Source organism: Ammospiza nelsoni, unplaced genomic scaffold (assembly GCF_027579445.1).
Source record: "Ammospiza nelsoni isolate bAmmNel1 unplaced genomic scaffold, bAmmNel1.pri scaffold_40, whole genome shotgun sequence".
Lineage (NCBI taxonomy): Eukaryota > Metazoa > Chordata > Aves > Passeriformes > Passerellidae > Ammospiza > Ammospiza nelsoni.
In genome coordinates this window covers 3,686,054-3,962,283 of record NW_026683188.1, presented here as the reverse complement: position 1 = coordinate 3,962,283, position 276,230 = coordinate 3,686,054, and positions in this window count along the sequence as shown.

Below are 276,230 nucleotides of genomic sequence, written 5' to 3'. Positions count from 1 at the left end.
GTACTTTTGCGCTCTTCTTGGCTAGTCCTTCGCAGCTGCTGTGTTCTTGGAACTCAGGGCTTTCTGGTTAATAGAACCCTTACCCTAGGCGTAACTCAAACCTTAAGCCTAGGAAGGAAAATCAGCCTATGGTTCGGGATGGTCTCATGGAAATATCAGTGGTGGCAGCCAAGTTGCGTCACTTTTGCGCTCCCCTTGGGATGCCTTTCGCAGCTGCAGTGTGCCTGGAGCCCAGGGCTTCCTGGTTTTAAAAGTCCTAGGCCTAAGCCTAACAGTAACCCTAGGAAGGTAAATCAGCCGGGTATTAGGGTTCTTCCTAAGGGAAAAGCCGTGAAAGCAGCCATGTTGTGGCACTTCTGCACTCCCTTTGGGATGCCTTTGGCAGATGAAGTAAGCCTGGAACTCAGGGCTTCCTGGTTAAAGAAATCCAAGCCCTAGGCTGAAGCCTAACCCTAACCCTAGGCAGATAAATCAGCCTAGGTATAGGGATGGTGCCAAGGAAAAAGCTGTGAAAGCTGCCATGTTGTAGCACTTTTGTACTCCCCTTGGGATGCCTTGAACAGCTGCAGTGTGCCTGGAGCTAAGGGCTTCCTAGTTTTAAAAATCCTAGCCCTAGGCTTAAGCCTAACAGTAACCCTGGGAAGGTAAATCAGCCTGGTGTTAGGCTTCTTGCCAAGGAAAAAGCTGTGAAAGCAGCCATGTTGTGGCACTTTTGCACTCCCTTTTGGATGCCTTTCACAGCTGCAGTGTGCCTGGAACTCAGGGCTTCCTGATTTTAAAAATCCTAGCCCTAGGCCGAACCCCAACCCTAAGACGAGAAAGGCAAATCAGCCAGGAATTAGGCATGTCCCCAAGGAAAAAGCTGAGGAGGCAGGCATGTTGTGGTACTTTTGCGCTCTTCTTGGCTAGTCCTTCGCAGCTGCTGTGTTCTTGGAACTCAGGGCTTTCTGGTTAATAGAACCCTTACCCTAGGCGTAACTCAAACCTTAACCCTAGGAAGGAAAATCAGCCTATGGTTGGGGATGGTCTCATGGAAATATCAGTGGTGGCAGCCAAGTTGCGTCACTTTTGCGCTCCCCTTGGGATGCCTTTCGCAGCTGCAGTGTGCCTGGAGCCCAGGGCTTCCTGGTTTTAAAAGTCCTAGGCCTAAGCCTAACAGTAACCCTAGGAAGGTAAATCAGCCGGGTATTAGGGTTCCTCCTAAGGGAAAAGCTGTGAAAGCAGCCATGTTGTGGCACTTCTGCACTCCCTTTGGGATGCCTTTGGCAGATGAAGTAAGCCTGGAACTCAGGGCTTCCTGGTTAAAGAAATCCAAGCCCTAGGCTGAACCCTAACCCTAACCCTAGGCAGATAAATCAGCCTAGGTATAGGGATGGTGCCAAGGAAAAAGCTGTGAAAGCTGCCATGTTGTTGCACTTTTGTACTCCCCTTGGGATGCCTTGAACAGCTGCAGTGTGCCTGGAGCTAAGGGCTTCCTAGTTTTAAAAATCCTAGCCCTAGGCCTAAGCCTAACAGTAACCCTGGGAAGGTAAATCAGCCTGGTGTTAGGCTTCTTGCCAAGGAAAAAGCCGTGAAAGCAGCCATGTTGTGGCACTTTTGCACTCCCTTTTGGATGCCTTTCACAGCTGCAGTGTGCCTGGAACTCAGGGCTTCCTGATTTTAAAAATCCTAGCCCTAGGCCGAACCCCAACCCTAAGACGAGAAAGGCAAATCAGCCAGGAATTAGGCATGTCCCCAAGGAAAAAGCTGTGGAGGCAGGCATGTTGTGGTACTTTTGCGCTCTTCTTGGCTAGTCCTTCGCAGCTGCTGTGTTCTTGGAACTCAGGGCTTTCTGGTTAATAGAACCCTTACCCTAGGCGTAACTCAAACCTTAACCCTAGGAAGGAAAATCAACCTATGGTTCGGGATGGTCTCATGGAAATATCAGTGGTGGCAGCCAAGTTGCGTCACTTTTGCGCTCCCCTTGGGATGCCTTTCGCAGCTGCAGTGTGCCTGGAGCCCAGGGCTTCCTGGTTTTAAAAGTCCTAGGCCTAAGCCTAACAGTAACCCTAGGAAGGTAAATCAGCCGGGTATTAGGGTTCTTCCTAAGGGAAAAGCCGTGAAAGCAGCCATGTTGTGGCACTTCTGCACTCCCTTTGGGATGCCTTTGGCAGATGAAGTAAGCCTGGAACTCAGGGCTTCCTGGTTAAAGAAATCCAAGCCCTAGGCTGAAGCCTAACCCTAACCCTAGGCAGATAAATCAGCCTAGGTATAGGGATGGTGCCAAGGAAAAAGCTGTGAAAGCTGCCATGTTGTAGCACTTTTGTACTCCCCTTGGGATGCCTTGAACAGCTGCAGTGTGCCTGGAGCCCAGGGCTTCCTAGTTTTAAAAATCCTAGCCCTAGGCCTAAGCCTAACAGTAACCCTGGGAAGGGAAATCAGCCTGGTGTTAGGCTTCTTGCCAAGGAAAAAGCCGTGAAAGCAGCCATGTTGTGGCACTTTTGCACTCCCTTTTGGATGCCTTTCACAGCTGCAGTGTGCCTGGAACTCAGGGCTTCCTGATTTTAAAAATCCTAGCCCTAGGCCGAACCCCAACCCTAAGACGAGAAAGGCAAATCAGCCAGGAATTAGGCATGTCCCCAAGGAAAAAGCTGTGGAGGCAGGCATGTTGTGGTACTTTTGCGCTCTTCTTGGCTAGTCCTTCGCAGCTGCTGTGTTCTTGGAACTCAGGGCTTTCTGGTTAATAGAGCCCTTACCCTAGGCGTAACTCAAACCTTAAGCCTAGGAAGGAAAATCAGCCTATGGTTCGGGATGGTCTCATGGAAATATCAGTGGTGGCAGCCAAGTTGCGTCACTTTTGCGCTCCCCTTGGGATGCCTTTCGCAGCTGCAGTGTGCCTGGAGCCCAGGGCTTCCTGGTTTTAAAAGTCCTAGGCCTAAGCCTAACAGTAACCCTAGGAAGGTAAATCAGCCGGGTATTAGGGTTCTTCCTAAGGGAAAAGCCGTGAAAGCAGCCATGTTGTGGCACTTCTGCACTCCCTTTGGGATGCCTTTGGCAGATGAAGTAAGCCTGAAACTCAGGGCTTCCTGGTTAAAGAAATCCAAGCCCTAGGCTGAACCCTAACCCTAACCCTAGGCAGATAAATCAGCCTAGGTATAGGGATGGTGCCAAGGAAAAAGCTGTGAAAGCTGCCATGTTGTTGCACTTTTGTACTCCCCTTGGGATGCCTTGAACAGCTGCAGTGTGCCTGGAGCTAAGGGCTTCCTAGTTTTAAAAATCCTAGCCCTAGGCCTAAGCCTAACAGTAACCCTGGGAAGGTAAATCAGCCTGGTGTTAGGCTTCTTGCCAAGGAAAAAGCCGTGAAAGCAGCCATGTTGTGGCACTTTTGCACTCCCTTTTGGATGCCTTTCACAGCTGCAGTGTGCCTGGAACTCAGGGCTTCCTGATTTTAAAAATCCTAGCCCTAGGCCGAACCCCAACCCTAAGACGAGAAAGGCAAATCAGCCAGGAATTAGGCATGTCCCCAAGGAAAAAGCTGTGGAGGCAGGCATGTTGTGGTACTTTTGCGCTCTTCTTGGCTAGTCCTTCGCAGCTGCTGTGTTCTTGGAACTCAGGGCTTTCTGGTTAATAGAGCCCTTACCCTAGGCGTAACTCAAACCTTAACCCTAGGAAGGAAAATCAGCCTATGGTTCGGGATGGTCTCATGGAAATATCAGTGGTGGCAGCCAAGTTGCGTCACTTTTGCGCTCCCCTTGGGATGCCTTTCGCAGCTGCAGTGTGCCTGGAGCCCAGGGCTTCCTGGTTTTAAAAGTCCTAGGCCTAAGCCTAACAGTAACCCTAGGAAGGTAAATCAGCCGGGTATTAGGGTTCTTCCTAAGGGAAAAGCCGTGAAAGCAGCCATGTTGTGGCACTTCTGCACTCCCTTTGGGATGCCTTTGGCAGATGAAGTAAGCCTGGAACTCAGGGCTTCCTGGTTAAAGAAATCCAAGCCCTAGGCTGAAGCCTAACCCTAACCCTAGGCAGATAAATCACCCTAGGTATAGGGATGGTGCCAAGGAAAAAGCTGTGAAAGCTGCCATGTTGTAGCACTTTTGTACTCCCCTCGGGATGCCTTGAACAGCTGCAGTGTGCCTGGAGCTAAGGGCTTCCTAGTTTTAAAAATCCTAGCCCTAGGCCTAAGCCTAACAGTAACCCTGGGAAGGGAAATCAGCCTGGTGTTAGGCTTCTTGCCAAGGAAAAAGCCGTGAAAGCAGCCATGTTGTGGCACTTTTGCACTCCCTTTTGGATGCCTTTCACAGCTGCAGTGTGCCTGGAACTCAGGGCTTCCTGATTTTAAAAATCCTAGCCCTAGGCCGAACCCCAACCCTAAGACGAGAAAGGCAAATCAGCCAGGAATTAGGCATGTCCCCAAGGAAAAAGCTGAGGAGGCAGGCATGTTGTGGTACTTTTGCGCTCTTCTTGGCTAGTCCTTCGCAGCTGCTGTGTTCTTGGAACTCAGGGCTTTCTGGTTAATAGAGCCCTTACCCTAGGCGTAACTCAAACCTTAAGCCTAGGAAGGAAAATCAGCCTATGGTTCGGGATGGTCTCATGGAAATATCAGTGGTGGCAGCCAAGTTGCGTCACTTTTGCGCTCCCCTTGGGATGCCTTTCGCAGCTGCAGTGTGCCTGGAGCCCAGGGCTTCCTGGTTTTAAAAGTCCTAGGCCTAAGCCTAACAGTAACCCTAGGAAGGTAAATCAGCCGGGTATTAGGGTTCTTCCTAAGGGAAAAGCCGTGAAAGCAGCCATGTTGTGGCACTTCTGCACTCCCTTTGGGATGCCTTTGGCAGATGAAGTAAGCCTGGAACTCAGGGCTTCCTGGTTAAAGAAATCCAAGCCCTAGGCTGAAGCCTAACCCTAACCCTAGGCAGATAAATCAGCCTAGGTATAGGGATGGTGCCAAGGAAAAAGCTGTGAAAGCTGCCATGTTGTAGCACTTTTGTACTCCCCTCGGGATGCCTTGAACAGCTGCAGTGTGCCTGGAGCTAAGGGCTTCCTAGTTTCAAAAATCCTAGCCCTAGGCCTAAGCCTAACAGTAACCCTGGGAAGGTAAATCAGCCTGGTGTTAGGCTTCTTGCCAAGGAAAAAGCCGTGAAAGCAGCCATGTTGTGGCACTTTTGCACTCCCTTTTGGATGCCTTTCACAGCTGCAGTGTGCCTGGAACTCAGGGCTTCCTGATTTTAAAAATCCTAGCCCTAGGCCGAACCCCAACCCTAAGACGAGAAAGGCAAATCAGCCAGGAATTAGGCATGTCCCCAAGGAAAAAGCTGAGGAGGCAGGCATGTTGTGGTACTTTTGCGCTCTTCTTGGCTAGTCCTTCGCAGCTGCTGTGTTCTTGGAACTCAGGGCTTTCTGGTTAATAGAGCCCTTACCCTAGGCGTAACTCAAACCTTAACCCTAGGAAGGAAAATCAGCCTATGGTTCGGGATGGTCTCATGGAAATATCAGTGGTGGCAGCCAAGTTGCGTCACTTTTGCGCTCCCCTTGGGATGCCTTTCGCAGCTGCAGTGTGCCTGGAGCCCAGAGCTTCCTGGTTTTAAAAGTCCTAGGCCTAAGCCTAACAGTAACCCTAGGAAGGTAAATCAGCCGGGTATTAGGGTTCTTCCTAAGGGAAAAGCCGTGAAAGCAGCCATGTTGTGGCACTTCTGCACTCCCTTTGGGATGCCTTTGGCAGATGAAGTAAGCCTGGAACTCAGGGCTTCCTGGTTAAAGAAATCCAAGCCCTAGGCTGAACCCTAACCCTAACCCTAGGCAGATAAATCAGCCTAGGTATAGGGATGGTGCCAAGGAAAAAGCTGTGAAAGCTGCCATGTTGTAGCACTTTTGTACTCCCCTTGGGATGCCTTGAACAGCTGCAGTGTGCCTGGAGCCCAGGGCTTCCTAGTTTCAAAAATCGTAGCCCTAGGCCTAAGCCTAACAGTAACCCTGGGAAGGGAAATCAGCCTGGTGTTAGGCTTCTTGCCAAGGAAAAAGCCGTGAAAGCAGCCATGTTGTGGCACTTTTGCACTCCCTTTTGGATGCCTTTCACAGCTGCAGTGTGCCTGGAACTCAGGGCTTCCTGATTTTAAAAATCCTAGCCCTAGGCCGAACCCCAACCCTAAGACGAGAAAGGCAAATCAGCCAGGAATTAGGCATGTCCCCAAGGAAAAAGCTGAGGAGGCAGGCATGTTGTGGTACTTTTGCGCTCTTCTTGGCTAGTCCTTCGCAGCTGCTGTGTTCTTGGAACTCAGGGCTTTCTGGTTAATAGAGCCCTTACCCTAGGCGTAACTCAAACCTTAACCCTAGGAAGGAAAATCAGCCTATGGTTCGGGATGGTCTCATGGAAATATCAGTGGTGGCAGCCAAGTTGCGTCACTTTTGCGCTCCCCTTGGGATGCCTTTCGCAGCTGCAGTGTGCCTGGAGCCCAGGGCTTCCTGGTTTTAAAAGTCCTAGGCCTAAGCCTAACAGTAACCCTAGGAAGGTAAATCAGCCGGGTATTAGGGTTCTTCCTAAGGGAAAAGCCGTGAAAGCAGCCATGTTGTGGCACTTCTGCACTCCCTTTGGGATGCCTTTGGCAGATGAAGTAAGCCTGGAACTCAGGGCTTCCTGGTTAAAGAAATCCAAGCCCTAGGCTGAACCCTAACCCTAACCCTAGGCAGATAAATCAGCCTAGGTATAGGGATGGTGCCAAGGAAAAAGCTGTGAAAGCTGCCATGTTGTAGCACTTTTGTACTCCCCTTGGGATGCCTTGAACAGCTGCAGTGTGCCTGGAGCCCAGGGCTTCCTAGTTTCAAAAATCGTAGCCCTAGGCCTAAGCCTAACAGTAACCCTGGGAAGGGAAATCAGCCTGGTGTTAGGCTTCTTGCCAAGGAAAAAGCCGTGAAAGCAGCCATGTTGTGGCACTTTTGCACTCCCTTTTGGATGCCTTTCACAGCTGCAGTGTGCCTGGAACTCAGGGCTTCCTGATTTTAAAAATCCTAGCCCTAGGCCGAACCCCAACCCTAAGACGAGAAAGGCAAATCAGCCAGGAATTAGGCATGTCCCCAAGGAAAAAGCTGTGGAGGCAGGCATGTTGTGGTACTTTTGCGCTCTTCTTGGCTAGTCCTTCGCAGCTGCTGTGTTCTTGGAACTCAGGGCTTTCTGGTTAATAGAACCCTTACCCTAGGCGTAACTCAAACCTTAAGCCTAGGAAGGAAAATCAGCCTATGGTTCGGGATGGTCTCATGGAAATATCAGTGGTGGCAGCCAAGTTGCGTCACTTTTGCGCTCCCCTTGGGATGCCTTTCGCAGCTGCAGTGTGCCTGGAGCCCAGGGCTTCCTGGTTTTAAAAGTCCTAGGCCTAAGCCTAACAGTAACCCTAGGAAGGTAAATCAGCCGGGTATTAGGGTTCTTGCTAAGGGAAAAGCCGTGAAAGCAGCCATGTTGTGGCACTTCTGCACTCCCTTTGGGATGCCTTTGGCAGATGAAGTAAGCCTGAAACTCAGGGCTTCCTGGTTAAAGAAATCCAAGCCCTAGGCTGAAGCCTAACCCTAACCCTAGGCAGATAAATCAGCCTAGGTATAGGGATGGTGCCAAGGAAAAAGCTGTGAAAGCTGCCATGTTGTTGCACTTTTGTAGTCCCCTTGGGATGCCTTGAACAGCTGCAGTGTGCCTGGAGCTAAGGGCTTCCTAGTTTTAAAAATCCTAGCCCTAGGCCTAAGCCTAACAGTAACCCTGGGAAGGTAAATCAGCCTGGTGTTAGGCTTCTTGCCAAGGAAAAAGCCGTGAAAGCAGCCATGTTGTGGCACTTTTGCACTCCCTTTTGGATGCCTTTCACAGCTGCAGTGTGCCTGGAACTCAGGGCTTCCTGATTTTAAAAATCCTAGCCCTAGGCCGAACCCCAACCCTAAGACGAGAAAGGCAAATCAGCCAGGAATTAGGCATGTCCCCAAGGAAAAAGCTGTGGAGGCAGGCATGTTGTGGTACTTTTGCGCTCTTCTTGGCTAGTCCTTCGCAGCTGCTGTGTTCTTGGAACTCAGGGCTTTCTGGTTAATAGAACCCTTACCCTAGGCGTAACTCAAACCTTAACCCTAGGAAGGAAAATCAGCCTATGGTTCGGGATGGTCTCATGGAAATATCAGTGGTGGCAGCCAAGTTGCGTCACTTTTGCGCTCCCCTTGGGATGCCTTTCGCAGCTGCAGTGTGCCTGGAGCCCAGGGCTTCCTGGTTTTAAAAGTCCTAGGCCTAAGCCTAACAGTAACCCTAGGAAGGTAAATCAGCCGCGTATTAGGGTTCTTCCTAAGGGAAAAGCCGTGAAAGCAGCCATGTTGTGGCACTTCTGAACTCCCTTTGGGATGCCTTTGGCAGATGAAGTAAGCCTGGAACTCAGGGCTTCCTGGTTAAAGAAATCCAAGCCCTAGGCTGAACCCTAACCCTAACCCTAGGCAGATAAATCAGCCTAGGTATAGGGATGGTGCCAAGGAAAAAGCTGTGAAAGCTGCCATGTTGTTGCACTTTTGTACTCCCCTTGGGATGCCTTGAACAGCTGCAGTGTGCCTGGAGCCCAGGGCTTCCTAGTTTTAAAAATCCTAGCCCTAGGCCTAAGCCTAACAGTAACCCTGGGAAGGGAAATCAGCCTGGTGTTAGGCTTCTTGCCAAGGAAAAAGCCGTGAAAGCAGCCATGTTGTGGCACTTTTGCACTCCCTTTTGGATGCCTTTCACAGCTCCAGTGTGCCTGGAACTCAGGGCTTCCTGATTTTAAAAATCCTAGCCCTAGGCCGAACCCCAACCCTAAGACGAGAAAGGCAAATCAGCCAGGAATTAGGCATGTCCCCAAGGAAAAAGCTGTGGAGGCAGGCATGTTGTGGTACTTTTGCGCTCTTCTTGGCTAGTCCTTCGCAGCTGCTGTGTTCTTGGAACTCAGGGCTTTCTGGTTAATAGAACCCTTACCCTAGGCGTAACTCAAACCTTAAGCCTAGGAAGGAAAATCAGCCTATGGTTCGGGATGGTCTCATGGAAATATCAGTGGTGGCAGCCAAGTTGCGTCACTTTTGCGCTCCCCTTGGGATGCCTTTCGCAGCTGCAGTGTGCCTGGAGCCCAGGGCTTCCTGGTTTTAAAAGTCCTAGGCCTAAGCTTAACAGTAACCCTAGGAAGGTAAATCAGCCGGGTGTTAGGGTTCTTCCTAAGGGAAAAGCCGTGAAAGCAGCCATGTTGTGGCACTTCTGCACTCCCTTTGGGATGCCTTTGGCAGATGAAGTAAGCCTGGAACTCAGGGCTTCCTGGTTAAAGAAATCCAAGCCCTAGGCTGAACCCTAACCCTAACCCTAGGCAGATAAATCAGCCTAGGTATAGGGATGGTGCCAAGGAAAAAGCAGTGAAAGCTGCCATGTTGTTGCACTTTTGTACTCCCCTTGGGATGCCTTGAACAGCTGCAGTGTGCCTGGAGCCCAGGGCTTCCTAGTTTCAAAAATCCTAGCCCTAGGCCTAAGCCTAACAGTAACCCTGGGAAGGTAAATCAGCCTGGTGTTAGGCTTCTTGCCAAGGAAAAAGCCGTGAAAGCAGCCATGTTGTGGCACTTTTGCACTCCCTTTTGGATGCCTTTCACAGCTGCAGTGTGCCTGGAACTCAGGGCTTCCTGATTTTAAAAATCCTAGCCCTAGGCCGAACCCCAACCCTAAGACGAGAAAGGCAAATCAGCCAGGAATTAGGCATGTCCCCAAGGAAAAAGCTGTGGAGGCAGGCATGTTGTGGTACTTTTGCGCTCTTCTTGGCTAGTCCTTCGCAGCTGCTGTGTTCTTGGAACTCAGGGCTTTCTGGTTAATAGAACCCTTACCCTAGGCTAACTCAAACCTTAACCCTAGGAAGGAAAATCAGCCTATGGTTCGGGATGGTCTCATGGAAATATCAGTGGTGGCAGCCAAGTTGCGTCACTTTTGCGCTCCCCTTGGGATGCCTTTCGCAGCTGCAGTGTGCCTGGAGCCCAGGGCTTCCTGGTTTTAAAAGTCCTAGGCCTAAGCCTAACAGTAACCCTAGGAAGGTAAATCAGCCGGGTATTAGGGTTCCTCCTAAGGGAAAAGCCGTGAAAGCAGCCATGTTGTGGCACTTCTGCACTCCCTTTGGGATGCCTTTGGCAGATGAAGTAAGCCTGGAACTCAGGGCTTCCTGGTTAAAGAAATCCAAGCCCTAGGCTGAACCCTAACCCTAACCCTAGGCAGATAAATCAGCCTAGGTATAGGGATGGTGCCAAGGAAAAAGCTGTGAAAGCTGCCATGTTGTTGCACTTTTGTACTCCCCTTGGGATGCCTTGAACAGCTGCAGTGTGCCTGGAGCCCAGGGCTTCCTATTTTGAAAAATCCTAGCCCTAGGCCTAAGCCTAACAGTAACCCTGGGAAGGTAAATCAGCCTGGTGTTAGGCTTCTTGCCAAGGAAAAAGCCGTGAAAGCAGCCATGTTGTGGCACTTTTGCACTCCCTTTTGGATGCCTTTCACAGCTGCAGTGTGCCTGGAACTCAGGGCTTCCTGATTTTAAAAATCCTAGCCCTAGGCCGAACCCCAACCCTAAGACGAGAAAGGCAAATCAGCCAGGAATTAGGCATGTCCCCAAGGAAAAAGCTGTGGAGGCAGGCATGTTGTGGTACTTTTGCGCTCTTCTTGGCTAGTCCTTCGCAGCTGCTGTGTTCTTGGAACTCAGGGCTTTCTGGTTAATAGAACCCTTACCCTAGGCGTAACTCAAACCTTAACCCTAGGAAGGAAAATCAACCTATGGTTCGGGATGGTCTCATGGAAATATCAGTGGTGGCAGCCAAGTTGCGTCACTTTTGCGCTCCCCTTGGGATGCCTTTCGCAGCTGCAGTGTGCCTGGAGCCCAGGGCTTCCTGGTTTTAAAAGTCCTAGGCCTAAGCCTAACAGTAACCCTAGGAAGGTAAATCAGCCGGGTATTAGGGTTCTTCCTAAGGGAAAAGCCGTGAAAGCAGCCATGTTGTGGCACTTCTGCACTCCCTTTGGGATGCCTTTGGCAGATGAAGTAAGCCTGGAACTCAGGGCTTCCTGGTTAAAGAAATCCAAGCCCTAGGCTGAAGCCTAACCCTAACCCTAGGCAGATAAATCAGCCTAGGTATAGGGATGGTGCCAAGGAAAAAGCTGTGAAAGCTGCCATGTTGTAGCACTTTTGTACTCCCCTCGGGATGCCTTGAACAGCTGCAGTGTGCCTGGAGCCCAGGGCTTCCTAGTTTCAAAAATCGTAGCCCTAGGCCTAAGCCTAACAGTAACCCTGGGAAGGGAAATCAGCCTGGTGTTAGGCTTCTTGCCAAGGAAAAAGCCGTGAAAGCAGCCATGTTGTGGCACTTTTGCACTCCCTTTTGGATGCCTTTCACAGCTGCAGTGTGCCTGGAACTCAGGGCTTCCTGATTTTAAAAATCCTAGCCCTAGGCCGAACCCCAACCCTAAGACGAGAAAGGCAAATCAGCCAGGAATTAGGCATGTCCCCAAGGAAAAAGCTGTGGAGGCAGGCATGTTGTGGTACTTTTGCGCTCTTCTTGGCTAGTCCTTCGCAGCTGCTGTGTTCTTGGAACTCAGGGCTTTCTGGTTAATAGAGCCCTTACCCTAGGCGTAACTCAAACCTTAAGCCTAGGAAGGAAAATCAGCCTATGGTTCGGGATGGTCTCATGGAAATATCAGTGGTGGCAGCCAAGTTGCGTCACTTTTGCGCTCCCCTTGGGATGCCTTTCGCAGCTGCAGTGTGCCTGGAGCCCAGGGCTTCCTGGTTTTAAAAGTCCTAGGCCTAAGCCTAACAGTAACCCTAGGAAGGTAAATCAGCCGGGTATTAGGGTTCTTCCTAAGGGAAAAGCCGTGAAAGCAGCCATGTTGTGGCACTTCTGCACTCCCTTTGGGATGCCTTTGGCAGATGAAGTAAGCCTGAAACTCAGGGCTTCCTGGTTAAAGAAATCCAAGCCCTAGGCTGAACCCTAACCCTAACCCTAGGCAGATAAATCAGCCTAGGTATAGGGATGGTGCCAAGGAAAAAGCTGTGAAAGCTGCCATGTTGTTGCACTTTTGTAGTCCCCTTGGGATGCCTTGAACAGCTGCAGTGTGCCTGGAGCTAAGGGCTTCCTAGTTTTAAAAATCCTAGCCCTAGGCCTAAGCCTAACAGTAACCCTGGGAAGGTAAATCAGCCTGGTGTTAGGCTTCTTGCCAAGGAAAAAGCCGTGAAAGCAGCCATGTTGTGGCACTTTTGCACTCCCTTTTGGATGCCTTTCACAGCTGCAGTGTGCCTGGAACTCAGGGCTTCCTGATTTTAAAAATCCTAGCCCTAGGCCGAACCCCAACCCTAAGACGAGAAAGGCAAATCAGCCAGGAATTAGGCATGTCCCCAAGGAAAAAGCTGTGGAGGCAGGCATGTTGTGGTACTTTTGCGCTCTTCTTGGCTAGTCCTTCGCAGCTGCTTTGTTCTTGGAACTCAGGGCTTTCTGGTTAATAGAGCCCTTACCCTAGGCGTAACTCAAACCTTAACCCTAGGAAGGAAAATCAACCTATGGTTCGGGATGGTCTCATGGAAATATCAGTGGTGGCAGCCAAGTTGCGTCACTTTTGCGCTCCCCTTGGGATGCCTTTCGCAGCTGCAGTGTGCCTGGAGCCCAGGGCTTCCTGGTTTTAAAAGTCCTAGGCCTAAGCCTAACAGTAACCCTAGGAAGGTAAATCAGCCGGGTATTAGGGTTCTTCCTAAGGGAAAAGCCGTGAAAGCAGCCATGTTGTGGCACTTCTGCACTCCCTTTGGGATGCCTTTGGCAGATGAAGTAAGCCTGGAACTCAGGGCTTCCTGGTTAAAGAAATCCAAGCCCTAGGCTGAAGCCTAACCCTAACCCTAGGCAGATAAATCAGCCTAGGTATAGGGATGGTGCCAAGGAAAAAGCTGTGAAAGCTGCCTTGTTGTAGCACTTTTGTACTCCCCTTGGGATGCCTTTCGCAGCTGCAGTGTGCCTGGAGCTAAGGGCTTCCTAGTTTTAAAAATCCTAGCCCTAGGCCTAAGCCTAACAGTAACCCTGGGAAGGGAAATCAGCCTGGTGTTAGGCTTCTTGCCAAGGAAATAGCCGTGAAAGCAGCCATGTTGTGGCACTTTTGCACTCCCTTTTGGATGCCTTTCACAGCTGCAGTGTGCCTGGAACTCAGGGCTTCCTGATTTTAAAAATCCTAGCCCTAGGCCGAACCCCAACCCTAAGACGAGAAAGGCAAATCAGCCAGGAATTAGGCATGTCCCCAAGGAAAAAGCTGTGGAGGCAGGCATGTTGTGGTACTTTTGCGCTCTTCTTGGCTAGTCCTTCGCAGCTGCTGTGTTCTTGGAACTCAGGGCTTTCTGGTTAATAGAACCCTTACCCTAGGCGTAACTCAAACCTTAACCCTAGGAAGGAAAATCAGCCTATGGTTCGGGATGGTCTCATGGAAATATCAGTGGTGGCAGCCAAGTTGCGTCACTTTTGCGCTCCCCTTGGGATGCCTTTCGCAGCTGCAGTGTGCCTGGAGCCCAGGGCTTCCTGGTTTTAAAAGTCCTAGGCCTAAGCCTAACAGTAACCCTAGGAAGGTAAATCAGCCGGGTATTAGGGTTCTTCCTAAGGGAAAAGCCGTGAAAGCAGCCATGTTGTGGCACTTCTGCACTCCCTTTGGGATGCCTTTGGCAGATGAAGTAAGCCTGGAACTCAGGGCTTCCTGGTTAAAGAAATCCAAGCCCTAGGCTGAACCCTAACCCTAACCCTAGGCAGATAAATCAGCCTAGGTATAGGGATGGTGCCAAGGAAAAAGCTGTGAAAGCTGCCATGTTGTAGCACTTTTGTACTCCCCTTGGGATGCCTTGAACAGCTGCAGTGTGCCTGGAGCCCAGGGCTTCCTAGTTTCAAAAATCGTAGCCCTAGGCCTAAGCCTAACAGTAACCCTGGGAAGGGAAATCAGCCTGGTGTTAGGCTTCTTGCCAAGGAAAAAGCCGTGAAAGCAGCCATGTTGTGGCACTTTTGCACTCCCTTTTGGATGCCTTTCACAGCTGCAGTGTGCCTGGAACTCAGGGCTTCCTGATTTTAAAAATCCTAGCCCTAGGCCGAACCCCAACCCTAAGACGAGAAAGGCAAATCAGCCAGGAATTAGGCATGTCCCCAAGGAAAAAGCTGTGGAGGCAGGCATGTTGTGGTACTTTTGCGCTCTTCTTGGCTAGTCCTTCGCAGCTGCTGTGTTCTTGGAACTCAGGGCTTTCTGGTTAATAGAACCCTTACCCTAGGCGTAACTCAAACCTTAAGCCTAGGAAGGAAAATCAGCCTATGGTTCGGGATGGTCTCATGGAAATATCAGTGGTGGCAGCCAAGTTGCGTCACTTTTGCGCTCCCCTTGGGATGCCTTTCGCAGCTGCAGTGTGCCTGGAGCCCAGGGCTTCCTGGTTTTAAAAGTCCTAGGCCTAAGCCTAACAGTAACCCTAGGAAGGTAAATCAGCCGGGTATTAGGGTTCTTCCTAAGGGAAAAGCCGTGAAAGCAGCCATGTTGTGGCACTTCTGCACTCCCTTTGGGATGCCTTTGGCAGATGAAGTAAGCCTGAAACTCAGGGCTTCCTGGTTAAAGAAATCCAAGCCCTAGGCTGAACCCTAACCCTAACCCTAGGCAGATAAATCAGCCTAGGTATAGGGATGGTGCCAAGGAAAAAGCTGTGAAAGCTGCCATGTTGTTGCACTTTTGTAGTCCCCTTGGGATGCCTTGAACAGCTGCAGTGTGCCTGGAGCTAAGGGCTTCCTAGTTTTAAAAATCCTAGCCCTAGGCCTAAGCCTAACAGTAACCCTGGGAAGGTAAATCAGCCTGGTGTTAGGCTTCTTGCCAAGGAAAAAGCCGTGAAAGCAGCCATGTTGTGGCACTTTTGCACTCCCTTTTGGATGCCTTTCACAGCTGCAGTGTGCCTGGAACTCAGGGCTTCCTGATTTTAAAAATCCTAGCCCTAGGCCGAACCCCAACCCTAAGACGAGAAAGGCAAATCAGCCAGGAATTAGGCATGTCCCCAAGGAAAAAGCTGTGGAGGCAGGCATGTTGTGGTACTTTTGCGCTCTTCTTGGCTAGTCCTTCGCAGCTGCTGTGTTCTTGGAACTCAGGGCTTTCTGGTTAATAGAACCCTTACCCTAGGCGTAACTCAAACCTTAAGCCTAGGAAGGAAAATCAGCCTATGGTTCGGGATGGTCTCATGGAAATATCAGTGGTGGCAGCCAAGTTGCGTCACTTTTGCGCTCCCCTTGGGATGCCTTTCGCAGCTGCAGTGTGCCTGGAGCCCAGGGCTTCCTGGTTTTAAAAGTCCTAGGCCTAAGCCTAACAGTAACCCTAGGAAGGTAAATCAGCCGGGTATTAGGGTTCTTCCTAAGGGAAAAGCCGTGAAAGCAGCCATGTTGTGGCACTTCTGCACTCCCTTTGGGATGCCTTTGGCAGATGAAGTAAGCCTGGAACTCAGGCCTTCCTGGTTAAAGAAATCCAAGCCCTAGGCTGAACCCTAACCCTAACCCTAGGCAGATAAATCAGCCTAGGTATAGGGATGGTGCCAAGGAAAAAGCTGTGAAAGCTGCCTTGTTGTAGCACTTTTGTACTCCCCTTGGGATGCCTTTCGCAGCTGCAGTGTGCCTGGAGCTAAGGGCTTCCTAGTTTTAAAAATCCTAGCCCTAGGCCTAAGCCTAACAGTAACCCTGGGAAGGGAAATCAGCCTGGTGTTAGGCTTCTTGCCAAGGAAATAGCCGTGAAAGCAGCCATGTTGTGGCACTTTTGCACTCCCTTTTGGATGCCTTTCACAGCTGCAGTGTGCCTGGAACTCAGGGCTTCCTGATTTTAAAAATCCTAGCCCTAGGCCGAACCCCAACCCTAAGACGAGAAAGGCAAATCAGCCAGGAATTAGGCATGTCCCCAAGGAAAAAGCTGTGGAGGCAGGCATGTTGTGGTACTTTTGCGCTCTTCTTGGCTAGTCCTTCGCAGCTGCTGTGTTCTTGGAACTCAGGGCTTTCTGGTTAATAGAGCCCTTACCCTAGGCGTAACTCAAACCTTAACCCTAGGAAGGAAAATCAGCCTATGGTTCGGGATGGTCTCATGGAAATATCAGTGGTGGCAGCCAAGTTGCGTCACTTTTGCGCTCCCCTTGGGATGCCTTTCGCAGCTGCAGTGTGCCTGGAGCCCAGGGCTTCCTGGTTTTAAAAGTCCTAGGCCTAAGCCTAACAGTAACCCTAGGAAGGTAAATCAGCCGGGTATTAGGGTTCTTCCTAAGGGAAAAGCCGTGAAAGCAGCCATGTTGTGGCACTTCTGCACTCCCTTTGGGATGCCTTTGGCAGATGAAGTAAGCCTGGAACTCAGGGCTTCCTGGTTAAAGAAATCCAAGCCCTAGGCTGAACCCTAACCCTAACCCTAGGCAGATAAATCAGCCTAGGTATAGGGATGGTGCCAAGGAAAAAGCTGTGAAAGCTGCCATGTTGTAGCACTTTTGTACTCCCCTTGGGATGCCTTGAACAGCTGCAGTGTGCCTGGAGCCCAGGGCTTCCTAGTTTCAAAAATCGTAGCCCTAGGCCTAAGCCTAACAGTAACCCTGGGAAGGGAAATCAGCCTGGTGTTAGGCTTCTTGCCAAGGAAAAAGCCGTGAAAGCAGCCATGTTGTGGCACTTTTGCACTCCCTTTTGGATGCCTTTCACAGCTGCAGTGTGCCTGGAACTCAGGGCTTCCTGATTTTAAAAATCCTAGCCCTAGGCCGAACCCCAACCCTAAGACGAGAAAGGCAAATCAGCCAGGAATTAGGCATGTCCCCAAGGAAAAAGCTGTGGAGGCAGGCATGTTGTGGTACTTTTGCGCTCTTCTTGGCTAGTCCTTCGCAGCTGCTGTGTTCTTGGAACTCAGGGCTTTCTGGTTAATAGAACCCTTACCCTAGGCGTAACTCAAACCTTAAGCCTAGGAAGGAAAATCAGCCTATGGTTCGGGATGGTCTCATGGAAATATCAGTGGTGGCAGCCAAGTTGCGTCACTTTTGCGCTCCCCTTGGGATGCCTTTCGCAGCTGCAGTGTGCCTGGAGCCCAGGGCTTCCTGGTTTTAAAAGTCCTAGGCCTAAGCCTAACAGTAACCCTGGGAAGGTAAATCAGCCTGGTGTTAGGCTTCTTGCCAAGGAAAAAGCTGTGAAAGCAGCCATGTTGTGGCACTTCTGCACTCCCTTTTGGATGCCTTTCACAGCTGCAGTGTGCCTGGAACTCAGGGCTTCCTGATTTTAAAAATCCTAGCCCTAGGCCGAACCCCAACCCTAAGACGAGAAAGGCATATCAGCCAGGAATTAGGCATGTCCCCAAGGAAAAAGCTGAGGAGGCAGGCATGTTGTGGTACTTTTGCGCTCTTCTTGGCTAGTCCTTCGCAGCTGCTGTGTTCTTGGAACTCAGGGCTTTCTGGTTAATAGAACCCTTACCCTAGGCGTAACTCAAACCTTAACCCTAGGAAGGAAAATCAACCTATGGTTCGGGATGGTCTCATGGAAATATCAGTGGTGGCAGCCAAGTTGCGTCACTTTTGCGCTCCCCTTGGGATGCCTTTCGCAGCTGCAGTGTGCCTGGAGCCCAGGGCTTCCTGGTTTTAAAAGTCCTAGGCCTAAGCCTAACAGTAACCCTAGGAAGGTAAATCAGCCGGGTATTAGGGTTCTTCCTAAGGGAAAAGCCGTGAAAGCAGCCATGTTGTGGCACTTCTGCACTCCCTTTGGGATGCCTTTGGCAGATGAAGTAAGCCTGGAACTCAGGGCTTCCTGGTTAAAGAAATCCAAGGCCTAGGCTGAACCCTAACCCTAACCCTAGGCAGATAAATCAGCCTAGGTATAGGGATGGTGCCAAGGAAAAAGCTGTGAAAGCTGCCATGTTGTAGCACTTTTGTACTCCCCTTGGGATGCCTTGAACAGCTGCAGTGTGCCTGGAGCTAAGGGCTTCCTAGTTTTAAAAATCCTAGCCCTAGACCTAAGCCTTACAGTAACCCTGGGAAGGGAAATCAGCCTGGTGTTAGGCTTCTTGCCAAGGAAAAAGCCGTGAAAGCAGCCATGTTGTGGCACTTTTGCACTCCCTTTTGGATGCCTTTCACAGCTGCAGTGTGCCTGGAACTCAGGGCTTCCTGATTTTAAAAATCCTAGCCCTAGGCCGAACCCCAACCCTAAGACGAGAAAGGCAAATCAGCCAGGAATTAGGCATGTCCCCAAGGAAAAAGCTGTGGAGGCAGGCATGTTGTGGTACTTTTGCGCTCTTCTTGGCTAGTCCTTCGCAGCTGCTGTGTTCTTGGAACTCAGGGCTTTCTGGTTAATAGAACCCTTACCCTAGGCGTAACTCAAACCTTAAGCCTAGGAAGGAAAATCAGCCTATGGTTCGGGATGGTCTCATGGAAATATCAGTGGTGGCAGCCAAGTTGCGTCACTTTTGCGCTCCCCTTGGGATGCCTTTCGCAGCTGCAGTGTGCCTGGAGCCCAGGGCTTCCTGGTTTTAAAAGTCCTAGGCCTAAGCCTAACAGTAACCCTAGGAAGGTAAATCAGCCGGGTATTAGGGTTCTTCCTAAGGGAAAAGCCGTGAAAGCAGCCATGTTGTGGCACTTCTGCACTCCCTTTGGGATGCCTTTGGCAGATGAAGTAAGCCTGGAACTCAGGGCTTCCTGGTTAAAGAAATCCAAGCCCTAGGCTGAAGCCTAACCCTAACCCTAGGCAGATAAATCAGCCTAGGTATAGGGATGGTGCCAAGGAAAAAGCTGTGAAAGCTGCCATGTTGTAGCACTTTTGTACTCCCCTTGGGATGCCTTGAACAGCTGCAGTGTGCCTGGAGCTAAGGGCTTCCTAGTTTTAAAAATCCTAGCCCTAGGCTTAAGCCTAACAGTAACCCTGGGAAGGTAAATCAGCCTGGTGTTAGGCTTCTTGCCAAGGAAAAAGCTGTGAAAGCAGCCATGTTGTGGCACTTTTGCACTCCCTTTTGGATGCCTTTCACAGCTGCAGTGTGCCTGGAACTCAGGGCTTCCTGATTTTAAAAATCCTAGCCCTAGGCCGAACCCCAACCCTAAGACGAGAAAGGCAAATCAGCCAGGAATTAGGCATGTCCCCAAGGAAAAAGCTGAGGAGGCAGGCATGTTGTGGTACTTTTGCGCTCTTCTTGGCTAGTCCTTCGCAGCTGCTGTGTTCTTGGAACTCAGGGCTTTCTGGTTAATAGAACCCTTACCCTAGGCGTAACTCAAACCTTAACCCTAGGAAGGAAAATCAGCCTATGGTTCGGGATGGTCTCATGGAAATATCAGTGGTGGCAGCCAAGTTGCGTCACTTTTGCGCTCCCCTTGGGATGCCTTTCGCAGCTGCAGTGTGCCTGGAGCCCAGGGCTTCCTGGTTTTAAAAGTCCTAGGCCTAAGCCTAACAGTAACCCTAGGAAGGTAAATCAGCCGGGTATTAGGGTTCCTCCTAAGGGAAAAGCTGTGAAAGCAGCCATGTTGTGGCACTTCTGCACTCCTTTGGGATGCCTTTGGCAGATGAAGTAAGCCTGGAACTCAGGGCTTCCTGGTTAAAGAAATCCAAGCCCTAGGCTGAACCCTAACCCTAACCCTAGGCAGATAAATCAGCCTAGGTATAGGGATGGTGCCAAGGAAAAAGCTGTGAAAGCTGCCATGTTGTTGCACTTTTGTACTCCCCTTGGGATGCCTTGAACAGCTGCAGTGTGCCTGGAGCTAAGGGCTTCCTAGTTTTAAAAATCCTAGCCCTAGGCCTAAGCCTAACAGTAACCCTGGGAAGGTAAATCAGCCTGGTGTTAGGCTTCTTGCCAAGGAAAAAGCCGTGAAAGCAGCCATGTTGTGGCACTTTTGCACTCCCTTTTGGATGCCTTTCACAGCTGCAGTGTGCCTGGAACTCAGGGCTTCCTGATTTTAAAAATCCTAGCCCTAGGCCGAACCCCAACCCTAAGACGAGAAAGGCAAATCAGCCAGGAATTAGGCATGTCCCCAAGGAAAAAGCTGTGGAGGCAGGCATGTTGTGGTACTTTTGCGCTCTTCTTGGCTAGTCCTTCGCAGCTGCTGTGTTCTTGGAACTCAGGGCTTTCTGGTTAATAGAACCCTTACCCTAGGCGTAACTCAAACCTTAACCCTAGGAAGGAAAATCAACCTATGGTTCGGGATGGTCTCATGGAAATATCAGTGGTGGCAGCCAAGTTGCGTCACTTTTGCGCTCCCCTTGGGATGCCTTTCGCAGCTGCAGTGTGCCTGGAGCCCAGGGCTTCCTGGTTTTAAAAGTCCTAGGCCTAAGCCTAACAGTAACCCTAGGAAGGTAAATCAGCCGGGTATTAGGGTTCTTCCTAAGGGAAAAGCCGTGAAAGCAGCCATGTTGTGGCACTTCTGCACTCCCTTTGGGATGCCTTTGGCAGATGAAGTAAGCCTGGAACTCAGGGCTTCCTGGTTAAAGAAATCCAAGCCCTAGGCTGAAGCCTAACCCTAACCCTAGGCAGATAAATCAGCCTAGGTATAGGGATGGTGCCAAGGAAAAAGCTGTGAAAGCTGCCATGTTGTAGCACTTTTGTACTCCCCTTGGGATGCCTTGAACAGCTGCAGTGTGCCTGGAGCCCAGGGCTTCCTAGTTTCAAAAATCGTAGCCCTAGGCCTAAGCCTAACAGTAACCCTGGGAAGGGAAATCAGCCTGGTGTTAGGCTTCTTGCCAAGGAAAAAGCCGTGAAAGCAGCCATGTTGTGGCACTTTTGCACTCCCTTTTGGATGCCTTTCACAGCTGCAGTGTGCCTGGAACTCAGGGCTTCCTGATTTTAAAAATCCTAGCCCTAGGCCGAACCCCAACCCTAAGACGAGAAAGGCAAATCAGCCAGGAATTAGGCATGTCCCCAAGGAAAAAGCTGTGGAGGCAGGCATGTTGTGGTACTTTTGCGCTCTTCTTGGCTAGTCCTTCGCAGCTGCTGTGTTCTTGGAACTCAGGGCTTTCTGGTTAATAGAGCCCTTACCCTAGGCGTAACTCAAACCTTAAGCCTAGGAAGGAAAATCAGCCTATGGTTCGGGATGGTCTCATGGAAATATCAGTGGTGGCAGCCAAGTTGCGTCACTTTTGCGCTCCCCTTGGGATGCCTTTCGCAGCTGCAGTGTGCCTGGAGCCCAGGGCTTCCTGGTTTTAAAAGTCCTAGGCCTAAGCCTAACAGTAACCCTAGGAAGGTAAATCAGCCGGGTATTAGGGTTCTTGCTAAGGGAAAAGCCGTGAAAGCAGCCATGTTGTGGCACTTCTGCACTCCCTTTGGGATGCCTTTGGCAGATGAAGTAAGCCTGAAACTCAGGGCTTCCTGGTTAAAGAAATCCAAGCCCTAGGCTGAACCCTAACCCTAACCCTAGGCAGATAAATCAGCCTAGGTATAGGGATGGTGCCAAGGAAAAAGCTGTGAAAGCTGCCATGTTGTTGCACTTTTGTAGTCCCCTTGGGATGCCTTGAACAGCTGCAGTGTGCCTGGAGCTAAGGGCTTCCTAGTTTTAAAAATCCTAGCCCTAGGCCTAAGCCTAACAGTAACCCTGGGAAGGTAAATCAGCCTGGTGTTAGGCTTCTTGCCAAGGAAAAAGCCGTGAAAGCAGCCATGTTGTGGCACTTTTGCACTCCCTTTTGGATGCCTTTCACAGCTGCAGTGTGCCTGGAACTCAGGGCTTCCTGATTTTAAAAATCCTAGCCCTAGGCCGAACCCCAACCCTAAGACGAGAAAGGCAAATCAGCCAGGAATTAGGCATGTCCCCAAGGAAAAAGCTGTGGAGGCAGGCATGTTGTGGTACTTTTGCGCTCTTCTTGGCTAGTCCTTCGCAGCTGCTGTGTTCTTGGAACTCAGGGCTTTCTGGTTAATAGAGCCCTTACCCTAGGCGTAACTCAAACCTTAACCCTAGGAAGGAAAATCAGCCTATGGTTCGGGATGGTCTCATGGAAATATCAGTGGTGGCAGCCAAGTTGCGTCACTTTTGCGCTCCCCTTGGGATGCCTTTCGCAGCTGCAGTGTGCCTGGAGCCCAGGGCTTCCTGGTTTTAAAAGTCCTAGGCCTAAGCCTAACAGTAACCCTAGGAAGGTAAATCAGCCGGGTATTAGGGTTCTTCCTAAGGGAAAAGCCGTGAAAGCAGCCATGTTGTGGCACTTCTGCACTCCCTTTGGGATGCCTTTGGCAGATGAAGTAAGCCTGGAACTCAGGGCTTCCTGGTTAAAGAAATCCAAGCCCTAGGCTGAAGCCTAACCCTAACCCTAGGCAGATAAATCACCCTAGGTATAGGGATGGTGCCAAGGAAAAAGCTGTGAAAGCTGCCATGTTGTAGCACTTTTGTACTCCCCTCGGGATGCCTTGAACAGCTGCAGTGTGCCTGGAGCTAAGGGCTTCCTAGTTTTAAAAATCCTAGCCCTAGGCCTAAGCCTAACAGTAACCCTGGGAAGGGAAATCAGCCTGGTGTTAGGCTTCTTGCCAAGGAAAAAGCCGTGAAAGCAGCCATGTTGTGGCACTTTTGCACTCCCTTTTGGATGCCTTTCACAGCTGCAGTGTGCCTGGAACTCAGGGCTTCCTGATTTTAAAAATCCTAGCCCTAGGCCGAACCCCAACCCTAAGACGAGAAAGGCAAATCAGCCAGGAATTAGGCATGTCCCCAAGGAAAAAGCTGAGGAGGCAGGCATGTTGTGGTACTTTTGCGCTCTTCTTGGCTAGTCCTTCGCAGCTGCTGTGTTCTTGGAACTCAGGGCTTTCTGGTTAATAGAGCCCTTACCCTAGGCGTAACTCAAACCTTAACCCTAGGAAGGAAAATCAGCCTATGGTTCGGGATGGTCTCATGGAAATATCAGTGGTGGCAGCCAAGTTGCGTCACTTTTGCGCTCCCCTTGGGATGCCTTTCGCAGCTGCAGTGTGCCTGGAGCCCAGGGCTTCCTGGTTTTAAAAGTCCTAGGCCTAAGCCTAACAGTAACCCTAGGAAGGTAAATCAGCCGGGTATTAGGGTTCTTCCTAAGGGAAAAGCCGTGAAAGCAGCCATGTTGTGGCACTTCTGCACTCCCTTTGGGATGCCTTTGGCAGATGAAGTAAGCCTGGAACTCAGGGCTTCCTGGTTAAAGAAATCCAAGCCCTAGGCTGAAGCCTAACCCTAACCCTAGGCAGATAAATCAGCCTAGGTATAGGGATGGTGCCAAGGAAAAAGCTGTGAAAGCTGCCATGTTGTAGCACTTTTGTACTCCCCTCGGGATGCCTTGAACAGCTGCAGTGTGCCTGGAGCTAAGGGCTTCCTAGTTTCAAAAATCCTAGCCCTAGGCCTAAGCCTAACAGTAACCCTGGGAAGGTAAATCAGCCTGGTGTTAGGCTTCTTGCCAAGGAAAAAGCCGTGAAAGCAGCCATGTTGTGGCACTTTTGCACTCCCTTTTGGATGCCTTTCACAGCTGCAGTGTGCCTGGAACTCAGGGCTTCCTGATTTTAAAAATCCTAGCCCTAGGCCGAACCCCAACCCTAAGACGAGAAAGGCAAATCAGCCAGGAATTAGGCATGTCCCCAAGGAAAAAGCTGAGGAGGCAGGCATGTTGTGGTACTTTTGCGCTCTTCTTGGCTAGTCCTTCGCAGCTGCTGTGTTCTTGGAACTCAGGGCTTTCTGGTTAATAGAGCCCTTACCCTAGGCGTAACTCAAACCTTAAGCCTAGGAAGGAAAATCAGCCTATGGTTCGGGATGGTCTCATGGAAATATCAGTGGTGGCAGCCAAGTTGCGTCACTTTTGCGCTCCCCTTGGGATGCCTTTCGCAGCTGCAGTGTGCCTGGAGCCCAGGGCTTCCTGGTTTTAAAAGTCCTAGGCCTAAGCCTAACAGTAACCCTAGGAAGGTAAATCAGCCGGGTATTAGGGTTCTTGCTAAGGGAAAAGCCGTGAAAGCAGCCATGTTGTGGCACTTCTGCACTCCCTTTGGGATGCCTTTGGCAGATGAAGTAAGCCTGGAACTCAGGGCTTCCTGGTTAAAGAAATCCAAGGCCTAGGCTGAACCCTAACCCTAACCCTAGGCAGATAAATCAGCCTAGGTATAGGGATGGTGCCAAGGAAAAAGCTGTGAAAGCTGCCATGTTGTTGCACTTTTGTACTCCCCTTGGGATGCCTTGAACAGCTGCAGTGTGCCTGGAGCTAAGGGCTTCCTAGTTTTAAAAATCCTAGCCCTAGGCCTAAGCCTAACAGTAACCCTGGGAAGGTAAATCAGCCTGGTGTTAGGCTTCTTGCCAAGGAAAAAGCCGTGAAAGCAGCCATGTTGTGGCACTTTTGCACTCCCTTTTGGATGCCTTTCACAGCTGCAGTGTGCCTGGAACTCAGGGCTTCCTGATTTTAAAAATCCTAGCCCTAGGCCGAACCCCAACCCTAAGACGAGAAAGGCAAATCAGCCAGGAATTAGGCATGTCCCCAAGGAAAAAGCTGTGGAGGCAGGCATGTTGTGGTACTTTTGCGCTCTTCTTGGCTAGTCCTTCGCAGCTGCTGTGTTCTTGGAACTCAGGGCTTTCTGGTTAATAGAGCCCTTACCCTAGGCGTAACTCAAACCTTAACCCTAGGAAGGAAAATCAACCTATGGTTCGGGATGGTCTCATGGAAATATCAGTGGTGGCAGCCAAGTTGCGTCACTTTTGCGCTCCCCTTGGGATGCCTTTCGCAGCTGCAGTGTGCCTGGAGCCCAGGGCTTCCTGGTTTTAAAAGTCCTAGGCCTAAGCCTAACAGTAACCCTAGGAAGGTAAATCAGCCGGGTATTAGGGTTCTTCCTAAGGGAAAAGCCGTGAAAGCAGCCATGTTGTGGCACTTCTGCACTCCCTTTGGGATGCCTTTGGCAGATGAAGTAAGCCTGGAACTCAGGCCTTCCTGGTTAAAGAAATCCAAGCCCTAGGCTGAACCCTAACCCTAACCCTAGGCAGATAAATCAGCCTAGGTATAGGGATGGTGCCAAGGAAAAAGCTGTGAAAGCTGCCATGTTGTTGCACTTTTGTACTCCCCTTGGGATGCCTTGAACAGCTGCAGTGTGCCTGGAGCTAAGGGCTTCCTAGTTTTAAAAATCCTAGCCCTAGGCCTAAGCCTAACAGTAACCCTGGGAAGGGAAATCAGCCTGGTGTTAGGCTTCTTGCCAAGGAAATAGCCGTGAAAGCAGCCATGTTGTGGCACTTTTGCACTCCCTTTTGGATGCCTTTCACAGCTGCAGTGTGCCTGGAACTCAGGGCTTCCTGATTTTAAAAATCCTAGCCCTAGGCCGAACCCCAACCCTAAGACGAGAAAGGCAAATCAGCCAGGAATTAGGCATGTCCCCAAGGAAAAAGCTGTGGAGGCAGGCATGTTGTGCTACTTTTGCGCTCTTCTTGGCTAGTCCTTCGCAGCTGCTGTTTTTTGGAACTCAGGGCTTTCTGGTTAATAGAAACCTTACCCTAGGCGTAACTCAAACCTTAAGCCTAGGAAGGAAAATCAGCCTATGGTTCGGGATGGTCTCATGGAAATATCAGTGGTGGCAGCCAAGTTGCGTCACTTTTGCGCTCCCCTTGGGATGCCTTTCGCAGCTGCAGTGTGCCTGGAGCCCAGGGCTTCCTGGTTTTAAAAGTCCTAGGCCTAAGCCTAACAGTAACCCTAGGAAGGTAAATCAGCCGGGTATTAGGGTTCTTCCTAAGGGAAAAGCCGTGAAAGCAGCCATGTTGTGGCACTTCTGCACTCCCTTTGGGATGCCTTTGGCAGATGAAGTAAGCCTGGAACTCAGGGCTTCCTGGTTAAAGAAATCCAAGCCCTAGGCTGAAGCCTAACCCTAACCCTAGGCAGATAAATCAGCCTAGGTATAGGGATGGTGCCAAGGAAAAAGCTGTGAAAGCTGCCATGTTGTAGCACTTTTGTACTCCCCTTGGGATGCCTTGAACAGCTGCAGTGTGCCTGGAGCTAAGGGCTTCCTAGTTTTAAAAATCCTAGCCCTAGGCCTAAGCCTAACAGTAACCCTGGGAAGGTAAATCAGCCTGGTGTTAGGCTTCTTGCCAAGGAAAAAGCCGTGAAAGCAGCCATGTTGTGGCACTTTTGCACTCCCTTTTGGATGCCTTTCACAGCTGCAGTGTGCCTGGAACTCAGGGCTTCCTGATTTTAAAAATCCTAGCCCTAGGCCGAACCCCAACCCTAAGACGAGAAAGGCAAATCAGCCAGGAATTAGGCATGTCCCCAAGGAAAAAGCTGTGGAGGCAGGCATGTTGTGGTACTTTTGCGCTCTTCTTGGCTAGTCCTTCGCAGCTGCTGTGTTCTTGGAACTCAGGGCTTTCTGGTTAATAGAACCCTTACCCTAGGCGTAACTCAAACCTTAAGCCTAGGAAGGAAAATCAGCCTATGGTTCGGGATGGTCTCATGGAAATATCAGTGGTGGCAGCCAAGTTGCGTCACTTTTGCGCTCCCCTTGGGATGCCTTTCGCAGCTGCAGTGTGCCTGGAGCCCAGGGCTTCCTGGTTTTAAAAGTCCTAGGCCTAAGCCTAACAGTAACCCTAGGAAGGTAAATCAGCCGGGTATTAGGGTTCTTCCTAAGGAAAAGCCGTGAAAGCAGCCATGTTGTGGCACTTCTGCACTCCCTTTGGGATGCCTTTGGCAGATGAAGTAAGCCTGAAACTCAGGGCTTCCTGGTTAAAGAAATCCAGGGCCTAGGCTGAACCCTAACCCTAACCCTAGGCAGATAAATCAGCCTAGGTATAGGGATGGTGCCAAGGAAAAAGCTGTGAAAGCTGCCATGTTGTTGCACTTTTGTACTCCCCTTGGGATGCCTTGAACAGTTGCAGTGTGCCTGGAGCCCAGGGCTTCCTAGTTTTAAAAATCCTAGCCCTAGGCCTAAGCCTAACAGTAACCCTGGGAAGGTAAATCAGCCTGGTGTTAGGCTTCTTGCCAAGGAAATAGCCGTGAAAGCAGCCATGTTGTGGCACTTTTGCACTCCCTTTTGGATGCCTTTCACAGCTCCAGTGTGCCTGGAACTCAGGGCTTCCTGATTTTAAAAATCCTAGCCCTAGGCCGAACCCCAACCCTAAGACGAGAAAGGCAAATCAGCCAGGAATTAGGCATGTCCCCAAGGAAAAAGCTGTGGAGGCAGGCATGTTGTGCTACTTTTGCGCTCTTCTTGGCTAGTCCTTCGCAGCTGCTGTTTTTTGGAACTCAGGGCTTTCTGGTTAATAGAAACCTTACCCTAGGCGTAACTCAAACCTTAAGCCTAGGAAGGAAAATCAGCCTATGGTTCGGGATGGTCTCATGGAAATATCAGTGGTGGCAGCCAAGTTGCGTCACTTTTGCGCTCCCCTTGGGATGCCTTTCGCAGCTGCAGTGTGCCTGGAGCCCAGGGCTTCCTGGTTTTAAAAGTCCTAGGCCTAAGCCTAACAGTAACCCTAGGAAGGTAAATCAGCCGGGTATTAGGGTTCTTCCTAAGGGAAAAGCCGTGAAAGCAGCCATGTTGTGGCACTTCTGCACTCCCTTTGGGATGCTATTGGCAGATGAAGTAAGCCTGGAACTCAGGGCTTCCTGGTTAAAGAAATCCAAGCCCTAGGCTGAAGCCTAACCCTAACCCTAGGCAGATAAATCACCCTAGGTATAGGGATGGTGCCAAGGAAAAAGCTGTGAAAGCTGCCATGTTGTAGCACTTTTGTACTCCCCTCGGGATGCCTTGAACAGCTGCAGTGTGCCTGGAGCTAAGGGCTTCCTAGTTTTAAAAATCCTAGCCCTAGGCCTAAGCCTAACAGTAACCCTGGGAAGGTAAATCAGCCTGGTGTTAGGCTTCTTGCCAAGGAAAAAGCCGTGAAAGCAGCCATGTTGTGGCACTTTTGCACTCCCTTTTGGATGCCTTTCACAGCTGCAGTGTGCCTGGAACTCAGGGCTTCCTGATTTTAAAAATCCTAGCCCTAGGCCGAACCCCAACCCTAAGACGAGAAAGGCAAATCAGCCAGGAATTAGGCATGTCCCCAAGGAAAAAGCAGTGGAGGCAGGCATGTTGTGGTACTTTTGCGCTCTTCTTGGCTAGTCCTTCGCAGCTGCTGTGTTCTTGGAACTCAGGGCTTTCTGGTTAATAGAACCCTTACCCTAGGCGTAACTCAAACCTTAAGCCTAGGAAGGAAAATCAGCCTATGGTTCGGGATGGTCTCATGGAAATATCAGTGGTGGCAGCCAAGTTGCGTCACTTTTGCGCTCCCCTTGGGATGCCTTTCGCAGCTGCAGTGTGCCTGGAGCCCAGGGCTTCCTGGTTTTAAAAGTCCTAGGCCTAAGCCTAACAGTAACCCTAGGAAGGTAAATCAGCCGGGTATTAGGGTTCTTGCTAAGGGAAAAGCCGTGAAAGCAGCCATGTTGTGGCACTTCTGCACTCCCTTTGGGATGCCTTTGGCAGATGAAGTAAGCCTGGAACTCAGGGCTTCCTGGTTAAAGAAATCCAAGCCCTAGGCTGAAGCCTAACCCTAACCCTAGGCAGATAAATCAGCCTAGGTATAGGGATGGTGCCAAGGAAAAAGCTGTGAAAGCTGCCATGTTGTTGCACTTTTGTACTCCCCTTGGGATGCCTTGAACAGCTGCAGTGTGCCTGGAGCCCAGGGCTTCCTAGTTTTAAAAATCCTAGCCCTAGGCCTAAGCCTAACAGTAACCCTGGGAAGGGAAATCAGCCTGGTGTTAGGCTTCTTGCCAAGGAAAAAGCCGTGAAAGCAGCCATGTTGTGGCACTTTTGCACTCCCTTTTGGATGCCTTTCACAGCTGCAGTGTGCCTGGAACTCAGGGCTTCCTGATTTTAAAAATCCTAGCCCTAGGCCGAACCCCAACCCTAAGACGAGAAAGGCAAATCAGCCAGGAATTAGGCATGTCCCCAAGGAAAAAGCTGTGGAGGCAGGCATGTTGTGGTACTTTTGCGCTCTTCTTGGCTAGTCCTTCGCAGCTGCTGTTTTTTGGAACTCAGGGCTTTCTGGTTAATAGAACCCTTACCCTAGGCGTAACTCAAACCTTAAGCCTAGGAAGGAAAATCAGCCTATGGTTCGGGATGGTCTCATGGAAATATCAGTGGTGGCAGCCAAGTTGCGTCACTTTTGCGCTCCCCTTGGGATGCCTTTCGCAGCTGCAGTGTGCCTGGAGCCCAGGGCTTCCTGGTTTTAAAAGTCCTAGGCCTAAGCCTAACAGTAACCCTAGGAAGGTAAATCAGCCGGGTATTAGGGTTCTTCCTAAGGGAAAAGCCGTGAAAGCAGCCATGTTGTGGCACTTCTGCACTCCCTTTGGGATGCCTTTGGCAGATGAAGTAAGCCTGAAACTCAGGGCTTCCTGGTTAAAGAAATCCAAGCCCTAGGCTGAAGCCTAACCCTAACCCTAGGCAGATAAATCAGCCTAGGTATAGGGATGGTGCCAAGGAAAAAGCTGTGAAAGCTGCCATGTTGTTGCACTTTTGTACTCCCCTTGGGATGCCTTGAACAGCTGCAGTGTGCCTGGAGCCCAGGGCTTCCTAGTTTTAAAAATCCTAGTCCTAGGCCTAAGCCTAACAGTAACCCTGGGAAGGTAAATCAGCCTGGTGTTAGGCTTCTTGCCAAGGAAAAAGCCGTGAAAGCAGCCATGTTGTGGCACTTTTGCACTCCCTTTTGGATGCCTTTCACAGCTGCAGTGTGCCTGGAACTCAGGGCTTCCTGATTTTAAAAATCCTAGCCCTAGGCCGAACCCCAACCCTAAGACGAGAAAGGCAAATCAGCCAGGAATTAGGCATGTCCCCAAGGAAAAAGCTGTGGAGGCAGGCATGTTGTGGTACTTTTGCGCTCTTCTTGGCTAGTCCTTCGCAGCTGCTGTGTTCTTGGAACTCAGGGCTTTCTGGTTAATAGAGCCCTTACCCTAGGCGTAACTCAAACCTTAAGCCTAGGAAGGAAAATCAGCCTATGGTTCGGGATGGTCTCATGGAAATATCAGTGGTGGCAGCCAAGTTGCGTCACTTTTGCGCTCCCCTTGGGATGCCTTTCGCAGCTGCAGTGTGCCTGGAGCCCAGGGCTTCCTGGTTTTAAAAGTCCTAGGCCTAAGCCTAACAGTAACCCTAGGAAGGTAAATCAGCCGGGTATTAGGGTTCTTCCTAAGGGAAAAGCCGTGAAAGCAGCCATGTTGTGGCACTTCTGCACTCCCTTTGGGATGCCTTTGGCAGATGAAGTAAGCCTGGAACTCAGGGCTTCCTGGTTAAAGAAATCCAAGCCCTAGGCTGAACCCTAACCCTAACCCTAGGCAGATAAATCACCCTAGGTATAGGGATGGTGCCAAGGAAAAAGCTGTGAAAGCTGCCATGTTGTTGCACTTTTGTACTCCCCTTGGGATGCCTTGAACAGCTGCAGTGTGCCTGGAGCCCAGGGCTTCCTAGTTTTAAAAATCCTAGCCCTAGGCCTAAGCCTAACAGTAACCCTGGGAAGGTAAATCAGCCTGGTGTTAGGCTTCTTGCCAAGGAAAAAGCCGTGAAAGCAGCCATGTTGTGGCACTTTTGCACTCCCTTTTGGATGCCTTTCACAGCTGCAGTGTGCCTGGAACTCAGGGCTTCCTGATTTTAAAAATCCTAGCCCTAGGCCGAACCCCAACCCTAAGACGAGAAAGGCAAATCAGCCAGGAATTAGGCATGTCCCCAAGGAAAAAGCTGTGGAGGCAGGCATGTTGTGGTACTTTTGCGCTCTTCTTGGCTAGTCCTTCGCAGCTGCTGTGTTCTTGGAACTCAGGGCTTTCTGGTTAATAGAACCCTTACCCTAGGCGTAACTCAAACCTTAAGCCTAGGAAGGAAAATCAGCCTATGGTTCGGGATGGTCTCATGGAAATATCAGTGGTGGCAGCCAAGTTGCGTCACTTTTGCGCTCCCCTTGGGATGCCTTTCGCAGCTGCAGTGTGCCTGGAGCCCAGGGCTTCCTGGTTTTAAAAGTCCTAGGCCTAAGCCTAACAGTAACCCTAGGAAGGTAAATCAGCCGGGTATTAGGGTTCTTCCTAAGGGAAAAGCCGTGAAAGCAGCCATGTTGTGGCACTTCTGCACTCCCTTTGGGATGCCTTTGGCAGATGAAGTAAGCCTGGAACTCAGGGCTTCCTGGTTAAAGAAATCCAAGCCCTAGGCTGAACCCTAACCCTAACCCTAGGCAGATAAATCAGCCTAGGTATAGGGATGGTGCCAAGGAAAAAGCTGTGAAAGCTGCCATGTTGTAGCACTTTTGTACTCCCCTTGGGATGCCTTGAACAGCTGCAGTGTGCCTGGAGCCCAGGGCTTCCTAGTTTTAAAAATCCTAGCCCTAGGCCTAAGCCTAACAGTAACCCTGGGAAGGTAAATCAGCCTGGTGTTAGGCTTCTTGCCAAGGAAATAGCCGTGAAAGCAGCCATGTTGTGGCACTTTTGCACTCCCTTTTGGATGCCTTTCACAGCTGCAGTGTGCCTGGAACTCAGGGCTTCCTGATTTTAAAAATCCTAGCCCTAGGCCGAACCCCAACCCTAAGACGAGAAAGGCAAATCAGCCAGGAATTAGGCATGTCCCCAAGGAAAAAGCTGTGGAGGCAGGCATGTTGTGGTACTTTTGCGCTCTTCTTGGCTAGTCCTTCGCAGCTGCTGTGTTCTTGGAACTCAGGGCTTTCTGGTTAATAGAGCCCTTACCCTAGGCGTAACTCAAACCTTAAGCCTAGGAAGGAAAATCAGCCTATGGTTCGGGATGGTCTCATGGAAATATCAGTGGTGGCAGCCAAGTTGCGTCACTTTTGCGCTCCCCTTGGGATGCCTTTCGCAGCTGCAGTGTGCCTGGAGCCCAGGGCTTCCTGGTTTTAAAAGTCCTAGGCCTAAGCCTAACAGTAACCCTAGGAAGGTAAATCAGCCGGGTATTAGGGTTCTTCCTAAGGGAAAAGCCGTGAAAGCAGCCATGTTGTGGCACTTCTGCGCTCCCTTTGGGATGCCTTTGGCAGATGAAGTAAGCCTGGAACTCAGGGCTTCCTGGTTAAAGAAATCCAAGCCCTAGGCTGAACCCTAACCCTAACCCTAGGCAGATAAATCAGCCTAGGTATAGGGATGGTGCCAAGGAAAAAGCTGTGAAAGCTGCCATGTTGTAGCACTTTTGTACTCCCCTTGGGATGCCTTGAACAGCTGCAGTGTGCCTGGAGCTAAGGGCTTCCTAGTTTTAAAAATCCTAGCCCTAGGCCTAAGCCTAACAGTAACCCTGGGAAGGGAAATCAGCCTGGTGTTAGGCTTCTTGCCAAGGAAAAAGCCGTGAAAGCAGCCATGTTGTGGCACTTTTGCACTCCCTTTTGGATGCCTTTCACAGCTGCAGTGTGCCTGGAACTCAGGGCTTCCTGATTTTAAAAATCCTAGCCCTAGGCCGAACCCCAACCCTAAGACGAGAAAGGCAAATCAGCCAGGAATTAGGCATGTCCCCAAGGAAAAAGCTGTGGAGGCAGGCATGTTGTGGTACTTTTGCGCTCTTCTTGGCTAGTCCTTCGCAGCTGCTGTGTTCTTGGAACTCAGGGCTTTCTGGTTAATAGAACCCTTACCCTAGGCGTAACTCAAACCTTAAGCCTAGGAAGGAAAATCAGCCTATGGTTCGGGATGGTCTCATGGAAATATCAGTGGTGGCAGCCAAGTTGCGTCACTTTTGCGCTCCCCTTGGGATGCCTTTCGCAGCTGCAGTGTGCCTGGAGCCCAGGGCTTCCTGGTTTTAAAAGTCCTAGGCCTAAGCCTAACAGTAACCCTAGGAAGGTAAATCAGCCGGGTATTAGGGTTCTTCCTAAGGGAAAAGCCGTGAAAGCAGCCATGTTGTGGCACTTCTGCACTCCCTTTGGGATGCCTTTGGCAGATGAAGTAAGCCTGGAACTCAGGGCTTCCTGGTTAAAGAAATCCAAGCCCTAGGCTGAACCCTAACCCTAACCCTAGGCAGATAAATCAGCCTAGGTTTAGGGATGGTGCCAAGGAAAAAGCTGTGAAAGCTGCCATGTTGTTGCACTTTTGTACTCCCCTTGGGATGCCTTGAACAGCTGCAGTGTGCCTGGAGCCCAGGGCTTCCTAGTTTTAAAAATCCTAGCCCTAGGCCTAAGCCTAACAGTAACCCTGGGAAGGTAAATCAGCCTGGTGTTAGGCTTCTTGCCAAGGAAAAAGCCGTGAAAGCAGCCATGTTGTGGCACTTTTGCACTCCCTTTTGGATGCCTTTCACAGCTGCAGTGTGCCTGGAACTCAGGGCTTCCTGATTTTAAAAATCCTAGCCCTAGGCCGAACCCCAACCCTAAGACGAGAAAGGCAAATCAGCCAGGAATTAGGCATGTCCCCAAGGAAAAAGCTGTGGAGGCAGGCATGTTGTGGTACTTTTGCGCTCTTCTTGGCTAGTCCTTCGCAGCTGCTGTGTTCTTGGAACTCAGGGCTTTCTGGTTAATAGAACCCTTACCCTAGGCGTAACTCAAACCTTAACCCTAGGAAGGAAAATCAGCCTATGGTTCGGGATGGTCTCATGGAAATATCAGTGGTGGCAGCCAAGTTGCGTCACTTTTGCGCTCCCCTTGGGATGCCTTTCGCAGCTGCAGTGTGCCTGGAGCCCAGGGCTTCCTGGTTTTAAAAGTCCTAGGCCTAAGCCTAACAGTAACCCTAGGAAGGTAAATCAGCCGGGTATTAGGGTTCTTCCTAAGGGAAAAGCCGTGAAAGCAGCCATGTTGTGGCACTTCTGCACTCCCTTTGGGATGCCTTTGGCAGATGAAGTAAGCCTGGAACTCAGGGCTTCCTGGTTAAAGAAATCCAAGCCCTAGGCTGAACCCTAACCCTAACCCTAGGCAGATAAATCAGCCTAGGTTTAGGGATGGTGCCAAGGAAAAAGCTGTGAAAGCTGCCATGTTGTTGCACTTTTGTACTCCCCTTGGGATGCCTTGAACAGCTGCAGTGTGCCTGGAGCCCAGGGCTTCCTAGTTTTAAAAATCCTAGCCCTAGGCCTAAGCCTAACAGTAACCCTGGGAAGGTAAATCAGCCTGGTGTTAGGCTTCTTGCCAAGGAAATAGCCGTGAAAGCAGCCATGTTGTGGCACTTTTGCACTCCCTTTTGGATGCCTTTCACAGCTGCAGTGTGCCTGGAACTCAGGGCTTCCTGATTTTAAAAATCCTAGCCCTAGGCCGAACCCCAACCCTAAGACGAGAAAGGCAAATCAGCCAGGAATTAGGCATGTCCCCAAGGAAAAAGCTGTGGAGGCAGGCATGTTGTGCTACTTTTGCGCTCTTCTTGGCTAGTCCTTCGCAGCTGCTGTGTTCTTGGAACTCAGGGCTTTCTGGTTAATAGAACCCTTACCCTAGGCGTAACTCAAACCTTAAGCCTAGGAAGGAAAATCAGCCTATGGTTCGGGATGGTCTCATGGAAATATCAGTGGTGGCAGCCAAGTTGCGTCACTTTTGCGCTCCCCTTGGGATGCCTTTCGCAGCTGCAGTGTGCCTGGAGCCCAGGGCTTCCTGGTTTTAAAAGTCCTAGGCCTAAGCCTAACAGTAACCCTAGGAAGGTAAATCAGCCGGGTATTAGGGTTCTTCCTAAGGGAAAAGCCGTGAAAGCAGCCATGTTGTGGCACTTCTGCACTCCCTTTGGGATGCCTTTGGCAGATGAAGTAAGCCTGGAACTCAGGGCTTCCTGGTTAAAGAAATCCAAGCCCTAGGCTGAACCCTAACCCTAACCCTAGGCAGATAAATCAGCCTAGGTTTAGGGATGGTGCCAAGGAAAAAGCTGTGAAAGCTGCCATGTTGTTGCACTTTTGTACTCCCCTTGGGATGCCTTGAACAGCTGCAGTGTGCCTGGAGCCCAGGGCTTCCTAGTTTTAAAAATCCTAGCCCTAGGCCTAAGCCTAACAGTAACCCTGGGAAGGTAAATCAGCCTGGTGTTAGGCTTCTTGCCAAGGAAAAAGCCGTGAAAGCAGCCATGTTGTGGCACTTTTGCACTCCCTTTTGGATGCCTTTCACAGCTGCAGTGTGCCTGGAACTCAGGGCTTCCTGATTTTAAAAATCCTAGCCCTAGGCCGAACCCCAACCCTAAGACGAGAAAGGCAAATCAGCCAGGAATTAGGCATGTCCCCAAGGAAAAAGCTGTGGAGGCAGGCATGTTGTGGTACTTTTGCGCTCTTCTTGGCTAGTCCTTCGCAGCTGCTGTGTTCTTGGAACTCAGGGCTTTCTGGTTAATAGAACCCTTACCCTAGGCGTAACTCAAACCTTAACCCTAGGAAGGAAAATCAACCTATGGTTCGGGATGGTCTCATGGAAATATCAGTGGTGGCAGCCAAGTTGCGTCACTTTTGCGCTCCCCTTGGGATGCCTTTCGCAGCTGCAGTGTGCCTGGAGCCCAGGGCTTCCTGGTTTTAAAAGTCCTAGGCCTAAGCCTAACAGTAACCCTAGGAAGGTAAATCAGCCGGGTATTAGGGTTCTTCCTAAGGGAAAAGCCGTGAAAGCAGCCATGTTGTGGCACTTCTGCACTCCCTTTGGGATGCCTTTGGCAGATGAAGTAAGCCTGGAACTCAGGGCTTCCTGGTTAAAGAAATCCAAGCCCTAGGCTGAAGCCTAACCCTAACCCTAGGCAGATAAATCACCCTAGGTATAGGGATGGTGCCAAGGAAAAAGCTGAGAAAGCTGCCATGTTGTTGCACTTTTGTACTCCCCTTGGGATGCCTTGAACAGCTGCAGTGTGCCTGGAGCCCAGGGCTTCCTAGTTTTAAAAATCCTAGCCCTAGGCCTAAGCCTAACAGTAACCCTGGGAAGGTAAATCAGCCTGGTGTTAGGCTTCTTGCCAAGGAAAAAGCCGTGAAAGCAGCCATGTTGTGGCACTTTTGCACTCCCTTTTGGATGCCTTTCACAGCTGCAGTGTGCCTGGAACTCAGGGCTTCCTGATTTTAAAAATCCTAGCCCTAGGCCGAACCCCAACCCTAAGACGAGAAAGGCAAATCAGCCAGGAATTAGGCATGTCCCCAAGGAAAAAGCTGTGGAGGCAGGCATGTTGTGCTACTTTTGCGCTCTTCTTGGCTAGTCCTTCGCAGCTGCTGTGTTCTTGGAACTCAGGGCTTTCTGGTTAATAGAGCCCTTACCCTAGGCGTAACTCAAACCTTAACCCTAGGAAGGAAAATCAACCTATGGTTCGGGATGGTCTCATGGAAATATCAGTGGTGGCAGCCAAGTTGCGTCACTTTTGCGCTCCCCTTGGGATGCCTTTCGCAGCTGCAGTGTGCCTGGAGCCCAGGGCTTCCTGGTTTTAAAAGTCCTAGGCCTAAGCCTAACAGTAACCCTAGGAAGGTAAATCAGCCGGGTATTAGGGTTCTTCCTAAGGGAAAAGCCGTGAAAGCAGCCATGTTGTGGCACTTCTGCACTCCCTTTGGGATGCCTTTGGCAGATGAAGTAAGCCTGGAACTCAGGGCTTCCTGGTTAAAGAAATCCAAGCCCTAGGCTGAAGCCTAACCCTAACCCTAGGCAGATAAATCAGCCTAGGTATAGGGATGGTGCCAAGGAAAAAGCTTTGAAAGCTGCCATGTTGTAGCACTTTTGTACTCCCCTCGGGATGCCTTTCGCAGCTGCAGTGTGCCTGGAGCCCAGGGCTTCGTAGTTTTAAAAATCCTAGCCCTAGGCCTAAGCCTAACAGTAACCCTGGGAAGGTAAATCAGCCTGGTGTTAGGCTTCTTGCCAAGGAAAAAGCCGTGAAAGCAGCCATGTTGTGGCACTTTTGCACTCCCTTTTGGATGCCTTTCACAGCTGCAGTGTGCCTGGAACTCAGGGCTTCCTGATTTTAAAAATCCTAGCCCTAGGCCGAACCCCAACCCTAAGACGAGAAAGGCAAATCAGCCAGGAATTAGGCATGTCCCCAAGGAAAAAGCTGTGGAGGCAGGCATGTTGTGGTACTTTTGCGCTCTTCTTGGCTAGTCCTTCGCAGCTGCTGTGTTCTTGGAACTCAGGGCTTTCTGGTTAATAGAGCCCTTACCCTAGGCGTAACTCAAACCTTAAGCCTAGGAAGGAAAATCAGCCTATGGTTCGGGATGGTCTCATGGAAATATCAGTGGTGGCAGCCAAGTTGCGTCACTTTTGCGCTCCCCTTGGGATGCCTTTCGCAGCTGCAGTGTGCCTGGAGCCCAGGGCTTCCTGGTTTTAAAAGTCCTAGGCCTAAGCCTAACAGTAACCCTAGGAAGGTAAATCAGCCGGGTATTAGGGTTCTTCCTAAGGGAAAAGCCGTGAAAGCAGCCATGTTGTGGCACTTCTGCACTCCCTTTGGGATGCCTTTGGCAGATGAAGTAAGCCTGGAACTCAGGGCTTCCTGGTTAAAGAAATCCAAGCCCTAGGCTGAAGCCTAACCCTAACCCTAGGCAGATAAATCAGCCTAGGTATAGGGATGGTGCCAAGGAAAAAGCTGAGAAAGCTGCCATGTTGTTGCACTTTTGTACTCCCCTTGGGATGCCTTGAACAGCTGCAGTGTGCCTGGAGCCCAGGGCTTCCTAGTTTTAAAAATCCTAGCCCTAGGCCTAAGCCTAACAGTAACCCTGGGAAGGTAAATCAGCCTGGTGTTAGGCTTCTTGCCAAGGAAATAGCCGTGAAAGCAGCCATGTTGTGGCACTTTTGCACTCCCTTTTGGATGCCTTTCACAGCTGCAGTGTGCCTGGAACTCAGGGCTTCCTGATTTTAAAAATCCTAGCCCTAGGCCGAACCCCAACCCTAAGACGAGAAAGGCAAATCAGCCAGGAATTAGGCATGTCCCCAAGGAAAAAGCTGTGGAGGCAGGCATGTTGTGGTACTTTTGCGCTCTTCTTGGCTAGTCCTTCGCAGCTGCTGTGTTCTTGGAACTCAGGGCTTTCTGGTTAATAGAACCCTTACCCTAGGCGTAACTCAAACCTTAACCCTAGGAAGGAAAATCAGCCTATGGTTCGGGATGGTCTCATGGAAATATCAGTGGTGGCAGCCAAGTTGCGTCACTTTTGCGCTCCCCTTGGGATGCCTTTCGCAGCTGCAGTGTGCCTGGAGCCCAGGGCTTCCTGGTTTTAAAAGTCCTAGGCCTAAGCCTAACAGTAACCCTAGGAAGGTAAATCAGCCGGGTATTAGGGTTCTTCCTAAGGGAAAAGCCGTGAAAGCAGCCATGTTGTGGCACTTCTGCACTCCCTTTGGGATGCCTTTGGCAGATGAAGTAAGCCTGGAACTCAGGGCTTCCTGGTTAAAGAAATCCAAGCCCTAGGCTGAAGCCTAACCCTAACCCTAGGCAGATAAATCAGCCTAGGTATAGGGATGGTGCCAAGGAAAAAGCTGTGAAAGCTGCCATGTTGTAGCACTTTTGTACTCCCCTCGGGATGCCTTTCGCAGCTGCAGTGTGCCTGGAGCCCAGGGCTTCCTAGTTTTAAAAATCCTAGCCCTAGGCCTAAGCCTAACAGTAACCCTGGGAAGGTAAATCAGCCTGGTGTTAGGCTTCTTGCCAAGGAAAAAGCCGTGAAAGCAGCCATGTTGTGGCACTTTTGCACTCCCTTTTGGATGCCTTTCACAGCTCCAGTGTGCCTGGAACTCAGGGCTTCCTGATTTTAAAAATCCTAGCCCTAGGCCGAACCCCAACCCTAAGACGAGAAAGGCAAATCAGCCAGGAATTAGGCATGTCCCCAAGGAAAAAGCTGTGGAGGCAGGCATGTTGTGGTACTTTTGCGCTCTTCTTGGCTAGTCCTTCGCAGCTGCTGTGTTCTTGGAACTCAGGGCTTTCTGGTTAATAGAGCCCTTACCCTAGGCGTAACTCAAACCTTAAGCCTAGGAAGGAAAATCAGCCTATGGATCGGGATGGTCTCATGGAAATATCAGTGGTGGCAGCCAAGTTGCGTCACTTTTGCGCTCCCCTTGGGATGCCTTTCGCAGCTGCAGTGTGCCTGGAGCCCAGGGCTTCCTGGTTTTAAAAGTCCTAGGCCTAAGCCTAACAGTAACCCTAGGAAGGTAAATCAGCCGGGTATTAGGGTTCTTCCTAAGGGAAAAGCCGTGAAAGCAGCCATGTTGTAGCACTTCTGCACTCCCTTTGGGATGCCTTTGGCAGATGAAGTAAGCCTGAAACTCAGGGCTTCCTGGTTAAAGAAATCCAAGCCCTAGGCTGAACCCTAACCCTAACCCTAGGCAGATAAATCAGCCTAGGTATAGGGATGGTGCCAAGGAAAAAGCTGTGAAAGCTGCCATGTTGTTGCACTTTTGTACTCCCCTTGGGATGCCTTGAACAGCTGCAGTGTGCCTGGAGCCCAGGGCTTCCTAGTTTTAAAAATCCTAGCCCTAGGCCTAAGCCTAACAGTAACCCTGGGAAGGTAAATCAGCCTGGTGTTAGGCTTCTTGCCAAGGAAAAAGCCGTGAAAGCAGCCATGTTGTGGCACTTTTGCACTCCCTTTTGGATGCCTTTCACAGCTGCAGTGTGCCTGGAACTCAGGGCTTCCTGATTTTAAAAATCCTAGCCCTAGGCCGAACCCCAACCCTAAGACGAGAAAGGCAAATCAGCCAGGAATTAGGCATGTCCCCAAGGAAAAAGCTGTGGAGGCAGGCATGTTGTGCTACTTTTGCGCTCTTCTTGGCTAGTCCTTCGCAGCTGCTGTGTTCTTGGAACTCAGGGCTTTCTGGTTAATAGAGCCCTTACCCTAGGCGTAACTCAAACCTTAACCCTAGGAAGGAAAATCAGCCTATGGTTCGGGATGGTCTCATGGAAATATCAGTGGTGGCAGCCAAGTTGCGTCACTTTTGCGCTCCCCTTGGGATGCCTTTCGCAGCTGCAGTGTGCCTGGAGCCCAGGGCTTCCTGGTTTTAAAAGTCCTAGGCCTAAGCCTAACAGTAACCCTAGGAAGGTAAATCAGCCGGGTATTAGGGTTCTTCCTAAGGGAAAAGCCGTGAAAGCAGCCATGTTGTGGCACTTCTGCACTCCCTTTGGGATGCCTTTGGCAGATGAAGTAAGCCTGGAACTCAGGGCTTCCTGGTTAAAGAAATCCAAGCCCTAGGCTGAAGCCTAACCCTAACCCTAGGCAGATAAATCAGCCTAGGTATAGGGATGGTGCCAAGGAAAAAGCTGTGAAAGCTGCCATGTTGTAGCACTTTTGTACTCCCCTTGGGATGCCTTGAACACCTGCAGTGTGCCTGGAGCTAAGGGCTTCCTAGTTTTAAAAATCCTAGCCCTAGGCCTAAGCCTAACAGTAACCCTGGGAAGGTAAATCAGCCTGGTGTTAGGCTTCTTGCCAAGGAAAAAGCCGTGAAAGCAGCCATGTTGTGGCACTTTTGCACTCCCTTTTGGATGCCTTTCACAGCTGCAGTGTGCCTGGAACTCAGGGCTTCCTGATTTTAAAAATCCTAGCCCTAGGCCGAACCCCAACCCTAAGACGAGAAAGGCAAATCAGCCAGGAATTAGGCATGTCCCCAAGGAAAAAGCTGTGGAGGCAGGCATGTTGTGGTACTTTTGCGCTCTTCTTGGCTAGTCCTTCGCAGCTGCTGTGTTCTTGGAACTCAGGGCTTTCTGGTTAATAGAGCCCTTACCCTAGGCGTAACTCAAACCTTAACCCTAGGAAGGAAAATCAGCCTATGGTTCGGGATGGTCTCATGGAAATATCAGTGGTGGCAGCCAAGTTGCGTCACTTTTGCGCTCCCCTTGGGATGCCTTTCGCAGCTGCAGTGTGCCTGGAGCCCAGGGCTTCCTGGTTTTAAAAGTCCTAGGCCTAAGCCTAACAGTAACCCTAGGAAGGTAAATCAGCCGGGTATTAGGGTTCTTCCTAAGGGAAAAGCCGTGAAAGCAGCCATGTTGTGGCACTTCTGCACTCCCTTTGGGATGCCTTTGGCAGATGAAGTAAGCCTGGAACTCAGGGCTTCCTGGTTAAAGAAATCCAAGCCCTAGGCTGAACCCTAACCCTAACCCTAGGCAGATAAATCAGCCTAGGTATAGGGATGGTGCCAAGGAAAAAGCTGTGAAAGCTGCCATGTTGTTGCACTTTTGTACTCCCCTTGGGATGCCTTGAACAGCTGCAGTGTGCCTGGAGCCCAGGGCTTCCTAGTTTTAAAAATCCTAGCCCTAGGCCTAAGCCTAACAGTAACCCTGGGAAGGTAAATCAGCCTGGTGTTAGGCTTCTTGCCAAGGAAAAAGCCATGAAAGCAGCCATGTTGTGGCACTTTTGCACTCCCTTTTGGATGCCTTTCACAGCTGCAGTGTGCCTGGAACTCAGGGCTTCCTGATTTTAAAAATCCTAGCCCTAGGCCGAACCCCAACCCTAAGACGAGAAAGGCAAATCAGCCAGGAATTAGGCATGTCCCCAAGGAAAAAGCTGTGGAGGCAGGCATGTTGTGGTACTTTTGCGCTCTTCTTGGCTAGTCCTTCGCAGCTGCTGTGTTCTTGGAACTCAGGGCTTTCTGGTTAATAGAGCCCTTACCCTAGGCGTAACTCAAACCTTAACCCTAGGAAGGAAAATCAGCCTATGGTTCGGGATGGTCTCATGGAAATATCAGTGGTGGCAGCCAAGTTGCGTCACTTTTGCGCTCCCCTTGGGATGCCTTTCGCAGCTGCAGTGTGCCTGGAGCCCAGGGCTTCCTGGTTTTAAAAGTCCTAGGCCTAAGCCTAACAGTAACCCTAGGAAGGTAAATCAGCCGGGTATTAGGGTTCTTCCTAAGGGAAAAGCCGTGAAAGCAGCCATGTTGTGGCACTTCTGCACTCCCTTTGGGATGCCTTTGGCAGATGAAGTAAGCCTGGAACTCAGGGCTTCCTGGTTAAAGAAATCCAAGCCCTAGGCTGAACCCTAACCCTAACCCTAGGCAGATAAATCAGCCTAGGTATAGGGATGGTGCCAAGGAAAAAGCTGTGAAAGCTGCCATGTTGTAGCACTTTTGTACTCCCCTTGGGATGCCTTGAACAGCTGCAGTGTGCCTGGAGCCCAGGGCTTCCTAGTTTTAAAAATCCTAGCCCTAGGCCTAAGCCTAACAGTAACCCTGGGAAGGTAAATCAGCCTGGTGTTAGGCTTCTTGCCAAGGAAAAAGCCGTGAAAGCAGCCATGTTGTGGCACTTTTGCACTCCCTTTTGGATGCCTTTCACAGCTGCAGTGTGCCTGGAACTCAGGGCTTCCTGATTTTAAAAATCCTAGCCCTAGGCCGAACCCCAACCCTAAGACGAGAAAGGCAAATCAGCCAGGAATTAGGCATGTCCCCAAGGAAAAAGCTGTGGAGGCAGGCATGTTGTGGTACTTTTGCGCTCTTCTTGGCTAGTCCTTCGCAGCTGCTGTGTTCTTGGAACTCAGGGCTTTCTGGTTAATAGAGCCCTTACCCTAGGCGTAACTCAAACCTTAAGCCTAGGAAGGAAAATCAGCCTATGGTTCGGGATGGTCTCATGGAAATATCAGTGGTGGCAGCCAAGTTGCGTCACTTTTGCGCTCCCCTTGGGATGCCTTTCGCAGCTGCAGTGTGCCTGGAGCCCAGGGCTTCCTGGTTTTAAAAGTCCTAGGCCTAAGCCTAACAGTAACCCTAGGAAGGTAAATCAGCCGGGTATTAGGGTTCTTCCTAAGGGAAAAGCCGTGAAAGCAGCCATGTTGTGGCACTTCTGCACTCCCTTTGGGATGCCTTTGGCAGATGAAGTAAGCCTGGAACTCAGGGCTTCCTGGTTAAAGAAATCCAAGCCCTAGGCTGAAGCCTAACCCTAACCCTAGGCAGATAAATCAGCCTAGGTATAGGGATGGTGCCAAGGAAAAAGCTGTGAAAGCTGCCATGTTGTAGCACTTTTGTACTCCCCTTGGGATGCCTTGAACACCTGCAGTGTGCCTGGAGCTAAGGGCTTCCTAGTTTTAAAAATCCTAGCCCTAGGCCTAAGCCTAACAGTAACCCTGGGAAGGTAAATCAGCCTGGTGTTAGGCTTCTTGCCAAGGAAAAAGCCGTGAAAGCAGCCATGTTGTGGCACTTTTGCACTCCCTTTTGGATGCCTTTCACAGCTGCAGTGTGCCTGGAACTCAGGGCTTCCTGATTTTAAAAATCCTAGCCCTAGGCCGAACCCCAACCCTAAGACGAGAAAGGCAAATCAGCCAGGAATTAGGCATGTCCCCAAGGAAAAAGCTGTGGAGGCAGGCATGTTGTGGTACTTTTGCGCTCTTCTTGGCTAGTCCTTCGCAGCTGCTGTGTTCTTGGAACTCAGGGCTTTCTGGTTAATAGAGCCCTTACCCTAGGCGTAACTCAAACCTTAAGCCTAGGAAGGAAAATCAGCCTATGGTTCGGGATGGTCTCATGGAAATATCAGTGGTGGCAGCCAAGTTGCGTCACTTTTGCGCTCCCCTTGGGATGCCTTTCGCAGCTGCAGTGTGCCTGGAGCCCAGGGCTTCCTGGTTTTAAAAGTCCTAGGCCTAAGCCTAACAGTAACCCTAGGAAGGTAAATCAGCCGGGTATTAGGGTTCTTCCTAAGGGAAAAGCCGTGAAAGCAGCCATGTTGTGGCACTTCTGCACTCCCTTTGGGATGCCTTTGGCAGATGAAGTAAGCCTGGAACTCAGGGCTTCCTGGTTAAAGAAATCCAAGCCCTAGGCTGAAGCCTAACCCTAACCCTAGGCAGATAAATCAGCCTAGGTATAGGGATGGTGCCAAGGAAAAAGCTGAGAAAGCTGCCATGTTGTTGCACTTTTGTACTCCCCTTGGGATGCCTTGAACAGCTGCAGCGTGCCTGGAGCTAAGGGCTTCCTAGTTTTAAAAATCCTAGCCCTAGGCCTAAGCCTAACAGTAACCCTGGGAAGGTAAATCAGCCTGGTGTTAGGCTTCTTGCCAAGGAAAAAGCCGTGAAAGCAGCCATGTTGTGGCACTTTTGCACTCCCTTTTGGATGCCTTTCACAGCTGCAGTGTGCCTGGAACTCAGGGCTTCCTGATTTTAAAAATCCTAGCCCTAGGCCGAACCCCAACCCTAAGACGAGAAAGGCAAATCAGCCAGGAATTAGGCATGTCCCCAAGGAAAAAGCTGTGGAGGCAGGCATGTTGTGGTACTTTTGCGCTCTTCTTGGCTAGTCCTTCGCAGCTGCTGTGTTCTTGGAACTCAGGGCTTTCTGGTTAATAGACCCCTTACCCTAGGCGTAACTCAAACCTTAAGCCTAGGAAGGAAAATCAGCCTATGGTTCGGGATGGTCTCATGGAAATATCAGTGGTGGCAGCCAAGTTGCGTCACTTTTGCGCTCCCCTTGGGATGCCTTTCGCAGCTGCAGTGTGCCTGGAGCCCAGGGCTTCCTGGTTTTAAAAGTCCTAGGCCTAAGCCTAACAGTAACCCTAGGAAGGTAAATCAGCCGGGTATTAGGGTTCTTCCTAAGGGAAAAGCCGTGAAAGCAGCCATGTTGTGGCACTTCTGCACTCCCTTTGGGATGCCTTTGGCAGATGAAGTAAGCCTGGAACTCAGGGCTTCCTGGTTAAAGAAATCCAAGCCCTAGGCTGAACCCTAACCCTAACCCTAGGCAGATAAATCAGCCTAGGTTTAGGGAGGGTGCCAAGGAAAAAGCTGTGAAAGCTGCCATGTTGTTGCACTTTTGTACTCCCCTTGGGATGCCTTGAACAGCTGCAGTGTGCCTGGAGCCCAGGGCTTCCTAGTTTTAAAAATCCTAGCCCTAGGCCTAAGCCTAACAGTAACCCTGGGAAGGTAAATCAGCCTGGTGTTAGGCTTCTTGCCAAGGAAATAGCCGTGAAAGCAGCCATGTTGTGGCACTTTTGCACTCCCTTTTGGATGCCTTTCACAGCTGCAGTGTGCCTGGAACTCAGGGCTTCCTGATTTTAAAAATCCTAGCCCTAGGCCGAACCCCAACCCTAAGACGAGAAAGGCAAATCAGCCAGGAATTAGGCATGTCCCCAAGGAAAAAGCTGTGGAGGCAGGCATGTTGTGGTACTTTTGCGCTCTTCTTGGCTAGTCCTTCGCAGCTGCTGTGTTCTTGGAACTCAGGGCTTTCTGGTTAATAGAACCCTTACCCTAGGCGTAACTCAAGCCTTAACCCTAGGAAGGAAAATCAACCTATGGTTCGGGATGGTCTCATGGAAATATCAGTGGTGGCAGCCAAGTTGCGTCACTTTTGCGCTCCCCTTGGGATGCCTTTCGCAGCTGCAGTGTGCCTGGAGCCCAGGGCTTCCTGGTTTTAAAAGTCCTAGGCCTAAGCCTAACAGTAACCCTAGGAAGGTAAATCAGCCGGGTATTAGGGTTCTTCCTAAGGGAAAAGCCGTGAAAGCAGCCATGTTGTGGCACTTCTGCACTCCCTTTGGGATGCCTTTGGCAGATGAAGTAAGCCTGGAACTCAGGGCTTCCTGGTTAAAGAAATCCAAGCCCTAGGCTGAAGCCTAACCCTAACCCTAGGCAGATAAATCAGCCTAGGTATAGGGATGGTGCCAAGGAAAAAGCTGAGAAAGCTGCCATGTTGTTGCACTTTTGTACTCCCCTTGGGATGCCTTGAACAGCTGCAGCGTGCCTGGAGCTAAGGGCTTCCTAGTTTTAAAAATCCTAGCCCTAGGCCTAAGCCTAACAGTAACCCTGGGAAGGTAAATCAGCCTGGTGTTAGGCTTCTTGCCAAGGAAAAAGCCGTGAAAGCAGCCATGTTGTGGCACTTTTGCACTCCCTTTTGGATGCCTTTCACAGCTGCAGTGTGCCTGGAACTCAGGGCTTCCTGATTTTAAAAATCCTAGCCCTAGGCCGAACCCCAACCCTAAGACGAGAAAGGCAAATCAGCCAGGAATTAGGCATGTCCCCAAGGAAAAAGCTGTGGAGGCAGGCATGTTGTGGTACTTTTGCGCTCTTCTTGGCTAGTCCTTCGCAGCTGCTGTGTTCTTGGAACTCAGGGCTTTCTGGTTAATAGAGCCCTTACCCTAGGCGTAACTCAAACCTTAAGCCTAGGAAGGAAAATCAGCCTATGGTTCGGGATGGTCTCATGGAAAAAACAGTGGTGGCAGCCAAGTTGCGTCACTTTTGCGCTCCCCTTGGGATGCCTTTCGCAGCTGCAGTGTGCCTGGAGCCCAGGGCTTCCTGGTTTTAAAAGTCCTAGGCCTAAGCCTAACAGTAACCCTAGGAAGGTAAATCAGCCGGGTATTAGGGTTCTTCCTAAGGAAAAAGCCGTGAAAGCAGCCATGTTGTGGCACTTCTGCACTCCCTTTGGGATGCCTTTGGCAGATGAAGTAAGCCTGGAACTCAGGGCTTCCTGGTTAAAGAAATCCAAGCCCTAGGCTGAACCCTAACCCTAACCCTAGGCAGATAAATCAGCCTAGGTATAGGGATGGTGCCAAGGAAAAAGCTGTGAAAGCTGCCATGTTGTAGCACTTTTGTACTCCCCTTGGGATGCCTTGAACAGCTGCAGTGTGCCTGGAGCCCAGGGCTTCCTAGTTTTAAAAATCCTAGCCCTAGGCCTAAGCCTAACAGTAACCCTGGGAAGGGAAATCAGCCTGGTGTTAGGCTTCTTGCCAAGGAAAAAGCCGTGAAAGCAGCCATGTTGTGGCACTTTTGCACTCCCTTTTGGATGCCTTTCACAGCTGCAGTGTGCCTGGAACTCAGGGCTTCCTGATTTTAAAAATCCTAGCCCTAGGCCGAACCCCAACCCTAAGACGAGAAAGGCAAATCAGCCAGGAATTAGGCATGTCCCCAAGGAAAAAGCTGTGGAGGCAGGCATGTTGTGGTACTTTTGCGCTCTTCTTGGCTAGTCCTTCGCAGCTGCTGTGTTCTTGGAACTCAGGGCTTTCTGGTTAATAGAGCCCTTACCCTAGGCGTAACTCAAACCTTAACCCTAGGAAGGAAAATCAGCCTATGGTTCGGGATGGTCTCATGGAAATATCAGTGGTGGCAGCCAAGTTGCGTCACTTTTGCGCTCCCCTTGGGATGCCTTTCGCAGCTGCAGTGTGCCTGGAGCCCAGGGCTTCCTGGTTTTAAAAGTCCTAGGCCTAAGCCTAACAGTAACCCTAGGAAGGTAAATCAGCCGGGTATTAGGGTTCTTCCTAAGGGAAAAGCCGTGAAAGCAGCCATGTTGTGGCACTTCTGCACTCCCTTTGGGATGCCTTTGGCAGATGAAGTAAGCCTGGAACTCAGGGCTTCCTGGTTAAAGAAATCCAAGCCCTAGGCTGAAGCCTAACCCTAACCCTAGGCAGATAAATCAGCCTAGGTATAGGGATGGTGCCAAGGAAAAAGCTGTGAAAGCTGCCATGTTGTAGCACTTTTGTACTCCCCTTGGGATGCCTTTCGCAGCTGCAGTGTGCCTGGAGCCCAGGGCTTCCTAGTTTTAAAAATCCTAGCCCTAGGCCTAAGCCTAACAGTAACCCTGGGAAGGTAAATCAGCCTGGTGTTAGGCTTCTTGCCAAGGAAAAAGCCGTGAAAGCAGCCATGTTGTGGCACTTTTGCACTCCCTTTTGGATGCCTTTCACAGCTGCAGTGTGCCTGGAACTCAGGGCTTCCTGATTTTAAAAATCCTAGCCCTAGGCCGAACCCCAACCCTAAGACGAGAAAGGCAAATCAGCCAGGAATTAGGCATGTCCCCAAGGAAAAAGCTGTGGAGGCAGGCATGTTGTGGTACTTTTGCGCTCTTCTTGGCTAGTCCTTCGCAGCTGCTGTGTTCTTGGAACTCAGGGCTTTCTGGTTAATAGAGCCCTTACCCTAGGCGTAACTCAAACCTTAACCCTAGGAAGGAAAATCAGCCTATGGTTCGGGATGGTCTCATGGAAATATCAGTGGTGGCAGCCAAGTTGCGTCACTTTTGCGCTCCCCTTGGGATGCCTTTCGCAGCTGCAGTGTGCCTGGAGCCCAGGGCTTCCTGGTTTTAAAAGTCCTAGGCCTAAGCCTAACAGTAACCCTAGGAAGGTAAATCAGCCGGGTATTAGGGTTCTTCCTAAGGGAAAAGCCGTGAAAGCAGCCATGTTGTGGCACTTCTGCACTCCCTTTGGGATGCCTTTGGCAGATGAAGTAAGCCTGGAACTCAGGGCTTCCTGGTTAAAGAAATCCAAGCCCTAGGCTGAAGCCTAACCCTAACCCTAGGCAGATAAATCAGCCTAGGTATAGGGATGGTGCCAAGGAAAAAGCTGTGAAAGCTGCCATGTTGTAGCACTTTTGTACTCCCCTTGGGATGCCTTTCGCAGCTGCAGTGTGCCTGGAGCTAAGGGCTTCCTAGTTTTAAAAATCCTAGCCCTAGGCCTAAGCCTAACAGTAACCCTGGGAAGGTAAATCAGCCTGGTGTTAGGCTTCTTGCCAAGGAAAAAGCCGTGAAAGCAGCCATGTTGTGGCACTTTTGCACTCCCTTTTGGATGCCTTTCACAGCTGCAGTGTGCCTGGAACTCAGGGCTTCCTGATTTTAAAAATCCTAGCCCTAGGCCGAACCCCAACCCTAAGACGAGAAAGGCAAATCAGCCAGGAATTAGGCATGTCCCCAAGGAAAAAGCTGTGGAGGCAGGCATGTTGTGGTACTTTTGCGCTCTTCTTGGCTAGTCCTTCGCAGCTGCTGTGTTCTTGGAACTCAGGGCTTTCTGGTTAATAGAGCCCTTACCCTAGGCGTAACTCAAACCTTAAGCCTAGGAAGGAAAATCAGCCTATGGTTCGGGATGGTCTCATGGAAATATCAGTGGTGGCAGCCAAGTTGCGTCACTTTTGCGCTCCCCTTGGGATGCCTTTCGCAGCTGCAGTGTGCCTGGAGCCCAGGGCTTCCTGGTTTTAAAAGTCCTAGGCCTAAGCCTAACAGTAACCCTAGGAAGGTAAATCAGCCGGGTATTAGGGTTCTTCCTAAGGGAAAAGCCGTGAAAGCAGCCATGTTGTGGCACTTCTGCACTCCCTTTGGGATGCCTTTGGCAGATGAAGTAAGCCTGAAACTCAGGGCTTCCTGGTTAAAGAAATCCAAGGCCTAGGCTGAACCCTAACCCTAACCCTAGGCAGATAAATCAGCCTAGGTATAGGGATGGTGCCAAGGAAAAAGCTGTGAAAGCTGCCATGTTGTTGCACTTTTGTACTCCCCTTGGGATGCCTTGAACAGCTGCAGTGTGCCTGGAGCCCAGGGCTTCCTAGTTTTAAAAATCCTAGCCCTAGGCCTAAGCCTAACAGTAACCCTGGGAAGGTAAATCAGCCTGGTGTTAGGCTTCTTGCCAAGGAAAAAGCCGTGAAAGCAGCCATGTTGTGGCACTTTTGCACTCCCTTTTGGATGCCTTTCACAGCTGCAGTGTGCCTGGAACTCAGGGCTTCCTGATTTTAAAAATCCTAGCCCTAGGCCGAACCCCAACCCTAAGACGAGAAAGGCAAATCAGCCAGGAATTAGGCATGTCCCCAAGGAAAAAGCTGTGGAGGCAGGCATGTTGTGGTACTTTTGCGCTCTTCTTGGCTAGTCCTTCGCAGCAGCTGTGTTCTTGGAACTCAGGGCTTTCTGGTTAATAGAGCCCTTACCCTAGGCGTAACTCAAACCTTAACCCTAGGAAGGAAAATCAGCCTATGGTTCGGGATGGTCTCATGGAAATATCAGTGGTGGCAGCCAAGTTGCGTCACTTTTGCGCTCCCCTTGGGATGCCTTTCGCAGCTGCAGTGTGCCTGGAGCCCAGGGCTTCCTGGTTTTAAAAGTCCTAGGCCTAAGCCTAACAGTAACCCTAGGAAGGTAAATCAGCCGGGTATTAGGGTTCTTCCTAAGGGAAAAGCCGTGAAAGCAGCCATGTTGTGGCACTTCTGCACTCCCTTTGGGATGCCTTTGGCAGATGAAGTAAGCCTGGAACTCAGGGCTTCCTGGTTAAAGAAATCCAAGCCCTAGGCTGAACCCTAACCCTAACCCTAGGCAGATAAATCAGCCTAGGTTTAGGGAGGGTGCCAAGGAAAAAGCTGTGAAAGCTGCCATGTTGTTGCACTTTTGTACTCCCCTTGGGATGCCTTTCGCAGCTGCAGTGTGCCTGGAGCCCAGGGCTTCCTAGTTTTAAAAATCCTAGCCCTAGGCCTAAGCCTAACAGTAACCCTGGGAAGGTAAATCAGCCTGGTGTTAGGCTTCTTGCCAAGGAAATAGCCGTGAAAGCAGCCATGTTGTGGCACTTTTGCACTCCCTTTTGGATGCCTTTCACAGCTGCAGTGTGCCTGGAACTCAGGGCTTCCTGATTTTAAAAATCCTAGCCCTAGGCCGAACCCCAACCCTAAGACGAGAAAGGCAAATCAGCCAGGAATTAGGCATGTCCCCAAGGAAAAAGCTGTGGAGGCAGGCATGTTGTGGTACTTTTGCGCTCTTCTTGGCTAGTCCTTCGCAGCTGCTGTGTTCTTGGAACTCAGGGCTTTCTGGTTAATAGAACCATTACCCTAGGCGTAACTCAAGCCTTAACCCTAGGAAGGAAAATCAACCTATGGTTCGGGATGGTCTCATGGAAATATCAGTGGTGGCAGCCAAGTTGCGTCACTTTTGCGCTCCCCTTGGGATGCCTTTCGCAGCTGCAGTGTGCCTGGAGCCCAGGGCTTCCTGGTTTTAAAAGTCCTAGGCCTAAGCCTAACAGTAACCCTAGGAAGGTAAATCAGCCGGGTATTAGGGTTCTTCCTAAGGGAAAAGCCGTGAAAGCAGCCATGTTGTGGCACTTCTGCACTCCCTTTGGGATGCCTTTGGCAGATGAAGTAAGCCTGGAACTCAGGGCTTCCTGGTTAAAGAAATCCAAGCCCTAGGCTGAAGCCTAACCCTAACCCTAGGCAGATAAATCAGCCTAGGTATAGGGATGGTGCCAAGGAAAAAGCTGAGAAAGCTGCCATGTTGTAGCACTTTTGTACTCCCCTTGGGATGCCTTGAACAGCTGCAGCGTGCCTGGAGCTAAGGGCTTCCTAGTTTTAAAAATCCTAGCCCTAGGCCTAAGCCTAACAGTAACCCTGGGAAGGTAAATCAGCCTGGTGTTAGGCTTCTTGCCAAGGAAAAAGCCGTGAAAGCAGCCATGTTGTGGCACTTTTGCACTCCCTTTTGGATGCCTTTCACAGCTGCAGTGTGCCTGGAACTCAGGGCTTCCTGATTTTAAAAATCCTAGCCCTAGGCCGAACCCCAACCCTAAGACGAGAAAGGCAAATCAGCCAGGAATTAGGCATGTCCCCAAGGAAAAAGCTGTGGAGGCAGGCATGTTGTGGTACTTTTGCGCTCTTCTTGGCTAGTCCTTCGCAGCTGCTGTGTTCTTGGAACTCAGGGCTTTCTGGTTAATAGAGCCCTTACCCTAGGCGTAACTCAAACCTTAAGCCTAGGAAGGAAAATCAGCCTATGGTTCGGGATGGTCTCATGGAAATATCAGTGGTGGCAGCCAAGTTGCGTCACTTTTGCGCTCCCCTTGGGATGCCTTTCGCAGCTGCAGTGTGCCTGGAGCCCAGGGCTTCCTGGTTTTAAAAGTCCTAGGCCTAAGCCTAACAGTAACCCTAGGAAGGTAAATCAGCCGGGTATTAGGGTTCTTCCTAAGGGAAAAGCCGTGAAAGCAGCCATGTTGTGGCACTTCTGCACTCCCTTTGGGATGCCTTTGGCAGATGAAGTAAGCCTGGAACTCAGGGCTTCCTGGTTAAAGAAATCCAAGCCCTAGGCTGAACCCTAACCCTAACCCTAGGCAGATAAATCAGCCTAGGTATAGGGATGGTGCCAAGGAAAAAGCTGTGAAAGCTGCCATGTTGTAGCACTTTTGTACTCCCCTTGGGATGCCTTGAACAGCTGCAGTGTGCCTGGAGCCCAGGGCTTCCTAGTTTTAAAAATCCTAGCCCTAGGCCTAAGCCTAACAGTAACCCTGGGAAGGGAAATCAGCCTGGTGTTAGGCTTCTTGCCAAGGAAAAAGCCGTGAAAGCAGCCATGTTGTGGCACTTTTGCACTCCCTTTTGGATGCCTTTCACAGCTGCAGTGTGCCTGGAACTCAGGGCTTCCTGATTTTAAAAATCCTAGCCCTAGGCCGAACCCCAACCCTAAGACGAGAAAGGCAAATCAGCCAGGAATTAGGCATGTCCCCAAGGAAAAAGCTGTGGAGGCAGGCATGTTGTGGTACTTTTGCGCTCTTCTTGGCTAGTCCTTCGCAGCTGCTGTGTTCTTGGAACTCAGGGCTTTCTGGTTAATAGAGCCCTTACCCTAGGCGTAACTCAAACCTTAAGCCTAGGAAGGAAAATCAGCCTATGGTTCGGGATGGTCTCATGGAAATATCAGTGGTGGCAGCCAAGTTGCGTCACTTTTGCGCTCCCCTTGGGATGCCTTTCGCAGCTGCAGTGTGCCTGGAGCCCAGGGCTTCCTGGTTTTAAAAGTCCTAGGCCTAAGCCTAACAGTAACCCTAGGAAGGTAAATCAGCCGGGTATTAGGGTTCTTCCTAAGGGAAAAGCCGTGAAAGCAGCCATGTTGTGGCACTTCTGCACTCCCTTTGGGATGCCTTTGGCAGATGAAGTAAGCCTGGAACTCAGGGCTTCCTGGTTAAAGAAATCCAAGCCCTAGGCTGAACCCTAACCCTAACCCTAGGCAGATAAATCAGCCTAGGTATAGGGATGGTGCCAAGGAAAAAGCTGTGAAAGCTGCCATGTTGTTGCACTTTTGTACTCCCCTTGGGATGCCTTGAACAGCTGCAGTGTGCCTGGAGCCCAGGGCTTCCTAGTTTTAAAAATCCTAGCCCTAGGCCTAAGCCTAACAGTAACCCTGGGAAGGTAAATCAGCCTGGTGTTAGGCTTCTTGCCAAGGAAAAAGCCGTGAAAGCAGCCATGTTGTGGCACTTTTGCACTCCCTTTTGGATGCCTTTCACAGCTGCAGTGTGCCTGGAACTCAGGGCTTCCTGATTTTAAAAATCCTAGCCCTAGGCCGAACCCCAACCCTAAGACGAGAAAGGCAAATCAGCCAGGAATTAGGCATGTCCCCAAGGAAAAAGCTGTGGAGGCAGGCATGTTGTGGTACTTTTGCGCTCTTCTTGGCTAGTCCTTCGCAGCTGCTGTGTTCTTGGAACTCAGGGCTTTCTGGTTAATAGAGCCCTTACCCTAGGCGTAACTCAAACCTTAACCCTAGGAAGGAAAATCAGCCTATGGTTCGGGATGGTCTCATGGAAATATCAGTGGTGGCAGCCAAGTTGCGTCACTTTTGCGCTCCCCTTGGGATGCCTTTCGCAGCTGCAGTGTGCCTGGAGCCCAGGGCTTCCTGGTTTTAAAAGTCCTAGGCCTAAGCCTAACAGTAACCCTAGGAAGGTAAATCAGCCGGGTATTAGGGTTCTTCCTAAGGGAAAAGCCGTGAAAGCAGCCATGTTGTGGCACTTCTGCACTCCCTTTGGGATGCCTTTGGCAGATGAAGTAAGCCTGGAACTCAGGGCTTCCTGGTTAAAGAAATCCAAGCCCTAGGCTGAAGCCTAACCCTAACCCTAGGCAGATAAATCAGCCTAGGTATAGGGATGGTGCCAAGGAAAAAGCTGTGAAAGCTGCCATGTTGTTGCACTTTTGTACTCCCCTTGGGATGCCTTGAACAGCTGCAGTGTGCCTGGAGCCCAGGGCTTCCTAGTTTTAAAAATCCTAGCCCTAGGCCTAAGCCTAACAGTAACCCTGGGAAGGTAAATCAGCCTGGTGTTAGGCTTCTTGCCAAGGAAAAAGCCATGAAAGCAGCCATGTTGTGGCACTTTTGCACTCCCTTTTGGATGCCTTTCACAGCTGCAGTGTGCCTGGAACTCAGGGCTTCCTGATTTTAAAAATCCTAGCCCTAGGCCGAACCCCAACCCTAAGACGAGAAAGGCAAATCAGCCAGGAATTAGGCATGTCCCCAAGGAAAAAGCTGTGGAGGCAGGCATGTTGTGGTACTTTTGCGCTCTTCTTGGCTAGTCCTTCGCAGCTGCTGTGTTCTTGGAACTCAGGGCTTTCTGGTTAATAGAGCCCTTACCCTAGGCGTAACTCAAACCTTAAGCCTAGGAAGGAAAATCAGCCTATGGTTCGGGATGGTCTCATGGAAATATCAGTGGTGGCAGCCAAGTTGCGTCACTTTTGCGCTCCCCTTGGGATGCCTTTCGCAGCTGCAGTGTGCCTGGAGCCCAGGGCTTCCTGGTTTTAAAAGTCCTAGGCCTAAGCCTAACAGTAACCCTAGGAAGGTAAATCAGCCGGGTATTAGGGTTCTTCCTAAGGGAAAAGCCGTGAAAGCAGCCATGTTGTGGCACTTCTGCACTCCCTTTGGGATGCCTTTGGCAGATGAAGTAAGCCTGGAACTCAGGGCTTCCTGGTAAAAGAAATCCAAGCCCTAGGCTGAACCCTAACCCTAACCCTAGGCAGATAAATCAGCCTAGGTATAGGGATGGTGCCAAGGAAAAAGCTGTGAAAGCTGCCATGTTGTAGCACTTTTGTACTCCCCTTGGGATGCCTTTCGCAGCTGCAGTGTGCCTGGAGCTAAGGGCTTCCTAGTTTTAAAAATCCTAGCCCTAGGCCTAAGCCTAACAGTAACCCTGGGGAGGTAAATCAGCCTGGTGTTAGGCTTCTTGCCAAGGAAAAAGCCGTGAAAGCAGCCATGTTGTGGCACTTTTGCACTCCCTTTGGGATGCCTTTGGCAGATGAAGTAAGCCTGAAACTCAGGGCTTCCTGGTTAAAGAAATCCAAGCCCTAGGCTGAACCCTAACCCTAACCCTAGGCAGATAAATCAGCCTAGGTATAGGGATGGTGCCAAGGAAAAAGCTGTGAAAGCTGCCATGTTGTTGCACTTTTGTACTCCCCTTGGGATGCCTTGAACAGCTGCAGTGTGCCTGGAGCCCAGGGCTTCCTGGTTTTAAAAGTCCTAGGCCTAAGCCTAACAGTAACCCTAGGAAGGTAAATCAGCCGGGTATTAGGGTTCTTCCTAAGGGAAAAGCCGTGAAAGCAGCCATGTTGTGGCACTTCTGCACTCCCTTTGGGATGCCTTTGGCAGATGAAGTAAGCCTGGAACTCAGGGCTTCCTGGTTAAAGAAATCCAAGCCCTAGGCTGAAGCCTAACCCTAACCCTAGGCAGATAAATCAGCCTAGGTATAGGGATGGTGCCAAGGAAAAAGCTGTGAAAGCTGCCATGTTGTTGCACTTTTGTACTCCCCTTGGGATGCCTTGAACAGCTGCAGTGTGCCTGGAGCCCAGGGCTTCCTGATTTTAAAAATCCTAGCCCTAGGCCGAACCCCAACCCTAAGACGAGAAAGGCAAATCAGCCAGGAATTAGGCATGTCCCCAAGGAAAAAGCTGTGGAGGCAGGCATGTTGTGGTACTTTTGCGCTCTTCTTGGCTAGTCCTTCGCAGCTGCTGTGTTCTTGGAACTCAGGGCTTTCTGGTTAATAGAGCCCTTACCCTAGGCGTAACTCAAACCTTAACCCTAGGAAGGAAAATCAGCCTATGGTTCGGGATGGTCTCATGGAAATATCAGTGGTGGCAGCCAAGTTGCGTCACTTTTGCGCTCCCCTTGGGATGCCTTTCGCAGCTGCAGTGTGCCTGGAGCCCAGGGCTTCCTGGTTTTAAAAGTCCTAGGCCTAAGCCTAACAGTAACCCTAGGAAGGTAAATCAGCCGGGTATTAGGGTTCTTCCTAAGGGAAAAGCCGTGAAAGCAGCCATGTTGTGGCACTTCTGCACTCCCTTTGGGATGCCTTTGGCAGATGAAGTAAGCCTGGAACTCAGGGCTTCCTGGTTAAAGAAATCCAAGCCCTAGGCTGAACCCTAACCCTAACCCTAGGCAGATAAATCAGCCTAGGTATAGGGATGGTGCCAAGGAAAAAGCTGTGAAAGCTGCCATGTTGTAGCACTTTTGTACTCCCCTTGGGATGCCTTTCGCAGCTGCAGTGTGCCTGGAGCTAAGGGCTTCCTAGTTTTAAAAATCCTAGCCCTAGGCCTAAGCCTAACAGTAACCCTGGGGAGGTAAATCAGCCTGGTGTTAGGCTTCTTGCCAAGGAAAAAGCCGTGAAAGCAGCCATGTTGTGGCACTTCTGCACTCCCTTTGGGATGCCTTTGGCAGATGAAGTAAGCCTGAAACTCAGGGCTTCCTGGTTAAAGAAATCCAAGCCCTAGGCTGAACCCTAACCCTAACCCTAGGCAGATAAATCAGCCTAGGTATAGGGATGGTGCCAAGGAAAAAGCTGTGAAAGCTGCCATGTTGTTGCACTTTTGTACTCCCCTTGGGATGCCTTGAACAGCTGCAGTGTGCCTGGAGCCCAGGGCTTCCTAGTTTTAAAAATCCTAGCCCTAGGCCTAAGCCTAACAGTAACCCTGGGAAGGTAAATCAGCCTGGTGTTAGGCTTCTTGCCAAGGAAAAAGCCGTGAAAGCAGCCATGTTGTGGCACTTTTGCACTCCCTTTTGGATGCCTTTCACAGCTGCAGTGTGCCTGGAACTCAGGGCTTCCTGATTTTAAAAATCCTAGCCCTAGGCCGAACCCCAACCCTAAGACGAGAAAGGCAAATCAGCCAGGAATTAGGCATGTCCCCAAGGAAAAAGCTGTGGAGGCAGGCATGTTGTGGTACTTTTGCGCTCTTCTTGGCTAGTCCTTCGCAGCAGCTGTGTTCTTGGAACTCAGGGCTTTCTGGTTAATAGAGCCCTTACCCTAGGCGTAACTCAAACCTTAACCCTAGGAAGGAAAATCAGCCTATGGTTCGGGATGGTCTCATGGAAATATCAGTGGTGGCAGCCAAGTTGCGTCACTTTTGCGCTCCCCTTGGGATGCCTTTCGCAGCTGCAGTGTGCCTGGAGCCCAGGGCTTCCTGGTTTTAAAAGTCCTAGGCCTAAGCCTAACAGTAACCCTAGGAAGGTAAATCAGCCGGGTATTAGGGTTCTTCCTAAGGGAAAAGCCGTGAAAGCAGCCATGTTGTGGCACTTCTGCACTCCCTTTGGGATGCCTTTGGCAGATGAAGTAAGCCTGGAACTCAGGGCTTCCTGGTTAAAGAAATCCAAGCCCTAGGCTGAACCCTAACCCTAACCCTAGGCAGATAAATCAGCCTAGGTTTAGCGAGGGTGCCAAGGAAAAAGCTGTGAAAGCTGCCATGTTGTAGCACTTTTGTACTCCCCTTGGGATGCCTTGAACAGCTGCAGTGTGCCTGGAGCCCAGGGCTTCCTAGTTTTAAAAATCCTAGCCCTAGGCCTAAGCCTAACAGTAACCCTGGGAAGGTAAATCAGCCTGGTGTTAGGCTTCTTGCCAAGGAAAAAGCCGTGAAAGCAGCCATGTTGTGGCACTTTTGCACTCCCTTTTGGATGCCTTTCACAGCTGCAGTGTGCCTGGAACTCAGGGCTTCCTGATTTTAAAAATCCTAGCCCTAGGCCGAACCCCAACCCTAAGACGAGAAAGGCAAATCAGCCAGGAATTAGGCATGTCCCCAAGGAAAAAGCTGTGGAGGCAGGCATGTTGTGGTACTTTTGCGCTCTTCTTGGCTAGTCCTTCGCAGCTGCTGTGTTCTTGGAACTCAGGGCTTTCTGGTTAATAGAACCCTTACCCTAGGCGTAACTCAAGCCTTAACCCTAGGAAGGAAAATCAGCCTATGGTTCGGGATGGTCTCATGGAAATATCAGTGGTGGCAGCCAAGTTGCGTCACTTTTGCGCTCCCCTTGGGATGCCTTTCGCAGCTGCAGTGTGCCTGGAGCCCAGGGCTTCCTGGTTTTAAAAGTCCTAGGCCTAAGCCTAACAGTAACCCTAGGAAGGTAAATCAGCCGGGTATTAGGGTTCTTCCTAAGGGAAAAGCCGTGAAAGCAGCCATGTTGTGGCACTTCTGCACTCCCTTTGGGATGCCTTTGGCAGATGAAGTAAGCCTGGAACTCAGGGCTTCCTGGTTAAAGAAATCCAAGCCCTAGGCTGAACCCTAACCCTAACCCTAGGCAGATAAATCACCCTAGGTATAGGGATGGTGCCAAGGAAAAAGCTGTGAAAGCTGCCATGTTGTTGCACTTTTGTACTCCCCTTGGGATGCCTTGAACAGCTGCAGTGTGCCTGGAGCCCAGGGCTTCCTAGTTTTAAAAATCCTAGCCCTAGGCCTAAGCCTAACAGTAACCCTGGGAAGGTAAATCAGCCTGGTGTTAGGCTTCTTGCCAAGGAAAAAGCCATGAAAGCAGCCATGTTGTGGCACTTTTGCACTCCCTTTTGGATGCCTTTCACAGCTCCAGTGTGCCTGGAACTCAGGGCTTCCTGATTTTAAAAATCCTAGCCCTAGGCCGAACCCCAACCCTAAGACGAGAAAGGCAAATCAGCCAGGAATTAGGCATGTCCCCAAGGAAAAAGCTGTGGAGGCAGGCATGTTGTGGTACTTTTGCGCTCTTCTTGGCTAGTCCTTCGCAGCTGCTGTGTTCTTGGAACTCAGGGCTTTCTGGTTAATAGAGCCCTTACCCTAGGCGTAACTCAAACCTTAAGCCTAGGAAGGAAAATCAGCCTATGGTTCGGGATGGTCTCATGGAAATATCAGTGGTGGCAGCCAAGTTGCGTCACTTTTGCGCTCCCCTTGGGATGCCTTTCGCAGCTGCAGTGTGCCTGGAGCCCAGGGCTTCCTGGTTTTAAAAGTCCTAGGCCTAAGCCTAACAGTAACCCTAGGAAGGTAAATCAGCCGGGTATTAGGGTTCTTCCTAAGGGAAAAGCCGTGAAAGCAGCCATGTTGTGGCACTTCTGCACTCCCTTTGGGATGCCTTTGGCAGATGAAGTAAGCCTGGAACTCAGGGCTTCCTGGTTAAAGAAATCCAAGCCCTAGGCTGAACCCTAACCCTAACCCTAGGCAGATAAATCAGCCTAGGTATAGGGATGGTGCCAAGGAAAAAGCTGTGAAAGCTGCCATGTTGTAGCACTTTTGTACTCCCCTTGGGATGCCTTGAACAGCTGCAGTGTGCCTGGAGCCCAGGGCTTCCTAGTTTTAAAAATCCTAGCCCTAGGCCTAAGCCTAACAGTAACCCTGGGAAGGTAAATCAGCCTGGTGTTAGGCTTCTTGCCAAGGAAAAAGCCGTGAAAGCAGCCATGTTGTGGCACTTTTGCACTCCCTTTTGGATGCCTTTCACAGCTGCAGTGTGCCTGGAACTCAGGGCTTCCTGATTTTAAAAATCCTAGCCCTAGGCCGAACCCCAACCCTAAGACGAGAAAGGCAAATCAGCCAGGAATTAGGCATGTCCCCAAGGAAAAAGCTGTGGAGGCAGGCATGTTGTGGTACTTTTGCGCTCTTCTTGGCTAGTCCTTCGCAGCTGCTGTGTTCTTGGAACTCAGGGCTTTCTGGTTAATAGAGCCCTTACCCTAGGCGTAACTCAAACCTTAAGCCTAGGAAGGAAAATCAGCCTATGGTTCGGGATGGTCTCATGGAAATATCAGTGGTGGCAGCCAAGTTGCGTCACTTTTGCGCTCCCCTTGGGATGCCTTTCGCAGCTGCAGTGTGCCTGGAGCCCAGGGCTTCCTGGTTTTAAAAGTCCTAGGCCTAAGCCTAACAGTAACCCTAGGAAGGTAAATCAGCCGGGTATTAGGGTTCTTCCTAAGGGAAAAGCCGTGAAAGCAGCCATGTTGTGGCACTTCTGCACTCCCTTTGGGATGCCTTTGGCAGATGAAGTAAGCCTGGAACTCAGGGCTTCCTGGTTAAAGAAATCCAAGCCCTAGGCTGAACCCTAACCCTAACCCTAGGCAGATAAATCAGCCTAGGTATAGGGATGGTGCCAAGGAAAAAGCTGTGAAAGCTGCCATGTTGTAGCACTTTTGTACTCCCCTTGGGATGCCTTGAACAGCTGCAGTGTGCCTGGAGCTAAGGGCTTCCTAGTTTTAAAAATCCTAGCCCTAGGCCTAAGCCTAACAGTAACCCTGGGAAGGTAAATCAGCCTGGTGTTAGGCTTCTTGCCAAGGAAAAAGCCGTGAAAGCAGCCATGTTGTGGCACTTTTGCACTCCCTTTTGGATGCCTTTCACAGCTGCAGTGTGCCTGGAACTCAGGGCTTCCTGATTTTAAAAATCCTAGCCCTAGGCCGAACCGCAACCCTAAGACGAGAAAGGCAAATCAGCCAGGAATTAGGCATGTCCCCAAGGAAAAAGCTGTGGAGGCAGGCATGTTGTGGTACTTTTGCGCTCTTCTTGGCTAGTCCTTCGCAGCTGCTGTGTTCTTCGAACTCAGGGCTTTCTGGTTAATAGAGCCCTTACCCTAGGCGTAACTCAAACCTTAAGCCTAGGAAGGAAAATCAGCCTATGGTTCGGGATGGTCTCATGGAAATATCAGTGGTGGCAGCCAAGTTGCGTCACTTTTGCGCTCCCCTTGGGATGCCTTTCGCAGCTGCAGTGTGCCTGGAGCCCAGGGCTTCCTGGTTTTAAAAGTCCTAGGCCTAAGCCTAACAGTAACCCTAGGAAGGTAAATCAGCCGGGTATTAGGGTTCTTCCTAAGGGAAAAGCCGTGAAAGCAGCCATGTTGTGGCACTTCTGCACTCCCTTTGGGATGCCTTTGGCAGATGAAGTAAGCCTGAAACTCAGGGCTTCCTGGTTAAAGAAATCCAAGGCCTAGGCTGAACCCTAACCCTAACCCTAGGCAGATAAATCAGCCTAGGTATAGGGATGGTGCCAAGGAAAAAGCTGTGAAAGCTGCCATGTTGTAGCACTTTTGTACTCCCCTTGGGATGCCTTGAACAGCTGCAGTGTGCCTGGAGCCCAGGGCTTCCTAGTTTTAAAAATCCTAGCCCTAGGCCTAAGCCTAACAGTAACCCTGGGAAGGTAAATCAGCCTGGTGTTAGGCTTCTTGCCAAGGAAAAAGCCGTGAAAGCAGCCATGTTGTGGCACTTTTGCACTCCCTTTTGGATGCCTTTCACAGCTGCAGTGTGCCTGGAACTCAGGGCTTCCTGATTTTAAAAATCCTAGCCCTAGGCCGAACCCCAACCCTAAGACGAGAAAGGCAAATCAGCCAGGAATTAGGCATGTCCCCAAGGAAAAAGCTGTGGAGGCAGGCATGTTGTGGTACTTTTGCGCTCTTCTTGGCTAGTCCTTCGCAGCTGCTGTGTTTTGGAACTCAGGGCTTTCTGGTTAATAGAACCCTTACCCTAGGCGTAACTCAAACCTTAACCCGAGGAAGGAAAATCAGCCTATGGTTCGGGATGGTCTCATGGAAATATCAGTGGTGGCAGCCAAGTTGCGTCACTTTTGCGCTCCCCTTGGGATGCCTTTCGCAGCTGCAGTGTGCCTGGAGCCCAGGGCTTCCTGGTTTTAAAAGTCCTAGGCCTAAGCCTAACAGTAACCCTAGGAAGGTAAATCAGCCGGGTATTAGGGTTCTTCCTAAGGGAAAAGCCGTGAAAGCAGCCATGTTGTGGCACTTCTGCACTCCCTTTGGGATGCCTTTGGCAGATGAAGTAAGCCTGGAACTCAGGGCTTCCTGGTTAAAGAAATCCAAGCCCTAGGCTGAAGCCTAACCCTAACCCTAGGCAGATAAATCAGCCTAGGTATAGGGATGGTGCCAAGGAAAAAGCTGAGAAAGCTGCCATGTTGTTGCACTTTTGTACTCCCCTTGGGATGCCTTGAACAGCTGCAGTGTGCCTGGAGCCCAGGGCTTCCTAGTTTTAAAAATCCTAGCCCTAGGCCTAAGCCTAACAGTAACCCTGGGAAGGTAAATCAGCCTGGTGTTAGGCTTCTTGCCAAGGAAATAGCCGTGAAAGCAGCCATGTTGTGGCACTTTTGCACTCCCTTTTGGATGCCTTTCACAGCTGCAGTGTGCCTGGAACTCAGGGCTTCCTGATTTTAAAAATCCTAGCCCTAGGCCGAACCCCAACCCTAAGACGAGAAAGGCAAATCAGCCAGGAATTAGGCATGTCCCCAAGGAAAAAGCTGTGGAGGCAGGCATGTTGTGGTACTTTTGCGCTCTTCTTGGCTAGTCCTTCGCAGCTGCTGTGTTCTTGGAACTCAGGGCTTTCTGGTTAATAGAGCCCTTACCCTAGGCGTAACTCAAACCTTAAGCCTAGGAAGGAAAATCAGCCTATGGATCGGGATGGTCTCATGGAAATATCAGTGGTGGCAGCCAAGTTGCGTCACTTTTGCGCTCCCCTTGGGATGCCTTTCGCAGCTGCAGTGTGCCTGGAGCCCAGGGCTTCCTGGTTTTAAAAGTCCTAGGCCTAAGCCTAACAGTAACCCTAGGAAGGTAAATAAGCCGGGTATTAGGGTTCTTCCTAAGGGAAAAGCCGTGAAAGCAGCCATGTTGTAGCACTTCTGCACTCCCTTTGGGATGCCTTTGGCAGATGAAGTAAGCCTGAAACTCAGGGCTTCCTGGTTAAAGAAATCCAAGCCCTAGGCTGAAGCCTAACCCTAACCCTAGGCAGATAAATCAGCCTAGGTATAGGGATGGTGCCAAGGAAAAAGCTGTGAAAGCTGCCATGTTGTTGCACTTTTGTACTCCCCTTGGGATGCCTTGAACAGCTGCAGTGTGCCTGGAGCCCAGGGCTTCCTAGTTTTAAAAATCCTAGCCCTAGGCCTAAGCCTAACAGTAACCCTGGGAAGGTAAATCAGCCTGGTGTTAGGCTTCTTGCCAAGGAAAAAGCCGTGAAAGCAGCCATGTTGTGGCACTTTTGCACTCCCTTTTGGATGCCTTTCACAGCTGCAGTGTGCCTGGAACTCAGGGCTTCCTGATTTTAAAAATCCTAGCCCTAGGCCGAACCCCAACCCTAAGACGAGAAAGGCAAATCAGCCAGGAATTAGGCATGTCCCCAAGGAAAAAGCTGTGGAGGCAGGCATGTTGTGGTACTTTTGCGCTCTTCTTGGCTAGTCCTTCGCAGCAGCTGTGTTCTTGGAACTCAGGGCTTTCTGGTTAATAGAGCCCTTACCCTAGGCGTAACTCAAACCTTAAGCCTAGGAAGGAAAATCAGCCTATGGTTCGGGATGGTCTCATGGAAATATCAGTGGTGGCAGCCAAGTTGCGTCACTTTTGCGCTCCCCTTGGGATGCCTTTCGCAGCTGCAGTGTGCCTGGAGCCCAGGGCTTCCTGGTTTTAAAAGTCCTAGGCCTAAGCCTAACAGTAACCCTAGGAAGGTAAATCAGCCGCGTATTAGGGTTCTTCCTAAGGGAAAAGCCGTGAAAGCAGCCATGTTGTGGCACTTCTGCACTCCCTTTGGGATGCCTTTGGCAGATGAAGTAAGCCTGGAACTCAGGGCTTCCTGGTTAAAGAAATCCAAGGCCTAGGCTGAACCCTAACCCTAACCCTAGGCAGATAAATCAGCCTAGGTATAGGGATGGTGCCAAGGAAAAAGCTGTGAAAGCTGCCATGTTGTAGCACTTTTGTACTCCCCTTGGGATGCCTTTCGCAGCTGCAGTGTGCCTGGAGCCCAGGGCTTCCTAGTTTTAAAAATCCTAGCCCTAGGCCTAAGCCTAACAGTAACCCTGGGAAGGGAAATCAGCCTGGTGTTAGGCTTCTTGCCAAGGAAAAAGCCGTGAAAGCAGCCATGTTGTGGCACTTTTGCACTCCCTTTTGGATGCCTTTCACAGCTGCAGTGTGCCTGGAACTCAGGGCTTCCTGATTTTAAAAATCCTAGCCCTAGGCCGAACCCCAACCCTAAGACGAGAAAGGCAAATCAGCCAGGAATTAGGCATGTCCCCAAGGAAAAAGCTGTGGAGGCAGGCATGTTGTGGTACTTTTGCGCTCTTCTTGGCTAGTCCTTCGCAGCTGCTGTGTTCTTGGAACTCAGGGCTTTCTGGTTAATAGAGCCCTTACCCTAGGCGTAACTCAAACCTTAACCCTAGGAAGGAAAATCAGCCTATGGTTCGGGATGGTCTCATGGAAATATCAGTGGTGGCAGCCAAGTTGCGTCACTTTTGCGCTCCCCTTGGGATGCCTTTCGCAGCTGCAGTGTGCCTGGAGCCCAGGGCTTCCTGGTTTTAAAAGTCCTAGGCCTAAGCCTAACAGTAACCCTAGGAAGGTAAATCAGCCGGGTATTAGGGTTCTTCCTAAGGGAAAAGCCGTGAAAGCAGCCATGTTGTGGCACTTCTGCACTCCCTTTGGGATGCCTTTGGCAGATGAAGTAAGCCTGGAACTCAGGGCTTCCTGGTTAAAGAAATCCAAGGCCTAGGCTGAACCCTAACCCTAACCCTAGGCAGATAAATCAGCCTAGGTATAGGGATGATGCCAAGGAAAAAGCTGTGAAAGCTGCCATGTTGTTGCACTTTTGTACTCCCCTTGGGATGCCTTGAACAGTTGCAGTGTGCCTGGAGCCCAGGGCTTCCTAGTTTTAAAAATCCTAGCCCTAGGCCTAAGCCTAACAGTAACCCTGGGAAGGTAAATCAGCCTGGTGTTAGGCTTCTTGCCAAGGAAAAAGCCGTGAAAGCAGCCATGTTGTGGCACTTTTGCACTCCCTTTTGGATGCCTTTCACAGCTGCAGTGTGCCTGGAACTCAGGGCTTCCTGATTTTAAAAATCCTAGCCCTAGGCCGAACCCCAACCCTAAGACGAGAAAGGCAAATCAGCCAGGAATTAGGCATGTCCCCAAGGAAAAAGCTGTGGAGGCAGGCATGTTGTGGTACTTTTGCGCTCTTCTTGGCTAGTCCTTCGCAGCAGCTGTGTTCTTGGAACTCAGGGCTTTCTGGTTAATAGAGCCCTTACCCTAGGCGTAACTCAAACCTTAACCCTAGGAAGGAAAATCAGCCTATGGTTCGGGATGGTCTCATGGAAATATCAGTGGTGGCAGCCAAGTTGCGTCACTTTTGCGCTCCCCTTGGGATGCCTTTCGCAGCTGCAGTGTGCCTGGAGCCCAGGGCTTCCTGGTTTTAAAAGTCCTAGGCCTAAGCCTAACAGTAACCCTAGGAAGGTAAATCAGCCGGGTATTAGGGTTCTTCCTAAGGGAAAAGCCGTGAAAGCAGCCATGTTGTGGCACTTCTGCACTCCCTTTGGGATGCCTTTGGCAGATGAAGTAAGCCTGGAACTCAGGGCTTCCTGGTTAAAGAAATCCAAGCCCTAGGCTGAACCCTAACCCTAACCCTAGGCAGATAAATCAGCCTAGGTATAGGGATGGTGCCAAGGAAAAAGCTGTGAAAGCTGCCATGTTGTAGCACTTTTGTACTCCCCTTGGGATGCCTTTCGCAGCTGCAGTGTGCCTGGAGCCCAGGGCTTCCTAGTTTTAAAAATCCTAGCCCTAGGCCTAAGCCTAACAGTAACCCTGGGAAGGGAAATCAGCCTGGTGTTAGGCTTCTTGCCAAGGAAAAAGCCGTGAAAGCAGCCATGTTGTGGCACTTTTGCACTCCCTTTTGGATGCCTTTCACAGCTGCAGTGTGCCTGGAACTCAGGGCTTCCTGATTTTAAAAATCCTAGCCCTAGGCCGAACCCCAACCCTAAGACGAGAAAGGCAAATCAGCCAGGAATTAGGCATGTCCCCAAGGAAAAAGCTGTGGAGGCAGGCATGTTGTGGTACTTTTGCGCTCTTCTTGGCTAGTCCTTTGCAGCTGCTGTGTTCTTGGAACTCAGGGCTTTCTGGTTAATAGAGCCCTTACCCTAGGCGTAACTCAAACCTTAACCCTAGGAAGGAAAATCAGCCTATGGTTCGGGATGGTCTCATGGAAATATCAGTGGTGGCAGCCAAGTTGCGTCACTTTTGCGCTCCCCTTGGGATGCCTTTCGCAGCTGCAGTGTGCCTGGAGCCCAGGGCTTCCTGGTTTTAAAAGTCCTAGGCCTAAGCCTAACAGTAACCCTAGGAAGGTAAATCAGCCGGGTATTAGGGTTCTTCCTAAGGGAAAAGCCGTGAAAGCAGCCATGTTGTGGCACTTCTGCACTCCCTTTGGGATGCCTTTGGCAGATGAAGTAAGCCTGGAACTCAGGGCTTCCTGGTTAAAGAAATCCAAGCCCTAGGCTGAAGCCTAACCCTAACCCTAGGCAGATAAATCAGCCTAGGTATAGGGATGGTGCCAAGGAAAAAGCTGTGAAAGCTGCCATGTTGTAGCACTTTTGTACTCCCCTCGGGATGCCTTGAACAGCTGCAGTGTGCCTGGAGCCCAGGGCTTCGTAGTTTTAAAAATCCTAGCCCTAGGCCTAAGCCTAACAGTAACCCTGGGAAGGGAAATCAGCCTGGTGTTAGGCTTCTTGCCAAGGAAAAAGCCGTGAAAGCAGCCATGTTGTGGCACTTTTGCACTCCCTTTTGGATGCCTTTCACAGCTCCAGTGTGCCTGGAACTCAGGGCTTCCTGATTTTAAAAATCCTAGCCCTAGGCCGAACCCCAACCCTAAGACGAGAAAGGCAAATCAGCCAGGAATTAGGCATGTCCCCAAGGAAAAAGCTGTGGAGGCAGGCATGTTGTGGTACTTTTGCGCTCTTCTTGGCTAGTCCTTCGCAGCTGCTGTGTTCTTGGAACTCAGGGCTTTCTGGTTAATAGAACCCTTACCATAGGCGTAACTCAAACCTTAAGCCTAGGAAGGAAAATCAGCCTATGGTTCGGGATGGTCTCATGGAAATATCAGTGGTGGCAGCCAAGTTGCGTCACTTTTGCGCTCCCCTTGGGATGCCTTTCGCAGCTGCAGTGTGCCTGGAGCCCAGGGCTTCCTGGTTTTAAAAGTCCTAGGCCTAAGCCTAACAGTAACCCTAGGAAGGTAAATCAGCCGGGTATTAGGGTTCTTCCTAAGGGAAAAGCCGTGAAAGCAGCCATGTTGTGGCACTTCTGCACTCCCTTTGGGATGCCTTTGGCAGATGAAGTAAGCCTGAAACTCAGGGCTTCCTGGTTAAAGAAATCCAAGGCCTAGGCTGAACCCTAACCCTAACCCTAGGCAGATAAATCAGCCTAGGTATAGGGATGATGCCAAGGAAAAAGCTGTGAAAGCTGCCATGTTGTTGCACTTTTGTACTCCCCTTGGGATGCCTTGAACAGTTGCAGTGTGCCTGGAGCCCAGGGCTTCCTAGTTTTAAAAATCCTAGCCCTAGGCCTAAGCCTAACAGTAACCCTGGGAAGGTAAATCAGCCTGGTGTTAGGCTTCTTGCCAAGGAAAAAGCCGTGAAAGCAGCCATGTTGTGGCACTTTTGCACTCCCTTTTGGATGCCTTTCACAGCTGCAGTGTGCCTGGAACTCAGGGCTTCCTGATTTTAAAAATCCTAGCCCTAGGCCGAACCCCAACCCTAAGACGAGAAAGGCAAATCAGCCAGGAATTAGGCATGTCCCCAAGGAAAAAGCTGTGGAGGCAGGCATGTTGTGGTACTTTTGCGCTCTTCTTGGCTAGTCCTTCGCAGCAGCTGTGTTCTTGGAACTCAGGGCTTTCTGGTTAATAGAGCCCTTACCCTAGGCGTAACTCAAACCTTAACCCTAGGAAGGAAAATCAGCCTATGGTTCGGGATGGTCTCATGGAAATATCAGTGGTGGCAGCCAAGTTGCGTCACTTTTGCGCTCCCCTTGGGATGCCTTTCGCAGCTGCAGTGTGCCTGGAGCCCAGGGCTTCCTGGTTTTAAAAGTCCTAGGCCTAAGCCTAACAGTAACCCTAGGAAGGTAAATCAGCCGGGTATTAGGGTTCTTCCTAAGGGAAAAGCCGTGAAAGCAGCCATGTTGTGGCACTTCTGCACTCCCTTTGGGATGCCTTTGGCAGATGAAATAAGCCTGAAACTCAGGGCTTCCTGGTTAAAGAAATCCAAGGCCTAGGCTGAACCCTAACCCTAACCCTAGGCAGATAAATCAGCCTAGGTATAGGGATGGTGCCAAGGAAAAAGCTGTGAAAGCTGCCATGTTGTTGCACTTTTGTACTCCCCTTGGGATGCCTTGAACAGTTGCAGTGTGCCTGGAGCCCAGGGCTTCCTAGTTTTAAAAATCCTAGCCCTAGGCCTAAGCCTAACAGTAACCCTGGGAAGGTAAATCAGCCTGGTGTTAGGCTTCTTGCCAAGGAAAAAGCCGTGAAAGCAGCCATGTTGTGGCACTTTTGCACTCCCTTTTGGATGCCTTTCACAGCTGCAGTGTGCCTGGAACTCAGGGCTTCCTGATTTTAAAAATCCTAGCCCTAGGCCGAACCCCAACCCTAAGACGAGAAAGGCAAATCAGCCAGGAATTAGGCATGTCCCCAAGGAAAAAGCTGTGGAGGCAGGCATGTTGTGGTACTTTTGCGCTCTTCTTGGCTAGTCCTTCGCAGCAGCTGTGTTCTTGGAACTCAGGGCTTTCTGGTTAATAGAGCCCTTACCCTAGGCGTAACTCAAACCTTAACCCTAGGAAGGAAAATCAGCCTATGGTTCGGGATGGTCTCATGGAAATATCAGTGGTGGCAGCCAAGTTGCGTCACTTTTGCGCTCCCCTTGGGATGCCTTTCGCAGCTGCAGTGTGCCTGGAGCCCAGGGCTTCCTGGTTTTAAAAGTCCTAGGCCTAAGCCTAACAGTAACCCTAGGAAGGTAAATCAGCCGGGTATTAGGGTTCTTCCTAAGGGAAAAGCCGTGAAAGCAGCCATGTTGTGGCACTTCTGCACTCCCTTTGGGATGCCTTTGGCAGATGAAGTAAGCCTGGAACTCAGGGCTTCCTGGTTAAAGAAATCCAAGCCCTAGGCTGAACCCTAACCCTAACCCTAGGCAGATAAATCAGCCTAGGTATAGGGATGGTGCCAAGGAAAAAGCTGTGAAAGCTGCCATGTTGTTGCACTTTTGTACTCCCCTTGGGATGCCTTGAACAGCTGCAGTGTGCCTGGAGCTAAGGGCTTCCTAGTTTTAAAACTCCTAGCCCTAGGCCTAAGCCTAACAGTAACCCTGGGAAGGGAAATCAGCCTGGTGTTAGGCTTCTTGCCAAGGAAAAAGCCGTGAAAGCAGCCATGTTGTGGCACTTTTGCACTCCCTTTTGGATGCCTTTCACAGCTCCAGTGTGCCTGCAACTCAGGGCTTCCTGATTTTAAAAATCCTAGCCCTAGGCCGAACCCCAACCCTAAGACGAGAAAGGCAAATCAGCCAGGAATTAGGCATGTCCCCAAGGAAAAAGCTGTGGAGGCAGGCATGTTGTGGTACTTTTGCGCTCTTCTTGGCTAGTCCTTCGCAGCTGCTGTGTTTTGGAACTCAGGGCTTTCTGGTTAATAGAACCCTTACCCTAGGCGTAACTCAAACCTTAACCCTAGGAAGGAAAATCAGCCTATGGTTCGGGATGGTCTCATGGAAATATCAGTGGTGGCAGCCAAGTTGCGTCACTTTTGCGCTCCCCTTGGGATGCCTTTCGCAGCTGCAGTGTGCCTGGAGCCCAGGGCTTCCTGGTTTTAAAAGTCCTAGGCCTAAGCCTAACAGTAACCCTAGGAAGGTAAATCAGCCGGGTATTAGGGTTCTTCCTAAGGGAAAAGCCGTGAAAGCAGCCATGTTGTGGCACTTCTGCACTCCCTTTGGGATGCCTTTGGCAGATGAAGTAAGCCTGGAACTCAGGGCTTCCTGGTTAAAGAAATCCAAGCCCTAGGCTGAACCCTAACCCTAACTCTAGGCAGATAAATCACCCTAGGTATAGGGATGGTGCCAAGGAAAAAGCTGTGAAAGCTGCCATGTTGTTGCACTTTTGTACTCCCCTTGGGATGCCTTGAACAGCTGCAGTGTGCCTGGAGCCCAGGGCTTCCTAGTTTTAAAAATCCTAGCCCTAGGCCTAAGCCTAACAGTAACCCTGGGAAGGGAAATCAGCCTGGTGTTAGGCTTCTTGCCAAGGAAAAAGCCGTGAAAGCAGCCATGTTGTGGCACTTTTGCACTCCCTTTTGGATGCCTTTCACAGCTGCAGTGTGCCTGGAACTCAGGGCTTCCTGATTTTAAAAATCCTAGCCCTAGGCCGAACCCCAACCCTAAGACGAGAAAGGCAAATCAGCCAGGAATTAGGCATGTCCCCAAGGAAAAAGCTGTGGAGGCAGGCATGTTGTGGTACTTTTGCGCTCTTCTTGGCTAGTCCTTCGCAGCTGCTGTGTTCTTGGAACTCAGGGCTTTCTGGTTAATAGAGCCCTTACCCTAGGCGTAACTCAAACCTTAAGCCTAGGAAGGAAAATCAACCTATGGTTCGGGATGCCCTCATGGAAATATCAGTGGTGGCAGCCAAGTTGCGTCACTTTTGCGCTCCCCTTGGGATGCCTTTCGCAGCTGCAGTGTGCCTGGAGCCCAGGGCTTCCTGGTTTTAAAAGTCCTAGGCCTAAGCCTAACAGTAACCCTAGGAAGGTAAATCAGCCGGGTATTAGGGTTCTTCCTAAGGGAAAAGCCGTGAAAGCAGCCATGTTGTGGCACTTCTGCACTCCCTTTGGGATGCCTTTGGCAGATGAAGTAAGCCTGGAACTCAGGGCTTCCTGGTTAAAGAAATCCAAGCCCTAGGCTGAACCCTAACCCTAACCCTAGGCAGATAAATCAGCCTAGGTATAGGGATGGTGCCAAGGAAAAAGCTGTGAAAGCTGCCATGTTGTTGCACTTTTGTAGTCCCCTTGGGATGCCTTGAACAGCTGCAGTGTGCCTGGAGCCCAGGGCTTCCTAGTTTTAAAAATCCTAGCCCTAGGCCTAAGCCTAACAGTAACCCTGGGAAGGTAAATCAGCCTGGTGTTAGGCTTCTTGCCAAGGAAAAAGCCGTGAAAGCAGCCATGTTGTGGCACTTTTGCACTCCCTTTTGGATGCCTTTCACAGCTCCAGTGTGCCTGGAACTCAGGGCTTCCTGATTTTAAAAATCCTAGCCCTAGGCCGAACCCCAACCCTAAGACGAGAAAGGCAAATCAGCCAGGAATTAGGCATGTCCCCAAGGAAAAAGCTGTGGAGGCAGGCATGTTGTGCTACTTTTGCGCTCTTCTTGGCTAGTCCTTCGCAGCTGCTGTGTTCTTGGAACTCAGGGCTTTCTGGTTAATAGAGCCCTTACCCTAGGCGTAACTCAAACCTTAAGCCTAGGAAGGAAAATCAGCCTATGGATCGGGATGGTCTCATGGAAATATCAGTGGTGGCAGCCAAGTTGCGTCACTTTTGCGCTCCCCTTGGGATGCCTTTCGCAGCTGCAGTGTGCCTGGAGCCCAGGGCTTCCTGGTTTTAAAAGTCCTAGGCCTAAGCCTAACAGTAACCCTAGGAAGGTAAATCAGCCGGGTATTAGGGTTCTTCCTAAGGGAAAAGCCGTGAAAGCAGCCATGTTGTGGCACTTCTGCACTCCCTTTGGGATGCCTTTGGCAGATGAAGTAAGCCTGGAACTCAGGGCTTCCTGGTTAAAGAAATCCAAGCCCTAGGCTGAACCCTAACCCTAACCCTAGGCAGATAAATCAGCCTAGGTATAGGGATGGTGCCAAGGAAAAAGCTGTGAAAGCTGCCATGTTGTAGCACTTTTGTACTCCCCTTGGGATGCCTTGAACAGCTGCAGTGTGCCTGGAGCCCAGGGCTTCCTAGTTTTAAAAATCCTAGCCCTAGGCCTAAGCCTAACAGTAACCCTGGGAAGGTAAATCAGCCTGGTGTTAGGCTTCTTGCCAAGGAAAAAGCCGTGAAAGCAGCCATGTTGTGGCACTTTTGCACTCCCTTTTGGATGCCTTTCACAGCTGCAGTGTGCCTGGAACTCAGGGCTTCCTGATTTTAAAAATCCTAGCCCTAGGCCGAACCCCAACCCTAAGACGAGAAAGGCAAATCAGCCAGGAATTAGGCATGTCCCCAAGGAAAAAGCTGTGGAGGCAGGCATGTTGTGATACTTTTGCGATCTTCTTGGCTAGTCCTTCGCAGCTGATGTGTTCTTGGAACTCAGGGCTTTCTGGTTAATAGAGCCCTTACCCTAGGCGTAACTCAAACCTTAAGCCTAGGAAGGAAAATCAGCCTATGGTTCGGGATGGTCTCATGGAAATATCAGTGGTGGCAGCCAAGTTGCGTCACTTTTGCGCTCCCCTTGGGATGCCTTTCGCAGCTGCAGTGTGCCTGGAGCCCAGGGCTTCCTGGTTTTAAAAGTCCTAGGCCTAAGCCTAACAGTAACCCTAGGAAGGTAAATCAGCCGGGTATTAGGGTTCTTCCTAAGGGAAAAGCCGTGAAAGCAGCCATGTTGTGGCACTTCTGCACTCCCTTTGGGATGCCTTTGGCAGATGAAGTAAGCCTGGAACTCAGGGCTTCCTGGTTAAAGAAATCCAAGCCCTAGGCTGAACCCTAACCCTAACCCTAGGCAGATAAATCAGCCTAGGTATAGGGATGGTGCCAAGGAAAAAGCTGTGAAAGCTGCCATGTTGTAGCACTTTTGTACTCCCCTTGGGATGCCTTGAACAGCTGCAGTGTGCCTGGAGCTAAGGGCTTCCTAGTTTTAAAACTCCTAGCCCTAGGCCTAAGCCTAACAGTAACCCTGGGAAGGTAAATCAGCCTGGTGTTAGGCTTCTTGCCAAGGAAATAGCCGTGAAAGCAGCCATGTTGTGGCACTTTTGCACTCCCTTTTGGATGCCTTTCACAGCTGCAGTGTGCCTGGAACTCAGGGCTTCCTGATTTTAAAAATCCTAGCCCTAGGCCGAACCCCAACCCTAAGACGAGAAAGGCAAATCAGCCAGGAATTAGGCATGTCCCCAAGGAAAAAGCTGTGGAGGCAGGCATGTTGTGGTACTTTTGCGCTCTTCTTGGCTAGTCCTTCGCAGCTGCTGTGTTCTTGGAACTCAGGGCTTTCTGGTTAATAGAGCCCTTACCCTAGGCGTAACTCAAACCTTAAGCCTAGGAAGGAAAATCAGCCTATGGTTCGGGATGGTCTCATGGAAATATCAGTGGTGGCAGCCAAGTTGCGTCACTTTTGCGCTCCCCTTGGGATGCCTTTCGCAGCTGCAGTGTGCCTGGAGCCCAGGGCTTCCTGGTTTTAAAAGTCCTAGGCCTAAGCCTAACAGTAACCCTAGGAAGGTAAATCAGCCGGGTATTAGGGTTCTTCCTAAGGGAAAAGCCGTGAAAGCAGCCATGTTGTGGCACTTCTGCACTCCCTTTGGGATGCCTTTGGCAGATGAAGTAAGCCTGGAACTCAGGGCTTCCTGGTTAAAGAAATCCAAGCCCTAGGCTGAACCCTAACCCTAACTCTAGGCAGATAAATCACCCTAGGTATAGGGATGGTGCCAAGGAAAAAGCTGTGAAAGCTGCCATGTTGTAGCACTTTTGTACTCCCCTTGGGATGCCTTGAACAGCTGCAGTGTGCCTGGAGCCCAGGGCTTCCTAGTTTTAAAAATCCTAGCCCTAGGCCTAAGCCTAACAGTAACCCTGGGAAGGTAAATCAGCCTGGTGTTAGGCTTCTTGCCAAGGAAAAAGCCGTGAAAGCAGCCATGTTGTGGCACTTTTGCACTCCCTTTTGGATGCCTTTCACAGCTGCAGTGTGCCTGGAACTCAGGGCTTCCTGATTTTAAAAATCCTAGCCCTAGGCCGAACCCCAACCCTAAGACGAGAAAGGCAAATCAGCCAGGAATTAGGCATGTCCCCAAGGAAAAAGCTGTGGAGGCAGGCATGTTGTGGTACTTTTGCGCTCTTCTTGGCTAGTCCTTCGCAGCAGCTGTGTTCTTGGAACTCAGGGCTTTCTGGTTAATAGAACCCTTACCCTAGGCGTAACTCAAACCTTAAGCCTAGGAAGGAAAATCAGCCTATGGTTCGGGATGGTCTCATGGAAATATCAGTGGTGGCAGCCAAGTTGCGTCACTTTTGCGCTCCCCTTGGGATGCCTTTCGCAGCTGCAGTGTGCCTGGAGCCCAGGGCTTCCTGGTTTTAAAAGTCCTAGGCCTAAGCCTAACAGTAACCCTAGGAAGGTAAATCAGCCGGGTATTAGGGTTCTTCCTAAGGGAAAAGCCGTGAAAGCAGCCATGTTGTGGCACTTCTGCACTCCCTTTGGGATGCCTTTGGCAGATGAAGTAAGCCTGGAACTCAGGGCTTCCTGGTTAAAGAAATCCAAGCCCTAGGCTGAACCCTAACCCTAACTCTAGGCAGATAAATCACCCTAGGTATAGGGATGGTGCCAAGGAAAAAGCTGTGAAAGCTGCCATGTTGTAGCACTTTTGTACTCCCCTTGGGATGCCTTGAACAGTTGCAGTGTGCCTGGAGCCCAGGGCTTCCTAGTTTTAAAAATCCTAGCCCTAGGCCTAAGCCTAACAGTAACCCTGGGAAGGTAAATCAGCCTGGTGTTAGGCTTCTTGCCAAGGAAAAAGCCGTGAAAGCAGCCATGTTGTGGCACTTTTGCACTCCCTTTTGGATGCCTTTCACAGCTGCAGTGTGCCTGGAACTCAGGGCTTCCTGATTTAAAAAATCCTAGCCCTAGGCCGAACCCCAACCCTAAGACGAGAAAGGCAAATCAGCCAGGAATTAGGCATGTCCCCAAGGAAAAAGCTGTGGAGGCAGGCATGTTGTGGTACTTTTGCGCTCTTCTTGGCTAGTCCTTCGCAGCTGCTGTGTTCTTGGAACTCAGGGCTTTCTGGTTAATAGAGCCCTTACCCTAGGCGTAACTCAAACCTTAAGCCTAGGAAGGAAAATCAGCCTATGGATCGGGATGGTCTCATGGAAATATCAGTGGTGGCAGCCAAGTTGCGTCACTTTTGCGCTCCCCTTGGGATGCCTTTCGCAGCTGCAGTGTGCCTGGAGCCCAGGGCTTCCTGGTTTTAAAAGTCCTAGGCCTAAGCCTAACAGTAACCCTAGGAAGGTAAATCAGCCGGGTATTAGGGTTCTTCCTAAGGGAAAAGCCGTGAAAGCAGCCATGTTGTGGCACTTCTGCACTCCCTTTGGGATGCCTTTGGCAGATGAAGTAAGCCTGGAACTCAGGGCTTCCTGGTTAAAGAAATCCAAGCCCTAGGCTGAACCCTAACCCTAACCCTAGGCAGATAAATCAGCCTAGGTATAGGGATTGTGCCAAGGAAAAAGCTGTGAAAGCTGCCATGTTGTAGCACTTTTGTACTCCCCTTGGGATGCCTTGAACAGCTGCAGTGTGCCTGGAGCCCAGGGCTTCCTAGTTTTAAAACTCCTAGCCCTAGGCCTAAGCCTAACAGTAACCCTGGGAAGGTAAATCAGCCTGGTGTTAGGCTTCTTGCCAAGGAAAAAGCCGTGAAAGCAGCCATGTTGTGGCACTTTTGCACTCCCTTTTGGATGCCTTTCACAGCTCCAGTGTGCCTGGAACTCAGGGCTTCCTGATTTTAAAAATCCTAGCCCTAGGCCGAACCCCAACCCTAAGACGAGAAAGGCAAATCAGCCAGGAATTAGGCATGTCCCCAAGGAAAAAGCTGTGGAGGCAGGCATGTTGTGCTACTTTTGCGCTCTTCTTGGCTAGTCCTTCGCAGCTGCTGTGTTCTTGGAACTCAGGGCTTTCTGGTTAATAGAGCCCTTACCCTAGGCGTAACTCAAACCTTAACCCTAGGAAGGAAAATCAGCCTATGGTTCGGGATGGTCTCATGGAAATATCAGTGGTGGCAGCCAAGTTGCGTCACTTTTGCGCTCCCCTTGGGATGCCTTTCGCAGCTGCAGTGTGCCTGGAGCCCAGGGCTTCCTGGTTTTAAAAGTCCTAGGCCTAAGCCTAACAGTAACCCTAGGAAGGTAAATCAGCCGGGTATTAGGGTTCTTCCTAAGGGAAAAGCCGTGAAAGCAGCCATGTTGTGGCACTTCTGCACTCCCTTTGGGATGCCTTTGGCAGATGAAGTAAGCCTGGAACTCAGGGCTTCCTGGTTAAAGAAATCCAAGCCCTAGGCTGAAGCCTAACCCTAACCCTAGGCAGATAAATCAGCCTAGGTATAGGGATGGTGCCAAGGAAAAAGCTGTGAAAGCTGCCATGTTGTAGCACTTTTGTACTCCCCTCGGGATGCCTTGAACAGCTGCAGTGTGCCTGGAGCCCAGGGCTTCCTAGTTTTAAAAATCCTAGCCCTAGGCCTAAGCCTAACAGTAACCCTGGGAAGGGAAATCAGCCTGGTGTTAGGCTTCTTGCCAAGGAAAAAGCCGTGAAAGCAGCCATGTTGTGGCACTTTTGCACTCCCTTTTGGATGCCTTTCACAGCTGCAGTGTGCCTGGAACTCAGGGCTTCCTGATTTTAAAAATCCTAGCCCTAGGCCGAACCCCAACCCTAAGACGAGAAAGGCAAATCAGCCAGGAATTAGGCATGTCCCCAAGGAAAAAGCTGTGGAGGCAGGCATGTTGTGGTACTTTTGCGCTCTTCTTGGCTAGTCCTTCGCAGCAGCTGTGTTCTTGGAACTCAGGGCTTTCTGGTTAATAGAGCCCTTACCCTAGGCGTAACTCAAACCTTAAGCCTAGGAAGGAAAATCAGCCTATGGTTCGGGATGGTCTCATGGAAATATCAGTGGTGGCAGCCAAGTTGCGTCACTTTTGCGCTCCCCTTGGGATGCCTTTCGCAGCTGCAGTGTGCCTGGAGCCCAGGGCTTCCTGGTTTTAAAAGTCCTAGGCCTAAGCCTAACAGTAACCCTAGGAAGGTAAATCAGCCGGGTATTAGGGTTCTTCCTAAGGGAAAAGCCGTGAAAGCAGCCATGTTGTGGCACTTCTGCACTCCCTTTGGGATGCCTTTGGCAGATGAAGTAAGCCTGGAACTCAGGGCTTCCTGGTTAAAGAAATCCAAGCCCTAGGCTGAACCCTAACCCTAACCCTAGGCAGATAAATCAGCCTAGGTTTAGGGATGGTGCCAAGGAAAAAGCTGTGAAAGCTGCCATGTTGTTGCACTTTTGTACTCCCCTTGGGATGCCTTGAACAGCTGCAGTGTGCCTGGAGCCCAGGGCTTCCTAGTTTTAAAAATCCTAGCCCTAGGCCTAAGCCTAACAGTAACCCTGGGAAGGTAAATCAGCCTGGTGTTAGGCTTCTTGCCAAGGAAAAAGCCATGAAAGCAGCCATGTTGTGGCACTTTTGCACTCCCTTTTGGATGCCTTTCACAGCTCCACTGTGCCTGGAACTCAGGGCTTCCTGATTTTAAAAATCCTAGCCCTAGGCCGAACCCCAACCCTAAGATGAGAAAGGCAAATCAGCCAGGAATTAGGCATGTCCCCAAGGAAAAAGCTGTGGAGGCAGGCATGTTGTGGTACTTTTGCGCTCTTCTTGGCTAGTCCTTCGCAGCTGCTGTGTTCTTGCAACTCAGGGCTTTCTGGTTAATAGAGCCCTTACCCTAGGCGTAACTCAAACCTTAAGCCTAGGAAGGAAAATCAGCCTATGGTTCGGGATGGTCTCATGGAAATATCAGTGGTGGCAGCCAAGTTGCGTCACTTTTGCGCTCCCCTTGGGATGCCTTTCGCAGCTGCAGTGTGCCTGGAGCCCAGGGCTTCCTGGTTTTAAAAGTCCTAGGCCTAAGCCTAACAGTAACCCTAGGAAGGTAAATCAGCCGGGTATTAGGGTTCTTCCTAAGGGAAAAGCCGTGAAAGCAGCCATGTTGTGGCACTTCTGCACTCCCTTTGGGATGCCTTTGGCAGATGAAGTAAGCCTGGAACTCAGGGCTTCCTGGTTAAAGAAATCCAAGCCCTAGGCTGAACCCTAACCCTAACCCTAGGCAGATAAATCAGCCTAGGTTTAGGGATGGTGCCAAGGAAAAAGCTGTGAAAGCTGCCATGTTGTTGCACTTTTGTACTCCCCTTGGGATGCCTTTCGCAGCTGCAGTGCGCCTGGAGCCCAGGGCTTCCTAGTTTTAAAAATCCTAGCCCTAGGCCTAAGCCTAACAGTAACCCTGGGAAGGTAAATCAGCCTGGTGTTAGGCTTCTTGCCAAGGAAAAAGCCGTGAAAGCAGCCATGTTGTGGCACTTTTGCACTCCCTTTTGGATGCCTTTCACAGCTGCAGTGTGCCTGGAACTCAGGGCTTCCTGATTTTAAAAATCCTAGCCCTAGGCCGAACCCCAACCCTAAGACGAGAAAGGCAAATCAGCCAGGAATTAGGCATGTCCCCAAGGAAAAAGCTGTGGAGGCAGGCATGTTGTGGTACTTTTGCGCTCTTCTTGGCTAGTCCTTCGCAGCTGCTGTGTTCTTGGAACTCAGGGCTTTCTGGTTAATAGAGCCCTTACCCTAGGCGTAACTCAAACCTTAACCCTAGGAAGGAAAATCAACCTATGGTTCGGGATGGTCTCATGGAAATATCAGTGGTGGCAGCCAAGTTGCGTCACTTTTGCGCTCCCCTTGGGATGCCTTTCGCAGCTGCAGTGTGCCTGGAGCCCAGGGCTTCCTGGTTTTAAAAGTCTTAGGCCTAAGCCTAACAGTAACCCTAGGAAGGTAAATCAGCCGGGTATTAGGGTTCTTCCTAAGGGAAAAGCCGTGAAAGCAGCCATGTTGTGGCACTTCTGCACTCCCTTTGGGATGCCTTTGGCAGATGAAGTAAGCCTGGAACTCAGGGCTTCCTGGTTAAAGAAATCCAAGCCCTAGGCTGAAGCCTAACCCTAACCCTAGGCAGATAAATCAGCCTAGGTATAGGGATGGTGCCAAGGAAAAAGCTGTGAAAGCTGCCATGTTGTTGCACTTTTGTACTCCCCTTGGGATGCCTTGAACAGCTGCAGCGTGCCTGGAGCTAAGGGCTTCCTAGTTTTAAAAATCCTAGCCCTAGGCCTAAGCCTAACAGTAACCCTGGGAAGGTAAATCAGCCTGGTGTTAGGCTTCTTGCCAAGGAAAAAGCCGTGAAAGCAGCCATGTTGTGGCACTTTTGCACTCCCTTTTGGATGCCTTTCACAGCTGCAGTGTGCCTGGAACTCAGGGCTTCCTGATTTTAAAAATCCTAGCCCTAGGCCGAACCCCAACCCTAAGACGAGAAAGGCAAATCAGCCAGGAATTAGGCATGTCCCCAAGGAAAAAGCTGTGGAGGCAGGCATGTTGTGGTACTTTTGCGCTCTTCTTGGCTAGTCCTTCGCAGCTGCTGTGTTCTTGGAACTCAGGGCTTTCTGGTTAATAGAGCCCTTACCCTAGGCGTAACTCAAACCTTAAGCCTAGGAAGGAAAATCAGCCTATGGTTCGGGATGGTCTCATGGAAATATCAGTGGTGGCAGCCAAGTTGCGTCACTTTTGCGCTCCCCTTGGGATGCCTTTCGCAGCTGCAGTGTGCCTGGAGCCCAGGGCTTCCTGGTTTTAAAAGTCCTAGGCCTAAGCCTAACAGTAACCCTAGGAAGGTAAATCAGCCGGGTATTAGGGTTCTTCCTAAGGGAAAAGCCGTGAAAGCAGCCATGTTGTGGCACTTCTGCACTCCCTTTGGGATGCCTTTGGCAGATGAAGTAAGCCTGGAACTCAGGGCTTCCTGGTTAAAGAAATCCAAGCCCTAGGCTGAAGCCTAACCCTAACCCTAGGCAGATAAATCAGCCTAGGTATAGGGATGGTGCCAAGGAAAAAGCTGTGAAAGCTGCCATGTTGTTGCCCTTTTGTACTCCCCTTGGGATGCCTTGAACAGCTGCAGTGTGCCTGGAGCCCAGGGCTTCCTAGTTTTAAAAATCCTAGCCCTAGGCCTAAGCCTAACAGTAACCCTGGGAAGGTAAATCAGCCTGGTGTTAGGCTTCTTGCCAAGGAAAAAGCCGTGAAAGCAGCCATGTTGTGGCACTTTTGCACTCCCTTTTGGATGCCTTTCACAGCTGCAGTGTGCCTGGAACTCAGGGCTTCCTGATTTTAAAAATCCTAGCCCTAGGCCGAACCCCAACCCTAAGACGAGAAAGGCAAATCAGCCAGGAATTAGGCATGTCCCCAAGGAAAAAGCTGTGGAGGCAGGCATGTTGTGGTACTTTTGCGCTCTTCTTGGCTAGTCCTTCGCAGCTGCTGTGTTCTTGGAACTCAGGGCTTTCTGGTTAATAGAGCCCTTACCCTAGGCGTAACTCAAACCTTAACCCTAGGAAGGAAAATCAGCCTATGGTTCGGGATGGTCTCATGGAAATATCAGTGGTGGCAGCCAAGTTGCGTCACTTTTGCGCTCCCCTTGGGATGCCTTTCGCAGCTGCAGTGTGCCTGGAGCCCAGGGCTTCCTGGTTTTAAAAGTCCTAGGCCTAAGCCTAACAGTAACCCTAGGAAGGTAAATCAGCCGGGTATTAGGGTTCTTCCTAAGGGAAAAGCCGTGAAAGCAGCCATGTTGTGGCACTTCTGCACTCCCTTTGGGATGCCTTTGGCAGATGAAGTAAGCCTGGAACTCAGGGCTTCCTGGTTAAAGAAATCCAAGCCCTAGGCTGAAGCCTAACCCTAACCCTAGGCAGATAAATCACCCTAGGTTTAGGGATGGTGCCAAGGAAAAAGCTGTGAAAGCTGCCATGTTGTTGCACTTTTGTACTCCCCTTGGGATGCCTTGAACAGCTGCAGTGTGCCTGGAGCCCAGGGCTTCCTAGTTTTAAAAATCCTAGCCCTAGGCCTAAGCCTAACAGTAACCCTGGGAAGGTAAATCAGCCTGGTGTTAGGCTTCTTGCCAAGGAAAAAGCCGTGAAAGCAGCCATGTTGTGGCACTTTTGCACTCCCTTTTGGATGCCTTTCACAGCTGCAGTGTGCCTGGAACTCAGGGCTTCCTGATTTTAAAAATCCTAGCCCTAGGCCGAACCCCAACCCTAAGACGAGAAAGGCAAATCAGCCAGGAATTAGGCATGTCCCCAAGGAAAAAGCTGTGGAGGCAGGCATGTTGTGGTACTTTTGCGCTCTTCTTGGCTAGTCCTTCGCAGCAGCTGTGTTCTTGGAACTCAGGGCTTTCTGGTTAATAGAGCCCTTACCCTAGGCGTAACTCAAACCTTAAGCCTAGGAAGGAAAATCAGCCTATGGTTCGGGATGGTCTCATGGAAATATCAGTGGTGGCAGCCAAGTTGCGTCACTTTTGCGCTCCCCTTGGGATGCCTTTCGCAGCTGCAGTGTGCCTGGAGCCCAGGGCTTCCTGGTTTTAAAAGTCCTAGGCCTAAGCCTAACAGTAACCCTAGGAAGGTAAATCAGCCGGGTATTAGGGTTCTTGCTAAGGGAAAAGCCGTGAAAGCAGCCATGTTGTGGCACTTCTGCACTCCCTTTGGGATGCCTTTGGCAGATGAAGTAAGCCTGAAACTCAGGGCTTCCTGGTTAAAGAAATCCAAGCCCTAGGCTGAACCCTAACCCTAACCCTAGGCAGATAAATCAGCCTAGGTTTAGGGATGGTGCCAAGGAAAAAGCTGTGAAAGCTGCCATGTTGTTGCACTTTTGTACTCCCCTTGGGATGCCTTGAACAGCTGCAGTGTGCCTGGAGCCCAGGGCTTCCTAGTTTTAAAAATCCTAGCCCTAGGCCTAAGCCTAACAGTAACCCTGGGAAGGTAAATCAGCCTGGTGTTAGGCTTCTTGCCAAGGAAAAAGCCGTGAAAGCAGCCATGTTGTGGCACTTTTGCACTCCCTTTTGGATGCCTTTCACAGCTGCAGTGTGCCTGGAACTCAGGGCTTCCTGATTTTAAAAATCCTAGCCCTAGGCCGAACCCCAACCCTAAGACGAGAAAGGCAAATCAGCCAGGAATTAGGCATGTCCCCAAGGAAAAAGCTGTGGAGGCAGGCATGTTGTGGTACTTTTGCGCTCTTCTTGGCTAGTCCTTCGCAGCTGCTGTGTTCTTGGAACTCAGGGCTTTCTGGTTAATAGAGCCCTTACCTTAGGCGTAACTCAAACCTTAAGCCTAGGAAGGAAAATCAACCTATGGTTCGGGATGGTCTCATGGAAATATCAGTGGTGGCAGCCAAGTTGCGTCACTTTTGCGCTCCCCTTGGGATGCCTTTCGCAGCTGCAGTGTGCCTGGAGCCCAGGGCTTCCTGGTTTTAAAAGTCTTAGGCCTAAGCCTAACAGTAACCCTAGGAAGGTAAATCAGCCGGGTATTAGGGTTCTTCCTAAGGGAAAAGCCGTGAAAGCAGCCATGTTGTGGCACTTCTGCACTCCCTTTGGGATGCCTTTGGCAGATGAAGTAAGCCTGGAACTCAGGGCTTCCTGGTTAAAGAAATCCAAGCCCTAGGCTGAAGCCTAACCCTAACCCTAGGCAGATAAATCAGCCTAGGTATAGGGATGGTGCCAAGGAAAAAGCTGTGAAAGCTGCCATGTTGTTGCACTTTTGTACTCCCCTTGGGATGCCTTGAACAGCTGCAGCGTGCCTGGAGCTAAGGGCTTCCTAGTTTTAAAAATCCTAGCCCTAGGCCTAAGCCTAACAGTAACCCTGGGAAGGTAAATCAGCCTGGTGTTAGGCTTCTTGCCAAGGAAAAAGCCGTGAAAGCAGCCATGTTGTGGCACTTTTGCACTCCCTTTTGGATGCCTTTCACAGCTGCAGTGTGCCTGGAACTCAGGGCTTCCTGATTTTAAAAATCCTAGCCCTAGGCCGAACCCCAACCCTAAGACGAGAAAGGCAAATCAGCCAGGAATTAGGCATGTCCCCAAGGAAAAAGCTGTGGAGGCAGGCATGTTGTGGTACTTTTGCGCTCTTCTTGGCTAGTCCTTCGCAGCTGCTGTGTTCTTGGAACTCAGGGCTTTCTGGTTAATAGAGCCCTTACCCTAGGCGTAACTCAAACCTTAAGCCTAGGAAGGAAAATCAGCCTATGGTTCGGGATGGTCTCATGGAAATATCAGTGGTGGCAGCCAAGTTGCGTCACTTTTGCGCTCCCCTTGGGATGCCTTTCGCAGCTGCAGTGTGCCTGGAGCCCAGGGCTTCCTGGTTTTAAAAGTCCTAGGCCTAAGCCTAACAGTAACCCTAGGAAGGTAAATCAGCCGGGTATTAGGGTTCTTCCTAAGGGAAAAGCCGTGAAAGCAGCCATGTTGTGGCACTTCTGCACTCCCTTTGGGATGCCTTTGGCAGATGAAGTAAGCCTGAAACTCAGGGCTTCCTGGTTAAAGAAATCCAAGCCCTAGGCTGAACCCTAACCCTAACCCTAGGCAGATAAATCAGCCTAGGTTTAGGGATGGTGCCAAGGAAAAAGCTGAGAAAGCTGCCATGTTGTTGCACTTTTGTACTCCCCTCGGGATGCCTTGAACAGCTGCAGTGTGCCTGGAGCCCAGGGCTTCCTAGTTTTAAAAATCCTAGCCCTAGGCCTAAGCCTAACAGTAACCCTGGGAAGGTAAATCAGCCTGGTGTTAGGCTTCTTGCCAAGGAAAAAGCCGTGAAAGCAGCCATGTTGTGGCACTTTTGCACTCCCTTTTGGATGCCTTTCACAGCTGCAGTGTGCCTGGAACTCAGGGCTTCCTGATTTTAAAAATCCTAGCCCTAGGCCGAACCCCAACCCTAAGACGAGAAAGGCAAATCAGCCAGGAATTAGGCATGTCCCCAAGGAAAAAGCTGTGGAGGCAGGCATGTTGTGGTACTTTTGCGCTCTTCTTGGCTAGTCCTTCGCAGCTGCTGTGTTCTTGGAACTCAGGGCTTTCTGGTTAATAGAGCCCTTACCCTAGGCGTAACTCAAACCTTAAGCCTAGGAAGGAAAATCAGCCTATGGTTCGGGATGGTCTCATGGAAATATCAGTGGTGGCAGCCAAGTTGCGTCACTTTTGCGCTCCCCTTGGGATGCCTTTCGCAGCTGCAGTGTGCCTGGAGCCCAGGGCTTCCTGGTTTTAAAAGTCCTAGGCCTAAGCCTAACAGTAACCCTAGGAAGGTAAATCAGCCGGGTATTAGGGTTCTTCCTAAGGGAAAAGCCGTGAAAGCAGCCATGTTGTGGCACTTCTGCACTCCCTTTGGGATGCCTTTGGCAGATGAAGTAAGCCTGGAACTCAGGGCTTCCTGGTTAAAGAAATCCAAGCCCTAGGCTGAAGCCTAACCCTAACCCTAGGCAGATAAATCAGCCTAGGTATAGGGATGGTGCCAAGGAAAAAGCTGTGAAAGCTGCCATGTTGTAGCACTTTTGTACTCCCCTCGGGATGCCTTGAACAGCTGCAGTGTGCCTGGAGCCCAGGGCTTCCTAGTTTTAAAAATCCTAGCCCTAGGCCTAAGCCTAACAGTAACCCTGGGAAGGTAAATCAGCCTGGTGTTAGGCTTCTTGCCAAGGAAAAAGCCGTGAAAGCAGCCATGTTGTGGCACTTTTGCACTCCCTTTTGGATGCCTTTCACAGCTGCAGTGTGCCTGGAACTCAGGGCTTCCTGATTTTAAAAATCCTAGCCCTAGGCCGAACCCCAACCCTAAGACGAGAAAGGCAAATCAGCCAGGAATTAGGCATGTCCCCAAGGAAAAAGCTGTGGAGGCAGGCATGTTGTGGTACTTTTGCGCTCTTCTTGGCTAGTCCTTCGCAGCTGCTGTGTTCTTGGAACTCAGGGCTTTCTGGTTAATAGAGCCCTTACCCTAGGCGTAACTCAAACCTTAACCCTAGGAAGGAAAATCAGCCTATGGTTCGGGATGGTCTCATGGAAATATCAGTGGTGGCAGCCAAGTTGCGTCACTTTTGCGCTCCCCTTGGGATGCCTTTCGCAGCTGCAGTGTGCCTGGAGCCCAGGGCTTCCTGGTTTTAAAAGTCCTAGGCCTAAGCCTAACAGTAACCCTAGGAAGGTAAATCAGCCGGGTATTAGGGTTCTTCCTAAGGGAAAAGCCGTGAAAGCAGCCATGTTGTGGCACTTCTGCACTCCCTTTGGGATGCCTTTGGCAGATGAAGTAAGCCTGAAACTCAGGGCTTCCTGGTTAAAGAAATCCAAGCCCTAGGCTGAACCCTAACCCTAACCCTAGGCAGATAAATCAGCCTAGGTTTAGGGATGGTGCCAAGGAAAAAGCTGAGAAAGCTGCCATGTTGTTGCACTTTTGTACTCCCCTCGGGATGCCTTGAACAGCTGCAGTGTGCCTGGAGCCCAGGGCTTCCTAGTTTTAAAAATCCTAGCCCTAGGCCTAAGCCTAACAGTAACCCTGGGAAGGTAAATCAGCCTGGTGTTAGGCTTCTTGCCAAGGAAAAAGCCGTGAAAGCAGCCATGTTGTGGCACTTTTGCACTCCCTTTTGGATGCCTTTCACAGCTCCACTGTGCCTGGAACTCAGGGCTTCCTGATTTTAAAAATCCTAGCCCTAGGCCGAACCCCAACCCTAAGACGAGAAAGGCAAATCAGCCAGGAATTAGGCATGTCCCCAAGGAAAAAGCTGTGGAGGCAGGCATGTTGTGGTACTTTTGCGCTCTTCTTGGCTAGTCCTTCGCAGCTGCTGTGTTCTTGGAACTCAGGGCTTTCTGGTTAATAGAGCCCTTACCCTAGGCGTAACTCAAACCTTAAGCCTAGGAAGGAAAATCAGCCTATGGTTCGGGATGGTCTCATGGAAATATCAGTGGTGGCAGCCAAGTTGCGTCACTTTTGCGCTCCCCTTGGGATGCCTTTCGCAGCTGCAGTGTGCCTGGAGCCCAGGGCTTCCTGGTTTTAAAAGTCCTAGGCCTAAGCCTAACAGTAACCCTAGGAAGGTAAATCAGCCGGGTATTAGGGTTCTTCCTAAGGGAAAAGCCGTGAAAGCAGCCATGTTGTGGCACTTCTGCACTCCCTTTGGGATGCCTTTGGCAGATGAAGTAAGCCTGAAACTCAGGGCTTCCTGGTTAAAGAAATCCAAGCCCTAGGCTGAACCCTAACCCTAACCCTAGGCAGATAAATCAGCCTAGGTTTAGGGATGGTGCCAAGGAAAAAGCTGAGAAAGCTGCCATGTTGTTGCACTTTTGTACTCCCCTCGGGATGCCTTGAACAGCTGCAGTGTGCCTGGAGCCCAGGGCTTCCTAGTTTTAAAAATCCTAGCCCTAGGCCTAAGCCTAACAGTAACCCTGGGAAGGTAAATCAGCCTGGTGTTAGGCTTCTTGCCAAGGAAAAAGCCGTGAAAGCAGCCATGTTGTGGCACTTTTGCACTCCCTTTTGGATGCCTTTCACAGCTCCACTGTGCCTGGAACTCAGGGCTTCCTGATTTTAAAAATCCTAGCCCTAGGCCGAACCCCAACCCTAAGACGAGAAAGGCAAATCAGCCAGGAATTAGGCATGTCCCCAAGGAAAAAGCTGTGGAGGCAGGCATGTTGTGGTACTTTTGCGCTCTTCTTGGCTAGTCCTTCGCAGCTGCTGTGTTCTTGGAACTCAGGGCTTTCTGGTTAATAGAGCCCTTACCCTAGGCGTAACTCAAACCTTAAGCCTAGGAAGGAAAATCAGCCTATGGTTCGGGATGGTCTCATGGAAATATCAGTGGTGGCAGCCAAGTTGCGTCACTTTTGCGCTCCCCTTGGGATGCCTTTCGCAGCTGCAGTGTGCCTGGAGCCCAGGGCTTCCTGGTTTTAAAAGTCCTAGGCCTAAGCCTAACAGTAACCCTAGGAAGGTAAATCAGCCGGGTATTAGGGTTCTTCCTAAGGGAAAAGCCGTGAAAGCAGCCATGTTGTGGCACTTCTGCACTCCCTTTGGGATGCCTTTGGCAGATGAAGTAAGCCTGGAACTCAGGGCTTCCTGGTTAAAGAAATCCAAGCCCTAGGCTGAACCCTAACCCTAACCCTAGGCAGATAAATCAGCCTAGGTATAGGGATGGTGCCAAGGAAAAAGCTGTGAAAGCTGCCATGTTGTTGCACTTTTGTACTCCCCTTGGGATGCCTTGAACAGCTGCAGTGTGCCTGGAGCTAAGGGCTTCCTAGTTTTAAAAATCCTAGCCCTAGGCCTAAGCCTAACAGTAACCCTGGGAAGGTAAATCAGCCTGGTGTTAGGCTTCTTGCCAAGGAAAAAGCCGTGAAAGCAGCCATGTTGTGGCACTTTTGCACTCCCTTTTGGATGCCTTTCACAGCTCCAGTGTGCCTGGAACTCAGGGCTTCCTGATTTTAAAAATCCTAGCCCTAGGCCGAACCCCAACCCTAAGACGAGAAAGGCAAATCAGCCAGGAATTAGGCATGTCCCCAAGGAAAAAGCTGTGGAGGCAGGCATGTTGTGGTACTTTTGCGCTCTTCTTGGCTAGTCCTTCGCAGCTGCTGTGTTCTTGGAACTCAGGGCTTTCTGGTTAATAGAGCCCTTACCCTAGGCGTAACTCAAACCTTAAGCCTAGGAAGGAAAATCAGCCTATGGTTCGGGATGGTCTCATGGAAATATCAGTGGTGGCAGCCAAGTTGCGTCACTTTTGCGCTCCCCTTGGGATGCCTTTCGCAGCTGCAGTGTGCCTGGAGCCCAGGGCTTCCTGGTTTTAAAAGTCCTAGGCCTAAGCCTAACAGTAACCCTAGGAAGGTAAATCAGCCGGGTATTAGGGTTCATCCTAAGGGAAAAGCCGTGAAAGCAGCCATGTTGTGGCACTTCTGCACTCCCTTTGGGATGCCTTTGGCAGATGAAGTAAGCCTGGAACTCAGGGCTTCCTGGTTAAAGAAATCCAAGCCCTAGGCTGAACCCTAACCCTAACCCTAGGCAGATAAATCAGCCTAGGTTTAGGGATGGTGCCAAGGAAAAAGCTGTGAAAGCTGCCATGTTGTTGCACTTTTGTAGTCCCCTTGGGATGCCTTGAACAGCTGCAGTGTGCCTGGAGCCCAGGGCTTCCTAGTTTTAAAAATCCTAGCCCTAGGCCTAAGCCTAACAGTAACCCTGGGAAGGTAAATCAGCCTGGTGTTAGGCTTCTTGCCAAGGAAAAAGCCGTGAAAGCAGCCATGTTGTGGCACTTTTGCACTCCCTTTTGGATGCCTTTCACAGCTGCAGTGTGCCTGGAACTCAGGGCTTCCTGATTTTAAAAATCCTAGCCCTAGGCCGAACCCCAACCCTAAGACGAGAAAGGCAAATCAGCCAGGAATTAGGCATGTCCCCAAGGAAAAAGCTGTGGAGGCAGGCATGTTGTGGTACTTTTGCGCTCTTCTTGGCTAGTCCTTCGCAGCTGCTGTGTTCTTGGAACTCAGGGCTTTCTGGTTAATAGAGCCCTTACCCTAGGCGTAACTCAAACCTTAAGCCTAGGAAGGAAAATCAACCTATGGTTCGGGATGGTCTCATGGAAATATCAGTGGTGGCAGCCAAGTTGCGTCACTTTTGCGCTCCCCTTGGGATGCCTTTCGCAGCTGCAGTGTGCCTGGAGCCCAGGGCTTCCTGGTTTTAAAAGTCTTAGGCCTAAGCCTAACAGTAACCCTAGGAAGGTAAATCAGCCGGGTATTAGGGTTCTTCCTAAGGGAAAAGCCGTGAAAGCAGCCATGTTGTGGCACTTCTGCACTCCCTTTGGGATGCCTTTGGCAGATGAAGTAAGCCTGGAACTCAGGGCTTCCTGGTTAAAGAAATCCAAGCCCTAGGCTGAACCCTAACCCTAACCCTAGGCAGATAAATCAGCCTAGGTATAGGGATGGTGCCAAGGAAAAAGCTGTGAAAGCTGCCATGTTGTTGCACTTTTGTACTCCCCTTGGGATGCCTTGAACAGCTGCAGCGTGCCTGGAGCTAAGGGCTTCCTAGTTTTAAAAATCCTAGCCCTAGGCCTAAGCCTAACAGTAACCCTGGGAAGGTAAATCAGCCTGGTGTTAGGCTTCTTGCCAAGGAAAAAGCCGTGAAAGCAGCCATGTTGTGGCACTTTTGCACTCCCTTTTGGATGCCTTTCACAGCTGCAGTGTGCCTGGAACTCAGGGCTTCCTGATTTTAAAAATCCTAGCCCTAGGCCGAACCCCAACCCTAAGACGAGAAAGGCAAATCAGCCAGGTATTAGGCATGTCCCCAAGGAAAAAGCTGTGGAGGCAGGCATGTTGTGGTACTTTTGCGCTCTTCTTGGCTAGTCCTTCGCAGCTGCTGTGTTCTTGGAACTCAGGGCTTTCTGGTTAATAGAGCCCTTACCCTAGGCGTAACTCAAACCTTAACCCTAGGAAGGAAAATCAGCCTATGGTTCGGGATGGTCTCATGGAAATATCAGTGGTGGCAGCCAAGTTGCGTCACTTTTGCGCTCCCCTTGGGATGCCTTTCGCAGCTGCAGTGTGCCTGGAGCCCAGGGCTTCCTGGTTTTAAAAGTCCTAGGCCTAAGCCTAACAGTAACCCTAGGAAGGTAAATCAGCCGGGTATTAGGGTTCTTCCTAAGGGAAAAGCCGTGAAAGCAGCCATGTTGTGGCACTTCTGCACTCCCTTTGGGATGCCTTTGGCAGATGAAGTAAGCCTGGAACTCAGGGCTTCCTGGTTAAAGAAATCCAAGCCCTAGGCTGAAGCCTAACCCTAACCCTAGGCAGATAAATCAGCCTAGGTATAGGGATGGTGCCAAGGAAAAAGCTGTGAAAGCTGCCATGTTGTTGCACTTTTGTACTCCCCTTGGGATGCCTTGAACAGCTGCAGTGTGCCTGGAGCCCAGGGCTTCCTAGTTTTAAAAATCCTAGCCCTAGGCCTAAGCCTAACAGTAACCCTGGGAAGGTAAATCAGCCTGGTGTTAGGCTTCTTGCCAAGGAAAAAGCCGTGAAAGCAGCCATGTTGTGGCACTTTTGCACTCCCTTTTGGATGCCTTTCACAGCTGCAGTGTGCCTGGAACTCAGGGCTTCCTGATTTTAAAAATCCTAGCCCTAGGCCGAACCCCAACCCTAAGACGAGAAAGGCAAATCAGCCAGGAATTAGGCATGTCCCCAAGGAAAAAGCTGTGGAGGCAGGCATGTTGTGGTACTTTTGCGCTCTTCTTGGCTAGTCCTTCGCAGCTGCTGTGTTCTTGGAACTCAGGGCTTTCTGGTTAATAGAGCCCTTACCCTAGGCGTAACTCAAACCTTAACCCTAGGAAGGAAAATCAGCCTATGGTTCGGGATGGTCTCATGGAAATATCAGTGGTGGCAGCCAAGTTGCGTCACTTTTGCGCTCCCCTTGGGATGCCTTTCGCAGCTGCAGTGTGCCTGGAGCCCAGGGCTTCCTGGTTTTAAAAGTCCTAGGCCTAAGCCTAACAGTAACCCTAGGAAGGTAAATCAGCCGGGTATTAGGGTTCTTCCTAAGGGAAAAGCCGTGAAAGCAGCCATGTTGTGGCACTTCTGCACTCCCTTTGGGATGCCTTTGGCAGATGAAGTAAGCCTGGAACTCAGGGCTTCCTGGTTAAAGAAATCCAAGCCCTAGGCTGAAGCCTAACCCTAACCCTAGGCAGATAAATCAGCCTAGGTATAGGGATGGTGCCAAGGAAAAAGCTGTGAAAGCTGCCATGTTGTAGCACTTTTGTACTCCCCTCGGGATGCCTTGAACAGCTGCAGTGTGCCTGGAGCCCAGGGCTTCCTAGTTTTAAAAATCCTAGCCCTAGGCCTAAGCCTAACAGTAACCCTGGGAAGGGAAATCAGCCTGGTGTTAGGCTTCTTGCCAAGGAGAAAGCCGTGAAAGCAGCCATGTTGTGGCACTTTTGCACTCCCTTTTGGATGCCTTTCACAGCTGCAGTGTGCCTGGAACTCAGGGCTTCCTGATTTTAAAAATCCTAGCCCTAGGCCGAACCCCAACCCTAAGACGAGAAAGGCAAATCAGCCAGGAATTAGGCATGTCCCCAAGGAAAAAGCTGTGGAGGCAGGCATGTTGTGGTACTTTTGCGCTCTTCTTGGCTAGTCCTTCGCAGCAGCTGTGTTCTTGGAACTCAGGGCTTTCTGGTTAATAGAGCCCTTACCCTAGGCGTAACTCAAACCTTAAGCCTAGGAAGGAAAATCAGCCTATGGTTCGGGATGGTCTCATGGAAATATCAGTGGTGGCAGCCAAGTTGCGTCACTTTTGCGCTCCCCTTGGGATGCCTTTCGCAGCTGCAGTGTGCCTGGAGCCCAGGGCTTCCTGGTTTTAAAAGTCCTAGGCCTAAGCCTAACAGTAACCCTAGGAAGGTAAATCAGCCGGGTATTAGGGTTCTTCCTAAGGGAAAAGCCGTGAAAGCAGCCATGTTGTGGCAGTTCTGCACTCCCTTTGGGATGCCTTTGGCAGATGAAGTAAGCCTGAAACTCAGGGCTTCCTGGTTAAAGAAATCCAAGCCCTAGGCTGAACCCTAACCCTAACCCTAGGCAGATAAATCAGCCTAGGTTTAGGGATGGTGCCAAGGAAAAAGCTGTGAAAGCTGCCATGTTGTTGCACTTTTGTACTCCCCTCGGGATGCCTTGAACAGCTGCAGTGTGCCTGGAGCCCAGGGCTTCCTAGTTTTAAAAATCCTAGCCCTAGGCCTAAGCCTAACAGTAACCCTGGGAAGGTAAATCAGCCTGGTGTTAGGCTTCTTGCCAAGGAAAAAGCCGTGAAAGCAGCCATGTTGTGGCACTTTTGCACTCCCTTTTGGATGCCTTTCACAGCTCCACTGTGCCTGGAACTCAGGGCTTCCTGATTTTAAAAATCCTAGCCCTAGGCCGAACCCCAACCCTAAGACGAGAAAGGCAAATCAGCCAGGAATTAGGCATGTCCCCAAGGAAAAAGCTGTGGAGGCAGGCATGTTGTGGTACTTTTGCGCTCTTCTTGGCTAGTCCTTCGCAGCTGCTGTGTTCTTGCAACTCAGGGCTTTCTGGTTAATAGAGCCCTTACCCTAGGCGTAACTCAAACCTTAAGCCTAGGAAGGAAAATCAGCCTATGGTTCGGGATGGTCTCATGGAAATATCAGTGGTGGCAGCCAAGTTGCGTCACTTTTGCGCTCCCCTTGGGATGCCTTTCGCAGCTGCAGTGTGCCTGGAGCCCAGGGCTTCCTGGTTTTAAAAGTCCTAGGCCTAAGCCTAACAGTAACCCTAGGAAGGTAAATCAGCCGGGTATTAGGGTTCTTCCTAAGGGAAAAGCCGTGAAAGCAGCCATGTTGTGGCACTTCTGCACTCCCTTTGGGATGCCTTTGGCAGATGAAGTAAGCCTGGAACTCAGGGCTTCCTGGTTAAAGAAATCCAAGCCCTAGGCTGAAGCCTAACCCTAACCCTAGGCAGATAAATCAGCCTAGGTATAGGGATGGTGCCAAGGAAAAAGCTGTGAAAGCTGCCATGTTGTTGCACTTTTGTACTCCCCTTGGGATGCCTTGAACAGCTGCAGTGTGCCTGGAGCCCAGGGCTTCCTAGTTTTAAAAATCCTAGCCCTAGGCCTAAGCCTAACAGTAACCCTGGGAAGGTAAATCAGCCTGGTGTTAGGCTTCTTGCCAAGGAAAAAGCCGTGAAAGCAGCCATGTTGTGGCACTTTTGCACTCCCTTTTGGATGCCTTTCACAGCTGCAGTGTGCCTGGAACTCAGGGCTTCCTGATTTTAAAAATCCTAGCCCTAGGCCGAACCCCAACCCTAAGACGAGAAAGGCAAATCAGCCAGGAATTAGGCATGTCCCCAAGGAAAAAGCTGTGGAGGCAGGCATGTTGTGGTACTTTTGCGCTCTTCTTGGCTAGTCCTTCGCAGCTGCTGTGTTCTTGCAACTCAGGGCTTTCTGGTTAATAGAGCCCTTACCCTAGGCGTAACTCAAACCTTAAGCCTAGGAAGGAAAATCAGCCTATGGTTCGGGATGGTCTCATGGAAATATCAGTGGTGGCAGCCAAGTTGCGTCACTTTTGCGCTCCCCTTGGGATGCCTTTCGCAGCTGCAGTGTGCCTGGAGCCCAGGGCTTCCTGGTTTTAAAAGTCCTAGGCCTAAGCCTAACAGTAACCCTAGGAAGGTAAATCAGCCGGGTATTAGGGTTCATCCTAAGGGAAAAGCCGTGAAAGCAGCCATGTTGTGGCACTTCTGCACTCCCTTTGGGATGCCTTTGGCAGATGAAGTAAGCCTGGAACTCAGGGCTTCCTGGTTAAAGAAATCCAAGCCCTAGGCTGAAGCCTAACCCTAACCCTAGGCAGATAAATCAGCCTAGGTATAGGGATGGTGCCAAGGAAAAAGCTGTGAAAGCTGCCATGTTGTAGCACTTTTGTACTCCCCTTGGGATGCCTTGAACAGCTGCAGTGTGCCTGGAGCCCAGGGCTTCCTAGTTTTAAAAATCCTAGCCCTAGGCCTAAGCCTAACAGTAACCCTGGGAAGGTAAATCAGCCTGGTGTTAGGCTTCTTGCCAAGGAAAAAGCCGTGAAAGCAGCCATGTTGTGGCACTTTTGCACTCCCTTTTGGATGCCTTTCACAGCTGCAGTGTGCCTGGAACTCAGGGCTTCCTGATTTTAAAAATCCTAGCCCTAGGCCGAACCCCAACCCTAAGACGAGAAAGGCAAATCAGCCAGGAATTAGGCATGTCCCCAAGGAAAAAGCTGTGGAGGCAGGCATGTTGTGGTACTTTTGCGCTCTTCTTGGCTAGTCCTTCGCAGCTGCTGTGTTCTTGGAACTCAGGGCTTTCTGGTTAATAGAACCCTTACCCTAGGCGTAACTCAAACCTTAACCCTAGGAAGGAAAATCAGCCTATGGTTCGGGATGGTCTCATGGAAATATCAGTGGTGGCAGCCAAGTTGCGTCACTTTTGCGCTCCCCTTGGGATGCCTTTCGCAGCTGCAGTGTGCCTGGAGCCCAGGGCTTCCTGGTTTTAAAAGTCCTAGGCCTAAGCCTAACAGTAACCCTAGGAAGGTAAATCAGCCGGGTATTAGGGTTCTTCCTAAGGGAAAAGCCGTGAAAGCAGCCATGTTGTGGCACTTCTGCACTCCCTTTGGGATGCCTTTGGCAGATGAAGTAAGCCTGGAACTCAGGGCTTCCTGGTTAAAGAAATCCAAGCCCTAGGCTGAAGCCTAACCCTAACCCTAGGCAGATAAATCAGCCTAGGTATAGGGATGGTGCCAAGGAAAAAGCTGTGAAAGCTGCCATGTTGTAGCACTTTTGTACTCCCCTTGGGATGCCTTTCGCAGCTGCAGTGTGCCTGGAGCTAAGGGCTTCCTAGTTTTAAAAATCCTAGCCCTAGGCCTAAGCCTAACAGTAACCCTGGGAAGGTAAATCAGCCTGGTGTTAGGCTTCTTGCCAAGGAAAAAGCCGTGAAAGCAGCCATGTTGTGGCACTTTTGCACTCCCTTTTGGATGCCTTTCACAGCTGCAGTGTGCCTGGAACTCAGGGCTTCCTGATTTTAAAAATCCTAGCCCTAGGCCGAACCCCAACCCTAAGACGAGAAAGGCAAATCAGCCAGGAATTAGGCATGTCCCCAAGGAAAAAGCTGTGGAGGCAGGCATGTTGTGGTACTTTTGCGCTCTTCTTGGCTAGTCCTTCGCAGCTGCTGTGTTCTTGGAACTCAGGGCTTTCTGGTTAATAGAACCCTTACCCTAGGCGTAACTCAAACCTTAAGCCTAGGAAGGAAAATCAGCCTATGGTTCGGGATGGTCTCATGGAAATATCAGTGGTGGCAGCCAAGTTGCGTCACTTTTGCGCTCCCCTTGGGATGCCTTTCGCAGCTGCAGTGTGCCTGGAGCCCAGGGCTTCCTGGTTTTAAAAGTCCTAGGCCTAAGCCTAACAGTAACCCTAGGAAGGTAAATCAGCCGGGTATTAGGGTTCTTCCTAAGGGAAAAGCCGTGAAAGCAGCCATGTTGTGGCACTTCTGCACTCCCTTTGGGATGCCTTTGGCAGATGAAGTAAGCCTGGAACTCAGGGCTTCCTGGTTAAAGAAATCCAAGCCCTAGGCTGAAGCCTAACCCTAACCCTAGGCAGATAAATCAGCCTAGGTATAGGGATGGTGCCAAGGAAAAAGCTGTGAAAGCTGCCATGTTGTTGCACTTTTGTACTCCCCTCGGGATGCCTTGAACAGCTGCAGTGTGCCTGGAGCCCAGGGCTTCCTAGTTTTAAAAATCCTAGCCCTAGGCCTAAGCCTAACAGTAACCCTGGGAAGGTAAATCAGCCTGGTGTTAGGCTTCTTGCCAAGGAAAAAGCCGTGAAAGCAGCCATGTTGTGGCACTTTTGCACTCCCTTTTGGATGCCTTTCACAGCTCCAGTGTGCCTGGAACTCAGGGCTTCCTGATTTTAAAAATCCTAGCCCTAGGCCGAACCCCAACCCTAAGACGAGAAAGGCAAATCAGCCAGGAATTAGGCATGTCCCCAAGGAAAAAGCTGTGGAGGCAGGCATGTTGTGGTACTTTTGCGCTCTTCTTGGCTAGTCCTTCGCAGCTGCTGTGTTCTTGGAACTCAGGGCTTTCTGGTTAATAGAACCCTTACCCTAGGCGTAACTCAAACCTTAAGCCTAGGAAGGAAAATCAGCCTATGGTTCGGGATGGTCTCATGGAAATATCAGTGGTGGCAGCCAAGTTGCGTCACTTTTGCGCTCCCCTTGGGATGCCTTTCGCAGCTGCAGTGTGCCTGGAGCCCAGGGCTTCCTGGTTTTAAAAGTCCTAGGCCTAAGCCTAACAGTAACCCTAGGAAGGTAAATCAGCCGGGTATTAGGGTTCTTCCTAAGGGAAAAGCCGTGAAAGCAGCCATGTTGTGGCACTTCTGCACTCCCTTTGGGATGCCTTTGGCAGATGAAGTAAGCCTGGAACTCAGGGCTTCCTGGTTAAAGAAATCCAAGCCCTAGGCTGAACCCTAACCCTAACCCTAGGCAGATAAATCAGCCTAGGTATAGGGATGGTGCCAAGGCAAAAGCTGTGAAAGCTGCCATGTTGTTGCACTTTTGTACTCCCCTTGGGATGCCTTGAACAGCTGCAGTGTGCCTGGAGCTAAGGGCTTCCTAGTTTTAAAAATCCTAGCCCTAGGCCTAAGCCTAACAGTAACCCTGGGAAGGGAAATCAGCCTGGTGTTAGGCTTCTTGCCAAGGAAAAAGCCGTGAAAGCAGCCATGTTGTGGCACTTTTGCACTCCCTTTTGGATGCCTTTCACAGCTGCAGTGTGCCTGGAACTCAGGGCTTCCTGATTTTAAAAATCCTAGCCCTAGGCCGAACCCCAACCCTAAGACGAGAAAGGCAAATCAGCCAGGAATTAGGCATGTCCCCAAGGAAAAAGCTGTGGAGGCAGGCATGTTGTGGTACTTTTGCGCTCTTCTTGGCTAGTCCTTCGCAGCTGCTGTGTTCTTGGAACTCAGGGCTTTCTGGTTAATAGAACCCTTACCCTAGGCGTAACTCAAACCTTAACCCTAGGAAGGAAAATCAGCCTATGGTTCGGGATGGTCTCATGGAAATATCAGTGGTGGCAGCCAAGTTGCGTCACTTTTGCGCTCCCCTTGGGATGCCTTTCGCAGCTGCAGTGTGCCTGGAGCCCAGGGCTTCCTGGTTTTAAAAGTCCTAGGCCTAAGCCTAACAGTAACCCTAGGAAGGTAAATCAGCCGGGTATTAGGGTTCTTCCTAAGGGAAAAGCCGTGAAAGCAGCCATGTTGTGGCACTTCTGCACTCCCTTTGGGATGCCTTTGGCAGATGAAGTAAGCCTGGAACTCAGGGCTTCCTGGTTAAAGAAATCCAAGTCCTAGGCTGAAGCCTAACCCTAACCCTAGGCAGATAAATCAGCCTAGGTATAGGGATGGTGCCAAGGAAAAAGCTGTGAAAGCTGCCATGTTGTAGCACTTTTGTACTCCCCTCGGGATGCCTTGAACAGCTGCAGTGTGCCTGGAGCTAAGGGCTTCCTAGTTTTAAAAATCCTAGCCCTAGGCCTAAGCCTAACAGTAACCCTGGGAAGGTAAATCAGCCTGGTGTTAGGCTTCTTGCCAAGGAAAAAGCCGTGAAAGCAGCCATGTTGTGGCACTTTTGCACTCCCTTTTGGATGCCTTTCACAGCTGCAGTGTGCCTGGAACTCAGGGCTTCCTGATTTTAAAAATCCTAGCCCTAGGCCGAACCCCAACCCTAAGACGAGAAAGGCAAATCAGCCAGGAATTAGGCATGTCCCCAAGGAAAAAGCTGTGGAGGCAGGCATGTTGTGGTACTTTTGCGCTCTTCTTGGCTAGTCCTTCGCAGCTGCTGTGTTCTTGGAACTCAGGGCTTTCTGGTTAATAGAACCCTTACCCTAGGCGTAACTCAAACCTTAAGCCTAGGAAGGAAAATCAGCCTATGGTTCGGGATGGTCTCATGGAAATATCAGTGGTGGCAGCCAAGTTGCGTCACTTTTGCGCTCCCCTTGGGATGCCTTTCGCAGCTGCAGTGTGCCTGGAGCCCAGGGCTTCCTGGTTTTAAAAGTCCTAGGCCTAAGCCTAACAGTAACCCTAGGAAGGTAAATCAGCCGGGTATTAGGGTTCTTCCTAAGGGAAAAGCCGTGAAAGCAGCCATGTTGTGGCACTTCTGCACTCCCTTTGGGATGCCTTTGGCAGATGAAGTAAGCCTGAAACTCAGGGCTTCCTGGTTAAAGAAATCCAAGGCCTAGGCTGAACCCTAACCCTAACCCTAGGCAGATAAATCAGCCTAGGTATAGGGATGGTGCCAAGGAAAAAGCTGTGAAAGCTGCCATGTTGTTGCACTTTTGTACTCCCCTTGGGATGCCTTGAACAGTTGCAGTGTGCCTGGAGCCCAGGGCTTCCTAGTTTTAAAAATCCTAGCCCTAGGCCTAAGCCTAACAGTAACCCTGGGAAGGTAAATCAGCCTGGTGTTAGGCTTCTTGCCAAGGAAAAAGCCGTGAAAGCAGCCATGTTGTGGCACTTTTGCACTCCCTTTTGGATGCCTTTCACAGCTGCAGTGTGCCTGGAACTCAGGGCTTCCTGATTTTAAAAATCCTAGCCCTAGGCCGAACCCCAACCCTAAGACGAGAAAGGCAAATCAGCCAGGAATTAGGCATGTCCCCAAGGAAAAAGCTGTGGAGGCAGGCATGTTGTGGTACTTTTGCGCTCTTCTTGGCTAGTCCTTCGCAGCAGCTGTGTTCTTGGAACTCAGGGCTTTCTGGTTAATAGAGCCCTTACCCTAGGCGTAACTCAAACCTTAAGCCTAGGAAGGAAAATCAGCCTATGGTTCGGGATGGTCTCATGGAAATATCAGTGGTGGCAGCCAAGTTGCGTCACTTTTGCGCTCCCCTTGGGATGCCTTTCGCAGCTGCAGTGTGCCTGGAGCCCAGGGCTTCCTGGTTTTAAAAGTCCTAGGCCTAAGCCTAACAGTAACCCTAGGAAGGTAAATCAGCCGGGTATTAGGGTTCTTCCTAAGGGAAAAGCCGTGAAAGCAGCCATGTTGTGGCACTTCTGCACTCCCTTTGGGATGCCTTTGGCAGATGAAGTAAGCCTGGAACTCAGGGCTTCCTGGTTAAAGAAATCCAAGCCCTAGGCTGAACCCTAACCCTAACCCTAGGCAGATAAATCAGCCTAGGTATAGGGATGGTGCCAAGGAAAAAGCTGTGAAAGCTGCCATGTTGTTGCACTTTTGTACTCCCCTTGGGATGCCTTGAACAGCTGCAGTGTGCCTGGAGCTAAGGGCTTCCTAGTTTTAAAAATCCTAGCCCTAGGCCTAAGCCTAACAGTAACCCTGGGAAGGGAAATCAGCCTGGTGTTAGGCTTCTTGCCAAGGAAATAGCCGTGAAAGCAGCCATGTTGTGGCACTTTTGCACTCCCTTTTGGATGCCTTTCACAGCTGCAGTGTGCCTGGAACTCAGGGCTTCCTGATTTTAAAAATCCTAGCCCTAGGCCGAACCCCAACCCTAAGACGAGAAAGGCAAATCAGCCAGGAATTAGGCATGTCCCCAAGGAAAAAGCTGTGGAGGCAGGCATGTTGTGGTACTTTTGCGCTCTTCTTGGCTAGTCCTTCGCAGCTGCTGTTTTTTGGAACTCAGGGCTTTCTGGTTAATAGAAACCTTACCCTAGGCGTAACTCAAACCTTAAGCCTAGGAAGGAAAATCAGCCTATGGTTCGGGATGGTCTCATGGAAATATCAGTGGTGGCAGCCAAGTTGCGTCACTTTTGCGCTCCCCTTGGGATGCCTTTCGCAGCTGCAGTGTGCCTGGAGCCCAGGGCTTCCTGGTTTTAAAAGTCCTAGGCCTAAGCCTAACAGTAACCCTAGGAAGGTAAATCAGCCGGGTATTAGGGTTCTTCCTAAGGGAAAAGCCGTGAAAGCAGCCATGTTGTGGCACTTCTGCACTCCCTTTGGGATGCCTTTGGCAGATGAAGTAAGCCTGGAACTCAGGGCTTCCTGGTTAAAGAAATCCAAGCCCTAGGCTGAAGCCTAACCCTAACCCTAGGCAGATAAATCAGCCTAGGTATAGGGATGGTGCCAAGGAAAAAGCTGTGAAAGCTGCCATGTTGTAGCACTTTTGTACTCCCCTTGGGATGCCTTGAACAGCTGCAGTGTGCCTGGAGCTAAGGGCTTCCTAGTTTTAAAAATCCTAGCCCTAGGCCTAAGCCTAACAGTAACCCTGGGAAGGGAAATCAGCCTGGTGTTAGGCTTCTTGCCAAGGAAAAAGCCGTGAAAGCAGCCATGTTGTGGCACTTTTGCACTCCCTTTTGGATGCCTTTCACAGCTGCAGTGTGCCTGGAACTCAGGGCTTCCTGATTTTAAAAATCCTAGCCCTAGGCCGAACCCCAACCCTAAGACGAGAAAGGCAAATCAGCCAGGAATTAGGCATGTCCCCAAGGAAAAAGCTGTGGAGGCAGGCATGTTGTGGTACTTTTGCGCTCTTCTTGGCTAGTCCTTCGCAGCTGCTGTGTTCTTGGAACTCAGGGCTTTCTGGTTAATAGAACCCTTACCCTAGGCGTAACTCAAACCTTAAGCCTAGGAAGGAAAATCAGCCTATGGTTCGGGATGGTCTCATGGAAATATCAGTGGTGGCAGCCGAGTTGCGTCACTTTTGCGCTCCCCTTGGGATGCCTTTCGCAGCTGCAGTGTGCCTGGAGCCCAGGGCTTCCTGGTTTTAAAAGTCCTAGGCCTAAGCCTAACAGTAACCCTAGGAAGGTAAATCAGCCGGGTATTAGGGTTCTTCCTAAGGAAAAGCCGTGAAAGCAGCCATGTTGTGGCACTTCTGCACTCCCTTTGGGATGCCTTTGGCAGATGAAGTAAGCCTGAAACTCAGGGCTTCCTGGTTAAAGAAATCCAGGGCCTAGGCTGAACCCTAACCCTAACCCTAGGCAGATAAATCAGCCTAGGTATAGGGATGGTGCCAAGGAAAAAGCTGTGAAAGCTGCCATGTTGTTGCACTTTTGTACTCCCCTTGGGATGCCTTGAACAGTTGCAGTGTGCCTGGAGCCCAGGGCTTCCTAGTTTTAAAAATCCTAGCCCTAGGCCTAAGCCTAACAGTAACCCTGGGAAGGTAAATCAGCCTGGTGTTAGGCTTCTTGCCAAGGAAATAGCCGTGAAAGCAGCCATGTTGTGGCACTTTTGCACTCCCTTTTGGATGCCTTTCACAGCTGCAGTGTGCCTGGAACTCAGGGCTTCCTGATTTTAAAAATCCTAGCCCTAGGCCGAACCCCAACCCTAAGACGAGAAAGGCAAATCAGCCAGGAATTAGGCATGTCCCCAAGGAAAAAGCTGTGGAGGCAGGCATGTTGTGCTACTTTTGCGCTCTTCTTGGCTAGTCCTTCGCAGCTGCTGTTTTTTGGAACTCAGGGCTTTCTGGTTAATAGAAACCTTACCCTAGGCGTAACTCAAACCTTAAGCCTAGGAAGGAAAATCAGCCTATGGTTCGGGATGGTCTCATGGAAATATCAGTGGTGGCAGCCAAGTTGCGTCACTTTTGCGCTCCCCTTGGGATGCCTTTCGCAGCTGCAGTGTGCCTGGAGCCCAGGGCTTCCTGGTTTTAAAAGTCCTAGGCCTAAGCCTAACAGTAACCCTAGGAAGGTAAATCAGCCGGGTATTAGGGTTCTTCCTAAGGGAAAAGCCGTGAAAGCAGCCATGTTGTGGCACTTCTGCACTCCCTTTGGGATGCTATTGGCAGATGAAGTAAGCCTGGAACTCAGGGCTTCCTGGTTAAAGAAATCCAAGCCCTAGGCTGAAGCCTAACCCTAACCCTAGGCAGATAAATCAGCCTAGGTATAGGGATGGTGCCAAGGAAAAAGCTGTGAAAGCTGCCATGTTGTAGCACTTTTGTACTCCCCTCGGGATGCCTTGAACAGCTGCAGTGTGCCTGGAGCTAAGGGCTTCCTAGTTTTAAAAATCCTAGCCCTAGGCCTAAGCCTAACAGTAACCCTGGGAAGGTAAATCAGCCTGGTGTTAGGCTTCTTGCCAAGGAAAAAGCCGTGAAAGCAGCCATGTTGTGGCACTTTTGCACTCCCTTTTGGATGCCTTTCACAGCTGCAGTGTGCCTGGAACTCAGGGCTTCCTGATTTTAAAAATCCTAGCCCTAGGCCGAACCCCAACCCTAAGACGAGAAAGGCAAATCAGCCAGGAATTAGGCATGTCCCCAAGGAAAAAGCAGTGGAGGCAGGCATGTTGTGGTACTTTTGCGCTCTTCTTGGCTAGTCCTTCGCAGCTGCTGTGTTCTTGGAACTCAGGGCTTTCTGGTTAATAGAACCCTTACCCTAGGCGTAACTCAAACCTTAAGCCTAGGAAGGAAAATCAGCCTATGGTTCGGGATGGTCTCATGGAAATATCAGTGGTGGCAGCCAAGTTGCGTCACTTTTGCGCTCCCCTTGGGATGCCTTTCGCAGCTGCAGTGTGCCTGGAGCCCAGGGCTTCCTGGTTTTAAAAGTCCTAGGCCTAAGCCTAACAGTAACCCTAGGAAGGTAAATCAGCCGGGTATTAGGGTTCTTCCTAAGGAAAAGCCGTGAAAGCAGCCATGTTGTGGCACTTCTGCACTCCCTTTGGGATGCCTTTGGCAGATGAAGTAAGCCTGAAACTCAGGGCTTCCTGGTTAAAGAAATCCAAGCCCTAGGCTGAACCCTAACCCTAACCCTAGGCAGATAAATCAGCCTAGGTATAGGGATGGTGCCAAGGAAAAAGCTGTGAAAGCTGCCATGTTGTTGCACTTTTGTACTCCCCTTGGGATGCCTTGAACAGTTGCAGTGTGCCTGGAGCCCAGGGCTTCCTAGTTTTAAAAATCCTAGCCCTAGGCCTAAGCCTAACAGTAACCCTGGGAAGGTAAATCAGCCTGGTGTTAGGCTTCTTGCCAAGGAAAAAGCCGTGAAAGCAGCCATGTTGTGGCACTTTTGCACTCCCTTTTGGATGCCTTTCACAGCTCCAGTGTGCCTGGAACTCAGGGCTTCCTGATTTTAAAAATCCTAGCCCTAGGCCGAACCCCAACCCTAAGACGAGAAAGGCAAATCAGCCAGGAATTAGGCATGTCCCCAAGGAAAAAGCTGTGGAGGCAGGCATGTTGTGGTACTTTTGCGCTCTTCTTGGCTAGTCCTTCGCAGCTGCTGTTTTTTGCAACTCAGGGCTTTCTGGTTAATAGAACCCTTACCCTAGGCGTAACTCAAACCTTAAGCCTAGGAAGGAAAATCAGCCTATGGTTCGGGATGGTCTCATGGAAATATCAGTGGTGGCAGCCAAGTTGCGTCACTTTTGCACTCCCCTTGGGATGCCTTTCGCAGCTGCAGTGTGCCTGGAGCCCAGGGCTTCCTGGTTTTAAAAGTCCTAGGCCTAAGCCTAACAGTAACCCTAGGAAGGTAAATCAGCCGGGTATTAGGGTTCTTGCTAAGGGAAAAGCCGTGAAAGCAGCCATGTTGTGGCACTTCTGCACTCCCTTTGGGATGCCTTTGGCAGATGAAGTAAGCCTGGAACTCAGGGCTTCCTGGTTAAAGAAATCCAAGCCCTAGGCTGAAGCCTAACCCTAACCCTAGGCAGATAAATCAGCCTAGGTATAGGGATGGTGCCAAGGAAAAAGCTGTGAAAGCTGCCATGTTGTTGCACTTTTGTACTCCCCTTGGGATGCCTTGAACAGCTGCAGTGTGCCTGGAGCCCAGGGCTTCCTAGTTTTAAAAATCCTAGCCCTAGGCCTAAGCCTAACAGTAACCCTGGGAAGGGAAATCAGCCTGGTGTTAGGCTTCTTGCCAAGGAAAAAGCCGTGAAAGCAGCCATGTTGTGGCACTTTTGCACTCCCTTTTGGATGCCTTTCACAGCTGCAGTGTGCCTGGAACTCAGGGCTTCCTGATTTTAAAAATCCTAGCCCTAGGCCGAACCCCAACCCTAAGACGAGAAAGGCAAATCAGCCAGGAATTAGGCATGTCCCCAAGGAAAAAGCTGTGGAGGCAGGCATGTTGTGGTACTTTTGCGCTCTTCTTGGCTAGTCCTTCGCAGCTGCTGTTTTTTGGAACTCAGGGCTTTCTGGTTAATAGAACCCTTACCCTAGGCGTAACTCAAACCTTAAGCCTAGGAAGGAAAATCAGCCTATGGTTCGGGATGGTCTCATGGAAATATCAGTGGTGGCAGCCAAGTTGCGTCACTTTTGCGCTCCCCTTGGGATGCCTTTCGCAGCTGCAGTGTGCCTGGAGCCCAGGGCTTCCTGGTTTTAAAAGTCCTAGGCCTAAGCCTAACAGTAACCCTAGGAAGGTAAATCAGCCGGGTATTAGGGTTCTTCCTAAGGGAAAAGCCGTGAAAGCAGCCATGTTGTGGCACTTCTGCACTCCCTTTGGGATGCCTTTGGCAGATGAAGTAAGCCTGAAACTCAGGGCTTCCTGGTTAAAGAAATCCAAGCCCTAGGCTGAAGCCTAACCCTAACCCTAGGCAGATAAATCAGCCTAGGTATAGGGATGGTGCCAAGGAAAAAGCTGTGAAAGCTGCCATGTTGTTGCACTTTTGTACTCCCCTTGGGATGCCTTGAACAGTTGCAGTGTGCCTGGAGCCCAGGGCTTCCTAGTTTTAAAAATCCTAGCCCTAGGCCTAAGCCTAACAGTAACCCTGGGAAGGTAAATCAGCCTGGTGTTAGGCTTCTTGCCAAGGAAAAAGCCGTGAAAGCAGCCATGTTGTGGCACTTTTGCACTCCCTTTTGGATGCCTTTCACAGCTGCAGTGTGCCTGGAACTCAGGGCTTCCTGATTTTAAAAATCCTAGCCCTAGGCCGAACCCCAACCCTAAGACGAGAAAGGCAAATCAGCCAGGAATTAGGCATGTCCCCAAGGAAAAAGCTGTGGAGGCAGGCATGTTGTGGTACTTTTGCGCTCTTCTTGGCTAGTCCTTCGCAGCAGCTGTGTTCTTGGAACTCAGGGCTTTCTGGTTAATAGAACCCTTACCCTAGGCGTAACTCAAACCTTAAGCCTAGGAAGGAAAATCAGCCTATGGTTCGGGATGGTCTCATGGAAATATCAGTGGTGGCAGCCAAGTTGCGTCACTTTTGCGCTCCCCTTGGGATGCCTTTCGCAGCTGCAGTGTGCCTGGAGCCCAGGGCTTCCTGGTTTTAAAAGTCCTAGGCCTAAGCCTAACAGTAACCCTAGGAAGGTAAATCAGCCGGGTATTAGGGTTCTTCCTAAGGGAAAAGCCGTGAAAGCAGCCATGTTGTGGCACTTCTGCACTCCCTTTGGGATGCCTTTGGCAGATGAAGTAAGCCTGGAACTCAGGGCTTCCTGGTTAAAGAAATCCAAGCCCTAGGCTGAACCCTAACCCTAACCCTAGGCAGATAAATCAGCCTAGGTATAGGGATGGTGCCAAGGAAAAAGCTGTGAAAGCTGCCATGTTGTTGCACTTTTGTACTCCCCTTGGGATGCCTTGAACAGCTGCAGTGTGCCTGGAGCTAAGGGCTTCCTAGTTTTAAAAATCCTAGCCCTAGGCCTAAGCCTAACAGTAACCCTGGGAAGGGAAATCAGCCTGGTGTTAGGCTTCTTGCCAAGGAAAAAGCCGTGAAAGCAGCCATGTTGTGGCACTTTTGCACTCCCTTTTGGATGCCTTTCACAGCTGCAGTGTGCCTGGAACTCAGGGCTTCCTGATTTTAAAAATCCTAGCCCTAGGCCGAACCCCAACCCTAAGACGAGAAAGGCAAATCAGCCAGGAATTAGGCATGCCCCCAAGGAAAAAGCTGTGGAGGCAGGCATGTTGTGGTACTTTTGCGCTCTTCTTGGCTAGTCCTTCGCAGCTGCTGTGTTCTTGGAACTCAGGGCTTTCTGGTTAATAGAACCCTTACCCTAGGCGTAACTCAAACCTTAAGCCTAGGAAGGAAAATCAGCCTATGGTTCGGGATGGTCTCATGGAAATATCAGTGGTGGCAGCCAAGTTGCGTCACTTTTGCGCTCCCCTTGGGATGCCTTTCGCAGCTGCAGTGTGCCTGGAGCCCAGGGCTTCCTGGTTTTAAAAGTCCTAGGCCTAAGCCTAACAGTAACCCTAGGAAGGTAAATCAGCCGGGTATTAGGGTTCTTCCTAAGGGAAAAGCCGTGAAAGCAGCCATGTTGTGGCACTTCTGCACTCCCTTTGGGATGCCTTTGGCAGATGAAGTAAGCCTGGAACTCAGGGCTTCCTGGTTAAAGAAATCCAAGCCCTAGGCTGAACCCTAACCCTAACCCTAGGCAGATAAATCAGCCTAGGTATAGGGATGGTGCCAAGGAAAAAGCTGTGAAAGCTGCCATGTTGTTGCACTTTTGTACTCCCCTTGGGATGCCTTGAACAGCTGCAGTGTGCCTGGAGCTAAGGGCTTCCTAGTTTTAAAAATCCTAGCCCTAGGCCTAAGCCTAACAGTAACCCTGGGAAGGTAAATCAGCCTGGTGTTAGGCTTCTTGCCAAGGAAAAAGCCGTGAAAGCAGCCATGTTGTGGCACTTTTGCACTCCCTTTTGGATGCCTTTCACAGCTGCAGTGTGCCTGGAACTCAGGGCTTCCTGATTTTAAAAATCCTAGCCCTAGGCCGAACCCCAACCCTAAGACGAGAAAGGCAAATCAGCCAGGAATTAGGCATGTCCCCAAGGAAAAAGCTGTGGAGGCAGGCATGTTGTGGTACTTTTGCGCTCTTCTTGGCTAGTCCTTCGCAGCTGCTGTGTTCTTGGAACTCAGGGCTTTCTGGTTAATAGAACCCTTACCCTAGGCGTAACTCAAACCTTAAGCCTAGGAAGGAAAATCAGCCTATGGTTCGGGATGGTCTCATGGAAATATCAGTGGTGGCAGCCAAGTTGCGTCACTTTTGCGCTCCCCTTGGGATGCCTTTCGCAGCTGCAGTGTGCCTGGAGCCCAGGGCTTCCTGGTTTTAAAAGTCCTAGGCCTAAGCCTAACAGTAACCCTAGGAAGGTAAATCAGCCGGGTATTAGGGTTCTTCCTAAGGGAAAAGCCGTGAAAGCAGCCATGTTGTGGCACTTCTGCACTCCCTTTGGGATGCCTTTGGCAGATGAAGTAAGCCTGGAACTCAGGGCTTCCTGGTTAAAGAAATCCAAGCCCTAGGCTGAACCCTAACCCTAACCCTAGGCAGATAAATCAGCCTAGGTATAGGGATGGTGCCAAGGAAAAAGCTGTGAAAGCTGCCATGTTGTTGCACTTTTGTACTCCCCTTGGGATGCCTTGAACAGCTGCAGTGTGACTGGAGCTAAGGGCTTCCTAGTTTTAAAAATCCTAGCCCTAGGCCTAAGCCTAACAGTAACCCTGGGAAGGGAAATCAGCCTGGTGTTAGGCTTCTTGCCAAGGAAAAAGCCGTGAAAGCAGCCATGTTGTGGCACTTTTGCACTCCCTTTTGGATGCCTTTCACAGCTGCAGTGTGCCTGGAACTCAGGGCTTCCTGATTTTAAAAATCCTAGCCCTAGGCCGAACCCCAACCCTAAGACGAGAAAGGCAAATCAGCCAGGAATTAGGCATGTCCCCAAGGAAAAAGCTGTGGAGGCAGGCATGTTGTGGTACTTTTGCGCTCTTCTTGGCTAGTCCTTCGCAGCTGCTGTGTTCTTGGAACTCAGGGCTTTCTGGTTAATAGAGCCCTTACCCTAGGCGTAACTCAAACCTTAAGCCTAGGAAGGAAAATCAGCCTATGGTTCGGGATGGTCTCATGGAAATATCAGTGGTGGCAGCCAAGTTGCGTCACTTTTGCACTCCCCTTGGGAAGCCTTTCGCAGCTGCAGTGTGCCTGGAGCCCAGGGCTTCCTGGTTTTAAAAGTCCTAGGCCTAAGCCTAACAGTAACCCTAGGAAGGTAAATCAGCCGGGTATTAGGGTTCTTCCTAAGGGAAAAGCCGTGAAAGCAGCCATGTTGTGGCACTTCTGCACTCCCTTTGGGATGCCTTTGGCAGATGAAGTAAGCCTGGAACTCAGGGCTTCCTGGTTAAAGAAATCCAAGCCCTAGGCTGAAGCCTAACCCTAACCCTAGGCAGATAAATCAGCCTAGGTATAGGGATGGTGCCAAGGAAAAAGCTGTGAAAGCTGCCATGTTGTTGCACTTTTGTACTCCCCTTGGGATGCCTTGAACAGCTGCAGTGTGCCTGGAGCTAAGGGCTTCCTAGTTTTAAAAATCCTAGCCCTAGGCCTAAGCCTAACAGTAACCCTGGGAAGGTAAATCAGCCTGGTGTTAGGCTTCTTGCCAAGGAAAAAGCCGTGAAAGCAGCCATGTTGTGGCACTTTTGCACTCCCTTTTGGATGCCTTTCACAGCTGCAGTGTGCCTGGAACTCAGGGCTTCCTGATTTTAAAAATCCTAGCCCTAGGCCGAACCCCAACCCTAAGACGAGAAAGGCAAATCAGCCAGGAATTAGGCATGTCCCCAAGGAAAAAGCTGTGGAGGCAGGCATGTTGTGGTACTTTTGCGCTCTTCTTGGCTAGTCCTTCGCAGCTGCTGTGTTCTTGGAACTCAGGGCTTTCTGGTTAATAGAACCCTTACCCTAGGCGTAACTCAAACCTTAAGCCTAGGAAGGAAAATCAGCCTATGGTTCGGGATGGTCTCATGGAAATATCAGTGGTGGCAGCCAAGTTGCGTCACTTTTGCGCTCCCCTTGGGATGCCTTTCGCAGCTGCAGTGTGCCTGGAGCCCAGGGCTTCCTGGTTTTAAAAGTCCTAGGCCTAAGCCTAACAGTAACCCTAGGAAGGTAAATCAGCCGGGTATTAGGGTTCTTCCTAAGGGAAAAGCCGTGAAAGCAGCCATGTTGTGGCACTTCTGCACTCCCTTTGGGATGCCTTTGGCAGATGAAGTAAGCCTGGAACTCAGGGCTTCCTGGTTAAAGAAATCCAAGCCCTAGGCTGAAGCCTAACCCTAACCCTAGGCAGATAAATCAGCCTAGGTATAGGGATGGTGCCAAGGAAAAAGCTGTGAAAGCTGCCATGTTGTTGCACTTTTGTACTCCCCTTGGGATGCCTTGAACAGCTGCAGTGTGCCTGGAGCTAAGGGCTTCCTAGTTTTAAAAATCCTAGCCCTAGGCCTAAGCCTAACAGTAACCCTGGGAAGGGAAATCAGCCTGGTGTTAGGCTTCTTGCCAAGGAAAAAGCCGTGAAAGCAGCCATGTTGTGGCACTTTTGCACTCCCTTTTGGATGCCTTTCACAGCTGCAGTGTGCCTGGAACTCAGGGCTTCCTGATTTTAAAAATCCTAGCCCTAGGCCGAACCCCAACCCTAAGACGAGAAAGGCAAATCAGCCAGGAATTAGGCATGTCCCCAAGGAAAAAGCTGTGGAGGCAGGCATGTTGTGGTACTTTTGCGCTCTTCTTGGCTAGTCCTTCGCAGCTGCTGTGTTCTTGGAACTCAGGGCTTTCTGGTTAATAGAACCCTTACCCTAGGCGTAACTCAAACCTTAAGCCTAGGAAGGAAAATCAGCCTATGGTTCGGGATGGTCTCATGGAAATATCAGTGGTGGCAGCCAAGTTGCGTCACTTTTGCGCTCCCCTTGGGATGCCTTTCGCAGCTGCAGTGTGCCTGGAGCCCAGGGCTTCCTGGTTTTAAAAGTCCTAGGCCTAAGCCTAACAGTAACCCTAGGAAGGTAAATCAGCCGGGTATTAGGGTTCTTCCTAAGGGAAAAGCCGTGAAAGCAGCCATGTTGTGGCACTTCTGCACTCCCTTTGGGATGCCTTTGGCAGATGAAGTAAGCCTGGAACTCAGGGCTTCCTGGTTAAAGAAATCCAAGCCCTAGGCTGAACCCTAACCCTAACCCTAGGCAGATAAATCAGCCTAGGTATAGGGATGGTGCCAAGGAAAAAGCTGTGAAAGCTGCCATGTTGTTGCACTTTTGTACTCCCCTTGGGATGCCTTGAACAGCTGCAGTGTGCCTGGAGCTAAGGGCTTCCTAGTTTTAAAAATCCTAGCCCTAGGCCTAAGCCTAACAGTAACCCTGGGAAGGGAAATCAGCCTGGTGTTAGGCTTCTTGCCAAGGAAAAAGCCGTGAAAGCAGCCATGTTGTGGCACTTTTGCACTCCCTTTTGGATGCCTTTCACAGCTGCAGTGTGCCTGGAACTCAGGGCTTCCTGATTTTAAAAATCCTAGCCCTAGGCCGAACCCCAACCCTAAGACGAGAAAGGCAAATCAGCCAGGAATTAGGCATGTCCCCAAGGAAAAAGCTGTGGAGGCAGGCATGTTGTGGTACTTTTGCGCTCTTCTTGGCTAGTCCTTCGCAGCTGCTGTGTTCTTGGAACTCAGGGCTTTCTGGTTAATAGAACCCTTACCCTAGGCGTAACTCAAACCTTAAGCCTAGGAAGGAAAATCAGCCTATGGTTCGGGATGGTCTCATGGAAATATCAGTGGTGGCAGCCAAGTTGCGTCACTTTTGCGCTCCCCTTGGGATGCCTTTCGCAGCTGCAGTGTGCCTGGAGCCCAGGGCTTCCTGGTTTTAAAAGTCCTAGGCCTAAGCCTAACAGTAACCCTAGGAAGGTAAATCAGCCGGGTATTAGGGTTCTTCCTAAGGGAAAAGCCGTGAAAGCAGCCATGTTGTGGCACTTCTGCACTCCCTTTGGGATGCCTTTGGCAGATGAAGTAAGCCTGGAACTCAGGGCTTCCTGGTTAAAGAAATCCAAGCCCTAGGCTGAAGCCTAACCCTAACCCTAGGCAGATAAATCAGCCTAGGTATAGGGATGGTGCCAAGGAAAAAGCTGTGAAAGCTGCCATGTTGTAGCACTTTTGTACTCCCCTCGGGATGCCTTGAACAGCTGCAGTGTGCCTGGAGCTAAGGGCTTCCTAGTTTTAAAAATCCTAGCCCTAGGCCTAAGCCTAACAGTAACCCTGGGAAGGTAAATCAGCCTGGTGTTAGGCTTCTTGCCAAGGAAAAAGCCGTGAAAGCAGCCATGTTGTGGCACTTTTGCACTCCCTTTTGGATGCCTTTCACAGCTGCAGTGTGCCTGGAACTCAGGGCTTCCTGATTTTAAAAATCCTAGCCCTAGGCCGAACCCCAACCCTAAGACGAGAAAGGCAAATCAGCCAGGAATTAGGCATGTCCCCAAGGAAAAAGCTGTGGAGGCAGGCATGTTGTGGTACTTTTGCGCTCTTCTTGGCTAGTCCTTCGCAGCTGCTGTGTTTTGGAACTCAGGGCTTTCTGGTTAATAGAACCCTTACCCTAGGCGTAACTCAAACCTTAAGCCTAGGAAGGAAAATCAGCCTATGGTTCGGGATGGTCTCATGGAAATATCAGTGGTGGCAGCCAAGTTGCGTCACTTTTGCGCTCCCCTTGGGATGCCTTTCGCAGCTGCAGTGTGCCTGGAGCCCAGGGCTTCCTGGTTTTAAAAGTCCTAGGCCTAAGCCTAACAGTAACCCTAGGAAGGTAAATCAGCCGGGTATTAGGGTTCTTCCTAAGGGAAAAGCCGTGAAAGCAGCCATGTTGGGGCACTTCTGCACTCCCTTTGGGATGCCTTTGGCAGATGAAGTAAGCCTGAAACTCAGGGCTTCCTGGTTAAAGAAATCCAAGGCCTAGGCTGAACCCTAACCCTAACCCTAGGCAGATAAATCAGCCTAGGTATAGGGATGGTGCCAAGGAAAAAGCTGTGAAAGCTGCCATGTTGTTGCACTTTTGTACTCCCCTTGGGATGCCTTGAACAGTTGCAGTGTGCCTGGAGCCCAGGGCTTCCTAGTTTTAAAACTCCTAGCCCTAGGCCTAAGCCTAACAGTAACCCTGGGAAGGTAAATCAGCCTGGTGTTAGGCTTCTTGCCAAGGAAAAAGCCGTGAAAGCAGCCATGTTGTGGCACTTTTGCACTCCCTTTTGGATGCCTTTCACAGCTGCAGTGTGCCTGGAACTCAGGGCTTCCTGATTTTAAAAATCCTAGCCCTAGGCCGAACCCCAACCCTAAGACGAGAAAGGCAAATCAGCCAGGAATTAGGCATGTCCCCAAGGAAAAAGCTGTGGAGGCAGGCATGTTGTGGTACTTTTGCGCTCTTCTTGGCTAGTCCTTCGCAGCAGCTGTGTTCTTGGAACTCAGGGCTTTCTGGTTAATAGAGCCCTTACCCTAGGCGTAACTCAAACCTTAACCCTAGGAAGGAAAATCAGCCTATGGTTCGGGATGGTCTCATGGAAATATCAGTGGTGGCAGCCAAGTTGCGTCACTTTTGCGCTCCCCTTGGGATGCCTTTCGCAGCTGCAGTGTGCCTGGAGCCCAGGGCTTCCTGGTTTTAAAAGTCCTAGGCCTAAGCCTAACAGTAACCCTAGGAAGGTAAATCAGCCGGGTATTAGGGTTCTTCCTAAGGGAAAAGCCGTGAAAGCAGCCATGTTGTGGCACTTCTGCACTCCCTTTGGGATGCCTTTGGCAGATGAAGTAAGCCTGGAACTCAGGGCTTCCTGGTTAAAGAAATCCAAGCCCTAGGCTGAAGCCTAACCCTAACCCTAGGCAGATAAATCAGCCTAGGTATAGGGATGGTGCCAAGGAAAAAGCTGTGAAAGCTGCCATGTTGTTGCACTTTTGTACTCCCCTTGGGATGCCTTGAACAGCTGCAGTGTGCCTGGAGCTAAGGGCTTCCTAGTTTTAAAAATCCTAGCCCTAGGCCTAAGCCTAACAGTAACCCTGGGAAGGTAAATCAGCCTGGTGTTAGGCTTCTTGCCAAGGAAAAAGCCGTGAAAGCAGCCATGTTGTGGCACTTTTGCACTCCCTTTTGGATGCCTTTCACAGCTGCAGTGTGCCTGGAACTCAGGGCTTCCTGATTTTAAAAATCCTAGCCCTAGGCCGAACCCCAACCCTAAGACGAGAAAGGCAAATCAGCCAGGAATTAGGCATGTCCCCAAGGAAAAAGCTGTGGAGGCAGGCATGTTGTGGTACTTTTGCGCTCTTCTTGGCTAGTCCTTCGCAGCTGCTGTGTTTTGGAACTCAGGGCTTTCTGGTTAATAGAACCCTTACCCTAGGCGTAACTCAAACCTTAACCCTAGGAAGGAAAATCAGCCTATGGTTCGGGATGGTCTCATGGAAATATCAGTGGTGGCAGCCAAGTTGCGTCACTTTTGCGCTCCCCTTGGGATGCCTTTCGCAGCTGCAGTGTGCCTGGAGCCCAGGGCTTCCTGGTTTTAAAAGTCCTAGGCCTAAGCCTAACAGTAACCCTAGGAAGGTAAATCAGCCGGGTATTAGGGTTCTTCCTAAGGGAAAAGCCGTGAAAGCAGCCATGTTGTGGCACTTCTGCACTCCCTTTGGGATGCCTTTGGCAGATGAAGTAAGCCTGGAACTCAGGGCTTCCTGGTTAAAGAAATCCAAGCCCTAGGCTGAAGCCTAACCCTAACCCTAGGCAGATAAATCAGCCTAGGTATAGGGATGGTGCCAAGGAAAAAGCTGTGAAAGCTGCCATGTTGTTGCACTTTTGTACTCCCCTTGGGATGCCTTGAACAGCTGCAGTGTGCCTGGAGCTAAGGGCTTCCTAGTTTTAAAAATCCTAGCCCTAGGCCTAAGCCTAACAGTAACCCTGGGAAGGGAAATCAGCCTGGTGTTAGGCTTCTTGCCAAGGAAAAAGCCGTGAAAGCAGCCATGTTGTGGCACTTTTGCACTCCCTTTTGGATGCCTTTCACAGCTGCAGTGTGCCTGGAACTCAGGGCTTCCTGATTTTAAAAATCCTAGCCCTAGGCCGAACCCCAACCCTAAGACGAGAAAGGCAAATCAGCCAGGAATTAGGCATGTCCCCAAGGAAAAAGCTGTGGAGGCAGGCATGTTGTGGTACTTTTGCGCTCTTCTTGGCTAGTCCTTCGCAGCTGCTGTGTTCTTGGAACTCAGGGCTTTCTGGTTAATAGAGCCCTTACCCTAGGCGTAACTCAAACCTTAACCCTAGGATGGAAAATCAACCTATGGTTCGGGATGGTCTCATGGAAATATCAGTGGTGGCAGCCAAGTTGCGTCACTTTTGCGCTCCCCTTGGGATGCCTTTCGCAGCTGCAGTGTGCCTGGAGCCCAGGGCTTCCTGGTTTTAAAAGTCCTAGGCCTAAGCCTAACAGTAACCCTAGGAAGGTAAATCAGCCGGGTATTAGGGTTCTTCCTAAGGGAAAAGCCGTGAAAGCAGCCATGTTGTGGCACTTCTGCACTCCCTTTGGGATGCCTTTGGCAGATGAAGTAAGCCTGGAACTCAGGGCTTCCTGGTTAAAGAAATCCAAGCCCTAGGCTGAAGCCTAACCCTAACCCTAGGCAGATAAATCAGCCTAGGTATAGGGATGGTGCCAAGGAAAAAGCTGTGAAAGCTGCCATGTTGTAGCACTTTTGTACTCCCCTCGGGATGCCTTGAACAGCTGCAGTGTGCCTGGAGCCCAGGGCTTCCTAGTTTTAAAAATCCTAGCCCTAGGCCTAAGCCTAACAGTAACCCTGGGAAGGTAAATCAGCCTGGTGTTAGGCTTCTTGCCAAGGAAAAAGCCGTGAAAGCAGCCATGTTGTGGCACTTTTGCACTCCCTTTTGGATGCCTTTCACAGCTGCAGTGTGCCTGGAACTCAGGGCTTCCTGATTTTAAAAATCCTAGCCCTAGGCCGAACCCCAACCCTAAGACGAGAAAGGCAAATCAGCCAGGAATTAGGCATGTCCCCAAGGAAAAAGCTGTGGAGGCAGGCATGTTGTGGTACTTTTGCGCTCTTCTTGGCTAGTCCTTCGCAGCTGCTGTGTTCTTGGAACTCAGGGCTTTCTGGTTAATAGAACCCTTACCCTAGGCGTAACTCAAACCTTAAGCCTAGGAAGGAAAATCAGCCTATGGTTCGGGATGGTCTCATGGAAATATCAGTGGTGGCAGCCAAGTTGCGTCACTTTTGCGCTCCCCTTGGGATGCCTTTCGCAGCTGCAGTGTGCCTGGAGCCCAGGGCTTCCTGGTTTTAAAAGTCCTAGGCCTAAGCCTAACAGTAACCCTAGGAAGGTAAATCAGCCGGGTATTAGGGTTCTTCCTAAGGAAAAGCCGTGAAAGCAGCCATGTTGTGGCACTTCTGCACTCCCTTTGGGATGCCTTTGGCAGATGAAGTAAGCCTGAAACTCAGGGCTTCCTGGTTAAAGAAATCCAGGGCCTAGGCTGAAGCCTAACCCTAACCCTAGGCAGATAAATCAGCCTAGGTATAGGGATGGTGCCAAGGAAAAAGCTGTGAAAGCTGCCATGTTGTTGCATTTTTGTACTCCCCTTGGGATGCCTTTCACAGTTGCAGTGTGCCTGGAGCCCAGGGCTTCCTAGTTTTAAAAATCCTAGCCCTAGGCCTAAGCCTAACAGTAACCCTGGGAAGGTAAATCAGCCTGGTGTTAGGCTTCTTGCCAAGGAAAAAGCCGTGAAAGCAGCCATGTTGTGGCACTTTTGCACTCCCTTTTGGATGCCTTTCACAGCTGCAGTGTGCCTGGAACTCAGGGCTTCCTGATTTTAAAAATCCTAGCCCTAGGCCGAACCCCAACCCTAAGACGAGAAAGGCAAATCAGCCAGGAATTAGGCATGTCCCCAAGGAAAAAGCTGTGGAGGCAGGCATGTTGTGCTACTTTTGCGCTCTTCTTGGCTAGTCCTTCGCAGCAGCTGTGTTCTTGGAACTCAGGGCTTTCTGGTTAATAGAGCCCTTACCCTAGGCGTAACTCAAACCTTAACCCTAGGAAGGAAAATCAGCCTATGGTTCGGGATGGTCTCATGGAAATATCAGTGGTGGCAGCCAAGTTGCGTCACTTTTGCGCTCCCCTTGGGATGCCTTTCGCAGCTGCAGTGTGCCTGGAGCCCAGGGCTTCCTGGTTTTAAAAGTCCTAGGCCTAAGCCTAACAGTAACCCTAGGAAGGTAAATCAGCCGGGTATTAGGGTTCTTCCTAAGGGAAAAGCCGTGAAAGCAGCCATGTTGTGGCACTTCTGCACTCCCTTTGGGATGCCTTTGGCAGATGAAGTAAGCCTGGAACTCAGGGCTTCTTGGTTAAAGAAATCCAAGCCCTAGGCTGAACCCTAACCGTAACCCTAGGCAGATAAATCAGCCTAGGTATAGGGATGGTGCCAAGGAAAAAGCTGTGAAAGCTGCCATGTTGTTGCACTTTTGTACTCCCCTTGGGATGCCTTGAACAGCTGCAGTGTGCCTGGAGCTAAGGGCTTCCTAGTTTTAAAAATCCTAGCCCTAGGCCTAAGCCTAACAGTAACCCTGGGAAGGTAAATCAGCCTGGTGTTAGGCTTCTTGCCAAGGAAAAAGCCGTGAAAGCAGCCATGTTGTGGCACTTTTGCACTCCCTTTTGGATGCCTTTCACAGCTGCAGTGTGCCTGGAACTCAGGGCTTCCTGATTTTAAAAATCCTAGCCCTAGGCCGAACCCCAACCCTAAGACGAGAAAGGCAAATCAGCCAGGAATTAGGCATGTCCCCAAGGAAAAAGCTGTGGAGGCAGGCATGTTGTGGTACTTTTGCGCTCTTCTTGGCTAGTCCTTCGCAGCTGCTGTTTTTTGGAACTCAGGGCTTTCTGGTTAATAGAACCCTTACCCTAGGCGTAACTCAAACCTTAAGCCTAGGAAGGAAAATCAGCCTATGGTTCGGGATGGTCTCATGGAAATATCAGTGGTGGCAGCCAAGTTGCGTCACTTTTGCACTCCCCTTGGGATGCCTTTCGCAGCTGCAGTGTGCCTGGAGCCCAGGGCTTCCTGGTTTTAAAAGTCCTAGGCCTAAGCCTAACAGTAACCCTAGGAAGGTAAATCAGCCGGGTATTAGGGTTCTTGCTAAGGGAAAAGCCGTGAAAGCAGCCATGTTGTGGCACTTCTGCACTCCCTTTGGGATGCCTTTGGCAGATGAAGTAAGCCTGGAACTCAGGGCTTCCTGGTTAAAGAAATCCAAGCCCTAGGCTGAAGCCTAACCCTAACCCTAGGCAGATAAATCAGCCTAGGTATAGGGATGGTGCCAAGGAAAAAGCTGTGAAAGCTGCCATGTTGTTGCACTTTTGTACTCCCCTTGGGATGCCTTGAACAGCTGCAGTGTGCCTGGAGCTAAGGGCTTCCTAGTTTTAAAAATCCTAGCCCTAGGCCTAAGCCTAACAGTAACCCTGGGAAGGTAAATCAGCCTGGTGTTAGGCTTCTTGCCAAGGAAAAAGCCGTGAAAGCAGCCATGTTGTGGCACTTTTGCACTCCCTTTTGGATGCCTTTCACAGCTGCAGTGTGCCTGGAACTCAGGGCTTCCTGATTTTAAAAATCCTAGCCCTAGGCCGAACCCCAACCCTAAGACGAGAAAGGCAAATCAGCCAGGAATTAGGCATGTCCCCAAGGAAAAAGCTGTGGAGGCAGGCATGTTGTGCTACTTTTGCGCTCTTCTTGGCTAGTCCTTCGCAGCAGCTGTGTTCTTGGAACTCAGGGCTTTCTGGTTAATAGAGCCCTTACCCTAGGCGTAACTCAAACCTTAACCCTAGGAAGGAAAATCAGCCTATGGTTCGGGATGGTCTCATGGAAATATCAGTGGTGGCAGCCAAGTTGCGTCACTTTTGCGCTCCCCTTGGGATGCCTTTCGCAGCTGCAGTGTGCCTGGAGCCCAGGGCTTCCTGGTTTTAAAAGTCCTAGGCCTAAGCCTAACAGTAACCCTAGGAAGGTAAATCAGCCGGGTATTAGGGTTCTTCCTAAGGGAAAAGCCGTGAAAGCAGCCATGTTGTGGCACTTCTGCACTCCCTTTGGGATGCCTTTGGCAGATGAAGTAAGCCTGGAACTCAGGGCTTCTTGGTTAAAGAAATCCAAGCCCTAGGCTGAACCCTAACCGTAACCCTAGGCAGATAAATCAGCCTAGGTATAGGGATGGTGCCAAGGAAAAAGCTGTGAAAGCTGCCATGTTGTTGCACTTTTGTACTCCCCTTGGGATGCCTTGAACAGCTGCAGTGTGCCTGGAGCTAAGGGCTTCCTAGTTTTAAAAATCCTAGCCCTAGGCCTAAGCCTAACAGTAACCCTGGGAAGGTAAATCAGCCTGGTGTTAGGCTTCTTGCCAAGGAAAAAGCCGTGAAAGCAGCCATGTTGTGGCACTTTTGCACTCCCTTTTGGATGCCTTTCACAGCTGCAGTGTGCCTGGAACTCAGGGCTTCCTGATTTTAAAAATCCTAGCCCTAGGCCGAACCCCAACCCTAAGACGAGAAAGGCAAATCAGCCAGGAATTAGGCATGTCCCCAAGGAAAAAGCTGTGGAGGCAGGCATGTTGTGGTACTTTTGCGCTCTTCTTGGCTAGTCCTTCGCAGCTGCTGTGTTTTGGAACTCAGGGCTTTCTGGTTAATAGAACCCTTACCCTAGGCGTAACTCAAACCTTAAGCCTAGGAAGGAAAATCAGCCTATGGTTCGGGATGGTCTCATGGAAATATCAGTGGTGGCAGCCAAGTTGCGTCACTTTTGCACTCCCCTTGGGATGCCTTTCGCAGCTGCAGTGTGCCTGGAGCCCAGGGCTTCCTGGTTTTAAAAGTCCTAGGCCTAAGCCTAACAGTAACCCTAGGAAGGTAAATCAGCCGGGTATTAGGGTTCTTGCTAAGGGAAAAGCCGTGAAAGCAGCCATGTTGTGGCACTTCTGCACTCCCTTTGGGATGCCTTTGGCAGATGAAGTAAGCCTGGAACTCAGGGCTTCCTGGTTAAAGAAATCCAAGCCCTAGGCTGAAGCCTAACCCTAACCCTAGGCAGATAAATCAGCCTAGGTATAGGGATGGTGCCAAGGAAAAAGCTGTGAAAGCTGCCATGTTGTTGCACTTTTGTACTCCCCTTGGGATGCCTTGAACAGCTGCAGTGTGCCTGGAGCTAAGGGCTTCCTAGTTTTAAAAATCCTAGCCCTAGGCCTAAGCCTAACAGTAACCCTGGGAAGGTAAATCAGCCTGGTGTTAGGCTTCTTGCCAAGGAAAAAGCCGTGAAAGCAGCCATGTTGTGGCACTTTTGCACTCCCTTTTGGATGCCTTTCACAGCTGCAGTGTGCCTGGAACTCAGGGCTTCCTGATTTTAAAAATCCTAGCCCTAGGCCGAACCCCAACCCTAAGACGAGAAAGGCAAATCAGCCAGGAATTAGGCATGTCCCCAAGGAAAAAGCTGTGGAGGCAGGCATGTTGTGGTACTTTTGCGCTCTTCTTGGCTAGTCCTTCGCAGCTGCTGTTTTTTGGAACTCAGGGCTTTCTGGTTAATAGAACCCTTACCCTAGGCGTAACTCAAACCTTAACCCTAGGAAGGAAAATCAGCCTATGGTTCGGGATGGTCTCATGGAAATATCAGTGGTGGCAGCCAAGTTGCGTCACTTTTGCGCTCCCCTTGGGATGCCTTTCGCAGCTGCAGTGTGCCTGGAGCCCAGGGCTTCCTGGTTTTAAAAGTCCTAGGCCTAAGCCTAACAGTAACCCTAGGAAGGTAAATCAGCCGGGTATTAGGGTTCTTGCTAAGGGAAAAGCCGTGAAAGCAGCCATGTTGTGGCACTTCTGCACTCCCTTTGGGATGCCTTTGGCAGATGAAGTAAGCCTGAAACTCAGGGCTTCCTGGTTAAAGAAATCCAAGGCCTAGGCTGAACCCTAACCCTAACCCTAGGCAGATAAATCAGCCTAGGTATAGGGATGGTGCCAAGGAAAAAGCTGTGAAAGCTGCCATGTTGTAGCACTTTTGTACTCCCCTCGGGATGCCTTGAACAGCTGCAGTGTGCCTGGAGCTAAGGGCTTCCTAGTTTTAAAAATCCTAGCCCTAGGCCTAAGCCTAACAGTAACCCTGGGAAGGTAAATCAGCCTGGTGTTAGGCTTCTTGCCAAGGAAAAAGCCGTGAAAGCAGCCATGTTGTGGCACTTTTGCACTCCCTTTTGGATGCCTTTCACAGCTGCAGTGTGCCTGGAACTCAGGGCTTCCTGATTTTAAAAATCCTAGCCCTAGGCCGAACCCCAACCCTAAGACGAGAAAGGCAAATCAGCCAGGAATTAGGCATGTCCCCAAGGAAAAAGCTGTGGAGGCAGGCATGTTGTGGTACTTTTGCGCTCTTCTTGGCTAGTCCTTCGCAGCTGCTGTGTTCTTGGAACTCAGGGCTTTCTGGTTAATAGAGCCCTTACCCTAGGCGTAACTCAAACCTTCACCCTAGGAAGGAAAATCAGCCTATGGTTCGGGATGGTCTCATGGAAATATCAGTGGTGGCAGCCAAGTTGCGTCACTTTTGCGCTCCCCTTGGGATGCCTTTCGCAGCTGCAGTGTGCCTGGAGCCCAGGGCTTCCTGGTTTTAAAAGTCCTAGGCCTAAGCCTAACAGTAACCCTAGGAAGGTAAATCAGCCGGGTATTAGGGTTCTTCCTAAGGGAAAAGCCGTGAAAGCAGCCATGTTGTGGCACTTCTGCACTCCCTTTGGGATGCCTTTGGCAGATGAAGTAAGCCTGGAACTCAGGGCTTCTTGGTTAAAGAAATCCAAGCCCTAGGCTGAACCCTAACCCTAACCCTAGGCAGATAAATCAGCCTAGGTATAGGGATGGTGCCAAGGAAAAAGCTGTGAAAGCTGCCATGTTGTTGCACTTTTGTACTCCCCTTGGGATGCCTTGAACAGCTGCAGTGTGCCTGGAGCTAAGGGCTTCCTAGTTTTAAAAATCCTAGCCCTAGGCCTAAGCCTAACAGTAACCCTGGGAAGGTAAATCAGCCTGGTGTTAGGCTTCTTGCCAAGGAAAAAGCCGTGAAAGCAGCCATGTTGTGGCACTTTTGCACTCCCTTTTGGATGCCTTTCACAGCTGCAGTGTGCCTGGAACTCAGGGCTTCCTGATTTTAAAAATCCTAGCCCTAGGCCGAACCCCAACCCTAAGACGAGAAAGGCAAATCAGCCAGGAATTAGGCATGTCCCCAAGGAAAAAGCTGTGGAGGCAGGCATGTTGTGGTACTTTTGCGCTCTTCTTGGCTAGTCCTTCGCAGCTGCTGTGTTCTTGGAACTCAGGGCTTTCTGGTTAATAGAGCCCTTACCCTAGGCGTAACTCAAACCTTAACCCTAGGAAGGAAAATCAACCTATGGTTCGGGATGGTCTCATGGAAATATCAGTGGTGGCAGCCAAGTTGCGTCACTTTTGCGCTCCCCTTGGGATGCCTTTCGCAGCTGCAGTGTGCCTGGAGCCCAGGGCTTCCTGGTTTTAAAAGTCCTAGGCCTAAGCCTAACAGTAACCCTAGGAAGGTAAATCAGCCGGGTATTAGGGTTCTTCCTAAGGGAAAAGCCGTGAAAGCAGCCATGTTGTGGCACTTCTGCACTCCCTTTGGGATGCCTTTGGCAGATGAAGTAAGCCTGGAACTCAGGGCTTCCTGGTTAAAGAAATCCAAGCCCTAGGCTGAAGCCTAACCCTAACCCTAGGCAGATAAATCAGCCTAGGTATAGGGATGGTGCCAAGGAAAAAGCTGTGAAAGCTGCCATGTTGTTGCACTTTTGTACTCCCCTCGGGATGCCTTGAACAGCTGCAGCGTGCATGGAGCTAAGGGCTTCCTAGTTTCAAAAATCCTAGCCCTAGGCCTAAGCCTAACAGTAACCCTGGGAAGGTAAATCAGCCTGGTGTTAGGCTTCTTGCCAAGGAAAAAGCCGTGAAAGCAGCCATGTTGTGGCACTTTTGCACTCCCTTTTGGATGCCTTTCACAGCTGCAGTGTGCCTGGAACTCAGGGCTTCCTGATTTTAAAAATCCTAGCCCTAGGCCGAACCCCAACCCTAAGACGAGAAAGGCAAATCAGCCAGGAATTAGGCATGTCCCCAAGGAAAAAGCTGTGGAGGCAGGCATGTTGTGGTACTTTTGCGCTCTTCTTGGCTAGTCCTTCGCAGCTGCTGTGTTCTTGGAACTCAGGGCTTTCTGGTTAATAGAGCCCTTACCCTAGGCGTAACTCAAACCTTAAGCCTAGGAAGGAAAATCAGCCTATGGATCGGGATGGTCTCATGGAAATATCAGTGGTGGCAGCCAAGTTGCGTCACTTTTGCGCTCCCCTTGGGATGCCTTTCGCAGCTGCAGTGTGCCTGGAGCCCAGGGCTTCCTGGTTTTAAAAGTCCTAGGCCTAAGCCTAACAGTAACCCTAGGAAGGTAAATCAGCCGGGTATTAGGGTTCTTCCTAAGGGAAAAGCCGTGAAAGCAGCCATGTTGTGGCACTTCTGCACTCCCTTTGGGATGCCTTTGGCAGATGAAGTAAGCCTGGAACTCAGGGCTTCCTGGTTAAAGAAATCCAAGCCCTAGGCTGAAGCCTAACCCTAACCCTAGGCAGATAAATCAGCCTAGGTATAGGGATGGTGCCAAGGAAAAAGCTGTGAAAGCTGCCATGTTGTAGCACTTTTGTACTCCCCTTGGGATGCCTTGAACAGCTGCAGTGTGCCTGGAGCCCAGGGCTTCCTAGTTTTAAAAATCCTAGCCCTAGGCCTAAGCCTAACAGTAACCCTGGGAAGGTAAATCAGCCTGGTGTTAGGCTTCTTGCCAAGGAAAAAGCCGTGAAAGCAGCCATGTTGTGGCACTTTTGCACTCCCTTTTGGATGCCTTTCACAGCTGCAGTGTGCCTGGAACTCAGGGCTTCCTGATTTTAAAAATCCTAGCCCTAGGCCGAACCCCAACCCTAAGACGAGAAAGGCAAATCAGCCAGGAATTAGGCATGTCCCCAAGGAAAAAGCTGTGGAGGCAGGCATGTTGTGGTACTTTTGCGATCTTCTTGGCTAGTCCTTCGCAGCTGCTGTGTTCTTGGAACTCAGGGCTTTCTGGTTAATAGAACCCTTACCCTAGGCGTAACTCAAACCTTAAGCCTAGGAAGGAAAATCAGCCTATGGTTCGGGATGGTCTCATGGAAATATCAGTGGTGGCAGCCAAGTTGCGTCACTTTTGCGCTCCCCTTGGGATGCCTTTCGCAGCTGCAGTGTGCCTGGAGCCCAGGGCTTCCTGGTTTTAAAAGTCCTAGGCCTAAGCCTAACAGTAACCCTAAAAAGGTAAATCAGCCGGGTATTAGGGTTCTTCCTAAGGGAAAAGCAGTGAAAGCAGCCATGTTGTGGCACTTTTGCACTCCCTTTTGGATGCCTTTCACAGCTGCAGTGTGCCTTGAACTCAGGGCTTCCTGATTTTAAAAATCCTAGCCCTAGGCCGAACCCCAACCCTAAGACGAGAAAGGCAAATCAGCCAGGAATTAGGCATGTCCCCAAGGAAAAAGCTGTGGAGGCAGGCATGTTGTGGTACTTTTGCGCTCTTCTTGGCTAGTCCTTCGCAGCTGCTGTGTTCTTGGAACTCAGGGCTTTCTGGTTAATAGAGCCCTTACCCTAGGCGTAACTCAAACCTTAACCCTAGGAAGGAAAATCAGCCTATGGTTCGGGATGGTCTCATGGAAATATCAGTGGTGGCAGCCAAGTTGCGTCACTTTTGCGCTCCCCTTGGGATGCCTTTCGCAGCTGCAGTGTGCCTGGAGCCCAGGGCTTCCTGGTTTTAAAAGTCCTAGGCCTAAGCCTAACAGTAACCCTAGGAAGGTAAATCAGCCGGGTATTAGGGTTCTTCCTAAGGGAAAAGCCATGAAAGCAGCCATGTTGTGGCACTTCTGCACTCCCTTTGGGATGCCTTTGGCAGATGAAGTAAGCCTGGAACTCAGGGCTTCCTGGTTAAAGAAATCCAAGCCCTAGGCTGAACCCTAACCCTAACCCTAGGCAGATAAATCAGCCTAGGTATAGGGATGGTGCCAAGGAAAAAGCTGTGAAAGCTGCCATGTTGTTGCACTTTTGTACTCCCCTTGGGATGCCTTGAACAGCTGCAGTGTGCCTGGAGCTAAGGGCTTCCTAGTTTTAAAAATCCTAGCCCTAGGCCTAAGCCTAACAGTAACCCTGGGAAGGTAAATCAGCCTGGTGTTAGGCTTCTTGCCAAGGAAAAAGCCGTGAAAGCAGCCATGTTGTGGCACTTTTGCACTCCCTTTTGGATGCCTATCACAGCTGCAGTGTGCCTGGAACTCAGGGCTTCCTGATTTTAAAAATCCTAGCCCTAGGCCGAACCCCAACCCTAAGACGAGAAAGGCAAATCAGCCAGGAATTAGGCATGTCCCCAAGGAAAAAGCTGTGGAGGCAGGCATGTTGTGGTACTTTTGCGCTCTTCTTGGCTAGTCCTTCGCAGCTGCTGTGTTCTTGGAACTCAGGGCTTTCTGGTTAATAGAACCCTTACCCTAGGCGTAACTCAATCCTTAACCCTAGGAAGGAAAATCAGCCTATGGTTCGGGATGGTCTCATGGAAATATCAGTGGTGGCAGCCAAGTTGCGTCACTTTTGCGCTCCCCTTGGGATGCCTTTCGCAGCTGCAGTGTGCCTGGAGCCCAGGGCTTCCTGGTTTTAAAAGTCCTAGGCCTAAGCCTAACAGTAACCCTAGGAAGGTAAATCAGCCGGGTATTAGGGTTCTTCCTAAGGGAAAAGCCGTGAAAGCAGCCATGTTGTGGCACTTCTGCACTCCCTTTGGGATGCCTTTGGCAGATGAAGTAAGCCTGGAACTCAGGGCTTCCTGGTTAAAGAAAACCAAGCCCTAGGCTGAAGCCTAACCCTAACCCTAGGCAGATAAATCAGCCTAGGTATAGGGATGGTGCCAAGGAAAAAGCTGTGAAAGCTGCCATGTTGTAGCACTTTTGTACTCCCCTCGGGATGCCTTGAACAGCTGCAGTGTGCCTGGAGCTAAGGGCTTCCTAGTTTTAAAAATCCTAGCCCTAGGCCTTAGCCTAACAGTAACCCTGGGAAGGTAAATCAGCCTGGTGTTAGTCTTCTTGCCAAGGAAAAAGCCGTGAAAGCAGCCATGTTGTGGCACTTTTGCACTCCCTTTTGGATGCCTTTCACAGCTCCACTGTGCCTGGAACTCAGGGCTTCCTGATTTTAAAAATCCTAGCCCTAGGCCGAACCCCAACCCTAAGACGAGAAAGGCAAATCAGCCAGGAATTAGGCATGTCCCCAAGGAAAAAGCTGTGGAGGCAGGCATGTTGTGGTACTTTTGCGCTCTTCTTGGCTAGTCCTTCGCAGCTGCTGTGTTCTTGGAACTCAGGGCTTTCTGGTTAATAGAACCCTTACCCTAGGCGTAACTCAAACCTTAAGCCTAGGAAGGAAAATCAGCCTATGGTTCGGGATGGTCTCATGGAAATATCAGTGGCGGCAGCCAAGTTGCGTCACTTTTGCGCTCCCCTTGGGATGCCTTTCGCAGCTGCAGTGTGCCTGGAGCCCAGGGCTTCCTGGTTTTAAAAGTCCTAGGCCTAAGCCTAACAGTAACCCTAGGAAGGTAAATCAGCCGGGTATTAGGGTTCTTCCTAAGGGAAAAGCCGTGAAAGCAGCCATGTTGTGGCACTTCTGCACTCCCTTTGGGATGCCTTTGGCAGATGAAGTAAGCCTGAAACTCAGGGCTTCCTGGTTAAAGAAATCCAAGCCCTAGGCTGAAGCCTAACCCTAACCCTAGGCAGATAAATCAGCCTAGGTATAGGGATGGTGCCAAGGAAAAAGCTGTGAAAGCTGCCATGTTGTTGCACTTTTGTACTCCCCTTGGGATGCCTTGAACAGTTGCAGTGTGCCTGGAGCCCAGGGCTTCCTAGTTTTAAAAATCCTAGCCCTAGGCCTAAGCCTAACAGTAACCCTGGGAAGGTAAATCAGCCTGGTGTTAGGCTTCTTGCCAAGGAAAAAGCCGTGAAAGCAGCCATGTTGTGGCACTTTTGCACTCCCTTTTGGATGCCTTTCACAGCTCCACTGTGCCTGGAACTCAGGGCTTCCTGATTTTAAAAATCCTAGCCCTAGGCCGAACCCCAACCCTAAGACGAGAAAGGCAAATCAGCCAGGAATTAGGCATGTCCCCAAGGAAAAAGCTGTGGAGGCAGGCATGTTGTGGTACTTTTGCGCTCTTCTTGGCTAGTCCTTCGCAGCAGCTGTGTTCTTGGAACTCAGGGCTTTCTGTTTAATAGAGCCCTTACCCTAGGCGTAACTCAAACCTTAAGCCTAGGAAGGAAAATCAGCCTATGGTTCGGGATGGTCTCATGGAAATATCAGTGGTGGCAGCCAAGTTGCGTCACTTTTGCGCTCCCCTTGGGATGCCTTTCGCAGCTGCAGTGTGCCTGGAGCCCAGGGCTTCCTGGTTTTAAAAGTCCTAGGCCTAAGCCTAACAGTAACCCTAGGAAGGTAAATCAGCCGGGTATTAGGGTTCTTCCTAAGGGAAAAGCCGTGAAAGCAGCCATGTTGTGGCACTTCTGCACTCCCTTTGGGATGCCTTTGGCAGATGAAGTAAGCCTGGAACTCAGGGCTTCCTGGTTAAAGAAATCCAAGCCCTAGGCTGAACCCTAACCCTAACCCTAGGCAGATAAATCAGCCTAGGTATAGGGATGGTGCCAAGGAAAAAGCTGTGAAAGCTGCCATGTTGTAGCACTTTTGTACTCCCCTTGGGATGCCTTGAACAGCTGCAGTGTGCCTGGAGCTAAGGGCTTCCTAGTTTTAAAAATCCTAGCCCTAGGCCTAAGCCTAACAGTAACCCTGGGAAGGGAAATCAGCCTGGTGTTAGGCTTCTTGCCAAGGAAAAAGCCGTGAAAGCAGCCATGTTGTGGCACTTTTGCACTCCCTTTTGGATGCCTTTCACAGCTGCAGTGTGCCTGGAACTCAGGGCTTCCTGATTTTAAAAATCCTAGCCCTAGGCCGAACCCCAACCCTAAGACGAGAAAGGCAAATCAGCCAGGAATTAGGCATGTCCCCAAGGAAAAAGCTGTGGAGGCAGGCATGTTGTGGTACTTTTGCGCTCTTCTTGGCTAGTCCTTCGCAGCTGCTGTGTTCTTGGAACTCAGGGCTTTCTGGTTAATAGAGCCCTTACCCTAGGCGTAACTCAAACCTTAAGCCTAGGAAGGAAAATCAGCCTATGGTTCGGGATGGTCTCATGGAAATATCAGTGGCGGCAGCCAAGTTGCGTCACTTTTGCGCTCCCCTTGGGATGCCTTTCGCAGCTGCAGTGTGCCTGGAGCCCAGGGCTTCCTGGTTTTAAAAGTCCTAGGCCTAAGCCTAACAGTAACCCTAGGAAGGTAAATCAGCCGGGTATTAGGGTTCTTCCTAAGGGAAAAGCCGTGAAAGCAGCCATGTTGTGGCACTTCTGCACTCCCTTTGGGATGCCTTTGGCAGATGAAGTAAGCCTGAAACTCAGGGCTTCCTGGTTAAAGAAATCCAAGCCCTAGGCTGAAGCCTAACCCTAACCCTAGGCAGATAAATCAGCCTAGGTATAGGGATGGTGCCAAGGAAAAAGCTGTGAAAGCTGCCATGTTGTTGCACTTTTGTACTCCCCTTGGGATGCCTTGAACAGTTGCAGTGTGCCTGGAGCCCAGGGCTTCCTAGTTTTAAAAATCCTAGCCCTAGGCCTAAGCCTAACAGTAACCCTGGGAAGGTAAATCAGCCTGGTGTTAGGCTTCTTGCCAAGGAAAAAGCCGTGAAAGCAGCCATGTTGTGGCACTTTTGCACTCCCTTTTGGATGCCTTTCACAGCTGCAGTGTGCCTGGAACTCAGGGCTTCCTGATTTTAAAAATCCTAGCCCTAGGCCGAACCCCAACCCTAAGACGAGAAAGGCAAATCAGCCAGGAATTAGGCATGTCCCCAAGGAAAAAGCTGTGGAGGCAGGCATGTTGTGCTACTTTCGCGCTCTTCTTGGCTAGTCCTTCGCAGCAGCTGTGTTCTTGGAACTCAGGGCTTTCTGGTTAATAGAGCCCTTACCCTAGGCGTAACTCAAACCTTAAGCCTAGGAAGGAAAATCAGCCTATGGTTCGGGATGGTCTCATGGAAATATCAGTGGTGGCAGCCAAGTTGCGTCACTTTTGTGCTCCCCTTGGGATGCCTTTCGCAGCTGCAGTGTGCCTGGAGCCCAGGGCTTCCTGGTTTTAAAAGTCCTAGGCCTAAGCCTAACAGTAACCCTAGGAAGGTAAATCAGCCGGGTATTAGGGTTCTTCCTAAGGGAAAAGCCGTGAAAGCAGCCATGTTGTGGCACTTCTGCACTCCCTTTGGGATGCCTTTGGCAGATGAAGTAAGCCTGGAACTCAGGGCTTCCTGGTTAAAGAAATCCAAGCCCTAGGCTGAAGCCTAACCCTAACCCTAGGCAGATAAATCAGCCTAGGTATAGGGATGGTGCCAAGGAAAAAGCTGTGAAAGCTGCCATGTTGTAGCACTTTTGTACTCCCCTTGGGATGCCTTTCGCAGCTGCAGTGTGCCTGGAGCCCAGGGCTTCCTAGTTTTAAAAATCCTAGCCCTAGGCCTAAGCCTAACAGTAACCCTGGGAAGGGAAATCAGCCTGGTGTTAGGCTTCTTGCCAAGGAAAAAGCCGTGAAAGCAGCCATGTTGTGGCACTTTTGCACTCCCTTTTGGATACTTTTCACAGCTGCAGTGTGCCTGGAACTCAGGGCTTCCTGATTTTAAAAATCCTAGCCCTAGGCCGAACCCCAACCCTAAGACGAGAAAGGCAAATCAGCCAGGAATTAGGCATGTCCCCAAGGAAAAAGCTGTGGAGGCAGGCATGTTGTGGTACTTTTGCGCTCTTCTTGGCTAGTCCTTCGCAGCTGCTGTGTTTTGGAACTCAGGGCTTTCTGGTTAATAGAACCCTTACCCTAGGCGTAACTCAAACCTTAACCCTAGGAAGGAAAATCAGCCTATGGTTCGGGATGGTCTCATGGAAATATCAGTGGTGGCAGCCAAGTTGCGTCACTTTTGCGCTCCCCTTGGGATGCCTTTCGCAGCTGCAGTGTGCCTGGAGCCCAGGGCTTCCTGGTTTTAAAAGTCCTAGGCCTAAGCCTAACAGTAACCCTAGGAAGGTAAATCAGCCGGGTATTAGGGTTCTTCCTAAGGGAAAAGCCGTGAAAGCAGCCATGTTGTGGCACTTCTGCACTCCCTTTGGGATGCCTTTGGCAGATGAAGTAAGCCTGGAACTCAGGGCTTCCTGGTTAAAGAAATCCAAGCCCTAGGCTGAAGCCTAACCCTAACCCTAGGCAGATAAATCAGCCTAGGTATAGGGATGGTGCCAAGGAAAAAGCTGTGAAAGCTGCCATGTTGTAGCACTTTTGTACTCCCCTTGGGATGCCTTGAACAGCTGCAGTGTGGCTGGAGCCCAGGGCTTCCTAGTTTTAAAAATCCTAGCCCTAGGCCTAAGCCTAACAGTAACCCTGGGAAGGTAAATCAGCCTGGTGTTAGGCTTCTTGCCAAGGAAAAAGCCGTGAAAGCAGCCATGTTGTGGCACTTTTGCACTCCCTTTTGGATGCCTTTCACAGCTGCAGTGTGCCTGGAACTCAGGGCTTCCTGATTTTAAAAATCCTAGCCCTAGGCCGAACCCCAACCCTAAGACGAGAAAGGCAAATCAGCCAGGAATTAGGCATGTCCCCAAGGAAAAAGCTGTGGAGGCAGGCATGTTGTGGTACTTTTGCGCTCTTCTTGGCTAGTCCTTCGCAGCTGCTGTGTTTTGGAACTCAGGGCTTTCTGGTTAATAGAACCCTTACCCTAGGCGTAACTCAAACCTTAAGCCTAGGAAGGAAAATCAACCTATGGTTCGGGATGGTCTCATGGAAATATCAGTGGTGGCAGCCAAGTTGCGTCACTTTTGCGCTCCCCTTGGGATGCCTTTTGCAGCTGCAGTGTGCCTGGAGCCCAGGGCTTCCTGGTTTTAAAAGTCCTAGGCCTAAGCCTAACAGTAACCCTAGGAAGGTAAATCAGCCGGGTATTAGGGTTCTTCCTAAGGAAAAAGCCGTGAAAGCAGCCATGTTGTGGCACTTCTGCACTCCCTTTGGGATGCCTTTGGCAGATGAAGTAAGCCTGGAACTCAGGGCTTCCTGGTTAAAGAAATCCAAGCCCTAGGCTGAACCCTAACCCTAACCCTAGGCAGATAAATCAGCCTAGGTATAGGGATGGTGCCAAGGAAAAAGCTGTGAAAGCTGCCATGTTGTTGCACTTTTGTACTCCCCTTGGGATGCCTTGAACAGCTGCAGTGTGCCTGGAGCTAAGGGCTTCCTAGTTTTAAAAATCCTAGCCCTAGGCCTAAGCCTAACAGTAACCCTGGGAAGGTAAATCAGCCTGGTGATAGGCGTCTTGCCAAGGAAAAAGCCGTGAAAGCAGCCATGTTGTGGCACTTTTGCACTCCCTTTTGGATGCCTTTCACAGCTGCAGTGTGCCTGGAACTCAGGGCTTCCTGATTTTAAAAATCCTAGCCCTAGGCCGAACCCCAACCCTAAGACGAGAAAGGCAAATCAGCCAGGAATTAGGCATGTCCCCAAGGAAAAAGCTGTGGAGGCAGGCATGTTGTGCTACTTTTGCGCTCTTCTTGGCTAGTCCTTCGCAGCTGCTGTGTTCTTGGAACTCAGGGCTTTCTGGTTAATAGACCCTTACCCTAGGCGTAACTCAAACCTTAACCCTAGGAAGGAAAATCAGCCTATGGTTCGGGATGGTCTCATGGAAATATCAGTGGTGGCAGCCAAGTTGCGTCACTTTTGCGCTCCCCTTGGGATGCCTTTCGCAGCTGCAGTGTGCCTGGAGCCCAGGGCTTCCTGGTTTTAAAAGTCCTAGGCCTAAGCCTAACAGTAACCCTAGGAAGGTAAATCAGCCGGGTATTAGGGTTCTTCCTAAGGGAAAAGCCGTGAAAGCAGCCATGTTGTGGCACTTCTGCACTCCCTTTGGGATGCCTTTGGCAGATGAAGTAAGCCTGGAACTCAGGGCTTCCTGGTTAAAGAAATCCAAGCCCTAGGCTGAACCCTAACCCTAACCCTAGGCAGATAAATCAGCCTAGGTATAGGGATGGTGCCAAGGAAAAAGCTGTGAAAGCTGCCATGTTGTTGCACTTTTGTACTCCCCTTGGGATGCCTTGAACAGCTGCAGTGTGCCTGGAGCCCAGGGCTTCCTAGTTTTAAAAATCCTAGCCCTAGGCCTAAGCCTAACAGTAACCCTGGGAAGGTAAATCAGCCTGGTGTTAGGCTTCTTGCCAAGGAAAAAGCCGTGAAAGCAGCCATGTTGTGGCACTTTTGCACTCCCTTTTGGATGCCTTTCACAGCTGCAGTGTGCCTGGAACTCAGGGCTTCCTGCTTTTAAAAATCCTAGCCCTAGGCCGAACCCCAACCCTAAGACGAGAAAGGCAAATCAGCCAGGAATTAGGCATGTCCCCAAGGAAAAAGCTGTGGAGGCAGGCATGTTGTGGTACTTTTGCGCTCTTCTTGGCTAGTCCTTCGCAGCTGCTGTGTTCTTGGAACTCAGGGCTTTCTGGTTAATAGACCCTTACCCTAGGCGTAACTCAAACCTTAAGCCTAGGAAGGAAAATCAGCCTATGGTTCGGGATGGTCTCATGGAAATATCAGTGGTGGCAGCCAAGTTGCGTCACTTTTGCGCTCCCCTTGGGATGCCTTTCGCAGCTGCAGTGTGTCTGGAGCCCAGGGCTTCCTGGTTTTAAAAGTCCTAGGCCTAAGCCTAACAGTAACCCTAGGAAAGTAAATCAGCCGGGTATTAGGGTTCTTCCTAAGGGAAAAGCCGTGAAAGCAGCCATGTTGTGGCACTTCTGCACTCCCTTTGGGATGCCTTTGGCAGATGAAGTAAGCCTGGAACTCAGGGCTTCCTGGTTAAAGAAATCCAAGCCCTAGGCTGAACCCTAACCCTAACCCTAGGCAGATAAATCAGCCTAGGTATAGGGATGGTGCCAAGGAAAAAGCTGTGAAAGCTGCCATGTTGTTGCACTTTTGTACTCCCCTTGGGATGCCTTGAACAGCTGCAGTGTGCCTGGAGCCCAGGGCTTCCTAGTTTTAAAAATCCTAGCCCTAGGCCTAAGCCTAACAGTAACCCTGGGAAGGTAAATCAGCCTGGTGTTAGGCTTCTTGCCAAGGAAAAAGCCGTGAAAGCAGCCATGTTGTGGCACTTTTGCACTCCCTTTTGGATGCCTTTCACAGCTGCAGTGTGCCTGGAACTCAGGGCTTCCTGATTTTAAAAATCCTAGCCCTAGGCCGAACCCCAACCCTAAGACGAGAAAGGCAAATCAGCCAGGAATTAGGCATGTCCCCAAGGAAAAAGCTGTGGAGGCAGGCATGTTGTGGTACTTTTGCGCTCTTCTTGGGTAGTCCTTCGCAGCTGCTGTGCTCTTGGAACTCAGGGCTTTCTGGTTAATAGACCCTTACCCTAGGCGTAACTCAAACCTTAACCCTAGGAAGGAAAATCAGCCTATGGTTCGGGATGGTCTCATGGAAATATCAGTGGTGGCAGCCAAGTTGCGTCACTTTTGCGCTCCCCTTGGGATGCCTTTCGCAGCTGCAGTGTGCCTGGAGCCCAGGGCTTCCTGGTTTTAAAAGTCCTAGGCCTAAGCCTAACAGTAACCCTAGGAAGGTAAATCAGCCGGGTATTAGGGTTCTTCCTAAGGGAAAAGCCGTGAAAGCAGCCATGTTGTGGCACTTCTGCACTCCCTTTGGGATGCCTTTGGCAGATGAAGTAAGCCTGGAACTCAGGGCTTCCTGGTTAAAGAAATCCAAGCCCTAGGCTGAACCCTAACCCTAACCCTAGGCAGATAAATCAGCCTAGGTATAGGGATGGTGCCAAGGAAAAAGCTGTGAAAGCTGCCATGTTGTTGCACTTTTGTACTCCCCTTGGGATGCCTTGAACAGCTGCAGTGTGCCTGGAGCTAAGGGCTTCCTAGTTTTAAAAATCCTAGCCCTAGGCCTAAGCCTAACAGTAACCCTGGGAAGGTAAATCAGCCTGGTGATAGGCGTCTTGCCAAGGAAAAAGCCGTGAAAGCAGCCATGTTGTGGCACTTTTGCACTCCCTTTTGGATGCCTTTCACAGCTCCAGTGTGCCTGGAACTCAGGGCTTCCTGCTTTTAAAAATCCTAGCCCTAGGCCGAACCCCAACCCTAAGACGAGAAAGGCAAATCAGCCAGGAATTAGGCATGTCCCCAAGGAAAAAGCTGTGGAGGCAGGCATGTTGTGGTACTTTTGCGCTCTTCTTGGCTAGTCCTTCGCAGCTGCTGTGTTCTTGGAACTCAGGGCTTTCTGGTTAATAGACCCTTACCCTAGGCGTAACTCAAACCTTAACCCTAGGAAGGAAAATCAGCCTATGGTTCGGGATGGTCTCATGGAAATATCAGTGGTGGCAGCCAAGTTGCGTCACTTTTGCGCTCCCCTTGGGATGCCTTTCGCAGCTGCAGTGTGCCTGGAGCCCAGGGCTTCCTGGTTTTAAAAGTCCTAGGCCTAAGCCTAACAGTAACCCTAGGAAGGTAAATCAGCCGGGTATTAGGGTTCTTCCTAAGGGAAAAGCCGTGAAAGCAGCCATGTTGTGGCACTTCTGCACTCCCTTTGGGATGCCTTTGGCAGATGAAGTAAGCCTGGAACTCAGGGCTTCCTGGTTAAAGAAATCCAAGCCCTAGGCTGAACCCTAACCCTAACCCTAGGCAGATAAATCAGCCTAGGTATAGGGATGGTGCCAAGGAAAAAGCTGTGAAAGCTGCCATGTTGTTGCACTTTTGTACTCCCCTTGGGATGCCTTTCGCAGCTGCAGTGTGCCTGGAGCCCAGGGCTTCCTAGTTTTAAAAATCCTAGCCCTAGGCCTAAGCCTAACAGTAACCCTGGGAAGGTAAATCAGCCTGGTGTTAGGCTTCTTGCCAAGGAAAAAGCCGTGAAAGCAGCCATGTTGTGGCACTTTTGCACTCCCTTTTGGATGCCTTTCACAGCTCCAGTGTGCCTGGAACTCAGGGCTTCCTGCTTTTAAAAATCCTAGCCCTAGGCCGAACCCCAACCCTAAGACGAGAAAGGCAAATCAGCCAGGAATTAGGCATGTCCCCAAGGAAAAAGCTGTGGAGGCAGGCATGTTGTGGTACTTTTGCGCTCTTCTTGGGTAGTCCTTCGCAGCTGCTGTGTTCTTGGAACTCAGGGCTTTCTGGTTAATAGAGCCCTTACCCTAGGCGTAACTCAAACCTTAACCCTAGGAAGGAAAATCAGCCTATGGTTCGGGATGGTCTCATGGAAATATCAGTGGTGGCAGCCAAGTTGCGTCACTTTTGCGCTCCCCTTGGGATGCCTTTCGCAGCTGCAGTGTGCCTGGAGCCCAGGGCTTCCTGGTTTTAAAAGTCCTAGGCCTAAGCCTAACAGTAACCCTAGGAAGGTAAATCAGCCGGGTATTAGGGTTCTTCCTAAGGGAAAAGCCGTGAAAGCAGCCATGTTGTGGCACTTCTGCACTCCCTTTGGGATGCCTTTGGCAGATGAAGTAAGCCTGGAACTCAGGGCTTCCTGGTTAAAAAAAATCCAAGCCCTAGGCTGAACCCTAACCCTAACCCTAGGCAGATAAATCAGCCTAGGTATAGGGATGGTGCCAAGGAAAAAGCTGTGAAAGCTGCCATGTTGTTGCACTTTTGTACTCCCCTTGGGATGCCTTGAACAGCTGCAGTGTGCCTGGAGCTAAGGGCTTCCTAGTTTTAAAAATCGTAGCCCTAGGCCTAAGCCTAACAGTAACCCTGGGAAGGTAAATCAGCCTGGTGTTAGGCTTCTTGCCAAGGAAAAAGCCGTGAAAGCAGCCATGTTGTGGCACTTTTGCACTCCCTTTTGGATGCCTTTCACAGCTCCAGTGTGCCTGGAACTCAGGGCTTCCTGATTTTAAAAATCCTAGCCCTAGGCCGAACCCCAACCCTAAGACGAGAAAGGCATATCAGCCAGGAATTAGGCATGTCCCCAAGGAAAAAGCTGTGGAGGCAGGCATGTTGTGCTACTTTTGCGCTCTTCTTGGGTAGTCCTTCGCAGCTGCTGTGTTCTTGGAACTCAGGGCTTTCTGGTTAATAGACCCTTACCCTAGGCGTAACTCAAACCTTAACCCTAGGAAGGAAAATCAGCCTATGGTTCGGGATGGTCTCATGGAAATATCAGTGGTGGCAGCCAAGTTGCGTCACTTTTGCGCTCCCCTTGGGATGCCTTTCGCAGCTGCAGTGTGCCTGGAGCCCAGGGCTTCCTGGTTTTAAAAGTCCTAGGCCTAAGCCTAACAGTAACCCTAGGAAGGTAAATCAGCCGGGTATTAGGGTTCTTCCTAAGGGAAAAGCCGTGAAAGCAGCCATGTTGTGGCACTTCTGCACTCCCTTTGGGATGCCTTTGGCAGATGAAGTAAGCCTGGAACTCAGGGCTTCCTGGTTAAAGAAATCCAAGCCCTAGGCTGAACCCTAACCCTAACCCTAGGCAGATAAATCAGCCTAGGTATAGGGATGGTGCCAAGGAAAAAGCTGTGAAAGCTGCCATGTTGTTGCACTTTTGTACTCCCCTTGGGATGCCTTGAACAGCTGCAGTGTGCCTGGAGCTAAGGGCTTCCTAGTTTTAAAAATCCTAGCCCTAGGCCTAAGCCTAACAGTAACCCTGGGAAGGTAAATCAGCCTGGTGTTAGGCTTCTTGCCAAGGAAAAAGCCGTGAAAGCAGCCATGTTGTGGCACTTTTGCACTCCCTTTTGGATGCCTTTCACAGCTGCAGTGTGCCTGGAACTCAGGGCTTCCTGCTTTTAAAAATCCTAGCCCTAGGCCGAACCCCAACCCTAAGACGAGAAAGGCAAATCAGCCAGGAATTAGGCATGTCCACAAGGAAAAAGCTGTGGAGGCAGGCATGTTGTGCTACTTTTGCGCTCTTCTTGGCTAGTCCTTCGCAGCTGCTGTGTTCTTGGAACTCAGGGCTTTCTGGTTAATAGACCCTTACCCTAGGCGTAACTCAAACCTTAAGCCTAGGAAGGAAAATCAGCCTATGGTTCGGGATGGTCTCATGGAAATATCAGTGGTGGCAGCCAAGTTGCGTCACTTTTGCGCTCCCCTTGGGATGCCTTTCGCAGCTGCAGTGTGCCTGGAGCCCAGGGCTTCCTGGTTTTAAAAGTCCTAGGCCTAAGCCTAACAGTAACCCTAGGAAGGTAAATCAGCCGGGTATTAGGGTTCTTCCTAAGGGAAAAGCCGTGAAAGCAGCCATGTTGTGGCACTTCTGCACTCCCTTTGGGATGCCTTTGGCAGATGAAGTAAGCCTGGAACTCAGGGCTTCCTGGTTAAAAAAAATCCAAGCCCTAGGCTGAACCCTAACCCTAACCCTAGGCAGATAAATCAGCCTAGGTATAGGGATGGTGCCAAGGAAAAAGCTGTGAAAGCTGCCATGTTGTTGCACTTTTGTACTCCCCTTGGGATGCCTTGAACAGCTGCAGTGTGCCTGGAGCTAAGGGCTTCCTAGTTTTAAAAATCCTAGCCCTAGGCCTAAGCCTAACAGTAACCCTGGGAAGGTAAATCAGCCTGGTGTTAGGCTTCTTGCCAAGGAAAAAGCCGTGAAAGCAGCCATGTTGTGGCACTTTTGCACTCCCTTTTGGATGCCTTTCACAGCTCCAGTGTGCCTGGAACTCAGGGCTTCCTGATTTTAAAAATCCTAGCCCTAGGCCGAACCCCAACCCTAAGACGAGAAAGGCAAATCAGCCAGGAATTAGGCATGTCCACAAGGAAAAAGCTGTGGAGGCAGGCATGTTGTGCTACTTTTGCGCTCTTCTTGGCTAGTCCTTCGCAGCTGCTGTGTTCTTGGAACTCAGGGCTTTCTGGTTAATAGACCCTTACCCTAGGCGTAACTCAAACCTTAACCCTAGGAAGGAAAATCAGCCTATGGTTCGGGATGGTCTCATGGAAATATCAGTGGTGGCAGCCAAGTTGCGTCACTTTTGCGCTCCCCTTGGGATGCCTTTCGCAGCTGCAGTGTGCCTGGAGCCCAGGGCTTCCTGGTTTTAAAAGTCCTAGGCCTAAGCCTAACAGTAACCCTAGGAAGGTAAATCAGCCGGGTATTAGGGTTCTTCCTAAGGGAAAAGCCGTGAAAGCAGCCATGTTGTGGCACTTCTGCACTCCCTTTGGGATGCCTTTGGCAGATGAAGTAAGCCTGGAACTCAGGGCTTCCTGGTTAAAAAAAATCCAAGCCCTAGGCTGAACCCTAACCCTAACCCTAGGCAGATAAATCAGCCTAGGTATAGGGATGGTGCCAAGGAAAAAGCTGTGAAAGCTGCCATGTTGTTGCACTTTTGTACTCCCCTTGGGATGCCTTGAACAGCTGCAGTGTGCCTGGAGCTAAGGGCTTCCTAGTTTTAAAAATCCTAGCCCTAGGCCTAAGCCTAACAGTAACCCTGGGAAGGTAAATCAGCCTGGTGTTAGGCGTCTTGCCAAGGAAAAAGCCGTGAAAGCAGCCATGTTGTGGCACTTTTGCACTCCCTTTTGGATGCCTTTCACAGCTCCAGTGTGCCTGGAACTCAGGGCTTCCTGCTTTTAAAAATCCTAGCCCTAGGCCGAACCCCAACCCTAAGACGAGAAAGGCAAATCAGCCAGGAATTAGGCATGTCCCCAAGGAAAAAGCTGTGGAGGCAGGCATGTTGTGGTACTTTTGCGCTCTTCTTGGCTAGTCCTTCGCAGCTGCTGTGTTCTTGGAACTCAGGGCTTTCTGGTTAATAGACCCTTACCCTAGGCGTAACTCAAACCTTAACCCTAGGAAGGAAAATCAGCCTATGGTTCGGGATGGTCTCATGGAAATATCAGTGGTGGCAGCCAAGTTGCGTCACTTTTGCACTCCCCTTGGGATGCCTGCCTTTCGCAGCTGCAGTGTGCCTGGAGCCCAGGGCTTCCTGGTTTTAAAAGTCCTAGGCCTAAGCCTAACAGTAACCCTAGGAAGGTAAATCAGCCGGGTATTAGGGTTCTTCCTAAGGGAAAAGCCGTGAAAGCAGCCATGTTGTGGCACTTCTGCACTCCCTTTGGGATGCCTTTGGCAGATGAAGTAAGCCTGGAACTCAGGGCTTCCTGGTTAAAGAAATCCAAGCCCTAGGCTGAACCCTAACCCTAACCCTAGGCAGATAAATCAGCCTAGGTATAGGGATGGTGCCAAGGAAAAAGCTGTGAAAGCTGCCATGTTGTTGCACTTTTGTACTCCCCTTGGGATGCCTTGAACAGCTGCAGTGTGCCTGGAGCTAAGGGCTTCCTAGTTTTAAAAATCCTAGCCCTAGGCCTAAGCCTAACAGTAACCCTGGGAAGGTAAATCAGCCTGGTGTTAGGCTTCTTGCCAAGGAAAAAGCCGTGAAAGCAGCCATGTTGTGGCACTTTTGCACTCCCTTTTGGATGCCTTTCACAGCTGCAGTGTGCCTGGAACTCAGGGCTTCCTGCTTTTAAAAATCCTAGCCCTAGGCCGAACCCCAACCCTAAGACGAGAAAGGCAAATCAGCCAGGAATTAGGCATGTCCACAAGGAAAAAGCTGTGGAGGCAGGCATGTTGTGCTACTTTTGCGCTCTTCTTGGCTAGTCCTTCGCAGCTGCTGTGTTCTTGCAACTCAGGGCTTTCTGGTTAATAGACCCTTACCCTAGGCGTAACTCAAACCTTAACCCTAGGAAGGAAAATCAGCCTATGGTTCGGGATGGTCTCATGGAAATATCAGTGGTGGCAGCCAAGTTGCGTCACTTTTGCGCTCCCCTTGGGATGCCTTTCGCAGCTGCAGTGTGCCTGGAGCCCAGGGCTTCCTGGTTTTAAAAGTCCTAGGCCTAAGCCTAACAGTAACCCTAGGAAGGTAAATCAGCCGGGTATTAGGGTTCTTCCTAAGGGAAAAGCCGTGAAAGCAGCCATGTTGTGGCACTTCTGCACTCCCTTTGGGATGCCTTTGGCAGATGAAGTAAGCCTGGAACTCAGGGCTTCCTGGTTAAAGAAATCCAAGCCCTAGGCTGAACCCTAACCCTAACCCTAGGCAGATAAATCAGCCTAGGTATAGGGATGGTGCCAAGGAAAAAGCTGTGAAAGCTGCCATGTTGTTGCACTTTTGTACTCCCCTTGGGATGCCTTGAACAGCTGCAGTGTGCCTGGAGCTAAGGGCTTCCTAGTTTTAAAAATCCTAGCCCTAGGCCTAAGCCTAACAGTAACCCTGGGAAGGTAAATCAGCCTGGTGTTAGGCGTCTTGCCAAGGAAAAAGCCGTGAAAGCAGCCATGTTGTGGCACTTTTGCACTCCCTTTTGGATGCCTTTCACAGCTGCAGTGTGCCTGGAACTCAGGGCTTCCTGCTTTTAAAAATCCTAGCCCTAGGCCGAACCCCAACCCTAAGACGAGAAAGGCATATCAGCCAGGAATTAGGCATGTCCCCAAGGAAAAAGCTGTGGAGGCAGGCATGTTGTGCTACTTTTGCGCTCTTCTTGGGTAGTTCTTCGCAGCTGCTGTGTTCTTGGAACTCAGGGCTTTCTGGTTAATAGACCCTTACCCTAGGCGTAACTCAAACCTTAACCCTAGGAAGGAAAATCAGCCTATGGTTCGGGATGGTCTCATGGAAATATCAGTGGTGGCAGCCAAGTTGCGTCACTTTTGCGCTCCCCTTGGGATGCCTTTCGCAGCTGCAGTGTGCCTGGAGCCCAGGGCTTCCTGGTTTTAAAAGTCCTAGGCCTAAGCCTAACAGTAACCCTAGGAAGGTAAATCAGCCGGGTATTAGGGTTCTTCCTAAGGGAAAAGCCGTGAAAGCAGCCATGTTGTGGCACTTCTGCACTCCCTTTGGGATGCCTTTGGCAGATGAAGTAAGCCTGGAACTCAGGGCTTCCTGGTTAAAGAAATCCAAGCCCTAGGCTGAACCCTAACCCTAACCCTAGGCAGATAAATCAGCCTAGGTATAGGGATGGTGCCAAGGAAAAAGCTGTGAAAGCTGCCATGTTGTTGCACTTTTGTACTCCCCTTGGGATGCCTTGAACAGCTGCAGTGTGCCTGGAGCCCAGGGCTTCCTAGTTTTAAAAATCCTAGCCCTAGGCCTAAGCCTAACAGTAACCCTGGGAAGGTAAATCAGCCTGGTGATAGGCGTCTTGCCAAGGAAAAAGCCGTGAAAGCAGCCATGTTGTGGCACTTTTGCACTCCCTTTTGGATGCCTTTCACAGCTGCAGTGTGCCTGGAACTCAGGGCTTCCTGCTTTTAAAAATCCTAGCCCTAGGCCGAACCCCAACCCTAAGACGAGAAAGGCAAATCAGCCAGGAATTAGGCATGTCCCCAAGGAAAAAGCTGTGGAGGCAGGCATGTTGTGGTACTTTTGCGCTCTTCTTGGCTAGTCCTTCGCAGCTGCTGTGTTCTTGGAACTCAGGGCTTTCTGGTTAATAGACCCTTACCCTAGGCGTAACTCAAACCTTAACCCTAGGAAGGAAAATCAGCCTATGGTTCGGGATGGTCTCATGGAAATATCAGTGGTGGCAGCCAAGTTGCGTCACTTTTGCGCTCCCCTTGGGATGCCTTTCGCAGCTGCAGTGTGTCTGGAGCCCAGGGCTTCCTGGTTTTAAAAGTCCTAGGCCTAAGCCTAACAGTAACCCTAGGAAGGTAAATCAGCCGGGTATTAGGGTTCTTCCTAAGGGAAAAGCCGTGAAAGCAGCCATGTTGTGGCACTTCTGCACTCCCTTTGGGATGCCTTTGGCAGATGAAGTAAGCCTGGAACTCAGGGCTTCCTGGTTAAAGAAATCCAAGCCCTAGGCTGAACCCTAACCCTAACCCTAGGCAGATAAATCAGCCTAGGTATAGGGATGGTGCCAAGGAAAAAGCTGTGAAAGCTGCCATGTTGTTGCACTTTTGTACTCCCCTTGGGATGCCTTGAACAGCTGCAGTGTGCCTGGAGCCCAGGGCTTCCTAGTTTTAAAAATCCTAGCCCTAGGCCTAAGCCTAACAGTAACCCTGGGAAGGTAAATCAGCCTGGTGTTAGGCTTCTTGCCAAGGAAAAAGCCGTGAAAGCAGCCATGTTGTGGCACTTTTGCACTCCCTTTTGGATGCCTTTCACAGCTCCAGTGTGCCTGGAACTCAGGGCTTCCTGATTTTAAAAATCCTAGCCCTAGGCCGAACCCCAACCCTAAGACGAGAAAGGCAAATCAGCCAGGAATTAGGCATGTCCCCAAGGAAAAAGCTGTGGAGGCAGGCATGTTGTGGTACTTTTGCGCTCTTCTTGGGTAGTCCTTCGCAGCTGCTGTGTTCTTGGAACTCAGGGCTTTCTGGTTAATAGACCCTTACCCTAGGCGTAACTCAAACCTTAACCCTAGGAAGGAAAATCAGCCTATGGTTCGGGATGGTCTCATGGAAATATCAGTGGTGGCAGCCAAGTTGCGTCACTTTTGCGCTCCCCTTGGGATGCCTTTCGCAGCTGCAGTGTGCCTGGAGCCCAGGGCTTCCTGGTTTTAAAAGTCCTAGGCCTAAGCCTAACAGTAACCCTAGGAAGGTAAATCAGCCGGGTATTAGGGTTCTTCCTAAGGGAAAAGCCGTGAAAGCAGCCATGTTGTGGCACTTCTGCACTCCCTTTGGGATGCCTTTGGCAGATGAAGTAAGCCTGGAACTCAGGGCTTCCTGGTTAAAGAAATCCAAGCCCTAGGCTGAACCCTAACCCTAACCCTAGGCAGATAAATCAGCCTAGGTATAGGGATGGTGCCAAGGAAAAAGCTGTGAAAGCTGCCATGTTGTTGCACTTTTGTACTCCCCTTGGGATGCCTTGAACAGCTGCAGTGTGCCTGGAGCTAAGGGCTTTCTAGTTTTAAAAATCCTAGCCCTAGGCCTAAGCCTAACAGTAACCCTGGGAAGGTAAATCAGCCTGGTGATAGGCGTCTTGCCAAGGAAAAAGCCGTGAAAGCAGCCATGTTGTGGCACTTTTGCACTCCCTTTTGGATGCCTTTCACAGCTGCAGTGTGCCTGGAACTCAGGGCTTCCTGCTTTTAAAAATCCTAGCCCTAGGCCGAACCCCAACCCTAAGACGAGAAAGGCAAATCAGCCAGGAATTAGGCATGTCCACAAGGAAAAAGCTGTGGAGGCAGGCATGTTGTGGTACTTTTGCGCTCTTCTTGGCTAGTCCTTCGCAGCTGCTGTGTTCTTGGAACTCAGGGCTTTCTGGTTAATAGACCCTTACCCTAGGCGTAACTCAAACCTTAACCCTAGGAAGGAAAATCAGCCTATGGTTCGGGATGGTCTCATGGAAATATCAGTGGTGGCAGCCAAGTTGCGTCACTTTTGCGCTCCCCTTGGGATGCCTTTCGCAGCTGCAGTGTGCCTGGAGCCCAGGGCTTCCTGGTTTTAAAAGTCCTAGGCCTAAGCCTAACAGTAACCCTAGGAAGGTAAATCAGCCGGGTATTAGGGTTCTTCCTAAGGGAAAAGCCGTGAAAGCAGCCATGTTGTGGCACTTCTGCACTCCCTTTGGGATGCCTTTGGCAGATGAAGTAAGCCTGGAACTCAGGGCTTCCTGGTTAAAGAAATCCAAGCCCTAGGCTGAAGCCTAACCCTAACCCTAGGCAGATAAATCAGCCTAGGTATAGGGATGGTGCCAAGGAAAAAGCTGTGAAAGCTGCCATGTTGTTGCACTTTTGTACTCCCCTTGGGATGCCTTGAACAGCTGCAGTGTGCCTGGAGCCCAGGGCTTCCTAGTTTTAAAAATCCTAGCCCTAGGCCTAAGCCTAACAGTAACCCTGGGAAGGTAAATCAGCCTGGTGTTAGGCTTCTTGCCAAGGAAAAAGCCGTGAAAGCAGCCATGTTGTGGCACTTTTGCACTCCCTTTTGGATGCCTTTCACAGCTCCAGTGTGCCTGGAACTCAGGGCTTCCTGCTTTTAAAAATCCTAGCCCTAGGCCGAACCCCAACCCTAAGACGAGAAAGGCAAATCAGCCAGGAATTAGGCATGTCCCCAAGGAAAAAGCTGTGGAGGCAGGCATGTTGTGGTACTTTTGCGCTCTTCTTGGGTAGTCCTTCGCAGCTGCTGTGTTCTTGGAACTCAGGGCTTTCTGGTTAATAGACCCTTACCCTAGGCGTAACTCAAACCTTAACCCTAGGAAGGAAAATCAGCCTATGGTTCGGGATGGTCTCATGGAAATATCAGTGGTGGCAGCCAAGTTGCGTCACTTTTGCGCTCCCCTTGGGATGCCTTTCGCAGCTGCAGTGTGCCTGGAGCCCAGGGCTTCCTGGTTTTAAAAGTCCTAGGCCTAAGCCTAACAGTAACCCTAGGAAGGTAAATCAGCCGGGTATTAGGGTTCTTCCTAAGGGAAAAGCCGTGAAAGCAGCCATGTTGTGGCACTTCTGCACTCCCTTTGGGATGCCTTTGGCAGATGAAGTAAGCCTGGAACTCAGGGCTTCCTGGTTAAAGAAATCCAAGCCCTAGGCTGAACCCTAACCCTAACCCTAGGCAGATAAATCAGCCTAGGTATAGGGATGGTGCCAAGGAAAAAGCTGTGAAAGCTGCCATGTTGTTGCACTTTTGTACTCCCCTTGGGATGCCTTGAACAGCTGCAGTGTGCCTGGAGCTAAGGGCTTCCTAGTTTTAAAAATCCTAGCCCTAGGCCTAAGCCTAACAGTAACCCTGGGAAGGTAAATCAGCCTGGTGTTAGGCATCTTGCCAAGGAAAAAGCCGTGAAAGCAGCCATGTTGTGGCACTTTTGCACTCCCTTTTGGATGCCTTTCACAGCTCCAGTGTGCCTGGAACTCAGGGCTTCCTGCTTTTAAAAATCCTAGCCCTAGGCCGAACCCCAACCCTAAGACGAGAAAGGCAAATCAGCCAGGAATTAGGCATGTCCCCAAGGAAAAAGGTGTGGAGGCAGGCATGTTGTGCTACTTTTGCGCTCTTCTTGGGTAGTCCTTCGCAGCTGCTGTGTTCTTGGAACTCAGGGCTTTCTGGTTAATAGACCCTTACCCTAGGCGTAACTCAAACCTTAACCCTAGGAAGGAAAATCAGCCTATGGTTCGGGATGGTCTCATGGAAATATCAGTGGTGGCAGCCAAGTTGCGTCACTTTTGCGCTCCCCTTGGGATGCCTGCCTTTCGCAGCTGCAGTGTGCCTGGAGCCCAGGGCTTCCTGGTTTTAAAAGTCCTAGGCCTAAGCCTAACAGTAACCCTAGGAAGGTAAATCAGCCGGGTATTAGGGTTCTTCCTAAGGGAAAAGCCGTGAAAGCAGCCATGTTGTGGCACTTCTGCACTCCCTTTGGGATGCCTTTGGCAGATGAAGTAAGCCTGGAACTCAGGGCTTCCTGGTTAAAGAAATCCAAGCCCTAGGCTGAAGCCTAACCCTAACCCTAGGCAGATAAATCAGCCTAGGTATAGGGATGGTGCCAAGGAAAAAGCTGTGAAAGCTGCCATGTTGTTGCACTTTTGTACTCCCCTTGGGATGCCTTGAACAGCTGCAGTGTGCCTGGAGCCCAGGGCTTCCTAGTTTTAAAAATCCTAGCCCTAGGCCTAAGCCTAACAGTAACCCTGGGAAGGTAAATCAGCCTGGTGTTAGGCGTCTTGCCAAGGAAAAAGCCGTGAAAGCAGCCATGTTGTGGCACTTTTGCACTCCCTTTTGGATGCCTTTCACAGCTGCAGTGTGCCTGGAACTCAGGGCTTCCTGATTTTAAAAATCCTAGCCCTAGGCCGAACCCCAACCCTAAGACGAGAAAGGCAAATCAGCCAGGAATTAGGCATGTCCACAAGGAAAAAGCTGTGGAGGCAGGCATGTTGTGGTACTTTTGCGCTCTTCTTGGCTAGTCCATCGCAGCTGCTGTGTTCTTGGAACTCAGGGCTTTCTGGTTAATAGACCCTTACCCTAGGCGTAACTCAAACCTTAACCCTAGGAAGGAAAATCAGCCTATGGTTCGGGATGGTCTCATGGAAATATCAGTGGTGGCAGCCAAGTTGCGTCACTTTTGCGCTCCCCTTGGGATGCCTTTCGCAGCTGCAGTGTGCCTGGAGCCCAGGGCTTCCTGGTTTTAAAAGTCCTAGGCCTAAGCCTAACAGTAACCCTAGGAAGGTAAATCAGCCGGGTATTAGGGTTCTTCCTAAGGGAAAAGCCGTGAAAGCAGCCATGTTGTGGCACTTCTGCACTCCCTTTGGGATGCCTTTGGCAGATGAAGTAAGCCTGGAACTCAGGGCTTCCTGGTTAAAGAAATCCAAGCCCTAGGCTGAACCCTAACCCTAACCCTAGGCAGATAAATCAGCCTAGGTATAGGGATGGTGCCAAGGAAAAAGCTGTGAAAGCTGCCATGTTGTTGCACTTTTGTACTCCCCTTGGGATGCCTTGAACAGCTGCAGTGTGCCTGGAGCTAAGGGCTTCCTAGTTTTAAAAATCCTAGCCCTAGGCCTAAGCCTAACAGTAACCCTGGGAAGGCAAATCAGCCTGGTGTTAGGCTTCTTGCCAAGGAAAAAGCCGTGAAAGCAGCCATGTTGTGGCACTTTTGCACTCCCTTTTGGATGCCTTTCACAGCTGCAGTGTGCCTGGAACTCAGGGCTTCCTGCTTTTAAAAATCCTGGCCCTAGGCCGAACCGCAACCCTAAGACGAGAAAGGCAAATCAGCCAGGAATTAGGCATGTCCCCAAGGAAAAAGCTGTGGAGGCAGGCATGTTGTGGTACTTTTGCGCTCTTCTTGGCTAGTCCTTCGCAGCTGCTGTGTTCTTGGAACTCAGGGCTTTCTGGTTAATAGACCCTTACCCTAGGCGTAACTCAAACCTTAACCCTAGGAAGGAAAATCAGCCTATGGTTCGGGATGGTCTCATGGAAATATCAGTGGTGGCAGCCAAGTTGCGTCACTTTTGCGCTCCCCTTGGGATGCCTTTCGCAGCTGCAGTGTGCCTGGAGCCCAGGGCTTCCTGGTTTTAAAAGTCCTAGGCCTAAGCCTAACAGTAACCCTAGGAAGGTAAATCAGCCGGGTATTAGGGTTCTTCCTAAGGGAAAAGCCGTGAAAGCAGCCATGTTGTGGCACTTCTGCACTCCCTTTGGGATGCCTTTGGCAGATGAAGTAAGCCTGGAACTCAGGGCTTCCTGGTTAAAGAAATCCAAGCCCTAGGCTGAAGCCTAACCCTAACCCTAGGCAGATAAATCAGCCTAGGTATAGGGATGGTGCCAAGGAAAAAGCTGTGAAAGCTGCCATGTTGTTGCACTTTTGTACTCCCCTTGGGATGCCTTGAACAGCTGCAGTGTGCCTGGAGCTAAGGGCTTCCTAGTTTTAAAAATCCTAGCCCTAGGCCTAAGCCTAACAGTAACCCTGGGAAGGTAAATCAGCCTGGTGTTAGGCATCTTGCCAAGGAAAAAGCCGTGAAAGCAGCCATGTTGTGGCACTTTTGCACTCCCTTTTGGATGCCTTTCACAGCTCCAGTGTGCCTGGAACTCAGGGCTTCCTGCTTTTAAAAATCCTAGCCCTAGGCCGAACCCCAACCCTAAGACGAGAAAGGCAAATCAGCCAGGAATTAGGCATGTCCCCAAGGAAAAAGCTGTGGAGGCAGGCATGTTGTGGTACTTTTGCGCTCTTCTTGGGTAGTCCTTCGCAGCTGCTGTGTTCTTGGAACTCAGGGCTTTCTGGTTAATAGACCCTTACCCTAGGCGTAACTCAAACCTTAACCCTAGGAAGGAAAATCAGCCTATGGTTCGGGATGGTCTCATGGAAATATCAGTGGTGGCAGCCAAGTTGCGTCACTTTTGCGCTCCCCTTGGGATGCCTGCCTTTCGCAGCTGCAGTGTGCCTGGAGCCCAGGGCTTCCTGGTTTTAAAAGTCCTAGGCCTAAGCCTAACAGTAACCCTAGGAAGGTAAATCAGCCGGGTATTAGGGTTCTTCCTAAGGGAAAAGCCGTGAAAGCAGCCATGTTGTGGCACTTCTGCACTCCCTTTGGGATGCCTTTGGCAGATGAAGTAAGCCTGGAACTCAGGGCTTCCTGGTTAAAGAAATCCAAGCCCTAGGCTGAACCCTAACCCTAACCCTAGGCAGATAAATCAGCCTAGGTATAGGGATGGTGCCAAGGAAAAAGCTGTGAAAGCTGCCATGTTGTTGCACTTTTGTACTCCCCTTGGGATGCCTTGAACAGCTGCAGTGTGCCTGGAGCCCAGGGCTTCCTAGTTTTAAAAATCCTAGCCCTAGACCTAAGCCTAACAGTAACCCTGGGAAGGAAAATCAGCCTGGTGTTAGGCGTCTTGCCAAGGAAAAAGCCGTGAAACAGCCATGTTGTGGCACTTTTGCACTCCCTTTTGGATGCCTTTCACAGCTCCAGTGTGCCTGGAACTCAGGGCTTCCTGATTTTAAAAATCCTAGCCCTAGGCCGAACCCCAACCCTAAGACGAGAAAGGCAAATCAGCCAGGAATTAGGCATGTCCACAAGGAAAAAGCTGTGGAGGCAGGCATGTTGTGGTACTTTTGCGCTCTTCTTGGGTAGTCCTTCGCAGCTGCTGTGTTCTTGGAACTCAGGGCTTTCTGGTTAATAGAGCCCTTACCCTAGGCGTAACTCAAACCTTAAGCCTAGGAAGGAAAATCAGCCTATGGTTCGGGATGGTCTCATGGAAATATCAGTGGTGGCAGCCAAGTTGCGTCACTTTTGCGCTCCCCTTGGGATGCCTTTCGCAGCTGCAGTGTGCCTGGAGCCCAGGGCTTCCTGGTTTTAAAAGTCCTAGGCCTAAGCCTAACAGTAACCCTAGGAAGGTAAATCAGCCGGGTATTAGGGTTCTTCCTAAGGGAAAAGCCGTGAAAGCAGCCATGTTGTGGCACTTCTGCACTCCCTTTGGGATGCCTTTGGCAGATGAAGTAAGCCTGGAACTCAGGGCTTCCTGGTTAAAAAAAATCCAAGCCCTAGGCTGAACCCTAACCCTAACCCTAGGCAGATAAATCAGCCTAGGTATAGGGATGGTGCCAAGGAAAAAGCTGTGAAAGCTGCCATGTTGTTGCACTTTTGTACTCCCCTTGGGATGCCTTGAACAGCTGCAGTGTGCCTGGAGCCCAGGGCTTCCTAGTTTTAAAAATCCTAGCCCTAGGCCTAAGCCTAACAGTAACCCTGGGAAGGTAAATCAGCCTGGTGTTAGGCGTCTTGCCAAGGAAAAAGCCGTGAAAGCAGCCATGTTGTGGCACTTTTGCACTCCCTTTTGGATGCCTTTCACAGCTGCAGTGTGCCTGGAACTCAGGGCTTCCTGATTTTAAAAATCCTAGCCCTAGGCCGAACCCCAACCCTAAGACGAGAAAGGCAAATCAGCCAGGAATTAGGCATGTCCACAAGGAAAAAGCTGTGGAGGCAGGCATGTTGTGGTACTTTTGCGCTCTTCTTGGCTAGTCCATCGCAGCTGCTGTGTTCTTGGAACTCAGGGCTTTCTGGTTAATAGACCCTTACCCTAGGCGTAACTCAAACCTTAACCCTAGGAAGGAAAATCAGCCTATGGTTCGGGATGGTCTCATGGAAATATCAGTGGTGGCAGCCAAGTTGCGTCACTTTTGCGCTCCCCTTGGGATGCCTTTCGCAGCTGCAGTGTGCCTGGAGCCCAGGGCTTCCTGGTTTTAAAAGTCCTAGGCCTAAGCCTAACAGTAACCCTAGGAAGGTAAATCAGCCGGGTATTAGGGTTCTTCCTAAGGGAAAAGCCGTGAAAGCAGCCATGTTGTGGCACTTCTGCACTCCCTTTGGGATGCCTTTGGCAGATGAAGTAAGCCTGGAACTCAGGGCTTCCTGGTTAAAGAAATCCAAGCCCTAGGCTGAACCCTAACCCTAACCCTAGGCAGATAAATCAGCCTAGGTATAGGGATGGTGCCAAGGAAAAAGCTGTGAAAGCTGCCATGTTGTTGCACTTTTGTACTCCCCTTGGGATGCCTTGAACAGCTGCAGTGTGCCTGGAGCTAAGGGCTTCCTAGTTTTAAAAATCCTAGCCCTAGGCCTAAGCCTAACAGTAACCCTGGGAAGGCAAATCAGCCTGGTGTTAGGCTTCTTGCCAAGGAAAAAGCCGTGAAAGCAGCCATGTTGTGGCACTTTTGCACTCCCTTTTGGATGCCTTTCACAGCTGCAGTGTGCCTGGAACTCAGGGCTTCCTGCTTTTAAAAATCCTGGCCCTAGGCCGAACCGCAACCCTAAGACGAGAAAGGCAAATCAGCCAGGAATTAGGCATGTCCCCAAGGAAAAAGCTGTGGAGGCAGGCATGTTGTGGTACTTTTGCGCTCTTCTTGGCTAGTCCTTCGCAGCTGCTGTGTTCTTGGAACTCAGGGCTTTCTGGTTAATAGACCCTTACCCTAGGCGTAACTCAAACCTTAACCCTAGGAAGGAAAATCAGCCTATGGTTCGGGATGGTCTCATGGAAATATCAGTGGTGGCAGCCAAGTTGCGTCACTTTTGCGCTCCCCTTGGGATGCCTTTCGCAGCTGCAGTGTGCCTGGAGCCCAGGGCTTCCTGGTTTTAAAAGTCCTAGGCCTAAGCCTAACAGTAACCCTAGGAAGGTAAATCAGCCGGGTATTAGGGTTCTTCCTAAGGGAAAAGCCGTGAAAGCAGCCATGTTGTGGCACTTCTGCACTCCCTTTGGGATGCCTTTGGCAGATGAAGTAAGCCTGGAACTCAGGGCTTCCTGGTTAAAGAAATCCAAGCCCTAGGCTGAACCCTAACCCTAACCCTAGGCAGATAAATCAGCCTAGGTATAGGGATGGTGCCAAGGAAAAAGCTGTGAAAGCTGCCATGTTGTTGCACTTTTGTACTCCCCTTGGGATGCCTTGAACAGCTGCAGTGTGCCTGGAGCTAAGGGCTTCCTAGTTTTAAAAATCCTAGCCCTAGGCCTAAGCCTAACAGTAACCCTGGGAAGGTAAATCAGCCTGGTGTTAGGCATCTTGCCAAGGAAAAAGCCGTGAAAGCAGCCATGTTGTGGCACTTTTGCACTCCCTTTTGGATGCCTTTCACAGCTCCAGTGTGCCTGGAACTCAGGGCTTCCTGCTTTTAAAAATCCTAGCCCTAGGCCGAACCCCAACCCTAAGACGAGAAAGGCAAATCAGCCAGGAATTAGGCATGTCCCCAAGGAAAAAGCTGTGGAGGCAGGCATGTTGTGGTACTTTTGCGCTCTTCTTGGGTAGTCCTTCGCAGCTGCTGTGTTCTTGGAACTCAGGGCTTTCTGGTTAATAGACCCTTACCCTAGGCGTAACTCAAACCTTAACCCTAGGAAGGAAAATCAGCCTATGGTTCGGGATGGTCTCATGGAAATATCAGTGGTGGCAGCCAAGTTGCGTCACTTTTGCGCTCCCCTTGGGATGCCTGCCTTTCGCAGCTGCAGTGTGCCTGGAGCCCAGGGCTTCCTGGTTTTAAAAGTCCTAGGCCTAAGCCTAACAGTAACCCTAGGAAGGTAAATCAGCCGGGTATTAGGGTTCTTCCTAAGGGAAAAGCCGTGAAAGCAGCCATGTTGTGGCACTTCTGCACTCCCTTTGGGATGCCTTTGGCAGATGAAGTAAGCCTGGAACTCAGGGCTTCCTGGTTAAAGAAATCCAAGCCCTAGGCTGAACCCTAACCCTAACCCTAGGCAGATAAATCAGCCTAGGTATAGGGATGGTGCCAAGGAAAAAGCTGTGAAAGCTGCCATGTTGTTGCACTTTTGTACTCCCCTTGGGATGCCTTGAACAGCTGCAGTGTGCCTGGAGCCCAGGGCTTCCTAGTTTTAAAAATCCTAGCCCTAGACCTAAGCCTAACAGTAACCCTGGGAAGGAAAATCAGCCTGGTGTTAGGCGTCTTGCCAAGGAAAAAGCCGTGAAACAGCCATGTTGTGGCACTTTTGCACTCCCTTTTGGATGCCTTTCACAGCTCCAGTGTGCCTGGAACTCAGGGCTTCCTGATTTTAAAAATCCTAGCCCTAGGCCGAACCCCAACCCTAAGACGAGAAAGGCAAATCAGCCAGGAATTAGGCATGTCCACAAGGAAAAAGCTGTGGAGGCAGGCATGTTGTGGTACTTTTGCGCTCTTCTTGGGTAGTCCTTCGCAGCTGCTGTGTTCTTGGAACTCAGGGCTTTCTGGTTAATAGAGCCCTTACCCTAGGCGTAACTCAAACCTTAAGCCTAGGAAGGAAAATCAGCCTATGGTTCGGGATGGTCTCATGGAAATATCAGTGGTGGCAGCCAAGTTGCGTCACTTTTGCGCTCCCCTTGGGATGCCTTTCGCAGCTGCAGTGTGCCTGGAGCCCAGGGCTTCCTGGTTTTAAAAGTCCTAGGCCTAAGCCTAACAGTAACCCTAGGAAGGTAAATCAGCCGGGTATTAGGGTTCTTCCTAAGGGAAAAGCCGTGAAAGCAGCCATGTTGTGGCACTTCTGCACTCCCTTTGGGATGCCTTTGGCAGATGAAGTAAGCCTGGAACTCAGGGCTTCCTGGTTAAAAAAAATCCAAGCCCTAGGCTGAACCCTAACCCTAACCCTAGGCAGATAAATCAGCCTAGGTATAGGGATGGTGCCAAGGAAAAAGCTGTGAAAGCTGCCATGTTGTTGCACTTTTGTACTCCCCTTGGGATGCCTTGAACAGCTGCAGTGTGCCTGGAGCTAAGGGCTTCCTAGTTTTAAAAATCCTAGCCCTAGGCCTAAGCCTAACAGTAACCCTGGGAAGGTAAATCAGCCTGGTGTTAGGCATCTTGCCAAGGAAAAAGCCGTGAAAGCAGCCATGTTGTGGCACTTTTGCACTCCCTTTTGGATGCCTTTCACAGCTCCAGTGTGCCTGGAACTCAGGGCTTCCTGCTTTTAAAAATCCTAGCCCTAGGCCGAACCCCAACCCTAAGACGAGAAAGGCAAATCAGCCAGGAATTAGGCATGTCCCCAAGGAAAAAGCTGTGGAGGCAGGCATGTTGTGGTACTTTTGCGCTCTTCTTGGCTAGTCCTTCGCAGCTGCTGTGTTCTTGGAACTCAGGGCTTTCTGGTTAATAGACCCTTACCCTAGGCGTAACTCAAACCTTAACCCTAGGAAGGAAAATCAGCCTATGGTTCGGGATGGTCTCATGGAAATATCAGTGGTGGCAGCCAAGTTGCGTCACTTTTGCGCTCCCCTTGGGATGCCTGCCTTTCGCAGCTGCAGTGTGCCTGGAGCCCAGGGCTTCCTGGTTTTAAAAGTCCTAGGCCTAAGCCTAACAGTAACCCTAGGAAGGTAAATCAGCCGGGTATTAGGGTTCTTCCTAAGGGAAAAGCCGTGAAAGCAGCCATGTTGTGGCACTTCTGCACTCCCTTTGGGATGCCTTTGGCAGATGAAGTAAGCCTGGAACTCAGGGCTTCCTGGTTAAAGAAATCCAAGCCCTAGGCTGAACCCTAACCCTAACCCTAGGCAGATAAATCAGCCTAGGTATAGGGATGGTGCCAAGGAAAAAGCTGTGAAAGCTGCCATGTTGTTGCACTTTTGTACTCCCCTTGGGATGCCTTGAACAGCTGCAGTGTGCCTGGAGCCCAGGGCTTCCTAGTTTTAAAAATCCTAGCCCTAGGCCTAAGCCTAACAGTAACCCTGGGAAGGAAAATCAGCCTGGTGTTAGGCGTCTTGCCAAGGAAAAAGCCGTGAAACAGCCATGTTGTGGCACTTTTGCACTCCCTTTTGGATGCCTTTCACAGCTCCAGTGTGCCTGGAACTCAGGGCTTCCTGATTTTAAAAATCCTAGCCCTAGGCCGAACCCCAACCCTAAGACGAGAAAGGCAAATCAGCCAGGAATTAGGCATGTCCCCAAGGAAAAAGCTGTGGAGGCAGGCATGTTGTGGTACTTTTGCGCTCTTCTTGGCTAGTCCTTCGCAGCTGCTGTGTTCTTGGAACTCAGGGCTTTCTGGTTAATAGAGCCCTTACCCTAGGCGTAACTCAAACCTTAACCCTAGGAAGGAAAATCAGCCTATGGTTCGGGATGGTCTCATGGAAATATCAGTGGTGGCAGCCAAGTTGCGTCACTTTTGCGCTCCCCTTGGGATGCCTGCCTTTCGCAGCTGCAGTGTGCCTGGAGCCCAGGGCTTCCTGGTTTTAAAAGTCCTAGGCCTAAGCCTAACAGTAACCCTAGGAAGGTAAATCAGCCGGGTATTAGGGTTCTTCCTAAGGGAAAAGCCGTGAAAGCAGCCATGTTGTGGCACTTCTGCACTCCCTTTGGGATGCCTTTGGCAGATGAAGTAAGCCTGGAACTCAGGGCTTCCTGGTTAAAAAAATCCAAGCCCTAGGCTGAACCCTAACCCTAACCCTAGGCAGATAAATCAGCCTAGGTATAGGGATGGTGCCAAGGAAAAAGCTGTGAAAGCTGCCATGTTGTTGCACTTTTGTACTCCCCTTGGGATGCCTTGAACAGCTGCAGTGTGCCTGGAGCTAAGGGCTTCCTAGTTTTAAAAATCCTAGCCCTAGGCCTAAGCCTAACAGTAACCCTGGGAAGGTAAATCAGCCTGGTGTTAGGCGTCTTGCCAAGGAAAAAGCCGTGAAAGCAGCCATGTTGTGGCACTTTTGCACTCCCTTTTGGATGCCTTTCACAGCTCCAGTGTGCCTGGAACTCAGGGCTTCCTGATTTTAAAAATCCTAGCCCTAGGCCGAACCCCAACCCTAAGACGAGAAAGGCATATCAGCCAGGAATTAGGCATGTCCCCAAGGAAAAAGCTGTGGAGGCAGGCATGTTGTGCTACTTTTGCGCTCTTCTTGGCTAGTCCTTCGCAGCTGCTGTGTTCTTGGAACTCAGGGCTTTCTGGTTAATAGACCCTTACCCTAGGCGTAACTCAAACCTTAACCCTAGGAAGGAAAATCAGCCTATGGTTCGGGATGGTCTCATGGAAATATCAGTGGTGGCAGCCAAGTTGCGTCACTTTTGCGCTCCCCTTGGGATGCCTTTCGCAGCTGCAGTGTGCCTGGAGCCCAGGGCTTCCTGGTTTTAAAAGTCCTAGGCCTAAGCCTAACAGTAACCCTAGGAAGGTAAATCAGCCGGGTATTAGGGTTCTTCCTAAGGGAAAAGCCGTGAAAGCAGCCATGTTGTGGCACTTCTGCACTCCCTTTGGGATGCCTTTGGCAGATGAAGTAAGCCTGGAACTCAGGGCTTCCTGGTTAAAGAAATCCAAGCCCTAGGCTGAACCCTAACCCTAACCCTAGGCAGATAAATCAGCCTAGGTATAGGGATGGTGCCAAGGAAAAAGCTGTGAAAGCTGCCATGTTGTTGCACTTTTGTACTCCCCTTGGGATGCCTTGAACAGCTGCAGTGTGCCTGGAGCCCAGGGCTTCCTAGTTTTAAAAATCCTAGCCCTAGGCCTAAGCCTAACAGTAACCCTGGGAAGGTAAATCAGCCTGGTGTTAGGCGTCTTGCCAAGGAAAAAGCCGTGAAAGCAGCCATGTTGTGGCACTTTTGCACTCCCTTTTGGATGCCTTTCACAGCTGCAGTGTGCCTGGAACTCAGGGCTTCCTGCTTTTAAAAATCCTAGCCCTAGGCCGAACCCCAACCCTAAGACGAGAAAGGCAAATCAGCCAGGAATTAGGCATGTCCACAAGGAAAAAGCTGTGGAGGCAGGCATGTTGTGGTACTTTTGCGCTCTTCTTGGCTAGTCCTTCGCAGCTGCTGTGTTCTTGGAACTCAGGGCTTTCTGGTTAATAGACCCTTACCCTAGGCGTAACTCAAACCTTAACCCTAGGAAGGAAAATCAGCCTATGGTTCGGGATGGTCTCATGGAAATATCAGTGGTGGCAGCCAAGTTGCGTCACTTTTGCGCTCCCCTTGGGATGCCTTTCGCAGCTGCAGTGTGCCTGGAGCCCAGGGCTTCCTGGTTTTAAAAGTCCTAGGCCTAAGCCTAACAGTAACCCTAGGAAGGTAAATCAGCCGGGTATTAGGGTTCTTCCTAAGGGAAAAGCCGTGAAAGCAGCCATGTTGTGGCACTTCTGCACTCCCTTTGGGATGCCTTTGGCAGATGAAGTAAGCCTGGAACTCAGGGCTTCCTGGTTAAAGAAATCCAAGCCCTAGGCTGAACCCTAACCCTAACCCTAGGCAGATAAATCAGCCTAGGTATAGGGATGGTGCCAAGGAAAAAGCTGTGAAAGCTGCCATGTTGTTGCACTTTTGTACTCCCCTTGGGATGCCTTGAACAGCTGCAGTGTGCCTGGAGCTAAGGGCTTCCTAGTTTTAAAAATCCTAGCCCTAGGCCTAAGCCTAACAGTAACCCTGGGAAGGTAAATCAGCCTGGTGTTAGGCTTCTTGCCAAGGAAAAAGCCGTGAAAGCAGCCATGTTGTGGCACTTTTGCACTCCCTTTTGGATGCCTTTCACAGCTCCAGTGTGCCTGGAACTCAGGGCTTCCTGCTTTTAAAAATCCTAGCCCTAGGCCGAACCCCAACCCTAAGACGAGAAAGGCAAATCAGCCAGGAATTAGGCATGTCCCCAAGGAAAAAGCTGTGGAGGCAGGCATGTTGTGGTACTTTTGCGCTCTTCTTGGCTAGTCCTTCGCAGCTGCTGTGTTCTTGGAACTCAGGGCTTTCTGGTTAATAGACCCTTACCCTAGGCGTAACTCAAACCTTAACCCTAGGAAGGAAAATCAGCCTATGGTTCGGGATGGTCTCATGGAAATATCAGTGGTGGCAGCCAAGTTGCGTCACTTTTGCGCTCCCCTTGGGATGCCTGCCTTTCGCAGCTGCAGTGTGCCTGGAGCCCAGGGCTTCCTGGTTTTAAAAGTCCTAGGCCTAAGCCTAACAGTAACCCTAGGAAGGTAAATCAGCCGGGTATTAGGGTTCTTCCTAAGGGAAAAGCCGTGAAAGCAGCCATGTTGTGGCACTTCTGCACTCCCTTTGGGATGCCTTTGGCAGATGAAGTAAGCCTGGAACTCAGGGCTTCCTGGTTAAAGAAATCCAAGCCCTAGGCTGAACCCTAACCCTAACCCTAGGCAGATAAATCAGCCTAGGTATAGGGATGGTGCCAAGGAAAAAGCTGTGAAAGCTGCCATGTTGTTGCACTTTTGTACTCCCCTTGGGATGCCTTGAACAGCTGCAGTGTGCCTGGAGCTAAGGGCTTCCTAGTTTTAAAAATCCTAGCCCTAGGCCTAAGCCTAACAGTAACCCTGGGAAGGTAAATCAGCCTGGTGTTAGGCTTCTTGCCAAGGAAAAAGCCGTGAAACATCCATGTTGTGGCACTTTTGCACTCCCTTTTGGATGCCTTTCACAGCTCCAGTGTGCCTGGAACTCAGGGCTTCCTGATTTTAAAAATCCTAGCCCTAGGCCGAACCCCAACCCTAAGACGAGAAAGGCAAATCAGCCAGGAATTAGGCATGTCCACAAGGAAAAAGCTGTGGAGGCAGGCATGTTGTGGTACTTTTGCGCTCTTCTTGGCTAGTCCTTCGCAGCTGCTGTGTTCTTGGAACTCAGGGCTTTCTGGTTAATAGAGCCCTTACCCTAGGCGTAACTCAAACCTTAACCCTAGGAAGGAAAATCAGCCTATGGTTCGGGATGGTCTCATGGAAATATCAGTGGTGGCAGCCAAGTTGCGTCACTTTTGCGCTCCCCTTGGGATGCCTGCCTTTCGCAGCTGCAGTGTGCCTGGAGCCCAGGGCTTCCTGGTTTTAAAAGTCCTAGGCCTAAGCCTAACAGTAACCCTGGGAAGGTAAATCAGCCTGGTGTTAGGCGTCTTGCCAAGGAAAAAGCCGTGAAAGCAGCCATGTTGTGGCACTTTTGCACTCCCTTTTGGATGCCTTTCACAGCTGCAGTGTGCCTGGAACTCAGGGCTTCCTGCTTTTAAAAATCCTTGCCCTAGGCCGAACCCCAACCCTAAGACGAGAAAGGCAAATCAGCCAGGAATTAGGCATGTCCCCAAGGAAAAAGCTGTGGAGGCAGGCATGTTGTGCTACTTTTGCGCTCTTCTTGGGTAGTCCTTCGCAGCTGCTGTGTTCTTGGAACTCAGGGCTTTCTGGTTAATAGACCCTTACCCTAGGCGTAACTCAAACCTTAACCCTAGGAAGGAAAATCAGCCTATGGTTCGGGATGGTCTCATGGAAATATCAGTGGTGGCAGCCAAGTTGCGTCACTTTTGCGCTCCCCTTGGGATGCCTTTCGCAGCTGCAGTGTGCCTGGAGCCCCGGGCTTCCTGGTTTTAAAAGTCCTAGGCCTAAGCCTAACAGTAACCCTAGGAAGGTAAATCAGCCGGGTATTAGGGTTCTTCCTAAGGGAAAAGCCGTGAAAGCAGCCATGTTGTGGCACTTCTGCACTCCCTTTGGGATGCCTTTGGCAGATGAAGTAAGCCTGGAACTCAGGGCTTCCTGGTTAAAGAAATCCAAGCCCTAGGCTGAACCCTAACCCTAACCCTAGGCAGATAAATCAGCCTAGGTATAGGGATGGTGCCAAGGAAAAAGCTGTGAAAGCTGCCATGTTGTTGCACTTTTGTACTCCCCTTGGGATGCCTTGAACAGCTGCAGTGTGCCTGGAGCTAAGGGCTTCCTAGTTTTAAAAATCCTAGCCCTAGGCCTAAGCCTAACAGTAACCCTGGGAAGGTAAATCAGCCTGGTGTTAGGCATCTTGCCAAGGAAAAAGCCGTGAAAGCAGCCATGTTGTGGCACTTTTGCACTCCCTTTTGGATGCCTTTCACAGCTGCAGTGTGCCTGGAACTCAGGGCTTCCTGCTTTTAAAAATCCTAGCCCTAGGCCGAACCCCAACCCTAAGACGAGAAAGGCAAATCAGCCAGGAATTAGGCATGTCCCCAAGGAAAAAGCTGTGGAGGCAGGCATGTTGTGGTACTTTTGCGCTCTTCTTGGGTAGTCCTTCGCAGCTGCTGTGTTCTTGGAACTCAGGGCTTTCTGGTTAATAGAGCCCTTACCCTAGGCGTAACTCAAACCTTAACCCTAGGAAGGAAAATCAGCCTATGGTTCGGGATGGTCTCATGGAAATATCAGTGGTGGCAGCCAAGTTGCGTCACTTTTGCGCTCCCCTTGGGATGCCTTTCGCAGCTGCAGTGTGCCTGGAGCCCAGGGCTTCCTGGTTTTAAAAGTCCTAGGCCTAAGCCTAACAGTAACCCTAGGAAGGTAAATCAGCCGGGTATTAGGGTTCTTCCTAAGGGAAAAGCCGTGAAAGCAGCCATGTTGTGGCACTTCTGCACTCCCTTTGGGATGCCTTTGGCAGATGAAGTAAGCCTGGAACTCAGGGCTTCCTGGTTAAAAAAATCCAAGCCCTAGGCTGAACCCTAACCCTAACCCTAGGCAGATAAATCAGCCTAGGTATAGGGATGGTGCCAAGGAAAAAGCTGTGAAAGCTGCCATGTTGTTGCACTTTTGTACTCCCCTTGGGATGCCTTGAACAGCTGCAGTGTGCCTGGAGCTAAGGGCTTCCTAGTTTTAAAAATCCTAGCCCTAGGCCTAAACCTAACAGTAACCCTGGGAAGGTAAATCAGCCTGGTGTTAGGCATCTTGCCAAGGAAAAAGCCGTGAAAGCAGCCATGTTGTGGCACTTTTGCACTCCCTTTTGGATGCCTTTCACAGCTGCAGTGTGCCTGGAACTCAGGGCTTCCTGCTTTTAAAAATCCTAGCCCTAGGCCGAACCCCAACCCTAAGACGAGAAAGGCAAATCAGCCAGGAATTAGGCATGTCCCCAAGGAAAAAGCTGTGGAGGCAGGCATGTTGTGGTACTTTTGCGCTCTTCTTGGCTAGTCCTTCGCAGCTGCTGTGTTCTTGGAACTCAGGGCTTTCTGGTTAATAGACCCTTACCCTAGGCGTAACTCAAACCTTAACCCTAGGAAGGAAAATCAGCCTATGGTTCGGGATGGTCTCATGGAAATATCAGTGGTGGCAGCCAAGTTGCGTCACTTTTGCGCTCCCCTTGGGATGCCTTTCGCAGCTGCAGTGTGCCTGGAGCCCCGGGCTTCCTGGTTTTAAAAGTCCTAGGCCTAAGCCTAACAGTAACCCTAGGAAGGTAAATCAGCCGGGTATTAGGGTTCTTCCTAAGGGAAAAGCCGTGAAAGCAGCCATGTTGTGGCACTTCTGCACTCCCTTTGGGATGCCTTTGGCAGATGAAGTAAGCCTGGAACTCAGGGCTTCCTGGTTAAAGAAATCCAAGCCCTAGGCTGAACCCTAACCCTAACCCTAGGCAGATAAATCAGCCTAGGTATAGGGATGGTGCCAAGGAAAAAGCTGTGAAAGCTGCCATGTTGTTGCACTTTTGTACTCCCCTTGGGATGCCTTGAACAGCTGCAGTGTGCCTGGAGCTAAGGGCTTCCTAGTTTTAAAAATCCTAGCCCTAGGCCTAAGCCTAACAGTAACCCTGGGAAGGTAAATCAGCCTGGTGTTAGGCATCTTGCCAAGGAAAAAGCCGTGAAAGCAGCCATGTTGTGGCACTTTTGCACTCCCTTTTGGATGCCTTTCACAGCTCCAGTGTGCCTGGAACTCAGGGCTTCCTGCTTTTAAAAATCCTAGCCCTAGGCCGAACCCCAACCCTAAGACGAGAAAGGCAAATCAGCCAGGAATTAGGCATGTCCCCAAGGAAAAAGCTGTGGAGGCAGGCATGTTGTGGTACTTTTGCGCTCTTCTTGGGTAGTCCTTCGCAGCTGCTGTGTTCTTGGAACTCAGGGCTTTCTGGTTAATAGAGCCCTTACCCTAGGCGTAACTCAAACCTTAACCCTAGGAAGGAAAATCAGCCTATGGTTCGGGATGGTCTCATGGAAATATCAGTGGTGGCAGCCAAGTTGCGTCACTTTTGCGCTCCCCTTGGGATGCCTTTCGCAGCTGCAGTGTGCCTGGAGCCCAGGGCTTCCTGGTTTTAAAAGTCCTAGGCCTAAGCCTAACAGTAACCCTAGGAAGGTAAATCAGCCGGGTATTAGGGTTCTTCCTAAGGGAAAAGCCGTGAAAGCAGCCATGTTGTGGCACTTCTGCACTCCCTTTGGGATGCCTTTGGCAGATGAAGTAAGCCTGGAACTCAGGGCTTCCTGGTTAAAAAAATCCAAGCCCTAGGCTGAACCCTAACCCTAACCCTAGGCAGATAAATCAGCCTAGGTATAGGGATGGTGCCAAGGAAAAAGCTGTGAAAGCTGCCGTGTTGTTGCACTTTTGTACTCCCCTTGGGATGCCTTGAACAGCTGCAGTGTGCCTGGAGCTAAGGGCTTCCTAGTTTTAAAAATCCTAGCCCTAGGCCTAAGCCTAACAGTAACCCTGGGAAGGTAAATCAGCCTGGTGTTAGGCATCTTGCCAAGGAAAAAGCCGTGAAAGCAGCCATGTTGTGGCACTTTTGCACTCCCTTTTGGATGCCTTTCACAGCTCCAGTGTGCCTGGAACTCAGGGCTTCCTGCTTTTAAAAATCCTAGCCCTAGGCCGAACCCCAACCCTAAGACGAGAAAGGCAAATCAGCCAGGAATTAGGCATGTCCCCAAGGAAAAAGCTGTGGAGGCAGGCATGTTGTGGTACTTTTGCGCTCTTCTTGGGTAGTCCTTCGCAGCTGCTGTGTTCTTGGAACTCAGGGCTTTCTGGTTAATAGACCCTTACCCTAGGCGTAACTCAAACCTTAACCCTAGGAAGGAAAATCAGCCTATGGTTCGGGATGGTCTCATGGAAATATCAGTGGTGGCAGCCAAGTTGCGTCACTTTTGCGCTCCCCTTGGGATGCCTGCCTTTCGCAGCTGCAGTGTGCCTGGAGCCCAGGGCTTCCTGGTTTTAAAAGTCCTAGGCCTAAGCCTAACAGTAACCCTAGGAAGGTAAATCAGCCGGGTATTAGGGTTCTTCCTAAGGGAAAAGCCGTGAAAGCAGCCATGTTGTGGCACTTCTGCACTCCCTTTGGGATGCCTTTGGCAGATGAAGTAAGCCTGGAACTCAGGGCTTCCTGGTTAAAGAAATCCAAGCCCTAGGCTGAACCCTAACCCTAACCCTAGGCAGATAAATCAGCCTAGGTATAGGGATGGTGCCAAGGAAAAAGCTGTGAAAGCTGCCATGTTGTTGCACTTTTGTACTCCCCTTGGGATGCCTTGAACAGCTGCAGTGTGCCTGGAGCCCAGGGCTTCCTAGTTTTAAAAATCCTAGCCCTAGACCTAAGCCTAACAGTAACCCTGGGAAGGAAAATCAGCCTGGTGTTAGGCGTCTTGCCAAGGAAAAAGCCGTGAAACAGCCATGTTGTGGCACTTTTGCACTCCCTTTTGGATGCCTTTCACAGCTCCAGTGTGCCTGGAACTCAGGGCTTCCTGCTTTTAAAAATCCTAGCCCTAGGCCGAACCCCAACCCTAAGACGAGAAAGGCATATCAGCCAGGAATTAGGCATGTCCCCAAGGAAAAAGCTGTGGAGGCAGGCATGTTGTGCTACTTTTGCGCTCTTCTTGGCTAGTCCTTCGCAGCTGCTGTGTTCTTGGAACTCAGGGCTTTCTGGTTAATAGAGCCCTTACCCTAGGCGTAACTCAAACCTTAACCCTAGGAAGGAAAATCAGCCTATGGTTTGGGATGGTCTCATGGAAATATCAGTGGTGGCAGCCAAGTTGCGTCACTTTTGCGCTCCCCTTGGGATGCCTTTCGCAGCTGCAGTGTGCCTGGAGCCCAGGGCTTCCTGGTTTTAAAAGTCCTAGGCCTAAGCCTAACAGTAACCCTAGGAAGGTAAATCAGCCGGGTATTAGGGTTCTTCCTAAGGGAAAAGCCGTGAAAGCAGCCATGTTGTGGCACTTCTGCACTCCCTTTGGGATGCCTTTGGCAGATGAAGTAAGCCTGGAACTCAGGGCTTCCTGGTTAAAAAAATCCAAGCCCTAGGCTGAAGCCTAACCCTAACCCTAGGCAGATAAATCAGCCTAGGTATAGGGATGGTGCCAAGGAAAAAGCTGTGAAAGCTGCCATGTTGTTGCACTTTTGTACTCCCCTTGGGATGCCTTGAACAGCTGCAGTGTGCCTGGAGCTAAGGGCTTCCTAGTTTTAAAAATCCTAGCCCTAGGCCTAAGCCTAACAGTAACCCTGGGAAGGTAAATCAGCCTGGTGTTAGGCGTCTTGCCAAGGAAAAAGCCGTGAAAGCAGCCATGTTGTGGCACTTTTGCACTCCCTTTTGGATGCCTTTCACAGCTGCAGTGTGCCTGGAACTCAGGGCTTCCTGCTTTTAAAAATCCTAGCCCTAGGCCGAACCCCAACCCTAAGACGAGAAAGGCAAATCAGCCAGGAATTAGGCATGTCCCCAAGGAAAAAGCTGTGGAGGCAGGCATGTTGTGGTACTTTTGCGCTCTTCTTGGCTAGTCCTTCGCAGCTGCTGTGTTCTTGGAACTCAGGGCTTTCTGGTTAATAGACCCTTACCCTAGGCGTAACTCAAACCTTAACCCTAGGAAGGAAAATCAGCCTATGGTTCGGGATGGTCTCATGGAAATATCAGTGGTGGCAGCCAAGTTGCGTCACTTTTGCGCTCCCCTTGGGATGCCTGCCTTTCGCAGCTGCAGTGTGCCTGGAGCCCAGGGCTTCCTGGTTTTAAAAGTCCTAGGCCTAAGCCTAACAGTAACCCTAGGAAGGTAAATCAGCCGGGTATTAGGGTTCTTCCTAAGGGAAAAGCCGTGAAAGCAGCCATGTTGTGGCACTTCTGCACTCCCTTTGGGATGCCTTTGGCAGATGAAGTAAGCCTGGAACTCAGGGCTTCCTGGTTAAAGAAATCCAAGCCCTAGGCTGAACCCTAACCCTAACCCTAGGCAGATAAATCAGCCTAGGTATAGGGATGGTGCCAAGGAAAAAGCTGTGAAAGCTGCCATGTTGTTGCACTTTTGTACTCCCCTTGGGATGCCTTGAACAGCTGCAGTGTGCCTGGAGCCCAGGGCTTCCTAGTTTTAAAAATCCTAGCCCTAGGCCTAAGCCTAACAGTAACCCTGGGAAGGTAAATCAGCCTGGTGTTAGGCGTCTTGCCAAGGAAAAAGCCGTGAAACAGCCATGTTGTGGCACTTTTGCACTCCCTTTTGGATGCCTTTCACAGCTCCAGTGTGCCTGGAACTCAGGGCTTCCTGATTTTAAAAATCCTAGCCCTAGGCCGAACCCCAACCCTAAGACGAGAAAGGCAAATCAGCCAGGAATTAGGCATGTCCACAAGGAAAAAGCTGTGGAGGCAGGCATGTTGTGGTACTTTTGCGCTCTTCTTGGCTAGTCCTTCGCAGCTGCTGTGTTCTTGGAACTCAGGGCTTTCTGGTTAATAGAGCCCTTACCCTAGGCGTAACTCAAACCTTAACCCTAGGAAGGAAAATCAGCCTATGGTTCGGGATGGTCTCATGGAAATATCAGTGGTGGCAGCCAAGTTGCGTCACTTTTGCGCTCCCCTTGGGATGCCTGCCTTTCGCAGCTGCAGTGTGCCTGGAGCCCAGGGCTTCCTGGTTTTAAAAGTCCTAGGCCTAAGCCTAACAGTAACCCTAGGAAGGTAAATCAGCCGGGTATTAGGGTTCTTCCTAAGGGAAAAGCCGTGAAAGCAGCCATGTTGTGGCACTTCTGCACTCCCTTTGGGATGCCTTTGGCAGATGAAGTAAGCCTGGAACTCAGGGCTTCCTGGTTAAAAAAATCCAAGCCCTAGGCTGAACCCTAACCCTAACCCTAGGCAGATAAATCAGCCTAGGTATAGGGATGGTGCCAAGGAAAAAGCTGTGAAAGCTGCCATGTTGTTGCACTTTTGTACTCCCCTTGGGATGCCTTGAACAGCTGCAGTGTGCCTGGAGCTAAGGGCTTCCTAGTTTTAAAAATCCTAGCCCTAGGCCTAAGCCTAACAGTAACCCTGGGAAGGTAAATCAGCCTGGTGTTAGGCTTCTTGCCAAGGAAAAAGCCGTGAAAGCAGCCATGTTGTGGCACTTTTGCACTCCCTTTTGGATGCCTTTCACAGCTGCAGTGTGCCTGGAACTCAGGGCTTCCTGCTTTTAAAAATCCTAGCCCTAGGCCGAACCCCAACCCTAAGACGAGAAAGGCAAATCAGCCAGGAATTAGGCATGTCCCCAAGGAAAAAGCTGTGGAGGCAGGCATGTTGTGGTACTTTTGCGCTCTTCTTGGCTAGTCCTTCGCAGCTGCTGTGTTCTTGGAACTCAGGGCTTTCTGGTTAATAGAGCCCTTACCCTAGGCGTAACTCAAACCTTAACCCTAGGAAGGAAAATCAGCCTATGGTTCGGGATGGTCTCATGGAAATATCAGTGGTGGCAGCCAAGTTGCGTCACTTTTGCGCTCCCCTTGGGATGCCTGCCTTTCGCAGCTGCAGTGTGCCTGGAGCCCAGGGCTTCCTGGTTTTAAAAGTCCTAGGCCTAAGCCTAACAGTAACCCTAGGAAGGTAAATCAGCCGGGTATTAGGGTTCTTCCTAAGGGAAAAGCCGTGAAAGCAGCCATGTTGTGGCACTTCTGCACTCCCTTTGGGATGCCTTTGGCAGATGAAGTAAGCCTGGAACTCAGGGCTTCCTGGTTAAAGAAATCCAAGCCCTAGGCTGAAGCCTAACCCTAACCCTAGGCAGATAAATCAGCCTAGGTATAGGGATGGTGCCAAGGAAAAGCTGTGAAAGCTGCCATGTTGTTGCACTTTTGTACTCCCCTTGGGATGCCTTGAACAGCTGCAGTGTGCCTGGAGCTAAGGGCTTCCTAGTTTTAAAAATCCTAGCCCTAGGCCTAAGCCTAACAGTAACCCTGGGAAGGTAAATCAGCCTGGTGTTAGGCGTCTTGCCAAGGAAAAAGCCGTGAAAGCAGCCATGTTGTGGCACTTTTGCACTCCCTTTTGGATGCCTTTCACAGCTCCAGTGTGCCTGGAACTCAGGGCTTCCTGCTTTTAAAAATCCTAGCCCTAGGCCGAACCCCAACCCTAAGACGAGAAAGGCAAATCAGCCAGGAATTAGGCATGTCCCCAAGGAAAAGCTGTGGAGGCAGGCATGTTGTGGTACTTTTGCGCTCTTCTTGGGTAGTCCTTCGCAGCTGCTGTGTTCTTGGAACTCAGGGCTTTCTGTTTAATAGAGCCCTTACCCTAGGCGTAACTCAAACCTTAACCCTAGGAAGGAAAATCAGCCTATGGTTCGGGATGGTCTCATGGAAATATCAGTGGTGGCAGCCAAGTTGCGTCACTTTTGCGCTCCCCTTGGGATGCCTTTCGCAGCTGCAGTGTGCCTGGAGCCCAGGGCTTCCTGGTTTTAAAAGTCCTAGGCCTAAGCCTAACAGTAACCCTAGGAAGGTAAATCAGCCGGGTATTAGGGTTCTTCCTAAGGGAAAAGCCGTGAAAGCAGCCATGTTGTGGCACTTCTGCACTCCCTTTGGGATGCCTTTGGCAGATGAAGTAAGCCTGGAACTCAGGGCTTCCTGGTTAAAAAAATCCAAGCCCTAGGCTGAACCCTAACCCTAACCCTAGGCAGATAAATCAGCCTAGGTATAGGGATGGTGCCAAGGAAAAAGCTGTGAAAGCTGCCATGTTGTTGCACTTTTGTACTCCCCTTGGGATGCCTTGAACAGCTGCAGTGTGCCTGGAGCTAAGGGCTTCCTAGTTTTAAAAATCCTAGCCCTAGGCCTAAGCCTAACAGTAACCCTGGGAAGGTAAATCAGCCTGGTGTTAGGCATCTTGCCAAGGAAAAAGCCGTGAAAGCAGCCATGTTGTGGCACTTTTGCACTCCCTTTTGGATGCCTTTCACAGCTGCAGTGTGCCTGGAACTCAGGGCTTCCTGATTTTAAAAATCCTAGCCCTAGGCCGAACCCCAACCCTAAGACGAGAAAGGCAAATCAGCCAGGAATTAGGCATGTCCCCAAGGAAAAAGCTGTGGAGGCAGGCATGTTGTGGTACTTTTGCGCTCTTCTTGGCTAGTCCTTCGCAGCTGCTGTGTTCTTGGAACTCAGGGCTTTCTGGTTAATAGACCCTTACCCTAGGCGTAACTCAAACCTTAACCCTAGGAAGGAAAATCAGCCTATGGTTCGGGATGGTCTCATGGAAATATCAGTGGTGGCAGCCAAGTTGCGTCACTTTTGCGCTCCCCTTGGGATGCCTGCCTTTCGCAGCTGCAGTGTGCCTGGAGCCCAGGGCTTCCTGGTTTTAAAAGTCCTAGGCCTAAGCCTAACAGTAACCCTAGGAAGGTAAATCAGCCGGGTATTAGGGTTCTTCCTAAGGGAAAAGCCGTGAAAGCAGCCATGTTGTGGCACTTCTGCACTCCCTTTGGGATGCCTTTGGCAGATGAAGTAAGCCTGGAACTCAGGGCTTCCTGGTTAAAGAAATCCAAGCCCTAGGCTGAACCCTAACCCTAACCCTAGGCAGATAAATCAGCCTAGGTATAGGGATGGTGCCAAGGAAAAAGCTGTGAAAGCTGCCATGTTGTTGCACTTTTGTACTCCCCTTGGGATGCCTTGAACAGCTGCAGTGTGCCTGGAGCCCAGGGCTTCCTAGTTTTAAAAATCCTAGCCCTAGACCTAAGCCTAACAGTAACCCTGGGAAGGCGAATCAGCCTGGTGTTAGGCGTCTTGCCAAGGAAAAAGCCGTGAAAGCAGCCATGTTGTGGCACTTTTGCACTCCCTTTTGGATGCCTTTCACAGCTGCAGTGTGCCTGGAACTCAGGGCTTCCTGATTTTAAAAATCCTAGCCCTAGGCCGAACCCCAACCCTAAGACGAGAAAGGCAAATCAGCCAGGAATTAGGCATGTCCACAAGGAAAAAGCTGTGGAGGCAGGCATGTTGTGGTACTTTTGCGCTCTTCTTGGCTAGTCCTTCGCAGCTGCTGTGTTCTTGGAACTCAGGGCTTTCTGGTTAATAGAGCCCTTACCCTAGGCGTAACTCAAACCTTAACCCTAGGAAGGAAAATCAGCCTATGGTTCGGGATGGTCTCATGGAAATATCAGTGGTGGCAGCCAAGTTGTGTCACTTTTGCGCTCCCCTTGGGATGCCTTTCACAGCTGCAGTGTGCCTGGAGCCCAGGGCTTCCTGGTTTTAAAAGTCCTAGGCCTAAGCCTAACAGTAACCCTAGGAAGGTAAATCAGCCGGGTATTAGGGTTCTTCCTAAGGGAAAAGCCGTGAAAGCAGCCATGTTGTGGCACTTCTGCACTCCCTTTGGGATGCCTTTGGCAGATGAAGTAAGCCTGGAACTCAGGGCTTCCTGGTTAAAAAAATCCAAGCCCTAGGCTGAACCCTAACCCTAACCCTAGGCAGATAAATCAGCCTAGGTATAGGGATGGTGCCAAGGAAAAAGCTGTGAAAGCTGCCATGTTGTTGCACTTTTGTACTCCCCTTGGGATGCCTTGAACAGCTGCAGTGTGCCTGGAGCTAAGGGCTTCCTAGTTTTAAAAATCCTAGCCCTAGGCCTAAGCCTAACAGTAACCCTGGGAAGGTAAATCAGCCTGGTGTTAGGCGTCTTGCCAAGGAAAAAGCCGTGAAAGCAGCCATGTTGTGGCACTTTTGCACTCCCTTTTGGATGCCTTTCACAGCTCCAGTGTGCCTGGAACTCAGGGCTTCCTGCTTTTAAAAATCCTAGCCCTAGGCCGAACCCCAACCCTAAGACGAGAAAGGCAAATCAGCCAGGAATTAGGCATGTCCCCAAGGAAAAAGCTGTGGAGGCAGGCATGTTGTGGTACTTTTGCGCTCTTCTTGGGTAGTCCTTCGCAGCTGCTGTGTTCTTGGAACTCAGGGCTTTCTGGTTAATAGACCCTTACCCTAGGCGTAACTCAAACCTTAACCCTAGGAAGGAAAATCAGCCTATGGTTCGGGATGGTCTCATGGAAATATCAGTGGTGGCAGCCAAGTTGCGTCACTTTTGCGCTCCCCTTGGGATGCCTTTCGCAGCTGCAGTGTGCCTGGAGCCCAGGGCTTCCTGGTTTTAAAAGTCCTAGGCCTAAGCCTAACAGTAACCCTAGGAAGGTAAATCAGCCGGGTATTAGGGTTCTTCCTAAGGGAAAAGCCGTGAAAGCAGCCATGTTGTGGCACTTCTGCACTCCCTTTGGGATGCCTTTGGCAGATGAAGTAAGCCTGGAACTCAGGGCTTCCTGGTTAAAGAAATCCAAGCCCTAGGCTGAAGCCTAACCCTAACCCTAGGCAGATAAATCAGCCTAGGTATAGGGATGGTGCCAAGGAAAAAGCTGTGAAAGCTGCCATGTTGTTGCACTTTTGTACTCCCCTTGGGATGCCTTGAACAGCTGCAGTGTGCCTGGAGCTAAGGGCTTCCTAGTTTTAAAAATCCTAGCCCTAGGCCTAAGCCTAACAGTAACCCTGGGAAGGTAAATCAGCCTGGTGTTAGGCATCTTGCCAAGGAAAAAGCCGTGAAAGCAGCCATGTTGTGGCACTTTTGCACTCCCTTTTGGATGCCTTTCACAGCTGCAGTGTGCCTGGAACTCAGGGCTTCCTGCTTTTAAAAATCCTAGCCCTAGGCCGAACCCCAACCCTAAGACGAGAAAGGCAAATCAGCCAGGAATTAGGCATGTCCCCAAGGAAAAAGCTGTGGAGGCAGGCATGTTGTGGTACTTTTGCGCTCTTCTTGGCTAGTCCTTCGCAGCTGCTGTGTTCTTGGAACTCAGGGCTTTCTGGTTAATAGACCCTTACCCTAGGCGTAACTCAAACCTTAACCCTAGGAAGGAAAATCAGCCAATGGTTCGGGATGGTCTCATGGAAATATCAGTGGTGGCAGCCAAGTTGCGTCACTTTTGCGCTCCCCTTGGGATGCCTTTCGCAGCTGCAGTGTGCCTGGAGCCCAGGGCTTCCTGGTTTTAAAAGTCCTAGGCCTAAGCCTAACAGTAACCCTAGGAAGGTAAATCAGCCGGGTATTAGGGTTCTTCCTAAGGGAAAAGCCGTGAAAGCAGCCATGTTGTGGCACTTCTGCACTCCCTTTGGGATGCCTTTGGCAGATGAAGTAAGCCTGGAACTCAGGGCTTCCTGGTTAAAGAAATCCAAGCCCTAGGCTGAACCCTAACCCTAACCCTAGGCAGATAAATCAGCCTAGGTATAGGGATGGTGCCAAGGAAAAAGCTGTGAAAGCTGCCATGTTGTTGCACTTTTGTACTCCCCTTGGGATGCCTTGAACAGCTGCAGTGTGCCTGGAGCCCAGGGCTTCCTAGTTTTAAAAATCCTAGCCCTAGACCTAAGCCTAACAGTAACCCTGGGAAGGAAAATCAGCCTGGTGTTAGGCGTCTTGCCAAGGAAAAAGCCGTGAAACAGCCATGTTGTGGCACTTTTGCACTCCCTTTTGGATGCCTTTCACAGCTCCAGTGTGCCTGGAACTCAGGGCTTCCTGATTTTAAAAATCCTAGCCCTAGGCCGAACCCCAACCCTAAGACGAGAAAGGCAAATCAGCCAGGAATTAGGCATGTCCACAAGGAAAAAGCTGTGGAGGCAGGCATGTTGTGGTACTTTTGCGCTCTTCTTGGCTAGTCCTTCGCAGCTGCTGTGTTCTTGGAACTCAGGGCTTTCTGGTTAATAGAGCCCTTACCCTAGGCGTAACTCAAACCTTAACCCTAGGAAGGAAAATCAGCCTATGGTTCGGGATGGTCTCATGGAAATATCAGTGGTGGCAGCCAAGTTGCGTCACTTTTGCGCTCCCCTTGGGATGCCTTTCGCAGCTGCAGTGTGCCTGGAGCCCAGGGCTTCCTGGTTTTAAAAGTCCTAGGCCTAAGCCTAACAGTAACCCTAGGAAGGTAAATCAGCCGGGTATTAGGGTTCTTCCTAAGGGAAAAGCCGTGAAAGCAGCCATGTTGTGGCACTTCTGCACTCCCTTTGGGATGCCTTTGGCAGATGAAGTAAGCCTGGAACTCAGGGCTTCCTGGTTAAAAAAATCCAAGCCCTAGGCTGAACCCTAACCCTAACCCTAGGCAGATAAATCAGCCTAGGTATAGGGATGGTGCCAAGGAAAAAGCTGTGAAAGCTGCCATGTTGTTGCACTTTTGTACTCCCCTTGGGATGCCTTGAACAGCTGCAGTGTGCCTGGAGCTAAGGGCTTCCTAGTTTTAAAAATCCTAGCCCTAGGCCTAAGCCTAACAGTAACCCTGGGAAGGTAAATCAGCCTGGTGATAGGCGTCTTGCCAAGGAAAAAGCCGTGAAAGCAGCCATGTTGTGGCACTTTTGCACTCCCTTTTGGATGCCTTTCACAGCTCCAGTGTGCCTGGAACTCAGGGCTTCCTGCTTTTAAAAATCCTAGCCCTAGCCCGAACCCCAACCCTAAGACGAGAAACGCAAATCAGCCAGGAATTAGGCATGTCCCCAAGGAAAAAGCTGTGGAGGCAGGCATGTTGTGGTACTTTTGCGCTCTTCTTGGCTAGTCCTTCGCAGCTGCTGTGTTCTTGGAACTCAGGGCTTTCTGGTTAATAGACCCTTACCCTAGGCGTAACTCAAACCTTAACCCTAGGAAGGAAAATCAGCCTATGGTTCGGGATGGTCTCATGGAAATATCAGTGGTGGCAGCCAAGTTGCGTCACTTTTGCGCTCCCCTTGGGATGCCTGCCTTTCGCAGCTGCAGTGTGCCTGGAGCCCAGGGCTTCCTGGTTTTAAAAGTCCTAGGCCTAAGCCTAACAGTAACCCTAGGAAGGTAAATCAGCCGGGTATTAGGGTTCTTCCTAAGGGAAAAGCCGTGAAAGCAGCCATGTTGTGGCACTTCTGCACTCCCTTTGGGATGCCTTTGGCAGATGAAGTAAGCCTGGAACTCAGGGCTTCCTGGTTAAAGAAATCCAAGCCCTAGGCTGAAGCCTAACCCTAACCCTAGGCAGATAAATCAGCCTAGGTATAGGGATGGTGCCAAGGAAAAAGCTGTGAAAGCTGCCATGTTGTTGCACTTTTGTACTCCCCTTGGGATGCCTTGAACAGCTGCAGTGTGCCTGGAGCTAAGGGCTTCCTAGTTTTAAAAATCCTAGCCCTAGGCCTAAGCCTAACAGTAACCCTGGGAAGGTAAATCAGCCTGGTGTTAGGCGTCTTGCCAAGGAAAAAGCCGTGAAAGCAGCCATGTTGTGGCACTTTTGCACTCCCTTTTGGATGCCTTTCACAGCTGCAGTGTGCCTGGAACAAAGGGCTTCCTGCTTTTAAAAATCCTAGCCCTAGGCCGAACCCCAACCCTAAGACGAGAAAGGCAAATCAGCCAGGAATTAGGCATGTCCCCAAGGAAAAAGCTGTGGAGGCAGGCATGTTGTGCTACTTTTGCGCTCTTCTTGGGTAGTCCTTCGCAGCTGCTGTGTTCTTGGAACTCAGGGCTTTCTGGTTAATAGAACCCTTACCCTAGGCGTAACTCAAACCTTAACCCTAGGAAGGAAAATCAGCCTATGGTTCGGGATGGTCTCATGGAAATATCAGTGGTGGCAGCCAAGTTGCGTCACTTTTGCGCTCCCCTTGGGATGCCTGCCTTTCGCAGCTGCAGTGTGCCTGGAGCCCAGGGCTTCCTGGTTTTAAAAGTCCTAGGCCTAAGCCTAACAGTAACCCTAGGAAGGTAAATCAGCCGGGTATTAGGGTTCTTCCTAAGGGAAAAGCCGTGAAAGCAGCCATGTTGTGGCACTTCTGCACTCCCTTTGGGATGCCTTTGGCAGATGAAGTAAGCCTGGAACTCAGGGCTTCCTGGTTAAAGAAATCCGAGCCCTAGGCTGAACCCTAACCCTAACCCTAGGCAGATAAATCAGCCTAGGTATAGGGATGGTGCCAAGGAAAAAGCTGTGAAAGCTGCCATGTTGTTGCACTTTTGTACTCCCCTTGGGATGCCTTGAACAGCTGCAGTGTGCCTGGAGCTAAGGGCTTCCTAGTTTTAAAAATCCTAGCCCTAGACCTAAGCCTAACAGTAACCCTGGGAAGGAAAATCAGCCTGGTGTTAGGCGTCTTGCCAAGGAAAAAGCCGTGAAACAGCCATGTTGTGGCACTTTTGCACTCCCTTTTGGATGCCTTTCACAGCTGCAGTGTGCCTGGAACTCAGGGCTTCCTGATTTTAAAAATCCTAGCCCTAGGCTGAACCCCAACCCTAAGACGAGAAAGGCAAATCAGCCAGGAATTAGGCATGTCCACAAGGAAAAAGCTGTGGAGGCAGGCATGTTGTGGTACTTTTGCGCTCTTCTTGGCTAGTCCTTCGCAGCTGCTGTGTTCTTGGAACTCAGGGCTTTCTGGTTAATAGACCCTTACCCTAGGCGTAACTCAAACCTTAACCCTAGGAAGGAAAATCAGCCTATGGTTCGGGATGGTCTCATGGAAATATCAGTGGTGGCAGCCAAGTTGCGTCACTTTTGCGCTCCCCTTGGGATGCCTTTCGCAGCTGCAGTGTGCCTGGAGCCCAGGGCTTCCTGGTTTTAAAAGTCCTAGGCCTAAGCCTAACAGTAACCCTAGGAAGGTAAATCAGCCGGGTATTAGGGTTCTTCCTAAGGGAAAAGCCGTGAAAGCAGCCATGTTGTGGCACTTCTGCACTCCCTTTGGGATGCCTTTGGCAGATGAAGTAAGCCTGGAACTCAGGGCTTCCTGGTTAAAAAAATCCAAGCCCTAGGCTGAACCCTAACCCTAACCCTAGGCAGATAAATCAGCCTAGGTATAGGGATGGTGCCAAGGAAAAAGCTGTGAAAGCTGCCATGTTGTTGCACTTTTGTACTCCCCTTGGGATGCCTTGAACAGCTGCAGTGTGCCTGGAGCTAAGGGCTTCCTAGTTTTAAAAATCCTAGCCCTAGGCCTAAGCCTAACAGTAACCCTGGGAAGGTAAATCAGCCTGTGTTAGGCGTCTTGCCAAGGAAAAAGCCGTGAAAGCAGCCATGTTGTGGCACTTTTGCACTCCCTTTTGGATGCCTTTCACAGCTGCAGTGTGCCTGGAACTCAGGGCTTCCTGCTTTTAAAAATCCTAGCCCTAGGCCGAACCCCAACCCTAAGACGAGAAAGGCAAATCAGCCAGGAATTAGGCATGTCCCCAAGGAAAAAGCTGTGGAGGCAGGCATGTTGTGGTACTTTTGCGCTCTTCTTGGGTAGTCCTTCGCAGCTGCTGTGTTCTTGGAACTCCGGGCTTTCTGGTTAATAGAGCCCTTACCCTAGGCGTAACTCAAACCTTAACCCTAGGAAGGAAAATCAGCCTATGGTTCGGGATGGTCTCATGGAAATATCAGTGGTGGCAGCCAAGTTGCGTCACTTTTGCGCTCCCCTTGGGATGCCTGCCTTTCGCAGCTGCAGTGTGCCTGGAGCCCAGGGCTTCCTGGTTTTAAAAGTCCTAGGCCTAAGCCTAACAGTAACCCTAGGAAGGTAAATCAGCCGGGTATTAGGGTTCTTCCTAAGGGAAAAGCCGTGAAAGCAGCCATGTTGTGGCACTTCTGCACTCCCTTTGGGATGCCTTTGGCAGATGAAGTAAGCCTGGAACTCAGGACTTCCTGGTTAAAGAAATCCAAGCCCTAGGCTGAACCCTAACCCTAACCCTAGGCAGATAAATCAGCCTAGGTATAGGGATGGTGCCAAGGAAAAAGCTGTGAAAGCTGCCATGTTGTTGCACTTTTGTACTCCCCTTGGGATGCCTTGAACAGCTGCAGTGTGCCTGGAGCTAAGGGCTTCCTAGTTTTAAAAATCCTAGCCCTAGGCCTAAGCCTAACAGTAACCCTGGGAAGGTAAATCAGCCTGGTGTTAGGCGTCTTGCCAAGGAAAAAGCCGTGAAAGCAGCCATGTTGTTGCACTTTTGCACTCCCTTTTGGATGCCTTTCACAGCTGCAGTGTGCCTGGAACTCAGGGCTTCCTGCTTTTAAAAATCCTAGCCCTAGGCCGAACCCCAACCCTAAGACGAGAAAGGCAAATCAGCCAGGAATTAGGCATGTCCCCAAGGAAAAAGCTGTGGAGGCAGGCATGTTGTGGTACTTTTGCGCTCTTCTTGGCTAGTCCTTCGCAGCTGCTGTGTTCTTGGAACTCAGGGCTTTCTGGTTAATAGACCCTTACCCTAGGCGTAACTCAAACCTTAACCCTAGGAAGGAAAATCAGCCTATGGTTCGGGATGGTCTCATGGAAATATCAGTGGTGGCAGCCAAGTTGCGTCACTTTTGCGCTCCCCTTGGGATGCCTTTCGCAGCTGCAGTGTGCCTGGAGCCCAGGGCTTCCTGGTTTTAAAAGTCCTAGGCCTAAGCCTAACAGTAACCCTAGGAAGGTAAATCAGCCGGGTATTAGGGTTCTTCCTAAGGGAAAAGCCGTGAAAGCAGCCATGTTGTGGCACTTCTGCACTCCCTTTGGGATGCCTTTGGCAGATGAAGTAAGCCTGGAACTCAGGGCTTCCTGGTTAAAGAAATCCAAGCCCTAGGCTGAAGCCTAACCCTAACCCTAGGCAGATAAATCAGCCTAGGTATAGGGATGGTGCCAAGGAAAAAGCTGTGAAAGCTGCCATGTTGTTGCACTTTTGTACTCCCCTTGGGATGCCTTGAACAGCTGCAGTGTGCCTGGAGCCCAGGGCTTCCTAGTTTTAAAAATCCTAGCCCTAGGCCTAAGCCTAACAGTAACCCTGGGAAGGTAAATCAGCCTGGTGTTAGGCGTCTTGCCAAGGAAAAAGCCGTGAAAGCAGCCATGTTGTGGCACTTTTGCACTCCCTTTTGGATGCCTTTCACAGCTGCAGTGTGCCTGGAACTCAGGGCTTCCTGCTTTTAAAAATCCTAGCCCTAGGCCGAACCCCAACCCTAAGACGAGAAAGGCAAATCAGCCAGGAATTAGGCATGTCCCCAAGGAAAAAGCTGTGGAGGCAGGCATGTTGTGGTACTTTTGCGCTCTTCTTGGGTAGTCCTTCGCAGCTGCTGTGTTCTTGGAACTCAGGGCTTTCTGGTTAATAGAGCCCTTACCCTAGGCGTAACTCAAACCTTAACCCTAGGAAGGAAAATCAGCCTATGGTTCGGGATGGTCTCATGGAAATATCAGTGGTGGCAGCCAAGTTGCGTCACTTTTGCGCTCCCCTTGGGATGCCTTTCGCAGCTGCAGTGTGCCTGGAGCCCAGGGCTTCCTGGTTTTAAAAGTCCTAGGCCTAAGCCTAACAGTAACCCTAGGAAGGTAAATCAGCCGGGTATTAGGTTTCTTCCTAAGGGAAAAGCCGTGAAAGCAGCCATGTTGTGGCACTTCTGCACTCCCTTTGGGATGCCTTTGGCAGATGAAGTAAGCCTGGAACTCAGGGCTTCCTGGTTAAAGAAATCCAAGCCCTAGGCTGAACCCTAACCCTAACCCTAGGCAGAAAATCAGCCTAGGTATAGGGATGGTGCCAAGGAAAAGCTGTGAAAGCTGCCATGTTGTTGCACTTTTGTACTCCCCTTGGGATGCCTTGAACAGCTGCAGTGTGCCTGGAGCTAAGGGCTTCCTAGTTTTAAAAATCCTAGCCCTAGGCCTAAGCCTAACAGTAACCCTGGGAAGGTAAATCAGCCTGGTGTTAGGCGTCTTGCCAAGGAAAAAGCCGTGAAAGCAGCCATGTTGTGGCACTTTTGCACTCCCTTTTGGATGCCTTTCACAGCTGCAGTGTGCCTGGAACTCAGGGCTTCCTGCTTTTAAAAATCCTAGCCCTAGGCCGAACCCCAACCCTAAGACGAGAAAGGCAAATCAGCCAGGAATTAGGCATGTCCCCAAGGAAAAAGCTGTGGAGGCAGGCATGTTGTGGTACTTTTGCGCTCTTCTTGGGTAGTCCTTCGCAGCTGCTGTGTTCTTGGAACTCAGGGCTTTCTGGTTAATAGAGCCCTTACCCTAGGCGTAACTCAAACCTTAACCCTAGGAAGGAAAATCAGCCTATGGTTCGGGATGGTCTCATGGAAATATCAGTGGTGGCAGCCAAGTTGCGTCACTTTTGCGCTCCCCTTGGGATGCCTGCCTTTCGCAGCTGCAGTGTGCCTGGAGCCCAGGGCTTCCTGGTTTTAAAAGTCCTAGGCCTAAGCCTAACAGTAACCCTAGGAAGGTAAATCAGCCGGGTATTAGGGTTCTTCCTAAGGGAAAAGCCGTGAAAGCAGCCATGTTGTGGCACTTCTGCACTCCCTTTGGGATGCCTTTGGCAGATGAAGTAAGCCTGGAACTCAGGGCTTCCTCGTTAAAAAAATCCAAGCCCTAGGCTGAACCCTAACCCTAACCCTAGGCAGATAAATCAGCCTAGGTATAGGGATGGTGCCAAAGAAAAAGCTGTGAAAGCTGCCATGTTGTTGCACTTTTGTACTCCCCTTGGGATGCCTTGAACAGCTGCAGTGTGCCTGGAGCTAAGGGCTTCCTAGTTTTAAAAATCCTAGCCCTAGGCCTAAGCCTAACAGTAACCCTGGGAAGGTAAATCAGCCTGGTGTTAGGCATCTTGCCAAGGAAAAAGCCGTGAAAGCAGCCATGTTGTGGCACTTTTGCACTCCCTTTTGGATGCCTTTCACAGCTCCAGTGTGCCTGGAACTCAGGGCTTCCTGCTTTTAAAAATGTTAGCCCTAGGCCGAACCCCAACCCTAAGACGAGAAAGGCAAATCAGCCAGGAATTAGGAATGTCCCCAAGGAAAAAGCTGTGGAGGCAGGCATGTTGTGGTACTTTTGCGCTCTTCTTGGCTAGTCCTTCGCAGCTGCTGTGTTCTTGGAACTCAGGGCTTTCTGGTTAATAGAGCCCTTACCCTAGGCGTAACTCAAACCTTAACCCTAGGAAGGAAAATCAGCCTATGGTTCGGGATGGTCTCATGGAAATATCAGTGGTGGCAGCCAAGTTGCGTCACTTTTGCGCTCCCCTTGGGATGCCTGCCTTTCGCAGCTGCAGTGTGCCTGGAGCCCAGGGCTTCCTGGTTTTAAAAGTCCTAGGCCTAAGCCTAACAGTAACCCTAGGAAGGTAAATCAGCCGGGTATTAGGGTTCTTCCTAAGGGAAAAGCCGTGAAAGCAGCCATGTTGTGGCACTTCTGCACTCCCTTTGGGATGCCTTTGGCAGATGAAGTAAGCCTGGAACTCAGGGCTTCCTGGTTAAAGAAATCCAAGCCCTAGGCTGAACCCTAACCCTAACCCTAGGCAGATAAATCAGCCTAGGTATAGGGATGGTGCCAAGGAAAAAGCTGTGAAAGCTGCCATGTTGTTGCACTTTTGTACTCCCCTTGGGATGCCTTGAACAGCTGCAGTGTGCCTGGAGCCCAGGGCTTCCTAGTTTTAAAAATCCTAGCCCTAGACCTAAGCCTAACAGTAACCCTGGGAAGGCAAATCAGCCTGGTGTTAGGCGTCTTGCCAAGGAAAAAGCCGTGAAAGCAGCCATGTTGTGGCACTTTTGCACTCCCTTTTGGATGCCTTTCACAGCTGCAGTGTGCCTGGAACTCAGGGCTTCCTGATTTTAAAAATCCTAGCCCTAGGCCGAACCCCAACCCTAAGACGAGAAAGGCAAATCAGCCAGGAATTAGGCATGTCCCCAAGGAAAAAGCTGTGGAGGCAGGCATGTTGTGGTACTTTTGCGCTCTTCTTGGCTAGTCCTTCGCAGCTGCTGTGTTCTTGGAACTCAGGGCTTTCTGGTTAATAGAGCCCTTACCCTAGGCGTAACTCAAACCTTAACCCTAGGAAGGAAAATCAGCCTATGGTTCGGGATGGTCTCATGGAAATATCAGTGGTGGCAGCCAAGTTGTGTCACTTTTGCGCTCCCCTATGGGATGCCTGCCTTTCGCAGCTGCAGTGTGCCTGGAGCCCAGGGCTTCCTGGTTTTAAAAGTCCTAGGCCTAAGCCTAACAGTAACCCTAGGAAGGTAAATCAGCCGGGTATTAGGGTTCTTCCTAAGGGAAAAGCCGTGAAAGCAGCCATGTTGTGGCACTTCTGCACTCCCTTTGGGATGCCTTTGGCAGATGAAGTAAGCCTGGAACTCAGGGCTTCCTGGTTAAAGAAATCCAAGCCCTAGGCTGAACCCTAACCCTAACCCTAGGCAGATAAATCAGCCTAGGTATAGGGATGGTGCCAAGGAAAAAGCTGTGAAAGCTGCCATGTTGTTGCACTTTTGTACTCCCCTTGGGATGCCTTGAACAGCTGCAGTGTGCCTGGAGCTAAGGGCTTCCTAGTTTTAAAAATCCTAGCCCTAGGCCTAAGCCTAACAGTAACCCTGGGAAGGTAAATCAGCCTGGTGTTAGGCGTCTTGCCAAGGAAAAAGCCGTGAAAGCAGCCATGTTGTGGCACTTTTGCACTCCCTTTTGGATGCCTTTCACAGCTGCAGTGTGCCTGGAACTCAGGGCTTCCTGCTTTTAAAAATCCTAGCCCTAGGCCGAACCCCAACCCTAAGACGAGAAAGGCAAATCAGCCAGGAATTAGGCATGTCCCCAAGGAAAAAGCTGTGGAGGCAGGCATGTTGTGCTACTTTTGCGCTCTTCTTGGGTAGTCCTTCGCAGCTGCTGTGTTCTTGGAACTCAGGGCTTTCTGGTTAATAGACCCTTACCCTAGGCGTAACTCAAACCTTAACCCTAGGAAGGAAAATCAGCCAATGGTTCGGGATGGTCTCATGGAAATATCAGTGGTGGCAGCCAAGTTGCGTCACTTTTGCGCTCCCCTTGGGATGCCTTTCGCAGCTGCAGTGTGCCTGGAGCCCAGGGCTTCCTGGTTTTAAAAGTCCTAGGCCTAAGCCTAACAGTAACCCTAGGAAGGTAAATCAGCCGGGTATTAGGGTTCTTCCTAAGGGAAAAGCCGTGAAAGCAGCCATGTTGTGGCACTTCTGCACTCCCTTTGGGATGCCTTTGGCAGATGAAGTAAGCCTGGAACTCAGGGCTTCCTGGTTAAAGAAATCCAAGCCCTAGGCTGAACCCTAACCCTAACCCTAGGCAGATAAATCAGCCTAGGTATAGGGATGGTGCCAAGGAAAAAGCTGTGAAAGCTGCCATGTTGTTGCACTTTTGTACTCCCCTTGGGATGCCTTGAACAGCTGCAGTGTGCCTGGAGCTAAGGGCTTCCTAGTTTTAAAAATCCTAGCCCTAGGCCTAAGCCTAACAGTAACCCTGGGAAGGTAAATCAGCCTGGTGTTAGGCATCTTGCCAAGGAAAAAGCCGTGAAAGCAGCCATGTTGTGGCACTTTTGCACTCCCTTTTGGATGCCTTTCACAGCTGCAGTGTGCCTGGAACTCAGGGCTTCCTGCTTTTAAAAATGTTAGCCCTAGGCCGAACCCCAACCCTAAGACGAGAAAGGCAAATCAGCCAGGAATTAGGAATGTCCCCAAGGAAAAAGCTGTGGAGGCAGGCATGTTGTGGTACTTTTGCGCTCTTCTTGGCTAGTCCTTCGCAGCTGCTGTGTTCTTGGAACTCAGGGCTTTCTGGTTAATAGAGCCCTTACCCTAGGCGTAACTCAAACCTTAACCCTAGGAAGGAAAATCAGCCTATGGTTCGGGATGGTCTCATGGAAATATCAGTGGTGGCAGCCAAGTTGCGTCACTTTTGCGCTCCCCTTGGGATGCCTGCCTTTCGCAGCTGCAGTGTGCCTGGAGCCCAGGGCTTCCTGGTTTTAAAAGTCCTAGGCCTAAGCCTAACAGTAACCCTAGGAAGGTAAATCAGCCGGGTATTAGGGTTCTTCCTAAGGGAAAAGCCGTGAAAGCAGCCATGTTGTGGCACTTCTGCACTCCCTTTGGGATGCCTTTGGCAGATGAAGTAAGCCTGGAACTCAGGGCTTCCTGGTTAAAGAAATCCAAGCCCTAGGCTGAACCCTAACCCTAACCCTAGGCAGATAAATCAGCCTAGGTATAGGGATGGTGCCAAGGAAAAAGCTGTGAAAGCTGCCATGTTGTTGCACTTTTGTACTCCCCTTGGGATGCCTTGAACAGCTGCAGTGTGCCTGGAGCCCAGGGCTTCCTAGTTTTAAAAATCCTAGCCCTAGACCTAAGCCTAACAGTAACCCTGGGAAGGCAAATCAGCCTGGTGTTAGGCGTCTTGCCAAGGAAAAAGCCGTGAAAGCAGCCATGTTGTGGCACTTTTGCACTCCCTTTTGGATGCCTTTCACAGCTGCAGTGTGCCTGGAACTCAGGGCTTCCTGATTTTAAAAATCCTAGCCCTAGGCCGAACCCCAACCCTAAGACGAGAAAGGCAAATCAGCCAGGAATTAGGCATGTCCCCAAGGAAAAAGCTGTGGAGGCAGGCATGTTGTGGTACTTTTGCGCTCTTCTTGGCTAGTCCTTCGCAGCTGCTGTGTTCTTGGAACTCAGGGCTTTCTGGTTAATAGAGCCCTTACCCTAGGCGTAACTCAAACCTTAACCCTAGGAAGGAAAATCAGCCTATGGTTCGGGATGGTCTCATGGAAATATCAGTGGTGGCAGCCAAGTTGTGTCACTTTTGCGCTCCCCTATGGGATGCCTGCCTTTCGCAGCTGCAGTGTGCCTGGAGCCCAGGGCTTCCTGGTTTTAAAAGTCCTAGGCCTAAGCCTAACAGTAACCCTAGGAAGGTAAATCAGCCGGGTATTAGGGTTCTTCCTAAGGGAAAAGCCGTGAAAGCAGCCATGTTGTGGCACTTCTGCACTCCCTTTGGGATGCCTTTGGCAGATGAAGTAAGCCTGGAACTCAGGGCTTCCTGGTTAAAGAAATCCAAGCCCTAGGCTGAACCCTAACCCTAACCCTAGGCAGATAAATCAGCCTAGGTATAGGGATGGTGCCAAGGAAAAAGCTGTGAAAGCTGCCATGTTGTTGCACTTTTGTACTCCCCTTGGGATGCCTTGAACAGCTGCAGTGTGCCTGGAGCTAAGGGCTTCCTAGTTTTAAAAATCCTAGCCCTAGGCCTAAGCCTAACAGTAACCCTGGGAAGGTAAATCAGCCTGGTGTTAGGCGTCTTGCCAAGGAAAAAGCCGTGAAAGCAGCCATGTTGTGGCACTTTTGCACTCCCTTTTGGATGCCTTTCACAGCTGCAGTGTGCCTGGAACTCAGGGCTTCCTGCTTTTAAAAATCCTAGCCCTAGGCCGAACCCCAACCCTAAGACGAGAAAGGCAAATCAGCCAGGAATTAGGCATGTCCCCAAGGAAAAAGCTGTGGAGGCAGGCATGTTGTGCTACTTTTGCGCTCTTCTTGGGTAGTCCTTCGCAGCTGCTGTGTTCTTGGAACTCAGGGCTTTCTGGTTAATAGACCCTTACCCTAGGCGTAACTCAAACCTTAACCCTAGGAAGGAAAATCAGCCAATGGTTCGGGATGGTCTCATGGAAATATCAGTGGTGGCAGCCAAGTTGCGTCACTTTTGCGCTCCCCTTGGGATGCCTTTCGCAGCTGCAGTGTGCCTGGAGCCCAGGGCTTCCTGGTTTTAAAAGTCCTAGGCCTAAGCCTAACAGTAACCCTAGGAAGGTAAATCAGCCGGGTATTAGGGTTCTTCCTAAGGGAAAAGCCGTGAAAGCAGCCATGTTGTGGCACTTCTGCACTCCCTTTGGGATGCCTTTGGCAGATGAAGTAAGCCTGGAACTCAGGGCTTCCTGGTTAAAGAAATCCAAGCCCTAGGCTGAACCCTAACCCTAACCCTAGGCAGATAAATCAGCCTAGGTATAGGGATGGTGCCAAGGAAAAAGCTGTGAAAGCTGCCATGTTGTTGCACTTTTGTACTCCCCTTGGGATGCCTTGAACAGCTGCAGTGTGCCTGGAGCTAAGGGCTTCCTAGTTTTAAAAATCCTAGCCCTAGGCCTAAGCCTAACAGTAACCCTGGGAAGGTAAATCAGCCTGGTGTTAGGCATCTTGCCAAGGAAAAAGCCGTGAAAGCAGCCATGTTGTGGCACTTTTGCACTCCCTTTTGGATGCCTTTCACAGCTGCAGTGTGCCTGGAACTCAGGGCTTCCTGCTTTTAAAAATCCTAGCCCTAGGCCGAACCCCAACCCTAAGACGAGAAAGGCAAATCAGCCAGGAATTAGGCATGTCCCCAAGGAAAAAGCTGTGGAGGCAGGCATGTTGTGGTACTTTTGCGCTCTTCTTGGCTAGTCCTTCGCAGCTGCTGTGTTCTTGGAACTCAGGGCTTTCTGGTTAATAGACCCTTACCCTAGGCGTAACTCAAACCTTAACCCTAGGAAGGAAAATCAGCCAATGGTTCGGGATGGTCTCATGGAAATATCAGTGGTGGCAGCCAAGTTGCGTCACTTTTGCGCTCCCCTTGGGATGCCTGCCTTTCGCAGCTGCAGTGTGCCTGGAGCCCAGGGCTTCCTGGTTTTAAAAGTCCTAGGCCTAAGCCTAACAGTAACCCTAGGAAGGTAAATCAGCCGGGTATTAGGGTTCTTCCTAAGGGAAAAGCCGTGAAAGCAGCCATGTTGTGGCACTTCTGCACTCCCTTTGGGATGCCTTTGGCAGATGAAGTAAGCCTGGAACTCAGGGCTTCCTGGTTAAAGAAATCCAAGCCCTAGGCTGAACCCTAACCCTAACCCTAGGCAGATAAATCAGCCTAGGTATAGGGATGGTGCCAAGGAAAAAGCTGTGAAAGCTGCCATGTTGTTGCACTTTTGTACTCCCCTTGGGATGCCTTGAACAGCTGCAGTGTGCCTGGAGCCCAGGGCTTCCTAGTTTTAAAAATCCTAGCCCTAGACCTAAGCCTAACAGTAACCCTGGGAAGGAAAATCAGCCTGGTGTTAGGCGTCTTGCCAAGGAAAAAGCCGTGAAACAGCCATGTTGTGGCACTTTTGCACTCCCTTTTGGATGCCTTTCACAGCTCCAGTGTGCCTGGAACTCAGGGCTTCCTGATTTTAAAAATCCTAGCCCTAGGCCGAACCCCAACCCTAAGACGAGAAAGGCAAATCAGCCAGGAATTAGGCATGTCCCCAAGGAAAAAGCTGTGGAGGCAGGCATGTTGTGGTACTTTTGCGCTCTTCTTGGCTAGTCCTTCGCAGCTGCTGTGTTCTTGGAACTCAGGGCTTTCTGGTTAATAGAGCCCTTACCCTAGGCGTAACTCAAACCTTAACCCTAGGAAGGAAAATCAGCCTATGGTTCGGGATGGTCTCATGGAAATATCAGTGGTGGCAGCCAAGTTGCGTCACTTTTGCGCTCCCCTTGGGATGCCTTTCGCAGCTGCAGTGTGCCTGGAGCCCAGGGCTTCCTGGTTTTAAAAGTCCTAGGCCTAAGCCTAACAGTAACCCTAGGAAGGTAAATCAGCCGGGTATTAGGGTTCTTCCTAAGGGAAAAGCCGTGAAAGCAGCCATGTTGTGGCACTTCTGCACTCCCTTTGGGATGCCTTTGGCAGATGAAGTAAGCCTGGAACTCAGGGCTTCCTGGTTAAAAAAATCCAAGCCCTAGGCTGAACCCTAACCCTAACCCTAGGCAGATAAATCAGCCTAGGTATAGGGATGGTGCCAAGGAAAAAGCTGTGAAAGCTGCCATGTTGTTGCACTTTTGTACTCCCCTTGGGATGCCTTGAACAGCTGCAGTGTGCCTGGAGCTAAGGGCTTCCTAGTTTTAAAAATCCTAGCCCTAGGCCTAAGCCTAACAGTAACCCTGGGAAGGTAAATCAGCCTGGTGATAGGCGTCTTGCCAAGGAAAAAGCCGTGAAAGCAGCCATGTTGTGGCACTTTTGCACTCCCTTTTGGATGCCTTTCACAGCTCCAGTGTGCCTGGAACTCAGGGCTTCCTGCTTTTAAAAATCCTAGCCCTAGGCCGAACCCCAACCCTAAGACGAGAAAGGCAAATCAGCCAGGAATTAGGCATGTCCCCAAGGAAAAAGCTGTGGAGGCAGGCATGTTGTGGTACTTTTGCGCTCTTCTTGGCTAGTCCTTCGCAGCTGCTGTGTTCTTGGAACTCAGGGCTTTCTGGTTAATAGACCCTTACCCTAGGCGTAACTCAAACCTTAACCCTAGGAAGGAAAATCAGCCTATGGTTCGGGATGGTCTCATGGAAATATCAGTGGTGGCAGCCAAGTTGCGTCACTTTTGCGCTCCCCTATGGGATGCCTGCCTTTCGCAGCTGCAGTGTGCCTGGAGCCCAGGGCTTCCTGGTTTTAAAAGTCCTAGGCCTAAGCCTAACAGTAACCCTAGGAAGGTAAATCAGCCGGGTATTAGGGTTCTTCCTAAGGGAAAAGCCGTGAAAGCAGCCATGTTGTGGCACTTCTGCACTCCCTTTGGGATGCCTTTGGCAGATGAAGTAAGCCTGGAACTCAGGGCTTCCTGGTTAAAGAAATCCAAGCCCTAGGCTGAACCCTAACCCTAACCCTAGGCAGATAAATCAGCCTAGGTATAGGGATGGTGCCAAGGAAAAAGCTGTGAAAGCTGCCATGTTGTTGCACTTTTGTACTCCCCTTGGGATGCCTTGAACAGCTGCAGTGTGCCTGGAGCTAAGGGCTTCCTAGTTTTAAAAATCCTAGCCCTAGGCCTAAGCCTAACAGTAACCCTGGGAAGGTAAATCAGCCTGGTGTTAGGCGTCTTGCCAAGGAAAAAGCCGTGAAAGCAGCCATGTTGTGGCACTTTTGCACTCCCTTTTGGATGCCTTTCACAGCTGCAGTGTGCCTGGAACTCAGGGCTTCCTGCTTTTAAAAATCCTAGCCCTAGGCCGAACCCCAACCCTAAGACGAGAAAGGCAAATCAGCCAGGAATTAGGCATGTCCCCAAGGAAAAAGCTGTGGAGGCAGGCATGTTGTGGTACTTTTGCGCTCTTCTTGGGTAGTCCTTCGCAGCTGCTGTGTTCTTGGAACTCAGGGCTTTCTGGTTAATAGAGCCCTTACCCTAGGCGTAACTCAAACCTTAACCCTAGGAAGGAAAATCAGCCTATGGTTCGGGATGGTCTCATGGAAATATCAGTGGTGGCAGCCAAGTTGCGTCACTTTTGCGCTCCCCTTGGGATGCCTGCCTTTCGCAGCTGCAGTGTGCCTGGAGCCCAGGGCTTCCTGGTTTTAAAAGTCCTAGGCCTAAGCCTAACAGTAACCCTAGGAAGGTAAATCAGCCGGGTATTAGGGTTCTTCCTAAGGGAAAAGCCGTGAAAGCAGCCATGTTGTGGCACTTCTGCACTCCCTTTGGGATGCCTTTGGCAGATGAAGTAAGCCTGGAACTCAGGGCTTCCTGGTTAAAGAAATCCGAGCCCTAGGCTGAACCCTAACCCTAACCCTAGGCAGATAAATCAGCCTAGGTATAGGGATGGTGCCAAGGAAAAAGCTGTGAAAGCTGCCATGTTGTTGCACTTTTGTACTCCCCTTGGGATGCCTTGAACAGCTGCAGTGTGCCTGGAGCTAAGGGCTTCCTAGTTTTAAAAATCCTAGCCCTAGACCTAAGCCTAACAGTAACCCTGGGAAGGCAAATCAGCCTGGTGTTAGGCGTCTTGCCAAGGAAAAAGCCGTGAAAGCAGCCATGTTGTGGCACTTTTGCACTCCCTTTTGGATGCCTTTCACAGCTGCAGTGTGCCTGGAACTCAGGGCTTCCTGATTTTAAAAATCCTAACCCTAGGCTGAACCCCAACCCTAAGACGAGAAAGGCAAATCAGCCAGGAATTAGGCATGTCCACAAGGAAAAAGCTGTGGAGGCAGGCATGTTGTGGTACTTTTGCGCTCTTCTTGGCTAGTCCTTCGCAGCTGCTGTGTTCTTGGAACTCAGGGCTTTCTGGTTAATAGAGCCCTTACCCTAGGCGTAACTCAAACCTTAACCCTAGGAAGGAAAATCAGCCTATGGTTCGGGATGGTCTCATGGAAATATCAGTGGTGGCAGCCAAGTTGCGTCACTTTTGCGCTCCCCTTGGGATGCCTTTCGCAGCTGCAGTGTGCCTGGAGCCCAGGGCTTCCTGGTTTTAAAAGTCCTAGGCCTAAGCCTAACAGTAACCCTAGGAAGGTAAATCAGCCGGGTATTAGGGTTCTTCCTAAGGGAAAAGCCGTGAAAGCAGCCATGTTGTGGCACTTCTGCACTCCCTTTGGGATGCCTTTGGCAGATGAAGTAAGCCTGGAACTCAGGGCTTCCTGGTTAAAAAAATCCAAGCCCTAGGCTGAACCCTAACCCTAACCCTAGGCAGATAAATCAGCCTAGGTATAGGGATGGTGCCAAGGAAAAAGCTGTGAAAGCTGCCATGTTGTTGCACTTTTGTACTCCCCTTGGGATGCCTTGAACAGCTGCAGTGTGCCTGGAGCTAAGGGCTTCCTAGTTTTAAAAATCCTAGCCCTAGGCCTAAGCCTAACAGTAACCCTGGGAAGGTAAATCAGCCTGTGTTAGGCGTCTTGCCAAGGAAAAAGCCGTGAAAGCAGCCATGTTGTGGCACTTTTGCACTCCCTTTTGGATGCCTTTCACAGCTGCAGTGTGCCTGGAACTCAGGGCTTCCTGATTTTAAAAATCCTAGCCCTAGGCCGAACCCCAACCCTAAGACGAGAAAGGCAAATCAGCCAGGAATTAGGCATGTCCCCAAGGAAAAAGCTGTGGAGGCAGGCATGTTGTGGTACTTTTGCGCTCTTCTTGGGTAGTCCTTCGCAGCTGCTGTGTTCTTGGAACTCAGGGCTTTCTGGTTAATAGAGCCCTTACCCTAGGCGTAACTCAAACCTTAACCCTAGGAAGGAAAATCAGCCTATGGTTCGGGATGGTCTCATGGAAATATCAGTGGTGGCAGCCAAGTTGCGTCACTTTTGCGCTCCCCTTGGGATGCCTTTCGCAGCTGCAGTGTGCCTGGAGCCCAGGGCTTCCTGGTTTTAAAAGTCCTAGGCCTAAGCCTAACAGTAACCCTAGGAAGGTAAATCAGCCGGGTATTAGGGTTCTTCCTAAGGGAAAAGCCGTGAAAGCAGCCATGTTGTGGCACTTCTGCACTCCCTTTGGGATGCCTTTGGCAGATGAAGTAAGCCTGGAACTCAGGGCTTCCTGGTTAAAGAAATCCAAGCCCTAGGCTGAACCCTAACCCTAACCCTAGGCAGATAAATCAGCCTAGGTATAGGGATGGTGCCAAGGAAAAAGCTGTGAAAGCTGCCATGTTGTTGCACTTTTGTACTCCCCTTGGGATGCCTTGAACAGCTGCAGTGTGCCTGGAGCTAAGGGCTTCCTAGTTTTAAAAATCCTAGCCCTAGGCCTAAGCCTAACAGTAACCCTGGGAAGGTAAATCAGCCTGGTGTTAGGCGTCTTGCCAAGGAAAAAGCCGTGAAAGCAGCCATGTTGTGGCACTTTTGCACTCCCTTTTGGATGCCTTTCACAGCTGCAGTGTGCCTGGAACTCAGGGCTTCCTGCTTTTAAAAATCCTAGCCCTAGGCCGAACCGCAACCCTAAGACGAGAAAGGCAAATCAGCCAGGAATTAGGCATGTCCCCAAGGAAAAAGCTGTGGAGGCAGGCATGTTGTGGTACTTTTGCGCTCTTCTTGGCTAGTCCTTCGCAGCTGCTGTGTTCTTGGAACTCAGGGCTTTCTGGTTAATAGACCCTTACCCTAGGCGTAACTCAAACCTTAACCCTAGGAAGGAAAATCAGCCTATGGTTCGGGATGGTCTCATGGAAATATCAGTGGTGGCAGCCAAGTTGCGTCACTTTTGCGCTCCCCTTGGGATGCCTTTCGCAGCTGCAGTGTGCCTGGAGCCCAGGGCTTCCTGGTTTTAAAAGTCCTAGGCCTAAGCCTAACAGTAACCCTAGGAAGGTAAATCAGCCGGGTATTAGGGTTCTTCCTAAGGGAAAAGCCGTGAAAGCAGCCATGTTGTGGCACTTCTGCACTCCCTTTGGGATGCCTTTGGCAGATGAAGTAAGCCTGGAACTCAGGGCTTCCTGGTTAAAGAAATCCAAGCCCTAGGCTGAACCCTAACCCTAACCCTAGGCAGATAAATCAGCCTAGGTATAGGGATGGTGCCAAGGAAAAAGCTGTGAAAGCTGCCATGTTGTTGCACTTTTGTACTCCCCTTGGGATGCCTTGAACAGCTGCAGTGTGCCTGGAGCCCAGGGCTTCCTAGTTTTAAAAATCCTAGCCCTAGGCCTAAGCCTAACAGTAACCCTGGGAAGGTAAATCAGCCTGGTGTTAGGCGTCTTGCCAAGGAAAAAGCCGTGAAAGCAGCCATGTTGTGGCACTTTTGCACTCCCTTTTGGATGCCTTTCACAGCTGCAGTGTGTCTGGAACTCAGGGCTTCCTGCTTTTAAAAATCCTAGCCCTAGGCCGAACCCCAACCCTAAGACGAGAAAGGCAAATCAGCCAGGAATTAGGCATGTCCCCAAGGAAAAAGCTGTGGAGGCAGGCATGTTGTGGTACTTTTGCGCTCTTCTTGGGTAGTCCTTCGCAGCTGCTGTGTTCTTGGAACTCAGGGCTTTCTGGTTAATAGACCCTTTCCCTAGGCGTAACTCAAACCTTAACCCTAGGAAGGAAAATCAGCCTATGGTTCGGGATGGTCTCATGGAAATATCAGTGGTGGCAGCCAAGTTGCGTCACTTTTGCGCTCCCCTTGGGATGCCTTTCGCAGCTGCAGTGTGCCTGGAGCCCAGGGCTTCCTGGTTTTAAAAGTCCTAGGCCTAAGCCTAACAGTAACCCTAGGAAGGTAAATCAGCCGGGTATTAGGGTTCTTCCTAAGGGAAAAGCCGTGAAAGCAGCCATGTTGTGGCACTTCTGCACTCCCTTTGGGATGCCTTTGGCAGATGAAGTAAGCCTGGAACTCAGGGCTTCCTGGTTAAAGAAATCCAAGCCCTAGGCTGAACCCTAACCCTAACCCTAGGCAGATAAATCAGCCTAGGTATAGGGATGGTGCCAAGGAAAAAGCTGTGAAAGCTGCCATGTTGTTGCACTTTTGTACTCCCCTTGGGATGCCTTGAACAGCTGCAGTGTGCCTGGAGCTAAGGGCTTCCTAGTTTTAAAAATCCTAGCCCTAGGCCTAAGCCTAACAGTAACCCTGGGAAGGTAAATCAGCCTGGTGTTAGGCTTCTTGCCAAGGAAAAAGCCGTGAAAGCAGCCATGTTGTGGCACTTTTGCACTCCCTTTTGGATGCCTTTCACAGCTGCAGTGTGCCTGGAACTCAGGGCTTCCTGCTTTTAAAAATCCTAGCCCTAGGCCGAACCCCAACCCTAAGACGAGAAAGGCAAATCAGCCAGGAATTAGGCATGTCCCCAAGGAAAAAGCTGTGGAGGCAGGCATGTTGTGGTACTTTTGCGCTCTTCTTGGCTAGTCCTTCGCAGCTGCTGTGTTCTTGGAACTCAGGGCTTTCTGGTTAATAGACCCTTACCCTAGGCGTAACTCAAACCTTAACCCTAGGAAGGAAAATCAGCCTATGGTTCGGGATGGTCTCATGGAAATATCAGTGGTGGCAGCCAAGTTGCGTCACTTTTGCGCTCCCCTTGGGATGCCTGCCTTTCGCAGCTGCAGTGTGCCTGGAGCCCAGGGCTTCCTGGTTTTAAAAGTCCTAGGCCTAAGCCTAACAGTAACCCTAGGAAGGTAAATCAGCCGGGTATTAGGGTTCTTCCTAAGGGAAAAGCCGTGAAAGCAGCCATGTTGTGGCACTTCTGCACTCCCTTTGGGATGCCATTGGCAGATGAAGTAAGCCTGGAACTCAGGGCTTCCTGGTTAAAGAAATCCGAGCCCTAGGCTGAACCCTAACCCTAACCCTAGGCAGATAAATCAGCCTAGGTATAGGGATGGTGCCAAGGAAAAAGCTGTGAAAGCTGCCATGTTGTTGCACTTTTGTACTCCCCTTGGGATGCCTTGAACAGCTGCAGTGTGCCTGGAGCCCAGGGCTTCCTAGTTTTAAAAATCCTAGCCCTAGGCCTAAGCCTAACAGTAACCCTGGGAAGGAAAATCAGCCTGGTGTTAGGCGTCTTGCCAAGGAAAAAGCCGTGAAACAGCCATGTTGTGGCACTTTTGCACTCCCTTTTGGATGCCTTTCACAGCTCCAGTGTGCCTGGAACTCAGGGCTTCCTGATTTTAAAAATCCTAGCCCTAGGCCGAACCCCAACCCTAAGACGAGAAAGGCAAATCAGCCAGGAATTAGGCATGTCCACAAGGAAAAAGCTGTGGAGGCAGGCATGTTGTGGTACTTTTGCGCTCTTCTTGGGTAGTCCTTCGCAGCTGCTGTGTTCTTGGAACTCAGGGCTTTCTGGTTAATAGACCCTTACCCTAGGCGTAACTCAAACCTTAACCCTAGGAAGGAAAATCAGCCTATGGTTCGGGATGGTCTCATGGAAATATCAGTGGTGGCAGCCAAGTTGCGTCACTTTTGCGCTCCCCTTGGGATGCCTTTCGCAGCTGCAGTGTGCCTGGAGCCCAGGGCTTCCTGGTTTTAAAAGTCCTAGGCCTAAGCCTAACAGTAACCCTAGGAAGGTAAATCAGCCGGGTATTAGGGTTCTTCCTAAGGGAAAAGCCGTGAAAGCAGCCATGTTGTGGCACTTCTGCACTCCCTTTGGGATGCCTTTGGCAGATGAAGTAAGCCTGGAACTCAGGGCTTCCTGGTTAAAGAAATCCAAGCCCTAGGCTGAACCCTAACCCTAACCCTAGGCAGATAAATCAGCCTAGGTATAGGGATGGTGCCAAGGAAAAAGCTGTGAAAGCTGCCATGTTGTTGCACTTTTGTACTCCCCTTGGGATGCCTTGAACAGCTGCAGTGTGCCTGGAGCTAAGGGCTTCCTAGTTTTAAAAATCCTAGCCCTAGGCCTAAGCCTAACAGTAACCCTGGGAAGGTAAATCAGCCTGGTGTTAGGCGTCTTGCCAAGGAAAAAGCCGTGAAAGCAGCCATGTTGTGGCACTTTTGCACTCCCTTTTGGATGCCTTTCACAGCTGCAGTGTGCCTGGAACTCAGGGCTTCCTGCTTTTAAAAATCCTAGCCCTAGGCCGAACCCCAACCCTAAGACGAGAAAGGCAAATCAGCCAGGAATTAGGCATGTCCCCAAGGAAAAAGCTGTGGAGGCAGGCATGTTGTGGTACTTTTGCGCTCTTCTTGGCTAGTCCTTCGCAGCTGCTGTGTTCTTGGAACTCAGGGCTTTCTGGTTAATAGACCCTTACCCTAGGCGTAACTCAAACCTTAACCCTAGGAAGGAAAATCAGCCTATGGTTCGGGATGGTCTCATGGAAATATCAGTGGTGGCAGCCAAGTTGCGTCACTTTTGCGCTCCCCTTGGGATGCCTTTCGCAGCTGCAGTGTGCCTGGAGCCCAGGGCTTCCTGGTTTTAAAAGTCCTAGGCCTAAGCCTAACAGTAACCCTAGGAAGGTAAATCAGCCGGGTATTAGGGTTCTTCCTAAGGGAAAAGCCGTGAAAGCAGCCATGTTGTGGCACTTCTGCACTCCCTTTGGGATGCCTTTGGCAGATGAAGTAAGCCTGGAACTCAGGGCTTCCTGGTTAAAGAAATCCAAGCCCTAGGCTGAACCCTAACCCTAACCCTAGGCAGATAAATCAGCCTAGGTATAGGGATGGTGCCAAGGAAAAAGCTGTGAAAGCTGCCATGTTGTTGCACTTTTGTACTCCCCTTGGGATGCCTTGAACAGCTGCAGTGTGCCTGGAGCCCAGGGCTTCCTAGTTTTAAAAATCCTAGCCCTAGGCCTAAGCCTAACAGTAACCCTGGGAAGGTAAATCAGCCTGGTGTTAGGCTTCTTGCCAAGGAAAAAGCCGTGAAAGCAGCCATGTTGTGGCACTTTTGCACTCCCTTTTGGATGCCTTTCACAGCTGCAGTGTGCCTGGAACTCAGGGCTTCCTGCTTTTAAAAATCCTAGCCCTAGGCCGAACCCCAACCCTAAGACGAGAAAGGCAAATCAGCCAGGAATTAGGCATGTCCCCAAGGAAAAAGCTGTGGAGGCAGGCATGTTGTGGTACTTTTGCGCTCTTCTTGGGTAGTCCTTCGCAGCTGCTGTGTTCTTGGAACTCAGGGCTTTCTGGTTAATAGACCCTTACCCTAGGCGTAACTCAAACCTTAACCCTAGGAAGGAAAATCAGCCTATGGTTCGGGATGGTCTCATGGAAATATCAGTGGTGGCAGCCAAGTTGCGTCACTTTTGCGCTCCCCTTGGGATGCCTTTCGCAGCTGCAGTGTGCCTGGAGCCCAGGGCTTCCTGGTTTTAAAAGTCCTAGGCCTAAGCCTAACAGTAACCCTAGGAAGGTAAATCAGCCGGGTATTAGGGTTCTTCCTAAGGGAAAAGCCGTGAAAGCAGCCATGTTGTGGCACTTCTGCACTCCCTTTGGGATGCCTTTGGCAGATGAAGTAAGCCTGGAACTCAGGGCTTCCTGGTTAAAGAAATCCAAGCCCTAGGCTGAACCCTAACCCTAACCCTAGGCAGATAAATCAGCCTAGGTATAGGGATGGTGCCAAGGAAAAAGCTGTGAAAGCTGCCATGTTGTTGCACTTTTGTACTCCCCTTGGGATGCCTTGAACAGCTGCAGTGTGCCTGGAGCTAAGGGCTTCCTAGTTTTAAAAATCCTAGCCCTAGGCCTAAGCCTAACAGTAACCCTGGGAAGGTAAATCAGCCTGGTGTTAGGCTTCTTGCCAAGGAAAAAGCCGTGAAAGCAGCCATGTTGTGGCACTTTTGCACTCCCTTTTGGATGCCTTTCACAGCTCCAGTGTGCCTGGAACTCAGGGCTTCCTGCTTTTAAAAATCCTAGCCCTAGGCCGAACCCCAACCCTAAGACGAGAAAGGCAAATCAGCCAGGAATTAGGCATGTCCCCAAGGAAAAAGCTGTGGAGGCAGGCATGTTGTGGTACTTTTGCGCTCTTCTTGGCTAGTCCTTCGCAGCTGCTGTGTTCTTGGAACTCAGGGCTTTCTGGTTAATAGACCCTTACCCTAGGCGTAACTCAAACCTTAACCCTAGGAAGGAAAATCAGCCTATGGTTCGGGATGGTCTCATGGAAATATCAGTGGTGGCAGCCAAGTTGCGTCACTTTTGCGCTCCCCTTGGGATGCCTGCCTTTCGCAGCTGCAGTGTGCCTGGAGCCCAGGGCTTCCTGGTTTTAAAAGTCCTAGGCCTAAGCCTAACAGTAACCCTAGGAAGGTAAATCAGCCGGGTATTAGGGTTCTTCCTAAGGGAAAAGCCGTGAAAGCAGCCATGTTGTGGCACTTCTGCACTCCCTTTGGGATGCCATTGGCAGATGAAGTAAGCCTGGAACTCAGGGCTTCCTGGTTAAAGAAATCCAAGCCCTAGGCTGAACCCTAACCCTAACCCTAGGCAGATAAATCAGCCTAGGTATAGGGATGGTGCCAAGGAAAAAGCTGTGAAAGCTGCCATGTTGTTGCACTTTTGTACTCCCCTTGGGATGCCTTGAACAGCTGCAGTGTGCCTGGAGCCCAGGGCTTCCTAGTTTTAAAAATCCTAGCCCTAGACCTAAGCCTAACAGTAACCCTGGGAAGGAAAATCAGCCTGGTGTTAGGCGTCTTGCCAAGGAAAAAGCCGTGAAACAGCCATGTTGTGGCACTTTTGCACTCCCTTTTGGATGCCTTTCACAGCTCCAGTGTGCCTGGAACTCAGGGCTTCCTGATTTTAAAAATCCTAGCCCTAGGCCGAACCCCAACCCTAAGACGAGAAAGGCAAATCAGCCAGGAATTAGGCATGTCCACAAGGAAAAAGCTGTGGAGGCAGGCATGTTGTGGTACTTTTGCGCTCTTCTTGGGTAGTCCTTCGCAGCTGCTGTGTTCTTGGAACTCAGGGCTTTCTGGTTAATAGACCCTTACCCTAGGCGTAACTCAAACCTTAACCCTAGGAAGGAAAATCAGCCTATGGTTCGGGATGGTCTCATGGAAATATCAGTGGTGGCAGCCAAGTTGCGTCACTTTTGCGCTCCCCTTGGGATGCCTTTCGCAGCTGCAGTGTGCCTGGAGCCCAGGGCTTCCTGGTTTTAAAAGTCCTAGGCCTAAGCCTAACAGTAACCCTAGGAAGGTAAATCAGCCGGGTATTAGGGTTCTTCCTAAGGGAAAAGCCGTGAAAGCAGCCATGTTGTGGCACTTCTGCACTCCCTTTGGGATGCCTTTGGCAGATGAAGTAAGCCTGGAACTCAGGGCTTCCTGGTTAAAGAAATCCAAGCCCTAGGCTGAACCCTAACCCTAACCCTAGGCAGATAAATCAGCCTAGGTATAGGGATGGTGCCAAGGAAAAAGCTGTGAAAGCTGCCATGTTGTTGCACTTTTGTACTCCCCTTGGGATGCCTTGAACAGCTGCAGTGTGCCTGGAGCTAAGGGCTTCCTAGTTTTAAAAATCCTAGCCCTAGGCCTAAGCCTAACAGTAACCCTGGGAAGGTAAATCAGCCTGGTGTTAGGCGTCTTGCCAAGGAAAAAGCCGTGAAAGCAGCCATGTTGTGGCACTTTTGCACTCCCTTTTGGATGCCTTTCACAGCTGCAGTGTGCCTGGAACTCAGGGCTTCCTGCTTTTAAAAATCCTAGCCCTAGGCCGAACCCCAACCCTAAGACGAGAAAGGCAAATCAGCCAGGAATTAGGCATGTCCCCAAGGAAAAAGCTGTGGAGGCAGGCATGTTGTGGTACTTTTGCGCTCTTCTTGGGTAGTCCTTCGCAGCTGCTGTGTTCTTGGAACTCAGGGCTTTCTGGTTAATAGACCCTTACCCTAGGCGTAACTCAAACCTTAACCCTAGGAAGGAAAATCAGCCTATGGTTCGGGATGGTCTCATGGAAATATCAGTGGTGGCAGCCAAGTTGCGTCACTTTTGCGCTCCCCTTGGGATGCCTTTCGCAGCTGCAGTGTGCCTGGAGCCCAGGGCTTCCTGGTTTTAAAAGTCCTAGGCCTAAGCCTAACAGTAACCCTAGGAAGGTAAATCAGCCGGGTATTAGGGTTCTTCCTAAGGGAAAAGCCGTGAAAGCAGCCATGTTGTGGCACTTCTGCACTCCCTTTGGGATGCCTTTGGCAGATGAAGTAAGCCTGGAACTCAGGGCTTCCTGGTTAAAGAAATCCAAGCCCTAGGCTGAACCCTAACCCTAACCCTAGGCAGATAAATCAGCCTAGGTATAGGGATGGTGCCAAGGAAAAAGCTGTGAAAGCTGCCATGTTGTTGCACTTTTGTACTCCCCTTGGGATGCCTTGAACAGCTGCAGTGTGCCTGGAGCCCAGGGCTTCCTAGTTTTAAAAATCCTAGCCCTAGGCCTAAGCCTAACAGTAACCCTGGGAAGGTAAATCAGCCTGGTGTTAGGCGTCTTGCCAAGGAAAAAGCCGTGAAAGCAGCCATGTTGTGGCACTTTTGCACTCCCTTTTGGATGCCTTTCACAGCTGCAGTGTGCCTGGAACTCAGGGCTTCCTGCTTTTAAAAATCCTAGCCCTAGGCCGAACCCCAACCCTAAGACGAGAAAGGCAAATCAGCCAGGAATTAGGCATGTCCCCAAGGAAAAAGCTGTGGAGGCAGGCATGTTGTGGTACTTTTGCGCTCTTCTTGGCTAGTCCTTCGCAGCTGCTGTGTTCTTGGAACTCAGGGCTTTCTGGTTAATAGACCCTTACCCTAGGCGTAACTCAAACCTTAACCCTAGGAAGGAAAATCAGCCTATGGTTCGGGATGGTCTCATGGAAATATCAGTGGTGGCAGCCAAGTTGCGTCACTTTTGCGCTCCCCTTGGGATGCCTTTCGCAGCTGCAGTGTGCCTGGAGCCCAGGGCTTCCTGGTTTTAAAAGTCCTAGGCCTAAGCCTAACAGTAACCCTAGGAAGGTAAATCAGCCGGGTATTAGGGTTCTTCCTAAGGGAAAAGCCGTGAAAGCAGCCATGTTGTGGCACTTCTGCACTCCCTTTGGGATGCCTTTGGCAGATGAAGTAAGCCTGGAACTCAGGGCTTCCTGGTTAAAGAAATCCAAGCCCTAGGCTGAACCCTAACCCTAACCCTAGGCAGATAAATCAGCCTAGGTATAGGGATGGTGCCAAGGAAAAAGCTGTGAAAGCTGCCATGTTGTTGCACTTTTGTACTCCCCTTGGGATGCCTTGAACAGCTGCAGTGTGCCTGGAGCTAAGGGCTTCCTAGTTTTAAAAATCCTAGCCCTAGGCCTAAGCCTAACAGTAACCCTGGGAAGGTAAATCAGCCTGGTGTTAGGCGTCTTGCCAAGGAAAAAGCCGTGAAAGCAGCCATGTTGTGGCACTTTTGCACTCCCTTTTGGATGCCTTTCACAGCTGCAGTGTGCCTGGAACTCAGGGCTTCCTGCTTTTAAAAATCCTAGCCCTAGGCCGAACCCCAACCCTAAGACGAGAAAGGCAAATCAGCCAGGAATTAGGCATGTCCCCAAGGAAAAAGCTGTGGAGGCAGGCATGTTGTGGTACTTTTGCGCTCTTCTTGGCTAGTCCTTCGCAGCTGCTGTGTTCTTGGAACTCAGGGCTTTCTGGTTAATAGACCCTTACCCTAGGCGTAACTCAAACCTTAACCCTAGGAAGGAAAATCAGCCTATGGTTCGGGATGGTCTCATGGAAATATCAGTGGTGGCAGCCAAGTTGCGTCACTTTTGCGCTCCCCTTGGGATGCCTGCCTTTCGCAGCTGCAGTGTGCCTGGAGCCCAGGGCTTCCTGGTTTTAAAAGTCCTAGGCCTAAGCCTAACAGTAACCCTAGGAAGGTAAATCAGCCGGGTATTAGGGTTCTTCCTAAGGGAAAAGCCGTGAAAGCAGCCATGTTGTGGCACTTCTGCACTCCCTTTGGGATGCCATTGGCAGATGAAGTAAGCCTGGAACTCAGGGCTTCCTGGTTAAAGAAATCCGAGCCCTAGGCTGAACCCTAACCCTAACCCTAGGCAGATAAATCAGCCTAGGTATAGGGATGGTGCCAAGGAAAAAGCTGTGAAAGCTGCCATGTTGTTGCACTTTTGTACTCCCCTTGGGATGCCTTGAACAGCTGCAGTGTGCCTGGAGCCCAGGGCTTCCTAGTTTTAAAAATCCTAGCCCTAGACCTAAGCCTAACAGTAACCCTGGGAAGGAAAATCAGCCTGGTGTTAGGCGTCTTGCCAAGGAAAAAGCCGTGAAACAGCCATGTTGTGGCACTTTTGCACTCCCTTTTGGATGCCTTTCACAGCTCCAGTGTGCCTGGAACTCAGGGCTTCCTGATTTTAAAAATCCTAGCCCTAGGCCGAACCCCAACCCTAAGACGAGAAAGGCAAATCAGCCAGGAATTAGGCATGTCCACAAGGAAAAAGCTGTGGAGGCAGGCATGTTGTGGTACTTTTGCGCTCTTCTTGGCTAGTCCTTCGCAGCTGCTGTGTTCTTGGAACTCAGGGCTTTCTGGTTAATAGAGCCCTTACCCTAGGCGTAACTCAAACCTTAACCCTAGGAAGGAAAATCAGCCTATGGTTCGGGATGGTCTCATGGAAATATCAGTGGTGGCAGCCAAGTTGCGTCACTTTTGCGCTCCCCTTGGGATGCCTTTCGCAGCTGCAGTGTGCCTGGAGCCCAGGGCTTCCTGGTTTTAAAAGTCCTAGGCCTAAGCCTAACAGTAACCCTAGGAAGGTAAATCAGCCGGGTATTAGGGTTCTTCCTAAGGGAAAAGCCGTGAAAGCAGCCATGTTGTGGCACTTCTGCACTCCCTTTGGGATGCCTTTGGCAGATGAAGTAAGCCTGGAACTCAGGGCTTCCTGGTTAAAGAAATCCAAGCCCTAGGCTGAACCCTAACCCTAACCCTAGGCAGATAAATCAGCCTAGGTATAGGGATGGTGCCAAGGAAAAAGCTGTGAAAGCTGCCATGTTGTTGCACTTTTGTACTCCCCTTGGGATGCCTTGAACAGCTGCAGTGTGCCTGGAGCTAAGGGCTTCCTAGTTTTAAAAATCCTAGCCCTAGGCCTAAGCCTAACAGTAACCCTGGGAAGGTAAATCAGCCTGGTGTTAGGCATCTTGCCAAGGAAAAAGCCGTGAAAGCAGCCATGTTGTGGCACTTTTGCACTCCCTTTTGGATGCCTTTCACAGCTCCAGTGTGCCTGGAACTCAGGGCTTCCTGCTTTTAAAAATCCTAGCCCTAGGCCGAACCCCAACCCTAAGACGAGAAAGGCAAATCAGCCAGGAATTAGGCATGTCCCCAAGGAAAAAGCTGTGGAGGCAGGCATGTTGTGGTACTTTTGCGCTCTTCTTGGGTAGTCCTTCGCAGCTGCTGTGTTCTTGGAACTCAGGGCTTTCTGGTTAATAGAGCCCTTACCCTAGGCGTAACTCAAACCTTAACCCTAGGAAGGAAAATCAGCCTATGGTTCGGGATGGTCTCATGGAAATATCAGTGGTGGCAGCCAAGTTGCGTCACTTTTGCGCTCCCCTTGGGATGCCTTTCGCAGCTGCAGTGTGCCTGGAGCCCAGGGCTTCCTGGTTTTAAAAGTCCTAGGCCTAAGCCTAACAGTAACCCTAGGAAGGTAAATCAGCCGGGTATTAGGGTTCTTCCTAAGGGAAAAGCCGTGAAAGCAGCCATGTTGTGGCACTTCTGCACTCCCTTTGGGATGCCTTTGGCAGATGAAGTAAGCCTGGAACTCAGGGCTTCCTGGTTAAAAAAATCCAAGCCCTAGGCTGAAGCCTAACCCTAACCCTAGGCAGATAAATCAGCCTAGGTATAGGGATGGTGCCAAGGAAAAAGCTGTGAAAGCTGCCATGTTGTTGCACTTTTGTACTCCCCTTGGGATGCCTTGAACAGCTGCAGTGTGCCTGGAGCTAAGGGCTTCCTAGTTTTAAAAATCCTAGCCCTAGGCCTAAGCCTAACAGTAACCCTGGGAAGGAAAATCAGCCTGGTGTTAGGCATCTTGCCAAGGAAAAAGCCGTGAAAGCAGCCATGTTGTGGCACTTTTGCACTCCCTTTTGGATGCCTTTCACAGCTCCAGTGTGCCTGGAACTCAGGGCTTCCTGCTTTTAAAAATCCTAGCCCTAGGCCGAACCCCAACCCTAAGACGAGAAAGGCAAATCAGCCAGGAATTAGGCATGTCCCCAAGGAAAAAGCTGTGGAGGCAGGCATGTTGTGGTACTTTTGCGCTCTTCTTGGCTAGTCCTTCGCAGCTGCTGTGTTCTTGGAACTCAGGGCTTTCTGGTTAATAGACCCTTACCCTAGGCGTAACTCAAACCTTAACCCTAGGAAGGAAAATCAGCCTATGGTTCGGGATGGTCTCATGGCAATATCAGTGGTGGCAGCCAAGTTGCGTCACTTTTGCGCTCCCCTTGGGATGCCTGCCTTTCGCAGCTGCAGTGTGCCTGGAGCCCAGGGCTTCCTGGTTTTAAAAGTCCTAGGCCTAAGCCTAACAGTAACCCTAGGAAGGTAAATCAGCCGGGTATTAGGGTTCTTCCTAAGGGAAAAGCCGTGAAAGCAGTCATGTTGTGGCACTTCTGCACTCCCTTTGGGATGCCTTTGGCAGATGAAGTAAGCCTGGAACTCAGGGCTTCCTGGTTAAAGAAATCCAAGCCCTAGGCTGAACCCTAACCCTAACCCTAGGCAGATAAATCAGCCTAGGTATAGGGATGGTGCCAAGGAAAAAGCTGTGAAAGCTGCCATGTTGTTGCACTTTTGTACTCCCCTTGGGATGCCTTGAACAGCTGCAGTGTGCCTGGAGCCCAGGGCTTCCTAGTTTTAAAAATCCTAGCCCTAGACCTAAGCCTAACAGTAACCCTGGGAAGGAAAATCAGCCTGGTGTTAGGCGTCTTGCCAAGGAAAAAGCCGTGAAACATCCATGTTGTGGCACTTTTGCACTCCCTTTTGGATGCCTTTCACAGCTCCAGTGTGCCTGGAACTCAGGGCTTCCTGATTTTAAAAATCCTAGCCCTAGGCCGAACCCCAACCCTAAGACGAGAAAGGCAAATCAGCCAGGAATTAGGCATGTCCCCAAGGAAAAAGCTGTGGAGGCAGGCATGTTGTGGTACTTTTGCGCTCTTCTTGGCTAGTCCTTCGCAGCTGCTGTGTTCTTGGAACTCAGGGCTTTCTGGTTAATAGAGCCCTTACCCTAGGCATAACTCAAACCTTAACCCTAGGAAGGAAAATCAGCCTATGGTTCGGGATGGTCTCATGGAAATATCAGTGGTGGCAGCCAAGTTGCGTCACTTTTGCGCTCCCCTTGGGATGCCTTTCGCAGCTGCAGTGTGCCTGGAGCCCAGGGCTTCCTGGTTTTAAAAGTCCTAGGCCTAAGCCTAACAGTAACCCTAGGAAGGTAAATCAGCCGGGTATTAGGGTTCTTCCTAAGGGAAAAGCCGTGAAAGCAGCCATGTTGTGGCACTTCTGCACTCCCTTTGGGATGCCTTTGGCAGATGAAGTAAGCCTGGAACTCAGGGCTTCATGGTTAAAAAAATCCAAGCCCTAGGCTGAACCCTAACCCTAACCCTAGGCAGATAAATCAGCCTAGGTATAGGGATGGTGCCAAGGAAAAAGCTGTGAAAGCTGCCATGTTGTTGCACTTTTGTACTCCCCTTGGGATGCCTTGAACAGCTGCAGTGTGCCTGGAGCTAAGGGCTTCCTAGTTTTAAAAATCCTAGCCCTAGGCCTAAGCCTAACAGTAACCCTGGGAAGGTAAATCAGCCTGGTGTTAGGCGTCTTGCCAAGGAAAAAGCCGTGAAAGCAGCCATGTTGTGGCACTTTTGCACTCCCTTTTGGATGCCTTTCACAGCTGCAGTGTGCCTGGAACTCAGGGCTTCCTGCTTTTAAAAATCCTAGCCCTAGGCCGAACCCCAACCCTAAGACGAGAAAGGCAAATGAGCCAGGAATTAGGCATGTCCCCAAGGAAAAAGCTGTGGAGGCAGGCATGTTGTGCTACTTTTGCGCTCTTCTTGGGTAGTCCTTCGCAGCTGCTGTGTTCTTGGAACTCAGGGCTTTCTGGTTAATAGAGCCCTTACCCTAGGCGTAACTCAAACCTTAACCCTAGGAAGGAAAATCAGCCTATGGTTCGGGATGGTCTCATGGAAATATCAGTGGTGGCAGCCAAGTTGCGTCACTTTTGCGCTCCCCTTGGGATGCCTTTCGCAGCTGCAGTGTGCCTGGAGCCCAGGGCTTCCTGGTTTTAAAAGTCCTAGGCCTAAGCCTAACAGTAACCCTAGGAAGGTAAATCAGCCGGGTATTAGGGTTCTTCCTAAGGGAAAAGCCGTGAAAGCAGCCATGTTGTGGCACTTCTGCACTCCCTTTGGGATGCCTTTGGCAGATGAAGTAAGCCTGGAACTCAGGGCTTCATGGTTAAAAAAATCCAAGCCCTAGGCTGAACCCTAACCCTAACCCTAGGCAGATAAATCAGCCTAGGTATAGGGATGGTGCCAAGGAAAAAGCTGTGAAAGCTGCCATGTTGTTGCACTTTTGTACTCCCCTTGGGATGCCTTGAACAGCTGCAGTGTGCCTGGAGCTAAGGGCTTCCTAGTTTTAAAAATCCTAGCCCTAGGCCTAAGCCTAACAGTAACCCTGGGAAGGTAAATCAGCCTGGTGTTAGGCGTCTTGCCAAGGAAAAAGCCGTGAAAGCAGCCATGTTGTGGCACTTTTGCACTCCCTTTTGGATGCCTTTCACAGCTGCAGTGTGCCTGGAACTCAGGGCTTCCTGCTTTTAAAAATCCTAGCCCTAGGCCGAACCCCAACCCTAAGACGAGAAAGGCAAATCAGCCAGGAATTAGGCATGTCCCCAAGGAAAAAGCTGTGGAGGCAGGCATGTTGTGCTACTTTTGCGCTCTTCTTGGGTAGTCCTTCGCAGCTGCTGTGTTCTTGGAACTCAGGGCTTTCTGGTTAATAGAGCCCTTACCCTAGGCGTAACTCAAACCTTAACCCTAGGAAGGAAAATCAGCCTATGGTTCGGGATGGTCTCATGGAAATATCAGTGGTGGCAGCCAAGTTGCGTCACTTTTGCGCTCCCCTTGGGATGCCTGCCTTTCGCAGCTGCAGTGTGCCTGGAGCCCAGGGCTTCCTGGTTTTAAAAGTCCTAGGCCTAAGCCTAACAGTAACCCTAGGAAGGTAAATCAGCCGGGTATTAGGGTTCTTCCTAAGGGAAAAGCCGTGAAAGCAGCCATGTTGTGGCACTTCTGCACTCCCTTTGGGATGCCTTTGGCAGATGAAGTAAGCCTGGAACTCAGGGCTTCCTGGTTAAAGAAATCCAAGCCCTAGGCTGAACCCTAACCCTAACCCTAGGCAGATAAATCAGCCTAGGTATAGGGATGGTGCCAAGGAAAAAGCTGTGAAAGCTGCCATGTTGTTGCACTTTTGTACTCCCCTTGGGATGCCTTGAACAGCTGCAGTGTGCCTGGAGCTAAGGGCTTCCTAGTTTTAAAAATCCTAGCCCTAGGCCTAAGCCTAACAGTAACCCTGGGAAGGTAAATCAGCCTGGTGTTAGGCGTCTTGCCAAGGAAAAAGCCGTGAAAGCAGCCATGTTGTGGCACTTTTGCACTCCCTTTTGGATGCCTTTCACAGCTGCAGTGTGCCTGGAACTCAGGGCTTCCTGCTTTTAAAAATCCTAGCCCTAGGCCGAACCCCAACCCTAAGACGAGAAAGGCAAATCAGCCAGGAATTAGGCATGTCCCCAAGGAAAAAGCTGTGGAGGCAGGCATGTTGTGGTACTTTTGCGCTCTTCTTGGCTAGTCCTTCGCAGCTGCTGTGTTCTTGGAACTCAGGGCTTTCTGGTTAATAGACCCTTACCCTAGGCGTAACTCAAACCTTAACCCTAGGAAGGAAAATCAGCCTATGGTTCGGGATGGTCTCATGGAAATATCAGTGGTGGCAGCCAAGTTGCGTCACTTTTGCGCTCCCCTTGGGATGCCTTTCGCAGCTGCAGTGTGCCTGGAGCCCAGGGCTTCCTGGTTTTAAAAGTCCTAGGCCTAAGCCTAACAGTAACCCTAGGAAGGTAAATCAGCCGGGTATTAGGGTTCTTCCTAAGGGAAAAGCCGTGAAAGCAGCCATGTTGTGGCACTTCTGCACTCCCTTTGGGATGCCTTTGGCAGATGAAGTAAGCCTGGAACTCAGGGCTTCCTGGTTAAAGAAATCCAAGCCCTAGGCTGAACCCTAACCCTAACCCTAGGCAGATAAATCAGCCTAGGTATAGGGATGGTGCCAAGGAAAAAGCTGTGAAAGCTGCCATGTTGTTGCACTTTTGTACTCCCCTTGGGATGCCTTGAACAGCTGCAGTGTGCCTGGAGCCCAGGGCTTCCTAGTTTTAAAAATCCTAGCCCTAGGCCTAAGCCTAACAGTAACCCTGGGAAGGTAAATCAGCCTGGTGTTAGGCGTCTTGCCAAGGAAAAAGCCGTGAAAGCAGCCATGTTGTGGCACTTTTGCACTCCCTTTTGGATGCCTTTCACAGCTGCAGTGTGCCTGGAACTCAGGGCTTCCTGCTTTTAAAAATCCTAGCCCTAGGCCGAACCCCAACCCTAAGACGAGAAAGGCAAATCAGCCAGGAATTAGGCATGTCCCCAAGGAAAAAGCTGTGGAGGCAGGCATGTTGTGGTACTTTTGCGCTCTTCTTGGCTAGTCCTTCGCAGCTGCTGTGTTCTTGGAACTCAGGGCTTTCTGGTTAATAGACCCTTACCCTAGGCGTAACTCAAACCTTAACCCTAGGAAGGAAAATCAGCCTATGGTTCGGGATGGTCTCATGGAAATATCAGTGGTGGCAGCCAAGTTGCGTCACTTTTGCGCTCCCCTTGGGATGCCTTTCGCAGCTGCAGTGTGCCTGGAGCCCAGGGCTTCCTGGTTTTAAAAGTCCTAGGCCTAAGCCTAACAGTAACCCTAGGAAGGTAAATCAGCCGGGTATTAGGGTTCTTCCTAAGGGAAAAGCCGTGAAAGCAGCCATGTTGTGGCACTTCTGCACTCCCTTTGGGATGCCTTTGGCAGATGAAGTAAGCCTGGAACTCAGGGCTTCCTGGTTAAAGAAATCCAAGCCCTAGGCTGAACCCTAACCCTAACCCTAGGCAGATAAATCAGCCTAGGTATAGGGATGGTGCCAAGGAAAAAGCTGTGAAAGCTGCCATGTTGTTGCACTTTTGTACTCCCCTTGGGATGCCTTGAACAGCTGCAGTGTGCCTGGAGCCCAGGGCTTCCTAGTTTTAAAAATCCTAGCCCTAGGCCTAAGCCTAACAGTAACCCTGGGAAGGTAAATCAGCCTGGTGTTAGGCGTCTTGCCAAGGAAAAAGCCGTGAAAGCAGCCATGTTGTGGCACTTTTGCACTCCCTTTTGGATGCCTTTCACAGCTGCAGTGTGCCTGGAACTCAGGGCTTCCTGCTTTTAAAAATCCTAGCCCTAGGCCGAACCCCAACCCTAAGACGAGAAAGGCAAATCAGCCAGGAATTAGGCATGTCCCCAAGGAAAAAGCTGTGGAGGCAGGCATGTTGTGGTACTTTTGCGCTCTTCTTGGCTAGTCCTTCGCAGCTGCTGTGTTCTTGGAACTCAGGGCTTTCTGGTTAATAGACCCTTACCCTAGGCGTAACTCAAACCTTAACCCTAGGAAGGAAAATCAGCCTATGGTTCGGGATGGTCTCATGGAAATATCAGTGGTGGCAGCCAAGTTGCGTCACTTTTGCGCTCCCCTTGGGATGCCTTTCGCAGCTGCAGTGTGCCTGGAGCCCAGGGCTTCCTGGTTTTAAAAGTCCTAGGCCTAAGCCTAACAGTAACCCTAGGAAGGTAAATCAGCCGGGTATTAGGGTTCTTCCTAAGGGAAAAGCCGTGAAAGCAGCCATGTTGTGGCACTTCTGCACTCCCTTTGGGATGCCTTTGGCAGATGAAGTAAGCCTGGAACTCAGGGCTTCCTGGTTAAAGAAATCCAAGCCCTAGGCTGAAGCCTAACCCTAACCCTAGGCAGATAAATCAGCCTAGGTATAGGGATGGTGCCAAGGAAAAAGCTGTGAAAGCTGCCATGTTGTTGCACTTTTGTACTCCCCTTGGGATGCCTTGAACAGCTGCAGTGTGCCTGGAGCCCAGGGCTTCCTAGTTTTAAAAATCCTAGCCCTAGGCCTAAGCCTAACAGTAACCCTGGGAAGGTAAATCAGCCTGGTGTTAGGCGTCTTGCCAAGGAAAAAGCCGTGAAAGCAGCCATGTTGTGGCACTTTTGCACTCCCTTTTGGATGCCTTTCACAGCTGCAGTGTGCCTGGAACTCAGGGCTTCCTGCTTTTAAAAATCCTAGCCCTAGGCCGAACCCCAACCCTAAGACGAGAAAGGCAAATCAGCCAGGAATTAGGCATGTCCCCAAGGAAAAAGCTGTGGAGGCAGGCATGTTGTGGTACTTTTGCGCTCTTCTTGGCTAGTCCTTCGCAGCTGCTGTGTTCTTGGAACTCAGGGCTTTCTGGTTAATAGACCCTTACCCTAGGCGTAACTCAAACCTTAACCCTAGGAAGGAAAATCAGCCTATGGTTCGGGATGGTCTCATGGAAATATCAGTGGTGGCAGCCAAGTTGCGTCACTTTTGCGCTCCCCTTGGGATGCCTGCCTTTCGCAGCTGCAGTGTGCCTGGAGCCCAGGGCTTCCTGGTTTTAAAAGTCCTAGGCCTAAGCCTAACAGTAACCCTAGGAAGGTAAATCAGCCGGGTATTAGGGTTCTTCCTAAGGGAAAAGCCGTGAAAGCAGCCATGTTGTGGCACTTCTGCACTCCCTTTGGGATGCCTTTGGCAGATGAAGTAAGCCTGGAACTCAGGGCTTCCTGGTTAAAGAAATCCGAGCCCTAGGCTGAACCCTAACCCTAACCCTAGGCAGATAAATCAGCCTAGGTATAGGGATGGTGCCAAGGAAAAAGCTGTGAAAGCTGCCATGTTGTTGCACTTTTGTACTCCCCTTGGGATGCCTTGAACAGCTGCAGTGTGCCTGGAGCCCAGGGCTTCCTAGTTTTAAAAATCCTAGCCCTAGACCTAAGCCTAACAGTAACCCTGGGAAGGAAAATCAGCCTGGTGTTAGGCGTCTTGCCAAGGAAAAATCCGTGAAACAGCCATGTTGTGGCACTTTTGCACTCCCTTTTGGATGCCTTTCACAGCTCCAGTGTGCCTGGAACTCAGGGCTTCCTGCTTTTAAAAATCCTAGCCCTAGGCCGAACCCCAACCCTAAGACGAGAAAGGCAAATCAGCCAGGAATTAGGCATGTCCCCAAGGAAAAAGCTGTGGAGGCAGGCATGTTGTGGTACTTTTGCGCTCTTCTTGGCTAGTCCTTCGCAGCTGCTGTGTTCTTGGAACTCAGGGCTTTCTGGTTAATAGACCCTTACCCTAGGCGTAACTCAAACCTTAACCCTAGGAAGGAAAATCAGCCTATGGTTCGGGATGGTCTCATGGAAATATCAGTGGTGGCAGCCAAGTTGCGTCACTTTTGCGCTCCCCTTGGGATGCCTGCCTTTCGCAGCTGCAGTGTGCCTGGAGCCCAGGGCTTCCTGGTTTTAAAAGTCCTAGGCCTAAGCCTAACAGTAACCCTAGGAAGGTAAATCAGCCGGGTATTAGGGTTCTTCCTAAGGGAAAAGCCGTGAAAGCAGCCATGTTGTGGCACTTCTGCACTCCCTTTGGGATGCCTTTGGCAGATGAAGTAAGCCTGGAACTCAGGGCTTCCTGGTTAAAAAAATCCAAGCCCTAGGCTGAACCCTAACCCTAACCCTAGGCAGATAAATCAGCCTAGGTATAGGGATGGTGCCAAGGAAAAAGCTGTGAAAGCTGCCATGTTGTTGCACTTTTGTACTCCCCTTGGGATGCCTTGAACAGCTGCAGTGTGCCTGGAGCCCAGGGCTTCCTAGTTTTAAAAATCCTAGCCCTAGACCTAAGCCTAACAGTAACCCTGGGAAGGAAAATCAGCCTGGTGTTAGGCGTCTTGCCAAGGAAAAATCCGTGAAACAGCCATGTTGTGGCACTTTTGCACTCCCTTTTGGATGCCTTTCACAGCTCCAGTGTGCCTGGAACTCAGGGCTTCCTGATTTTAAAAATCCTAGCCCTAGGCCGAACCCCAACCCTAAGACGAGAAAGGCAAATCAGCCAGGAATTAGGCATGTCCCCAAGGAAAAAGCTGTGGAGGCAGGCATGTTGTGGTACTTTTGCGCTCTTCTTGGCTAGTCCTTCGCAGCTGCTGTGTTCTTGGAACTCAGGGCTTTCTGGTTAATAGACCCTTACCCTAGGCGTAACTCAAACCTTAACCCTAGGAAGGAAAATCAGCCTATGGTTCGGGATGGTCTCATGGAAATATCAGTGGTGGCAGCCAAGTTGCGTCACTTTTGCGCTCCCCTTGGGATGCCTGCCTTTCGCAGCTGCAGTGTGCCTGGAGCCCAGGGCTTCCTGGTTTTAAAAGTCCTAGGCCTAAGCCTAACAGTAACCCTAGGAAGGTAAATCAGCCGGGTATTAGGGTTCTTCCTAAGGGAAAAGCCGTGAAAGCAGCCATGTTGTGGCACTTCTGCACTCCCTTTGGGATGCCTTTGGCAGATGAAGTAAGCCTGGAACTCAGGGCTTCCTGGTTAAAGAAATCCAAGCCCTAGGCTGAACCCTAACCCTAACCCTAGGCAGATAAATCAGCCTAGGTATAGGGATGGTGCCAAGGAAAAAGCTGTGAAAGCTGCCATGTTGTTGCACTTTTGTACTCCCCTTGGGATGCCTTGAACAGCTGCAGTGTGCCTGGAGCTAAGGGCTTCCTAGTTTTAAAAATCCTAGCCCTAGGCCTAAGCCTAACAGTAACCCTGGGAAGGTAAATCAGCCTGGTGTTAGGCGTCTTGCCAAGGAAAAAGCCGTGAAAGCAGCCATGTTGTGGCACTTTTGCACTCCCTTTTGGATGCCTTTCACAGCTCCAGTGTGCCTGGAACTCAGGGCTTCCTGCTTTTAAAAATCCTAGCCCTAGGCCGAACCCCAACCCTAAGACGAGAAAGGCAAATCAGCCAGGAATTAGGCATGTCCACAAGGAAAAAGCTGTGGAGGCAGGCATGTTGTGGTACTTTTGCGCTCTTCTTGGCTAGTCCTTCGCAGCTGCTGTGTTCTTGGAACTCAGGGCTTTCTGGTTAATAGAGCCCTTACCCTAGGCGTAACTCAAACCTTAACCCTAGGAAGGAAAATCAGCCTATGGTTCGGGATGGTCTCATGGAAATATCAGTGGTGGCAGCCAAGTTGCGTCACTTTTGCGCTCCCCTTGGGATGCCTTTCGCAGCTGCAGTGTGCCTGGAGCCCAGGGCTTCCTGGTTTTAAAAGTCCTAGGCCTAAGCCTAACAGTAACCCTAGGAAGGTAAATCAGCCGGGTATTAGGGTTCTTCCTAAGGGAAAAGCCGTGAAAGCAGCCATGTTGTGGCACTTCTGCACTCCCTTTGGGATGCCTTTGGCAGATGAAGTAAGCCTGGAACTCAGGGCTTCCTGGTTAAAAAAATCCAAGCCCTAGGCTGAACCCTAACCCTAACCCTAGGCAGATAAATCAGCCTAGGTATAGGGATGGTGCCAAGGAAAAAGCTGTGAAAGCTGCCATGTTGTTGCACTTTTGTACTCCCCTTGGGATGCCTTGAACAGCTGCAGTGTGCCTGGAGCTAAGGGCTTCCTAGTTTTAAAAATCCTAGCCCTAGGCCTAAGCCTAACAGTAACCCTGGGAAGGTAAATCAGCCTGGTGTTAGGCGTCTTGCCAAGGAAAAAGCCGTGAAAGCAGCCATGTTGTGGCACTTTTGCACTCCCTTTTGGATGCCTTTCACAGCTCCAGTGTGCCTGGAACTCAGGGCTTCCTGCTTTTAAAAATCCTAGCCCTAGGCCGAACCCCAACCCTAAGACGAGAAAGGCAAATCAGCCAGGAATTAGGCATGTCCCCAAGGAAAAAGCTGTGGAGGCAGGCATGTTGTGGTACTTTTGCGCTCTTCTTGGCTAGTCCTTCGCAGCTGCTGTGTTCTGGGAACTCAGGGCTTTCTGGTTAATAGAGCCCTTACCCTAGGCGTAACTCAAACCTTAACCCTAGGAAGGAAAATCAGCCTATGGTTCGGGATGGTCTCATGGAAATATCAGTGGTGGCAGCCAAGTTGCGTCACTTTTGCGCTCCCCTTGGGATGCCTGCCTTTCGCAGCTGCAGTGTGCCTGGAGCCCAGGGCTTCCTGGTTTTAAAAGTCCTAGGCCTAAGCCTAACAGTAACCCTAGGAAGGTAAATCAGCCGGGTATTAGGGTTCTTCCTAAGGGAAAAGCCGTGAAAGCAGCCATGTTGTGGCACTTCTGCACTCCCTTTGGGATGCCTTTGGCAGATGAAGTAAGCCTGGAACTCAGGGCTTCCTGGTTAAAGAAATCCAAGCCCTAGGCTGAAGCCTAACCCTAACCCTAGGCAGATAAATCAGCCTAGGTATAGGGATGGTGCCAAGGAAAAAGCTGTGAAAGCTGCCATGTTGTTGCACTTTTGTACTCCCCTTGGGATGCCTTGAACAGCTGCAGTGTGCCTGGAGCCCAGGGCTTCCTAGTTTTAAAAATCCTAGCCCTAGGCCTAAGCCTAACAGTAACCCTGGGAAGGTAAATCAGCCTGGTGTTAGGCTTCTTGCCAAGGAAAAAGCCGTGAAAGCAGCCATGTTGTGGCACTTTTGCACTCCCTTTTGGATGCCTTTCACAGCTCCAGTGTGCCTGGAACTCAGGGCTTCCTGCTTTTAAAAATCCTAGCCCTAGGCCGAACCCCAACCCTAAGACGAGAAAGGCAAATCAGCCAGGAATTAGGCATGTCCCCAAGGAAAAAGCTGTGGAGGCAGGCATGTTGTGGTACTTTTGCGCTCTTCTTGGCTAGTCCTTCGCAGCTGCTGTGTTCTTGGAACTCAGGGCTTTCTGGTTAATAGAGCCCTTACCCTAGGCGTAACTCAAACCTTAACCCTAGGAAGGAAAATCAGCCTATGGTTCGGGATGGTCTCATGGAAATATCAGTGGTGGCAGCCAAGTTGCGTCACTTTTGCGCTCCCCTTGGGATGCCTGCCTTTCGCAGCTGCAGTGTGCCTGGAGCCCAGGGCTTCCTGGTTTTAAAAGTCCTAGGCCTAAGCCTAACAGTAACCCTAGGAAGGTAAATCAGCCGGGTATTAGGGTTCTTCCTAAGGGAAAAGCCGTGAAAGCAGCCATGTTGTGGCACTTCTGCACTCCCTTTGGGATGCCTTTGGCAGATGAAGTAAGCCTGGAACTCAGGGCTTCCTGGTTAAAGAAATCCAAGCCCTAGGCTGAACCCTAACCCTAACCCTAGGCAGATAAATCAGCCTAGGTATAGGGATGGTGCCAAGGAAAAAGCTGTGAAAGCTGCCATGTTGTTGCACTTTTGTACTCCCCTTGGGATGCCTTGAACAGCTGCAGTGTGCCTGGAGCTAAGGGCTTCCTAGTTTTAAAAATCCTAGCCCTAGACCTAAGCCTAACAGTAACCCTGGGAAGGAAAATCAGCCTGGTGTTAGGCGTCTTGCCAAGGAAAAAGCCGTGGAACAGCCATGTTGTGGCACTTTTGCACTCCCTTTTGGATGCCTTTCACAGCTCCAGTGTGCCTGGAACTCAGGGCTTCCTGCTTTTAAAAATCCTAGCCCTAGGCCGAACCCCAACCCTAAGACGAGAAAGGCAAATCAGCCAGGAATTAGGCATGTCCACAAGGAAAAAGCTGTGGAGGCAGGCATGTTGTGGTACTTTTGCGCTCTTCTTGGCTAGTCCTTCGCAGCTGCTGTGTTCTTGGAACTCAGGGCTTTCTGGTTAATAGAGCCCTTACCCTAGGCGTAACTCAAACCTTAACCCTAGGAAGGAAAATCAGCCTATGGTTCGGGATGGTCTCATGGAAATATCAGTGGTGGCAGCCAAGTTGCGTCACTTTTGCGCTCCCCTTGGGATGCCTTTCGCAGCTGCAGTGTGCCTGGAGCCCAGGGCTTCCTGGTTTTAAAAGTCCTAGGCCTAAGCCTAACAGTAACCCTAGGAAGGTAAATCAGCCGGGTATTAGGGTTCTTCCTAAGGGAAAAGCCGTGAAAGCAGCCATGTTGTGGCACTTCTGCACTCCCTTTGGGATGCCTTTGGCAGATGAAGTAAGCCTGGAATTCAGGGCTTCCTGGTTAAAAAAATCCAAGCCCTAGGCTGAACCCTAACCCTAACCCTAGGCAGATAAATCAGCCTAGGTATAGGGATGGTGCCAAGGAAAAAGCTGTGAAAGCTGCCATGTTGTTGCACTTTTGTACTCCCCTTGGGATGCCTTGAACAGCTGCAGTGTGCCTGGAGCTAAGGGCTTCCTAGTTTTAAAAATCCTAGCCCTAGGCCTAAGCCTAACAGTAACCCTGGGAAGGTAAATCAGCCTGGTGTTAGGCGTCTTGCCAAGGAAAAAGCCGTGAAAGCAGCCATGTTGTGGCACTTTTGCACTCCCTTTTGGATGCCTTTCACAGCTCCAGTGTGCCTGGAACTCAGGGCTTCCTGCTTTTAAAAATCCTAGCCCTAGGCCGAACCCCAACCCTAAGACGAGAAAGGCAAATCAGCCAGGAATTAGGCATGTCCCCAAGGAAAAAGCTGTGGAGGCAGGCATGTTGTGGTACTTTTGCGCTCTTCTTGGCTAGTCCTTCGCAGCTGCTGTGTTCTGGGAACTCAGGGCTTTCTGGTTAATAGAGCCCTTACCCTAGGCGTAACTCAAACCTTAAGCCTAGGAAGGAAAATCAGCCTATGGTTCGGGATGGTCTCATGGAAATATCAGTGGTGGCAGCCAAGTTGCGTCACTTTTGCGCTCCCCTTGGGATGCCTGCCTTTCGCAGCTGCAGTGTGCCTGGAGCCCAGGGCTTCCTGGTTTTAAAAGTCCTAGGCCTAAGCCTAACAGTAACCCTAGGAAGGTAAATCAGCCGGGTATTAGGGTTCTTCCTAAGGGAAAAGCCGTGAAAGCAGCCATGTTGTGGCACTTCTGCACTCCCTTTGGGATGCCTTTGGCAGATGAAGTAAGCCTGGAACTCAGGGCTTCCTGGTTAAAGAAATCCAAGCCCTAGGCTGAACCCTAACCCTAACCGTAGGCAGATAAATCAGCCTAGGTATAGGGATGGTGCCAAGGAAAAAGCTGTGAAAGCTGCCATGTTGTTGCACTTTTGTACTCCCCTTGGGATGCCTTGAACAGCTGCAGTGTGCCTGGAGCCCAGGGCTTCCTAGTTTTAAAAATCCTAGCCCTAGGCCTAAGCCTAACAGTAACCCTGGGAAGGTAAATCAGCCTGGTGTTAGGCGTCTTGCCAAGGAAAAAGCCGTGAAAGCAGCCATGTTGTGGCACTTTTGCACTCCCTTTTGGATGCCTTTCACAGCTGCAGTGTGCCTGGAACTCAGGGCTTCCTGCTTTTAAAAATCCTAGCCCTAGGCCGAACCCCAACCCTAAGACGAGAAAGGCAAATCAGCCAGGAATTAGGCATGTCCCCAAGGAAAAAGCTGTGGAGGCAGGCATGTTGTGGTACTTTTGCGCTCTTCTTGGCTAGTCCTTCGCAGCTGCTGTGTTCTTGGAACTCAGGGCTTTCTGGTTAATAGACCCTTACCCTAGGCGTAACTCAAACCTTAACCCTAGGAAGGAAAATCAGCCTATGGTTCGGGATGGTCTCATGGAAATATCAGTGGTGGCAGCCAAGTTGCGTCACTTTTGCGCTCCCCTTGGGATGCCTTTCGCAGCTGCAGTGTGCCTGGAGCCCAGGGCTTCCTGGTTTTAAAAGTCCTAGGCCTAAGCCTAACAGTAACCCTAGGAAGGTAAATCAGCCGGGTATTAGGGTTCTTCCTAAGGGAAAAGCCGTGAAAGCAGCCATGTTGTGGCACTTCTGCACTCCCTTTGGGATGCCTTTGGCAGATGAAGTAAGCCTGGAACTCAGGGCTTCCTGGTTAAAGAAATCCAAGCCCTAGGCTGAACCCTAACCCTAACCCTAGGCAGATAAATCAGCCTAGGTATAGGGATGGTGCCAAGGAAAAAGCTGTGAAAGCTGCCATGTTGTTGCACTTTTGTACTCCCCTTGGGATGCCTTGAACAGCTGCAGTGTGCCTGGAGCCCAGGGCTTCCTAGTTTTAAAAATCCTAGCCCTAGGCCTAAGCCTAACAGTAACCCTGGGAAGGTAAATCAGCCTGGTGTTAGGCGTCTTGCCAAGGAAAAAGCCGTGAAAGCAGCCATGTTGTGGCACTTTTGCACTCCCTTTTGGATGCCTTTCACAGCTGCAGTGTGCCTGGAACTCAGGGCTTCCTGCTTTTAAAAATCCTAGCCCTAGGCCGAACCCCAACCCTAAGACGAGAAAGGCAAATCAGCCAGGAATTAGGCATGTCCCCAAGGAAAAAGCTGTGGAGGCAGGCATGTTGTGGTACTTTTGCGCTCTTCTTGGCTAGTCCTTCGCAGCTGCTGTGTTCTTGGAACTCAGGGCTTTCTGGTTAATAGACCCTTACCCTAGGCGTAACTCAAACCTTAACCCTAGGAAGGAAAATCAGCCTATGGTTCGGGATGGTCTCATGGAAATATCAGTGGTGGCAGCCAAGTTGCGTCACTTTTGCGCTCCCCTTGGGATGCCTGCCTTTCGCAGCTGCAGTGTGCCTGGAGCCCAGGGCTTCCTGGTTTTAAAAGTCCTAGGCCTAAGCCTAACAGTAACCCTAGGAAGGTAAATCAGCCGGGTATTAGGGTTCTTCCTAAGGGAAAAGCCGTGAAAGCAGCCATGTTGTGGCACTTCTGCACTCCCTTTGGGATGCCTTTGGCAGATGAAGTAAGCCTGGAACTCAGGGCTTCCTGGTTAAAGAAATCCGAGCCCTAGGCTGAACCCTAACCCTAACCCTAGGCAGATAAATCAGCCTAGGTATAGGGATGGTGCCAAGGAAAAAGCTGTGAAAGCTGCCATGTTGTTGCACTTTTGTACTCCCCTTGGGATGCCTTGAACAGCTGCAGTGTGCCTGGAGCCCAGGGCTTCCTAGTTTTAAAAATCCTAGCCCTAGACCTAAGCCTAACAGTAACCCTGGGAAGGAAAATCAGCCTGGTGTTAGGCGTCTTGCCAAGGAAAAATCCGTGAAACAGCCATGTTGTGGCACTTTTGCACTCCCTTTTGGATGCCTTTCACAGCTCCAGTGTGCCTGGAACTCAGGGCTTCCTGATTTTAAAAATCCTAGCCCTAGGCCGAACCCCAACCCTAAGACGAGAAAGGCAAATCAGCCAGGAATTAGGCATGTCCACAAGGAAAAAGCTGTGGAGGCAGGCATGTTGTGGTACTTTTGCGCTCTTCTTGGCTAGTCCTTCGCAGCTGCTGTGTTCTTGGAACTCAGGGCTTTCTGGTTAATAGAGCCCTTACCCTAGGCGTAACTCAAACCTTAACCCTAGGAAGGAAAATCAGCCTATGGTTCGGGATGGTCTCATGGAAATATCAGTGGTGGCAGCCAAGTTGCGTCACTTTTGCGCTCCCCTTGGGATGCCTTTCGCAGCTGCAGTGTGCCTGGAGCCCAGGGCTTCCTGGTTTTAAAAGTCCTAGGCCTAAGCCTAACAGTAACCCTAGGAAGGTAAATCAGCCGGGTATTAGGGTTCTTCCTAAGGGAAAAGCCGTGAAAGCAGCCATGTTGTGGCACTTCTGCACTCCCTTTGGGATGCCTTTGGCAGATGAAGTAAGCCTGGAATTCAGGGCTTCCTGGTTAAAAAAATCCAAGCCCTAGGCTGAACCCTAACCCTAACCCTAGGCAGATAAATCAGCCTAGGTATAGGGATGGTGCCAAGGAAAAAGCTGTGAAAGCTGCCATGTTGTTGCACTTTTGTACTCCCCTTGGGATGCCTTGAACAGCTGCAGTGTGCCTGGAGCTAAGGGCTTCCTAGTTTTAAAAATCCTAGCCCTAGGCCTAAGCCTAACAGTAACCCTGGGAAGGTAAATCAGCCTGGTGTTAGGCGTCTTGCCAAGGAAAAAGCCGTGAAAGCAGCCATGTTGTGGCACTTTTGCACTCCCTTTTGGATGCCTTTCACAGCTCCAGTGTGCCTGGAACTCAGGGCTTCCTGCTTTTAAAAATCCTAGCCCTAGGCCGAACCCCAACCCTAAGACGAGAAAGGCAAATCAGCCAGGAATTAGGCATGTCCCCAAGGAAAAAGCTGTGGAGGCAGGCATGTTGTGGTACTTTTGCGCTCTTCTTGGCTAGTCCTTCGCAGCTGCTGTGTTCTGGGAACTCAGGGCTTTCTGGTTAATAGAGCCCTTACCCTAGGCGTAACTCAAACCTTAAGCCTAGGAAGGAAAATCAGCCTATGGTTCGGGATGGTCTCATGGAAATATCAGTGGTGGCAGCCAAGTTGCGTCACTTTTGCGCTCCCCTTGGGATGCCTGCCTTTCGCAGCTGCAGTGTGCCTGGAGCCCAGGGCTTCCTGGTTTTAAAAGTCCTAGGCCTAAGCCTAACAGTAACCCTAGGAAGGTAAATCAGCCGGGTATTAGGGTTCTTCCTAAGGGAAAAGCCGTGAAAGCAGCCATGTTGTGGCACTTCTGCACTCCCTTTGGGATGCCTTTGGCAGATGAAGTAAGCCTGGAACTCAGGGCTTCCTGGTTAAAGAAATCCAAGCCCTAGGCTGAACCCTAACCCTAACCGTAGGCAGATAAATCAGCCTAGGTATAGGGATGGTGCCAAGGAAAAAGCTGTGAAAGCTGCCATGTTGTTGCACTTTTGTACTCCCCTTGGGATGCCTTGAACAGCTGCAGTGTGCCTGGAGCCCAGGGCTTCCTAGTTTTAAAAATCCTAGCCCTAGGCCTAAGCCTAACAGTAACCCTGGGAAGGTAAATCAGCCTGGTGTTAGGCGTCTTGCCAAGGAAAAAGCCGTGAAAGCAGCCATGTTGTGGCACTTTTGCACTCCCTTTTGGATGCCTTTCACAGCTGCAGTGTGCCTGGAACTCAGGGCTTCCTGCTTTTAAAAATCCTAGCCCTAGGCCGAACCCCAACCCTAAGACGAGAAAGGCAAATCAGCCAGGAATTAGGCATGTCCCCAAGGAAAAAGCTGTGGAGGCAGGCATGTTGTGGTACTTTTGCGCTCTTCTTGGCTAGTCCTTCGCAGCTGCTGTGTTCTTGGAACTCAGGGCTTTCTGGTTAATAGACCCTTACCCTAGGCGTAACTCAAACCTTAACCCTAGGAAGGAAAATCAGCCTATGGTTCGGGATGGTCTCATGGAAATATCAGTGGTGGCAGCCAAGTTGCGTCACTTTTGCGCTCCCCTTGGGATGCCTTTCGCAGCTGCAGTGTGCCTGGAGCCCAGGGCTTCCTGGTTTTAAAAGTCCTAGGCCTAAGCCTAACAGTAACCCTAGGAAGGTAAATCAGCCGGGTATTAGGGTTCTTCCTAAGGGAAAAGCCGTGAAAGCAGCCATGTTGTGGCACTTCTGCACTCCCTTTGGGATGCCTTTGGCAGATGAAGTAAGCCTGGAACTCAGGGCTTCCTGGTTAAAGAAATCCAAGCCCTAGGCTGAACCCTAACCCTAACCCTAGGCAGATAAATCAGCCTAGGTATAGGGATGGTGCCAAGGAAAAAGCTGTGAAAGCTGCCATGTTGTTGCACTTTTGTACTCCCCTTGGGATGCCTTGAACAGCTGCAGTGTGCCTGGAGCCCAGGGCTTCCTAGTTTTAAAAATCCTAGCCCTAGGCCTAAGCCTAACAGTAACCCTGGGAAGGTAAATCAGCCTGGTGTTAGGCGTCTTGCCAAGGAAAAAGCCGTGAAAGCAGCCATGTTGTGGCACTTTTGCACTCCCTTTTGGATGCCTTTCACAGCTGCAGTGTGCCTGGAACTCAGGGCTTCCTGCTTTTAAAAATCCTAGCCCTAGGCCGAACCCCAACCCTAAGACGAGAAAGGCAAATCAGCCAGGAATTAGGCATGTCCCCAAGGAAAAAGCTGTGGAGGCAGGCATGTTGTGGTACTTTTGCGCTCTTCTTGGCTAGTCCTTCGCAGCTGCTGTGTTCTTGGAACTCAGGGCTTTCTGGTTAATAGACCCTTACCCTAGGCGTAACTCAAACCTTAACCCTAGGAAGGAAAATCAGCCTATGGTTCGGGATGGTCTCATGGAAATATCAGTGGTGGCAGCCAAGTTGCGTCACTTTTGCGCTCCCCTTGGGATGCCTGCCTTTCGCAGCTGCAGTGTGCCTGGAGCCCAGGGCTTCCTGGTTTTAAAAGTCCTAGGCCTAAGCCTAACAGTAACCCTAGGAAGGTAAATCAGCCGGGTATTAGGGTTCTTCCTAAGGGAAAAGCCGTGAAAGCAGCCATGTTGTGGCACTTCTGCACTCCCTTTGGGATGCCTTTGGCAGATGAAGTAAGCCTGGAACTCAGGGCTTCCTGGTTAAAGAAATCCGAGCCCTAGGCTGAACCCTAACCCTAACCCTAGGCAGATAAATCAGCCTAGGTATAGGGATGGTGCCAAGGAAAAAGCTGTGAAAGCTGCCATGTTGTTGCACTTTTGTACTCCCCTTGGGATGCCTTGAACAGCTGCAGTGTGCCTGGAGCCCAGGGCTTCCTAGTTTTAAAAATCCTAGCCCTAGACCTAAGCCTAACAGTAACCCTGGGAAGGAAAATCAGCCTGGTGTTAGGCGTCTTGCCAAGGAAAAATCCGTGAAACAGCCATGTTGTGGCACTTTTGCACTCCCTTTTGGATGCCTTTCACAGCTCCAGTGTGCCTGGAACTCAGGGCTTCCTGATTTTAAAAATCCTAGCCCTAGGCCGAACCCCAACCCTAAGACGAGAAAGGCAAATCAGCCAGGAATTAGGCATGTCCCCAAGGAAAAAGCTGTGGAGGCAGGCATGTTGTGGTACTTTTGCGCTCTTCTTGGCTAGTCCTTCGCAGCTGCTGTGTTCTTGGAACTCAGGGCTTTCTGGTTAATAGACCCTTACCCTAGGCGTAACTCAAACCTTAACCCTAGGAAGGAAAATCAGCCTATGGTTCGGGATGGTCTCATGGAAATATCAGTGGTGGCAGCCAAGTTGCGTCACTTTTGCGCTCCCCTTGGGATGCCTTTCGCAGCTGCAGTGTGCCTGGAGCCCAGGGCTTCCTGGTTTTAAAAGTCCTAGGCCTAAGCCTAACAGTAACCCTAGGAAGGTAAATCAGCCGGGTATTAGGGTTCTTCCTAAGGGAAAAGCCGTGAAAGCAGCCATGTTGTGGCACTTCTGCACTCCCTTTGGGATGCCTTTGGCAGATGAAGTAAGCCTGGAACTCAGGGCTTCCTGGTTAAAGAAATCCAAGCCCTAGGCTGAACCCTAACCCTAACCCTAGGCAGATAAATCAGCCTAGGTATAGGGATGGTGCCAAGGAAAAAGCTGTGAAAGCTGCCATGTTGTTGCACTTTTGTACTCCCCTTGGGATGCCTTGAACAGCTGCAGTGTGCCTGGAGCTAAGGGCTTCCTAGTTTTAAAAATCCTAGCCCTAGGCCTAAGCCTAACAGTAACCCTGGGAAGGTAAATCAGCCTGGTGTTAGGCTTCTTGCCAAGGAAAAAGCCGTGAAAGCAGCCATGTTGTGGCACTTTTGCACTCCCTTTTGGATGCCTTTCACAGCTCCAGTGTGCCTGGAACTCAGGGCTTCCTGCTTTTAAAAATCCTAGCCCTAGGCCGAACCCCAACCCTAAGACGAGAAAGGCAAATCAGCCAGGAATTAGGCATGTCCCCAAGGAAAAAGCTGTGGAGGCAGGCATGTTGTGGTACTTTTGCGCTCTTCTTGGCTAGTCCTTCGCAGCTGCTGTGTTCTTGGAACTCAGGGCTTTCTGGTTAATAGAGCCCTTACCCTAGGCGTAACTCAAACCTTAACCCTAGGAAGGAAAATCAGCCTATGGTTCGGGATGGTCTCATGGAAATATCAGTGGTGGCAGCCAAGTTGCGTCACTTTTGCGCTCCCCTTGGGATGCCTGCCTTTCGCAGCTGCAGTGTGCCTGGAGCCCAGGGCTTCCTGGTTTTAAAAGTCCTAGGCCTAAGCCTAACAGTAACCCTAGGAAGGTAAATCAGCCGGGTATTAGGGTTCTTCCTAAGGGAAAAGCCGTGAAAGCAGCCATGTTGTGGCACTTCTGCACTCCCTTTGGGATGCCTTTGGCAGATGAAGTAAGCCTGGAACTCAGGGCTTCCTGGTTAAAGAAATCCAAGCCCTAGGCTGAACCCTAACCCTAACCCTAGGCAGATAAATCAGCCTAGGTATAGGGATGGTGCCAAGGAAAAAGCTGTGAAAGCTGCCATGTTGTTGCACTTTTGTACTCCCCTTGGGATGCCTTGAACAGCTGCAGTGTGCCTGGAGCCCAGGGCTTCCTAGTTTCAAAAATCCTAGCCCTAGGCCTAAGCCTAACAGTAACCCTGGGAAGGAAAATCAGCCTGGTGTTAGGCGTCTTGCCAAGGAAAAAGCCGTGAAAGCAGCCATGTTGTGGCACTTTTGCACTCCCTTTTGGATGCCTTTCACAGCTCCAGTGTGCCTGGAACTCAGGGCTTCCTGCTTTTAAAAATCCTAGCCCTAGGCCGAACCCCAACCCTAAGACGAGAAAGGCAAATCAGCCAGGAATTAGGCATGTCCACAAGGAAAAAGCTGTGGAGGCAGGCATGTTGTGGTACTTTTGCGCTCTTCTTGGCTAGTCCTTCGCAGCTGCTGTGTTCTTGGAACTCAGGGCTTTCTGGTTAATAGAGCCCTTACCCTAGGCGTAACTCAAACCTTAACCCTAGGAAGGAAAATCAGCCTATGGTTCGGGATGGTCTCATGGAAATATCAGTGGTGGCAGCCAAGTTGCGTCACTTTTGCGCTCCCCTTGGGATGCCTTTCGCAGCTGCAGTGTGCCTGGAGCCCAGGGCTTCCTGGTTTTAAAAGTCCTAGGCCTAAGCCTAACAGTAACCCTAGGAAGGTAAATCAGCCGGGTATTAGGGTTCTTCCTAAGGGAAAAGCCGTGAAAGCAGCCATGTTGTGGCACTTCTGCACTCCCTTTGGGATGCCTTTGGCAGATGAAGTAAGCCTGGAACTCAGGGCTTCCTGGTTAAAAAAATCCAAGCCCTAGGCTGAACCCTAACCCTAACCCTAGGCAGATAAATCAGCCTAGGTATAGGGATGGTGCCAAGGAAAAAGCTGTGAAAGCTGCCATGTTGTTGCACTTTTGTACTCCCCTTGGGATGCCTTGAACAGCTGCAGTGTGCCTGGAGCTAAGGGCTTCCTAGTTTTAAAAATCCTAGCCCTAGGCCTAAGCCTAACAGTAACCCTGGGAAGGTAAATCAGCCTGGTGTTAGGCGTCTTGCCAAGGAAAAAGCCGTGAAAGCAGCCATGTTGTGGCACTTTTGCACTCCCTTTTGGATGCCTTTCACAGCTCCAGTGTGCCTGGAACTCAGGGCTTCCTGCTTTTAAAAATCCTAGCCCTAGGCCGAACCCCAACCCTAAGACGAGAAAGGCAAATCAGCCAGGAATTAGGCATGTCCCCAAGGAAAAAGCTGTGGAGGCAGGCATGTTGTGGTACTTTTGCGCTCTTCTTGGCTAGTCCTTCGCAGCTGCTGTGTTCTGGGAACTCAGGGCTTTCTGGTTAATAGAGCCCTTACCCTAGGCGTAACTCAAACCTTAACCCTAGGAAGGAAAATCAGCCTATGGTTCGGGATGGTCTCATGGAAATATCAGTGGTGGCAGCCAAGTTGCGTCACTTTTGCGCTCCCCTTGGGATGCCTGCCTTTCGCAGCTGCAGTGTGCCTGGAGCCCAGGGCTTCCTGGTTTTAAAAGTCCTAGGCCTAAGCCTAACAGTAACCCTAGGAAGGTAAATCAGCCGGGTATTAGGGTTCTTCCTAAGGGAAAAGCCGTGAAAGCAGCCATGTTGTGGCACTTCTGCACTCCCTTTGGGATGCCTTTGGCAGATGAAGTAAGCCTGGAACTCAGGGCTTCCTGGTTAAAGAAATCCAAGCCCTAGGCTGAAGCCTAACCCTAACCCTAGGCAGATAAATCAGCCTAGGTATAGGGATGGTGCCAAGGAAAAAGCTGTGAAAGCTGCCATGTTGTTGCACTTTTGTACTCCCCTTGGGATGCCTTGAACAGCTGCAGTGTGCCTGGAGCCCAGGGCTTCCTAGTTTTAAAAATCCTAGCCCTAGGCCTAAGCCTAACAGTAACCCTGGGAAGGTAAATCAGCCTGGTGTTAGGCTTCTTGCCAAGGAAAAAGCCGTGAAAGCAGCCATGTTGTGGCACTTTTGCACTCCCTTTTGGATGCCTTTCACAGCTCCAGTGTGCCTGGAACTCAGGGCTTCCTGCTTTTAAAAATCCTAGCCCTAGGCCGAACCCCAACCCTAAGACGAGAAAGGCAAATCAGCCAGGAATTAGGCATGTCCCCAAGGAAAAAGCTGTGGAGGCAGGCATGTTGTGGTACTTTTGCGCTCTTCTTGGCTAGTCCTTCGCAGCTGCTGTGTTCTTGGAACTCAGGGCTTTCTGGTTAATAGAGCCCTTACCCTAGGCGTAACTCAAACCTTAACCCTAGGAAGGAAAATCAGCCTATGGTTCGGGATGGTCTCATGGAAATATCAGTGGTGGCAGCCAAGTTGCGTCACTTTTGCGCTCCCCTTGGGATGCCTGCCTTTCGCAGCTGCAGTGTGCCTGGAGCCCAGGGCTTCCTGGTTTTAAAAGTCCTAGGCCTAAGCCTAACAGTAACCCTAGGAAGGTAAATCAGCCGGGTATTAGGGTTCTTCCTAAGGGAAAAGCCGTGAAAGCAGCCATGTTGTGGCACTTCTGCACTCCCTTTGGGATGCCTTTGGCAGATGAAGTAAGCCTGGAACTCAGGGCTTCCTGGTTAAAGAAATCCAAGCCCTAGGCTGAACCCTAACCCTAACCCTAGGCAGATAAATCAGCCTAGGTATAGGGATGGTGCCAAGGAAAAAGCTGTGAAAGCTGCCATGTTGTTGCACTTTTGTACTCCCCTTGGGATGCCTTGAACAGCTGCAGTGTGCCTGGAGCTAAGGGCTTCCTAGTTTTAAAAATCCTAGCCCTAGGCCTAAGCCTAACAGTAACCCTGGGAAGGAAAATCAGCCTGGTGTTAGGCGTCTTGCCAAGGAAAAAGCCGTGAAACAGCCATGTTGTGGCACTTTTGCACTCCCTTTTGGATGCCTTTCACAGCTCCAGTGTGCCTGGAACTCAGGGCTTCCTGCTTTTAAAAATCCTAGCCCTAGGCCGAACCCCAACCCTAAGACGAGAAAGGCAAATCAGCCAGGAATTAGGCATGTCCACAAGGAAAAAGCTGTGGAGGCAGGCATGTTGTGGTACTTTTGCGCTCTTCTTGGCTAGTCCTTCGCAGCTGCTGTGTTCTTGGAACTCAGGGCTTTCTGGTTAATAGAGCCCTTACCCTAGGCGTAACTCAAACCTTAACCCTAGGAAGGAAAATCAGCCTATGGTTCGGGATGGTCTCATGGAAATATCAGTGGTGGCAGCCAAGTTGCGTCACTTTTGCGCTCCCCTTGGGATGCCTTTCGCAGCTGCAGTGTGCCTGGAGCCCAGGGCTTCCTGGTTTTAAAAGTCCTAGGCCTAAGCCTAACAGTAACCCTAGGAAGGTAAATCAGCCGGGTATTAGGGTTCTTCCTAAGGGAAAAGCCGTGAAAGCAGCCATGTTGTGGCACTTCTGCACTCCCTTTGGGATGCCTTTGGCAGATGAAGTAAGCCTGGAACTCAGGGCTTCCTGGTTAAAAAAATCCAAGCCCTAGGCTGAACCCTAACCCTAACCCTAGGCAGATAAATCAGCCTAGGTATAGGGATGGTGCCAAGGAAAAAGCTGTGAAAGCTGCCATGTTGTTGCACTTTTGTACTCCCCTTGGGATGCCTTGAACAGCTGCAGTGTGCCTGGAGCTAAGGGCTTCCTAGTTTTAAAAATCCTAGCCCTAGGCCTAAGCCTAACAGTAACCCTGGGAAGGTAAATCAGCCTGGTGTTAGGCGTCTTGCCAAGGAAAAAGCCGTGAAAGCAGCCATGTTGTGGCACTTTTGCACTCCCTTTTGGATGCCTTTCACAGCTCCAGTGTGCCTGGAACTCAGGGCTTCCTGCTTTTAAAAATCCTAGCCCTAGGCCGAACCCCAACCCTAAGACGAGAAAGGCAAATCAGCCAGGAATTAGGCATGTCCCCAAGGAAAAAGCTGTGGAGGCAGGCATGTTGTGGTACTTTTGCGCTCTTCTTGGCTAGTCCTTCGCAGCTGCTGTGTTCTGGGAACTCAGGGCTTTCTGGTTAATAGAGCCCTTACCCTAGGCGTAACTCAAACCTTAACCCTAGGAAGGAAAATCAGCCTATGGTTCGGGATGGTCTCATGGAAATATCAGTGGTGGCAGCCAAGTTGCGTCACTTTTGCGCTCCCCTTGGGATGCCTGCCTTTCGCAGCTGCAGTGTGCCTGGAGCCCAGGGCTTCCTGGTTTTAAAAGTCCTAGGCCTAAGCCTAACAGTAACCCTAGGAAGGTAAATCAGCCGGGTATTAGGGTTCTTCCTAAGGGAAAAGCCGTGAAAGCAGCCATGTTGTGGCACTTCTGCACTCCCTTTGGGATGCCTTTGGCAGATGAAGTAAGCCTGGAACTCAGGGCTTCCTGGTTAAAGAAATCCAAGCCCTAGGCTGAACCCTAACCCTAACCCTAGGCAGATAAATCAGCCTAGGTATAGGGATGGTGCCAAGGAAAAAGCTGTGAAAGCTGCCATGTTGTTGCACTTTTGTACTCCCCTTGGGATGCCTTGAACAGCTGCAGTGTGCCTGGAGCTAAGGGCTTCCTAGTTTTAAAAATCCTAGCCCTAGGCCTAAGCCTAACAGTAACCCTGGGAAGGTAAATCAGCCTGGTGTTAGGCGTCTTGCCAAGGAAAAAGCCGTGAAAGCAGCCATGTTGTGGCACTTTTGCACTCCCTTTTGGATGCCTTTCACAGCTCCAGTGTGCCTGGAACTCAGGGCTTCCTGCTTTTAAAAATCCTAGCCCTAGGCCGAACCCCAACCCTAAGACGAGAAAGGCAAATCAGCCAGGAATTAGGCATGTCCCCAAGGAAAAAGCTGTGGAGGCAGGCATGTTGTGGTACTTTTGCGCTCTTCTTGGCTAGTCCTTCGCAGCTGCTGTGTTCTGGGAACTCAGGGCTTTCTGGTTAATAGAGCCCTTACCCTAGGCGTAACTCAAACCTTAACCCTAGGAAGGAAAATCAGCCTATGGTTCGGGATGGTCTCATGGAAATATCAGTGGTGGCAGCCAAGTTGCGTCACTTTTGCGCTCCCCTTGGGATGCCTTTCGCAGCTGCAGTGTGCCTGGAGCCCAGGGCTTCCTGGTTTTAAAAGTCCTAGGCCTAAGCCTAACAGTAACCCTAGGAAGGTAAATCAGCCGGGTATTAGGGTTCTTCCTAAGGGAAAAGCCGTGAAAGCAGCCATGTTGTGGCACTTCTGCACTCCCTTTGGGATGCCTTTGGCAGATGAAGTAAGCCTGGAACTCAGGGCTTCCTGGTTAAAGAAATCCAAGCCCTAGGCTGAAGCCTAACCCTAACCCTAGGCAGATAAATCAGCCTAGGTATAGGGATGGTGCCAAGGAAAAAGCTGTGAAAGCTGCCATGTTGTTGCACTTTTGTACTCCCCTTGGGATGCCTTGAACAGCTGCAGTGTGCCTGGAGCCCAGGGCTTCCTAGTTTTAAAAATCCTAGCCCTAGGCCTAAGCCTAACAGTAACCCTGGGAAGGTAAATCAGCCTGGTGTTAGGCGTCTTGCCAAGGAAAAAGCCGTGAAAGCAGCCATGTTGTGGCACTTTTGCACTCCCTTTTGGATGCCTTTCACAGCTGCAGTGTGCCTGGAACTCAGGGCTTCCTGCTTTTAAAAATCCTAGCCCTAGGCCGAACCCCAACCCTAAGACGAGAAAGGCAAATCAGCCAGGAATTAGGCATGTCCCCAAGGAAAAAGCTGTGGAGGCAGGCATGTTGTGGTACTTTTGCGCTCTTCTTGGCTAGTCCTTCGCAGCTGCTGTGTTCTTGGAACTCAGGGCTTTCTGGTTAATAGACCCTTACCCTAGGCGTAACTCAAACCTTAACCCTAGGAAGGAAAATCAGCCTATGGTTCGGGATGGTCTCATGGAAATATCAGTGGTGGCAGCCAAGTTGCGTCACTTTTGCGCTCCCCTTGGGATGCCTTTCGCAGCTGCAGTGTGCCTGGAGCCCAGGGCTTCCTGGTTTTAAAAGTCCTAGGCCTAAGCCTAACAGTAACCCTAGGAAGGTAAATCAGCCGGGTATTAGGGTTCTTCCTAAGGGAAAAGCCGTGAAAGCAGCCATGTTGTGGCACTTCTGCACTCCCTTTGGGATGCCTTTGGCAGATGAAGTAAGCCTGGAACTCAGGGCTTCCTGGTTAAAGAAATCCAAGCCCTAGGCTGAACCCTAACCCTAACCCTAGGCAGATAAATCAGCCTAGGTATAGGGATGGTGCCAAGGAAAAAGCTGTGAAAGCTGCCATGTTGTTGCACTTTTGTACTCCCCTTGGGATGCCTTGAACAGCTGCAGTGTGCCTGGAGCCCAGGGCTTCCTAGTTTTAAAAATCCTAGCCCTAGGCCTAAGCCTAACAGTAACCCTGGGAAGGTAAATCAGCCTGGTGTTAGGCGTCTTGCCAAGGAAAAAGCCGTGAAAGCAGCCATGTTGTGGCACTTTTGCACTCCCTTTTGGATGCCTTTCACAGCTGCAGTGTGCCTGGAACTCAGGGCTTCCTGATTTTAAAAATCCTAGCCCTAGGCCGAACCCCAACCCTAAGACGAGAAAGGCAAATCAGCCAGGAATTAGGCATGTCCCCAAGGAAAAAGCTGTGGAGGCAGGCATGTTGTGGTACTTTTGCGCTCTTCTTGGCTAGTCCTTCGCAGCTGCTGTGTTCTTGGAACTCAGGGCTTTCTGGTTAATAGACCCTTACCCTAGGCGTAACTCAAACCTTAACCCTAGGAAGGAAAATCAGCCTATGGTTCGGGATGGTCTCATGGAAATATCAGTGGTGGCAGCCAAGTTGCGTCACTTTTGCGCTCCCCTTGGGATGCCTTTCGCAGCTGCAGTGTGCCTGGAGCCCAGGGCTTCCTGGTTTTAAAAGTCCTAGGCCTAAGCCTAACAGTAACCCTAGGAAGGTAAATCAGCCGGGTATTAGGGTTCTTCCTAAGGGAAAAGCCGTGAAAGCAGCCATGTTGTGGCACTTCTGCACTCCCTTTGGGATGCCTTTGGCAGATGAAGTAAGCCTGGAACTCAGGGCTTCCTGGTTAAAGAAATCCAAGCCCTAGGCTGAACCCTAACCCTAACCCTAGGCAGATAAATCAGCCTAGGTATAGGGATGGTGCCAAGGAAAAAGCTGTGAAAGCTGCCATGTTGTTGCACTTTTGTACTCCCCTTGGGATGCCTTGAACAGCTGCAGTGTGCCTGGAGCCCAGGGCTTCCTAGTTTTAAAAATCCTAGCCCTAGGCCTAAGCCTAACAGTAACCCTGGGAAGGTAAATCAGCCTGGTGTTAGGCGTCTTGCCAAGGAAAAAGCCGTGAAAGCAGCCATGTTGTGGCACTTTTGCACTCCCTTTTGGATGCCTTTCACAGCTGCAGTGTGCCTGGAACTCAGGGCTTCCTGCTTTTAAAAATCCTAGCCCTAGGCCGAACCCCAACCCTAAGACGAGAAAGGCAAATCAGCCAGGAATTAGGCATGTCCCCAAGGAAAAAGCTGTGGAGGCAGGCATGTTGTGGTACTTTTGCGCTCTTCTTGGCTAGTCCTTCGCAGCTGCTGTGTTCTTGGAACTCAGGGCTTTCTGGTTAATAGACCCTTACCCTAGGCGTAACTCAAACCTTAACCCTAGGAAGGAAAATCAGCCTATGGTTCGGGATGGTCTCATGGAAATATCAGTGGTGGCAGCCAAGTTGCGTCACTTTTGCGCTCCCCTTGGGATGCCTGCCTTTCGCAGCTGCAGTGTGCCTGGAGCCCAGGGCTTCCTGGTTTTAAAAGTCCTAGGCCTAAGCCTAACAGTAACCCTAGGAAGGTAAATCAGCCGGGTATTAGGGTTCTTCCTAAGGGAAAAGCCGTGAAAGCAGCCATGTTGTGGCACTTCTGCACTCCCTTTGGGATGCCTTTGGCAGATGAAGTAAGCCTGGAACTCAGGGCTTCCTGGTTAAAGAAATCCGAGCCCTAGGCTGAACCCTAACCCTAACCCTAGGCAGATAAATCAGCCTAGGTATAGGGATGGTGCCAAGGAAAAAGCTGTGAAAGCTGCCATGTTGTTGCACTTTTGTACTCCCCTTGGGATGCCTTGAACAGCTGCAGTGTGCCTGGAGCCCAGGGCTTCCTAGTTTTAAAAATCCTAGCCCTAGACCTAAGCCTAACAGTAACCCTGGGAAGGAAAATCAGCCTGGTGTTAGGCGTCTTGCCAAGGAAAAATCCGTGAAACAGCCATGTTGTGGCACTTTTGCACTCCCTTTTGGATGCCTTTCACAGCTCCAGTGTGCCTGGAACTCAGGGCTTCCTGATTTTAAAAATCCTAGCCCTAGGCCGAACCCCAACCCTAAGACGAGAAAGGCAAATCAGCCAGGAATTAGGCATGTCCCCAAGGAAAAAGCTGTGGAGGCAGGCATGTTGTGGTACTTTTGCGCTCTTCTTGGCTAGTCCTTCGCAGCTGCTGTGTTCTTGGAACTCAGGGCTTTCTGGTTAATAGACCCTTACCCTAGGCGTAACTCAAACCTTAACCCTAGGAAGGAAAATCAGCCTATGGTTCGGGATGGTCTCATGGAAATATCAGTGGTGGCAGCCAAGTTGCGTCACTTTTGCGCTCCCCTTGGGATGCCTTTCGCAGCTGCAGTGTGCCTGGAGCCCAGGGCTTCCTGGTTTTAAAAGTCCTAGGCCTAAGCCTAACAGTAACCCTAGGAAGGTAAATCAGCCGGGTATTAGGGTTCTTCCTAAGGGAAAAGCCGTGAAAGCAGCCATGTTGTGGCACTTCTGCACTCCCTTTGGGATGCCTTTGGCAGATGAAGTAAGCCTGGAACTCAGGGCTTCCTGGTTAAAGAAATCCAAGCCCTAGGCTGAACCCTAACCCTAACCCTAGGCAGATAAATCAGCCTAGGTATAGGGATGGTGCCAAGGAAAAAGCTGTGAAAGCTGCCATGTTGTTGCACTTTTGTACTCCCCTTGGGATGCCTTGAACAGCTGCAGTGTGCCTGGAGCTAAGGGCTTCCTAGTTTTAAAAATCCTAGCCCTAGGCCTAAGCCTAACAGTAACCCTGGGAAGGTAAATCAGCCTGGTGTTAGGCTTCTTGCCAAGGAAAAAGCCGTGAAAGCAGCCATGTTGTGGCACTTTTGCACTCCCTTTTGGATGCCTTTCACAGCTCCAGTGTGCCTGGAACTCAGGGCTTCCTGCTTTTAAAAATCCTAGCCCTAGGCCGAACCCCAACCCTAAGACGAGAAAGGCAAATCAGCCAGGAATTAGGCATGTCCCCAAGGAAAAAGCTGTGGAGGCAGGCATGTTGTGGTACTTTTGCGCTCTTCTTGGCTAGTCCTTCGCAGCTGCTGTGTTCTTGGAACTCAGGGCTTTCTGGTTAATAGAGCCCTTACCCTAGGCGTAACTCAAACCTTAACCCTAGGAAGGAAAATCAGCCTATGGTTCGGGATGGTCTCATGGAAATATCAGTGGTGGCAGCCAAGTTGCGTCACTTTTGCGCTCCCCTTGGGATGCCTGCCTTTCGCAGCTGCAGTGTGCCTGGAGCCCAGGGCTTCCTGGTTTTAAAAGTCCTAGGCCTAAGCCTAACAGTAACCCTAGGAAGGTAAATCAGCCGGGTATTAGGGTTCTTCCTAAGGGAAAAGCCGTGAAAGCAGCCATGTTGTGGCACTTCTGCACTCCCTTTGGGATGCCTTTGGCAGATGAAGTAAGCCTGGAACTCAGGGCTTCCTGGTTAAAGAAATCCAAGCCCTAGGCTGAACCCTAACCCTAACCCTAGGCAGATAAATCAGCCTAGGTATAGGGATGGTGCCAAGGAAAAAGCTGTGAAAGCTGCCATGTTGTTGCACTTTTGTACTCCCCTTGGGATGCCTTGAACAGCTGCAGTGTGCCTGGAGCTAAGGGCTTCCTAGTTTTAAAAATCCTAGCCCTAGGCCTAAGCCTAACAGTAACCCTGGGAAGGAAAATCAGCCTGGTGTTAGGCGTCTTGCCAAGGAAAAAGCCGTGAAAGCAGCCATGTTGTGGCACTTTTGCACTCCCTTTTGGATGCCTTTCACAGCTCCAGTGTGCCTGGAACTCAGGGCTTCCTGCTTTTAAAAATCCTAGCCCTAGGCCGAACCCCAACCCTAAGACGAGAAAGGCAAATCAGCCAGGAATTAGGCATGTCCACAAGGAAAAAGCTGTGGAGGCAGGCATGTTGTGGTACTTTTGCGCTCTTCTTGGCTAGTCCTTCGCAGCTGCTGTGTTCTTGGAACTCAGGGCTTTCTGGTTAATAGAGCCCTTACCCTAGGCGTAACTCAAACCTTAACCCTAGGAAGGAAAATCAGCCTATGGTTCGGGATGGTCTCATGGAAATATCAGTGGTGGCAGCCAAGTTGCGTCACTTTTGCGCTCCCCTTGGGATGCCTTTCGCAGCTGCAGTGTGCCTGGAGCCCAGGGCTTCCTGGTTTTAAAAGTCCTAGGCCTAAGCCTAACAGTAACCCTAGGAAGGTAAATCAGCCGGGTATTAGGGTTCTTCCTAAGGGAAAAGCCGTGAAAGCAGCCATGTTGTGGCACTTCTGCACTCCCTTTGGGATGCCTTTGGCAGATGAAGTAAGCCTGGAACTCAGGGCTTCCTGGTTAAAAAAATCCAAGCCCTAGGCTGAACCCTAACCCTAACCCTAGGCAGATAAATCAGCCTAGGTATAGGGATGGTGCCAAGGAAAAAGCTGTGAAAGCTGCCATGTTGTTGCACTTTTGTACTCCCCTTGGGATGCCTTGAACAGCTGCAGTGTGCCTGGAGCTAAGGGCTTCCTAGTTTTAAAAATCCTAGCCCTAGGCCTAAGCCTAACAGTAACCCTGGGAAGGTAAATCAGCCTGGTGTTAGGCGTCTTGCCAAGGAAAAAGCCGTGAAAGCAGCCATGTTGTGGCACTTTTGCACTCCCTTTTGGATGCCTTTCACAGCTCCAGTGTGCCTGGAACTCAGGGCTTCCTGCTTTTAAAAATCCTAGCCCTAGGCCGAACCCCAACCCTAAGACGAGAAAGGCAAATCAGCCAGGAATTAGGCATGTCCCCAAGGAAAAAGCTGTGGAGGCAGGCATGTTGTGGTACTTTTGCGCTCTTCTTGGCTAGTCCTTCGCAGCTGCTGTGTTCTGGGAACTCAGGGCTTTCTGGTTAATAGAGCCCTTACCCTAGGCGTAACTCAAACCTTAACCCTAGGAAGGAAAATCAGCCTATGGTTCGGGATGGTCTCATGGAAATATCAGTGGTGGCAGCCAAGTTGCGTCACTTTTGCGCTCCCCTTGGGATGCCTGCCTTTCGCAGCTGCAGTGTGCCTGGAGCCCAGGGCTTCCTGGTTTTAAAAGTCCTAGGCCTAAGCCTAACAGTAACCCTAGGAAGGTAAATCAGCCGGGTATTAGGGTTCTTCCTAAGGGAAAAGCCGTGAAAGCAGCCATGTTGTGGCACTTCTGCACTCCCTTTGGGATGCCTTTGGCAGATGAAGTAAGCCTGGAACTCAGGGCTTCCTGGTTAAAGAAATCCAAGCCCTAGGCTGAAGCCTAACCCTAACCCTAGGCAGATAAATCAGCCTAGGTATAGGGATGGTGCCAAGGAAAAAGCTGTGAAAGCTGCCATGTTGTTGCACTTTTGTACTCCCCTTGGGATGCCTTGAACAGCTGCAGTGTGCCTGGAGCCCAGGGCTTCCTAGTTTTAAAAATCCTAGCCCTAGGCCTAAGCCTAACAGTAACCCTGGGAAGGTAAATCAGCCTGGTGTTAGGCTTCTTGCCAAGGAAAAAGCCGTGAAAGCAGCCATGTTGTGGCACTTTTGCACTCCCTTTTGGATGCCTTTCACAGCTCCAGTGTGCCTGGAACTCAGGGCTTCCTGCTTTTAAAAATCCTAGCCCTAGGCCGAACCCCAACCCTAAGACGAGAAAGGCAAATCAGCCAGGAATTAGGCATGTCCCCAAGGAAAAAGCTGTGGAGGCAGGCATGTTGTGGTACTTTTGCGCTCTTCTTGGCTAGTCCTTCGCAGCTGCTGTGTTCTTGGAACTCAGGGCTTTCTGGTTAATAGAGCCCTTACCCTAGGCGTAACTCAAACCTTAAGCCTAGGAAGGAAAATCAGCCTATGGTTCGGGATGGTCTCATGGAAATATCAGTGGTGGCAGCCAAGTTGCGTCACTTTTGCGCTCCCCTTGGGATGCCTGCCTTTCGCAGCTGCAGTGTGCCTGGAGCCCAGGGCTTCCTGGTTTTAAAAGTCCTAGGCCTAAGCCTAACAGTAACCCTAGGAAGGTAAATCAGCCGGGTGTTAGGGTTCTTCCTAAGGGAAAAGCCGTGAAAGCAGCCATGTTGTGGCACTTCTGCACTCCCTTTGGGATGCCTTTGGCAGATGAAGTAAGCCTGGAACTCAGGGCTTCCTGGTTAAAGAAATCCAAGCCCTAGGCTGAACCCTAACCCTAACCCTAGGCAGATAAATCAGCCTAGGTATAGGGATGGTGCCAAGGAAAAAGCTGTGAAAGCTGCCATGTTGTTGCACTTTTGTACTCCCCTTGGGATGCCTTGAACAGCTGCAGTGTGCCTGGAGCTAAGGGCTTCCTAGTTTTAAAAATCCTAGCCCTAGACCTAAGCCTAACAGTAACCCTGGGAAGGAAAATCAGCCTGGTGTTAGGCGTCTTGCCAAGGAAAAAGCCGTGGAACAGCCATGTTGTGGCACTTTTGCACTCCCTTTTGGATGCCTTTCACAGCTCCAGTGTGCCTGGAACTCAGGGCTTCCTGCTTTTAAAAATCCTAGCCCTAGGCCGAACCCCAACCCTAAGACGAGAAAGGCAAATCAGCCAGGAATTAGGCATGTCCACAAGGAAAAAGCTGTGGAGGCAGGCATGTTGTGGTACTTTTGCGCTCTTCTTGGCTAGTCCTTCGCAGCTGCTGTGTTCTTGGAACTCAGGGCTTTCTGGTTAATAGAGCCCTTACCCTAGGCGTAACTCAAACCTTAACCCTAGGAAGGAAAATCAGCCTATGGTTCGGGATGGTCTCATGGAAATATCAGTGGTGGCAGCCAAGTTGCGTCACTTTTGCGCTCCCCTTGGGATGCCTTTCGCAGCTGCAGTGTGCCTGGAGCCCAGGGCTTCCTGGTTTTAAAAGTCCTAGGCCTAAGCCTAACAGTAACCCTAGGAAGGTAAATCAGCCGGGTATTAGGGTTCTTCCTAAGGGAAAAGCCGTGAAAGCAGCCATGTTGTGGCACTTCTGCACTCCCTTTGGGATGCCTTTGGCAGATGAAGTAAGCCTGGAATTCAGGGCTTCCTGGTTAAAAAAATCCAAGCCCTAGGCTGAACCCTAACCCTAACCCTAGGCAGATAAATCAGCCTAGGTATAGGGATGGTGCCAAGGAAAAAGCTGTGAAAGCTGCCATGTTGTTGCACTTTTGTACTCCCCTTGGGATGCCTTGAACAGCTGCAGTGTGCCTGGAGCTAAGGGCTTCCTAGTTTTAAAAATCCTAGCCCTAGGCCTAAGCCTAACAGTAACCCTGGGAAGGTAAATCAGCCTGGTGTTAGGCGTCTTGCCAAGGAAAAAGCCGTGAAAGCAGCCATGTTGTGGCACTTTTGCACTCCCTTTTGGATGCCTTTCACAGCTGCAGTGTGCCTGGAACTCAGGGCTTCCTGCTTTTAAAAATCCTAGCCCTAGGCCGAACCCCAACCCTAAGACGAGAAAGGCAAATCAGCCAGGAATTAGGCATGTCCCCAAGGAAAAAGCTGTGGAGGCAGGCATGTTGTGGTACTTTTGCGCTCTTCTTGGCTAGTCCTTCGCAGCTGCTGTGTTCTGGGAACTCAGGGCTTTCTGGTTAATAGAGCCCTTACCCTAGGCGTAACTCAAACCTTAAGCCTAGGAAGGAAAATCAGCCTATGGTTCGGGATGGTCTCATGGAAATATCAGTGGTGGCAGCCAAGTTGCGTCACTTTTGCGCTCCCCTTGGGATGCCTGCCTTTCGCAGCTGCAGTGTGCCTGGAGCCCAGGGCTTCCTGGTTTTAAAAGTCCTAGGCCTAAGCCTAACAGTAACCCTAGGAAGGTAAATCAGCCGGGTATTAGGGTTCTTCCTAAGGGAAAAGCCGTGAAAGCAGCCATGTTGTGGCACTTCTGCACTCCCTTTGGGATGCCTTTGGCAGATGAAGTAAGCCTGGAACTCAGGGCTTCCTGGTTAAAGAAATCCAAGCCCTAGGCTGAACCCTAACCCTAACCGTAGGCAGATAAATCAGCCTAGGTATAGGGATGGTGCCAAGGAAAAAGCTGTGAAAGCTGCCATGTTGTTGCACTTTTGTACTCCCCTTGGGATGCCTTGAACAGCTGCAGTGTGCCTGGAGCCCAGGGCTTCCTAGTTTTAAAAATCCTAGCCCTAGGCCTAAGCCTAACAGTAACCCTGGGAAGGTAAATCAGCCTGGTGTTAGGCGTCTTGCCAAGGAAAAAGCCGTGAAAGCAGCCATGTTGTGGCACTTTTGCACTCCCTTTTGGATGCCTTTCACAGCTGCAGTGTGCCTGGAACTCAGGGCTTCCTGCTTTTAAAAATCCTAGCCCTAGGCCGAACCCCAACCCTAAGACGAGAAAGGCAAATCAGCCAGGAATTAGGCATGTCCCCAAGGAAAAAGCTGTGGAGGCAGGCATGTTGTGGTACTTTTGCGCTCTTCTTGGCTAGTCCTTCGCAGCTGCTGTGTTCTTGGAACTCAGGGCTTTCTGGTTAATAGACCCTTACCCTAGGCGTAACTCAAACCTTAAGCCTAGGAAGGAAAATCAGCCTATGGTTCGGGATGGTCTCATGGAAATATCAGTGGTGGCAGCCAAGTTGCGTCACTTTTGCGCTCCCCTTGGGATGCCTTTCGCAGCTGCAGTGTGCCTGGAGCCCAGGGCTTCCTGGTTTTAAAAGTCCTAGGCCTAAGCCTAACAGTAACCCTAGGAAGGTAAATCAGCCGGGTATTAGGGTTCTTCCTAAGGGAAAAGCCGTGAAAGCAGCCATGTTGTGGCACTTCTGCACTCCCTTTGGGATGCCTTTGGCAGATGAAGTAAGCCTGGAACTCAGGGCTTCCTGGTTAAAGAAATCCAAGCCCTAGGCTGAACCCTAACCCTAACCCTAGGCAGATAAATCAGCCTAGGTATAGGGATGGTGCCAAGGAAAAAGCTGTGAAAGCTGCCATGTTGTTGCACTTTTGTACTCCCCTTGGGATGCCTTGAACAGCTGCAGTGTGCCTGGAGCCCAGGGCTTCCTAGTTTTAAAAATCCTAGCCCTAGGCCTAAGCCTAACAGTAACCCTGGGAAGGTAAATCAGCCTGGTGTTAGGCGTCTTGCCAAGGAAAAAGCCGTGAAAGCAGCCATGTTGTGGCACTTTTGCACTCCCTTTTGGATGCCTTTCACAGCTGCAGTGTGCCTGGAACTCAGGGCTTCCTGCTTTTAAAAATCCTAGCCCTAGGCCGAACCCCAACCCTAAGACGAGAAAGGCAAATCAGCCAGGAATTAGGCATGTCCCCAAGGAAAAAGCTGTGGAGGCAGGCATGTTGTGGTACTTTTGCGCTCTTCTTGGCTAGTCCTTCGCAGCTGCTGTGTTCTTGGAACTCAGGGCTTTCTGGTTAATAGACCCTTACCCTAGGCGTAACTCAAACCTTAACCCTAGGAAGGAAAATCAGCCTATGGTTCGGGATGGTCTCATGGAAATATCAGTGGTGGCAGCCAAGTTGCGTCACTTTTGCGCTCCCCTTGGGATGCCTGCCTTTCGCAGCTGCAGTGTGCCTGGAGCCCAGGGCTTCCTGGTTTTAAAAGTCCTAGGCCTAAGCCTAACAGTAACCCTAGGAAGGTAAATCAGCCGGGTATTAGGGTTCTTCCTAAGGGAAAAGCCGTGAAAGCAGCCATGTTGTGGCACTTCTGCACTCCCTTTGGGATGCCTTTGGCAGATGAAGTAAGCCTGGAACTCAGGGCTTCCTGGTTAAAGAAATCCGAGCCCTAGGCTGAACCCTAACCCTAACCCTAGGCAGATAAATCAGCCTAGGTATAGGGATGGTGCCAAGGAAAAAGCTGTGAAAGCTGCCATGTTGTTGCACTTTTGTACTCCCCTTGGGATGCCTTGAACAGCTGCAGTGTGCCTGGAGCCCAGGGCTTCCTAGTTTTAAAAATCCTAGCCCTAGACCTAAGCCTAACAGTAACCCTGGGAAGGAAAATCAGCCTGGTGTTAGGCGTCTTGCCAAGGAAAAATCCGTGAAACAGCCATGTTGTGGCACTTTTGCACTCCCTTTTGGATGCCTTTCACAGCTCCAGTGTGCCTGGAACTCAGGGCTTCCTGATTTTAAAAATCCTAGCCCTAGGCCGAACCCCAACCCTAAGACGAGAAAGGCAAATCAGCCAGGAATTAGGCATGTCCCCAAGGAAAAAGCTGTGGAGGCAGGCATGTTGTGGTACTTTTGCGCTCTTCTTGGCTAGTCCTTCGCAGCTGCTGTGTTCTTGGAACTCAGGGCTTTCTGGTTAATAGACCCTTACCCTAGGCGTAACTCAAACCTTAACCCTAGGAAGGAAAATCAGCCTATGGTTCGGGATGGTCTCATGGAAATATCAGTGGTGGCAGCCAAGTTGCGTCACTTTTGCGCTCCCCTTGGGATGCCTTTCGCAGCTGCAGTGTGCCTGGAGCCCAGGGCTTCCTGGTTTTAAAAGTCCTAGGCCTAAGCCTAACAGTAACCCTAGGAAGGTAAATCAGCCGGGTATTAGGGTTCTTCCTAAGGGAAAAGCCGTGAAAGCAGCCATGTTGTGGCACTTCTGCACTCCCTTTGGGATGCCTTTGGCAGATGAAGTAAGCCTGGAACTCAGGGCTTCCTGGTTAAAGAAATCCAAGCCCTAGGCTGAACCCTAACCCTAACCCTAGGCAGATAAATCAGCCTAGGTATAGGGATGGTGCCAAGGAAAAAGCTGTGAAAGCTGCCATGTTGTTGCACTTTTGTACTCCCCTTGGGATGCCTTGAACAGCTGCAGTGTGCCTGGAGCTAAGGGCTTCCTAGTTTTAAAAATCCTAGCCCTAGGCCTAAGCCTAACAGTAACCCTGGGAAGGTAAATCAGCCTGGTGTTAGGCGTCTTGCCAAGGAAAAAGCCGTGAAAGCAGCCATGTTGTGGCACTTTTGCACTCCCTTTTGGATGCCTTTCACAGCTCCAGTGTGCCTGGAACTCAGGGCTTCCTGCTTTTAAAAATCCTAGCCCTAGGCCGAACCCCAACCCTAAGACGAGAAAGGCAAATCAGCCAGGAATTAGGCATGTCCCCAAGGAAAAAGCTGTGGAGGCAGGCATGTTGTGGTACTTTTGCGCTCTTCTTGGCTAGTCCTTCGCAGCTGCTGTGTTCTGGGAACTCAGGGCTTTCTGGTTAATAGAGCCCTTACCCTAGGCGTAACTCAAACCTTAACCCTAGGAAGGAAAATCAGCCTATGGTTCGGGATGGTCTCATGGAAATATCAGTGGTGGCAGCCAAGTTGCGTCACTTTTGCGCTCCCCTTGGGATGCCTGCCTTTCGCAGCTGCAGTGTGCCTGGAGCCCAGGGCTTCCTGGTTTTAAAAGTCCTAGGCCTAAGCCTAACAGTAACCCTAGGAAGGTAAATCAGCCGGGTATTAGGGTTCTTCCTAAGGGAAAAGCCGTGAAAGCAGCCATGTTGTGGCACTTCTGCACTCCCTTTGGGATGCCTTTGGCAGATGAAGTAAGCCTGGAACTCAGGGCTTCCTGGTTAAAGAAATCCAAGCCCTAGGCTGAAGCCTAACCCTAACCCTAGGCAGATAAATCAGCCTAGGTATAGGGATGGTGCCAAGGAAAAAGCTGTGAAAGCTGCCATGTTGTTGCACTTTTGTACTCCCCTTGGGATGCCTTGAACAGCTGCAGTGTGCCTGGAGCCCAGGGCTTCCTAGTTTTAAAAATCCTAGCCCTAGGCCTAAGCCTAACAGTAACCCTGGGAAGGTAAATCAGCCTGGTGTTAGGCTTCTTGCCAAGGAAAAAGCCGTGAAAGCAGCCATGTTGTGGCACTTTTGCACTCCCTTTTGGATGCCTTTCACAGCTGCAGTGTGCCTGGAACTCAGGGCTTCCTGCTTTTAAAAATCCTAGCCCTAGGCCGAACCCCAACCCTAAGACGAGAAAGGCAAATCAGCCAGGAATTAGGCATGTCCCCAAGGAAAAAGCTGTGGAGGCAGGCATGTTGTGGTACTTTTGCGCTCTTCTTGGCTAGTCCTTCGCAGCTGCTGTGTTCTTGGAACTCAGGGCTTTCTGGTTAATAGAGCCCTTACCCTAGGCGTAACTCAAACCTTAACCCTAGGAAGGAAAATCAGCCTATGGTTCGGGATGGTCTCATGGAAATATCAGTGGTGGCAGCCAAGTTGCGTCACTTTTGCGCTCCCCTTGGGATGCCTGCCTTTCGCAGCTGCAGTGTGCCTGGAGCCCAGGGCTTCCTGGTTTTAAAAGTCCTAGGCCTAAGCCTAACAGTAACCCTAGGAAGGTAAATCAGCCGGGTATTAGGGTTCTTCCTAAGGGAAAAGCCGTGAAAGCAGCCATGTTGTGGCACTTCTGCACTCCCTTTGGGATGCCTTTGGCAGATGAAGTAAGCCTGGAACTCAGGGCTTCCTGGTTAAAGAAATCCAAGCCCTAGGCTGAACCCTAACCCTAACCCTAGGCAGATAAATCAGCCTAGGTATAGGGATGGTGCCAAGGAAAAAGCTGTGAAAGCTGCCATGTTGTTGCACTTTTGTACTCCCCTTGGGATGCCTTGAACAGCTGCAGTGTGCCTGGAGCTAAGGGCTTCCTAGTTTTAAAAATCCTAGCCCTAGGCCTAAGCCTAACAGTAACCCTGGGAAGGAAAATCAGCCTGGTGTTAGGCGTCTTGCCAAGGAAAAAGCCGTGAAACAGCCATGTTGTGGCACTTTTGCACTCCCTTTTGGATGCCTTTCACAGCTCCAGTGTGCCTGGAACTCAGGGCTTCCTGCTTTTAAAAATCCTAGCCCTAGGCCGAACCCCAACCCTAAGACGAGAAAGGCAAATCAGCCAGGAATTAGGCATGTCCACAAGGAAAAAGCTGTGGAGGCAGGCATGTTGTGGTACTTTTGCGCTCTTCTTGGCTAGTCCTTCGCAGCTGCTGTGTTCTTGGAACTCAGGGCTTTCTGGTTAATAGAGCCCTTACCCTAGGCGTAACTCAAACCTTAAGCCTAGGAAGGAAAATCAGCCTATGGTTCGGGATGGTCTCATGGAAATATCAGTGGTGGCAGCCAAGTTGCGTCACTTTTGCGCTCCCCTTGGGATGCCTTTCGCAGCTGCAGTGTGCCTGGAGCCCAGGGCTTCCTGGTTTTAAAAGTCCTAGGCCTAAGCCTAACAGTAACCCTAGGAAGGTAAATCAGCCGGGTATTAGGGTTCTTCCTAAGGGAAAAGCCGTGAAAGCAGCCATGTTGTGGCACTTCTGCACTCCCTTTGGGATGCCTTTGGCAGATGAAGTAAGCCTGGAACTCAGGGCTTCCTGGTTAAAGAAATCACAGCCCTAGGCTGAACCCTAACCCTAACCCTAGGCAGATAAATCAGCCTAGGTATAGGGATGGTGCCAAGGAAAAAGCTGTGAAAGCTGCCATGTTGTTGCACTTTTGTACTCCCCTTGGGATGCCTTGAACAGCTGCAGTGTGCCTGGAGCTAAGGGCTTCCTAGTTTTAAAAATCCTAGCCCTAGGCCTAAGCCTAACAGTAACCCTGGGAAGGTAAATCAGCCTGGTGTTAGGCGTCTTGCCAAGGAAAAAGCCGTGAAAGCAGCCATGTTGTGGCACTTTTGCACTCCCTTTTGGATGCCTTTCACAGCTCCAGTGTGCCTGGAACTCAGGGCTTCCTGCTTTTAAAAATCCTAGCCCTAGGCCGAACCCCAACCCTAAGACGAGAAAGGCAAATCAGCCAGGAATTAGGCATGTCCCCAAGGAAAAAGCTGTGGAGGCAGGCATGTTGTGGTACTTTTGCGCTCTTCTTGGCTAGTCCTTCGCAGCTGCTGTGTTCTGGGAACTCAGGGCTTTCTGGTTAATAGAGCCCTTACCCTAGGCGTAACTCAAACCTTAACCCTAGGAAGGAAAATCAGCCTATGGTTCGGGATGGTCTCATGGAAATATCAGTGGTGGCAGCCAAGTTGCGTCACTTTTGCGCTCCCCTTGGGATGCCTGCCTTTCGCAGCTGCAGTGTGCCTGGAGCCCAGGGCTTCCTGGTTTTAAAAGTCCTAGGCCTAAGCCTAACAGTAACCCTAGGAAGGTAAATCAGCCGGGTATTAGGGTTCTTCCTAAGGGAAAAGCCGTGAAAGCAGCCATGTTGTGGCACTTCTGCACTCCCTTTGGGATGCCTTTGGCAGATGAAGTAAGCCTGGAACTCAGGGCTTCCTGGTTAAAGAAATCCAAGCCCTAGGCTGAACCCTAACCCTAACCCTAGGCAGATAAATCAGCCTAGGTATAGGGATGGTGCCAAGGAAAAAGCTGTGAAAGCTGCCATGTTGTTGCACTTTTGTACTCCCCTTGGGATGCCTTGAACAGCTGCAGTGTGCCTGGAGCTAAGGGCTTCCTAGTTTTAAAAATCCTAGCCCTAGGCCTAAGCCTAACAGTAACCCTGGGAAGGTAAATCAGCCTGGTGTTAGGCGTCTTGCCAAGGAAAAAGCCGTGAAAGCAGCCATGTTGTGGCACTTTTGCACTCCCTTTTGGATGCCTTTCACAGCTCCAGTGTGCCTGGAACTCAGGGCTTCCTGCTTTTAAAAATCCTAGCCCTAGGCCGAACCCCAACCCTAAGACGAGAAAGGCAAATCAGCCAGGAATTAGGCATGTCCCCAAGGAAAAAGCTGTGGAGGCAGGCATGTTGTGGTACTTTTGCGCTCTTCTTGGCTAGTCCTTCGCAGCTGCTGTGTTCTGGGAACTCAGGGCTTTCTGGTTAATAGAGCCCTTACCCTAGGCGTAACTCAAACCATAACCCTAGGAAGGAAAATCAGCCTATGGTTCGAGATGGTCTCATGGAAATATCAGTGGTGGCAGCCAAGTTGCGTCACTTTTGCGCTCCCCTTGGGATGCCTGCCTTTCGCAGCTGCAGTGTGCCTGGAGCCCAGGGCTTCCTGGTTTTAAAAGTCCTAGGCCTAAGCCTAACAGTAACCCTAGGAAGGTAAATCAGCCGGGTATTAGGGTTCTTCCTAAGGGAAAAGCCGTGAAAGCAGCCATGTTGTGGCACTTCTGCACTCCCTTTGGGATGCCTTTGGCAGATGAAGTAAGCCTGGAACTCAGGGCTTCCTGGTTAAAGAAATCCAAGCCCTAGGCTGAAGCCTAACCCTAACCCTAGGCAGATAAATCAGCCTAGGTATAGGGATGGTGCCAAGGAAAAAGCTGTGAAAGCTGCCATGTTGTTGCACTTTTGTACTCCCCTTGGGATGCCTTGAACAGCTGCAGTGTGCCTGGAGCCCAGGGCTTCCTAGTTTCAAAAATCCTAGCCCTAGGCCTAAGCCTAACAGTAACCCTGGGAAGGTAAATCAGCCTGGTGTTAGGCTTCTTGCCAAGGAAAAAGCCGTGAAAGCAGCCATGTTGTGGCACTTTTGCACTCCCTTTTGGATGCCTTTCACAGCTCCAGTGTGCCTGGAACTCAGGGCTTCCTGCTTTTAAAAATCCTAGCCCTAGGCCGAACCCCAACCCTAAGACGAGAAAGGCAAATCAGCCAGGAATTAGGCATGTCCCCAAGGAAAAAGCTGTGGAGGCAGGCATGTTGTGGTACTTTTGCGCTCTTCTTGGCTAGTCCTTCGCAGCTGCTGTGTTCTTGGAACTCAGGGCTTTCTGGTTAATAGAGCCCTTACCCTAGGCGTAACTCAAACCTTAACCCTAGGAAGGAAAATCAGCCTATGGTTCGGGATGGTCTCATGGAAATATCAGTGGTGGCAGCCAAGTTGCGTCACTTTTGCGCTCCCCTTGGGATGCCTGCCTTTCGCAGCTGCAGTGTGCCTGGAGCCCAGGGCTTCCTGGTTTTAAAAGTCCTAGGCCTAAGCCTAACAGTAACCCTAGGAAGGTAAATCAGCCGGGTATTAGGGTTCTTCCTAAGGGAAAAGCCGTGAAAGCAGCCATGTTGTGGCACTTCTGCACTCCCTTTGGGATGCCTTTGGCAGATGAAGTAAGCCTGGAACTCAGGGCTTCCTGGTTAAAGAAATCCAAGCCCTAGGCTGAACCCTAACCCTAACCCTAGGCAGATAAATCAGCCTAGGTATAGGGATGGTGCCAAGGAAAAAGCTGTGAAAGCTGCCATGTTGTTGCACTTTTGTACTCCCCTTGGGATGCCTTGAACAGCTGCAGTGTGCCTGGAGCTAAGGGCTTCCTAGTTTTAAAAATCCTAGCCCTAGGCCTAAGCCTAACAGTAACCCTGGGAAGGAAAATCAGCCTGGTGTTAGGCGTCTTGCCAAGGAAAAAGCCGTGAAACAGCCATGTTGTGGCACTTTTGCACTCCCTTTTGGATGCCTTTCACAGCTCCAGTGTGCCTGGAACTCAGGGCTTCCTGCTTTTAAAAATCCTAGCCCTAGGCCGAACCCCAACCCTAAGACGAGAAAGGCAAATCAGCCAGGAATTAGGCATGTCCACAAGGAAAAAGCTGTGGAGGCAGGCATGTTGTGGTACTTTTGCGCTCTTCTTGGCTAGTCCTTCGCAGCTGCTGTGTTCTTGGAACTCAGGGCTTTCTGGTTAATAGAGCCCTTACCCTAGGCGTAACTCAAACCTTAACCCTAGGAAGGAAAATCAGCCTATGGTTCGGGATGGTCTCATGGAAATATCAGTGGTGGCAGCCAAGTTGCGTCACTTTTGCGCTCCCCTTGGGATGCCTTTCGCAGCTGCAGTGTGCCTGGAGCCCAGGGCTTCCTGGTTTTAAAAGTCCTAGGCCTAAGCCTAACAGTAACCCTAGGAAGGTAAATCAGCCGGGTATTAGGGTTCTTCCTAAGGGAAAAGCCGTGAAAGCAGCCATGTTGTGGCACTTCTGCACTCCCTTTGGGATGCCTTTGGCAGATGAAGTAAGCCTGGAACTCAGGGCTTCCTGGTTAAAAAAATCCAAGCCCTAGGCTGAACCCTAACCCTAACCCTAGGCAGATAAATCAGCCTAGGTATAGGGATGGTGCCAAGGAAAAAGCTGTGAAAGCTGCCATGTTGTTGCACTTTTGTACTCCCCTTGGGATGCCTTGAACAGCTGCAGTGTGCCTGGAGCTAAGGGCTTCCTAGTTTTAAAAATCCTAGCCCTAGGCCTAAGCCTAACAGTAACCCTGGGAAGGTAAATCAGCCTGGTGTTAGGCGTCTTGCCAAGGAAAAAGCCGTGAAAGCAGCCATGTTGTGGCACTTTTGCACTCCCTTTTGGATGCCTTTCACAGCTCCAGTGTGCCTGGAACTCAGGGCTTCCTGCTTTTAAAAATCCTAGCCCTAGGCCGAACCCCAACCCTAAGACGAGAAAGGCAAATCAGCCAGGAATTAGGCATGTCCCCAAGGAAAAAGCTGTGGAGGCAGGCATGTTGTGGTACTTTTGCGCTCTTCTTGGCTAGTCCTTCGCAGCTGCTGTGTTCTGGGAACTCAGGGCTTTCTGGTTAATAGAGCCCTTACCCTAGGCGTAACTCAAACCTTAACCCTAGGAAGGAAAATCAGCCTATGGTTCGGGATGGTCTCATGGAAATATCAGTGGTGGCAGCCAAGTTGCGTCACTTTTGCGCTCCCCTTGGGATGCCTGCCTTTCGCAGCTGCAGTGTGCCTGGAGCCCAGGGCTTCCTGGTTTTAAAAGTCCTAGGCCTAAGCCTAACAGTAACCCTAGGAAGGTAAATCAGCCGGGTATTAGGGTTCTTCCTAAGGGAAAAGCCGTGAAAGCAGCCATGTTGTGGCACTTCTGCACTCCCTTTGGGATGCCTTTGGCAGATGAAGTAAGCCTGGAACTCAGGGCTTCCTGGTTAAAGAAATCCAAGCCCTAGGCTGAACCCTAACCCTAACCCTAGGCAGATAAATCAGCCTAGGTATAGGGATGGTGCCAAGGAAAAAGCTGTGAAAGCTGCCATGTTGTTGCACTTTTGTACTCCCCTTGGGATGCCTTGAACAGCTGCAGTGTGCCTGGAGCTAAGGGCTTCCTAGTTTTAAAAATCCTAGCCCTAGGCCTAAGCCTAACAGTAACCCTGGGAAGGTAAATCAGCCTGGTGTTAGGCGTCTTGCCAAGGAAAAAGCCGTGAAAGCAGCCATGTTGTGGCACTTTTGCACTCCCTTTTGGATGCCTTTCACAGCTCCAGTGTGCCTGGAACTCAGGGCTTCCTGCTTTTAAAAATCCTAGCCCTAGGCCGAACCCCAACCCTAAGACGAGAAAGGCAAATCAGCCAGGAATTAGGCATGTCCCCAAGGAAAAAGCTGTGGAGGCAGGCATGTTGTGGTACTTTTGCGCTCTTCTTGGCTAGTCCTTCGCAGCTGCTGTGTTCTGGGAACTCAGGGCTTTCTGGTTAATAGAGCCCTTACCCTAGGCGTAACTCAAACCATAACCCTAGGAAGGAAAATCAGCCTATGGTTCGAGATGGTCTCATGGAAATATCAGTGGTGGCAGCCAAGTTGCGTCACTTTTGCGCTCCCCTTGGGATGCCTGCCTTTCGCAGCTGCAGTGTGCCTGGAGCCCAGGGCTTCCTGGTTTTAAAAGTCCTAGGCCTAAGCCTAACAGTAACCCTAGGAAGGTAAATCAGCCGGGTATTAGGGTTCTTCCTAAGGGAAAAGCCGTGAAAGCAGCCATGTTGTGGCACTTCTGCACTCCCTTTGGGATGCCTTTGGCAGATGAAGTAAGCCTGGAACTCAGGGCTTCCTGGTTAAAGAAATCCAAGCCCTAGGCTGAAGCCTAACCCTAACCCTAGGCAGATAAATCAGCCTAGGTATAGGGATGGTGCCAAGGAAAAAGCTGTGAAAGCTGCCATGTTGTTGCACTTTTGTACTCCCCTTGGGATGCCTTGAACAGCTGCAGTGTGCCTGGAGCCCAGGGCTTCCTAGTTTCAAAAATCCTAGCCCTAGGCCTAAGCCTAACAGTAACCCTGGGAAGGTAAATCAGCCTGGTGTTAGGCTTCTTGCCAAGGAAAAAGCCGTGAAAGCAGCCATGTTGTGGCACTTTTGCACTCCCTTTTGGATGCCTTTCACAGCTCCAGTGTGCCTGGAACTCAGGGCTTCCTGCTTTTAAAAATCCTAGCCCTAGGCCGAACCCCAACCCTAAGACGAGAAAGGCAAATCAGCCAGGAATTAGGCATGTCCCCAAGGAAAAAGCTGTGGAGGCAGGCATGTTGTGGTACTTTTGCGCTCTTCTTGGCTAGTCCTTCGCAGCTGCTGTGTTCTTGGAACTCAGGGCTTTCTGGTTAATAGAGCCCTTACCCTAGGCGTAACTCAAACCTTAACCCTAGGAAGGAAAATCAGCCTATGGTTCGGGATGGTCTCATGGAAATATCAGTGGTGGCAGCCAAGTTGCGTCACTTTTGCGCTCCCCTTGGGATGCCTGCCTTTCGCAGCTGCAGTGTGCCTGGAGCCCAGGGCTTCCTGGTTTTAAAAGTCCTAGGCCTAAGCCTAACAGTAACCCTAGGAAGGTAAATCAGCCGGGTATTAGGGTTCTTCCTAAGGGAAAAGCCGTGAAAGCAGCCATGTTGTGGCACTTCTGCACTCCCTTTGGGATGCCTTTGGCAGATGAAGTAAGCCTGGAACTCAGGGCTTCCTGGTTAAAGAAATCCAAGCCCTAGGCTGAACCCTAACCCTAACCCTAGGCAGATAAATCAGCCTAGGTATAGGGATGGTGCCAAGGAAAAAGCTGTGAAAGCTGCCATGTTGTTGCACTTTTGTACTCCCCTTGGGATGCCTTGAACAGCTGCAGTGTGCCTGGAGCTAAGGGCTTCCTAGTTTTAAAAATCCTAGCCCTAGGCCTAAGCCTAACAGTAACCCTGGGAAGGTAAATCAGCCTGGTGTTAGGCGTCTTGCCAAGGAAAAAGCCGTGAAACAGCCATGTTGTGGCACTTTTGCACTCCCTTTTGGATGCCTTTCACAGCTCCAGTGTGCCTGGAACTCAGGGCTTCCTGCTTTTAAAAATCCTAGCCCTAGGCCGAACCCCAACCCTAAGACGAGAAAGGCAAATCAGCCAGGAATTAGGCATGTCCCCAAGGAAAAAGCTGTGGAGGCAGGCATGTTGTGGTACTTTTGCGCTCTTCTTGGCTAGTCCTTCGCAGCTGCTGTGTTCTGGGAACTCAGGGCTTTCTGGTTAATAGAGCCCTTACCCTAGGCGTAACTCAAACCTTAACCCTAGGAAGGAAAATCAGCCTATGGTTCGGGATGGTCTCATGGAAATATCAGTGGTGGCAGCCAAGTTGCGTCACTTTTGCGCTCCCCTTGGGATGCCTGCCTTTCGCAGCTGCAGTGTGCCTGGAGCCCAGGGCTTCCTGGTTTTAAAAGTCCTAGGCCTAAGCCTAACAGTAACCCTAGGAAGGTAAATCAGCCGGGTATTAGGGTTCTTCCTAAGGGAAAAGCCGTGAAAGCAGCCATGTTGTGGCACTTCTGCACTCCCTTTGGGATGCCTTTGGCAGATGAAGTAAGCCTGGAACTCAGGGCTTCCTGGTTAAAGAAATCCAAGCCCTAGGCTGAACCCTAACCCTAACCGTAGGCAGATAAATCAGCCTAGGTATAGGGATGGTGCCAAGGAAAAAGCTGTGAAAGCTGCCATGTTGTTGCACTTTTGTACTCCCCTTGGGATGCCTTGAACAGCTGCAGTGTGCCTGGAGCCCAGGGCTTCCTAGTTTTAAAAATCCTAGCCCTAGGCCTAAGCCTAACAGTAACCCTGGGAAGGTAAATCAGCCTGGTGTTAGGCGTCTTGCCAAGGAAAAAGCCGTGAAAGCAGCCATGTTGTGGCACTTTTGCACTCCCTTTTGGATGCCTTTCACAGCTCCAGTGTGCCTGGAACTCAGGGCTTCCTGCTTTTAAAAATCCTAGCCCTAGGCCGAACCCCAACCCTAAGACGAGAAAGGCAAATCAGCCAGGAATTAGGCATGTCCCCAAGGAAAAAGCTGTGGAGGCAGGCATGTTGTGGTACTTTTGCGCTCTTCTTGGCTAGTCCTTCGCAGCTGCTGTGTTCTTGGAACTCAGGGCTTTCTGGTTAATAGACCCTTACCCTAGGCGTAACTCAAACCTTAACCCTAGGAAGGAAAATCAGCCTATGGTTCGGGATGGTCTCATGGAAATATCAGTGGTGGCAGCCAAGTTGCGTCACTTTTGCGCTCCCCTTGGGATGCCTTTCGCAGCTGCAGTGTGCCTGGAGCCCAGGGCTTCCTGGTTTTAAAAGTCCTAGGCCTAAGCCTAACAGTAACCCTAGGAAGGTAAATCAGCCGGGTATTAGGGTTCTTCCTAAGGGAAAAGCCGTGAAAGCAGCCATGTTGTGGCACTTCTGCACTCCCTTTGGGATGCCTTTGGCAGATGAAGTAAGCCTGGAACTCAGGGCTTCCTGGTTAAAGAAATCCAAGCCCTAGGCTGAACCCTAACCCTAACCCTAGGCAGATAAATCAGCCTAGGTATAGGGATGGTGCCAAGGAAAAAGCTGTGAAAGCTGCCATGTTGTTGCACTTTTGTACTCCCCTTGGGATGCCTTGAACAGCTGCAGTGTGCCTGGAGCCCAGGGCTTCCTAGTTTTAAAAATCCTAGCCCTAGGCCTAAGCCTAACAGTAACCCTGGGAAGGTAAATCAGCCTGGTGTTAGGCGTCTTGCCAAGGAAAAAGCCGTGAAAGCAGCCATGTTGTGGCACTTTTGCACTCCCTTTTGGATGCCTTTCACAGCTGCAGTGTGCCTGGAACTCAGGGCTTCCTGCTTTTAAAAATCCTAGCCCTAGGCCGAACCCCAACCCTAAGACGAGAAAGGCAAATCAGCCAGGAATTAGGCATGTCCCCAAGGAAAAAGCTGTGGAGGCAGGCATGTTGTGGTACTTTTGCGCTCTTCTTGGCTAGTCCTTCGCAGCTGCTGTGTTCTTGGAACTCAGGGCTTTCTGGTTAATAGAGCCCTTACCCTAGGCGTAACTCAAACCTTAACCCTAGGAAGGAAAATCAGCCTATGGTTCGGGATGGTCTCATGGAAATATCAGTGGTGGCAGCCAAGTTGCGTCACTTTTGCGCTCCCCTTGGGATGCCTGCCTTTCGCAGCTGCAGTGTGCCTGGAGCCCAGGGCTTCCTGGTTTTAAAAGTCCTAGGCCTAAGCCTAACAGTAACCCTAGGAAGGTAAATCAGCCGGGTATTAGGGTTCTTCCTAAGGGAAAAGCCGTGAAAGCAGCCATGTTGTGGCACTTCTGCACTCCCTTTGGGATGCCTTTGGCAGATGAAGTAAGCCTGGAACTCAGGGCTTCCTGGTTAAAGAAATCCAAGCCCTAGGCTGAACCCTAACCCTAACCCTAGGCAGATAAATCAGCCTAGGTATAGGGATGGTGCCAAGGAAAAAGCTGTGAAAGCTGCCATGTTGTTGCACTTTTGTACTCCCCTTGGGATGCCTTGAACAGCTGCAGTGTGCCTGGAGCTAAGGGCTTCCTAGTTTTAAAAATCCTAGCCCTAGGCCTAAGCCTAACAGTAACCCTGGGAAGGAAAATCAGCCTGGTGTTAGGCGTCTTGCCAAGGAAAAAGCCGTGAAACAGCCATGTTGTGGCACTTTTGCACTCCCTTTTGGATGCCTTTCACAGCTCCAGTGTGCCTGGAACTCAGGGCTTCCTGCTTTTAAAAATCCTAGCCCTAGGCCGAACCCCAACCCTAAGACGAGAAAGGCAAATCAGCCAGGAATTAGGCATGTCCACAAGGAAAAAGCTGTGGAGGCAGGCATGTTGTGGTACTTTTGCGCTCTTCTTGGCTAGTCCTTCGCAGCTGCTGTGTTCTTGGAACTCAGGGCTTTCTGGTTAATAGAGCCCTTACCCTAGGCGTAACTCAAACCTTAACCCTAGGAAGGAAAATCAGCCTATGGTTCGGGATGGTCTCATGGAAATATCAGTGGTGGCAGCCAAGTTGCGTCACTTTTGCGCTCCCCTTGGGATGCCTTTCGCAGCTGCAGTGTGCCTGGAGCCCAGGGCTTCCTGGTTTTAAAAGTCCTAGGCCTAAGCCTAACAGTAACCCTAGGAAGGTAAATCAGCCGGGTATTAGGGTTCTTCCTAAGGGAAAAGCCGTGAAAGCAGCCATGTTGTGGCACTTCTGCACTCCCTTTGGGATGCCTTTGGCAGATGAAGTAAGCCTGGAACTCAGGGCTTCCTGGTTAAAAAAATCCAAGCCCTAGGCTGAACCCTAACCCTAACCCTAGGCAGATAAATCAGCCTAGGTATAGGGATGGTGCCAAGGAAAAAGCTGTGAAAGCTGCCATGTTGTTGCACTTTTGTACTCCCCTTGGGATGCCTTGAACAGCTGCAGTGTGCCTGGAGCTAAGGGCTTCCTAGTTTTAAAAATCCTAGCCCTAGGCCTAAGCCTAACAGTAACCCTGGGAAGGTAAATCAGCCTGGTGTTAGGCGTCTTGCCAAGGAAAAAGCCGTGAAAGCAGCCATGTTGTGGCACTTTTGCACTCCCTTTTGGATGCCTTTCACAGCTCCAGTGTGCCTGGAACTCAGGGCTTCCTGCTTTTAAAAATCCTAGCCCTAGGCCGAACCCCAACCCTAAGACGAGAAAGGCAAATCAGCCAGGAATTAGGCATGTCCCCAAGGAAAAAGCTGTGGAGGCAGGCATGTTGTGGTACTTTTGCGCTCTTCTTGGCTAGTCCTTCGCAGCTGCTGTGTTCTGGGAACTCAGGGCTTTCTGGTTAATAGAGCCCTTACCCTAGGCGTAACTCAAACCTTAACCCTAGGAAGGAAAATCAGCCTATGGTTCGGGATGGTCTCATGGAAATATCAGTGGTGGCAGCCAAGTTGCGTCACTTTTGCGCTCCCCTTGGGATGCCTGCCTTTCGCAGCTGCAGTGTGCCTGGAGCCCAGGGCTTCCTGGTTTTAAAAGTCCTAGGCCTAAGCCTAACAGTAACCCTAGGAAGGTAAATCAGCCGGGTATTAGGGTTCTTCCTAAGGGAAAAGCCGTGAAAGCAGCCATGTTGTGGCACTTCTGCACTCCCTTTGGGATGCCTTTGGCAGATGAAGTAAGCCTGGAACTCAGGGCTTCCTGGTTAAAGAAATCCAAGCCCTAGGCTGAACCCTAACCCTAACCGTAGGCAGATAAATCAGCCTAGGTATAGGGATGGTGCCAAGGAAAAAGCTGTGAAAGCTGCCATGTTGTTGCACTTTTGTACTCCCCTTGGGATGCCTTGAACAGCTGCAGTGTGCCTGGAGCCCAGGGCTTCCTAGTTTTAAAAATCCTAGCCCTAGGCCTAAGCCTAACAGTAACCCTGGGAAGGTAAATCAGCCTGGTGTTAGGCGTCTTGCCAAGGAAAAAGCCGTGAAAGCAGCCATGTTGTGGCACTTTTGCACTCCCTTTTGGATGCCTTTCACAGCTGCAGTGTGCCTGGAACTCAGGGCTTCCTGCTTTTAAAAATCCTAGCCCTAGGCCGAACCCCAACCCTAAGACGAGAAAGGCAAATCAGCCAGGAATTAGGCATGTCCCCAAGGAAAAAGCTGTGGAGGCAGGCATGTTGTGGTACTTTTGCGCTCTTCTTGGCTAGTCCTTCGCAGCTGCTGTGTTCTTGGAACTCAGGGCTTTCTGGTTAATAGACCCTTACCCTAGGCGTAACTCAAACCTTAACCCTAGGAAGGAAAATCAGCCTATGGTTCGGGATGGTCTCATGGAAATATCAGTGGTGGCAGCCAAGTTGCGTCACTTTTGCGCTCCCCTTGGGATGCCTTTCGCAGCTGCAGTGTGCCTGGAGCCCAGGGCTTCCTGGTTTTAAAAGTCCTAGGCCTAAGCCTAACAGTAACCCTAGGAAGGTAAATCAGCCGGGTATTAGGGTTCTTCCTAAGGGAAAAGCCGTGAAAGCAGCCATGTTGTGGCACTTCTGCACTCCCTTTGGGATGCCTTTGGCAGATGAAGTAAGCCTGGAACTCAGGGCTTCCTGGTTAAAGAAATCCAAGCCCTAGGCTGAAGCCTAACCCTAACCCTAGGCAGATAAATCAGCCTAGGTATAGGGATGGTGCCAAGGAAAAAGCTGTGAAAGCTGCCATGTTGTTGCACTTTTGTACTCCCCTTGGGATGCCTTGAACAGCTGCAGTGTGCCTGGAGCCCAGGGCTTCCTAGTTTTAAAAATCCTAGCCCTAGGCCTAAGCCTAACAGTAACCCTGGGAAGGTAAATCAGCCTGGTGTTAGGCGTCTTGCCAAGGAAAAAGCCGTGAAAGCAGCCATGTTGTGGCACTTTTGCACTCCCTTTTGGATGCCTTTCACAGCTGCAGTGTGCCTGGAACTCAGGGCTTCCTGCTTTTAAAAATCCTAGCCCTAGGCCGAACCCCAACCCTAAGACGAGAAAGGCAAATCAGCCAGGAATTAGGCATGTCCCCAAGGAAAAAGCTGTGGAGGCAGGCATGTTGTGGTACTTTTGCGCTCTTCTTGGCTAGTCCTTCGCAGCTGCTGTGTTCTTGGAACTCAGGGCTTTCTGGTTAATAGACCCTTACCCTAGGCGTAACTCAAACCTTAACCCTAGGAAGGAAAATCAGCCTATGGTTCGGGATGGTCTCATGGAAATATCAGTGGTGGCAGCCAAGTTGCGTCACTTTTGCGCTCCCCTTGGGATGCCTGCCTTTCGCAGCTGCAGTGTGCCTGGAGCCCAGGGCTTCCTGGTTTTAAAAGTCCTAGGCCTAAGCCTAACAGTAACCCTAGGAAGGTAAATCAGCCGGGTATTAGGGTTCTTCCTAAGGGAAAAGCCGTGAAAGCAGCCATGTTGTGGCACTTCTGCACTCCCTTTGGGATGCCTTTGGCAGATGAAGTAAGCCTGGAACTCAGGGCTTCCTGGTTAAAGAAATCCGAGCCCTAGGCTGAACCCTAACCCTAACCCTAGGCAGATAAATCAGCCTAGGTATAGGGATGGTGCCAAGGAAAAAGCTGTGAAAGCTGCCATGTTGTTGCACTTTTGTACTCCCCTTGGGATGCCTTGAACAGCTGCAGTGTGCCTGGAGCCCAGGGCTTCCTAGTTTCAAAAATCCTAGCCCTAGGCCTAAGCCTAACAGTAACCCTGGGAAGGTAAATCAGCCTGGTGTTAGGCGTCTTGCCAAGGAAAAATCCGTGAAACAGCCATGTTGTGGCACTTTTGCACTCCCTTTTGGATGCCTTTCACAGCTCCAGTGTGCCTGGAACTCAGGGCTTCCTGATTTTAAAAATCCTAGCCCTAGGCCGAACCCCAACCCTAAGACGAGAAAGGCAAATCAGCCAGGAATTAGGCATGTCCCCAAGGAAAAAGCTGTGGAGGCAGGCATGTTGTGCTACTTTTGCGCTCTTCTTGGCTAGTCCTTCGCAGCTGCTGTGTTCTTGGAACTCAGGGCTTTCTGGTTAATAGACCCTTACCCTAGGCGTAACTCAAACCTTAACCCTAGGAAGGAAAATCAGCCTATGGTTCGGGATGGTCTCATGGAAATATCAGTGGTGGCAGCCAAGTTGCGTCACTTTTGCGCTCCCCTTGGGATGCCTTTCGCAGCTGCAGTGTGCCTGGAGCCCAGGGCTTCCTGGTTTTAAAAGTCCTAGGCCTAAGCCTAACAGTAACCCTAGGAAGGTAAATCAGCCGGGTATTAGGGTTCTTCCTAAGGGAAAAGCCGTGAAAGCAGCCATGTTGTGGCACTTCTGCACTCCCTTTGGGATGCCTTTGGCAGATGAAGTAAGCCTGGAACTCAGGGCTTCCTGGTTAAAGAAATCCAAGCCCTAGGCTGAACCCTAACCCTAACCCTAGGCAGATAAATCAGCCTAGGTATAGGGATGGTGCCAAGGAAAAAGCTGTGAAAGCTGCCATGTTGTTGCACTTTTGTACTCCCCTTGGGATGCCTTGAACAGCTGCAGTGTGCCTGGAGCTAAGGGCTTCCTAGTTTTAAAAATCCTAGCCCTAGGCCTAAGCCTAACAGTAACCCTGGGAAGGTAAATCAGCCTGGTGTTAGGCTTCTTGCCAAGGAAAAAGCCGTGAAAGCAGCCATGTTGTGGCACTTTTGCACTCCCTTTTGGATGCCTTTCACAGCTGCAGTGTGCCTGGAACTCAGGGCTTCCTGCTTTTAAAAATCCTAGCCCTAGGCCGAACCCCAACCCTAAGACGAGAAAGGCAAATCAGCCAGGAATTAGGCATGTCCCCAAGGAAAAAGCTGTGGAGGCAGGCATGTTGTGGTACTTTTGCGCTCTTCTTGGCTAGTCCTTCGCAGCTGCTGTGTTCTTGGAACTCAGGGCTTTCTGGTTAATAGAGCCCTTACCCTAGGCGTAACTCAAACCTTAAGCCTAGGAAGGAAAATCAGCCTATGGTTCGGGATGGTCTCATGGAAATATCAGTGGTGGCAGCCAAGTTGCGTCACTTTTGCGCTCCCCTTGGGATGCCTGCCTTTCGCAGCTGCAGTGTGCCTGGAGCCCAGGGCTTCCTGGTTTTAAAAGTCCTAGGCCTAAGCCTAACAGTAACCCTAGGAAGGTAAATCAGCCGGGTATTAGGGTTCTTCCTAAGGGAAAAGCCGTGAAAGCAGCCATGTTGTGGCACTTCTGCACTCCCTTTGGGATGCCTTTGGCAGATGAAGTAAGCCTGGAACTCAGGGCTTCCTGGTTAAAGAAATCCAAGCCCTAGGCTGAACCCTAACCCTAACCCTAGGCAGATAAATCAGCCTAGGTATAGGGATGGTGCCAAGGAAAAAGCTGTGAAAGCTGCCATGTTGTTGCACTTTTGTACTCCCCTTGGGATGCCTTGAACAGCTGCAGTGTGCCTGGAGCTAAGGGCTTCCTAGTTTTAAAAATCCTAGCCCTAGGCCTAAGCCTAACAGTAACCCTGGGAAGGAAAATCAGCCTGGTGTTAGGCGTCTTGCCAAGGAAAAAGCCGTGAAAGCAGCCATGTTGTGGCACTTTTGCACTCCCTTTTGGATGCCTTTCACAGCTCCAGTGTGCCTGGAACTCAGGGCTTCCTGCTTTTAAAAATCCTAGCCCTAGGCCGAACCCCAACCCTAAGACGAGAAAGGCAAATCAGCCAGGAATTAGGCATGTCCACAAGGAAAAAGCTGTGGAGGCAGGCATGTTGTGGTACTTTTGCGCTCTTCTTGGCTAGTCCTTCGCAGCTGCTGTGTTCTTGGAACTCAGGGCTTTCTGGTTAATAGAGCCCTTACCCTAGGCGTAACTCAAACCTTAACCCTAGGAAGGAAAATCAGCCTATGGTTCGGGATGGTCTCATGGAAATATCAGTGGTGGCAGCCAAGTTGCGTCACTTTTGCGCTCCCCTTGGGATGCCTTTCGCAGCTGCAGTGTGCCTGGAGCCCAGGGCTTCCTGGTTTTAAAAGTCCTAGGCCTAAGCCTAACAGTAACCCTAGGAAGGTAAATCAGCCGGGTATTAGGGTTCTTCCTAAGGGAAAAGCCGTGAAAGCAGCCATGTTGTGGCACTTCTGCACTCCCTTTGGGATGCCTTTGGCAGATGAAGTAAGCCTGGAACTCAGGGCTTCCTGGTTAAAAAAATCCAAGCCCTAGGCTGAACCCTAACCCTAACCCTAGGCAGATAAATCAGCCTAGGTATAGGGATGGTGCCAAGGAAAAAGCTGTGAAAGCTGCCATGTTGTTGCACTTTTGTACTCCCCTTGGGATGCCTTGAACAGCTGCAGTGTGCCTGGAGCTAAGGGCTTCCTAGTTTTAAAAATCCTAGCCCTAGGCCTAAGCCTAACAGTAACCCTGGGAAGGTAAATCAGCCTGGTGTTAGGCGTCTTGCCAAGGAAAAAGCCGTGAAAGCAGCCATGTTGTGGCACTTTTGCACTCCCTTTTGGATGCCTTTCACAGCTCCAGTGTGCCTGGAACTCAGGGCTTCCTGCTTTTAAAAATCCTAGCCCTAGGCCGAACCCCAACCCTAAGACGAGAAAGGCAAATCAGCCAGGAATTAGGCATGTCCCCAAGGAAAAAGCTGTGGAGGCAGGCATGTTGTGGTACTTTTGCGCTCTTCTTGGCTAGTCCTTCGCAGCTGCTGTGTTCTGGGAACTCAGGGCTTTCTGGTTAATAGAGCCCTTACCCTAGGCGTAACTCAAACCTTAACCCTAGGAAGGAAAATCAGCCTATGGTTCGGGATGGTCTCATGGAAATATCAGTGGTGGCAGCCAAGTTGCGTCACTTTTGCGCTCCCCTTGGGATGCCTGCCTTTCGCAGCTGCAGTGTGCCTGGAGCCCAGGGCTTCCTGGTTTTAAAAGTCCTAGGCCTAAGCCTAACAGTAACCCTAGGAAGGTAAATCAGCCGGGTATTAGGGTTCTTCCTAAGGGAAAAGCCGTGAAAGCAGCCATGTTGTGGCACTTCTGCACTCCCTTTGGGATGCCTTTGGCAGATGAAGTAAGCCTGGAACTCAGGGCTTCCTGGTTAAAGAAATCCAAGCCCTAGGCTGAAGCCTAACCCTAACCCTAGGCAGATAAATCAGCCTAGGTATAGGGATGGTGCCAAGGAAAAAGCTGTGAAAGCTGCCATGTTGTAGCACTTTTGTACTCCCCTTGGGATGCCTTGAACAGCTGCAGTGTGCCTGGAGCCCAGGGCTTCCTAGTTTTAAAAATCCTAGCCCTAGGCCTAAGCCTAACAGTAACCCTGGGAAGGTAAATCAGCCTGGTGTTAGGCTTCTTGCCAAGGAAAAAGCCGTGAAAGCAGCCATGTTGTGGCACTTTTGCACTCCCTTTTGGATGCCTTTCACAGCTCCAGTGTGCCTGGAACTCAGGGCTTCCTGCTTTTAAAAATCCTAGCCCTAGGCCGAACCCCAACCCTAAGACGAGAAAGGCAAATCAGCCAGGAATTAGGCATGTCCCCAAGGAAAAAGCTGTGGAGGCAGGCATGTTGTGGTACTTTTGCGCTCTTCTTGGCTAGTCCTTCGCAGCTGCTGTGTTCTTGGAACTCAGGGCTTTCTGGTTAATAGAGCCCTTACCCTAGGCGTAACTCAAACCTTAAGCCTAGGAAGGAAAATCAGCCTATGGTTCGGGATGGTCTCATGGAAATATCAGTGGTGGCAGCCAAGTTGCGTCACTTTTGCGCTCCCCTTGGGATGCCTGCCTTTCGCAGCTGCAGTGTGCCTGGAGCCCAGGGCTTCCTGGTTTTAAAAGTCCTAGGCCTAAGCCTAACAGTAACCCTAGGAAGGTAAATCAGCCGGGTATTAGGGTTCTTCCTAAGGGAAAAGCCGTGAAAGCAGCCATGTTGTGGCACTTCTGCACTCCCTTTGGGATGCCTTTGGCAGATGAAGTAAGCCTGGAACTCAGGGCTTCCTGGTTAAAGAAATCCAAGCCCTAGGCTGAACCCTAACCCTAACCCTAGGCAGATAAATCAGCCTAGGTATAGGGATGGTGCCAAGGAAAAAGCTGTGAAAGCTGCCATGTTGTTGCACTTTTGTACTCCCCTTGGGATGCCTTGAACAGCTGCAGTGTGCCTGGAGCTAAGGGCTTCCTAGTTTTAAAAATCCTAGCCCTAGGCCTAAGCCTAACAGTAACCCTGGGAAGGAAAATCAGCCTGGTGTTAGGCGTCTTGCCAAGGAAAAAGCCGTGAAACAGCCATGTTGTGGCACTTTTGCACTCCCTTTTGGATGCCTTTCACAGCTCCAGTGTGCCTGGAACTCAGGGCTTCCTGCTTTTAAAAATCCTAGCCCTAGGCCGAACCCCAACCCTAAGACGAGAAAGGCAAATCAGCCAGGAATTAGGCATGTCCACAAGGAAAAAGCTGTGGAGGCAGGCATGTTGTGGTACTTTTGCGCTCTTCTTGGCTAGTCCTTCGCAGCTGCTGTGTTCTTGGAACTCAGGGCTTTCTGGTTAATAGAGCCCTTACCCTAGGCGTAACTCAAACCTTAACCCTAGGAAGGAAAATCAGCCTATGGTTCGGGATGGTCTCATGGAAATATCAGTGGTGGCAGCCAAGTTGCGTCACTTTTGCGCTCCCCTTGGGATGCCTTTCGCAGCTGCAGTGTGCCTGGAGCCCAGGGCTTCCTGGTTTTAAAAGTCCTAGGCCTAAGCCTAACAGTAACCCTAGGAAGGTAAATCAGCCGGGTATTAGGGTTCTTCCTAAGGGAAAAGCCGTGAAAGCAGCCATGTTGTGGCACTTCTGCACTCCCTTTGGGATGCCTTTGGCAGATGAAGTAAGCCTGGAACTCAGGGCTTCCTGGTTAAAAAAATCCAAGCCCTAGGCTGAACCCTAACCCTAACCCTAGGCAGATAAATCAGCCTAGGTATAGGGATGGTGCCAAGGAAAAAGCTGTGAAAGCTGCCATGTTGTTGCACTTTTGTACTCCCCTTGGGATGCCTTGAACAGCTGCAGTGTGCCTGGAGCTAAGGGCTTCCTAGTTTTAAAAATCCTAGCCCTAGGCCTAAGCCTAACAGTAACCCTGGGAAGGTAAATCAGCCTGGTGTTAGGCGTCTTGCCAAGGAAAAAGCCGTGAAAGCAGCCATGTTGTGGCACTTTTGCACTCCCTTTTGGATGCCTTTCACAGCTCCAGTGTGCCTGGAACTCAGGGCTTCCTGCTTTTAAAAATCCTAGCCCTAGGCCGAACCCCAACCCTAAGACGAGAAAGGCAAATCAGCCAGGAATTAGGCATGTCCCCAAGGAAAAAGCTGTGGAGGCAGGCATGTTGTGGTACTTTTGCGCTCTTCTTGGCTAGTCCTTCGCAGCTGCTGTGTTCTGGGAACTCAGGGCTTTCTGGTTAATAGAGCCCTTACCCTAGGCGTAACTCAAACCTTAACCCTAGGAAGGAAAATCAGCCTATGGTTCGGGATGGTCTCATGGAAATATCAGTGGTGGCAGCCAAGTTGCGTCACTTTTGCGCTCCCCTTGGGATGCCTGCCTTTCGCAGCTGCAGTGTGCCTGGAGCCCAGGGCTTCCTGGTTTTAAAAGTCCTAGGCCTAAGCCTAACAGTAACCCTAGGAAGGTAAATCAGCCGGGTATTAGGGTTCTTCCTAAGGGAAAAGCCGTGAAAGCAGCCATGTTGTGGCACTTCTGCACTCCCTTTGGGATGCCTTTGGCAGATGAAGTAAGCCTGGAACTCAGGGCTTCCTGGTTAAAGAAATCCAAGCCCTAGGCTGAAGCCTAACCCTAACCCTAGGCAGATAAATCAGCCTAGGTATAGGGATGGTGCCAAGGAAAAAGCTGTGAAAGCTGCCATGTTGTTGCACTTTTGTACTCCCCTTGGGATGCCTTGAACAGCTGCAGTGTGCCTGGAGCCCAGGGCTTCCTAGTTTTAAAAATCCTAGCGTAGACCTAAGCCTAACAGTAACCCTGGGAAGGAAAATCAGCCTGGTGTTAGGCGTCTTGCCAAGGAAAAAGCCGTGAAACATCCATGTTGTGGCACTTTTGCACTCCCTTTTGGATGCCTTTCACAGCTCCAGTGTGCCTGGAACTCAGGGCTTCCTGATTTTAAAAATCCTAGCCCTAGGCCGAACCCCAACCCTAAGACGAGAAAGGCAAATCAGCCAGGAATTAGGCATGTCCACAAGGAAAAAGCTGTGGAGGCAGGCATGTTGTGGTACTTTTGCGCTCTTCTTGGCTAGTCCTTCGCAGCTGCTGTGTTCTTGGAACTCAGGGCTTTCTGGTTAATAGAGCCCTTACCCTAGGCGTAACTCAAACCTTAACCCTAGGAAGGAAAATCAGCCTATGGTTCGGGATGGTCTCATGGAAATATCAGTGGTGGCAGCCAAGTTGCGTCACTTTTGCGCTCCCCTTGGGATGCCTTTCGCAGCTGCAGTGTGCCTGGAGCCCAGGGCTTCCTGGTTTTAAAAGTCCTAGGCCTAAGCCTAACAGTAACCCTAGGAAGGTAAATCAGCCGGGTATTAGGGTTCTTCCTAAGGGAAAAGCCGTGAAAGCAGCCATGTTGTGGCACTTCTGCACTCCCTTTGGGATGCCTTTGGCAGATGAAGTAAGCCTGGAACTCAGGGCTTCCTGCTTAAAGAAATCCAAGCCCTAGGCTGAACCCTAACCCTAACCCTAGGCAGATAAATCAGCCTAGGTATAGGGATGGTGCCAAGGAAAAAGCTGTGAAAGCTGCCATGTTGTTGCACTTTTGTACTCCCCTTGGGATGCCTTGAACAGCTGCAGTGTGCCTGGAGCTAAGGGCTTCCTAGTTTTAAAAATCCTAGCCCTAGGCCTAAGCCTAACAGTAACCCTGGGAAGGTAAATCAGCCTGGTGTTAGGCGTCTTGCCAAGGAAAAAGCCGTGAAAGCAGCCATGTTGTGGCACTTTTGCACTCCCTTTTGGATGCCTTTCACAGCTGCAGTGTGCCTGGAACTCAGGGCTTCCTGCTTTTAAAAATCCTAGCCCTAGGCCGAACCCCAACCCTAAGACGAGAAAGGCAAATCAGCCAGGAATTAGGCATGTCCCCAAGGAAAAAGCTGTGGAGGCAGGCATGTTGTGCTACTTTTGCGCTCTTCTTGGGTAGTCCTTCGCAGCTGCTGTGTTCTTGGAACTCAGGGCTTTCTGGTTAATAGAGCCCTTACCCTAGGCGTAACTCAAACCTTAACCCTAGGAAGGAAAATCAGCCTATGGTTCGGGATGGTCTCATGGAAATATCAGTGGTGGCAGCCAAGTTGCGTCACTTTTGCGCTCCCCTTGGGATGCCTGCCTTTCGCAGCTGCAGTGTGCCTGGAGCCCAGGGCTTCCTGGTTTTAAAAGTCCTAGGCCTAAGCCTAACAGTAACCCTAGGAAGGTAAATCAGCCGGGTATTAGGGTTCTTCCTAAGGGAAAAGCCGTGAAAGCAGCCATGTTGTGGCACTTCTGCACTCCCTTTGGGATGCCTTTGGCAGATGAAGTAAGCCTGGAACTCAGGGCTTCCTGGTTAAAGAAATCCAAGCCCTAGGCTGAAGCCTAACCCTAACCCTAGGCAGATAAATCAGCCTAGGTATAGGGATGGTGCCAAGGAAAAAGCTGTGAAAGCTGCCATGTTGTTGCACTTTTGTACTCCCCTTGGGATGCCTTGAACAGCTGCAGTGTGCCTGGAGCTAAGGGCTTCCTAGTTTTAAAAATCCTAGCCCTAGGCCTAAGCCTAACAGTAACCCTGGGAAGGTAAATCAGCCTGGTGTTAGGCGTCTTGCCAAGGAAAAAGCCGTGAAAGCAGCCATGTTGTGGCACTTTTGCACTCCCTTTTGGATGCCTTTCACAGCTGCAGTGTGCCTGGAACTCAGGGCTTCCTGCTTTTAAAAATCCTAGCCCTAGGCCGAACCCCAACCCTAAGACGAGAAAGGCAAATCAGCCAGGAATTAGGCATGTCCCCAAGGAAAAAGCTGTGGAGGCAGGCATGTTGTGGTACTTTTGCGCTCTTCTTGGCTAGTCCTTCGCAGCTGCTGTGTTCTTGGAACTCAGGGCTTTCTGGTTAATAGAGCCCTTACCCTAGGCGTAACTCAAACCTTAACCCTAGGAAGGAAAATCAGCCTATGGTTCGGGATGGTCTCATGGAAATATCAGTGGTGGCAGCCAAGTTGCGTCACTTTTGCGCTCCCCTTGGGATGCCTTTCGCAGCTGCAGTGTGCCTGGAGCCCAGGGCTTCCTGGTTTTAAAAGTCCTAGGCCTAAGCCTAACAGTAACCCTAGGAAGGTAAATCACCCGGGTATTAGGGTTCTTCCTAAGGGAAAAGCCGTGAAAGCAGCCATGTTGTGGCACTTCTGCACTCCCTTTGGGATGCCTTTGGCAGATGAAGTAAGCCTGGAACTCAGGGCTTCCTGGTTAAAGAAATCCAAGCCCTAGGCTGAACCCTAACCCTAACCCTAGGCAGATAAATCAGCCTAGGTATAGGGATGGTGCCAAGGAAAAAGCTGTGAAAGCTGCCATGTTGTTGCACTTTTGTACTCCCCTTGGGATGCCTTGAACAGCTGCAGTGTGCCTGGAGCTAAGGGCTTCCTAGTTTTAAAAATCCTAGCCCTAGGCCTAAGCCTAACAGTAACCCTGGGAAGGTAAATCAGCCTGGTGTTAGGCGTCTTGCCAAGGAAAAAGCCGTGAAACAGCCATGTTGTGGCACTTTTGCACTCCCTTTTGGATGCCTTTCACAGCTCCAGTGTGCCTGGAACTCAGGGCTTCCTGATTTTAAAAATCCTAGCCCTAGGCCGAACCCCAACCCTAAGACGAGAAAGGCAAATCAGCCAGGAATTAGGCATGTCCACAAGGAAAAAGCTGTGGAGGCAGGCATGTTGTGGTACTTTTGCGCTCTTCTTGGGTAGTCCTTCGCAGCTGCTGTGTTCTTGGAACTCAGGGCTTTCTGGTTAATAGAGCCCTTACCCTAGGCGTAACTCAAACCTTAACCCTAGGAAGGAAAATCAGCCTATGGTTCGGGATGGTCTCATGGAAATATCAGTGGTGGCAGCCAAGTTGCGTCACTTTTGCGCTCCCCTTGGGATGCCTTTCACAGCTGCAGTGTGCCTGGAGCCCAGGGCTTCCTGGTTTTAAAAGTCCTAGGCCTAAGCCTAACAGTAACCCTAGGAAGGTAAATCAGCCGGGTATTAGGGTTCTTCCTAAGGGAAAAGCCGTGAAAGCAGCCATGTTGTGGCACTTCTGCACTCCCTTTGGGATGCCTTTGGCAGATGAAGTAAGCCTGGAACTCAGGGCTTCCTGGTTAAAAAAATCCAAGCCCTAGGCTGAACCCTAACCCTAACCCTAGGCAGATAAATCAGCCTAGGTATAGGGATGGTGCCAAGGAAAAAGCTGTGAAAGCTGCCATGTTGTTGCACTTTTGTACTCCCCTTGGGATGCCTTGAACAGCTGCAGTGTGCCTGGAGCTAAGGGCTTCCTAGTTTTAAAAATCCTAGCCCTAGGCCTAAGCCTAACAGTAACCCTGGGAAGGTAAATCAGCCTGGTGTTAGGCGTCTTGCCAAGGAAAAAGCCGTGAAAGCAGCCATGTTGTGGCACTTTTGCACTCCCTTTTGGATGCCTTTCACAGCTCCAGTGTGCCTGGAACTCAGGGCTTCCTGCTTTTAAAAATCCTAGCCCTAGGCCGAACCCCAACCCTAAGACGAGAAAGGCAAATCAGCCAGGAATTAGGCATGTCCCCAAGGAAAAAGCTGTGGAGGCAGGCATGTTGTGGTACTTTTGCGCTCTTCTTGGCTAGTCCTTCGCAGCTGCTGTGTTCTTGGAACTCAGGGCTTTCTGGTTAATAGAGCCCTTACCCTAGGCGTAACTCAAACCTTAACCCTAGGAAGGAAAATCAGCCTATGGTTCGGGATGGTCTCATGGAAATATCAGTGGTGGCAGCCAAGTTGCGTCACTTTTGCGCTCCCCTTGGGATGCCTGCCTTTCGCAGCTGCAGTGTGCCTGGAGCCCAGGGCTTCCTGGTTTTAAAAGTCCTAGGCCTAAGCCTAACAGTAACCCTAGGAAGGTAAATCAGCCGGGTATTAGGGTTCTTCCTAAGGGAAAAGCCGTGAAAGCAGCCATGTTGTGGCACTTCTGCACTCCCTTTGGGATGCCTTTGGCAGATGAAGTAAGCCTGGAACTCAGGGCTTCCTGGTTAAAGAAATCCAAGCCCTAGGCTGAACCCTAACCCTAACCCTAGGCAGATAAATCAGCCTAGGTATAGGGATGGTGCCAAGGAAAAAGCTGTGAAAGCTGCCATGTTGTTGCACTTTTGTACTCCCCTTGGGATGCCTTGAACAGCTGCAGTGTGCCTGGAGCTAAGGGCTTCCTAGTTTTAAAAATCCTAGCCCTAGGCCTAAGCCTAACAGTAACCCTGGGAAGGTAAATCAGCCTGGTGTTAGGCGTCTTGCCAAGGAAAAAGCCGTGAAAGCAGCCATGTTGTGGCACTTTTGCACTCCCTTTTGGATGCCTTTCACAGCTCCAGTGTGCCTGGAACTCAGGGCTTCCTGCTTTTAAAAATCCTAGCCCTAGGCCGAACCCCAACCCTAAGACGAGAAAGGCAAATCAGCCAGGAATTAGGCATGTCCCCAAGGAAAAAGCTGTGGAGGCAGGCATGTTGTGCTACTTTTGCGCTCTTCTTGGGTAGTCCTTCGCAGCTGCTGTGTTCTTGGAACTCAGGGCTTTCTGGTTAATAGAGCCCTTACCCTAGGCGTAACTCAAACCTTAACCCTAGGAAGGAAAATCAGCCTATGGTTCGGGATGGTCTCATGGAAATATCAGTGGTGGCAGCCAAGTTGCGTCACTTTTGCGCTCCCCTTGGGATGCCTGCCTTTCGCAGCTGCAGTGTGCCTGGAGCCCAGGGCTTCCTGGTTTTAAAAGTCCTAGGCCTAAGCCTAACAGTAACCCTAGGAAGGTAAATCAGCCGGGTATTAGGGTTCTTCCTAAGGGAAAAGCCGTGAAAGCAGCCATGTTGTGGCACTTCTGCACTCCCTTTGGGATGCCTTTGGCAGATGAAGTAAGCCTGGAACTCAGGGCTTCCTGGTTAAAGAAATCCAAGCCCTAGGCTGAACCCTAACCCTAACCCTAGGCAGATAAATCAGCCTAGGTATAGGGATGGTGCCAAGGAAAAAGCTGTGAAAGCTGCCATGTTGTTGCACTTTTGTACTCCCCTTGGGATGCCTTGAACAGCTGCAGTGTGCCTGGAGCTAAGGGCTTCCTAGTTTTAAAAATCCTAGCCCTAGGCCTAAGCCTAACAGTAACCCTGGGAAGGTAAATCAGCCTGGTGTTAGGCGTCTTGCCAAGGAAAAAGCCGTGAAAGCAGCCATGTTGTGGCACTTTTGCACTCCCTTTTGGATGCCTTTCACAGCTGCAGTGTGCCTGGAACTCAGGGCTTCCTGCTTTTAAAAATCCTAGCCCTAGGCCGAACCCCAACCCTAAGACGAGAAAGGCAAATCAGCCAGGAATTAGGCATGTCCCCAAGGAAAAAGCTGTGGAGGCAGGCATGTTGTGCTACTTTTGCGCTCTTCTTGGGTAGTCCTTCGCAGCTGCTGTGTTCTTGGAACTCAGGGCTTTCTGGTTAATAGACCCTTACCCTAGGCGTAACTCAAACCTTAACCCTAGGAAGGAAAATCAGCCTATGGTTCGGGATGGTCTCATGGAAATATCAGTGGTGGCAGCCAAGTTGCGTCACTTTTGCGCTCCCCTTGGGATGCCTTTCGCAGCTGCAGTGTGCCTGGAGCCCAGGGCTTCCTGGTTTTAAAAGTCCTAGGCCTAAGCCTAACAGTAACCCTAGGAAGGTAAATCAGCCGGGTATTAGGGTTCTTCCTAAGGGAAAAGCCGTGAAAGCAGCCATGTTGTGGCACTTCTGCACTCCCTTTGGGATGCCTTTGGCAGATGAAGTAAGCCTGGAACTCAGGGCTTCCTGGTTAAAGAAATCCAAGCCCTAGGCTGAACCCTAACCCTAACCCTAGGCAGATAAATCAGCCTAGGTATAGGGATGGTGCCAAGGAAAAAGCTGTGAAAGCTGCCATGTTGTTGCACTTTTGTACTCCCCTTGGGATGCCTTGAACAGCTGCAGTGTGCCTGGAGCTAAGGGCTTCCTAGTTTTAAAAATCCTAGCCCTAGGCCTAAGCCTAACAGTAACCCTGGGAAGGTAAATCAGCCTGGTGTTAGGCGTCTTGCCAAGGAAAAAGCCGTGAAAGCAGCCATGTTGTGGCACTTTTGCACTCCCTTTTGGATGCCTTTCACAGCTGCAGTGTGCCTGGAACTCAGGGCTTCCTGCTTTTAAAAATCCTAGCCCTAGGCCGAACCCCAACCCTAAGACGAGAAAGGCAAATCAGCCAGGAATTAGGCATGTCCCCAAGGAAAAAGCTGTGGAGGCAGGCATGTTGTGGTACTTTTGCGCTCTTCTTGGCTAGTCCTTCGCAGCTGCTGTGTTCTTGGAACTCAGGGCTTTCTGGTTAATAGAGCCCTTACCCTAGGCGTAACTCAAACCTTAACCCTAGGAAGGAAAATCAGCCTATGGTTCGGGATGGTCTCATGGAAATATCAGTGGTGGCAGCCAAGTTGCGTCACTTTTGCGCTCACCTTGGGATGCCTGCCTTTCGCAGCTGCAGTGTGCCTGGAGCCCAGGGCTTCCTGGTTTTAAAAGTCCTAGGCCTAAGCCTAACAGTAACCCTAGGAAGGTAAATCAGCCGGGTATTAGGGTTCTTCCTAAGGGAAAAGCCGTGAAAGCAGCCATGTTGTGGCACTTCTGCACTCCCTTTGGGATGCCTTTGGCAGATGAAGTAAGCCTGGAACTCAGGGCTTCCTGGTTAAAAAAATCCAAGCCCTAGGCTGAACCCTAACCCTAACCCTAGGCAGATAAATCAGCCTAGGTATAGGGATGGTGCCAAGGAAAAAGCTGTGAAAGCTGCCATGTTGTTGCACTTTTGTACTCCCCTTGGGATGCCTTGAACAGCTGCAGTGTGCCTGGAGCTAAGGGCTTCCTAGTTTTAAAAATCCTAGCCCTAGGCCTAAGCCTAACAGTAACCCTGGGAAGGTAAATCAGCCTGGTGTTAGGCGTCTTGCCAAGGAAAAAGCCGTGAAAGCAGCCATGTTGTGGCACTTTTGCACTCCCTTTTGGATGCCTTTCACAGCTGCAGTGTGCCTGGAACTCAGGGCTTCCTGCTTTTAAAAATCCTAGCCCTAGGCCGAACCCCAACCCTAAGACGAGAAAGGCAAATCAGCCAGGAATTAGGCATGTCCCCAAGGAAAAAGCTGTGGAGGCAGGCATGTTGTGCTACTTTTGCGCTCTTCTTGGCTAGTCCTTCGCAGCTGCTGTGTTCTTGGAACTCAGGGCTTTCTGGTTAATAGAGCCCTTACCCTAGGCGTAACTCAAACCTTAACCCTAGGAAGGAAAATCAACCTATGGTTCGGGATGGTCTCATGGAAATATCAGTGGTGGCAGCCAAGTTGCGTCACTTTTGCGCTCCCCTTGGGATGCCTGCCTTTCGCAGCTGCAGTGTGCCTGGAGCCCAGGGCTTCCTGGTTTTAAAAGTCCTAGGCCTAAGCCTAACAGTAACCCTAGGAAGGTAAATCAGCCGGGTATTAGGGTTCTTCCTAAGGGAAAAGCCGTGAAAGCAGCCATGTTGTGGCACTTCTGCACTCCCTTTGGGATGCCTTTGGCAGATGAAGTAAGCCTGGAACTCAGGGCTTCCTGGCTAAAGAAATCCGAGCCCTAGGCTGAACCCTAACCCTAACCCTAGGCAGATAAATCAGCCTAGGTATAGGGATGGTGCCAAGGAAAAAGCTGTGAAAGCTGCCATGTTGTTGCACTTTTGTACTCCCCTTGGGATGCCTTGAACAGCTGCAGTGTGCCTGGAGCTAAGGGCTTCCTAGTTTTAAAAATCCTAGCCCTAGGCCTAAGCCTAACAGTAACCCTGGGAAGGTAAATCAGCCTGGTGTTAGGCGTCTTGCCAAGGAACAAGCCGTGAAAGCAGCCATGTTGTGGCACTTCTGCACTCCCTTTTGGATGCCTTTCACAGCTCCAGTGTGCCTGGAACTGAGGGCTTCCTGATTTTAAAAATCCTAGCCCTAGGCCGAACCCCAACCCTAAGACGAGAAAGGCAAATCAGCCAGGAATTAGGCATGTCCCCAAGGAAAAAGCTGTGGAGGCAGGCATGTTGTGGTACTTTTGCGCTCTTCTTGGCTAGTCCTTCGCAGCTGCTGTGTTCTTGCAACTCAGGGCTTTCTGGTTAATAGACCCTTACCCTAGGCGTAACTAAAACCTTAACCCTAGGAAGGAAAATCAGCCTATGGTTCGGGATGGTCTCATGGAAATATCAGTGGTGGCAGCCAAGTTGCGTCACTTTTGCGCTCCCCTTGGGATTCCTGCCTTTCGCAGCTGCAGTGTGCCTGGAGCCCAGGGCTTCCTGGTTTTAAAAGTCCTAGGCCTAAGCCTAACAGTAACCCTAGGAAGGTAAATCAGCCGGGTATTAGGGTTCTTCCTAAGGGAAAAGCCGTGAAAGCAGCCATGTTGTGGCACTTCTGCACTCCCTTTGGGATGCCTTTGGCAGATGAAGTAAGCTTGGAACTCAGGGCTTCCTGGTTAAAAAAATCCAAGCCCTAGGCTGAACCCTAACCCTAACCCTAGGCAGATAAATCAGCCTAGGTATAGGGATGGTGCCAAGGAAAAAGCTGTGAAAGCTGCCATGTTGTTGCACTTTTGTACTCCCCTTGGGATGCCTTGAACAGCTGCAGTGTGCCTGGAGCCCAGGGCTTCCTAGTTTTAAAAATCCTAGCCCTAGGCCTAAGCCTAACAGTAACCCTGGGAAGGTAAATCAGCCTGGTGTTAGGCGTCTTGCCAAGGAAAAAGCCGTGAAAGCAGCCATGTTGTGGCACTTTTGCACTCCCTTTTGGATGCCTTTCACAGCTCCAGTGTGCCTGGAACTCAGGGCTTCCTGCTTTTAAAAATCCTAGCCCTAGGCCGAACCCCAACCCTAAGACGAGAAAGGCAAATCAGCCAGGAATTAGGCATGTCCCCAAGGAAAAAGCTGTGGAGGCAGGCATGTTGTGGTACTTTTGCGCTCTTCTTGGCTAGTCCTTCGCAGCTGCTGTGTTCTTGGAACTCAGGGCTTTCTGGTTAATAGACCCTTACCCTAGGCGTAACTCAAACCTTAACCCTAGGAAGGAAAATCAGCCTATGGTTCGGGATGGTCTCATGGAAATATCAGTGGTGGCAGCCAAGTTGCGTCACTTTTGCGCTCCCCTTGGGATGCCTTTCGCAGCTGCAGTGTGCCTGGAGCCCAGGGCTTCCTGGTTTTAAAAGTCCTAGGCCTAAGCCTAACAGTAACCCTAGGAAGGTAAATCAGCCGGGTATTAGGGTTCTTCCTAAGGGAAAAGCCGTGAAAGCAGCCATGTTGTGGCACTTCTGCACTCCCTTTGGGATGCCTTTGGCAGATGAAGTAAGCCTGGAACTCAGGGCTTCCTGGTTAAAGAAATCCAAGCCCTAGGCTGAAGCCTAACCCTAACCCTAGGCAGATAAATCAGCCTAGGTATAGGGATGGTGCCAAGGAAAAAGCTGTGAAAGCTGCCATGTTGTTGCACTTTTGTACTCCCCTTGGGATGCCTTGAACAGCTGCAGTGTGCCTGGAGCTAAGGGCTTCCTAGTTTTAAAAATCCTAGCCCTAGGCCTAAGCCTAACAGTAACCCTGGGAAGGTAAATCAGCCTGGTGTTAGGCTTCTTGCCAAGGAAAAAGCCGTGAAAGCAGCCATGTTGTGGCACTTTTGCACTCCCTTTTGGATGCCTTTCACAGCTGCAGTGTGCCTGGAACTCAGGGCTTCCTGATTTTAAAAATCCTAGCCCTAGGCCGAACCCCAACCCTAAGACGAGAAAGGCAAATCAGCCAGGAATTAGGCATGTCCCCAAGGAAAAAGCTGTGGAGGCAGGCATGTTGTGGTACTTTTGCGCTCTTCTTGGCTAGTCCTTCGCAGCTGCTGTGTTCTTGGAACTCAGGGCTTTCTGGTTAATAGACCCTTACCCTAGGCGTAACTCAAACCTTAACCCTAGGAAGGAAAATCAGCCTATGGTTCGGGATGGTCTCATGGAAATATCAGTGGTGGCAGCCAAGTTGCGTCACTTTTGCGCTCCCCTTGGGATGCCTTTCGCAGCTGCAGTGTGCCTGGAGCCCAGGGCTTCCTGGTTTTAAAAGTCCTAGGCCTAAGCCTAACAGTAACCCTAGGAAGGTAAATCAGCCGGGTATTAGGGTTCTTCCTAAGGGAAAAGCCGTGAAAGCAGCCATGTTGTGGCACTTCTGCACTCCCTTTGGGATGCCTTTGGCAGATGAAGTAAGCCTGGAACTCAGGGCTTCCTGGTTAAAAAAATCCAAGCCCTAGGCTGAACCCTAACCCTAACCCTAGGCAGATAAATCAGCCTAGGTATAGGGATGGTGCCAAGGAAAAAGCTGTGAAAGCTGCCATGTTGTTGCACTTTTGTACTCCCCTTGGGATGCCTTGAACAGCTGCAGTGTGCCTGGAGCCCAGGGCTTCCTAGTTTTAAAAATCCTAGCCCTAGGCCTAAGCCTAACAGTAACCCTGGGAAGGCAAATCAGCCTGGTGTTAGGCGTCTTGCCAAGGAAAAAGCCGTGAAAGCAGCCATGTTGTGGCACTTTTGCACTCCCTTTTGGATGCCTTTCACAGCTGCAGTGTGCCTGGAACTCAGGGCTTCCTGCTTTTAAAAATCCTAGCCCTAGGCCGAACCCCAACCCTATGACGAGAAAGGCAAATCAGCCAGGAATTAGGCATGTCCCCAAGGAAAAAGCTGTGGAGGCAGGCATGTTGTGGTACTTTTGCGCTCTTCTTGGCTAGTCCTTCGCAGCTGCTGTGTTCTTGGAACTCAGGGCTTTCTGGTTAATAGACCCTTACCCTAGGCGTAACTCAAACCTTAACCCTAGGAAGGAAAATCAGCCTATGGTTCGGGATGGTCTCATGGAAATATCAGTGGTGGCAGCCAAGTTGCGTCACTTTTGCGCTCCCCTTGGGATGCCTTTCGCAGCTGCAGTGTGCCTGGAGCCCAGGGCTTCCTGGTTTTAAAAGTCCTAGGCCTAAGCCTAACAGTAACCCTAGGAAGGTAAATCAGCCGGGTATTAGGGTTCTTCCTAAGGGAAAAGCCGTGAAAGCAGCCATGTTGTGGCACTTCTGCACTCCCTTTGGGATGCCTTTGGCAGATGAAGTAAGCCTGGAACTCAGGGCTTCCTGGTTAAAAAAATCCAAGCCCTAGGCTGAACCCTAACCCTAACCCTAGGCAGATAAATCAGCCTAGGTATAGGGATGGTGCCAAGGAAAAAGCCGTGAAAGCAGCCATGTTGTGGCACTTTTGCACTCCCTTTTGGATGCCTTTCACAGCTGCAGTGTGCCTGGAACTCAGGGCTTCCTGATTTTAAAAATCCTAGCCCTAGGCCGAACCTCAAACCTAAGACGAGAAAGGCAAATCAGCCAGGAATTAGGCATGTCCCCAAGGAAAAAGCTGTGGAGGCAGGCATGTTGTGGTACTTTTGCGCTCTTCTTGGCTAGTCCTTCGCAGCTGCTGTGTTCTTGGAACTCAGGGCTTTCTGGTTAATAGAACCCTTACCCTAGGCGTAAATCAAACCTTAACCCTAGGAAGGAAAATCAGCCTATGGTTCAGGAAGGTCTCATGGAAATATCAGTGGTGGCAGCCAAGTTGCGTCACTTTTGCGCTCACCTTGGGATGCCTTTCGCAGCTGCAGTGTGCCTGGAGCCCAGGGCTTCCTGGTTTTAAAAGTCCTAGGCCTAAGCCTAACAGTAACCCTAGGAAGGTAAATCAGCCGGGTATTAGGGTTCTTCCTAAGGGAAAAGCCGTGAAAGCAGCCATGTTGTGGCACTTCTGCACTCCCTTTGGGATGCCTTTGGCAGATGAAGTAAGCCTGGAACTCAGGGCTTCCTGGTTAAAGAAATCCGAGCCCTAGGCTGAACCCTAACCCTAACCCTAGGCAGATAAATCAACCTAGGTATAGGGATGGTGCCAAGGAAAAAGCTGAGAAAGCTGCCATGTTGTTGCACTTTTGTACTCCCCTTGGGATGCCTTGAACAGCTGCAGTGTGCCTGGAGCCCAGGGCTTCCTAGTTTTAAAAATCTTAGCCCTAGGCCTAAGCCTAACAGTAACCCTGGGAAGGTAAATCAGCCTGGTTTTAGGCGTCTTGCCAAGGAAAAAGCCGTGAAAGCAGCCATGTTGTGGCACTTTTGTACTCCCTTTTGGATGCCTTTCACAGCTGCAGTGTGCCTGGAACTCAGGGCTTCCCAGTTTCAAAAATCCTAGCCCTAGGCCGAACCTCAAACCTAAGACGAGAAAGGCAAATCAGCCAGGAATTAGGCATGTCCCCAAGGAAAAAGCTGTGGAGGCAGGCATGTTGTGCTACTTTTGCGCTCTTCTTGGCTAGTCCTTCGCAGCTGCTGTGTTCTTGGAACTCAGGGCTTTCTGGTTAATAGAACCCTTACCCTAGGCGTAACTCAAACCTTAACCCTAGGAAGGAAAATCAGCCTATGGTTCGGGATGGTCTCATGGAAATATCAGTGGTGGCAGCCAAGTTGCGTCACTTTTGCGCTCCCCTTGGGATGCCTTTCGCAGCTGCAGTGTGCCTGGAGCCCAGGGCTTCCTGGTTTTAAAAGTCCTAGGCCTAAGCCTAACAGTAACCCTAGGAAGGTAAATCAGCCGGGTATTAGGGTTCTTCCTAAGGGAAAAGCCGTGAAAGCAGCCATGTTGTGGCACTTCTGCACTCCCTTTGGGATGCCTTTGGCAGATGAAGTAAGCCTGGAACTCAGGGCTTCCTGGTTAAAAAAATCCAAGCCCTAGGCTGAACCCTAACCCTAACCCTAGGCAGATAAATCAGCCTAGGTATAGGGATGGTGCCAAGGAAAAAGCCGTGAAAGCAGCCATGTTGTGGCACTTTTGCACTCCCTTTTGGATGCCTTTCACAGCTGCAGTGTGCCTGGAACTCAGGGCTTCCTGATTTTAAAAATCCTAGCCCTAGGCCGAACCTCAAACCTAAGACGAGAAAGGCAAATCAGCCAGGAATTAGGCATGTCCCCAAGGAAAAAGCTGTGGAGGCAGGCATGTTGTGGTACTTTTGCGCTCTTCTTGGCTAGTCCTTCGCAGCTGCTGTGTTCTTGGAACTCAGGGCTTTCTGGTTAATAGAACCCTTACCCTAGGCGTAAATCAAACCTTAACCCTAGGAAGGAAAATCAGCCTATGGTTCGGGATGGTCTCATGGAAATATCAGTGGTGGCAGCCCTGTTGCGTCACTTTTGCGCTCCCCTTGGGATGCCTTTCGCAGCTGCAGTGTGCCTGGAGCCCAGGGCTTCCTGGTTTTAAAAGTCCTAGGCCTAAGCCTAACAGTAACCCTAGGAAGGTAAATCAGCCGGGTATTAGGGTTCTTCCTAAGGGAAAAGCCGTGAAAGCAGCCATGTTGTGGCACTTCTGCACTCCCTTTGGGATGCCTTTGGCAGATGAAGTAAGCCTGGAACTCAGGGCTTCCTGGTTAAAGAAATCACAGCCCTAGGCTGAACCCTAACCCTAACCCTAGGCAGATAAATCAGCCTAGGTATAGGGATGGTGCCAAGGAAAAAGCTGTGAAAGCTGCCATGTTGTTGCACTTTTGTACTCCCCTTGGGATGCCTTGAACAGCTGCAGTGTGCCTGGAGCTAAGGGCTTCCTAGTTTTAAAAATCCTAGCCCTAGGCCTAAGCCTAACAGTAACCCTGGGAAGGTAAATCAGCCTGGTGTTAGGCGTCTTGCCAAGGAAAAAGCCGTGAAAGCAGCCATGTTGTGGCACTTTTGCACTCCCTTTTGGATGCCTTTCACAGCTCCAGTGTGCCTGGAACTCAGGGCTTCCTGATTTTAAAAATCCTAGCCCTAGGCCGAACCCCAACCCTAAGACGAGAAAGGCAAATCAGCCAGGAATTAGGCATGTCCCCAAGGAAAAAGCTGTGGAGGCAGGCATGTTGTGCTACTTTTGCGCTCTTCTTGGCTAGTCCTTCGCAGCTGCTGTGTTCTTGGAACTCAGGGCTTTCTGGTTAATAGACCCTTACCCTAGGCGTAACTCAAACCTTAACCCTAGGAAGGAAAATCAGCCTATGGTTCGGGATGGTCTCATGGAAATATCAGTGGTGGCAGCCAAGTTGCGTCACTTTTGCGCTCCCCTTGGGATTCCTGCCTTTCGCAGCTGCAGTGTGCCTGGAGCCCAGGGCTTCCTGGTTTTAAAAGTCCTAGGCCTAAGCCTAACAGTAACCCTAGGAAGGTAAATCAGCCGGGTATTAGGGTTCTTCCTAAGGGAAAAGCCGTGAAAGCAGCCATGTTGTGGCACTTCTGCACTCCCTTTGGGATGCCTTTGGCAGATGAAGTAAGCCTGGAACTCAGGGCTTCCTGGTTAAAGAAATCACAGCCCTAGGCTGAACCCTAACCCTAACCCTAGGCAGATAAATCAGCCTAGGTATAGGGATGGTGCCAAGGAAAAAGCTGTGAAAGCTGCCATGTTGTTGCACTTTTGTACTCCCCTTGGGATGCCTTGAACAGCTGCAGTGTGCCTGGAGCTAAGGGCTTCCTAGTTTTAAAAATCCTAGCCCTAGGCCTAAGCCTAACAGTAACCCTGGGAAGGTAAATCAGCCTGGTGTTAGGCGTCTTGCCAAGGAAAAAGCCGTGAAAGCAGCCATGTTGTGGCACTTTTGCACTCCCTTTTGGATGCCTTTCACAGCTCCAGTGTGCCTGGAACTCAGGGCTTCCTGCTTTTAAAAATCCTAGCCCTAGGCCGAACCCCAACTCTAAGACGAGAAAGGCAAATCAGCCAGGAATTAGGCATGTCCCCAAGGAAAAAGCTGTGGAGGCAGGCATGTTGTGCTACTTTTGCGCTCTTCTTGGCTAGTCCTTCGCAGCTGCTGTGTTCTTGGAACTCAGGGCTTTCTGGTTAATAGACCCTTACCCTAGGCGTAACTCAAACCTTAACCCTAGGAAGGAAAATCAGCCTATGGTTCGGGATGGTCTCATGGAAATATCAGTGGTGGCAGCCAAGTTGCGTCACTTTTGCGCTCCCCTTGGGATGCCTTTCGCAGCTGCAGTGTGCCTGGAGCCCAGGGCTTCCTGGTTTTAAAAGTCCTAGGCCTAAGCCTAACAGTAACCCTAGGAAGGTAAATCAGCCGGGTATTAGGGTTCTTCCTAAGGGAAAAGCCGTGAAAGCAGCCATGTTGTGGCACTTCTGCACTCCCTTTGGGATGCCTTTGGCAGATGAAGTAAGCCTGGAACTCAGGGCTTCCTGGTTAAAGAAATCCAAGCCCTAGGCTGAACCCTAACCCTAACCCTAGGCAGATAAATCAGCCTAGGTATAGGGATGGTGCCAAGGAAAAAGCTGTGAAAGCTGCCCTGTTGTTGCACTTTTGTATTCCCCTTGGGATGCCTTGAACAGCTGCAGTGTGCCTGGAGCTAAGGGCTTCCTAGTTTTAAAAATCCTAGCCCTAGGCCTAAGCCTAACAGTAACCCTGGGAAGGTAAATCAGCCTGGTGTTAGGCGTCTTGCCAAGGAAAAAGCAGTGAAAGCAGCCATGTTGTGGCACTTTTGCACTCCCTTTTGGATGCCTTTCACAGCTGCAGTGTGCCTGGAACTCAGGGCTTCCTGCTTTTAAAAATCCTAGCCCTAGGCCGAACCCCAACCCTAAGACGAGAAAGGCAAATCAGCCAGGAATTAGGCATGTCCCCAAGGAAAAAGCTGTGGAGGCAGGCATGTTGTGCTACTTTTGCGCTCTTCTTGGCTAGTCCTTCGCAGCTGCTGTGTTCTTGGAACTCAGGGCTTTCTGGTTAATAGAACCCTTACCCTAGGCGTAACTCAAACCTTAACCCTAGGAAGGAAAATCAGCCTATGGTTCGGGATGGTCTCATGGAAATATCAGTGGTGGCAGCCAAGTTGCGTCACTTTTGCGCTCCCCTTGGGATGCCTTTCGCAGCTGCAGTGTGCCTGGAGCCCAGGGCTTCCTGGTTTTAAAAGTCCTAGGCCTAAGCCTAACAGTAACCCTAGGAAGGTAAATCAGCCGGGTATTAGGGTTCTTCCTAAGGGAAAAGCCGTGAAAGCAGCCATGTTGTGGCACTTCTGCACTCCCTTTGGGATGCCTTTGGCAGATGAAGTAAGCCTGGAACTCAGGGCTTCCTGGTTAAAGAAATCCAAGCCCTAGGCTGAACCCTAACCCTAATCCTAGGCAGATAAATCAGCCTAGGTATAGGGATGGTGCCAAGGAAAAAGCTGTGAAAGCTGCCATGTTGTTGCACTTTTGTACTCCCCTTGGGATGCCTTGAACAGCTGCAGTGTGCCTGGAGCCCAGGGCTTCCTAGTTTCAAAAATCCTAGCCCTAGGCCTAAGCCTAACAGTAACCCTGGGAAGGGAAATCAGCCTGGTGTTAGGCGTCTTGGCAAGGAAAAAGCCGTGAAACAGCCATGTTGTGGCACTTTTGCACTCCCTTTTGGATGCCTTTCACAGCTGCAGTGTGCCTGGAACTCAGGGCTTCCTGCTTTTAAAAATCCTAGCCCTAGGCCGAACCCCAACCCTAAGACGAGAAAGGCAAATCAGCCAGGAATTAGGCATGTCCCCAAGGAAAAAGCTGTGGAGGCAGGCATGTTGTGGTACTTTTGCGCTCTTCTTGGGTAGTCCTTCGCAGCTGCTGTGTTCTTGGAACTCAGGGCTTTCTGGTTAATAGACCCTTACCCTAGGCGTAACTCAAACCTTAACCCTAGGAAGGAAAATCAGCCTATGGTTCGGGATGGTCTCATGGAAATATCAGTGGTGGCAGCCAAGTTGCGTCACTTTTGCGCTCCCCTTGGGATGCCTTTCGCAGCTGCAGTGTGCCTGGAGCCCAGGGCTTCCTGGTTTTAAAAGTCCTAGGCCTAAGCCTAACAGTAACCCTAGGAAGGTAAATCAGCCGGGTATTAGGGTTCTTCCTAAGGGAAAAGCCGTGAAAGCAGCCATGTTGTGGCACTTCTGCACTCCCTTTGGGATGCCTTTGGCAGATGAAGTAAGCCTGGAACTCAGGGCTTCCTGGTTAAAAAAATCCAAGCCCTAGGCTGAACCCTAACCCTAACCCTAGGCAGATAAATCAGCCTAGGTATAGGGATGGTGCCAAGGAAAAAGCTGTGAAAGCTGCCATGTTGTTGCACTTTTGTACTCCCCTTGGGATGCCTTGAACAGCTGCAGTGTGCCTGGAGCTAAGGGCTTCCTAGTTTTAAAAATCCTAGCCCTAGGCCTAAGCCTAACAGTAACCCTGGGAAGGTAAATCAGCCTGGTGTTAGGCGTCTTGCCAAGGAAAAAGCCGTGAAAGCAGCCATGTTGTGGCACTTTTGCACTCCCTTTTGGATGCCTTTCACAGCTGCAGTGTGCCTGGAACTCAGGGCTTCCCAGTTTCAAAAATCCTAGCCCTAGGCCGAACCTCAAACCTAAGACGAGAAAGGCAAATCAGCCAGGAATTAGGCATGTCCCCAAGGAAAAAGCTGTGGAGGCAGGCATGTTGTGCTACTTTTGCGCTCTTCTTGGCTAGTCCTTCGCAGCTGCTGTGTTCTTGGAACTCAGGGCTTTCTGGTTAATAGAACCCTTACCCTAGGCGTAAATCAAACCTTAACCCTAGGAAGGAAAATCAGCCTATGGTTCGGGATGGTCTCATGGAAATATCAGTGGTGGCAGCCCTGTTGCGTCACTTTTGCGCTCCCCTTGGGATGCCTTTCGCAGCTGCAGTGTGCCTGGAGCCCAGGGCTTCCTGGTTTTAAAAGTCCTAGGCCTAAGCCTAACAGTAACCCTAGGAAGGTAAATCAGCCGGGTATTAGGGTTCTTCCTAAGGGAAAAGCCGTGAAAGCAGCCATGTTGTGGCACTTCTGCACTCCCTTTGGGATGCCTTTGGCAGATGAAGTAAGCCTGGAACTCAGGGCTTCCTGGTTAAAGAAATCCAAGCCCTAGGCTGAAGCCTAACCCTAACCCTAGGCAGATAAATCAGCCTAGGTATAGGGATGGTGCCAAGGAAAAAGCTGTGAAAGCTGCCATGTTGTTGCACTTTTGTACTCCCCTTGGGATGCCTTGAACAGCTGCAGTGTGCCTGGAGCTAAGGGCTTCCTAGTTTTAAAAATCCTAGCCCTAGGCCTAAGCCTAACAGTAACCCTGGGAAGGTAAATCAGCCTGGTGTTAGGCGTCTTGCCAAGGAAAAAGCCGTGAAAGCAGCCATGTTGTGGCACTTTTGCACTCCCTTTTGGATGCCTTTCACAGCTCCAGTGTGCCTGGAACTCAGGGCTTCCTGCTTTTAAAAATCCTAGCCCTAGGCCGAACCCCAACTCTAAGACGAGAAAGGCAAATCAGCCAGGAATTAGGCATGTCCCCAAGGAAAAAGCTGTGGAGGCAGGCATGTTGTGCTACTTTTGCGCTCTTCTTGGCTAGTCCTTCGCAGCTGCTGTGTTCTTGGAACTCAGGGCTTTCTGGTTAATAGACCCTTACCCTAGGCGTAACTCAAACCTTAACCCTAGGAAGGAAAATCAGCCTATGGTTCGGGATGGTCTCATGGAAATATCAGTGGTGGCAGCCAAGTTGCGTCACTTTTGCGCTCCCCTTGGGATGCCTTTCGCAGCTGCAGTGTGCCTGGAGCCCAGGGCTTCCTGGTTTTAAAAGTCCTAGGCCTAAGCCTAACAGTAACCCTAGGAAGGTAAATCAGCCGGGTATTAGGGTTCTTCCTAAGGGAAAAGCCGTGAAAGCAGCCATGTTGTGGCACTTCTGCACTCCCTTTGGGATGCCTTTGGCAGATGAAGTAAGCCTGGAACTCAGGGCTTCCTGGTTAAAGAAATCCAAGCCCTAGGCTGAACCCTAACCCTAACCCTAGGCAGATAAATCAGCCTAGGTATAGGGATGGTGCCAAGGAAAAAGCTGTGAAAGCTGCCCTGTTGTTGCACTTTTGTATTCCCCTTGGGATGCCTTGAACAGCTGCAGTGTGCCTGGAGCTAAGGGCTTCCTAGTTTTAAAAATCCTAGCCCTAGGCCTAAGCCTAACAGTAACCCTGGGAAGGTAAATCAGCCTGGTGTTAGGCGTCTTGCCAAGGAAAAAGCAGTGAAAGCAGCCATGTTGTGGCACTTTTGCACTCCCTTTTGGATGCCTTTCACAGCTGCAGTGTGCCTGGAACTCAGGGCTTCCTGCTTTTAAAAATCCTAGCCCTAGGCCGAACCCCAACCCTAAGACGAGAAAGGCAAATCAGCCAGGAATTAGGCATGTCCCCAAGGAAAAAGCTGTGGAGGCAGGCATGTTGTGCTACTTTTGCGCTCTTCTTGGCTAGTCCTTCGCAGCTGCTGTGTTCTTGGAACTCAGGGCTTTCTGGTTAATAGAACCCTTACCCTAGGCGTAACTCAAACCTTAACCCTAGGAAGGAAAATCAGCCTATGGTTCGGGATGGTCTCATGGAAATATCAGTGGTGGCAGCCAAGTTGCGTCACTTTTGCGCTCCCCTTGGGATGCCTTTCGCAGCTGCAGTGTGCCTGGAGCCCAGGGCTTCCTGGTTTTAAAAGTCCTAGGCCTAAGCCTAACAGTAACCCTAGGAAGGTAAATCAGCCGGGTATTAGGGTTCTTCCTAAGGGAAAAGCCGTGAAAGCAGCCATGTTGTGGCACTTCTGCACTCCCTTTGGGATGCCTTTGGCAGATGAAGTAAGCCTGGAACTCAGGGCTTCCTGGTTAAAGAAATCCAAGCCCTAGGCTGAACCCTAACCCTAATCCTAGGCAGATAAATCAGCCTAGGTATAGGGATGGTGCCAAGGAAAAAGCTGTGAAAGCTGCCATGTTGTTGCACTTTTGTACTCCCCTTGGGATGCCTTGAACAGCTGCAGTGTGCCTGGAGCCCAGGGCTTCCTAGTTTCAAAAATCCTAGCCCTAGGCCTAAGCCTAACAGTAACCCTGGGAAGGGAAATCAGCCTGGTGTTAGGCGTCTTGGCAAGGAAAAAGCCGTGAAACAGCCATGTTGTGGCACTTTTGCACTCCCTTTTGGATGCCTTTCACAGCTGCAGTGTGCCTGGAACTCAGGGCTTCCTGCTTTTAAAAATCCTAGCCCTAGGCCGAACCCCAACCCTAAGACGAGAAAGGCAAATCAGCCAGGAATTAGGCATGTCCCCAAGGAAAAAGCTGTGGAGGCAGGCATGTTGTGGTACTTTTGCGCTCTTCTTGGGTAGTCCTTCGCAGCTGCTGTGTTCTTGGAACTCAGGGCTTTCTGGTTAATAGACCCTTACCCTAGGCGTAACTCAAACCTTAACCCTAGGAAGGAAAATCAGCCTATGGTTCGGGATGGTCTCATGGAAATATCAGTGGTGGCAGCCAAGTTGCGTCACTTTTGCGCTCCCCTTGGGATGCCTTTCGCAGCTGCAGTGTGCCTGGAGCCCAGGGCTTCCTGGTTTTAAAAGTCCTAGGCCTAAGCCTAACAGTAACCCTAGGAAGGTAAATCAGCCGGGTATTAGGGTTCTTCCTAAGGGAAAAGCCGTGAAAGCAGCCATGTTGTGGCACTTCTGCACTCCCTTTGGGATGCCTTTGGCAGATGAAGTAAGCCTGGAACTCAGGGCTTCCTGGTTAAAAAAATCCAAGCCCTAGGCTGAACCCTAACCCTAACCCTAGGCAGATAAATCAGCCTAGGTATAGGGATGGTGCCAAGGAAAAAGCTGTGAAAGCTGCCATGTTGTTGCACTTTTGTACTCCCCTTGGGATGCCTTGAACAGCTGCAGTGTGCCTGGAGCTAAGGGCTTCCTAGTTTTAAAAATCCTAGCCCTAGGCCTAAGCCTAACAGTAACCCTGGGAAGGTAAATCAGCCTGGTGTTAGGCGTCTTGCCAAGGAAAAAGCCGTGAAAGCAGCCATGTTGTGGCACTTTTGCACTCCCTTTTGGATGCCTTTCACAGCTGCAGTGTGCCTGGAACTCAGGGCTTCCCAGTTTCAAAAATCCTAGCCCTAGGCCGAACCTCAAACCTAAGACGAGAAAGGCAAATCAGCCAGGAATTAGGCATGTCCCCAAGGAAAAAGCTGTGGAGGCAGGCATGTTGTGCTACTTTTGCGCTCTTCTTGGCTAGTCCTTCGCAGCTGCTGTGTTCTTGGAACTCAGGGCTTTCTGGTTAATAGAACCCTTACCCTAGGCGTAAATCAAACCTTAACCCTAGGAAGGAAAATCAGCCTATGGTTCGGGATGGTCTCATGGAAATATCAGTGGTGGCAGCCCTGTTGCGTCACTTTTGCGCTCCCCTTGGGATGCCTTTCGCAGCTGCAGTGTGCCTGGAGCCCAGGGCTTCCTGGTTTTAAAAGTCCTAGGCCTAAGCCTAACAGTAACCCTAGGAAGGTAAATCAGCCGGGTATTAGGGTTCTTCCTAAGGGAAAAGCCGTGAAAGCAGCCATGTTGTGGCACTTCTGCACTCCCTTTGGGATGCCTTTGGCAGATGAAGTAAGCCTGGAACTCAGGGCTTCCTGGTTAAAGAAATCACAGCCCTAGGCTGAACCCTAACCCTAACCCTAGGCAGATAAATCAGCCTAGGTATAGGGATGGTGCCAAGGAAAAAGCTGTGAAAGCTGCCATGTTGTTGCACTTTTGTACTCCCCTTGGGATGCCTTGAACAGCTGCAGTGTGCCTGGAGCTAAGGGCTTCCTAGTTTTAAAAATCCTAGCCCTAGGCCTAAGCCTAACAGTAACCCTGGGAAGGTAAATCAGCCTGGTGTTAGGCGTCTTGCCAAGGAAAAAGCCGTGAAAGCAGCCATGTTGTGGCACTTTTGCACTCCCTTTTGGATGCCTTTCACAGCTCCAGTGTGCCTGGAACTCAGGGCTTCCTGCTTTTAAAAATCCTAGCCCTAGGCCGAACCCCAACCCTAAGA